At 46.0% G+C, this 288,358-nt stretch overlaps 1 protein-coding gene across 3 annotated transcripts; it reads left to right on the top strand.

Annotated features, from left to right (window-relative positions):
- The first annotated feature begins 21,836 nt into the window (after positions 1-21,836).
- On the top strand, positions 21,837-220,931 carry LOC147701580 (transcriptional enhancer factor TEF-1-like). Of its 3 annotated transcripts, none has more exons than XM_086930239.1 (13): positions 21,837-22,152; positions 101,417-101,693; positions 137,646-137,710; positions 159,852-159,914; positions 160,531-160,587; positions 175,916-176,050; positions 176,522-176,580; positions 191,474-191,538; positions 192,419-192,552; positions 207,800-207,973; positions 208,405-208,545; positions 217,935-218,087; positions 219,145-220,931. In XM_086930239.1, exons 2-13 carry the CDS (start codon positions 101,495-101,497, stop codon positions 219,256-219,258), a joined length of 1,359 nt encoding a protein of 452 aa, XP_086786365.1. In that variant the 5' UTR covers positions 21,837-22,152; positions 101,417-101,494; the 3' UTR covers positions 219,259-220,931. The 3 variants fall into 3 exon arrangements, with proteins under 3 accessions (XP_086786365.1, XP_086786366.1, XP_086786367.1); XM_086930240.1 differs by having other exon boundaries at positions 21,871-22,152; positions 160,531-160,575; XM_086930241.1 differs by lacking the exon at positions 21,837-22,152 and adding an exon at positions 22,341-22,821 and having other exon boundaries at positions 160,531-160,575.
- The last annotated feature ends 67,427 nt before the right edge of the window (positions 220,932-288,358 follow it).

Here is a 288,358-nt window from a genome sequence, read left to right on the forward strand (position 1 = left end):
TTAATGCCCGAATTGCGTGTTAATTGGGACAAGTTATCTGCATGTAAGCAAAAGAAAGATGAGACTGTGTCTGACTTTTTCACTCAGTTCGAAGAGACTTTTGTAGATCATAGTGGTCAGGATATGGCTACCGAGGGTGGCCAGAGATTGTTTGTCGACAAATTTGTACATAATTTGCTTCCTGAATTGTGCAATAAGTTGAAAGATTCTGAGAGTGCTTGGGCTGTTTCCACGTCAGCGCAGATTTTGGCTACGGCCCAGTATTATGAGAATAGGCGCAAAGATGAGTTAGAGAAAGCGGATAAGAAAAATAAGGAATTGAAGACTAAAGTCCTCCTACAGCAAGCTTATCCACCCCGTACTAATAGTCAGCACGATTATCAGCAACCTCAGCAGTATTCGAGGAACTCGCAAAGACACGAGTTTCCTCAACAATGTTTACAGTATGGACCCAATCAGTGTGCGTATTGTAAAGAAGAGGGTCATTTTAAGAGTAGTTGTCCGGTTTTGTTACAGCGCACGAATGGTACTTCTGGTGCGAGTGGTCGAGGTGTTCAACAAGCCCCTAGAGGTAGGGGGCGTGGAAATTTCACCCAGAACACACGTTCCTTCCCGCCTCAGAATTCTATGAATAGTTTTGACCAGCAGACTGACGCGTCTGGTAGAACGGCTCAGTACTATGCTGATGACTACTATGCAGAAGATGAGAATATAGGAGGGAATGATTGCTAGGACAGCCTTGGACAAAGAGTTCAAGTTCAGGAATTTGTATAGCGCACTACTCACCCAGAGGGTCTCAAGGCGCTTGAGGGAGGGTGGGTGCATTACTTATCGAATAGCCAGGTTTTTAGTTGCTTTCTGAAGGAGGGGTGGTTCTGTGTAAGTCGGAGGTGAGTGGGGAGAGAATTCCGGGTTTTGTCCGCTAAGTAGGAGAAGGATCTTCCTCCCATGGTGGATCTGTGGATGCGCGGGATTGTGGCGAGGGCTTGATTGGATGATCGTAGTTGACGGGTGGGTGTGTAGAAGGACAGTCGTGTGTTGAGGCATTCGAGTCCTAGGTCGTAGAGGGCCTTGTGTGCGTGGGTGAGGAGACGGAACGTTATTCTCTTGTTGACGGGGAGCCAGTGGAGATTCTTCAGGTGACCGGAAATATGAGCATGACGGGGAATGTCCAGTATGAGTCTGGCTGAGGCGTTTTGGATGCGTTGGAGTTTTTTCTGTAGTTTGGCTGTGGTCCTGGCGTAAAAGGTATTTCCATAATCCAGTCGGCTTGTGACCAGTGCGTGGGTGACCGTCTTTCTTGTTTCGGTGGGGATGCAGCGGAAGATTTTTTGAGCATGCGTAGGATGTTGAAGCATGAAGATGAGACGTTGTTCACTTGTCTGGTCATCAAGAGGGAAGAGTCAAGGATGAAGCCCAGGTTACGTGCGTGATCTGTAGGTATGGGTGCTGTGCCCAGGGCCGGTGGCCACCATGAGTCGTCCCAGGCAGAGGGGGATGATCCTAAGATGAGGACTTCCGTTTTGTCCGAGTTGAGTTTTAAACAGTTGAGTTTTAAACGGCTGAGTTTTAAACGAGAGGGAGTTGTTTCAGTTCCAGTAGATCAGAGTGGACCTTATGTTGAGGTGATTACATCAGGTGTGTCAGAACCTTTTCTGTTGGATACTGGTGCTACAAAGAGTTCTATAATGCACTCAAAACTCCCTGGCGCACCTTTGTCTGGCGAAATGAATGTTTCAGTAGGTTTTTCTGGCGCCCCGGTTAGGAACCCGATTTCTTGTCCTATGTCTCTTTCTGTTGGACCTTGTGAATTCGAAACACCCCTTATTCTTACAACAGGTTGTGGTGAAAACTTGTTGGGATTGGATCTGTTGAAAAGATTGTATGCGACCTTGTACTGTTCTCCTTCGGGAGTACAACTTACACTGGGTAAAACAGTGGTTTCCCCAATGTATTTGTCGAAGGAAAAACTTCCGACAGAATTGTCTTCTCTCCCAGATATTGTTTGGGCTACTGGTCCTAATGATGTAGGTCTCTTGGAAATACCATCATATGTTGTAACATTGAAAGCCAATGTTAGAATGCCGCGCATTGCCCAATACAAGATCTCTAGCGAAGGTGAAAAGGCGTTGTTAGCGATCATTTACGATCTGATTAACAAGGATGTAATTGAAGAGACAAGAGGCAACATTTGTAATAGTCCTGTTCTGCCTGTTTTGAAGCGTACTGATCCTTCCCAGCCACCTGTTTACAGGTTTGTGATTGATCTTAGGGAGGTCAATAAAATAGTCGTGCCGCAATTTCCAGTTGTCCCTGATATCACTGCCCTATTGACTACGATTCCTGCTTCCGCGACTTGGTTCTCAGTGATTGACTTGAAAAATGCTTTCTTCAGCATCCCGATTGCCGAGGAGAGCAGGGATATTTTTGGCTTCAGTTTAGGAGGCCGAAGTTTCTGCTTCAAACGCGCTCCTCAAGGCTACTGTGAAAGTCCATCGATATACAGTCAGGCATTGAAAACGCAGCTTGACACAATTGTTTTACCTGATGGCGCTACTCTTATTCAGTACGATGACGATTTGCTAATCGCTGCAGATACTGAGGAGATTTGTAAGGAAGCCACATTGTCGTTGTTACGTCATTTGTGTGATCTTCATCACAAAGTGTCTCTATCAAAGTTGCAATATTGTCGACAAGAAGTGACCTACTTAGGTCACCTCTTATCGAAGGAGGGAAGGAAACTGACCCCAGAAAGAATTCAGGCAATTGCAAAATTGAGTGTCCCAAGGACGCAGAGAGAAGTGCGTGCTTTCTTGGGCATTACATCATATTGTAGGCAATGGATACCGAATTTTTCCTTATTGGCCAAACCTTTGGTGGCATTAACTTGTAAAGATACACCGAATCCCATTCCGTTGTCTGAAGAATGCCAGAAAAGTTTTACCGAATTGCGTGATGCATTGTGTTCGGCTCCTGTGTTGGGTACCCCCGACTACAGTAAGCCCTTTACATTGTATGTCCATGAGAAGGAAGGTTGTGCATTGTCAGTGTTGACACAGTCTTTTGGGGACAAGCAACGTCCATGCGCGTATCTTTCGTCGACTCTAGACCCGGTAGCTAAGGCGTTGCCGAGTTGCTTGAGAGCCACAGCCGCAGCAGCTGTTTCTATTCAGCAGTCTGCTGGCTTAGTGATGAATAACATGTTAATTGTAATGGTTCCGCATGCAGTAGACATTTTGTTAAACAGAACCAAGACACAGCACTTAACTAGTGCTCGATTTTCAGGTTATGAGCTGACACTTTTAGCGAGTCATGTGCACATTAAGAGGTGCAATACTCTGAATCCAGCCACGTTATTGCCGATTCCAGTAGAGACAGATGAGGTTGAAAAGCATGATTGCTGTCTCAGGACAGAAGAAGAAACAAAAGGGAGGATAGACCTTAGAGATACTCCTCTTCCAGAATGTCATGGTTCTTTGTGGGTTGATGGTTCGTGTTTCAAGTTGCCGAATGGTGATACGACTGCAGCATATGCTGTGACGACTTTGCATACGATTGTTGAAGCTGCACGTATCCCACACAATTCAGCGCAAGCAGCAGAGTTGATTGCACTTACAAGAGCGTGTGTGTTGGCGAAAGGAAAACGAGTGAATGTGTACACGGACAGCCAGTATGCATTTGGTGTGGCTCACAGTTTTAGACGATTGTGGAAAGAACGTGGGTTCCTGACTTCGCTTGGTGCTAAGATCCAGCATGGTCAGTTGGTGAATGAGCTCCTCGAGTCACTGACCTTGCCGCTACAAGTTGTGAAATGCAGTGCTCACAAAAAGGTTACTGACGATGTTGGTTGCGGAAATGCGTTTGCGGATGAAGTCGCAAAAGAAACTGCAAGGAATGTAATGAGTCGAATGTATGTTGCGGGCCCTGCACGATGGGTTGGTGACGTTGGTATGTGTGAAGACATGATTGAGTGTGAGAAATCCATTCAAGCTGAAGCTACAGAGAAAGAATTGAGTGTGTGGAGAGAAAGTACGGGTAAATTGGATGCAAATGGATGTTGGGTTGAATTGTCAGAGCATCAGCGATGGTTGCTACCCGATGCGTATGTGCTTGCAGTGGTGACAATGGCTCATGGAATGGCCCATATCAGTGTGAAAGGGATCTGTAAGTTGTTGGCCCCGGTATGGCAAAATGCTGGAATACCCAAGTGTGCAGAGAATGTGGTGAAGAACTGTATGGTGTGTCTGAAATACAATCCTGGTAGGGGAACCCCAACTCCAGCTGGTCATTTTGCGCCTCCAACGTATCCGTTTGAGGTTTTGCAGCTAGATTTCATCCACATGGAGAGGTGCAACAATTTGAAATACGTACTCGTTGTTGTTTGTGCCTTTTCAAGATGGGTGGAAGCATATCCTTTAAAGGATAATACTGCATTATCCACAGCTAAAGCCCTTGTCAAGGAATTCTTCCCCAGATTTGGAATGCCGAGAATGGTCTGGAGCGATAATGGGAGTTAATTTGTGGGTCGAGTGATGAAGAAAGTGTGTGAAGGGCTAGGCATTCAACAAAAGTTCCACGCTGCAAACCACCCCCAATCAGCTGGTTTAGTAGAATGCTATAACGGCACCCTTAAATTGAAATTGGCCAAAATTCAAGCTAGCTCTGGTTTACAATGGCCAGATGCCTTGCCCCTAGCTCTCCTGTCCACAAGAACGACTGTACATTCCCGAATGGGTTTGAGTCCGTATGAGGTTGTGTTTGGCCGCCCGGCGAATATTTGGGGCGTGCCAAGACCAACAAAGTTTAGCTAACTTGAACACCCCGTGCTGCTTGATTACCTGTATGAATTGATGGCTAAATTGCGTGTTTTACACCAACAGGTCCACAACACTCTACCTCAGGCCTCTGAAGCTCCAGGACATCCGATCGATCCTGGAACCTGGGTGCTGGTAAAAAAATTTCAGCGAACAAAGAATGACCAGCCCCGGTGGACCGGCCCTCATCTAGTCCTTCTCTCGACAAGATCAGCTGTTCGAGTGGAAGGAAAGAAACATTGGATACACGGCGTTCATTGTAAGAGGGTCCCACTACCTCTTCCGTACGACCGAAGGGTCCAGGAGGGGATTGCTGATTCTGATACTGAGACGTTGCCTCGCTTCCTGCTCTTCAGTGATGCACAGGTAAAGGGAACAATCTCTGCACGCGAGAGCGACGACATCCTGCAAGGATCTGTGCCACCGTTGATGCGATTGAACGTTACAGAACGTGAACTGTTGTTCGAAAACCAGACAATCCCTGGGAAAACACGCTACAATTTGAGGCCAAGAACTAAGACTATGGACAAATAAACTTACCTTTTGACTATTTTTGATTGTGCAGCTCTCTCATCTGAGAAACTTGCTCATTTTTGTTTTTCGAACCGCCATCCGATTCTGCTGCTAGGGTCGCGGTTGCCCAAGTCTCTGGAGTGCAGCTGAAGACGTTTAGGTCGACAGTTCTGTTGGTTTAAGGGAGTCACCCTGGACTGGCAGAAGCACTCTTTAGCAGAAACACCCTACCACCGCGGGCAGCAAATTAGAAAGGATGGAGTTTTCTAAGATGGAGAGACCTGCCAAACGAATGAACTTTAAAGACAAAATGTATATATTAATGACGAAGAAAAGATCTTTGATATTTTGTATTTTCATGTTGCTTGGTGTGATGACGTTTTTAACAGGATATGTTTTATTCACTTTTCAAGTGACATTTGCACCCACTACACAGCCCATACCTCCTCCTACTGTTTCCTCGCACTCTTTTCACCCTCTGCCTGAACACGAGTCCTCTAGAAGATTAGAGTTTCTAAATAACTCTTTCGTTTAACTGTTACACCAACACCAATTAGTAGTAAACACAACTAACTGCTGGGTGTGTGGTCTTATGCCGCATACGACAGATAAGGGTATCCCATACTTGGTCCTACCATTCAGCTACAATGGTTCTTTGTGGGCATTTCAGACAATGTTCCTATTCGCCATCGAACCATATCCCCCACGTTCCACAAAAAGTAACTCAAGCAACAAAGCATTGGTAGTAGGAATTGCAAATATGAGCAGAACAATTGACTCGTACAGAACGATTCCTAGGGATGAGTTGCAAGCTTACGTTAGATGGAACATAACAAAATATGGAGTTGCTTTGAGTGAGAACCAACGAGCAAGGAGATCCTCTTCGATTTGGATTGTACCCCATCAGGGTCACCTATGTCTGCAAGGTAATGGCAAAAATCCACGAGCTCAGTTGGGGAAGAGTGTCTGCACTGAAACATATGTCTTTGCATCTCGAAATTCCCCTTCGTTCCTAGCAGCTAAGGGTACCTATTTCATCTGCCATGATAGAGCCTATACAGGGTTGCCCCCTCACTTCTCGGGCACATGCTTTGTTTCGTTTTTGTTGCCCCCTACCTACACGGCCACAGCGGATAACCATAGGACAAGGATAGTTAGAGGTCTCATCAGTAAAGATGACACTGCTGGACAAGAATTTGGGGATTTTGTAAAAGGTTTTCTGCCGTTTTGGGGGCCTATGCTGAGCAGCAGGAACATAAGGCAATTGACAAGAGTGGTTAAATCCACTGTCATCGAAACAGCCGGTGCCCTTAGTAATTTGACTGCTGAGCTCCAGTCGAATCGCCTTGTGACTCTTCAGAACAGGGTCGCATTAGACGTCATACTTGCTGACCGAGGTGGGGTATGTAAAGTGATCTAATCGAGTTGCTGCATTTTCATCCCAGACAACGCTCCGACGGTATACCAGGCCATTTCCAAACTGCATAAAATCTCCGAATGCGTTCAAGTGGATGAAGGAGACTGGTTGTTGATGGGATGGTTCTGGGAACTAATATCTGCCTGGGGATGGAAGATTCTAATAGTCATTGGGATGATCTTAGCCATTCTTTTCCTGTTCTGTCTATGTATACAGTGTGCTCCTGCAATATGTGGCCTCTGTGCTAAATCGTGTGTAAGGAAACATGTATCAAGAAACAAGCTAAGTACTAGGATGATGCTACAGCAACATCTCAATGACTTTGCGAATATAGACCTGGACTCAGATTAGCGTGAGTATAGGTTAAATTGCCTATGTAAGGGCAAAAGGAGCGTCTGTGGTACTTAAAATTCTGGACCCGTGTTTTGAACATCGCCACATCATGACGATTTTGGTATCAACGGACCGGAAATGACAAGTATACTATGTATGGGCATTTTCGTCATATTTGAGCGACAAATTCACTGTTAAATCAGCATTTCCGTCATGAACCCTCGGGTTCCATTTTGTGAACGCCATCCATTTTGTGATTGCCCTCACATAGTCAAATGACCGAAGCCGAAACCTGGGCCGAAGGACACGTACACCTTAGCTGACTCCTCGGTGACCTGGGCAAGCTGACTCCTCTGCCCGAAGCCGAACCTGTTCAGCCAGGTCCTCTCCCAGCGGCCGAGCTAGATTCGTATCAAGGCGCAACATAGCATAAACCTTTCACTACACACAAACCATGCCTAATCTCGCACACACCTGTCCCTATTTTTTTTTTTGCTTTATGACTTGCTTTACGAGGAGGAGGTGCCCCATTTTATTGGGGGTCCGTCGATATCTGATGGAAATACTGGACCTCGCCGGGTAATTAATTATGAGCTGGAAGAACAGAAATGTCGGCTTGTCATCATGACTTTGCTTTTCCTTTGTAGTAAAAATATTTGGATGATCAACTGTAAAATAAGGAATGTTTGCCTGAAGCACGTTTTTTGGTATAAAAGAAGAAGGGTGGCTCTGTAAAAGGGAGCAGTCTCCTGAGAACATACATGCTGTTGTACTTCTAGGAGCCAGCAGCCAATAAATACAGTCTTTGACTTCACCAAGAAGACTCTGTGTTTCTGTAGTCTGAAACAGGCTGGACTCGAAGTCTTTGGGTGTTCTCCCTGGCACCGCTGGGTCCATAAAAACCCAGTACTTCAGCTGCTAGACCTTTCCTATACCCCACTCCCGTCTCAACCCTTTTTTGGGGTATTTGGGGTAGTTCGCACTTAGGGCCCCATAGCTTTTTGTCCATATCAGATATCCTTGCCAAATTTGTGTCCTTCTTTTCTACAATCCTGAGGATTTTAAAGGGTTTGTGGATTTCCCTGGACGGGACTGAGAAAGTGCCCAAAATATATCTATGTTTTGGGTTTTTCCCCCCTACAAATGGTATTAACATAGGGTTTGCAGTGTTAAAATCACAATCTTCCTACAAAAAACGCTACCTCCCTTGGGTGGGTGGGCCAAGTGCCCGTGAAAGGGAAGGGCCCGCAATTTATTGTGGAGGCATCAAAATTATATATCACATAACATCCTGGTTTTGCAAGGGGGGTCATCTGTGTTTTTGATCCAGAGCTTGGCGGCCATTTAGGGGAAACCTACCAAACCAGACATTTCTGAAAGCTAGACACCCGGGGTAGTCCCCCAAAGTTTTCTGACCCAGAATCCCTTGCAAACCGAAACTTTAGCTCAAAAAAATTTAATTTTCCTCACATTTCTTTGTGGGAAAGTTGCGAGATCACCGGATCGGCACAAATTTCCTTCCCCCCAGAGTACTCCCAATAAAAACGCTACCTCTCCTGTGTTGGTGGGCCAAGTGGCTGCGACAGGGAAGGGGCCCAAAACGTATTGCGTAGAAAATAATTTATCACAAAATTACATGGTTTTGCAAGGGGGCACATGTTTTTTTGGTCACTGGCTCGGTGGCCATCTATGTAAACCTACCAAACCTAGACACCCGTGGGAACCAGCGATGTGTGGCTTGCGTGGATCCCCCAATCTTTTTGTACCCAGAATCACCTACAAACCTCAAAAGTAGCTTTAAAAAAAATCACATTTTCCTCACATTTCTGGGTGGGATTACCGCACCAGCACAAATTTCCTACCACCCAGTGTTCCCCAAGGTCTCCCTAGTAAAGTGAAACCTCATTTGTGTGGGTGCTCAAAGAAGAGTCAGCATAAAAATGTATTTACAAAATTATGCTCATCACCTCGCTGTGATATCACCTCAATATCCACACATTTTTGGCCCTTCCCTGGAGTCCCAGGTGTCTTAGTTTTCAGAATATCTGGGTTTGATAGGCTTCCATAGATGGCTGCCAAGTTCAGGACCAAAAACGCAGGTGACCCCCTTGCAAAACCAGGTCGTTTTGTAATCGATAATTTTGATGCCGCCACAATAGGTATTGGGCCCTCCCTGTAGCGGGCACTTTTGCACACCCACCCTAGTGAGGCAGCATTTTTATTGGTAGACCTGGGGGAACACTGTATGGTAGAAAATGTGTGGTTTCTTTCTAATTCTGGAAGCATATGGCGCATATTGTCCATTAAAAGAAAAAACATATTTATAAACTACACAATGAGGATAAATGTACGAGTTTACTAAACATGTGAAAGTAATATAAAACTAAGTAACTAACAATTACATATAACAGTACCTAGTTATTACAAATAACAGTACCTAAAAAATATATTAAACAAGCATTGGAAATGCAATAGGTCTCGCAGCATTAGAGTTAGTGCTTTTAGAATTGTTTATGGGTTTTTTTGTAAATCTTTAGCATTTTTGTTTCCTGTAGCCAATGCTAAAGAATTAAAAAAAAAAGCCATAAACATTTCTAAAAGCTCTAACTCAAATGCTCCGAGACCTATTGCACTGTGTGAGGGTGAGGGGTTGAGGGTGAGTGAGGGTGAGTGAGGGTGAGGGTGGGTGAGGGTGAGTGAGGGTGAGTGAGGGGTTGAGGGTGAGTGAGGGTGAGGGGTTGAGGGTGAGTGAGAGTGAGGGTGAGGGTGAGTGAGGGTGAGTGAGGGTGAGTGAGAGTGAGGGTGAGTGAGGGTGAGAGTGAGTGAGGGTGAGGGTGAGTGAGGGTGAGGGTGAGGGTGAGTGAGGGTGAGGGTGGGTGAGGGTGAGTGAGGGTGAGGGTGAGTGAGGGTGAGTGAGGGTGAGTGAGGGTGAGTGAGGGTGGGTGAGGGTGAGTGAGGGTGAGTGAGGGTGAGGGGTTGATGTTGAGGGGTTGAGGGTGAGAGGGTGAGTGAGGGGTTGAGGGTGAGTGAGGGTGAGTTAGGGTGAGGGGTTGAGGGTGAGTGAGGGTGAGGGGTTGAGGGTGAGTGAGGATGAGTGAGGGTGAGTGAGGGGTTGAGGGTGAGTGAGGGTGAGTGACAGAAGAGAAGAAAAATAACTAATCTATGATAGATAAGGCTCAGGTTGGATATAATATAGTGGGAAATTCCTCAAATTTGAGGAGCTGCCCTCACACTCTTGTTAAGGTGTCAGGCTTCATCATAGGTTGTTTTTGCTCCTCATGGGGTTGGCGCTGCAGTCCCCCACCGGCCCCGCAAGAGGGCTCTTTAGCGAAGATATTTTTAAAGGAAAACGTCGTAATGGTGAGTGCGGGTGTGTGGGGTAAGTTCAAAATATTGTGACAGTACTTCAAAAAGGTAATTGATTTGTGGGCCAGACCCGGTATGATTAAAAGCAAGGAACGTTATACCTTCCACCAAGGAGAAAGTTAGGTTTGATTCTCAGGAAGTGAATAGTGAAAGGTCATAGGGTCAATATGTTTCACACCCTTGTAGTCCAAACCAGATCCTTGGCGTTTCTTCTGTACCGTAAAGAGAGAAGTTGGGTATGCACAAAGAAACAGTGGTCACGGATAGATGTATGCCCTGTTAGACAAACCTTAGTCAGGCTTGTGGTGGCATTATCATGGAACAGCATTATCATGGAACAGTATTCCCCAAACACCTCAAAGAAATTATCCAACCCCAGTAGATGGAGGGGGTGGGGAGCCCTCTATGGGGGACGGCGGGCATACCTGGGGGTTACAGTGAGCCTCAATGGTGTGTAGCTATTGCACCTATTCAGTTCTGCTGCTGCCGGAGGGGGGAGAATTAACATTATCCACGCTGAAGAGAACAGGTTTTTTTCAGAAAGGCCCTTATGGTTCCCATCAACCTTTATTTAGGAATTTCATATATTGAGGATAATATTACAGCCTGACCTCCCCTTTTATGGTTGGAGATCTAGAAAAATGAGAAGGCAAGCTTAACCTGGGACCTTATTTTAGATTGCCTTAGTTGTAATAATGCCACCGAGATTCCCTAGCTTGCACTACTAGTAATAATGGCACCAAGATTCCCTATCTTGCACTACTAGAAGTTAAACATCAATAAAAAACAGTTATGGAAGGCTTTATATGACCTGCCACCTCGGAAAGAACGCTTATGGAGAATCGTAAGGTGACTGCCAGGCCAGAGGCGTTCGTAAAGCTCTGTCAATCTACAAGCAGCAGCTGCAAACACCCTGGCTAATTTAGTCTGGAACTAAATCAACTTACAACGGGGGAATGGCACTCACCAGAAATATCTTGAAAATAGCATGGGGGGGGGGGCGTGCCTTGCTGCCGACGTCCAGTCTGACGGAGCTCCGAGGGTGAGACCTTCTCCCCATAATCCGTTCATTGAATTGTACCCAGATGGCGTGTATTACCAGTTGAAGGTTAGCAAAGCAGATTGGACTGACTCCGGTGTTTCTCTGCCGAGCTGAACGCCAGGTGTGCTGTGCAACGAGGGGCGGCCTACATCGGCGGATGAAGCAGCGGACTAAAGTTTGCCAACCTGCCGAGTGAAGAGCCAGCTGCCTGAAACCGCTGCCGAGAAAGTGCTGATGCCTGGGGACAAAGATAGCGAGTAAGTCTGCTGATCAGCGTGCTGGGGCGAATAGAGTAAACTCGGTGGCCGACCGTACCAGGTGCAGGAGGTGCGGTGTGGAGGACCGGCCTGGTGCGGAGTGGCCTAACCATACGGCGGACTAGAGTTTGGTGAATAGTCAGAGCGCCAAGCACACAACCGGACATCGCTGCAGAGAAGGCGCTGGCGCTTAAGGGCTGGTGTAGTGGGAGCGCCTGCTGAACGCACCGGCGCCTGCGACTCTTCACTGCCCCGGGTTGCCCTATTGGTGAGGATAACTTAAAGTTGGCGGCCGACATTGCTGGGTGCCGCGGACGCAGGGTGGAAGAAAGACCTGGTGCTGCTGAGAAGACCCGGTGGGAGCCCTCGAGGGCGAAGTCTTATGGGTCGTGCGACCCCATTGTCAGGGTGTCTGGGGGACCCCCATAGAGCGTAGAACCAGGGGATTTGGCGCAACCGGCGGCATTGATGATTAATGACCACAACTAGACTTTGCATTAACACCACGAGTAAACTATCAGCGGACGGGAGGGAGGCACAGAGGGGAGGGGGGAGGAGAAATGCGACACGGCGGGAAGGGGAGGGGGCGGAGCGGGTAAAATAAACAAGACGGAGGGGAGAGGGGAGGAGAAATGCGACACGGCGGGAAGGGGAGGGGGCGGAGCGGGTAAACAAAGACGGACATGCACGCGCCCGTGACTTTTAAGGTCAATGCGCATGCGCATAAGCTTAATGCGCATGCGCATTGACCCTAAAAGTCACGGGCACTGCAAGGAATCGCCACGATTCCTTGCAGTGTGGATAAAGAGTGGATAACTCGCAATACTCTCGCCTTGCTCGATGCGCATGCGCATCGACAGGCGAGACCTAAAAATATATACTCATTTACTTAAGATAAATAACATTAATACTTTGAAATATATGTTCTAATTAAACATAATCCTTAAATAACGTCCACCAAATAGGGAACATAATGGCAAAAAAATGGCATACTGAACACAAAGTAACCAATAACATTAAACATAAAACAAAGTTACAAACAGCAGAAAAAGAGCAGAAAAGTCATCTATATCTTGCTGAAAAAGCAATACACCTAGTTGGATTCTACGTTGAAATTACAAGAGCTACTATGCACAAAACTGAACATGTACATCCAAATGTAAGTGAATTAAGCCCACTAACAATTAACCTAATCTAATTGCCTATTGCTTAACTTAAAATAGACCTCTAAAATAAATATTTTCTTTAGATCTGCAAACTTAAGCTGCCATTACAATATTACAAACGAGAACACAGTCCGGCTCACTAAAAACACTAACTTACCAAACAACTAACAGATTGAAAAAGTAAGTAAATATAATTAAATGTTAAGGAACTCAAAACCCCTGAGTGTAAAAAATCTAATTAACAACCAAAATCCCTACAACTAATGCAAATATTGTTTTAAACACACAGTTAAAGCAGATCTTCTATATCCAACAAAGATAATGCATTACCTGGCCCATATTTTGACAGAACTTAACACAAGATAAACAAGCATTGGCAAAGCCAAGAGGCCTATGAAAGATCTCTTGGCTTTGGCAATGTTTTCTAGACATGTTGCAAATGGCTAGAAGTAAAGATAAACAGCTTTATGACACAGCCAGCATTGACTGTGTTATAGGATTTTGTTTTTGTGTTTACTTGCAGCTGTGCTGCACTGAAGCCAGCACTGCTGTCCAGTCTATACTATAACATCCTCTGAAGCTATAGTCTTGGGGCCGCAAGCACACTTCTGACTTTTGCATGCAGCCCCCTGTTCAAAACGTGAAAGCGTTTATTTACAAGTTAATCGATGTGAAAAAAAGCAAGTAATTAGGGTGTCCTGCACAGTTAACTTTTGGGCCACCTTAATGTTTAAAGACATTCTGCAACAAATTCAGCCCTAAGACATTACCACTAGCAGATACTTAACACCAAACTAACAGTTCTTGCAAATCACATTGGTGACGGCAGTTGCATTGCTTTATCCACCACTGCTTTTAATTTACTGCTCAAAGATTAGAATTTGCCATCTTGCAAAGGTAATCATGGGTAAATTAAAAGCAGCAGCGGCATGACATAAATGTGTACATGTGTCATCGTTATGTTGCCAACTCCATTTTTTTTTGCTGAGCAGGTTAACATAGGTAACAAGCATTTTTTTCTCCTTATGCTAATGCCGTTCAGCATTGGCAATAGGCATTGGCAAAACCAGAAGGTCAGCTAATGCCTTTTAAAAGTGATAGCTGTTGGCTTGGCCTTGTGCTTGTTTCGCCTCCTTACCATTCTGAGATCTTCCAATTCCTTGACATGAATCCCTTCTCAGTCATTCATGGCTTTGTTGGTCATTTTTTTGGACAAAATGTGCATTCTGTGAATGAATGAAAACAAGGAAAGCAGTCCATAAATTGTATGGGTCAGAAGATTCCACCCACAGGAGGCGATTACACAAATAGGTAAAGACATATCGAGTAAATTCTCCTTCAGTGTTAGGAACAGGAAGGTGCAATTGCTTCAAACATGCCTAAAACGTGGAATTACAGCATTGTTCTCATACTGCTTTAGCTCTGGAACAGTTTTGGTTTTCTCACTGATCTGTTATTAACACTTTCTCATTCCGGTTGTTGTGTCTGGAGAACCCCAATATTCGGGGTGTTATACCTGGGTAGATTTTCTTTAGTCCTAATGGAAACAGTGATCTTTGCAAAGAAAATGAAAAGTCAGGTGTCCCTCACTCCTTTTGCTAAGGTTGAGGAATGAAGGGGTCATCAGAATCAGACAAACCTGTCAGATGATCTCCTGATCCTGCAGGTGAGAGAAACAAGCATTTGCAATGCAATGGGTCTCGCATTTACATAGGTCTAGCATTTACGTAAGACCTATTGCATTGCAAATGGTAGGCATCACGACAACGGGAGGGAGGGCGGACGGGCGGGAGGAGAAGGCTCTGACAGCAAGAGGGCAGGGAGGGGAGAAGGCATGGATAACGGGTAGGCGGGTAGTGGTGGAGAAAGCACGGACAACGGGAGAGAGGGCGGGGAGAGAAGGTACGACAACGGAAGGGGGGGGGGAGTAAAGAAGGCACCAAAGCATGTTGTGCATGCAGTAGGAGAACTTCATTAAAGAAAATAGTGCTCACAGTCTAAATAACAGGTACCATGTAACAACCGAAGTTAAGAGGCCAGTCGCCATGGGAGGTGACAAATTAAGAGGAGGCAGTACTAAGGAGAGACTAACAAGCCTTTCGGCGAATCAGAAGCCAGCATTTAGGACAGACAATGACACAAGCCAAATATAGGCAGAGAGGGGGCAGAGCTTGTGTTCACCTACTCCTCTAGAACAAGTCTTGTTTTTTTTAATAAATTATATTTATTATGTGGGTTTTATAACCTTATATCTTTGTCATTTCTTTCCTAATCCGCTTAGCTATGGGGTCATGAAATCTTGGGGTGTCATTACAAGGCTGGGTTGTCAGATAGAGTAGGTTTAGGAAAGAGGAGGCGGTTCCTGGGGCGTTCAGTCAGTAATTTATAACGTACTGGCACCTATGTAATGTACATGTAGGTTGGTGCTAGTTACATTCTGGAACCTTGAAAGGTAAGTTCCACTGGTGACCATTCCCAACATTCCCTCCTTGTTATGGACGTGTCTTTCTTAAATTAAATAAACTCAACTTAAATCTACCTCTGTACCTTTCACTAACATAGTAAGCAGGCATCCAGGAGGGTACCAATCAGCACAAGGAGGAGCATTGTGCACCGTGGAGTGAGGAGCTCAGCTGTTGCTGCCTCTGAGAGTACTTTTCACTGGTGGCGTAAGAAAAAAACATCTGCATTGGAGTCATACTAGATTTAAGACCCCAAACCTCTAATTTTTTTGTCTTTGTGGCTAATGTGAACTTAAAAATTAAGTATGGAAAAGGATGAAACTTTATATTATCTTCTTCACAGGCTCAGTAAATATTGGATATGGCACTTACCCACGAATAGCACAGCAGCAAGACATAACTCCTTCACTAGGACTTACCCTTATGATCAATATGGAAATATAAAACGCATTAAAGAGTCACTAAGCACTGGGCAGTGCTTTAACATGCAAGCAACAACTTATCTACAGTGAGTAAAGGCTGTTTATGGCTACTTGTATCATCGTGCTTTTGAGGAGAATTGGAAGAGTTTCGCTAACCAGTGTGCAATTGGCCCACTTTGAATCATTTTAGCTGGCTCCTGCCCTTTAGCTGTGGTTGTGATTTTGTTTCTGGAGCCTTGAATTAGGACCTGAGATTTGTGCCATGCATTTAGTGAGAACTCTGACAGTCTTGACAGCCAGTGTACAACCACACCATATTAGATCATTCGTAAGAGTTTGTATGGGTTATAGAAAGGAGGAGAGAATTGTCAGTAGGACTAATGTTAGACAAGTGGGTGCAGTAGAATTTCCAGAGGAACGGTTACTGGAAATTTTGGAAGTATGAGAGAATCACAAAGATGGCTTGGGCGGCTCCTCTGCCTTAGCGGAGGAGCGTTGCCCCACTGCTCTTTGAGCAGGAAAAGTAAAATGATGATAACATAGTTATTATGCAGGTTCGGGCTGGGTTAGGGTGGGGCGGGCTGAAGGCACAGGAAGGAGTGGTTTTCACATTCCACGTGGGCATGACTGCTTGGCCAGCTGTCATGGCCATGCCAAACAGTCATGCACACTTTGCATGCTCTCCACCAGGCTGCATTACACAGCCTGGTGGGGAACATGCCTAGTCCCCATCTGAGCGCCGATCCTCGGTGCTCAAGACTAATGCACCACTGCAGCGTTGTGATTGGCTATGGGGAGCCTGGGTGCTTCCTGGTTCCGGAGAAATGCAGCCGGCGGACGAGGTAAGTGGTATTTTTTTATTATTATTTTGCATCCCCGCCTCTCCACCCTCATTCCCTGCCAGCCGCTACTGAAAATGGCCCATATTTGTACCATGAGAGTTGGATGTTTAGAAATACGCATGATGGCAGATTCAGGGGCACGATGTACTCCGATAGGGGAGTAGCAATTTGACAAGTTCAATAATTGTGTATTGTGTCCACCAGACATTGAATTGAAGGGGTATGTGGACAAGCCCACTGAGGTGACTACAGTGTATATTGCTAAAGAGGTTCTTGTTTCCTAGCATAGCATCAGCAACAAGCACTAATATTGACACTAAAACCAAATCATCTGGTGCAAGTGTTAGGATACAGCGATCATATCAAAATGGTGGAAAATGGAGATGCAAGAAAAAAATGAGAAGAGGAATTTTCCAAAGTATTCAGTAAAAAGTTAGGTATTTTGAAAGGTTTTGTACATAAGATGGTGCTTTTCCCAAAATGCAAAAAGTTAGAAATGTTCTAATTTCCATTAGAGTAGACTTGAAAAAATTAACCGGAAAAATTGTGTACAGAAGTAATAATTGAGGAAATCAAGTTCTCAGATGTCCCCAGTAATCATTTCTTGCAAGAGTAATTTACATTGTTCTGCATGATCCAAATAAGTCTGCGGTGAGTAATCGGCGGTTAGAAGAATCCATCAGAAAACAAAATTACTAACTTCCAGAAACGTTTTTTCTACTCTACCTATTTGCAGGTTCCTTACCACCCTCCTACCTCCCAGTTCTGTGGAGTGGCCTCTTTTTATTATCTAAAAACGTCACAAATTAGGAATTGGCATAGTGGTACCAACAATTGTTTCACTCTTCGTGTTTGAGGTCATGGAAACAGTCAAGCAAGAAACTGATGTCAGCTAGCAGGGGTGGCCATTATATGCAGCTCCACTCTCACTTCCGGGGCGCTACGGAGCCAGCGCAGAGCTACACAGCGCCACCTGGTGGTATGTAGGAGCATTGATGAAAACTTTTCCAGATCCAGTTTGGCGCCATAGCAGTATTCTAAAGTGCGTATCTACCAGAAAGAGTGATACTGAGTAATTTGTTTCAGCCGAAAGCTCTTCCAACCTCAAACGTTCTAACGATAATAGACCTGTTAGCCTCCTACATATGCCATTTGCGTAGTGTCATATACAGGGTCTTCAGTGGAACTTGCACCAGCAGCAGGCCCAAAAATACTGATGTCTCTTGGACAAATTGGGTGCTTCCAAAGAGATCTCTCAAGATTTGGAGTGAGGGGTGATAAACATCACTCTAGCTTGCAGCAGACTATTCTGCTGTAAACCGCCAGTTGCTACTGTAGTAACAGAAACCCCATATCTCTTGACTATGGAGGTCACCTGGATATGGTGTAAATCCAGGGTCTCTGGTAGAGGTTAGAGTGATCCTGCCTCTTAAAACCTACTGGGCTGCATGTCATATGCTTGGAAATTATGGATTTTAACCGTCAATTAGGGGCAAATCGATTTAGATGTTCAGTGACAACACGACCGATGAGTGGTGTTGCAGTAAGCAGGTAGTACATGCTTGGGCGCTCTCTGGAGGGGCGGAGGTAGGGTACATGCTAGGGCTTCTCACTGTTGGCTAGTCATCTAGCGAGTTCCCTCAACATCAAGGTGGACTAGCTTAGCAAGCGTCTTCTTTCCAATGACAAATAGCACGTACATGCAGAAGTCCTTTCATTTTATGGACGATTAATTAAAATCATCACAATATATTAAAACACACATTAAAGCCAATCGTCTGTGCGCTAATAGATAATAAATCTAAGTCGCTCAAAGAGCTAGAATAAAAGTTGTGCTTGCCATGGTTCATCTCCCTCAAACAACAGACGTGCTTCCTGTGTTCAAATGTTTAATTTTTCTGCTAGGGTGAGCTTACTGACTTGCTAAGGCCATTCATTGGTTCCACTATATTGATTATCCCATTAACAGGAAGCAATTTCAAATGTTGATACTTTTAAGTATCTGATATCCTTTGGACTTCAAAACGTGCATAATGCATGCTTTATCATTTAATTTAGTTACACAACCTATTGCATGTCCATCCTAGACACATGCTGAGAAGTGGTTAAGGGATCTTCGCCACCTCTGAAAACACTCAGTGTCCGACCTTTTTGGCATTTCATTTCCTTCCTTGAAGCTCTGTGAAACATGTGTTCTGCCTTTGGTGGGAGATCCCACCACTGCCTGTGCGTTCAGAAGAATGCGAAGTTTGAATATTTGCTACTACCACCAAGATCTGCACCTGCGGCGGCTCGGATTGTGCTCAAATGATCTGATACTCCAAACTGGCCCTTATCATCTGCCTTTCACTTTGGCTTCCCCATGGAGAGGACCTACTAAGCCAGCAATAGGGCAGTGTGTTTCATCCCAACCAATCTTCATGTGCGGAAATTGAGTGAGATTAACTGAAGGGTTATGACCTTACTGTGGAAGTGGTGAATGGCATTCTGAGTGTACACTGCCCTTCCACCAAGTGCATTACTCAGGTCAATGAGTTTGTTTTGTCTCCTAGTGTGAGAAGTGTGCTGAGTCCTTACAAGCAAAATAGATGTTCTGTTGTGTTAATCATGGTCCAGTATGGTTTTGCTGTAGGTACAGTCAAAGTTTACGTCTCTGACATGTTGGCCTGTCTCCATTTACCTATTCAGCCCTCATCCTTCCAATCACCTGTTTGGTGCATTTTCCAGAAGGATTATAATGTGTTTCCTCACGATCCTTGAATTATGCTGTAGTTCTGATGTGTCCAGCTTTTCAACCTCTTCACGGCTGCACTATTCATCTTCTTACAGTGAAACTATATTCCTTATTACGGTCACTTTTGTCCAGCATATTAGCAAATTTCAGGCGTTGTCGGTTCGCCCTCATTATACACATTCTTCTCAGATTAGCTGGTTCTTGGGACAGGGGCATCCTTGCTTCCAAAAGTGGTGTCACCTCTTCATCCGGGGCAATTTGTTACACTTCACATGTTTTTTTCACCTCTGCATCCATCAAAGGAGTGGGGAATCTGCATTGATGAGACTTGCATGGCACATTAGCTTCTATGCTGAAGCAAATAAGGAGCACTGCATGGATAATCAACTAATCATTGGAAAGAAAAACGGTCCAGCAGCAAACTTACACTCACTGGTTTGTTCTGGGCTTTCAACAATACTTTGCCCTGACCCAGGAGGACCACCAGAAGACCTTAGGCCAATTGCTGTTTCTCCAGCTGAAACTGGGCTTTCCTCCATACTTCGAACATTATTGCATTGATTCTCAGGTTGGCAGGAACATTGTTTTGCCCCTTCAGTCTTGCTTGCCGTTCTGGTGTATGTCCACTCCAGTTCTGCGGAGGGACTGCTTTGGTACCGATTCAAAAGGTGAAGGTTTTGTACGTAGAAGTACCCATCAGAAGAATAAGTTGCTTACCTTTCATTACACTTCTGGTGAATACTAGTTTTCTACCTGCAGATTAATTATGACCCGCCATCCTTTTTGTTCTGTGGACTGGACTTAAGACGAATTATTAATAACCCAAAGTTAGATATTGCTTACTACCAGTATTTCACTTTAATTATGTCAGTCACTACTATTTCCTTTTGTGCTAGCTCTGGATTTGGTGTAGAATAGCTCTTATCCTACTTTAGTTCTGAAGATTATGGCAAAGCGCTATTTATACAAGAGCACTTTTCTCGTTCAGTGTTCGTGCCCTTCTTTCCCCTCTTTGTATCAATTCTTGTTTAGCGCCTACTGTATCTTTGTATCAATTCTTGTTTAGCGCCTGCTGTATCTTTGTATCAATTCTTGTTTAGCGCCTGCTGTATCTTTGTATCAATTCTTGTTTAGCGCCTGCTGTATCTTTGTATCAATTCTTGTTTAGCGCCTGCTGTATCTTTGTATCAATTCTTGTTTAGCACCTACTGTATCTTTGTATCAATTCTTGTTTAGCGCCTGCTGTATTCTGGCCCTGGTAATGTTCTCATTCTGTGTCCGCTCATTTCTTGCGTTGTCACTCTTATTCTAGTTGTGCTTTTCCTACTTCTATTTAGGTTCTTGGTGTTTTCATTCAGCTAAGCTCTAATTCTGACACAATTCTGAAGCAGCTGCTCTTGTTGTGCCTAGCTTTGCTTCGACTAGAGCGCCTTTCTCGTATTGCATTAGTTCTGGTTTCTAGCATTGTTTGGTTTGGCCTCAGCTTTGCGCCCGGTCGTAAGTGTTTTTATTTAATTTTACCGCTTCAGATCTAGATTCCCTCTTGGTTTTCTCTAGTATTGCTCTGGTTCTGTCTTAGATGCTCGCTAGTTGGAACGCTGTTCTCTGGGTATCTCTGTAAAAGTTTGTGCTTGCTTCCATCTCTACTCTGATCTTCCCTCAGTTCTAACCCCGCCTCGTGCTTCTCTGGCTTTAGAAGTGCTTCTATTGGTTCAGGTCCGTTTCGATGCGTCTTTCTCTGTACTTCTTCACCTGCTCGGATGCGGTTTCAGAACCGTTCTTGTTCTGCCCAGTACACAGAGCTTGAAATGGAAAAATAGAAGTGCAGGTGCCCTGTACCAAAGAACCTGCTTGTTTCTGAGAAGTGCCGGTACTTTCCAATTAAACATATTACGTCACTCTTGAGAAGTGCAGGTACTCTCCCTCTCAAAATATAAAAAAAGTGCCGGTACTCGGTACCGGACAATACAGGCCCATTTAAAGCACCGCCAGTACCTTTGCCAGCATTAGTCTGGCCATACTTCGGAGCTCGTCACGCTCCGGCGCTGCTGTCGTTCCATTTTTCATGTTTTTATTTAACACTCCCTTTCATCAGACTCGAGGCCTGCTCTAGTGCTTGCGCTGTCCCGTCGTGTCTGAAGTACTGATCTTGGCGTTTTAGGAGGCTCTCTACTGGGCTCACCACTCCTCCGGTTCTGTCCTTCCTCTGCTGCATATTAAGAGTTCTTTCCAGGATCGCCACTGTTTCCCCTGCTCCGGTTTTACTCCCAGCCCCCCGTCTTCGTGTCCAGGGCACACAGGAGAGTTTAGCAGAGGCCGGTCTCACCCCACCCCTTCTTCCTCCTCTTGACCTGCTGGCAGGCGGCGCCTCTGGTGAGCTCATGGGGGAGGAGCAGCCAGGTTGGAGGTAAAGCCCCACCTCCTGCCGGGCCCCGCCCCTTTCCATGGCCCCTCCCTGAACTGAAACTGACTGGCTGAGTTCACTCCATTCCATTCCTCTCTCTCATTCCAGAGATTCCTCTGAAAAGCTGTCACCTTTCCAAAATACCAGGCCTGCCTTCTCAGGCATCAACAACAGCAGGCACCGGGACCCAGGGCACCGCCGCCAAAACCATCATCATCACCCACCACCACTTCCAGGGGCCGCAGCCCCCGGGAGAGAAGAGGAGGGGAAGAGAACAACTGTCCCACGGAGCACTCAAGCCCTCAGCACAGTTAGCCCTGCTCACACTAACACCCCGCTACAAACTTTCACTCTGGGGCACAATAAAGGGCTCCCAGGAGGTAAGGAAAAAAGTTTCATTGGCGTGGCTTTTGTTTCCTTCTCTCCTCTTCTCCCCTGTCGCTCTGTCCCCCCTTTTCCATCCCCTGCTTCCCCGCTCCCCTTTGTCTTTTCTCCCCCTCTCCTGCTCGCTCGCCTTCTCTCTCTTTCCCTTCCCTCTCTCTGACACGCTCAGGGATCTGGGAGCTTCAAATCCTTGTCGTTTCTAGCATGTTTGGCATATTTGCGCCTGGTTCCTGGCTTCTCGTTGACTCTCCGCCTCCCTCCCTGGAGTGCGGCGCACAGAGGTGTGGGGAACCTCGCGCTGGGGCAGGAGAGGGAGGCGGTCAGAGTTTTGGGGCTCTTATTTGCGTTTTTCTTCAAAAAAAGAGTATTTTCCAACTGCTCGAGTACTTTTCTGAAACTCGACAGGACGCTTCCAGTAACCAGCAGACATCTTACGTGCAGGCAGTGAGGGAACTGCTCTCCTGCTTTCTTACAGTTGTTGCCCCCCAGGCAGGGCTGCTTTTCAGGACACAGCCAGTGCTTTTGCTGCCCCATGGCCGCCTTCAGCATGGCCGCAGTGTCTGCTGGGACGTGTCTCCTGAAGGTTACTGCAGGGCTGGAGGCCCCCATGAATGCATGGACTGTACAGAGAGCCCCACCCTGGCTTCCGATAGACACCTCTCTCTGTGAGTACCCTCTTATTAAGTTGTACCCCCCCACCCCTCCAGAGTGCCCCTCCTGTCACTTCACGTCGAGCCTTCATTTTACCCCTCTGTTGATGCCTCTCTGCCAGTACCCTCTTTTTGCCCCTACTCCTTGTGAATATCCTCTTGTATTTACATCATTTTACACCTTTGCCATTACTCGCTTGTTCTATCCTCTCTGTGTGTCAATGCCCCCGATCTGCCACTTCTTCTCTTCCACACTCTGCTAGTATTCTCATTTTACTTCTTCTCTTAACCCCTTCCTTTTCCACCCTGTGGTGATTACCCTTATTTTACACCAGTGTACGTGAGTACCCTAAACTTACACCCTCACTTTGCCTGTCACCCATTACTCACTTTCTGTGAGTAACCTCTTCTCTCCCCTGTGTAATTTCCAGTTTATTTCTCCCTCCGAGAGTGTACTCGCATTTCACTCTTCTAGTCACCCCTATCTGCTTTTACCCATCTTTTAAACACGTCTGAGCACCCTTAGACCACACTTCTCCCTGAGACTCCCGCTTGCACTCTCCAAGTACACACTTTTCGCCGCTCCGGAGAGTGCACCGGTGTTGCGCGTTTCTTGTTCTGGTTCCTTTTGAGTCCTAGTGTGTTATCTTCTTTGTTTTGCACCTTATCTGCTGAAATCTTTCCCCATTTCCACCCTCTGTAAGTAGCATTTTCTGCGTATAGTACTGTCGCTTTTTGTACTTTTTTTTTGTACTTTTTAAAGATACACGAAGGCTGTCGTCGACCCCCCCCCCCCAAATGTCCTGCTTTCAACTTCGTCATGTGTGTGTGGGGGGGGGGGGGGGGGGGGGTCGAAAGGTGTAGTGAGTGGAGCGCCCCCACACCGAACTCACAATTCGCATTCTTCCAGGGCTTATTTTGTTCATGTCTCAGCTCTGAGCTTTTTTTCCCTTCAAAAGGCTTTGCTGAGCTAAGCAAAAAAAAATCCCTCTCTCCCAGTGCGGGCAAACCCCCGGGATGGCTTTAATAAAGAACGGGGCAGGTCTTTGCTCTCCTCGGCGGGGTGGGGGCTGCTTTAGAAGTTACTTTAAGCAGTACTCAGAGCCTGGTAGGAGAAAACATTTAATAATGAACTGGTTACTATGCTTCTGTCCGGCTGTAGGACTGTTCTCAGCCTGTTGATAGCTGCTGTTCATTTTAGGAACGGTGGGTTGTGATTAGCTTTTCCCCCAAAAAACATTTAAATCCGGTTTCTCTCCCCAGCCCTTTGTTGTAGCTGGAGCCATCTTCGTCTGTTTTTTGAGACCTGCACTGATTTCGAAAGTTTGTAGTCTGTGTTTGGAGAGGAACATGAGTGAAGTAGAAAGGCGGGAGGAGTTTTTTTCCTCTCCTTTCAATGTTTGGATTAATGTTTTACTAAAAGGAAGTGGCCGTTTCCTCGCAGCCCGCCCCTGGATCAGTGCAGCGTACTCTCTTGGAGTGATTTAAATGTTCTGTATAAGTTCTTGTTTGTTGTGTTTAAAAGGCGTATATGCGACTTTTGTATACAATTGGTGGTTTGCAGCAGCAGGCGGGAGAGTCCGTGAAAAATGGCAAAGGGGGGTGAAGGGTGGAGGATGGAGAATTCGAGATAAGGAGGGAAGCAAGCTATGAAAGTTGGTTTTCTTTGTCCACTTCTGGTAAACCAACCAAGCCGCACAGCCCGGCATTCCACTCTTGTGCCAACCTCTTTTCTGTCTTCATCCTACACTTCTGCGAGCTCAGTGCGGAGAGCCCCTCGTCCTTAATTTTTTATGTTCTTTTCCGCCTCCCCGCGTTGTAAATAAACTTCTGGAAGGCTCTGATTCCAGGAAACTCGGGGGTTGAGGGGTTGTTGAGTCACCCCCCCTCCCCTCTCCCAGTCTGCCGCGGGCCTTTTGTGTGAACAAAGGTTAAAGTTCTCTTCACGAGCCTACTCCCTCCCACCCGGAGTGTGGGGCGCAAAGAGGGTGGCGGTAGTTTCTTACTTTAATCTGATGTTTTGGGTACATTACACCACACCCAGCGCCACAAACTCTGGAAACACTCGTTTTCTTGGAGGGAAAATCGGATCTGTTGTTTATTTTGAGATTGTTCAGTGCACAGTGGCGCTCTGCGGTTGGTTTGATAATCAAAGTGTGATTTAATTGTGTTTTTTTTAAAAAAATTTTTTTACAAAGGGGCAGTTGAAAGTACAACCCCCGAAGCGGTTCTTCAAAACTCGCCCATATTATAATGTTACCCAACCCTGTGTTACAAAGCAAAAGGGAGTAAAAGAAAAACTGGCACCTCCCACCCCCGGAGATGTGGGGTCAATGCACCCCGTTTTAGGTATCTGGCTATAGTGTACTATAAACCAGTGGGCCGCTGCTGATCAGTTAGGTTATTTCACCACTCGATTTAGGAAAAAACATCTCGGTGAAGTGAATGCTGATAAAACACCAGCTCTTTAAACTGTACCTCGAATGTAGTTTGGAAGGACTTTGTAGCATCATAGGCCTCTTAAAGTTGAGCTTGTATACTGAATGCACAACTTTTGTAATGTTTAAAAATACTTCTGTAGTTCCTATCTGTATTGTAATACGCACGCCCGGTTTATTTTCAGTTGTTTGCTGTTATAATGACATGACAACATAATTTGGCTTGCAACACAGACGTTACAAAACAGGTGTTGTTGACCTACATCTATAGGCAACTTGAAACGTACAGAAGTTTGGTCTACAGCCATGTCAGGACTTACTGTTCTGTTTTATATACACTTCATATACAATATCATAATACAATATGTCATATTTTTATGGGATAACCGGGTATTTCAAAAAGCTTTTCTGATGGGTTTTATTTCTTATTATTTGTTGTCTATTTCTTTTTTTTGTACGTGGTTTGGACTTTATAAGCTGTTTGTACCGGGGTTAAATGCCTTTTCAATATTCAGATCTACATGTAAGTGGCTGTTTTACAGCACATTGTTACATGTTTGCAGATGTGTTTTTGCATGTGTTATTTTCCTGTATTCTGTGATGTTCTAAGGTTTTGTGTTTATTAAAGTATATATTAAAGCAGTGTATACCCACGTGCTGTTTAGAAAACACGAGAGGCCAGTGGTGTGTAAATGTTGCCAGGCCCTGACTAGAGTTATAAAGTATGTTAAGGTCTGCCAAGTCTATTCGCTATAATGCACCATGTAAGTGTATTCCAGAGGCCCTGCCTATCTATGTTTTGTATATTGCCTGCCAGATGTCCCATTTAGTATGATATAGTGCCTAGTATGATGACCAACAGGGCCTTATCAATTGTACTTCACCGTGTCAGACCTATTTGGTGTGATACAGTGTGTGGAGCTATCCAGGACCCTCTCAACTGAATACCCCAGGTAAGGCCTGCCAGGGTTTTGCCATGTGTGATAATAGTGTGTGGCGTGCCAGAGAGGTTGCCTTGTATGATATTGTGTTCGAGGCTTGTCCTGGCCTCGTCAAAGATATTCAGGGCCATTGGAGTTATGCAGCAATGGGGAGACACCCAATTATGTGACAGGGTTGACTAAATTATGTGGCACGAAAAGGGAAAAGATGTTGCATAATGAGGCACATTTTTGATAGTATTACTTGTTTTTTTTGTAATTTTTTACAAATATTTCACCTCATTCGTAGCAGTTTAACAGAATAAAAAAACAAGCAACTGAAGGATGGCCAGCTAACCTTTCAGAGGTGCCTTCCACTGTGCGCAGCCACAGGTTGCCTAGTTTTTAGTAACTTTTGATGGATTGTGTGGCAAATCCACAATTATGCTAAAACAGCTGCGGCCGCACAATTTCAGTGGCCCTGAATATAATACACCATTTAATGCCCACCAGAAGCCCTGCCTAGTGTGATTTAGTGTTAAGTCTTCTAGAGCTGTGAACTGTAATGCGCTGTTTAGAGGTCCTGCCTCGTGTGATAGTTTGTGAAGCCTGCTAGGGCGACAACTGTAATACAAATTACCTGCTATAAATAACTCAAAATAAGACAGTGCCATGGCTGTGTCAGGTACACACAGTGTATAATGAGCCCTGTTGGGCCATGAGTAGTTAACTGCAGTGGGTAAAAACTGTCAGGGCCTTGACTCTTCTAACAGTGTGTCTAATAATGTCTGGCCTACCTGGGCATGGATGATGGCCTGCCAGTTTCCCTGCCTGAGTATATAGTGCAAAACCTACACCAATTGAAACACCTGGCTGTTCATAAAAACGTAGAACACAAGAACAGGTAGTGAGACCAAATACTCATAGTAACATTAATATGCACTATACTACGCAACACACAATAAATCCAAACAGGCAAATGCACAATCCGTCCCAGCGTGGTGCAGCTCTCTTGGGGCATTTTATTTGCCTACACGATGTCAATAAAATAACTTTGTTGCAAAGAATGAGGACCTCTCTTTAATTAAACCATAAGGAGCCTTATTCCCAAGTATGGCAATGCGGCCGACGCATGTTTCGCGATACATATTGCTTTCTGGAAGCCTCTTATATTTAACATGTTCCATCACAGTTAAGTTGTCCCATTGTCAGTGATGTCCGGTTTAATATAAGGTAGTCCAGAGCAATTAAGACTGCATATAAACCTTAAAAAACAAGTGTTGTGGCATAGTTTCTCAAGCCATTGCCACATACCTGTGGCAATGGACTACGGCACTAGTCCAAGACACTTGGTTTTTGATTGGGTTAACTACTTTGGACTACAATATAAGAATATGTATTTTAGTGACAATAGGACAACTTAATTATGACGGAAAATGTGAACTGTATGAGGTTCAGAGCAAGCGATGTATATTGCACAACATGTGTTGGACCGTATATGCCTATTTGTGAATTAAGCTGCTTATGGAATAAATAATGAGTGTCCCTCATTCTTTTGGAAAAAAACAACATACAGTATGCCGCCACACCCTCCTTACCCAAAAAAACAATGGAATGTCTAAAGAAACACAAACACTAGGTTAGTGCACAATCACATATACGCGACCTAGCCACATGAGCACAATTCACGTAAGCTAAATATACACACAGTAAACACTCTCAACATTCACCATTACTTTGACCACCCCAATAAAGCCACAAATCACACATCTAATATTTACAATCCATTGTCACGGACGTAAGTACCAAAATACTATCCAGGACACAATTTCACTAGAACCAAACAGGCATACACAGCAGAATGAGCACACAACAAAACCTATTGGAACCTCACACAATTTACTGTATTTCTTAAATTTGTTAAGAAATCATGTGGAAAGTTACCAATTGTCCTTTCTATCTGTTGATTTCTCTTTGATTTTGTTTCTCTAATTCAATATTTCCTGCTTATCAGTTTTTGATATACCCTTAATTGTCAAACTGTATTTTTTAGTTAATTAAATACAAACCAATCGTTGAAAGCAATAATGCACGTTTTCGACCATCAATCTCTTTTCAAATGGAAAACTGCTCAAAAAGGTGGAGATTATAGCCACAATATGTCAAAGAAAGTCTTTGTTTCAGGTTTTTATTTGCTTACTTAAGTACTTTTATACTGGCAGAATGCTATCTGGTTGTTGTACATGTGAAAGCTAGCCTTTATAACCTCATCATGCGCATGAAGTAGGAGATCAGCACGAGAAATAAATGAGGAAAGACAGGGGTCTCTAACATTTTCAAGAATAAGCACTGGCTATTTTCAAAGAAAATCATTCTAAGCCACTAAGAATATTAGTGTAGTAATAGTGACCACATTAGGGAAGATTATATTAGTAGCAACCAACTTGAAAATTACCGGCAATGATCAGATCAACGCATCAAGGCATGGTTCATAGCAGTATGTGAACTTTATCAATTTGGAATGCCTCTACATCAGTAATGCATAACAGCCATGGGTGCAATGCCACTGGCACGAAGGTAACAGGAGTAATAAGCTAACCAACGCCCCAGGATTCCTTACTCCAATATCCTCATCAAATATATTTTGGAAATTGAGCAATTTTTCTCCAAACATCATCCTATTTACACACCTTTTCAATTTTGATTACTTCTATTATTCAACAAAGCTGAAGCTTATAATGGAGTAGGCTGTGCTGCACGATGTTGATGGAGAGCTACCAGTGGCGTAGAACCTACATGTTGGAGAAGCCTGCTCTAGTGCATAATGTCTTTCTTTTTTTTAAGTTCAAGTTTATTGAAACCAAGCATGGAAAAACATACAGAGGCATTGCATTAAAAATGTCTTTCAACAATGATAGAAACCTGAAGATACCTATTATTCATAAGGACTGTAGATGAGCTTCAAAAGAGCTCACTGTTTTAGAAACTCTATCCTCCATCCTGCTACAGCCAACAAAATCTAATGTTGAATGGGCATCAGAGCTAGGTTAGGGTCCTGGTTGTTGAGGTACTCAAGAAGCTGAAAAAGATGGCACCACTACCTCTGTTTGAAGCAGGAGACGTTGCAGCAGGATGTTACTACCCAGTGAAAGCAGAAACAACTAGAGAACTAAAATCGAGTTCGTTTTCTAGATCAAAACCATCAGCTCTCACATGCGAAAGGCAGGATTTTAAAGGCAGTTTGCATTGTTATTGGCGGTCAACTAAATTCGCATAAGATAAAGTTCGTGCGAATCAGCCTAGGACATTTACCACTGATTAATAAACGTCACCCAACCACCCGCCCCCTCTCACCCTCTTAATTCCACTATATACATTTTGACAGGTCAAACCTGTCAAAAATTACACACGGGAAAATGGTTGGTAAGTTTCAGTTCATGCAGAATGCTCCATTTTAGCATGCAATGCCTCATTGTTTTGGGGATTTTTTGGACTGTGGGTATTTACAGCTTCCAGTACATGTAGATACTATATCCCAGGGTATTGGTAATCACTCCACCACTTTCCTGTCATAGTCAGGAAAGTTTTTTTTTTCTCCCAATATTATTATTTTTGCTTTTCAATAGCACCATTACATGCAAGATAATGTACGCTAACGATTAATCATCACAAATCACAGAATGGCTCCGTCCCAAAAGGAGTCAGCAGTGGTAACGGCAAGAGTAAACTCTAGAAATGAAAAGAGAGCCCTTAGTCAGGAACTTAAAAAAGGTTTGGATGCCAGATTTTTTTGGTTTTAATGATACGCAAGCGATACAGAGCAACTTTGTCGAGACGGTGTGCAACACTTCTCTGTAATCTACTTTTGGTGTCTTTAATAATGAAACGTTCGAGACTGGAATAGACTGACCTTCTTCAGCAACTTCAGGTAGTAAGAAAGAGGGTTAAAAGGAAGCTTTACTGGTTGCTCCATTAAAAAGGTGGAATTACAAAAAAAAAATTTTTTTACTTTAGTAGTAGCAATTGCCATAGCAGCTCCAGTCTCTGTGGCAGTAAAACATCTCTTTAGCATCATTGGGACTTATGCATTTTCATTTCATCCAGTCCTAGAAGGCTTTTTCACCCCTTCACCGTCTTGAAGGGAGAGGGGAATAAACCAAACCAGTCTGGCTCAAATTCTGTGTTTTTTGAGTCTATGAATAAATATTATATTGCATTTATCTCCTCCAGAAAGTGCCATAGACAAGTTAGCCTCTTTTTGAACTACTCCTATTTGTATCTTATTATATTCAGGTAAATCTGTCTATTTTTCTGTTGCTTGTATTCTCAATTCCAATAGATGCTGATTGGTTATGGATTTTAATGCTTAAACATATTCATTGCACCAAAGGAGGGGGGCATTTTAATATTATAATGTTTTGACCGTTTTAGGCCCATCTTTGTCCAGTTCTTTTTAGTTTGGCGCACTCGGATGGTATTCGTGTTGAGTTCTGTGGCTTTATAGATAGTAAGTTGATGGACATTTTGTGTATGGGGAACCCATGCAGGTTTTGGTGGATATACTGAGGGAGATAACTTGCAAGATAGTCACTAATCAAGTAGAAAATTGATAATCCTCACTAATAACTTTGTGGTTTATAGAAACATTTTCAGGCCTAATTCGCAAGGACCCCACTATACTTTTCCCGATAGAGGAACTAATGTAGGAAAGTTCTCCTTTTTGTATGGTCACCCCCCACTTTCTGCTCCAAATGCTGATGGTAATGACTTTGATAGTGCGTCGGAGTCTGCTGCCCAGACCCCAGTGCCTGTGCTTTCTCCTGAAACCGTTCTATATGACTTGGTAATCCCAAATTGCCAAAGACTTTACCGGCCCACCCCCTTATAAGTCCTATGTATATGGTACATGGGGTACGCAGGGCATAAGTGGTAAAGGAGTCCTCAGGGCTGCAGCATGGTTTTGTGCCACCCTGAGTGACCCAAGCAAACTACTGACAGTAGGCCTCCAATTGCAGTCTACAGGAACAGTGCAAGCTCGACTGTGCCCTGACCATGTGTGGCACAGTCAAAGCTCTATCTTTCATATATGCCAGGCACCCCTAAGCAAGGCTTCTCAGCCTAGGAGGCAGGGTGCAGTATATTAAATGTGTGAATATATAAGTACAACATATATGGCCATATAGTGGCATTTCCCAATGGAAACAACTAGAAGTATTAGCGGTCCATAATATAAAATGGGCACTCTTGAAATTAGCAGCCTCATTATGGTACCACTAAAATAAGTCCTGTTTGATACCATGCCTTCTCACCCCTGCCACGATTCTTGTGTCCTGGGTGACCTGGCATGCAATACCGCTGCCACCAATACCGCCGCCACCAAGACCATCACCTTCACCAATAACACAACCACCAATACGAATACCACCCCCTTAGCTTAGCGCCTCTCGCTCACTAGTAATAGCTGGGGTAATGTACGTGGCTGGACCTGCAGCCGAGACCATCATCCCTCTCTCTCTTCCTCCATACCTGCCATAAAACACAGCCCATCCTGCACCACTACCACCACCAATGCTGCTACATCCACCAATACCACCACCACCAATACCAATGCCACCAACACCAATACATCTACCAATACCTCCACTACCAGTCCAATACCACCAATACCGCCACCACCACCAATACCGCCACCATCAATACCACCACCTCCACCAGTACCACCACCAATTCCACCACTAATACCACCACCACCAATATCGCCACCAATACCAATACCACCACAACCAATACCACCACCACCAATACCACCACCTTAGCACCTCTCGCTCACTAGTAATAGCAGGGGCACTGTACGTGGCCGGAGCTGCAGCCTAGACCATCCCTCCCTCAATCCATGCCTGCCATAAAGCACAGTCCGCCCTGCACCAGGAGGTGAAGCCAGGGCCCTACTACAGCTGGAGTGTTTTTTATTAGGCCAAATATAGCAATGACATTATGCAATGCCACACTGCACACTCAAATCACGGAGAGGGCAGGAAATACCCCCCTGCGCCCCCGCTCTTCCTCCTGAGCCGCAACAGCGCAATCCCAGAGCGAAAGGTGTTGGAGAGCTTTGTTAGTGTTTATAGCTCAGATCATATGTAATTCTCGCTTCACACTTTGTGGCTGTGTAATTTACAACACTTACACATCTTCTTCACTACTTTGAGGACATTGCAGGGCGGTCTCTTCCTCTGATATTTACATTCTAACAAGTGGTTGAGAAGGCCCTTTATTGCAACGAAAAGGTCTCGCATTTGCAAGAGTTTAAGCTGTTGGTATTGTAAATGACAATGCCTATATTTATGTTTTAAAACCCAAAACATAAATAAACGACATTGTCAATTAAAATGCCAATAGCTCAAACTTGCATTAATGCGAGACCTATTGCATTGCAAATGCTTGTTTTCATATTTGGAAGCAGGTGACTGACATGATGCACAGGTTGCTTTGGGGTTGGTGTACGTTTTGGTGGATAATGAGGCAGTGATTGGCCAGCTGCTCAGCTGGTGGCTCTGTTTATAGTCTAAGACTAAGGCTGGAAAGGGTGAAGTAGCCAGATAAGAATAAGAAGGCGGACACGCTAATTCTTTTCTGATTTGTTCTGACTGGGCAGTTGCATGTTGGATAACTACATATTATAGGACCATATTTGACCTGTACTCCATCACATTAGTTTCATGTGGCACCATCTGATTTTATTTAATTAACAAACTAAAAATTAGATGTAGTTAAGAAAGGCTTACTCTGCGTATTATGTCTCAGGTGCAGGAGGTATCACTGGTACCTGACCCACGTAGATGTTTGTTAAACATATGGGAACCAAATGACCTTACACGCCACGGGCAAACTTGTGTCATGCTTGGAATAGTGATAGCGAAGAGGAACATAGCACAGAAGTGGGGCGGGTGGAGGTGCCTTCCCTCTCAGCATGGAGCATAAACATGGCTGAGACTATGATAACTGAAAGGGCGGTGTTTGTTAATAGAGGATGCCCCAGAAAGTGGTCTAAAATTTAGGGAGCTGGGAATGATTATAGGGGGGTATTTGTGATCCACCTGCAGCATATGAAAGCGATGGCTCGGATGAGGATGAGGAATGGGAGGTGGGGGAGGCTGGAATGTTACTGACAAATACTTGGAGGAATAGAATTTGTATATATTTTGCAGAACCATACAATGAGGTGTTGAGAAATGTTCCAAAACTGCCGTATCTAATATTGATACAACTTGCTGATGTGATGAAAACAATAAAATGTTTTAAAAAAAAATAAAAAAAGAAAGGCTTACTCGTCAATTTAGGATGTTTTGGTACTTTAAGGTATATTTTATTACTCTGTAGTCAACCAATCATGGTATTTATCTGAAGGTCAGCAGGTCTTAGGTCTGCCGTAGGTGGAAGGGGATGGTGTTCCAAGTCTTGGCGGCGAGGTGGGAGAAAGATCTGCCACCGGAGGTCGCTCTTCGGATGCAGGGGACTGTGGCGAGGGCGAGGTCGGCGGAGCAGAGCTGGCGGGTGGGGGGGCGTAGAAGCTGATTGGTCTGTTGAGGTACACTGGTCTGGTGTTGTGGAGTGCCTTGTGTGCGTGGGTGAGGAGCTTGAAGGTTATACTCTTGATGACAGGGAGCCAGTGCAGGGGTCTCAGATGGGGTGTGATGTGGCTGCGGCGAGGAGTGTCTAGGATCAGGCGTGCAGAGAAGTCTGGATGCGTTGCAGCAGTTTCAGGAGTTTGGCCGAGGCTCCTGTGGGGAGGGCGTTTCTGTTGTCAAATCTGCTGCTGGCGAGGGCCTGGGTTACCGTTCTTCTAGTTTCGGTTGGGATCCACTTGTAGATCTTGCAGAGCATGTGGAGGGTGTTAAAGCAGGAGGAAGAGACAGCGTTGACCTGCTTAGTCATGAACAGGGTGGAGTTGAGGATGACCACTAGGTTGCGTGCGTGATCAGTGGGGGTTGGAGCTGTTCCCAGTGCTGTCGGCCACCAGGAGTCGTCCCAGGCCGAGGGGGTGGATCCGAGGATGAGGACCTCCATCTTGTCTGAGTCATTGGTGAGGGAGAGGATCAGCTGGGTGTCATCGGCGAAGGAGATGATGTTGAGGTTGTGCAGTCGGGCAACATGGGCGAGTGGTGCCATGTACACGTTAAACAGAGTTGGGCTGAGGGATGAGTCCTGGGAAACGCTGCAGATGATATTGGTGGCTTCGGAGCGGAAGTGGGGGAGGCGGACACTCTGTGTTCTGCTGGAGAGGAAGGAGGTGGTCCAGTCCAGTGCCTTCTCATGGACCCTGGTACCTGGATCACGGTCAGCGGTCTACCTTCCAGGTGCAAAACACGTCCGTACTTTCTGCACTCCACATTCTTGAGTAAGGACCACCCTTATATATGAATTTCGAATAGCAAACATTAATAAAATAAAAATTACAAATGGAACCTAAACCTTGATATGAATTTAACAGAAAGTGGTGTAATAATAGTTCTAAAAAGGGATAGGGAAAGTTCAAATCTTGGTTCATAGTCCGTGTTGGGTTGAGGGAATAGGATGGGGTGAGAGCATTTGTAAGGATTAAGGTCCCTGTTAGGTCTTGTTTTAGGTGAAAGGTAATCTGAAAGAAAACGAGATGTCCGAATTCGTTCGATTGTGCCCAGTGGAGACCACATACCGTGCCCATTTCGGATAATATCTGCAGTACCGTGTCCACTTCTGGACACCTCTGTAATACAAGACCCAGTACATGTCACTTTTGGCGTAGTGTCCAGTCCATGCACATCAGGAACAATAAATACCCAGTTCTGAAGGCCTCGTCTACAGAAACATAAGCACTAAGACGCCCAACCTGGAGTACAGCGTTTCCCTCTCGAATGCCTGGGCAAGGAAACACTGGCGCTGTATGCAAGGGAGAGGAGGGCAGAGGCAGAGCAGCCCCTACTTGGAACACATGCAGCACAAGAAGGTGTGTTTGTAACTGGCAATACCCCAATAATGATAGATTTACAAGTGGCATGAGAGGGGCGGGTTGGCGGTCGGAATTGGAGCCCGTGGGGCTGGCCCTAGAGTGGGCTAAGAAAGCATTGTTACTCAAAAAGAGCAAAACAACCACTGCGTGCATTATCTCTCCGGCACCCCCAGAATCAGTGGCAACAAAAGGATAATAAATACCGGGGGGCGGGGAGGGTACGCTAGAGAGCCGGCAGGGTCTGTGGTGTTTGCAATGCGCAGGGTAATCGGAAGCCCGGGGCTTGGTCTGCCATCAGTGTCTCTCTGCACACCTCCACCCCCTCCCCTCACCCCCAGAGGGTCCCCGGCTTGACATGTCCAGATGTGCTGGGGCCACTCCCAGTGTTCGGGACTGGTTAGACCTGTATGAGGCCGGAGATCACAATCTGGGGCTCTGCTGGTGCTGGGGGCGGGGCGGGGCAGGCCTGCGTGCGCCGCGGGAAGAAAACTGACTTCCGGGGCCAGGTGTGCATTGAGATACAGAGACGCCCCTGCTGACTCCTTGGTCGTTTGGCTGCTTAGAGCCCGAGTGCCTTTAAGTACTACAGGGTTGCCTACAGGTAGCTCTTTCGTGCAGGGCCCTGACCCCTGCGTCACGCTATCTACGGGTTAACTAAACAGGGTATGTGCTAAATAGATTATACCCCTGCTGTAAAGCTATAGAACAGTGTGTGGCCGCCTCGTTGATGTTCATTGCCCATTCACATGGGACTCGAAGGTCTTTACGTCAATCATCTGTTTCCGTTTCTGCCCTCTGTAGCCCGGTGCGCCTCTGCTGGCCGATCATTTGTGTACATGCCAGACAGTATGTCAATACATGTTATGTTCGATTTTTAAAAATATTATTAAGGCAGTTGTTTGAAAAGAAATACACAGACAATAAAATACTTAACAGTTGTGTGCTGAGCTCTGCTATGAGAAGTTATTTTTGGGCAAGTAGCAGGGCAGGTCCCTAAGTCCTAGTAGTTTAATTACTTTACTACTATGCAACTTCCAGTCTGACGTATTTCATGTTCTGTGTGTGCTCAAATGGCATGGATGTGGCAGATATCAACTAAAAGCTTGGTGCTGTGTGGCCTAGTGCTGAGTGCTTTTGTATGTGGTTCTTGTCAGAGGGGTTGCTGGATAGGCTGCTTAGGCAAGGGTTTTGATTGGCTACTAGAACTCTGGTTTCCAATTGGAATTAGGGCTTTGATTTGCTGTTAGTGCGAGGGCTGTTATTGGTTAATAGGGCTAGGTCTCCCATTGGCTCTAGGGTTTAGGGTTAGGGTTCTGATGAGTTAGGGCTAGGGTTCCATTGGCCAATAGGGCAATTTTAAGGATAGGGCTAAGGTCATTGAGGACAAGGGCGGAGAGGAACAGGGCAGTTGCCTGTTTGGGTTGAGCAGAGAGGAAAAGGTCAGTTTCCTGTCTGGGTCGGGCGCAGGGCCAGAGAGTCTGGCCCAATTTTCACTTACAAGCTACCACCTTAAGCCCTCTACATCTGCCAACATCCAAACACAATATCAGCGAAGGCATTCTATTCCTGCACCACAAACAAACCTCATATAGATTTCAATGTGTATTGAACCAGTACAAAACCCCACACCTACACAGTACTACCCTAGCTATGGCACCTTCATTCTCAAAACACAACTCTGTCTAATACCACTAACACATAACCATCACAAAGCCACATTATACATAACTTAAATACATCCAGACACACTCCATATTCAAACAAAACACCAGCTCTATTCTTTACTTGCTCCTAACAGATCCCCTTTTAACATGACAAAACCTATACTCCGCCTTCCATCAGACCATCCACCAACACTCGCCTCCTCTTTTTACCAATTATTCACAACCATACAATTCTTACACTCCACTCCACCACATACATTAACTATTCCAGTGATCAAGTCTAACACACACTCATAACTTTTGTCCATCCCCTCTTACCCACCACATTCTCTTCTCCAAAACACACCACCACCTGTGCTATTCAAATACCACTCACCAGCAGTACTGCACATACAAATCATTAAAAGAAAACCACTCCAACAAGATCTCTTCTCACCACGCCACAAAAACACACAAATCTCAATATATTATATTTGTTACACATATATTCCCTTACTATGTAAACATGCATCTATATATTTATTATTTTAGTCCTAATGTACAAGAAAAAATACTCTCTCGAAAGCTTTACTCTTTCCTACCATCACCCTACTTCTCTATCAATTTATCCTCTATATTCACTCTCCTCTCACCCCAAACCATTTCTACTACTATGTTCTCCAAAATAACCCTTCTTAGACTCCTCCCTCCTCTAACACCTCCTGGCTCACCCTAAACACCTGTTTACTACTATGATCTCCCAAACAACCGTACTAAATTCTCCCTCATGTTATCTCTCCTTTGACTCAACCTAAATTTCATTTTTCTACTGATTTCTCTTTCTCCCAAATTCATTTCTACAGGCTCTTCCCTCCTCCATATCTCCTTTACTAATCCCAGACCTCAACTTACTACTATGATCTCCCAATTAATACTTAATTTTCTTCCCTCTTCCATCCTTCCATTACTCTACTCAATCCAACTAATGGACTCAAATGTCCTCCACTCAAATTGAGTCATACCTCTCTATACTAATACTACACCCATATCTTCCTATACTAATCCACTACTAATCCTTTTGGGTTCCAGAGTAGCATGCTACTCTCCAAAAAGCGCTTCAACGCCTCGTCAGGGATAGTAAGAGCTGTATAAATACAATTACAAAGTTTACTCTGTGCTGCTGACTACAGCGCCAATATTTAGGCAGACATGGTGATTTACAAATGTCAAACAACTTCAAAACAACATCACAGTTACAAAGACTTGTACTAAAACACTGCCATAGACCTAAGCGAGCTCTAGAAGCATGCAAGCAGGACAGAAGGTTTTCCAGGTGTTATGTGCTCTTCGGGGATGAGCTGGCTGATGCGGGTGTGCAGGAGGAATGGCGTCCGAGACCGAAAGACCAGTAAATAGAGCCACTCTCGATTGCCCGATTTTCCAGGGACAATTGTTACTCCTTAGGTTAAGCCCCTCAAAGACTGAGTGTGTTATCTGAGTCACTCAAGCAAACAAAAGTGTACATCAAACTGTGGCATAGTGGAAAGTTGGTCCATGGCAATGCTGATATTAATCCGTCTGAAAATGACATCCTCCTCTATGAGAATTGCGAACAAGCTGGTAGAAATGGCCTAATTCTCTGGTAAAATAGACCACACAGAGAAGACCCTTCCGTGTGTGGCACATTGAGCATCAATGAGCCACACCACTCACCACTTTATGGCTAATCTAGACCTCACTCTATGCCGAAATGGTGTTCACAGTATACCAAACTGTACAGAAATATTACATCCCGAGCTTGGTTACAAAGTGCAGTTTTGATACCCAATTTTGCCATAATGCACACATTTAACCTCTTGCATTCTAATTTTTGTAAAATATTAAAAATAACATGGCCATGAAAAAATGCCATGGCATTACAATAAATACAGATGCGCAGTGCCATATGCTATTTATTACCATTGCTAAGGCAGACGAGGGCCATGTGAACCACTTGGCTACGCCTTTCATGAGTCATGGCATATTACTTTCCACATATACTATTCATGACATGCTGATGAAAATAAATGTAGCCCATTACAGCATGGTATTTGGAGCAACCGTGATCCGGACATTATTACTTTAGTGCAAAGGCCTCAAACTCTTTATCACCACTGTCGAGGTTCTTGCCCTTGTTCATCGCGGTGATGACTTGCACTGCTCACACTATGGGCCTATTCAACAAGATTGTACTCTGGTTGTGCTTAAATACCAGGATGTCCTCTTCCGCTAAGATGGAGGAGCGTCGCCCTACTGGTCTCCGAGCAGTTGAAAGAGGAAAAATGAAAGGATAATAACGCAGCGTTATTATCATTTTATTTTTTCTACTGCGGTGACTCAGGGCAGACAAACGAACGGACGTAGCTCGTCTCGGCTCCCGGTCTGCGCTCAGCTCCTGATCACCTAACTGCTAGTAAACGGCGACTTCTCTGTCGGAAAGCACACTGATGGCCAGCTGAAGATATGGAGCCCACATTGAGTGACACCAATTCCTGCTGCGGAACTCCTAGACCCAGTGGTGCAGCTTAGTAACGGAATCTCCTCCAGAGTGCACCAAGATGGCGCCCGTCACCCCGCGGGAGAAGGGAGCGCCGGAGAATTGGTGAACCACCCAGCGAAGAGTGGCAACATCGCAGTACCACTGACCTTGGCCGAAACTGGCAATATTCACCGCCAGGAATGCCAGACCTCCTGCAGCGAGAGCACCTTTGCTTTATTCCGGGCTCCGACACGGGCTGTTGAATGCTGCACGCGACTTTACGGAACCCGCCAGGTATATGCACAGCGAGAAAGGGCACCCATGGCACCCGCCTGTTCTATCATTGGGTTAAGCACTCCCATCAGCCGATCGCTCTTTGGTGGGAGAGGGAAGAATACTGACATTGCAGCCCAAGTCATATGCCATGCCTGACTCTAAAATGGCGACCAGGCTCTAATCACTGGCATCAGCTCCAGAGCCGCTGCTTTACTCCTCATAGTGCACAGCCGGCATATCCCCATTCCCATCCCACCAGACCAACTAGCGATCTTAGGGCCGAGCAGTGGCTCATTCTCTGATGATATGAAGTGCACTGGGATGAAGAATATTGGAGCTCGGGGTCCAGTTGAGGGTGATGCAGGTACACTGAGGGTGCCGGGCGTCGAGGGCGGTGTGCTAATTACGTTCCCACCCCCCTCCTGTGACCCATGGTGTACTTCCCTGACACCACAAAAGTGCAGAAACCTTAAAGCTGGAAGCCTCCTAAACCAGGAGTAATTAGGAAGCAAATCTTACTTCCTAATTTTTTGCACTTTTTGCACTTTTTCGTTATTTTCACTTTCACGTCCCTAGGTAAGGGTGGGCCTTAGCGCGTCCATACCGCCAGGGTTTAATACACCAATAAGTCCTGAAGAATGCCTGGTAACATTACACCGTTTCATGGCTGAAACATGTCGACTGATTTGTAAGGAAATTACCACTCAATTAATTGTGGACTCTTTTCCAAACCCATACATTTTAATAACCTGTCCTTAGTGATCAAAGAATAAAATTATTTCTGATACACTACTGACTTTTTAAACCCTCACCACTCATTAGTCAAATTTACTTTGCACAACACGTCTGAATCTCACTATCCTGCTCCGCAGTAGGTCTGGCGTTGTAGCACACCAAAGAGGCACTCGGTCTCTTTGGTGGGGCCCGATGATGAAACATGTCATCACCAGGTGGTGAGTGAGGGCTTTCCTTAAAGTCCTGAGTGAGGCCGTCAACCCCTTTCTTAGCTGCTCCTGACTATGGTCTGGTATAACCATTTGACACTCTTTTCTTGTTTACTGAATATTGGAACTCCCCAAGATTGCCGCCTTCCCAAAATAGGCGGTCCGCCTCCCCCTATTCTGGGATCGGTCGCTGAGAGTCCCTTCCCCGGCACTACTTTGGACCTACCGAGCTCGCTGCGGTCGCTCGGCTTCAGGGGCTGCCTAACTCCAAAATGGCACCAGAGAGCTGTGGGATTGATGCAGCTGGAGAGTTGGGACGGCGACTAACAATTGGAACTCTGCTGCAGCCACACGAAGGTAGGCTATGGATTGCCACTGAACCAACAGTTGCCGCTGGAGGGGGTCACACAATGACCTATAGGGATGGCCCAGATTTACTCCCTGGTTATGCGAGAATGACTCTGGAGGCTCCTCGCCTGACCTTCTAATGGCGGCTACCTCTCCCTCTGGTGGTCTTCATCCCCATCACTCACTCCCCCTCTGAAGACATGCTGACACTGGCCCTGTCCACCCGCTGCATCACTGCATATATTACACCCCCTATGCTTTTGAAGTCATTGAAAATGTTGGGGGCCAACGGAACTGAACACCAAGGTCAATACCCCCTTGCCTGATGGCCGCCTTAGTTGTTCTCTCCACAATGCTCTACCACTCCTGGACAATAGAACTGGCCATAGACCTGATCTTAATCACATGCCTCACCTGACCGTGATCCTGCGCTCTCTCCAGGACATGTACTCTTTGAACTTTCCCTCGACCGTGGAGACCCTACTATTTTAATGAGACACGGGGGAGCTACCTGTTAGCTGAAGAGTTGATGGGCTGTGGATTCCCCCTCTGCCATCACCTACCCAGCCGGACTTTGGGCAGACTTTTCTCCGTCTCTATCGTATCCCCCTCCTTCCCCTTCACACTACCCCCTTCTCCCTCTACGCTCCCTTCTTCCCTTCTTTTATCCCTTTAATGTTTTTCTGTGGAGACCTAGCAATTTGACCGATGTCCGGTGGAGCTACCTGATAGCTGAAGAGGAGATGAGCTGTGGATTTCCCCTTGGCCATCACCTACCCAGCCGAACCTTGGACAGACTTTCCCTTTGTCTCTCTGTCGTATCTATACCCTACCCCTTTTTCCCCTCGCCCTTCCTCACTCCGTTTCCATTTCTTCCATGTTCCTTAAAACTTTTTATTAATATCTTTGGTAACTTGTAACTGATGCAAGTTTGCAACTATGTGGAACCTTATATAAAGCGCTCTGATACCTTCCGGTCTAGCCAGCGATATATAAAACTCTTTAAATAAATAAAATAAAAACATCTTTTACCATTTCCTTCTCTTTTAGATTCCTATCTGTTCAGATCCTCAAATACCCCCTCCAGTGGTATGAGATTAGAAGGGTCGCTCAGGCACAGAAAATAGGTCCAGCATCAAAATTGTGCCCCCCATTAGTGAATCCGATATCTAAAATGTGGGCCACATTTGCAAATCGGACCCGTTTTGAACTTAAAAAACCTGGCGCCAAAGTGTTTTGCAGGGTATGGAAAACTGCATTCTATTGTGCTTTCTGGAGACAATGTGTCCAGTAATATCTGGGAAATCAAAAGTAAAAACCAGTCCACCAGACATTAAAACAGGCAAAAAAAAAACGTCCTGCACAGGCTTGTCACAGCAGCAGCCCTTCTGGAACTTCGAGATTGCCCTGTTAGGCCAGTCTGAGCCTGGACATTAGTCTGCCTCAGAATAATCTCTAACGTGGCATTCTATTGAAGATGCGTCTTGTATAGGAAGGCATAGTAGAATGGCCCAATATTCAAGACATCATCCACAAGTGGCACAGCGCCCAGGATTTCTCAGCCGAAGGTGGCCCAAAATTCCAGATGCTGGCATTTGAAAGCGGCTCAATCCTCCACCTGTGGTCAGCCGAAGGTGGCACAATACTCTGTGTGTCCTCAGCCAAAGGTGGCACAAAACTGTGGGTTTGATCATCCAAAGGAATCACAATATTTGGGGTGTGCTATGACTGGATGTGGCCCAACGGCTAGAGCGGTAGACTTCGAAGCTGGGGAACCAGGTTTGAGTCTCAGCAGGGACACTCCACATCCTGTAACTCTGGGAAAATCAATTAATCTGCCCATACCTAACATAAATGAATGTGTCCGTCGGTAAAGCAACTGGTGCTCATTTAAAGTGCTCTGATACTTTCGGGTCGAATTTGCGCTAATATAAAACAAAAAGAAACAAAAAACATGCAATACTCCAAGAGTGGTCAAAAAAGTTGTCACAAAACTCTGGGTGTTGTTTGCGGTAAAATTGTTCTAGGCATTTGGCACATTATTCCAGGTGTGGTCAATTGAAGTTAGGACCATATTTAAGGTGTGGTCTGCCGATGGGAGGCACTGTACTCAAAAGGTGGTCTGCGAACATTGGCACAATTCCACAGCTCCCATACGTAATGTGAATCTGCTGCTAAATCAAGTTTTACACACACTGTAAAAGCATTTATATAGTGTTTATTTCCCCTGACAAGGCGTCAAAAGCGCATTTCTGGTGAGTAACACGCTACTCCGGAATCAAAAAAGGATTAGTGGTGAGTTAGTATAGAGAAATATGAAACTAATTTGAGCAGTGGACATGTTAGTCTGTTAGTTGCATTTGTCCTTGGAAACTGCCCATGGGACCCAGCACAAATTCCTTCAGTTAACATCTGCCCGGTGTACTTATAGAAACCATCTTCTAAAAATAACCAAAACATTTGGTTGGCAACTGTGGGTGGGTGGTGGGTTGTATTAATATGCACTTCATGCACAGACCATCCCAAACGGCTGTTGGTGAGAATGCATCATGACATTGTAGGAGGCTGGTGCAACATCACTTGACCTCTCAAAGAAAGTAACCAGTGCCCTTGGGTTACAATAGTCGTGGAATGACTACTCTAGAACCCCTCCTCCCCCAAGCTTACTGTGGGTCAAGTGTTCGGTTGTTCTGAAGTGGTGTTTCATTGTCAAGAGCTGGTTCGATCTATAGTAAGAAACTGAACATTTTAGTTGAGTCCGTGCCTTTTGAGTGCAGTGTTGGGCAGAGTCCGTTTTTTGTGGCACACAGATGAAGAGCATTTATTGAAATTACTGATGTTACATGTTAGGAATGCAGGGGTTTTAATGTGGGGGCGTTCTATAGGTGAAGGAGTTACTGTAAGACGCTGTGGACAATGCGCTTTTTCTTCTGAATTCAACTTCTCCGTGTACCTTTTGGCTCCTGCTTATCTATGGCCTCCCTCTATAGCAGTGGTTCTTAACCTGTGGTCCGGAGACCCATGGGACTCCAAGACCGCTTAGAAAATTAAATCATATTAATAGAGTCATAAAGTGTATGTACATAAAGAAGCAAAATGTGAAATTACAAATTTTAAAACTCTCTGTAATTGTGAAGTATTTGAAATTGGAGGCTAAAAATTAAGTTAGTTTCCCCCGATTGATTTGTGGGAGCAGTTTAAGTGCATCAAACAGAATATAAGTATGAATGATGTCATGCTTCAACTAAATTTAAAAAGCACTATCTTTCACACTACAATTTTGATATTCTTTTTATATTTGTTTCGGAATTCAAAAAATATTTCATCATTTGTGTATTTGTTTGATGAATGCTTGGTTCCTGTGGCGTAACGAAATTCGAGAGTGCCCCCCTGCAAAGTGCATGGAGGGCCCCCTTCAGGCTCATGCAAGAGGTCTCATGCCAGCATACTTTGCTGAGGTGCCCCCCCCTGGAGCTTGGGGCACCCCATATGGCGGTGGCTGCGGGGAACTTGGTTTCTGTATTTTTATGTATTGTTTTGCGGTTCAAATCATCTAACATTCTATGGCTAGTTTCTCCAGCTTCCAGTAATGACTTAATGGGGGTCCCAATAATTCAATAATGGTTGATTGGGTGTCCCTAGCTTCCAGTTATGATTAAGTAGGGTCCACTAAAGTCAAACGATTAAGAACTGTTGCTTTAGATCTTGAGCTCCACATATTGCTTCCTATCAGACAACCTCTTCTCCCTGGCATGATTCTCGTGCCAAGGTCGAACAACCTCCTCTGATTGAGATGGAGTCCAGACTTCACATCACTGTGGAATCATACAACCAGTAGAGGCGTGGTGCCTAAATGGTGAGGGTTTAATTTACTCCATGTGTCATTTAACATTTAAGGGTACCCTGTCTAGTCTAGCAGGGTCTTCTGAGCGGGGTGTTGCACGTTACCGGACCTACCTCGCTCTCTAAAGCCACTTTTCAGGGGTGTGGCAAGTCTCAATGACACCACAGATAACAAAGAGGGCTGTGCTGCAGTTTTTCTAGAACAGAGTATCTGACCTTGACTTTTATAGAGGCTCTGCTTTCTTTGCAGTGACCACATATCATACTAATTCCTTTCTTCCCCTAATGTGGGCCTGTCCTGGACAGTACCCTCTGCAGTACACTTTGAGACCTTGTGTAATCGGCACACATCCTTTCTCCACAACTGCCAAATAGTGTTGCTCCAAGAATGGATACATTTATAGACCGTTCAGAAAGTCTGGGATGCAAATAGATCTGACTTCTCCCCTCCCCCCTCCCCTACCCTAATGTATATAACGCCTTCAATTCTGCCCAGTTTTCGTTTCCTTTCACTTAACCATTCTGCCCCTCCATTAGGAGGGTACACGAACAAGAGTAGACGTGAAAGGAGATGACTTTATTTGCAAGTATGTCACAGTATAGACTCGGAGGCTGGTCTCGTAACAGTACTTTCTGGAACTCATTAACCACCCCTGTGGAACGTTCATAAACCGGTGTTCTGAGCTGGGGTGCTAGAGGGGAGTGCGAGGCAAAAGAGGAAGAGGAGACGCATTTCCCTCCATAGAAAGAAAAAAAAAAGAAAAGGAGATGCGAGAAGGAGGCAGAGAACATGCCGGTTAGTCCTGCAGGATTCAATGTGGTGGGCTATGATCCTTGCACAGTACTTGAAGGGAACGGCAAGAGTTCCACCCTGAAAGAGGGCACTTACAAATCCTGAAAGGTATTAGGTGTGGGTGAAACTTCCTCTGGGTGAATGTTTGGAGACGGACACCCCCTCAGGAAAAGCCATATCCACAGGGTGTCAGTGGAACTGTATAATCATATCCCATACCTACTTCAGGGTCTTCATCAACCTCACGCGAGGGTCTTCATCAACATCACCAGATGCAACTCCTCTCATGCACCTGGACACTCCTCGGGCTCAAGCTTTTCCCATCCTGGGTGTTGATATTACCCTTTATAATTTTGACAACACATACTTAGTCCTTTCTTTCTCGACGTGTTTGGGGAAACCGTATCCTGACCCAATCACCAACAGATAGGTCAGTGGTGGTGGCCCTATGAATGGTGCAATAGCATTGCTTTGCCTTTTTATGTTTGGTTTTGACCTCCTTTAGATCAACAACGGTGCTTCTTCTACTAACATGTAGAAACTTGATTTCGAGTCACCAGGTACATACTTTGGAGGTAGGGTATCTTCCCTTTCATATTAAGAAAGAGGAAGCTTCTGTAATTCAATTGGGAGAAATTCTGCATGCCCACATACTCTCCCTGATGTGCAGGGCAAACAGAATATATCCTTCGAGAGTAAGGAGGGCACTTTCATTTAAGGTACATATTAATTTGTTCACTTGGCCAATACAGTTATTTTAGTCATCATCCTCATATGCCCCTTATGGAAAATCGTAATCCGAGTTTCCAGAATGCCTTGTGGGTGGACACACTTGTCATTGCAGAAGACAAAGTGTCCCACTACACTTAATTCTGAGGAGACGTGGGGAAAAATAATGCAATGGACCCCTTCATGCTTTTGTTAGGTGGCAACCCTCACAAGTGTATTTTTAGATCGAGCCTACTAGATAGCGCTGTCCGTTGCGAGGAATATTGTGGCTCACCAAGAGCATAGAGGGCCTTGGAGCCTGCCCATTCATTACTGTTGGTTGGCTTTCCTCGTCACTGTCATTTACCTGCTTCTTATTCCTGTCCCAGCTTGTCAATCTTGTGTTCATCCCTCCTTTGCAAACTCTTTTCCTCCACCTTACTTCTGTGCTTTATTTAATCTCTTTAATGTTGTTGGGGAGGGGCAGTGACTCTCAGATAACTGCTCCATCCCTCCACTCGTTTTAAAACGTTTATTTTTCCTTGGCCCAGTCTTCTGCTTATTGCTATCCTTTTTTAGGTCTCCCCTGAGACTGCGCATGGCTGTTTGTTGCAAGACATATTGTTAATTTACAGTGGGTGTATAGCCCACCCATTGTTTACCATTGGATGGCTTCATTGTCTCTTTCATTTGTGTGCTTCTTATTCTTATGCCCATGGAGCATGGGCAGATTAGTTTGTTCTACTGCTCACTTTTTTTTATGTACTACTTTTGGTATTTTTTGTTTAAGCACTCTACGAGAGTTAGTGCGGTTTTACTGGTGTCTCCCATGTGTGCTTCTCTTCCCCACAGAGCTCTTTTACCTGTGTGCTTCTCCACCACACCCTTGCATTGCCTTCTCTCCCTTGTGCTTCCTCTTTGCCAGCTCTACATTGCTTTCTTTTGCTCATTTGATCACCCACCCGAACCCCTGTTAGCCAACCTGGATAAGTAACTAAAAAGGAAAAAAAAGGCTATCACACGGCCTGGCTTTTTTTTTTATTATTTAAGTATGTGACACATCTTTGGGGATGCAGAGGTGTATGGTAAAACCATTGGCAACTCCAATAGGTGTCAAGGACGTCCTCTATTGGCTCTGCCAATGCTTGTTTTATTTTTCACCTCCTTGCTCGTGCTTAAAACATTTTGACGACTAAAATGGCATAACTTTTATTACATACAAACACAGAAGAAAATAAATCCCTTTGCCCTAGAAATCTGCCCCCCTTTCCTCTTTACCATGGTTCTATTCTGTTATCCCCTGTGTTTGTTTTACCTCATGGTCTGGGTCTTTGTATGAAAAAAAAAAGACAATGAAAATCCAGCTATCATTTGCTGTACATTTCCACAAACTCTCCACACATTCACTTGTTTTATTAAGATAATATACTTTCTATTCCTAATTATTTAGGAATTGTCAGGTATTTTGGAGGTTTTTGCAGGGGGATATTGAACCTGGGATTTGATACATGGCTGAGTTTTTTATTTTAATTAATATAGTCTGTTTTCAAGGGGACTGTAATTATTTTCCGGGACCTCAATGACAAGGGGGTGGGGAGCGGGGGGAACCTCCTGTTATACAATATCGAGCACAAAGAAAATGTTTAAACGAAATTACAATTTTACTGTAAACAAAACTACCAACAACCATTTATATGCTCAATTTTTATGTCACCAATTTGCTCACCAGTCATCACAGATAATAGTCCATATCTTGGGATCCCGGTCCTCAGCCGCAGGCCTCTACACGTCCCATTCAGCCTGACTCGCACTGCTGCTGTGGAGCTGACTAACCATTCCTAGCCTAAATTCTGTTATGATCGATACAACTGGTTCCCTGCAACATCTCCTCCTATATGACCTGGTATAATGTATTTACATTGTTTGTAACCCAATGATTCTGCTCCATTGGAGTATACACTATAATCTACCTGCTATGTTATGCCTTATGATGCATACTGCTTGGTCACTGCTGTGTTGATTTTCATGTTAAGTATAAATTCAAATAAAGAAATGTAACCAAAAAGTCCATATCTTGTTGCACCTGCTTGTCTATGGGGCTGTACTTGTTGCACACATTGTAACCCAAGCTGGGTGCCGTCCGTCTTCGGCTGATGCTTGGCTTGTGCGCCCTAATGCAGAGGCACCGAATTGCCGGTGAATTTGATGTGTTTCAGAAGTCTTGTGAGTTTGGGGGTCCATCTGTCTGCCGAACCAGTGGTGGTGGTCCCTGGACTGCCAGATCAATCAATCAATCAATCACAAGAATTTGTATAGCACGCTACTCACCCGTAAAGGTCTCAAGGCGCTGGGGAGGGGGGGGGGTCGCTATTGCTCGAACAGCCAGGTCTTGAGTTGTTTCCTGAAGGAGAGGTGATCCAGGGTCAGCCGTAGGTGGGTGGGTAGGGAGTTCCATGTCTTGGCTGCCAGGTAGGAGAAGGATCTTCCTCCGACGGTGGACTTCCGAATTCGTGGGACGGAGGCGATGGCGAGGTTGGCGGATCGGAGCTGGCGGGTGGGTGTGTGGAAAGAGAGGCGCTGTTGAGGTACTTCGGGCCTATGTCGAGGAGAGCCTTGTGTGCGTGGTTGAGGAGTTTGAACATGATCCTCTTGTTGACAGGGAGCCAGTGCAAGTCTTTCAGGTGGGCTGAGATGGGGCTGTGGCGAGGGATGTCCAGGATGAGTCGTGCTGAGGCGTTCTGAATGCGCTGGAGTCTTTTCTGGAGTTTGGCTGTGGTTCCAGCGTAGAGGGTGTTCCCATAGTCCAGACGGCTGGTGACGAGGGCCTGGGTGACCGTCTTCCTGGTTTCTGTGGGGATCCATCGGAAGATCTTTCGGAGCATGCGCAGGGTGTTGAAGCAGGAAGATGAGACTGCATTCACTTGCTTGGTCATCGTGAGGGAGGAGTCCAGGATGAAGCCCAGGTTGCGTGCGTGGTTCATTGGTTTGGGTGCGCTGCCCAGGGCAGGGGGCCACCAGGAGTCGTCCCACGCGGAGGAAGATGGTCCGAGGATGAGGACTTCCGTCTTGTCTGAGTTCAGTTTCAGACGGCTGATCTTCATCCATTCTGCGACGTCTCTCATTCCTTCCTGGAGGTTGGCTTTGGCGGTGGTGGGGTAGTTGGTGAGGGAGAGGATCAGCTGGGTGTCGTCGGCGTAGGAGATGATGTTGAGGTTGTGTCGGCGGGCGATGGCTGCGAGAGGGCTCATGTAGACATTGAAGAGGGTTGGGCTGAGTGAGGATCCTTGCGGGACGCCGCAGAGGACTTCGGTGGCCGGGGATCGGACCGGGGAAGGCGGACTGTAGGAAGGTGGATATCTGACTATGGTTACCCCCAAACTTTTTGCCTGGTGTTTAGCTGGTTTTTGACATAGTTGGCCTGGGATCCTGCTATTCAGGGCCCCAGGCTAATTGCTCTCTCCTTAAAATGGACTCCATGTACCTTAGGTGCATACACAATTGGAACTGGTTCACCTTATTGGCCCCTGTAACAGTGTACCCTAGGTACTCAGGGCATAGGTGTTTCCAAGGCCTACCAGGGGCTGCAGCATGTATTGTGCCACCCCTGGCCTGGCCTCCATATTTGACACAACTGTCTGATCACTCAGCTGGGGTAAGTTGGTGTAATCACCTCTTACTTAGGTATAGTATCCCTATATCTAACCCTAAACTGGACACATATGTTCCTATCAGCCACTCCTATGGAAGGCCTCATCAATCCTGGAGGCAGAGTGCTTGGAAATATGTGAGATGGTGCTCTAGCATGAGCTGAGCCTGTCTGCAGCTGTCGGGAACCACTCCCTAAGCTGTTCCGGGATACTGCCATACCATATACTCTTAAGTGCATTATAATCCTTGCGGTTATTTGCTATCTTTGGTTTGGCTTTATCAAAACATGTCGAGTAAGGTGTCATACGAATTGGAATACTATCCCCTCGACAGTTCTGTCGACGGGGATAGCATTCCACCCTTCTAGAGGGACACGACATGAGTGTAGCCTTAACCCCGGTTAAAGTTAACCAGAGCCTCAGCATCACAAAATGGATGCTGCCACCACAGACACAAGTCTGACCTCCTGCTGCTGGGAGTCCTTCCAGCAAGGGAGGCTTGGACAAAGGGTTTCCTGCCTTGGGAGGTGCGAGCACCACCCCAGACAGGGTTTTGTGTATTGGGTAGGACAGGGCTGAATAGATTGAGACATGCCCGGGGCACACAAGGTGTCCCCGTGCATAAGCCAGTCCAAACCGGTCCTGGGACTTTCCAGACCCAGGCCTGGCGAGGAGCTGGGCAAAGGAAAGGGGGTGTAACCGCCCCCCTTCCTGGTTCCTCCCAGAGGAGGGACCTAGTAGGTGATCCACCCCTCAGATTGGGAATAAGAGTGGGAGCAGTGCCATTGCACAGCAGATCATCCTGAATCAACTTTACACGAAGAAGAAGACTGGACTTCGACATTCTGCTGCACAGAAGACTGAAGAGAATCTCCCTTGTGGCCTAGGAGTGGCCACCCTGTGAACACAGGCACCAACCAGCGAATCAACGTCTGCTTTGCCGCCGCCTCCCGCCGGAGCCCGAGCCCAGAGCCTGACAAGACCCAGACTTTCAGACTTCTCACAGCCCGATCCACAGTCCCTGCAAAGAAGGGACCCGTGGAGGCACCGAGAGACGTGGGACCGGACTTCTTGGAAGACACCCGAAGAGCTGACAGCGCAGCACCAGAGGCATCCTCGATGTTGTGCTATGGGAACTGAGAACCCCCACCACCGAGCAGCCCTTGCACCGAAGATCAGCCCCCAGCATCTCCACGATCTGCGTGGGGTCCTTTTGCATTATGCCACTCGACGAGCCATCCCGGCCACTAGCCACGTGGTCAGCGGCCATCTTGGCGACTACAACTACGAACTACACTGCGGGTCTGATTGCTCCAGACTTGCCCTAGCTCCTGTGAAAAGGAGCCCCTGCTCAGACCTTGCTGGTCCGAGTAACAAGCCTATCTCGATTCCTGCGTGGCTTGCATTAGCCAAGGCCTGTTTGCTACAATCAAGTTGCCGACACTGCCAACAGCGAGAAGCCTGCGTGGGACAGCTCGTGACCGACTCCTGGACGTCCTCGACCCCCGGTGTCCACGTGGCTGCAGAGAGAAGCTACACCTCAACGCCTGTTTGCACCCGACATCGCCTGGTTCCAATCTGGTTCCACAGTAGTCACTGGCTAGTGACTTTGAACATTGTCCCCTCTGCTTTCAGGTCTTCACATCTTCAGATCCACCGGAACTCTTCACCTCGAGCCGCCTGCAGCATCTTCAGCTCCAAGCACCATCGACCAGCGTGACGAAACCGACACTACTTCAACCCTGTGCACCCGCTTCCTGTGGGTGAGGTAACTCAGCTCCACCGGTGATTCTACACTGGTACACACCTCTAGGGCCTGTGTCTCAAGTTTCAGCTTTCTAGGTCACTCGGAAGGTTCCGAACTAACTAACTTTGTACTTTTTACGCACCATAGACTTAGCATTGGTGAGTGCGTGCACTTTGAACACTGCACCCGAGTCCCGCGGGCCTTTCCCGACTTAGTCACTGCTAGTCCCGATCAGCTCCAGCGATTCCCAAGGCCCTAGGCCTGTTTCCTTTTTAGATTGGTATCTCTTATACCACTTTCTTAGTATATGGTTTAGGTGGCTCCTAGGGCTCATCCATATTGTGCAACTTTTGTGTATTTTAAACTGTCTTGTGTTTAACGCTTGTGCTTCTGTGCTCATAAAGAGTCCAGGGGATACTTTTAGTTAATAAATCAATATATATTTTCAATATATATCTGTGTGGTGTCCTTTCATTTGGTATTCAAGGGGGTTGTGTATGGTAATACAGCTGGCTTCACATGCCTTTCAGAGTTTAGCCTAAGACTGCTTTGTCCATGTTACCACTAGGATAACTGGTCTATAAGGTTGACTTACAACCAATCATCATAAGGGTTGCTTGGCATGGTACAAAGTGATCACTAGAATTAGTGAGCATTATATACCAGGCCAACTTCTCACACGGACTCTCTGGGTTCTTCCGGCGAGGAATGAGGTGATCCACTACAGGGCCGCTCCTTGGATTCCTGTGTTACTGAGGCGCTGTATCAGGGTGTGGTGGCAGACGGTGTCGAAGGCTGCTGAGAGGTCCAGGAGGATGAGCGCAGCCATTTCTCCGTTGTCGAGCAGGGACCTGATGTCGTCGGTGGCTGCGATGAGGGCGGTCTCGGTGCTGTGGTTTGTTCGGAAGCCTGACTGTGAGGGGTCGAGGGATCCGTTGGTCTCAAGGAAGGCAGAGAGTTGTCTGACGGTCTTCTCGATGACTTTGGCTGGAAAGGGGAGGAGCGAGATGGGGCGGAAGTTCTTCAGGTCCGTGGGGTCCACGGTGCGTTTCTTGAGGAGGGAGCTCAGCTTGGCATGTTTCCAGCTCTACGGGAAGGTGGCGGATGCGAAGGAGCTGTTGATGATGTTCCGGAGTTGGGGTGCGATGATGGAGTCGGCTTTGTTGACAGATTAGCAGTCCACATGTCTTATTACGAATATGGTAGTGGGACCACCACAGGACCACTGCACCCATCAAGGATCATGGATCCTGCAGCGTTGGCATGAATCTCAGAGGCCCTAATATGCTGGCAGTGCTACTGCGGCACCGCCAAGCATTTTATGAGTTTCATCACTGCCACAGTTTTCATGGTGAGAATGCCATGAAAACTGTGGCCATGATGAAAAACAAAGGGGGCCCTACAGGGCCTCCCGTTGCCTTAAGAAGAATGGATGCCTGCGGGGGGCGCATTTTGTGCACCCATGTGTGCTTTGGCGTTTCCTTTCCAGTGCCTTTTTAATAGGCCCCTTCTTGGAATGCCAAAGGACCGCCTGCCGTACCATGAGATTACTCGTAATCTGGCGGGCTGGCAGCTGTCTAGTTTAGCAGCCCTGGAGCGTGGAGCTTATGTGGCGACCTGCTCCAGGACCGATAAACTCTCAATCAGACCCAATGACTCTATTGTTGAGCCTAAATTGACAGTACAAATGATCCCTATAGAAAATAACCCTTTTCTCTGTAATCTTCTTCTAGCCATCGTCTTTCAATAAATGGGCACAATATCTCTGAAGCACAGACCACAACGTGCATCCCCTTTCCTCTTAATCCGTAACCTACATGAGTGTGTCATTTCATCTTTCTTGTTGGCTGCCAAGCAGCTATACTGCCCCCATCCTTCATTTACTTTAGTGCATTCACTGTCTGAACCACTAGAAGCCTACATTGCCACTCTCTAAAAGTTTACCAATTGTTTATAGCAGCAATGACACTTAGTTCAATAATGTGATGGAGGCAGGAATGTAGGTGCTCCCAGTGATCACTTTGTGTTGACCCGCCCAGGCCTACCATTGGTTGGTCTTTATTGCCTAAAAGCCATATCTCCCACCTTTCCATGCTATGAAACAAGGTTGCACCTTTCTTTTTAATGTTTGTATTTCATTTTATGTAACATAAAAAATTGCTTCCCAGCATCTTGCTTTACAGTGGTTATATTGGAAGCCCCTGTGCTCCATCCTGCTTTGTGTTCACCTCAAATCTCTTTGGGGAATTCTTGCAGCATTGATCAGATCATAAAGATTCTGGTGTAAGACCAGGTACCCAATATCCTGTGCCACACGTACTACCATATTACTCAGCAGCAGTCTTGCACACATTTAGGCATATGTAGGACTTTGTTTCATGGTTCGTGGAGAAAGCTGGTGGGGACGGAAACGGGAATTGGAACTCTAGTGGAACCATTCCACACATACTTAGAATAATCTGTGTAAAACACCGTCTGCCGTGCCCACACTCATTACCTCCGAACCTCTTTATTTTCAATATGATTTTCCAGTCCTACTTAAAACACAGTTTCTTTTGGTCCTATGGTGTAATAATACAGGAGACATAATAGTAGAAAAATTGAGTTTCAGTCTCCTTTGGTATCTTAATGCACATGAGCGGTTATCAAGAATCGGTCTTTGGTGTCGATTCTTGGCTTCTACAGCTCTGTGTTCAGTACCTTTTGTATGTGCCATTGCTCACCTAAGAGTCAAGATTGTTGGCGTGAGTACGTCTTAATCCCCAGATTTAAAGAGGAGAAACGAGTCGCTAATGTGGCACTTCCCTTTGCTGCCTTTGACGAATTCCAATTTGGGTGGGTTCTGGTGGTGAATATGATCATATAGAAAAAAACATTCCATGTGCACTGCACGATTGAGTTTTAGTGCAGCCCACTTTAGAAGAGAGCAAAACCATTGAGAACCGGTAGGAGCGCTACAAACACTTTATTTAGAGGCAGTGCACATCTTCTGACTAGTAAATTCTGTGCACAAGATAACCAAAGTGTGGGCGTAGCTACATACCCTCTCTCAGTAGTGCTTCTTAAAGCTCCTTTTCTGTTGATCACATAAGGTCTGGCAACATCTGTGCTGTCAAGACAGACCTAACTAGGTGAAGGGCCCTAGGGGAATACAAAGCAGCAGGGACTATATGGGTCTAAAGAAGAAGTCCTGACTCATAGCAGGAAGTTCATCATGGAGCATTTTTTAAGGTGCTGATCTTAAATGCTTCAAGAAGTTGAAGGGAATGGGAAGCCAACTGCATAACAGTTAATCATATTTTGATTGAAGCACTCCTTTATGTAGCTCACATTTTTCCATGGTATATCTGAGATGGGTTGCTCTAGTCCAGGTTTTTTTTTTACTTCCGGGATGTGTAGTCTGTTGTAAATTCATACTTGGCTTTAAATGGCTTCTTGGTTTCTTTAGTCCTTTCTTTGTGTTTCTATCTTCTTACCTACCTGTGTTCTATCTGGTGTGTTGGGATTCTAGCCCTGGGCTGGTCAGCTGTGAGGCTTTGTGCTCTGCTGTCTTATCTTATTCCTTGTAACTTAATAAATCCAACCTAACTACTAGAAGACGTGTCCTGCTGCTTACTTAACCTATGTACAACATAGTCCTGTTTTGTAAAGGTGTAAACTAGACCACAAATCCCAGAAATCAAAGAAAAAACCTAGATGGGTGCAGTGCATCACACATTGACCCGGGACACTTGGCAGGGCTTGGTAGCTAAGTTTAAGTTCCCATATTTGACCTTTGGAACATAAGCAAATGACTCCATGGGGGAATTAAATATGAATTAAATATGTCACTACCTCTGAGAGGCTGGGCGGGGCTTAGGGAGAGTCAGTCCCAAGACTGCCATGTACACAGCCCAAACCCTGCTAGCTTTCCAGAGAAACTGACCATTCAGGATAGCTACTGAATTTTCTCTCCTTCAGTCTGACTGTACACTAGACTAATTTCCGAACACCTTGCAACTCCTTAACTTCTTCTAGGCCTAGGGTCTCATCCAACTTCTTTCTTGTAAAGCCAGGCAGGAGTTCAGATTCCATCTTATTTTGTAAGAAGTTTTTTCTATCTGCTGATCGATTGACCTGGAAATTCTGGGGTTCCACAAAGCCAACTCAAGGGATCCACAACAAGTGTATATGAATGACGAAGCGAAATGTACAATTGAGAAACTTAAAACGTTTTTATAAATGTGAGGGAATTTTAAATTGAGGCTAAAAATCCAAGTTAGTATCCTTAGATTGATGATTGAATGTGGTGTAGGTGCATGAAACACAACACAATATAATACGAACAGTGGGTGGCCTCAATTGAATTTAGAAAAGCTCCACCCTTACTATTCAAATTAAAATGTAGATTTTATATATAAGTGATTTAAATTAAATATATTTCATCATTTGTGTATTTGTTTGAACGCTTGTTTTTGTATTTTTGCGTATTGAGGTTCAGATCATCGAAAATGCTTGGGCCGGTTTAACCGGCTTCCAGTAATTACTCTGTGGGGTCCTCAAAAGTGAAAACTTTAAGAACCATTGTTTAAAGTATTCATAGAGCGAAATTTGACTAAGCCCAGAGAAGTTTTTTTCCCCTCTTCTTATGGTATTGAATGTTTGGTGTATCATTCGAAGTCATATGAAGTGCTTACATATTAATGCATGCATCATGCCTGTTTTACATCTTAAAGATACGTTGAATTGCGACGCATCACATTCTTCATTTCATAAACGCACTGCTTAAAGGGACAGCAATGTTTTTTTTCTTTCGTTTCGTTCACTGCAGAAGGATTTTGTTTTTAAATTATTTTTGGGGGAACTCAAAATGCAAGCCAGACCTATTGGCCATTGCTAGTGCTGGTCTATTTAAGGAGAATTCCTCAAGGTTCCGTTTGACACATGCTGTGAGGAATACAAAGGCCTGTAAAATACGTTTCCCCTCTTGTTTTTAAGCCAATTTTTGATGTCTCTTTGCTGATGCCTTCTTTGTGTCATTTTGCACTGTACTTTGTTTCAAGCCGTAAAATCGGCCTGATTTAGTTTCCTTACTGGGCGGCTGTAAGTTGGTTCTCCTGCAACGACGCTGCCGAGGTGTTTCCCACAGCACCCTGTGCAGGCCTCATCAACACTTGCGTTCTGGTGTATGGCAGTCCTCCTAGATGGCTAATGGTATCATTTTTTCGTTGTGTGTCCCTTTGCCCTTACTTCCTGCCCGCACTCCCTTTCCCTGTTCCAGGGAACACGGGTTTGTTCATCTATCTGTAAGCCTCACTGACGGTGACTCACTGTCTGCCCTGAAGGTTACCGTACTTGGAAGAAAAACCTCTCACGCAACTTGCCAGAATTGGCAGCCTCTGCTGTACGCTTCCTGCTGCTTCAGAAGAGAGCGTCATTGCTTGCTTTTACCCCGTGTGGATTAGCACCAGTTTTTAAATTCTGCTTAACATTTGGTGCTTCTGCAAGACAGTGTAGTATAAACAGTTGCTCTTTCTGATGACGTGTTTTTCGACCTTTATCCTTCCTTGCGGATGGACACTCTCCACACGTCTCTTGCTGCCCTAGGGAAGCTAATGGCCAGCTCCTGCAATGTATAACACACGCTTTTCCGTGTTAATTGATGCCCTTTTTTTGTATCTCAATTCTTTATTAATTTTTCAAAATAAGACCAATAATGATCAGTAGTCAAATATCATCACGGAAACATAAAGCACTGAAACATAAAAGTATAAGCAGAATAGTTGCAGCAGAATAACAGAAGAAATGTTTTCCAAGTACCACGTGTACACAAATGATCAGTCGTCTCAACAATATATAATGTATGCTGCAAAATAGTTTATGTAAACGTCGAAGTATTTTTTTTAAGTCTCTCTTAAGGCTGCGCATGCAAGACATTTGTTGGAATGCACTGTGTGTTTAGAGCCCGCCCATTGCGTGCCAGAGGTTGCCTTCATTGTCATTCTCGTTTGCTCGCTCCTCATTTGTCAGCGTATGTGGATTTCAAGTAACGCATCTTACATGTGTCCCGTCCCTGGAGGATGGATGAACTACTTAGTTTTCCAATGCTCCCTTTTTGGTGCAACTATTTTTTTTAAGCACTCATCTAGAGGACATGTACTTTCGTAATTCCAGCAGTCTCCTTTGTGTACTCCTTGCACTGGATGCGTGCTTCTATCCTTCCTCCTGCATGTTGCCTTTCCATCTATGCGGTTCTCCCTTCTTGGATCCTCAAAGCCCACCCTTTATCAGCTAGAGCGTGGATGGCGTCCTCGATGGGCCTCGGCAGATAAAAGCTCATAATTAATGTGAAGGAATGTAAGGATGGATGGTGTGAGTGAAAGGGTGAATGGTTGGATGTGTGAAATTATGAATGTAAGAATGGATGAGTGAAAGGGAGTGTAGATGGATGTATGTCTGGATGATGGGTAGACAGATGGGTGAATGGATGGACAGATTAGTGAAAGGGGTATGTATTTATTTTTAAATGCATATTTATATAGCACAAACTCGACCCGAAGGTATTGGAGCGCCTTACATGAGCACTGTTACGTTACACAAGGACACTTTCAGGCACGGGAGATTAAGAGATTTGCCCAGAGTCACGGGCTGTGGACGTGACCCTGAGGCTCGAACCTTGGTTTCCAGCACTAAAGTCTGCAATCTAGCTGCCCAAGCTGAGTGAAAGGGTATGGATGGGTGAGTGAAATGATGGCTGGATGAGTGACAGGGTCAATAGATGGATATGTGAGTAAAATAGTTGATGGGTGAGTGAAAGATTGGATGGATAGCTGCATGGTTTAATGAGTGATAGGATGGATGTAATGATAAATGGGTGAAAGGGAAGAAGTGTAGTGAAAGGGTAAGTGGATGAGTGAAAACTGTAAATGGGTAGGATGGGTTGAAGAGTGAATGGATAGAGTAGCTGGAGGGATGAGCAGATGGATGGATGATGGGGATGGATAAGTGAAAGAATGGATAACTGAGTGAAAAGATGAATAGATCTATATGCTTGAGGGATAGTTTTGAGGATAGATGGGTGGATAGTTTTTCATATAGATGGACAGACAGATGGAATGATTACAGTCTGAACGTTGGATAAAAGGCTGGATAGATAACAAAGTAAAGAGCAAGAAGAACTTTAATTGGTTTTTGGGTAATAACAAATTAGAGGCAGTTAAGGAATTTAGATATCTAGGCCTCTGGTTCGATAGTGCGCTAAATTGGCGCACCCATTTGGAGGCGCAAAGAGCCAAAGCTTTTTCATCCACATGTGGGTTGAAAAGGTTTAATAAAGAATATGGCGACATGACTCCTAAACCAATGATAAAGGCATTTGGTGCAATGATCCCCCCCCAAGTATTGTATGGCGCAGAGGTGGTATAACTGAGCGGTAAACATGAGTGGGACCAGGAAGAGGGAAAAATCTTTAAAATATTATTGTCCTTACCAAACTGTACTATGGTTCAAGCAATAAGAATGGAGCTTGGGCTAACTTCTTGGACCGTACAATCTCAAATGGCCCTGGTAAGATTCTGGAAGCGCCAAGACCCAGGAGTGACACTAAAGGTCTCACAGTGGTGTAGGGATGAGATCCAAATAAGTAACCTTGCCTGGGCAAAGGATGTGAGCAAAACCCTCCAGAAAGTAACTGGGCGCCTTAATGTGAAATTCTCTCAGGACGCCTTGATAGCCGAGTTTACTAAGAAAACCCTTAGGAAACAAGGCCAGTAGCTCTCCAGGGCTCAGGACCAAGATTATATGTCAGAGAAAAAATCGGTCCAGTGGTTAAAAAAGTCATGGGTTAATGATGGCTGGTTCCCGTATTTGGACATTCTGCCCAATCGAGTGCTGAGGTATGAAATTCTTAGGACTCGGGTTGGGGTTAACCCATGGAAGATAGATGGAAAATTAAAATCTGCACTGATCGGCCCAGAAGGTAATTGTAACTGTGGGCGTGGACTAAGACATGATATGCCGCATATTTTACTTGATTGCTTATTTGTACATGATATAAGGAAATTGTTTTTACGTCCGATATTTCTATCACATAAGATAACTTCATGTGCCCAGGCGATCTGTTTACTTACCGATATGCCCACGTTAGAAATTGCAATTGGATTGGGTAAATTTTTGAAGGGTTTAAAAGAATATGGAAGGGTGATTTCGAAAGAGGGGCACTGATTTTAAGTTGTGTTAAAGTTTTATAAAATGAAAAATTTTCTTCTTATCCTTTTAGTGATTTTGAGATTTCTGTAAAAATAGGGCGTATTGTATGTTGTGTTTAATTTTCTTTTAACAAGTACTGAATTTTACCTATTTAAGATTTAGTAGAATTTTGTCTGTCTGTACTTTTTGAGCCTAATTGCGTGTGTTCTGTACTGTTTAAAAGACCAAGGTCTAAATAAACAAGTTTCTCTCTTTTTCTCTCTCTCAAAGTAAAGGTGAAATGGTGGTTATCAGTGGATGGATGGAAGGATGAATGGATAGATGCTTGTATGGAATAGATAAGCAAGCTCTTCTGGGAAGGATAGCAACGACTTGCTTCGCTTGCTTGGTGCCTTAAGAGTTTTGGTTCAAGGTGGGGGGAGGGGGAGGGAGTATTTTAATTTTCTGGCTAATCCCTTGCCCCATTTCCACATGGCGCTTTCTCTTATCCTTGCCCGATTTCCACGTGGCGCTTTCTCTTATCCTTGCCCCATTTCCATGTGGCGCTTTCTCTTATCCTTGCCCCATTTCTACGTGGCGCTTTCTCTTTTCCTTGCCCCATTTCCACGTGGCGCTTTCTTTTATTCTTGACCCATTTCCACGTGGCACTTTCTCTTATCCTTAACCCATTTCCATGTGGCGCTTTCTCTAATCCTTTGCTCCCTGACCCACTCACACTCTCCATGTACCTTCCACTCCACTCTCCCAGTTCCACACTCTCTTCCACTCATTTGCCTCTAACATACCTGTGTCCACTGTGTTCCTCCACCGTGTTGATTCCACCCACCTGCGTCCCCTGTGTTGCTTTCCCTTCCTTTCACTGCATCTCTTAATGAAGTTGTATCTTGGTGAAATCGGTTTAATTGCTGCCTTGTATTTTGTACTAGAATCTCTTGAGAACATTTGTTTCCCTTCTTCAAGAGAGGTCCGCTCCTTCAAGAGAGGTCCGCTCTTTCTTCAAGAGATATCATGTGTTGCTATCTTGAACTCCTCGTGTTTCTTCCATAATGTGATGTATTGTTTTGGCATCTGTTTGGGAACCTGGCTCGTGTGATGTAATCTATAAATATCTGCCAGCGCTCTTCCATCATATGATGGAATATCTTGGAATAGTTATCATTGCATCAATTTATAATCTATTAGAATCCTGAGATTTCCTTCCAGTTGCCGTCACTTAATGCTGCAATTGGTTGTAGTGGTTATTGGCTTGTCCCTATGTTTTCGTGTATGTTCATTTCTTTCCAAGTGGACTTGCATAGTGTAATGGAATCTGTTGGGTTGCCTCCATCTTGCAGTGGTGTTTGTTGTGATCCTTTGGATCCCTTGATTGTTGTTGAACTGTGTTCATTGCCTTCAACTGCGTGCTGAATTCTGTTGCCCTGGTTGTATTGCCTTCCATTGTGTACTAGATTCGGACAGAGTCCAGATAGTTGCATTTGATTGTGTTGGAATCTGCTGGGGTCCCGCTGGCTGCCTCTGGGCAGATGTAAGAGCGCTGCCTCGTCCATGTGCTTGATGCTGCTGACTTTCACTCGTGGGACTTGTGTCCTACACTGCAAGACTGCTGGGATTTCTGGTTATCGGTCATCCGTGACTCACTCGTTACTGTGCCTGGTGAAATCAGCCCTGCCAGGAACTCGCAAAACATTCTCCCGGCTCTAGGGGCTGCGGACGGCACTGTTAGTATTACCACAATTAATAATACCAATGGTAGCCATCTGCAGGATAAACGCATATTCATTGAAGCCCATAAACAAAACACCAAGTACGTCGTTATTTGTACCTTCGCTGCTCTTGACATAAGTAGTGTAGGTCTGCCACCCCGTATGGAGATGCCCCAGCTCTCTGAGGTTTCACGGACAGTTGTACTTTTTGTGCATTCAAACGCTTCCGTTTCTTCGACATCTCCCGTTTAAGCAAGGCCTCACTTTTTTTCTGTCTCTTTGGCTCTCCCTTCTGCCCCTCCCCCTTCCTTGCCTCCCATCAGTACTAGGCCCTAATCTCCTTCTCCAATCTGCAGGCCTGCAGCTGCCGTCCAAAGCAGGCCCACCTGTTCTGGGGCTAAGAATGGCGAGCAGGAGGCCTGGCTTGTCACAAGGCCTGACAGGCTGCCCAGCCAGCGGGAGGGGGAGCTGAACGGAGGAAGAAGGGAGGGGCGGAGTGTCGCGAGAAGGCCCTCGAGGCTCATGGGAGAATGTACGAGGAAGTGTTGGGAGGGTGAGCAATCATGAGGGGGCTGCTCTCCAAACACCCCTCCTCCACTTAGTACAGACAGGATCCAGCTGTCCCTGGACAGTGGAAGAGCGGATTGAGAGGCTCCTTCACAGCAACAAGTGGGAAAGGCTGCTGGGCCTCCAACAGGGCTTCAGGCCCTAGCACTTCATGTCTCGGAGAGACCAACCCTTCTTCTCTTGTTTCTCTGAATGACAGCAGTGCTTGGTCGCTTGCATGCTGCATATGTGAGAGTAACCCCAACAATGCTGTATGCGCTGCCTGTGTGACTGTGAGAGCATGCACGTGACGCAGAATATGTGAGTGACTTAACTGAGTATGTGAGGGCATGCATAGAGCATACGTGAGAGTGATAGTGCTGAATATGTGAGGCCATGCATACGTGAGAGTGATAGTGCTAAGTATGTGAGGCCATGCATACGTGAGAGTGATAGTGCTAAGTATGTGAGGCCATGCTACTTGAGAGTGACAGTGCTAAGTATGTGAGGGCATGCATACAGCATACGTGAGAGTGACAGTCCTGGGTGTGTGAGAGAGCACGCATGCAGCATATGCAGGTGTGACTGTTGGATGCATGAGGGAATGTATTCATCCTATGTAAGAATGGCTGCTGGGTTTACGAGGGACTTCATACATCATATGTGAGAGTGTCATTGCTGGGTGTGTGAGGGCACTAGGGAAGGTGTTGGATATAAAATTATACTTATTCCCTATCCTAGAGCGCCCCCCAGCGCAATGCGTTGTAATGGTATGCGTGGTAATGCCTGCGTTCTAATGGTAGTGCATTGCAAAAATTCCGTTGTAAACGTTGTATACCCAATAGTGACAATGCTGGATGTGTGTGAACATACAGAGAGAATATGGTGGAGTGAAAGCATGCGATTTATGGAAAAGTAACCAAATCTGCTTATGGTGTTTGGAAGACTATTCCTTTCACTGGGTGCGGGGGAGTATGCAACCAACATTTATGACATTACCTAACAATGCTGAATGTGAGCATGCGCATACTATGAGAATAAATCCAACCGTGCTGAATGTGCGTGATCTTTTGTTATCGTTACTTTGTGTTTTTCTAACTCCCTCGTACCTTTTGTGTTGCTTGTAGCCCGATGGATGTTGTCAGTTTACGTGAATGGACATATGTAGGTGTGCATGCATGCATGTATGTATGGATTGATGTTGTATGTGAGGTTCTGAGCTGCGTTATAAGTCATTCATTGACATTTAGGCATGTAGGTGTCCGTAGGGCAAATGGCAACAAGTAAATAGCTGCAGAACAATCACCGCATCAACCCAGATGAATGGTCATCTTCACTGAAAGGAGATCCTACCCTATGTGACGAAGAATGTTCACAATTGAAGGCCAGCCCGGAATAGATTTGGGCAAGAAGGCAGAAAATATAACAATGCAATGTTCAATTACACTATGTGCAACAGTGTGGCCACCAATCGGAAGGATGTGGGCACAAATAACGAGGAAGCTAGAATTGGCAATCCAGAGGCTATCTAGGTGTAACAGAAGATCCATTACAATGTAATTCCCACCTAAGAAGAGAACAGTCTTAGTTTCAGGCTCGCTATATGGGTTAAGAGCAGTGGCACATTGCAGGAGCCAATGCATCATTTGAAAGCATTTGAAAGCAGCCGCAGAACAAAGCGGATGACCAGACTACACACATGCGATCAAAGTGCTCCGCAGAAGAACATAATTTAAGATCCAAAGCTAAGTATTGGATGCAATTTCAGAACCAGCACTTCATCCTCTTCACTCAATTGAAACCGGAGCACCGCTCAGAACTAACACACGGCCAAGCAGATTTAACATCAGTGCAACAGGAGAACAAGCACACTATTCACCCCTCCATTGTAAAACACATGAATTCATTAAAAAATATATATTTTTGTTTTAAGTGTTTAGTAGGGCTCGGGAGCTGCAATTTGCTATCGGACTGCATCTTTTGGCAAATGTAGTTTGGTGGACCTTGTTTTTATCTTTTTTTTTTTTTAGAATGTATAGCTCCATCTTGAAACAGTAAATTTAAAAAAGAAGCCACAATGGCCACTTCATCATTTTGTATACATGCACTACATCATCACTCTGGGGACTAAATGTCTGATGTGCCATGACTATTTACGTGCATAAGTCATCACTGGAACTGTAGCTTCATGACACATGTTTGCAAACACCCTTGTTATGCATGTACCATTAAAAAACAAATAATAATTAACACCATCAAGTATACCTTCTCAGGAATGCATCTAGGATCTGGATAAGCGTCCATCCCATTTAAGACTTGCCCTCTTGTTGCAAATCTTCTGAGAATAGACCAGTTCCTAATATGAGCCAGTGGTTTCCGATGCTCAGCACCCGCACTTTATTCTCAACACCGGCTCTAATGACAGTCAACCACATGGTGGTGCTGTCTGTCAAATTTTGAGATGAGCAGACAGTGTTTAAATAATTCAGTATACATTAAAAATGAATACTATCTGCCACCAGTGTCATTCTTAAAGCTTTGGGTGGCCTAGAGTCCCCAGAATTGTCACACTTATAGAAGTGAGATGGTTTCCCTGTTGCGCTGCTGCTGACCTCAAATGTACAAAACCAGTAGGTTACAACATTACTATACATATTATTTCTACATTTTACTCACTAAACACAAGTTTAAATCCGCTCCATGTCTCCTTAATGTACTAAAATTATATATATATATATATATATAATGTTTGGCCCTTGATGAAGAGGTTTGTCCTTGAAACGCGTTGGCCGAAAGAAAGTAAAGTGGAGAAGTAAGGAAGGCTGCATCTGATAGCCTGCTGGCAGAGCGCTGTCGCGAGCCCTTCCAATGCTTCAGGGCACTTTGGATTGCAATATATATATATAAATATATATATATACACATATACACACCCAGTTGAAGGCGGTTCTTGAAACGCGTTGGTTGCTGTACTAAATATATATATGTATATGTATATATGTATGTATGTATGTATGTGTATATATATATAAAATGTGTGTTTAGTCACAGCCAACTACAAATGCATAAATCTTTTAAATGCAGTAGGGTTATACTAATACCAACCAAAAAGGCATATAGCTCTCTTTTGTCTCTCTAATATGTTTATTATGTAATTTTGCAGATGTACAAGTTTTTATCCTTTTAGCCTTTGATGGAAAGTGCTCTATCTCACTTTGGGGTAGAGAAGCACTACATCAAATCTATAAATAAAATAAACTATCTAAATCCCCTGCAAATTTCACTTGAGCAGACCACACTGCACAATGCAAAAACATCTGCTCATAACACCAATTTAAAGAGTAAATCCTGTTTAAAGACGAGCCAGCAATCCAGAATTAGAGTGGAACATAGAATAATAATTATAGTTTGATGCCAATCGTGGTGTATTGGGGATTCTAGTCGATACAGATCAATACAAGAAATGTACAAAAGTTGGCCTCTGCTACTACCACTGTCTAACAGACTAGCAAGAGAAAGCAGGGTGTAGTTGTGTGAGTGAGAAGGTATATGAAAGTGAGTACGAAGAGTGTACAAAAGTGTGTACGAAGAGTGTACGATGGTACACAAGGCCCACACCGTGGTGTCCAAATGAACTATTGATCAGTCGCCCTACCATGAATGTAACGGGTTAGTAGGAATGAGGTGGCTTCTAGCCCAATGAACTTCAATGATCTTACTGGCCAGAACAGGAGGAGGAACAGACAGTTTCCTTTTACTTTGGGAACCCTTCAACTGAGAGCCACTGTGCTTTGGTTTCAGCAAACCAGGAGAAGGAGCTGATGGAAAGGTTTGCAGTGTCACAACCACTTGACCTCACACTAGCCAGCATGGTTTAATTTGTGTCAGTGGTTGCAGTCGTTGGGCGCCAGCACTCAGTTTTGGGGACCAGGACTTACTTTTCACATTAGAGTTTGATCAGAGCTTCAGAAAGAAAGACCGAAAAGAAAGTAATAGAAAGGTTGAAAAACAGGTTGAGGGGGAAAAAAATTGGAATGTAAGCTAGGAAGATCAAGAGAGAGCTGGTATCTGGTGGTGGAAGAAAAACCCATGATATGGAATGATTACAGCCATGCTTGGTATTAGGCAACCTGGCATTCAACCACTGCCATCTAAGACATTTTGCCCAGATTAGCTAAAGGCATGCACAGGCGCTTTCTTATACAAGGCAGCTCATGCCAGCATCAATCAGCTTTCTGAGGTTAACGTTTTTAGTTCCAAAAGTTGATCCTCTTTCAGCGACAAAGCGTCTTGTGCTTTGAAATACCAAACTCCTGTTTATTATTTGTCAAATTCCAGATATTGTGCATGGTCTTATCCTTTTATGCCTTGGATGGAAAGTGTTCTATCCCACTTTTGGGTCTGCCACCAAGCCAGATCAACTAAAGTAATGCAACCTGGCTTTGCACAAAATCCGTATGTTGGGTAACACAGTATGCAAGCAAGTGGCCAAGAACTTTTATCACCTGACAACAAAGCTGGCGACTTTTGAAAGTGGTGGGGCATGTGCAGCACTTAAAAGTTTAATAATGTTATTAAGGACGGGCATTCTGAAATTTGTATCGCATAGGTGATCGGGACACATTCTATTTATAGGCACGTCTTATGTATATAGAATATGCACCGATCACCTCTGCAATACAAATGACATTTATCAGCATATTGTGAGCAGTGGCAGGAGCCTCGCCCCACTGCCTGGCAACGAGCCTGCAAATGTAATAATAAAAAAAAACTATGTTCTTGCATTGTTTGATTTTCATTTGTTGGCTCTTAGCCAGAGGTGTTGGGAGGGGCGGGGTATAGGCATGAAAGGGGGGGGGAGGACTGCTACTTGCACTCCACTCCCTAAGTGCGCATTTGTGTTTTGGCCGGCCGTCTCAGGTCGACCAAAACATACATGTACACTTTGGCTGCTCAATGCAGCTTAGCTGGCGAAAACCTGACTGGAGAAACTCCACAGACTCTCTGGTCTGATCAGGGCGTCTTTCCTGACTGCTCAGACCAATCCCCGTGCTGCTCTGCAGCATAGGGATTGAATGGGAGTCTAGGTCCCAGGGGCTGCTGGGACCCAGAAAGAGGAGAGGCGGCAAACGCGACACTACACTGAGGCGGCCGGCGGCAAAGTGTACATTTAAAAACAAAAATAATAATAATAATGTGTTTATAACCCCTCCCCTCTCTCATGCCCCTGTGCGACCCCACCTGCTTCACCACCCTTTGTTTATGGCGCCCACTGCTGATTAGGAGTAATGTAATAAATAAAGTAACATTCTTACCTGGATCTGGCTTGGGGATCTGAACTGATCCTCCACCTCGTGCTGCCAAGCAAAAAAATGCATTCTGGCTAATAGCATCCCAGCCAATCCAAGCACTCCTGTCCTGCTGCTTTTAATACCAAACAGCATAAGAGCAGTGCCAGGATTGGCTGGATTATGGAAACACAACCCTGAGTTGGAGACTGTGGGGTATGTGTCAAAGCTCTTCCAGCTCAGGTAGCTTTTGTCATGGAAGCCTGAACTGTTCATGTCAGGCTAGCCACAGCGAAAACACTGGCCTAACTGACCTGCACGGTCCAATATCACAGCCTCCTTCAATCCTCGCCAGATTGCTCTGTATCCCTGCCCCTATCATACATGAACCAAATGCTCAGGTATATGAAGTCTGTCCGAGGTGTAGTGGCTCACAGTAGGGGGTCAACGCCCTCACGTTCATATGGATGAGCCCCCCCCTCTCGTTAACACCAGGGTGAACTTCGTGCAAACAGCCATCTTTAGCATTAGTCTTTTAGGGCGAATCTTTGTAAATCTGACGCTGTGTGGGTTTCGATCATATGCATAAACCAGTGCTGAAATGTTCAATTAACAAAACAAAAAAAAAAACTTCAAGCACTGCTAGACAGCGCCTCACATTAGACTAGTGGGTGAGGCACCCATAAACAGAGCTTGAAGAAGAGATCAACACAAAGTGGCTCTCGAGGGAGAGAAGTTGAAAGTTGGTTTGGCAGAAGCACAAGCGCAACCGAGGCAGCAGGTGGTAGAACAGAGACAAAGAGAGTGGATATCTGTCTAAGAGGGGGAGACTGCAGGTGAAGAGAACTAAGCAGGGAAGGAGAAGGCAGAAGCAAAGGTTAGAATGGAGAAGGGACACCACATTGTCCAGATTGGTATAGGAGAGAGAAGGCACATGGCTGAGAGTCAAACACCTTGGGGAGGGGAGGTGACAAACTGGGCTCGCTGGGGCATCAGATTGTTTCTGTCAGAGCAGGAGCGGTCACAAGGGGAATATACTTACCTGATAGGGATAAACTCACCATGGTGCAAACTAACACACTATATGGCAGGGTAACGCAGTCTGGGTACGGTGTGGCAGAGTTAACCCTCATTGCTATGTGAGGAAGTATGCAGACAACATAGTAACGCACATAATTTGCACGCCACAGGCGGGAGAGTAGCTGTACACCTAATAGCGTACACATCGCAAATAGGGCAATAACCACATCAACATTAACCACACAAAAAAATGCTAAACCTGGTTTTTATGGTAGCATGCTGCCCGACATAAAGCACTACAAAGCCACATCGGAGATAGTAAGTGCTATATAAATGCAATTACAATACAAAATATATAAACACACTAAAACTAATAACAGTCAGTAGTCAGGTGGGTGTAGCTTATACAGGATGCATAATGATACCCTTTTACTGCTTGATACTGCTACACTCACATAAGACAACGCTGCTAATGGTCAGGTCCATCACCCAGTATTGTACCACTCCACAGCAATAAACCACCCGGTACCATCTGATCAGGCATGGAATAACGGATGAGATCTGCCACATGCTGTTCGGCAGCAAAGGACTTTCATTTAGTTCCCCAAGGCAGGTCCTGACTAGCTATATATTACAGCTGTTTCTTGACATCTCATAATGACAATCTGATATGGAATGATATTAATTAAGTCCATCACACCAGATCCCTCCACCATTTCTCCCTTCAACATATGCCTGTTTGAACAAAATATCTCGTAATGAACAACGCAATGCAGTAACCAGCTAAGTGGACTATGGACATAAGAAATACAATAAAGGGACATATATAACTTCTCAAAGCTGCCAGCTTACTAAAAACCATAAACTGTGCACCTCTTTCTCAAACTCCTTTATCCAACTCACTGCAACGTGCAGCATCCCATAACACGATAACGGCACATCTGTCAAGTACAACCTGGAAACACTTCCCACACAGGATAAAAACAAAGACACAACACTTCCAATCACACACCCTACATGTTGTAGTGAGCTGTCCATGTGGGCAAGTAGTTCAGCGCCCCACACATAGCGCTATAGAAATGTTGCAATACAATAGGAGCAGTGCTGGATGTGCGGCAGCATAACCCGGTCTGGGTTGAACGTATAGAGTGATGCACACAGCGCATGGAAGAGTCATCATCTCTGTGCTGCATGCATGAAAGGATACAGGCAGCTTTTATGCTCTAATAGCTCTATCTATGCTGAATATGTGGGCCATACCATATCCATAAGTGTAGTAGAAGAATCCTATCCGTGTTGAGGATGTGGGGTCTAGCGTTATTAGCGCTGGATGCATGGTGTGTGGGAGAGTACCCTGCCCTCAGCATTTGATAACATAAGCCTATCGGTGCTGGCTGTGAGGGCGTATAAACCCCTTTTGTGCTAGCCCTGTGAGGATGGGAGAGTACCCCCATCATGCAGGTTGTGTGTGGGGGAGGTGGGGTAGCCCCATCAGTACTTGATGGGTGGAGGAGTAATTCTATTGGTGCTGACTGTGTTGGAGGGTAATCCTATGGGTTCTAGCTGTGTGGGGGAATAAACTTATTGGCACTGGCTGTGTGGGGACTAACCCTGTAAGTTTTGGATTTGTGAGGAGTAACCCTGCCGGTACTGGGTCCTTGGAGTCCAATCCTGTAGCTCCTTAAGGTCTACGAGTGTAACTTTTACATGTTGTGTGCATGGGAGTCTGACCCTATTGGTCATGGGTGTGTGGGAGCCCAGCACTATCGGAAGGAATGGATACATGAGAGTATGTTACTCATAGAACCATCATAACTGCTATTCCATTGCTGTCTCACTATCGGGCCAGAGCGCTATCCTCTTTCTACGCTTCATCCAGGAACTTACATTTTTATTGCAGTGGGATCTGCAGTCGCCCACCTCACTTTTGTAGAAAATCATATCTTGAAGCAAATTATTTTCATAGGTTGGCCAGTCGACGTCATTCTGCTTGCCTCGACGTCATTCTGCTTGCCTCTATCACCTGACCGATTCTCTCTCTCTCTCTCTCTCTCTCTCTCTCTCTCTCTCTCTCTCTCTCTCTCTCTCTCTCTCTCTCTCTCTCTCTCTCTCTCTCTCTCTCTCTCATGGAATTGTACCCTTGACATCGGCTGTTTTGCATATGGGTTCAATGGTGTGTTCGAGAAAACGCTTTAGTGAAACTACTATAAAAAGTTAATAACTTCTCGCAATATTTATTATTGCACTATAGTATATTGATGCATATAAATGCGATTAAAGGTAGAATAGTATTTAAACATGCCCCAGGATATTGCTAGCCACAGAATCAACTTTGTAAACGCAATATTTTCAGACAAATATTTCGACCAAATGTATTGTGTAACATGGAGAGTATGCTTTCAATTTGCTATCTGAAAAATACCTACATCGTGTGACATGTATCCATCTGCCCTCTAAAACACCCATCATCCCGATTTTCGACCAAGGGAGAGCAGTCCTTTGCTTCCAAGTTGAGCCCTTTCCATGGGTGAAACTGGTTATGGGAATTTAAATGGTGTTCTGGTAGGGTGTTGCCAGCATAAGACCTTTGTGAGTTGGTTTCTTTTATCATTCTTTGCCTCCAACCAGTATGCGGGATGTATGTGCACTGACGAGATTGGCTGGGTATCCTTGTCTCCCTTAGGCTCGCCGTCCTAGACACCATGTCCACTTGCTCTCTTTTCTGCCAGCTCCCCTGCCAACGTTAATTAGGCCACTGGGGACACATCTGCACTCTATAGGTCGCTTCCAGCTTTCCAGAAACATGTAGCAGCATTACTGTCTTACTTCATAGCAGTCTTTGGGATTCCTTAATTACCATATATGCTGGGCTGAGTGTAGTGGTGATTACAATTATTAATATTATCAGAGGCCATTCTTCTTACAGTTCTTTATTTTTGAACAATCCACTGGCAGTCAAGTTGTTTCCTTTCAATCATCCGTGCTATGGGATACTCTCCCTCTTACCATCGAACTATCTGGGAATCCATGATGCCAAGAAAACCAATTTATCTCACTACTTTCATCTTTCTTCGTATCTTCAGTGCTAAAGCTTCTATAGCAACCTGCTGCCAAGGTATATACCATAAGATTCTTGAGCTCCTGCCTTGACAGTGGTTGACTTTGAGGATCTCCGTATCTTCCCATCTCTCAACCCCACAGTCTCCTTCTCATTTTAAATCGGTTGTTAGACCCTATTCCACCCTGCTACATTTGTCTCCCCAGCCAAATGTTCCATAGATATCTATGAAGGGTAAATAGGTCCATCAATAACAAACAATCATCAAGCAGTTATGGTGGTAAGGTCAGGATCCTGCATCATATTTGTGTTCCCAGCACTTAGCATTTGTATTGAAAGATATTTTGCTGGCACATGGATTGACCTAGTGTGATGTCATATATTAATCTGGTACCTCAGTGTTCAGTGTCCTAATGGATAATGGATTGTTTGCGGAAGGTGACTTGGAGGAGACCATGAGAAGAGAAGAAAACTATGGGTTTTAGGGATGTTGGTGTTGGAAATGTTTAAGGATATCAATCAATCAATCAATCAGAGCATTTATATAGCGCAATACTCACCCGGAGGGTCTCAAGGCGCTAGGGGAGGGGGGGTCCGCTACTGCTCGAAGAGCCAGGTCTTGAGCTGCTTCCTGAAGGCAAGGTGGTCCTGGGTCAGGCGGAGGTGGGTCGGGAGGGAGTTCCAAGTCTTGGCGGCCAGGTAGGAGAAGGACCTTCCTCCTGTGGTGGCTATATTACATATAGTCCTGTGCAGCACATTGGCCTTCATTACAAATGTGTCAGTAAATTGAGGCTCCTGCACAAACACCCACAAGGTGCTCATTGAAATTGGAATCACATGTAGCGCACCAATACAACACCTTCTCCCACCCGCACAAATTTCATCAAGTAAAACATGGCGGATTTAATGCGGTGAAAAATACTGCACATTCTGATTTTTTTTGCTTGGGTAAGGGGATTATGTGTAGTATTATCTCCCTGTATCTCATTCTCAGGAGCAGACCTTAGAAAAAGAATCAGTACCTCACTGTAGGGTGCTACATGGTAGTATTGGAATTTACTATGTGTGGTGTATTGAAACCAATGGTTTGATTTGTTATTATTGAAGAAGAGGGGGAGGTTGAGGCAGCAATGACTGGGGCATTTTCTACTGTGGGATATCGAGAGGCATCAATTGAAAGCAAGGGCCTCCAACTTTTTCTGTAATAAGAGCTACTTATTTTATCCCAAGATACTAATATTTTTCGTGTTGTAATAGTGACCGCATTAGACAAGATTATTTTAGTGGCTATGGCATGCAAGATTACTAGCAGTGATCACCTCAATGCTTCAGACAAGCCTGCGGTATAGTGAAAAAGGCTTTCTTAAAGTGGAATGCCATTCCAAGGCTAATGCGTAACCGCCATAGCTGCAATACTCCTTGCACCAAGATAATACTATTAGTAGTAAGTTTCTCCAACCCTGCATGATTTGCAACTCAAAGATCAGCCTTAAATATATTTTAGAAATGTAACCATTTTTCTCCTAACATCCGCTCATGAGATCAGAAATTGCAGACATTGTGTTCTAAAATACGCACTGTGTAATTTTGGCATACATATATTGTTTCAACCAAGCAAAACGTTTTAATTTAATAGGCTGGTCTGCATACAGGAGAGCTGGAGAGCTACTAGTAACTCCTGAGCTACTCAATGGAGAAGCCTGATGTAACATCCGCTCATGAGATCAGAAATATCAGACATTGTGTTCTAAAATACGCACTGTGTAATTTTGGCATACATATATTGTTTCAACCAAGCAAAACGTTTTAATTTAATAGGCTGGTCTGCACACAGGAGAGCTCGAGAGCTACTAGTAACTCCTGAGCTACTCAATGGAGAAGCCTGATATAACAGAGGGATGCCAAACAAGATATGTAGGTTATGTGGCAGAACATCATAGCTGGTGCTGCATGTATTATTTTGGTGCTCTTGATTAAGGAACATGTTTCAAACATTCATCGACTGTCTCCTTACTGATTCAAATAATCCAAGCTGTAGCCTGCCCCCTTCTAGCATAAAGACCAGTGTGAATAGTATAGCTATAAGAAGGATTTCTAAGCACGACCACACACTGTCAAAGTTAATCCTGTTACTGTGAATTACTTTGTGGATTGTGGATGTTAGGAGAAGCTTTACACAGATAGATTTACACAGCCATACTACATTGAAGGTACAGGCAGTCTTAGGAGTTCGTTCAAATTATGAACTTACATTTTTTTATAACTATGTTTTTCTATTTTTTTTACGCTTTTATATGTAAGTTGAAAACACCATTGCACCAATAGCAGATGAGCGTACATCATTTCTCCCTGGACTTGAAAGCTGGAGCCAAGATGACAGCATGAGCTGCATGTATATTTTGTTTCCTTGGTTGAGGAATCTGTTAGGGGAACTTTTTTCAGTGCTGGGCAGTTTGTTAGGTTTGGCTATTTTAGGTAGGTTCCAAAATGTTCTTCCCTATGCTGCACTAGTACTACAGGGCTCATTGATTTATTTTTGCTTCTTTTTTGGTGAAAGGCTTCTGCAGCCTAAGTTTCCACCGACCCTATCAGTCTCCCTTTATCAGGCTTCCAAGTCCAGCTAGCCAATAGGCACCATGAGTGCATAGTTTGCTTTGCGTGGTTTGGAAATAAACATTTGTTTGGGACTTATCTTTGGACTTTGGCAGTTAAGCTGAAGATTTTCAGTGGGCAAGGCCATGATTTCTTGCCATTTTTATATATACACCTTTCCCCCTAATTTAATGAACTTGCTTTATTGTCATCAAGAAGGTACCTACTAGGACGTTACATAATTAACCTTCATTGGGTTTATGCTGCAATAACGTAATAATGGGATTCTACATGTTGAAAAAGGGTACCTTAATGTGCAACGCAGACATCTACGAAATGTATACAGCTTTCTGTAATAGATTTAAGGATACTAAAATCGTGACCTTGTTAATTTGCTGGTGAATTTGTTAATTGTTTGACTGCTGTCATTAGAAGTGACAGATTTATTTATTTATTTATTTATTTTAAAGTTTTGTAGAGCGCGTAGTCACCGCGAGGGTATCCCAGCGCTAAAACCTTGTTACTCATAAGGGGGAGAGGACCGGAAAGGTGCCAATTTAGGGGAAGAGAAGAGTTTTAAGGGTTTTTCTGAACCGGAGGAGGTTAGGTTCTGTTCTGAGGTTCAGAGGGAGTGCGTTCCACTTGATTCCAGTGTTTACCGAGAAGCGACGGCCACCTGTGCGGGCCTTTTTCACCTTGGGGATCGTGATAAGGTTTCCGTGCTCCGAGCGGAGCGCTCTCGTGGGTCTGTAAGGGGTGATCCAGTTGTTTAGTGTGGGAGGGCCGGTGTTATGAAGAACCTTGTGGGCAAGACAGAGGGCCTTGAAAGTGACCCTTTCCCTAATCGGGAGCCAGTGCAGCTTCCTAAGAGCGGGCTTGGCAGATGATCTGGCCGGGGTGTTTGTTAGGAGTCGAGCGGCGGCGTTTTGTGCTTTTTGCAGAGTTTGAAGCAGGCCCGGACTGGCCGTTGAGGGCACCGGGCAATCCCCCGGTGGGCCGCATGGTTGAGGGCCGGTTTTGGGCCCCTGGGGCCGTTTTTGTTACAGGGCCGTTATGCTGCAAAAACGGCCCTGTAACAAAAACGGCCGAAACTGGCCCTTTCACTGAGCGCGGTTGCACCTCTCCCCCCTCCCATTTCCTCCCGGAGCGGGGAGGGGGCCGGCCGAGCACTTTGCCAGGGCCGGTTCTGGTTCCCAGTCCGGCCCTGGTTTGAAGAGTGGATTCCGGGGCGCCCAGGTAGATGGCATTGCTGTAGTCCAGCCTAGATAGAATTAAGCCCTGGATCAGCATGAGGCGCGACTGGAAAGGAAGAAGTGGAATTACTTTCCTGCAAGATTTAAGTAAACCGTAGCAGGTGCCGGCCGTCTTTCTGGCCTGGGTCCGGAAGGTAAGGTCAGTCTCCAGCCACACTCCGAGACTCTTGACCTCCTTCTTGGGAGTGGGGGGTTCGCCCATGCAGGCGGGCCAGATGTTAGAAGGGATGTTCGTGGTTTTTTGTCCAAGGAGCAGGATCTCTGTCTTGGAGCCATTTAGCTTCAAAGCAGAGTCGCTCATCCACTGGTATACGCTGGAGAGGCAGTCGTGGAGGTTGGAGGGCTCGAGCTTAGGGTGGGAGAGTGTTACCACCAGTTGTGTATCGTCGGCGTAGCTGACGATAGTGACTCCGAAGGGTGAGACAAGTTCCTCCAGTGGGGCCATGTAAACGTTGAACAACGTAGGGCTCAGGGAGGAGCCCTGAGGCACGCCGCACTGGAGGGGGATGGAGGAGGAGCGGCTTTCGCCTTCCCATACTTGGTGGGAGCGTCGGGAGAGAAAGGACGAAAGCCACTTCAGGGCTCTGCCCTTAACCCCAACAGTCCCGAGACGGTGGGTTAGAACCTGGTGACTGACCGTATCAAAGGCCGCACTAAGGTCTAGGAGGACCACTGCCACTGATCCTCCTGTGTCGATGATTTCCCTGGTTCTTTCTACTGCCACGAGGAGAGCAGTGTCTGTGCCCTGACCTGGTCTAAAGCCTGTCTGTGAGTCGTTGAGAAGATGGTTTGACTCGAGGTACTGTGACAGCTTTTTGTTTGCTAGTTTTTCGGCGACTTTACCTATCCAGGGGAGAAGTGAGATAGGTCTATAGTTGGAGAGGTCTGTGGGGTCAAGCAACGGTTTCTTGAGAAGCGCTTTGACGACAGCTTCCTTCCAATTAGAAGGAACCTCTCCTTGTTCCAGTGAGATATTGATCAGGGCTGTCAGTTGAGGAACTATGGTCTGCGCGATATTTTTTGCAAAACGTATGGGAACCGGGTCGCTAGGGGCTCCGCTCTTGGTTGAGGTAAATATGACTCTTACTTCTTCTTCTGTGACTGGGCCAAGCGACTCTAGAAAGGGTTTGTCAGCGGGGGGTGTCTGCTCCTTGGCTCTCTCTAAGACAGCTGTGTTATGTCTTCAAGTCTGAAATCCTGCTGCTCACCCTCTCGTCGTCATTAGCTTCTGCTCTAGCTTTCAACCTGGAATGGTCTCACTTTCCCTGTGGAATGAAGCTTTCCCACTGTACATGGAAATGCTCGTGTGCTGCCTCCTGGCTTGGAATGCTCATGGTCTGCCTCCTGGCTTGGAATGCTCATGGTCTGCCTCCCGGCTTGGAATGCTCATGGTCTGCCTCCTGGCTTGGGATGCTCATGGTCTGCCTCCTGGCTTGGAATGCTCATGGTCGGCCCCCTGGCTTTGGATGCTCCTGCTCTGCCTCCTGGCTTGGGATACATTCTCTGCCTCCTGGCTTGGGATGCTCGTGTGCGGCCTCCTGGCTTGGGATGCTCATGCTCTGCCTCCTGGCTTGGGAGGCTCATGCTTTGCCTCCAGCCCTAGAATGCTTATGTGCTGCCTCCTCGCTTGGAGCGCTGATGCCCTTCCTCCTGGCCTGGAGCGCTGATGCCATTCCTCCTGGCCTGGAGCGCTGATGCCCTTCCTCCTGGCCTGGAGCGCTGATGCCCTTCCTCCTGGCCTGGAGCGCTGATGCCCTTCCTCTTGGCCTGGAGCGCTGATGCCATTCCTCCTGGCCTGGAGCGCTGATGCCCTTCCTCCTGGCCTGGAGCGCTGATGCCCTTCCTCCTGGCCTGGAGCGCTGTTGCCCTTCCTCTTGGCCTGGAACGCTGATGCCCTTCCTCCTGGCCTGGAGCGCTGATGCCCTTCCTCCTGGCTTGGAGGGCTGATGCCCTTCCTCCTGGCCTGGAGCACTGATGCCCTTCCTCCTGGATTGGAGCGCTGATGCCCTTCCTCCTGGCCTGGAGTGCTCATGCCCCTCCTCCTGGTCTGGAGGGCTCATGCTCTGCCTCCTGACCTGGAGCGCTCATGCCCCTCCTCCTGGCCTGGAACGCTCATTTTTTGTTTCAATATTTTTATTGTTATTATTATTGCATTTCGTGCATGAGGTTACATTAGGACAACAAAGAAAACAGCAATCTTATTTAAGTGGTACACTGTTTGTTTTCCCATATATCCATCTCTTGTACCCAACAGGAAGAAGGGAAACGGCAAACATTTCAAGCATAACTGTGCAAGGATATTCATAAATAACAAGAGTTTACTGTAATAATCACCACTGCCACATGCAACCTGTGAGGCAAAGAATCTAGTTGAGGCACCATATTCTTTAAACAGGCAATACAGGCGCGATTCAGAGCCTTTACAAGCAGTCATGTGTAAATTCGGCAACTGAGAACGGGTGTACTCCGACCAAGAGGCGCCATCTCAGGCAGAGGGTATGTTATGGTAAATTTAGTCTGGACCTTCTGAGTGTCTCAGTATGTCAGGTCATTTTTATCGTGTTACAATGTCCCCGTCCCCAAGGGTGTATCTCCCGTGTATTGCCCAAACAAGGCATTCTCGACCCTGAGTGTTTTGAGGTGTCAGTACATTGCAATCCGCGGAAGCGGTCACTGGGCGGAGTCCAGTAGGGTCCATGTTTGAGTCAATATTCAATACTTTTATTCAACGTGATAACCATTGAACTGAATCCCGTAAGAACAGGGATAGAATATTATGCAAATGCAAAACTAAAACAATCAGAAGATAACGCGGGCAAGCACGGGTGTGCATGGTTCTCCATCAACAGTGTGAGTCGTCTCGTGTGACAGTCCATCGTCTCGGTGAGAGAGGGTGGGGGGGGTAAACACCTCCAAAGTCTCATCCCTCAGGGCTATGCAAATGTGTCCGTGTGAGCGCCTGTCGGCTAGGAACACCTCCTCGTGAGAGTACAACTGCAGGGATGTCACAAGGGGGGGCCTCCCGCCTTGGTGTTTGTGTTGGGGCGGTAAGTAAAGGGGCCGCAAGCCTAAGTGATACCTCTCTGTAAACATGCCTGGTGGAAGGCCGCGAAGACATCATCCCAGGCCTGGCCTATGGGGTATTTACGGATACCCGCTGTCTCCTCCCTGTGCAAAGCTACGCTCTCCGCTCTCGCCCAGTTGTCAAAGGAGTGACGCCAGTGTATGGCCTGTGGGGGCTCGCCATTCTTCCAACGTTTGTTGATGAGCCTTTTTGCTGTGATTAATCCAAGATCCCAGAATCTGTCCGGAACCTTCGTCAGTTTAGTCCGCCTATAAAGGCCCAACAGGCAAGCCTCCCATGTGTGTGGCAATCCTCCTCCCGCCCCTGTTGCCAATGTGGCCGACACCGCCTCCCAGTAGCTGTGCTGGGAAGGGCAGGCCCAGAGCATCTGCAGGAAACTCGCGTCCACCAATCCGCACCTGGGACAAGCCGTTGTGGTCAGCCCGAAATAACGATTTATCTTGTCTGGGGATAGGTATGCCCTATGTATTAAATAGTATTGAATGATTTTAAAACGGGAATTGCGTGGGATATTGAGAGTCCAAGCAAGTATCTTCCCCCATTCCTTGTCGGTCCAGTCCCGTCCTCTGTCCGCGGTCCACTTATCACGTAAACGCTGCGGGGAAAATTGTGTATGTATATGCAGGGCCTGCACAAGCCAATGCACCAAGTGGGACCTGGTCCCCATCACGTGCAAGTACTGTACCGGCAGATGGGTCGGCAATTCTACCACTAAATCCCCCCAAGCACGTGTGAGCGCACGCATGAGTACTGCATGGGTGAGGAATTGTCCGACTGGCAAATCCGTGTCGGCGGCCAACGTCTCGAATGGAATTAAAGCGCCCTCCTCGTATAGGTTGCCCAGTGTGTCCACTTCGGCCCGTGTCCAACTGCTCAGCACCGCTTCTGTGAGCACGCCATTTTCCCAAGGCGTCCCCAGCAACGGCAGGTTCGGGGCATACGGCTTGGTGTGCCTTGTGAGCCTCAGGCTACGCATGTAGCATTTCCTCGCCACCGCCAAGTGTATCTGTGTGGGGCAGCGGGATTTCGTCAGTGGATGAAACAACGCATGTATCTGTGCGGTATTCGTGACCATCGTGTCCGTAGCTGTGTCAAACAGGTTTTTCCCACTCAGCCAATAGGCCACCCACTGCATTTGCGCAGCCAGGTAGTATAATTCCCCCTAACCCCCCACCACCAACCACCCACACCACCGTCTGACTACCTAGAAATACACCTGCAATGCTAGCATTTCGCAATACACACCCGTGACTCATGAGGAGAATGTGAGGGAAGAACAAAGGGGCAATCAATTCTGAAAACAAAAGTAACAGTAATACAATACCAAAAGGTCGACAGCAGAACATGTTATCGTCCAAATGCTCTAGGGAGCTTAAGAAACCGTGAGTTCGGGGGAGGGTCACTGAGCACTTAGTTCTGTTGCTTTTATTACATCATGTGATCAGGTGGAGGGAACCTCCCCCCAAAGGGTTCGCATGGCCCTTGGTTAGGCCCCAGCGGGCATCATTATATCACTGGAACACAAGTCTGGTGGATCCCGGTGCCCCCACGGGGGTGTGGTAAACCCAACAAGGCCTTAGCAATGTGAGACGTGAGCAAAGATGAACACCCCACGTGGCAGAGAGATTCTCTGAGTCAATCAAAAGGGGAGCAGATTGTCTGGGTAGACTTCAGTGTATAAATTCGGCAGTTTGTGGGGTGACATCTGGAAGGTCTGCCTACACCCGCGAATCCGGCAGTCCATATATGCGCTCGTCATCACTCGGGCTATCACGTGGGCTAGCCTCTAAGTTCGAGTCCGCTTCCAGCGAGCCACTGATCACCGCCATCATCCGTAAGGCCTCTTGTTGCTCGCTATGGATAAGCTCGGCCGGAGGGCCGATGTCCGCCTCCGTCCTTGCCCGTCCCGACAGCGAGGGCTGCCGCCTGCGACGGCATCGGGGTCCATGGGAGCGCCGTGTATTCGATGTCGATGGTATTGTGCCGGGCTCCGTGTTGATTCCCGAGTCCAACCAGGCCTCCACTGCCTCCGGAGTGTCGAAAAAGTGGGCCTTGTCCTGGGCCACCACACGCAGCTGGGCCGGAAAGAGCAGAGATTATTTCAATTCCAGGCCGCAGAGACGCTGTTTCACTGAAAAGAAGGAATGTCTCTGGCGCTGTACCAGAATGATGTAATCAGGGAACAACATAACCTTAGCGTTCTCAACTCTGACTTCTGACAGTTTCCTTTTCTCTCGCAGTATGACATCGCGATCTCGATAGTTCAGGACGCGGATAAGCATGGGTCTTGGGTTGGTGCCATCAGGAGGGGGCCTAGCCGGCACTCTGTGGGCCCACTCAACCACGAAGTGCTGAGAAAGTGAGCCCTCAGGGAGAAGGTCAGTGAGCCATCTCTCCATGTGTATCTCTAGTTCTCTACCTTCCCATCTTTCCGGTAGTCCTACGATGCGGACGTTGTTTCTTCTTGCCCTCCCTTCCGCATCCTCTGTGCGGTCCTCCAGGAATTCCACACGATTGATTAGGTCCTGGACATGCTTGTCCGTCTGCAATACCTTTGGTGTGACGTCTGCCATGGTGACCTCAAGGGAGGCCGTGCGCTCCGACAGTTTCTTGTGGTCAGCCCGCAGGTGCGTGAGGTCGATGGCCACGCTATCGATTTTCGTTTCCAGGGACTTGCGAGTGAGCTGCAGGGACTCCTCTAGCCGCTCCATTGCCGCAAGCATTGTGTCTAGTTTAGAGGCCGTCTGGTCTTGGTCTGCCGATTTCGCCATTCTCCCCTTCACTTGTGTGCCGCTAGCACCAGCTCTTGTTTTAGGTCCCCCAGACATGGGAAGCGTGCTGTGGTTCTGTGCATGTACGTTTTTAGGGGCCCCCACAGGGTTACAGAGAGGGGTTCGGCTGCTATGATGGCAGAGGAGACCAGCTCAGGGGTGTTGCCGGGCGGCAGTGTCCTCTTGATACTGGGGCAGTTCTGGCGCACTCCAGCGGGGCCATCAGCCGTTAGGGAGGCACAGGGGCAGGCACAGGGTATCTCTCCCCCACGCGCTCGGTGCTCCCAGGTGATCAGCGACCCTCCAGAAGGAACAAGGTGATGCAGGGGGTATGATAGTCCTGAGGCCCCTGCCGGTAAGTCCTCCTGCTTCCCCAGTTGTTCAGGCAGCCCCAGCCCCCCCCAGCGCTCACCATGGACTGGAGTGGGACAGCTGCGCGCTCTCTCGGCACCCCCAGTGTTGCTTTCAGGGCTCTACGGGTGGACAAGGGCTTCAGCAGCAGGGCGGACAATCGCAGAGTCACAGCAATGCGGGCAGCGTCACCCACCGCTCGCTTTGGGCGCGATAAAGTGGACCGGCACTGGGTTAGCAGGAAGGCCGGCAGCGTGTAGCGCGCTGTCCACTGGTCCAAAAGGGGGGGGGGGGGCTCTGATTCACAAGCAGCAGTGTTCTTAGCCGGGGCCAGGGGTGGGTCTCCATGTGTGTGCGTCTCAGGGGCCCGCCGTATTGACTAATGCCTGTCGCACTTCTTAAGGACAGGTAGGAGAGGCCCTCTGTGAGGCGTCCGGGACTGGGCCCGTGCAGGTTCCCACTGCGTCCAGGAGAGTTAGTTCCGAGGATGACCGCCTCCGCCACAAGCCCGCCAGACAGCTATCGCCATGACCTCCACCAGGGACAGCAGGCCACGCCGGGTCACTCCGCTAAGCATCGGCTACATATGGGGGGCAACTGCCGCTATGGCTCGATGTGGTCGCTGGGTTCCGCTCACAAGCCCCGGACAGTCAAGCATCGAAAGGCTGCATAGTGTGCAGTGTCGCGCCGGGCAGGAAGACGCACCAAGATGGCCGCCCCGGTCCGTCGCCTTCGGAGCATTCAGCCGCTTCCCACAAACGCAAAACCCCCCAGGGGATCAGGATTGTGTCCCAGTGTGTCTCCGCTAGCATCGGAGAGAGGGCAGGTCCTGTGTCGCGGTCTTATGGGCCCGCTCCGCGTGAGGCAGCGGCCAAGCCTCTCGCTCGGGGCTCATCCCCGGTCTCGCTTCAGCTCTCACGTCGATCTGGGGAGCTCGCAGTAGGGGCACACGCTTTCCACCCCGTAGATGCAGCCAGGGGCCACCGCTCGGCCCCAGACTTGGCAGGAGCACGGTGGCAGCTTCACACAGCTCAGCTGATGACAGGGGCCGTGTGCGAATGACTGTTGCTGGGAATTTGCCTGTGGAAGGGGAGCTCAGCATGGAGCTCTACCCGGGCACGTCTGCCGCCATTGCGTGCCTAGCCACGCCCTCCCTGACCTGGAACGCTCATGCTCTGCCTCCTGGCCTGGAATGCTCATGCTCTGCCTCCTGGCCTGGAGCGCTCATGCTCTGCCTCCTGGCCTGGAGCGCTCATGCTCTGCCTCCTGGCCTGGAGCGCTCATGCTCTGCCTCCTGGCCTGGAGCGCTCATGCTCTGCCTCCTGGCCTGGAGCGCTTATGCTCTGCCTCCTGGTCTGGAGCGCTTATGCTCTGCCTCCTGGTCTGGAGCGCTCATGCTCTGCCTCCTGGCCTGGAGCACTCATGCTCTGCCTCCTGGCCTGGAGCGCTAATGCTCTCCGTCCTGGCATGAAGCCCCCAGGATCGCTCATGCTCTGCATCTTGGCCTGGAGCGCTCATGCTCTGCCTCTTGGCCTGGAGCGCTCATGCTCTGCCTCCTGGACTGGGCACGTCTGCCGCCATTGCGTGCCTAGCCACGCACTCCCTGACCCGGAACGCTCATGCTCTGCCTCCTGGCCCGGAGCGCTCATGCTCTGCCTCCTGGCCTGGAGCGCTTATGCTCTGCCTCCTGGCCTGGAGCGCTCATGCACTGCCCCCTGGCCTGGAGCGCTCATGCTATGCCTCCTGGTCTGGAGCGCTCATGCTCTGCCTCCTGGTGTGGAGCGCTCCTGCTCTGCCTCCTGGTCTGGAGCGCTCATGCTCTGCCTCCTGGTCTGGAGCGCTCATGCTCTGCCTCCTGTCCTGGAGCACTCATGCTCTGCCTCCTGGCCTGGAGCGCTCATGCTCTGCCTTCTGGCCTCGAGCGCTCATGCTCTCCATCCTGGCATGGAGCCCCCAGGATCGCTCATGCTCTGCATCTTGGCCTGGAGCCCCCGGGATCGCTCATGCTCTGCCTCCTGGCCTGGAGCGCTCATGCTCTGCCTCCTGGCCTGGAGCACTCATGCTCTGCCTCCTGGCCTGGAGCACTCATGCTCTGCCTCCTGGCCTGGAGCACTCATGCTCTGCCTCCTGGCCTGGAGCGCTTATGCTCTGCCTCCTGGCCTGGAGCCCCCAGGAGCGCTCCTGCTCTGCATCTTGGCCTGGAGCGCTCATGCTCTGCCTCCTGCCCTGGAGCGCTCATGCTCTGCCTCCTGGCCTGGAGAGCTCCTCCTGGCCTGGAGAGCTCATGCTCTGCCTCCTGGCCTGGAGAGCTCATGCTCTGCCTCCTGGCCTGGAGCTCTCATGCTCTGCCTCCTGGCCTGGAGCTCTCATGCTCTGCCTCCTGGTCTGGAGCGCTCATGCTCTGCCTCCTGGCCTGGAGCCCCCAGGAGCGCTCATGCTCTGCCTCCTGGCCTGGAGCCCCCAGGAGCGCTCCTGCTCTGCATCTTGGCCTGGAGCGCTCGTGCTCTGCCTCCTGCCCTGGAGCGCTCATGCTCTGCCTCCTGGCCTGGAGAGCTCATGCTCTGCCTCCTGGCCTGGAGAGCTCATGCTCTGCCTCCTGGCCTGGAGAGCTCATGCTCTGCCTCCTGGCCTGGAGAGCTCATGCTCTGCCTCCTGGCCTGGAGCTCTCATGCTCTGCCTCCTGGCCTGGAGCTCTCATGCTCTGCCTCCTGGTCTGGAGCGCTCCTGCTCTGCCTCCTGGCCTGGAGCGCTCATGCTCTGCCTCCTGGCCTGGAGCCCCCAGGAGCGCTCATGCTCTGCCTCCTGGCCTGGAGCCCCCAGGAGCGCTCATGCTCTGCCTCCTGGCCTGGAGCCCCCAGGAGTGCTTCTGCTCTGCATCTTGGCCTGGAGCGCTCATGCTCTGCCTTCTGCCCTGGAGCGCTCATGCTCTGCCTCCAGCCCTGGAGCGCTCATGCTCTGCCCCCTGGCCTGGAGCCACCAGGATCGCTCATGCTCTGCATCTTGGCCTGGAGCCCCCAGGATCGCTCATGCTCTTCATCTTGGCCTGGAGCGCTCATGCTCTGCATCTTGGCCTGGAGCGCTCATGCTCTGCATCTTGGCCTGGAGCGCTCATGCTCTGCATCTTGGCCTAGAGCGCTCATGCTCTGCATCTTGGCCTGGAGCGCTCATGCTCTGCCTCCTGGCCTGGAACGCTCATGCTCTGCATCTTGGCCTGGAGCGCTCATGCTCTGCCTCCTGGCCTGGAGCACTCCTGGCCTGGAGCCCCCAGGATCGCTCATGCTCTTCATCTTGGCCTGGAGCCCCCAGGATCGCTCATGCTCTGCATCTTGGCCTGGAGCGCTCATGCTCTGCATCTTGGCCTGGAGCGCTCATGCTCTGCATCTTGGCCTGAGGCACTCATGCTCTGCATCTTGGCCTGGAGCTCGGCCTCCTGGCCTGGAGCTCTCCTGCTCGGCCTCCTGGCCTGGAGCTCTCCTGCTCGGCCTCCTGGCCTGGAGCTCTCCTGCTCGGCCTCCTGGCCTGGAGCGCTCATGCTCTGCCTCCTGGCCTGGAGCACTCATGCTCTGCCTCCTGGCCTGGAGCACTCCTGGCCTGGAGCCCCCAGGATCGCTCATGCTCTGCATCTTGGCCTGGAGCGCTCATGCTCTGCATCTTGGCCTGGAGCGCTCATGCTCTGCATCTTGGCCTGAGGCACTCATGCTCTGCATCTTGGCCTGAGGCACTCATGCTCTGCCTCTTGGCCTGGAGCTCTCCTGCTCGGCCTCCTGGCCTGGAGCGCTCATGCTCGGCCTCCTGGCCTGGAGCACTCCTGGCCTGAAGCCCCCAGGAGCGCTCCTGCTCTGCATCTTGGCCTGGAGCCCCCAGGATCGCTCAAGCTCTGCATCTTGGCCTTGAGCGCTCATGCTCTGCATCTTGGCCTGGAGCTCTCCTTCTCTGCCTCCTGGTCTGGAGCGCTCATGCTCTGCCTCCTGGTCTGGAGCGCTCCTGCTCTGCCTCCTGGTCTGGAGCGCTCATGCTCTGCCTCCTGGTCTGGAGCGCTCATGCTCTGCCTCCTGGCCTGGAGCACTCATGCTCTGCCTCCTGGCCTGGAGCACTCATGCTCTGCCTCCTGGCCTGGAGCGCTCATGCTCTGCCTTCTGGCCTCGAGCGCTCATGCTCTCCGTCCTGGCATGGAGCCCCCAGGATCCCTCATGCTCTGCATCTTGGCCTGGAGCCCCCAGGATCCCTCATGCTCTGCATCTTGGCCTGGAGCCCCCAGGATCGCTCATGCTCTGCCTCCTGGCCTGGAGCGCTCATGCTCTGCCTCCTGGCCTGGAGCACTCATGCTCTGCCTCCTGGCCTGGAGCGCTCATGCTCTGCCTCCTGGCCTGGAGAGCTCATGCTCTGCCTCCTGGCCTGGAGAGCTCATGCTCTGCCTCCTGGCCTGGAGAGCTCATGCTCTGCCTCCTGGCCTGGAGCTCTCATGCTCTGCCTCCTGGTCTGGAGCGCTCATGCTCTGCCTCCTGGCCTGGACCCCCCAGGAGCGCTCCTGCTCTGCCTCCTGGCCTGGAGCGCTCCTGCTCTGCCTCCTGCCCTGGAGCGCTCATGCTCTGCCTCCTGGCCTGGAGAGCTCATGATCTGCCTCCTGGCCTGGAGCTCTCATGCTCTGCCTCCTGGCCTGGAGCTCTCATGCTCTGCCTCCTGGTCTGGAGCGCTCCTGCTCTGCCTCCTGGCCTGGAGCGCTCATGCTCTGCCTCCTGGCCTGGAGCCCCCAGGAGCGCTCATGCTCTGCCTCCTGGCCTGGAGCCCCCAGGAGCGCTCATGCTCTGCCTCCTGGCCTGGAGCCCCCAGGAGTGCTTCTGCTCTGCATCTTGGCCTGGAGCGCTCATGCTCTGCCTTCTGCCCTGGAGCGCTCATGCTCTGCCTCCAGCCCTGGAGCGCTCATGCTCTGCCCCCTGGCCTGGAGCCACCAGGATCGCTCATGCTCTGCATCTTGGCCTGGAGCCCCCAGGATCGCTCATGCTCTTCATCTTGGCCTGGAGCGCTCATGCTCTGCATCTTGGCCTGGAGCGCTCATGCTCTGCATCTTGGCCTGGAGCGCGCATGCTCTGCATCTTGGCCTGGAGCGCTCATGCTCTGCATCTTGGCCTGGAGCGCTCATGCTCTGCCTCCTGGCCTGGAACGCTCATGCTCTGCATCTTGGCCTGGAGCGCTCATGCTCTGCCTCCTGGCCTGGAGCACTCCTGGCCTGGAGCCCCCAGGATCGCTCATGCTCTTCATCTTGGCCTGGAGCCCCCAGGATCGCTCATGCTCTGCATCTTGGCCTGGAGCGCTCATGCTCTGCATCTTGGCCTGGAGCGCTCATGCTCTGCATCTTGGCCTGAGGCACTCATGCTCGGCCTCCTGGCCTGGAGCTCTCCTGCTCGGCCTCCTGGCCTGGAGCTCTCCTGCTCGGCCTCCTGGCCTGGAGCTCTCCTGCTCGGCCTCCTGGCCTGGAGCTCTCCTGCTCGGCCTCCTGGCCTGGAGCTCTCCTGCTCGGCCTCCTGGCCTGGAGCGCTCATGCTCTGCCTCCTGGCCTGGAGCACTCCTGGCCTGGAGCCCCCAGGATCGCTCATGCTCTGCATCTTGGCCTGGAGCGCTCATGCTCTGCATCTTGGCCTGGAGCGCTCATGCTCTGCATCTTGGCCTGAGGCACTCATGCTCTGCATCTTGGCCTGAGGCACTCATGCTCTGCCTCTTGGCCTGGAGCTCTCCTGCTCGGCCTCCTGGCCTGGAGCGCTCATGCTCGGCCTCCTGGCCTGGAGCACTCCTGGCCTGAAGCCCCCAGGAGCGCTCCTGCTCTGCATCTTGGCCTGGAGCCCCCAGGATCGCTCAAGCTCTGCATCTTGGCCTTGAGCGCTCATGCTCTGCATCTTGGCCTGGAGCTCTCCTTCTCTGCCTCCTGGCCTGGAGCGCTCACACTCCCAGCTTGAAATGCTCGCACTGTGCCTCCCAGCCTGGGTGTCTGGGAAACTCCCTCTATGCCTTTCAGCCCTTAAAATTTCTGTTCTGCCACCTGTCCTGTAACCCTCACACTCATTCCTGTCATGTTATTAGCTCTTGCACTCAGTGGAGTCGATTCGCAAAGACATTTACATGCATGAGAACTAGTACAACGCAAGCGCCTGTTTACATACTTTAATTTACATGCTTTTGTTAATCATCCCCAAATACCAGCTCTTTATTAGTAAAAGGGCAAAGAGTGCACAGTCCCTTTATATTTGCACAATAATATTACCATGTTATACCAATTTTAGATGTTTTGTTTATAATTCAGGAGTTCTACTTTACATGCTAAACTTGCCTTTGTGAATAGGCCCCTTTGTGGCCATTCACAAACCCTCTGACTGCAGACTGGTCCTCTCATGCTTTGCTTGGTAGTGTGGAACTCTCCTACTCATGCCTTGGGGCCTCGATCCCTCCCACTCTGCCTTGAGGCCTGGCACGCTCCCACTTTGCCTTCAGGCCTCGAACCCTCGCTCTCGGCCTTGAGGCCTGGCGCGCTCCCACTCTGCCTTCAGGCCTGGAACCCTCCCGCTCTGCCTTCAGGCAAGGTGCGCTCCCGCTCTGCCTTCAGGCCAGGCGCGCTCCCGCTCTGCCTCTGGGCCTGGTACCCTCCCGCTCTGCCTCTGGGACCCTCCCGCTCTGCCTCTGGGCCTGGTACCCTCCCGCTCTGCCTCTGGGCCTGGTACCCTCCCGCTCTGCCTCTGGGACCCTCCCGCTCTGCCTCTGGGCCTGGGACCCTCCCGCTCTGCCTCTGGGACCCTCCCGCTCTGCCTCTGGGCCTGGGACCCTCCCGCTCTGCCTCTGGGCCTGGGACCCTCCCGCTCTGCCTCTGGGCCTGGGACCCTCCCCTGGGACCCTCCCGCTCTGCCTCTGGGCCTGGGACCCTCCCGCTCTGCCTCTGGGCCTGGGACCCTCCCGCTCTGCCTCTGGGACCCTCCCGCTCTGCCTCTGGGCCTGGGACCCTCCCGCTCTGCCTCTGGGACCCTCCCGCTCTGCCTCTGGAACCCTCCCGCTCTGCCTCTGGGCCTGGGACCCTCCCGCTCTGCCTCTGGGCCTGGGACCCTCCCGCTCTGCCTCTGGGCCTGGGACCCTCCCGCTCTGCCTCTGCAACCCTCCCGCTCTGCCACTAGGCCTGGAATCCTCCCGCTCTGCCTCTGGGCCTGGGACCCACCCGCTCTGCCACTAGGCCTGGAACCCTCCCGCTCTGCCACTAGGTCTGGAACCCTCCCGCTCTGCCACTAGGCCTGGAACCCTCCCGTTCTGCCACTAGGTCTGGAACCCTCCCGCTCTGCCACTAGGCCTGAATCCTCCCGCTCTGCCTCTGGGCCTGGGACCCACCCGCTCTGCCAGTAGGCCTGGAACCCTCCCGTTCTGCCTCTGGGCCTGGGACCCTCCCGTTCTGCCCACCTGCGCTCACTGTAGCCACGCCCCTTCTAACTACGCTCTCTGCCCCCAGATTGGAGCCCACCTTCCCTAGTGTACCTTCTCCCCCAGATCGGGTCCCGCTCTGCCACCCCTCTTGGAGCGCTTCCCTTTAGCTTTCAGAAATAAAGCGTCCCAGACTCTGCCATTTCAGTACGAAACCCTCCCCCTCTGCCTCCAGACGGGAGTATGCTCAGTCGGCTTGTAGGCCTGGAACCTTCTAGACTTGAACCCTCCCGTTCTGCCTCTGGACTACCAGTACTCTCTGCAGCCAGGCCTGGATTCCGACACCGTGTCCATCTCTTAGTGTCTGTGTTCAGGCCTTTACGGATAACACAAGCTCTGCGTCCTGGTCTTGCGGCCTTACCCAGAGAATTCCTCTCCCAGGTCTGGCCTGGAGAAACGCATCCTCAGCGAGGACCTTCGAGCTTCCTATTCCACACCCTGGTCTGACTTTCGTCCCCAGAATAACAGCAACACACGGCCAGTCAGGGGATTCAAAGCCATGAGCAGCAAGTCACAGCAGATGTAAGCAACGAGCGCTGAACTCGGTCAGCCCTCTGTCAGACTTTTCACCCGCGTGTCCTTTGCATCCAAAGCTCGACCCCTAACGCTGCCTGCGAGACCTGGGACCTTTGGCCCTTGGACGCTCGCACGTCGTGCATACTTCAGGCCCTTCGTGCTCGGTCTACGGCTCCCGATCTTCATTCACCCTCTCTGTGGCGAGAGCAGAAGTTGAAGAGGGACATTGTGAACGCCAGGGTTTCCCGGATGTGGGCTTCCGTGTGTACCAGAAGCCGTGGTGTGTGTGCGTAAGGCAGCCTGGCCTACCCCTGTATAGCCTCCATTGTGTGTGCACGCGGCCGCAGGCGCCTGCAAGCTCTGATTCCCCCCCACTTGCCAGTTCTTTTTTTGTGCCTTTTATGCCTCTGATTAGGATGACAATCGGCAATCGTTGAGAAGTAATGTTTGGAGTTCTCCGAGACCGATCCTGCCTTCTCCTCTGTGAGAGGTTTGTGTGAGAATTGGCCACAGTGAACTAGATAAGTGCAGCTGCGCTTATAAGGGAATATGCCAAAGGTATGCCGGAGTCTCTGGCAGTGACAGCTGATCAGTGATTGAGGGTGTGCGTTCGGGGGTGCTGGAGCACCCGACAGTGACATGGGGGATCTCTCCGGGGTTTGGGGGCGCACGAGACATCCTCGCGCTGACCGTGTATGTGTAGGCCAGCAAGGTAGGAACTCAGCGATGGTATGTGCAGGAACAACTTATGGTGCCATGGTTTGTTTTTGGTAGGCCCTCGCTGTGTAGGAGGGTTTGTGAGTCCCGCACCAGTAACTGAGGGGATGTGTGAATCCCTCACAATAACACACTTGTTTCCGTGTAGAGAGTTTGGGGGTCCTGCCCTAGTGACCGAGGGAAGCGTGAATAGGGATGAATCCCTCACAATAACACAAGTGTTCCCGTGTAGTGAGTTTGGGAGTCCTGCCCCAGTGACAGAGGGATGCGTGAATAGGGATGAATCCCTCACAATAACACAAGTGTTCCCTTGTAGAGAGTTTGGGAGTCCTGCCCCAGTGACCGAGGGATGCCCGATTAGGGATAAATCCCTCACAATAACACAAGTGTTCCCGTGTAGAGAGTTTGGGAGTCCTACCCTAGTGACAGGGATGCGTGAATAGGGATGAATCCCTCACAATAACACAAGTGTTCCAGTGTATAGAGTTTGGGAGTCCTGCCCCAGTGACAGAGGGATGCGTGAACAGGGATGAATCCCTCACAATAACACAAGTGTTCCCGTGTAGAGAGTTTGGGAGTCCTGCCCTAGTGACTGAGGGTTTCGTAAATAGGGATGAATCCCTCACAATAACACAAGTGTTCCCGTGAAGAGAGTTTGGGAGTCCTGCCCTAGTGACTGAGGGTTTCGTAAATAGGGATGAATCCCTCACAATAACACAAGTGTTCCCGTGTAGAGAGTTTGGGAGTCCTGCCCTAGTGACTGAGGGTTTCGTAAATAGGGATGAATCCCTCACAATAACACAAGTTTTCCGTTAGAGAGTTTGGGAGTCCTGCCCTAGTGACTGAGGGTTGCGTAAATAGGGATGTATGAATCCAATCCCTCATGATAACAGAAGTGTTCCTGTGTAGACGAGTGTTAGTCCTGCACCAGTGACTGGGGTTTGTGTGAATGGGGATGTGTGAATCAGGTACGTGTGGAAGGGAGTGCGAGTTCCCCATGATGACTGAACATATACAAAGGAATATATGTGACTCCCGTGCTGCGACTGAGCGTACACAGGGGAAGGCATGTGAGTCACTCACAGTGAATGACTATATATGTAAAGGCTTGTAGTTCCTTTACAGTGATTGAACAAAGAACGCTTATGAGCATATACATCGGAAGGTATGTCATTCACTCACAGTGCCAGCGCATTTGGAGGAAGGTATGCAATTCATTCACAATGACTGGGCGTACTCAAAGGAACGCATGTGATTCGGTCACAGTGACTGAATGTGTATACATGCGGCCTTCGATTTAGTCCCAAGAGGCAAGCTTTGGTCCGTGCTCAGCGAGTTGGGAATCCCACTTCACCTCTTGAACATTTTAATGGGGAGCTTCTATATAGTTTTTGTTGACTTGCGTGCGGCCTTCGATTTGGTCCCAAGAGGCAAGCTTTGGTCCGTGCTCAGCGAGTTGGGTATCCCATTTCACCTCTTGAACATCCTAATACGGCTCCATGAGGAGAACTTCGCACGTGTAAGGTGCAGGAGGAATGGTTTGTTGTCCTCCAAATTCCCCGTTGGCAGGGGGGTAAGACAGGGGTGCGTTCTAGCGCCTACCCTGTTTTGCCTCTATGTCAACGGGGTAATTGCCCATTCAAATGGGACATCAAACCATGATGCCCCCAAGCTCGCCGGCAGCAGGTTGCCTGCGATCATGTTCGCAGACGACACCCTGCTGCTGTCGAAATCTCCAATGGGGATCCAACGTGTGTTGGATGGGTTCAAGGCATTTTGTGTGGAGCGGGGGTTGGAAATTAGTGTTCTTAAAACTAAGTTCATGATTTGTAATTCCCCTCTGACTACGCGCCCAAACCCGAGCATAGGTACCAACAGGCTTGAAAGGGTCCAGATTTTTGATTATCTGAGGGTGACTATAAATGAAAGTATGACCTGGGCCCCCCATCAAATCAAATCTCAACTCAAACTGGCACAATCAATAGGGGGTATCTTTAAGCTTTCCAACACTTCCACATTAAAACCTATTGGTCCACTCATTGAGATTTACAAAACACAGGCAAGGGGGGCAGTCACTCATGGTGCCGAACTATGGGGCCATGTGAGCAGACCGGAGATTATCACCACAGAAAATACATTTCTTAGACAAGTACTAGCCCTGCCCTCTAGTACTCCCTTATTGCCACTGAGGCTCGATATGGGTCTCAGACCAATAGATGAGGTCTTGGGACTTAAACCATTAACATTCTGGCGTAGGCTCTGGATCACGCCCGAGCTCCACATTTATAGACCGGAACTTCTAGACATCTTAAGTCTACCATATGCGGGGAAAATTCCTTGGCTTAATTACATAAAAAAGGAATTATGCTGGCCTATGGATATCCATAGGTATAGAACTATGAAACATTATATTCTGTATATTTTACTCTATTTTCATCAACACTTGAAAACTTCAATCCCACATACCCCGTTTTGCCTCTGGCTCTCTTTATCTGTGTCTTTACACTGTATTTGGGTTGGTTCCTTCGTCTCTATATCTGTCCTATGACTTCGGTCCCCTTTCTTCCTGAATGAGATTCACAATGTGGGGTTCCTTTGGAGTTGAGCTCCGGAACTAGAAAATGTATGTGTATGTCTTGTGGGCTACTAGATTGTTTCCTCTAAGGGCTGAATACTCATTGCTCATTTGTCTGTTTTTTCACTTAATTTTTTCGTCTACTCTGCTCTCTGGGGCTGTTTTTGAGCCATTATTTGGCATGCACACTGGCTCGCATTGCATTTTGCTGGTTGCAGATTAATTGCTCTGCTCTGTGAGAGGATCTACTAGAAGGGAAAAATGGCCTGTTCTTCAGTGGTGCCATGACAGCTTGCGTTATTTCCTTCCACTTAATAACGCAACTTATTACCTCATAGTCCTCGCTAAATAGTCCTGTGCACCAATGAAGCCCTAGCCCTAGGTCAACCTTTACACTATTGCTACATGTGACATCACCGCCCTCGCTCCAGAGCTGTGTATTACATAACCAACATCACACAAAGTTTGCACATGACATCACTTCCGCAAAAGAGCTGAATGTGTCATCAGTGTTTGGCCAGAGCTGTGATGACCCATCAGTGTCTCCTCTTTGTTTATGTACATTGACGAGTTTATTAGGAGATTTCTTGCTTCTAGACTGCATTGGTTGAGTGAGGACTGGGATGAAGGATATATGGATGGGTTAATGAGACGCACCATCTGATTGGCAAGTTATGTTATGTTATGTTATTGCTTATTTGTATAGCGCCTATCACCGCCGGTCTCTAAGCGCTTAGAAACAGAACAACACAACACACTGTTAACCCAAGTCTCGCAGGTTACCCATCGACTATGCTGAAGTCATTGCCCTTTTAAATAAATGGGTTTTTAATTTCTTTCTGAAGGGCAGTAACTGAGATTCTTCCTTCAAAGTAGTCGGAAGTGCATTCCACAACTGTGGGAGAAGAACAGACAGGGCTCTGCCTCCTCTGGTTTTTAACTTGAATCTGGGTTGAATCAGATTAGAGGTCTTCCCTGAGCGCAGAGGTCTACCGGGAACGTATCTCATGAGACGTTGTTTTATGTACTCTGGTGCTTTACCAAAGAGAGCCTTGTGGGCCATACAGAGACATTTGAATTGTACTCTGTACATGACCGGTAGCCAGTGCAGCTTTTGGAGTAAAGGGGTAGCGTGAGAGTTTCTAGGCAGGGAGTGAATCAGCCTTGCGGTGTCGTTCTGTACTACCTGCAGCTTCCTCAACAGCTTCTGTGGCAAGCCGAGGTATAGTGCATTGCCGTAATCAAGTCTTGAAATAACTGTGGCAGATACAATCGATTGCAGGGTAGAGGCTGATAAGATAGGTACCAATTTCCGCAATTGCCTCAATACGCCCGTGCAAGAGCCAACCACGGCTAAAACTTGGGAAGCCATCGAGAGGTCTGCATCAATCCTCAAACCCAGACTTTTTACCACCCTACCAGGAGGGGGAGTAGAACCTAGCTCTGGGGGCCAATATAGGTCACTCCAGGGGTTTCCTAGGTTACTGAGGACCAGCACCTCTGTTTTTTCTGCATTCACTTTCAACAGATTGTTGGTCATCCAGTTGACCGTGAAGCTAAGCAGATTCCTCACTGATTCCCGGGCCTCAATGGTGTCATCCAGCTGAACCAGTAGCTGGGTATCATCTGCGTAGTTAAAAACTTCGCAGTTCCGGCTCATAAGCTCCTCAACCAGCGGCTGGCGGCGGCCACTGAAAAGACCTCAAGGGGGTAATGTTGCAAACCAACGATACAGAAAAAAGACTCAAAGGGAATAAAGCTACACCTACCTTAAATGAGGAGTTACACAGTGTGGAGAGAAGACGGAGAATGATTATAGGTCCCTGATAGAGAAGTGAGATGGAGGCAGTACTGGCACCAATTACTTAGAGAAGTGAGATGGGACAGCGAGGGCAAGGGCACTTGGGCATGGAGCCATTGGCGTCATGGTACTGATTCTTGACAGTTTAGTGAGATATGAAATTGATACTAGCTGTAGTAGAGGAGTTTGAGATTATGGTTCTAATTACCTTCTTGAGAATTGAGAGAGTACTTGTAAGGTTAGTGAGATCGCAGCGGTTCAAAGTAGTATCCCTTGGCTATGGAATGGGATCAGTGGGTTATGTAGTGTGAATCTTCATATAGATTCATAAGCAGGAAGGAGATAACAATACAATTTCTGGAGCAAGATGTGATATCGATGAAACTGAGGCAATACTACTACAGATTCTCTGGCCGAGTGAGATGGCGATTGAACATACAGGATATATTGATCCCAATATTTATGGTTTGAAACTTCCTGTTTTCTTTTCTCCTTCTTTTATTGAATCTGTTATTCAAGACTTTCGGGGTTATTTTCTGATATACATCTTTTATCTATATTCAGGTTGCACCACTACTGGTCTATGCGCAATACTTTGTTGACACTCATTGTTGCCTCTCTGCAGACACATCCGAAGAAAGCAGAATTTATGTCCTAGGCAAGGATTTCTATCCAAGTAAAGGGATAGGAAACGGTTCAATGGGACAACTTAGTTACCAAAGGAAAATAAACTGTTATTTTATGAAAGAGAAGCGGATTATTGGGACATGCTATGTACTCTGGGGGAGGGGGGGGAGGAGAAAAATTATTATTTGGGACATATTCTCCTTAGAAGGTGATGATTTTTCTCACGACATAATAATATCGTGGGGGAGGAAGGCTTGTTTATCAGGTTTGATTAATTATCATATGGATTAAAAGTAATATATCTGATTATATTTTGTGTTCTTGTTAACCGGAACTGGTGATTGGGAATAAATGAACATAGGGAATAATGAAAGATTCCGAACATAATAGAGTGCATGTGTGTTACATGGTTCTAACAAAAAGTGTACTAAAGTTTGGTTCGTAACTAATTTCCACTTGCTGGAGGTCAAAGAGTATAATTTCTTGGGCTTGATTACTGATAGAAAATTGACCCTGCTGGAATCTGAATCTGGCCCAATATGAGTCTTATAAGCAACATTGATAAGATTGTTCTCTCTTCATTGTACACAGTGATTTAAATGGAACACAAAGTGTGGGGTGAAGTGGTTTCTAAAAGGGGCATTGCAAAATGTAACTAGGAATCCTTTCCTATAGTTGTGTCATATGTTATTAAGGGCATGACCTAAAATATCTAAAGTAATATCTTGTGCTTCTGAGCAGTATTTGGTTGGCTCTATTTGCATTTTCTCTTATTGCATTCTGGCGTATAACACAACAGACATACACCAAAAAATGAGTAACAACAATGATTTTGGTGTGAATAGCTGAGGTTGAAAATGTTTCAGTTCTGAAAATATGGGACATTGAAGTAAACGTAAAGCCTGTGGAAGGTGTTGTGGTCTTCGGAATGTCTCACACTCTCCTTCACACTACCTTCCCCGGAAGTCCCTTGCTCTGGTAGACATCTACACCCTTTTTCACACCACACCTTCCTGTAACTTTCCATCTACATGTCCATACCTTACGCCTTATGTCTTCATGTGATTATTGTGCTGGAGAGAATACAAAAGTTTATTGGGACAGGGTTTGAAACCTCAGGAAGAGAAGTTGTGTATTGGGGCTGAATACGTGTCATATGGCATAAAATAAGTTTATTGACTACGGTATGGGTCAGGAAAAGAAACTGTATATTGTGGACAGAATAAGTATCTCACAGAGTATAAAGTGAGTTTTTGGTGTATGTGTCCTCTGGAAGAGTAGCTGTAGATTGGGGCGGAATACGTATCATGGGGAATAAAAGACTTTTATTGGGCTAGGGTATGGATCCACTGGAAGAGCATATATGGGAGCAGAACTGTTTGTATTGGTGAATAAAAAGAACTTATTGAGATATGGTAACTGGTACTGACTATGTATGCTTGGGAATTAAAGCAGTGTATCTGGACAGCGTAAATGTCCTTGGAAGGAGCAAGGCTAAGTGTCATAAGGAATATAAGGAGGAAAGAGGAGAAGTTGCTTTTTGGGCCAATAAGCTGTAGGAACAAAACATGTTCATTGGAAGAAGATAATAACCATAGGCAAGAAACGTGTACAAGATGTGTACCTCCGGGCAAAGAGACTGTTTATTAGGACAGGATATAGGAAATACTATCCTAAGAGAATCCAGTTTCGAAACGAATTTGTGAATGATATAAAGTCACCATTGCTCTGTGGTCCTCATTTACTTGGAAACTGTTGGAGGTACATAAGCAGAGCCCTTAGTACGTACTACTGCTGAAATAGCACCGCAAGCTTCACGTCTAGTTTGGGAAACCTGTCTGTGCCGCCTCAACATAGCGTGAAATTCAACTGAAAATCAATGCGCATTGGGAGAACTGTGTGTAATAGAAAGTTTCATAGAAAGACGGCAACACCAGCATGCTAGAATTGAAGAGCATTGGTAGAGTTTAGTGATGGCCACGGTCCATGAATTGCAGATGGTGCGGCACCCCAGTATTGAGGTGCATTTGCAGATCTGTTTGTGTTCCAGGCTTGGGATAGCAGCTTAGTTGGGAGCAGAGTTGTAACGCAGGCCCCTCACCACCACAATTCGTACTGCCGGGGTGCCCCAGCCCTTCAGGGGGCTCCATGCCCAAGGCAAATGAATATACATGCGATATGGGGGACTCCAGGGCCCCTCTCCACTTTCTGCAGGGGGGTTCATCATTTTGCGGTAAACCGCTGGTTGTGACCTGCATAGATTGTGTGGTGAGACTTTGCTGCCAGTTCCTGGAAAGAGCCATTTTGTATGTGCAACTGTTACTTCAGCCCATAGTGAATCGTTTTACAGTCTTTAGGCGGTTCCAGACGTTCAGGCCATGGTCCTTAAAGCCAAGAAAAACCCAAATAATCCCCTCAAATTTATCCAAGTGGAAGCGTCGAGTGCCCTGCTATGGGGGCAGTGTGGGGGAGACTGCACCAGCAGTATCTATGGTGCTCGTGCAGCCCGTCTCTGGCTTTTGGTAGAGGCCCAAGTACTCTCTCCCAGAAGAGTATGCATTCCGCACACAGGTATAGAATGTGGCACGCTGCTGCCTGTTCATGTATTCTGTACACTTGGAATGTCTCAGCTTTCTGCTGTCCAGCGCTCCATGACTTCTTGCCTCTTTGGAGCACCGTTTCCCTCTTCATCTTTCAGTCTATTTGACCCTCTCCTCCTGGTCTCTGCTTGTGCCCTCTTTAGCTTTTGTCTATCTCCACCTGCCTTTCCTGCCACTTTTTAAATTCAGAACAAGTAATGCGCAAGTTATGATACAACAGGCCAAGATCGCAGCACATAAATGCATTGTAACGCTAACGTTTCAAGGTTTTATGTTGCACATATATGCAAAATTACAATATGTGTATTATCGAGTAACCGTTCATAGTTGTGAGATATTGCTATATCGAGGAGTTCCAGTGAGCTAATAAACCACAGACTCTAGGCACTATGGTCGTTAAAATTACTAGGGCTCCAAGATGAAAGGATCTTATGCTGTTTTTTTGTGTTCATGATTTGAGATTTCCCAATGTTTGAAACCTAGTATTTATTACTTGCGTATGGTGTCATTCCTGTGAATTATACACATTGAAAACACTGGGAAAGATTAACAAACATACAAATCATGTAATATTAATGACACATATACCCTTAAACAAGCATGAAATAATGCTTACATAAGACTGACTTTACAGTAATGACATTAGATCCAGGATACGGTGCAATAGATTGTGCAAATATTACCCTTTGATATGACTCGTATTTGTTCCGTCACCTAAATTTTGCCTGTGGATGGTTCTCTCTTGCCTCACCACTGTGGGAAGGTCTCACTTTAACTCTCTATGTTTTATTTGCCTGTTTTCCCCTCTCACATTCTACTCTCCATGCCCATCCTGAGCATGGAGGAGGAGTTTTAACCTGGGTATTCTTTACACCGTTCACCTTCTTTTGAGTGGACCGTGTAATGTTTTTTTTCCTGTCCATCACTGCTTTGGCAAACCTAGCAGTGAGGGACAGAAAAAAATATATACTTTGAACATCCTGGAAGGAAATTAGATTGGGTAAGATGGTCATTCATTTTTTATTCTTCTGAAACACTCGAAGATTGGGAGTTCGTTTCTGAAAAACAAAAACTTTGAAAGTTTGAACAGCCATCAAAACTGAAGGCACCACCAAGCATTTTGTACGTTGAAAGAAACGGCCATGACGGCAGTTCCTTTCAAAGATGACCACTGAGCCAGCGGTCATTTGAAAATTTGATGTACAGTACCTCCACCATCTTGCTGGAGCAAGGTTCTCTACCACCCTGACAAACGGAGTGCTGTCTGTTAAATGCAAAATGAGATCTTTTGTCTTTTTTTTGGTTTGTCAGTGAATGTAAACATTTACCCTCTTAAGGTTTATCTTTATACAGCATAAAGTTTGTGACCCCCACTAGCTCTTTCTCCCATCTTACTGGCCCATCATCTGTTTCATCACCCAGAATCCATGTTCAGAATACTTCAGCTGGTAGATGCTTCCTTTCCCAGGCCTCTAACGTACTCTTTTTACCGTGTCTGTTAAAAAATGAAAGCAGTACCCAAAGGATCTAGACAAGTTTCACCTTTTATCAATTCCTTGCACTCTTAGCAGGATCATGAAGGGCCCTGATATTAGAAACAAGTCCTCCACTATTGTTATTTGGGATTTAGATGTCTCTGATATAGCAACCCATAGTACTGGCACCACAGCAGACCTACTGTAGTCTTCCTGAAGGTCTGGTCTGAATCGGATGAATGGCAATATACAGCGTGGCTGATCACAAGATACGTCTAGACCCCTTTTAATATAGACTGAGTCTCAGGATTAGCCTGAGCCCTAATCCTTCCTGTCTCCTCAGATGCAGCAGATCACAATAGCTATATCAACTTATCATGTTACCTGCACATGCTGAAAGGGTTCTCCTTGCCCAAAAGTGTCAACCATATACCTCACCCTCTCATTCAGCTATCAGCTCTCATCAACGGCATCTCAAGAACACAATATTTTGAGATACCACCAAACGTCTAATAATGTTAATTTTGACTCCAAGGCAAAGCTTTTATAACAAGAATACCCATTCTTTGTGCAGCATCTAATTTTGGCCTCGTTAACTGCAGAGCAGATAGGGCATAACTGACCTGTTACCCTACATAAAGTGACATGTTGGAGTGGAACTGAACTGTAAATATCTCCTTGGCACATCAACAGTATAAAAGTCCAGTGGAAGGACATGAGAAATAATTACAAATGAGAATACGTAATTTTAGCAGATGTTTTCATCAAATGATATGCCAACGTGGTGTACGTTTTCCTCATTCCCCATAAATCAGGATCCTTAAATTCTGTGTTTCACTCTGGGTAAGTTTGGTGTGGAGTCCCTGGAGAAGTTGATTGACCAAGTCTGCGAATAGCCACACAGTATGTCTAATTTGATAGTAATATTAAGGCTTAAAGGGCGGACTAAGGTTCGTAAGACATTGTTATGTAGCATTGTATGTGTTTTCCATTATAAAAGTGTAGGGCAAATTGTGTAAAAAAAGTGTGTTGCACTGGCTGCGGATAGACTGAGAGCATAGCAGACATGGGCAGGATATGTTTAGTATAGCATGCACTGCAGTCATTAAATCATAATTAATATGTATGTAGACAAGTACATGCATTATGAGAAAGCAGGGCTGAAAATGTCGTGATCTCATGCTGGATGGTGGGGAGGCGAGTACTTGTCTCCTCCTTTACCAAAACCACTGTTCCCTTCCCTTTGCTTCTCTGTCAGGACCATGGCGTTTTGAAGTGTGGTTTGCTATTGGTCTAAGTCAGTAGCTGGGTGTCACTAAAATGATGAATTTGGGGTAGAAATGCATGTCCCTCTCCTTTGCCTTTTGGCACTTTGGGCTAAAGCTCAAAAAATAGCAAAGAAGAAGCTAAAGTTGGTGTTTGGGACTTAAATGAAAGGACCATGGAGTTTGCGCTCACAAGTTGCAACACACATAGGCTGGAACTGGATGAGCGGGACGAGTTTGGTACACTTTCATCTTCAGTAATAAGCTTTAGGATTAGGAAAAGAGACAAGACTTCCTCTTGGAGTAGCAGCCATTGGAATAGGATGAGGGTCAGGAGAGTAGGGCCTTGCCCTTCAGTGCCAGGAACTTGGAGCCGGGTGAGGAGAAGGTCGTACCATTACATTCAGTTGATAGATATTGCACTATAACAGTGGAACAGTTCAAATTGTTGCTCACTTGAGTTTTAATCTCATAGTGTTATTGATGTAGGCTTGTGAGGGTGTACTACACTACTGCACTCATTGGGGCACTATCATGAGATAACTGGTTCGCCCTACGGGTGACTTGGGACTTTGTAAAATGATGATTTCCTAAATAGGATTGTGAAACAGAGCCTGCGTTTTGTGAGGTCGTTCTCCAACAAGGCTACACTGAGTCATAGCAATAATACTGCGCGAAATGACACTGAATGCATTGGTGACACTAAGTGCCAAAAAGTGAGGTACATTGAGAAAGTAAGATATGCAGTGGACTTGAGTTAGGGAAAAGTGGTTTGATTACGACCTTTTTGAATGACGAGCTGGCATGGTAGAAATGCTTTTTATTTAATTATGCTTGTCCTAGTTTACATTTGTTTAATTGGATTAACTGTGACACTAAATCTAATCTGTCGTGTTTCCTGCTTTTTCCTACAGAGTTTGCAGCAACGTTTTCCTGGCTGAGGCTTGGGGGAGCCTCGTTCTCCCAACTCCTCGCATTTCTTGGCCACAAGGATGGATCCCAATGGATGGAGCGATGCTGGCAGTCCGGAGAGCCCTGGGGGCCTAGGTGACTCGATGGAAAAGAGCTTGGACAATGATGCAGAGGGGGTTTGGAGCCCGGACATTGAGCAGAGCTTCCAGGAAGCACTGGCCATCTACCCACCATGTGGACGCCGCAAGATTATACTGTCTGATGAGGGGAAGATGTATGGTGAGTTTCTACAACATGCGTTCTAGGACTGTTCCAAAAACTAGAAGAAAAGAAACCTATGCGTTTTGCAGAATACGGACTACCTGGATAATTCCAGTCCTTTTTCCCTCACTTGTGTATACAAGCAATAGCTAATCCAAGATTGAGTAAACTTTTCTTCTGATTTTTATCATACGCAGTCTGTTGCATTACCAATTATTTTTCCTAATCCCAGTTTAATTACTGATTGAGCTTTGCATACCATTTATATAAAACATCTAACTATATCCGATAGCATGTGGATAAAACATAGGAATTCACACAAATAAAACACTCTTTATATCTTTGGGAAGTGTATTTAAGTAAAATATTTCTTGACGGGTAGTGGTTTTCATTAAGCTTTGGTCTCCGGAAGTTAGTCGTCTTACTACAACTGATTTTCTTTGGTCTAACCCAGCAGGAGAAAAGAATGCCATTACATAGGTCTTTGGCAGCACACATCTAGCTAAGATATACCACTTGGGTAACAAGAAATTAATTCATATCTTATTTAAGGATTACTGTGTGGACATCAGACTCCTAGTAAAGGCTCATTCTGCTGTTTCTTTCCCCCAAGTGGGATACTTTGCACTCTTATTCTCTGAAATGAGTCTTTATACATGTTTTGCTTAAACAGAAAAAGCATTGCGCTGTAGCAATAGTTCTCGTGGAAATCCAGGTCCCCTGTCACTTCCTCTAGTAAATTCTACTGCTGAAGAGAAATCACCACAAGATATGATGAGAAGTGATAACACATTTTCAATGGGCTTGGTAGCCTGCTGGCTGATGTAAACTGGACATTGGCACCAAGTGCCAGTTCATGTCTCATTCACAGACCACTTCAAACAAATGCAGAATATTTCAGGAGGCGTGATCCTCTTCAATTCCTTACCCATACCTTTCTGAATGTTGGAGTTGTCCCTGAGTAACAGAAGTCACTGCTCTACTTTACCCTCCGGTAAAAAAACACAAACCTACAATTATAGGATTACTTTACAAAAAATAATACAGTTTAGCTCTTTTCAGCCCCTACACTGCCTTTAGCTTTACTATGAGGTTGGGCTGTAAAAATGTACAGTAACCTGTGAAAAAAAGCTCAGAACACTGGGCAGAACTTCCGTCAAGCCTCGGTTGCTTCACTTTTAAACATATATTTCTATGCAACATGGTTACATTACGTTGGAAGACATTATGAACGTTATGAGGGCGTTTTTATGACACTACAAAATGTGCCATGACCCCGAAGTAGGGCCAAATCCTGATGGTTTCTAAGCACCATATTCTCTTCCAGAACCGTTTCTGAGCTGTGAGTGGATTCTGCTGCTCACAATGAATTTGACTGTAATTTTACATTTAGGCATCTTGTACATGAAATTATCAGTATTGTTTGTGAGAGACTCTCGCTCGTGTGCTGCATTCATTTGAGATGTGCTGTGCGTGTCTGTAAAATTGACCGTCCTTTTGAGGTCCGGAAACCACTGTTCTTTCTTATTTACTCCGGATCTGCTGCTGTCCATCGGTGACCTCTGTAATGGCTGAGATGCTTTTCTGAAGAAGGGATCTTTATTGGAGTGGAATGTTCCAATATTTAGGGGCTTGCTGTGAGGTGCGTTTGGTTCCTTGGTTTCTGAATGTGGTGATAGGCCGTGTGGGGGAGAGAAGCTGTCTCTCTACCTGGCATGTCGTCATATCATATGATATGATATAGCTTTATTAAAGAGCTATTGCGAGGCAGAGTAGTCAGCAGAATCAAACCAACCAAGAAATCGGGGAACTGCAGTGAGTAAAGGGAGGTTTTCAATTGGTTTTTCAAGGTAGACATTTGTTTATGTGGAGACGTATACGTCACCGTTTTTGAGGTTCTAGTTATTGAGTACAAAAATAGAGTGGAGTGTCAGTTTCTACCCTAGAAGATGCAGACGTGACAGGGATTGTGCAAAGGGGAACCAGTACTTGTCCCTTTTTTAAACAGTTTTCAGGTCTTCGCAGCTAAACAAATCACAATCACTAGGCGTCCATAGCCAACATACAGATAGTAATTATATTTTCCACTTATTTCGTATGTAACCTTTTTTCATTCTTCTATAATAAACAGCTGACGCATGCTTGTACCTTCATTAAAGCTTTCTCAAAGCTGTAAATTATACATTTATATTACACTAACATTAGTTTAAAATGTAAAGCCATATACCAATGCAATAATATGCCACCTTTGTCTGTGACTCATCATTTACTGAATAAAATGTTGTAATGTTCCATCTATTCATCTGTTATCCTCTTGTGGTGTTGACTATTCACCCAGTGTAAAGAGGACAGTAAGAGTGAAGGACTTACCAGTATAGGCTGTCCATTGTCGATTGTCGGGTATGATTCGTTTACTGGCGGTTATGCAATTTACCAAGTGTCTTTATGGGACACCATTGGTGCGAGATGATGGAATGATGGAGATTGTTGGGGATGATGGAATGATTGGGATTGTACCATAATTGGGCGCAGATATTGCAGTATGGAAGACTGAGGGGAGGTGTGGTGGATTGTGAATGTACCATGGCCGATGTTCTTGGTTATGTAGTTCAGGTTATAAAGCCAGTCATAGTGATTACCAGTGGTTGTAATGTCCATCGTTGACCGAAAGGTTTCAGTGGTAGGAGTGCTCACATTCTGTGTTGTTTGAAATGTTAAATAAGAGAAAGGCTGGAAAGATAGATGCGATGGTAGCAGAACACAGGATTGCTATGAGCGGTACCTGATGCAAGAAGTTATTGCAGCATTCACAGTCCGAATTTAAAAAGGCATTGATGTAGCTGATTAAAAAAATATATATGTGTTACTTAAATATGTTTTATTGGGTTTTTCCATAAAGTAGTACAATAACATAAAAAGGACATAGCAGGGGTTCACGTTGCAGGTAAAAAATAAAAAAACAGAGCAAGAATTACTGTGCAATGAGATATCCAGCATAAAAATCAACAGCATTGTCATGAAACATTAGTAGTGGTCTGCAAAACAAAAAGATGTTGTGCTTTAATGTGTGCTGCCCTAGAGACTAGGAAACGGAATGTAAGATGAGACCCTCCATGGAGGATTCCCTCCTTGAGGGAGGTGATGGGGGTGCTTCTAAGGCTGCCCTGGGCTTAGGAGGAAAGCAAGTGAACCCGAGGGAGAGAAGGGATTGGGCCAACGGGCCTCCACATCTGGGTGAGAGAAGGAGGAGTAAAGGGAAAAGACAACGAACCTAACATTGACATCTATGGTAAGGGACTGTAAGGGGAGATGGAGAAGCAAGTCCTTGAATTATAGTGTAGAGGAGACCGCACTGTGAGGATATGAAGGGGGCATCTAGAGTATGGGTGTACCCCAAGAACTGCAGTGTCATTCATCACCAAGGCCAACGGAAAAGGCTAAAGTATGGCCCCCTTCTGCTCAGTCATCTAGTCAAATAAGTGAAACGCGCTAATTCGGTGTTTGGAAGCATAGATGTTCAAGCCTAGACATGTAATCAATAAGGGGCTGCCTAAGGTGCGTTAATTTCTTGTCAGTTAGTTCATTTGTGGGTCAGTTGTCACAGTGCTAAGGTGTGCCAAGCTTTCTGTACCAAGAGACTTCTGGAGAAGTGTTAGGGGTCTTCCAGGCCAGTGCAGTCAGCTGTTTAGCTGCACCTGTCATATGTTGAGTCAGAAACCAGTCTGTATGTGCCATTGCTTTAAGTGCAGAGGGACGCAGCCCTAAGATAACAGTGCTGTAGTCAGACTGGTTTGGGTAGCCCAAAGTGTTTTTGATGTGGCTTAGGATTTCCTTCCAGAAAATTGTGATGGGTGGCCATGTCCACCATATGTGTTGAAAGTCTCCCTTCTGCTCCCCACAGCACCAACAGGCTGGTGATGTGTTCGTATAGATAGTGTAGGCAGCCATTGTATAGTACCACTGGAACATGGCCTTCTAGGCCATTTCTTGCTGGGGGATGCTCCTATAAATCTTTAGATTATCACGCCATAGGTTTGCCCACTGTTTACCTGTAATGTCTTGTGTGCAATCTGATTCTGACATCCGTTAATATAAATGGCTAGGTAAGAGAGGGAACTGTTGTAGCACTGCATAGGTCTTGGACTCTAGTTCGCGGGATCTTCAATATTACAGACAAGGGATTCAAAAGGAGTGGTGGGGTGTGTGGCTGCTAAATCGTTGAAGGGGTGTAGATCCCAGTGGCGGAACCTGGAGTACTAGTGGCATCAGGGAGTCAGAACTCCGTCTTGCATTGCTCGAAGGATTTGATGGATTTGCTTTGAAAAAGACCTTGCAGTATTCTGCATTCACCCTTAACCAGTGCTGGGAAAGAATCTTGGGGCAGCACAGTTGTAAAATCCGGATTGCCTGCGATTGGGGTATCTGGAGAGGGAAAAGTGGTGAGATTACTTTGAAGTGCAAGCCTGTCCCACACCTCCAAGACCATACACGTCGGTGTCGCGAAATATGCTCTCCGTGGGCGTAAGTGTTTTGGGAGCCAGGCCAGAACCCAGAGTGGCCTACACGCCACCGATCTATCCATATGCACCCATGTTTTTCGCTCTCCTTCATTATCCATTCTGAAACAAAAGTGAAGGTGGGCGGCCCAATAATAGTCTTGGAGGTTGCGGCACGCCAATCTGCCCCATTGTCTGGGGAGCATTAGAAGGGTGTAGTTGGTTTTAATAATGTGTGGATGAAGGTCATTAACGCTTTGTAATTTTTCTTGTGTCCCTTGATGAAGGGCAATTTCAGCCCGAAATGCATTGGGTTTTAATTTGAAGCGCTATTCATAAAAAGCAGCGTTTATTCAGTCTTGTTCCTCATTGAAGTCCGGATGGGCACTTGGTGAACAAAAGAAACCTGGGAAAATGGCGCGCAATCCCACGTGTGGACAGGAACTGCAGATTGAATTGAAGAATAGAGAAAAAGCAAAAGGATAAAAATTGTTAATTGCAAAAAAACGAATAAGGAGTAGAATAGGCTGAAGGGCAGAAATGGCGGTGCACTGGTTTGGGGAGAGTGGTCTCCCCGTATATTGTGGCTTTGTTTTATATTGTGTCATTTGGGCATGACACTGGACCAAGTTGCACGCACATTGGAGTACAGTTGGATGAAATTTGTGAAAAAGGAGGACTACTGTGTGCATCCCACCCCCGAATATATCTGTTTTTGGCATAAGGAACAAGCCAAGATTAATGAAGAGCGTACAAGTGCAGATGTGTCTATGATAGAAACCTGGTGGGGAAAATAATTCTGTTTCTGGTGATTTTCTTACTAATGCATTAACTAAGTTGGATTTAAAAAATTGTATTTCTCCTTTAGTGATATCCAGCTGTAATAGGATGATAATACAGCATAGTGGATATTTACCATAGCTCATTGTTTGATGCGCTGAGTGGTGGCCCATCATCTTGAGACTTGAACTTGCACTGTGAGTTTGAAGGCTTCTGGTAGTTGGTGTGGTAAACGGATGCCTATCATATTTGTGGAGTTAGGAATAAAAATCAAGAGAAGGTTGAATTGTGAAAGTGAGGGTGACGAAACAACATTTTGGAGCCTCAGAATATGCTGCAGGATATGAGGAGACAATGAAGTGATAAGTAGGAGCCACCTATCTCGTGATACTTCGAAGACTCTTCCAGGACAACAATGTGCAATCATCCGGACCCAACACTAGGCGGCGATCTATGCACAGATATGAATGTCAGCAGCCCTACATGCCAAGAACAGATGCATACTAGTAAGTAGCATATTCGTCACTGATGAGTAAATTCTGCTGGTGCATTGAAGGAAGATAGTTTGGTGGACAGCCTGGTTGTTATGAAAGAAGACAGTCCATAGTTCGTAGCAATAAAACTATTGCTGAAAATTGAATATTCTGGATGTTAGGAGCTGTTCTCGGAGGAAGAGTAGTGAGTGCCAGTGAGCTTAGTTGCTTGAGTCTCTGTAGGGCGATAGTGGCTTTGAACATAGAACAAGAGACGTACCCCGGCAAATGATGTGGTGGTCCCAACAATAGGATCCCAATATATATGGGGTGATAAACCTAGGAGTTAGCACTGCACATGACCAAATTAACTCAATCCAATTATACTCAAGAGAAAGTTTTTAGCAAATATATATGTATTTTTATTTTTTTATATATACTCTTAGACCTGATGTAGAAAACACTTGCATACATAAATAACATTTAGAGTCCACATAATTTTCTTTAGGATATTGAACAACATACACAAGAAAATGGAGAAGGGTAAAAATAACAGAAATTCATCTTACTTTGGAGCCTACCCAGTAACAATTCAAACGTCAGTCATACTCTCATTCTCTCAAATTTTCAAAAAGGGATCCTACCTAGAGTTCTATCATTCCACTTTCATTCTTCCATACATTCCCATCGTTCTGGTGTATGCGACACATAGGTGGTAAATATGTAGCATAGATCAGAATATTGATAGTGGCTTTGGTCATGCTGATGACATGAGTGATTTCTTACAAGAACTGTCTGGGTACACCCGTACTCCCCTCTGCAGGGATATCGGAGAGCCTTTCTCCTGTGTATGGTCCTTTTATACTTGGGTGGATCATTCTCACATATTGTGGTGTTTAGTGGTAGCGACAGGTGAAAGCTCTGCTTTTTGTCTGGCTTCTATGCTTCACTGAGAAGAGTCTTGCTCTGTTGCCTCTTCACCAACTCCTCCCGGGGGAGGGGAGCCTGGAGGGCTTTGTGGCTTGCAGGTGTGGTTCAGTCAAACTTTGACAAAGGGAAGTGCGGGAGCAGCCGCTTGAGTTGAAAAGAAGCCATAAGCCCCATAGTTGATCTGGCACCACACCTCGACAGCCGCATTTTACATTTGATCATTCTTCCGCACATTTTTCATTTGACATTTGATTTAGTGTGGTGGGTCTCCTCCATGAAAACTTGCCTCTGAGGGTTTGGCACAGACACTAATACAGTTGCCTCCAGCAGCACTGTAGAATTTGCACAACCACGGCTGTTCCTGTTAGTGCGCATGAAAGAGACTTTCTCGAAGTAATGTCAAAAGTGAGTCGTGACTTCTAGTGCTTAGGAACCACATAGCTGTATATGTTTTGGTTGGTGGATCACTGGAGGACTTTAGTTTCCAAAATTGCTTGATGCAACACTTTACGGGGTACATTTGGGGTGTCACTGTTGGCTTATAGGATTCTTTCAGCATGGGCATCTTCCTCCAAATCACTGTCTGAGCTACATCATAACGTTTGGATCTAGGGATCTGATGCACTTGTCAGACGATCAGTCCCATCAGCATATAGTCCTCCTATTGGTGTGCTTGACCAATCTGAGAACGATGGATGGATGGATGGATGGATGGATGGATGGATGGATGGATGGATGGATGGCGGTATCTATGCCGTGTCCCACGGCAGGATAGTGTCGCCTGTGCACCGAACTCCATGTTCATTTTTCAATTTAGGTTTGTCGAGCTTAGCTGATTAAGCAAAGATGCAGATTGAATTCACTTTCTCTTTCATTATCTATCTTAGAGTGAGAAGTCTCAAATACCTGCTTACGTCTGTGTTCACCAGGCAGCTGATTTTTGTGTTCAATTCACGTTATGCTAGCCTTGCTAACGTTTTAACATGTTAACATGTTAAGATGTTAAAACTCGGAACAGCAAAAGAGTCTGGCACAAACTGCACCAGAATCTGGTTTTTGCACTGCAGGTCAAATACTTGTGGATCCGTGAAAGAATTTCACATTTATTCGTGTGTTGTGGTCCTTGCTGTATAGAGACTTAGGGCTTGTTGGTGTGTCGAAGTTCACCTGTTGTAAAATCTTAAAACGTGGACTCGACTGAAAAGGTGAAATGAAGCCAGAAATCAAATATTTACTTAATAGCAAGGTCGCCAGTTTATGGAATTTTTTGCCCCCAGGTTGGAAAATACTCCATAAATTGTGTTTGCTGGCTAGGTCAAATGGATGGAGAAAAAGGGATGTTGCTAGTTACAATAGAAAAGGAGAGCTCTGGTAGAGGTAAGAGCACCGAAGAAAGAAGTGCATTGAAGAAAGACGAGTGGAAATGGGTACACTGGAGGAGGCGAGTTCTGGTATCCCTAGCTAAACTGGCGAGAGGAGATGGAGCCATGTAAAATAGAACAAGAGCCCTGGTGGAGCTCAGTACACGGGAGAGGAAGAAGTTTGGAAAGGTACATTTATTGGGGACCATGGTGTCCAGGATGGTGCTAGATGTGGCGAAGCTAAATTTACTAGACATCAGGGTTCCAGTATGGAGCTAGGGTGTTGCTAGGCTAAATTTACTGGACCACAGGGTGACCATTATGGAGCGCGATACTCTGCAGCAAGAGTTGACTGCTAGGGCTAGGAATACAAGAGTGCGAAGCCTGAAACTCAGCTGGGTAAACACTATAGGGAGAGGTCTGGTGGAGCTTCTTTTACTATATTGGGAGATGTCGAAAGAAACTAACGATGCTGGACATAAAGATGTCTGACGCAGAGCCAGGTACTATGTAGTGGGAGACATCTTTGGGAATTAGGTATATACGTGGGTGTGAAGTTAATTTCACTAGGTGCACTGTGTAGGGAGAAATATGAAGGAGCTAGTTTGACTAGATAGCAAGACATCTGTCTGGTGGAGCTAACTATACTGGAGGGCAGTGTTTTGTGGATGGAGGTAAGTACTCTGCAGTGGGTTATGTCTTCTGGTGTTGGGTATACAATCTATGATGCCTCTGGGTACCCCGGATAAGGAGCCATCTAGTGGGTCTAACTATACGGGAGAAAAGGGTGTCTGGGACAAAGCAAGATCCTCTATAGTGGGAGACGTTAGCAGGCACTAAGTGTAGTGGAGATGAGGGTGTTGTTTACTTCATGTGGGACACATGGGCAGTCTGTAATACAGTAGGGCTTGGCCGAGCTAGGTTTATTGCAAAGGGAGATACCATGTGGAGTAAGCATACTCGAGGGAAGGCATATGGAATGAAACTACAATCACTGGCATCTGGAATGAAACTACGAACACTGGAGAGGGGAGAATCTGGAAGTGCTAGGTACACAGGAACTGGAAATGTTTGGCGTTTGGTATGATGGGGATGGAAAAGTCTAATCTAGCCATTTCAAGTGGAGTTAGGTGCTCTGGAGAGGGTGAGGTCGGTACACAGCACTGGGGCATGAGTGTGTAAAGGAATTATATGCATTATTGAGGAATTAGCCCAATAAACAGTTTACTCTTCTATCCTGTGCATCTCTAGCTGAGACCTGGTTCATGTTTTGCCAAATGAGGTCACACCATAAGGGGAAGTGGTAAGAAATCTACAACTTGCTGAACTGGAAGTCAAGTCTCAGATGAGCACGTGGTTGGAACAGAAAAGGCACTATTAGTTTGTGGTTTGGTTTGTGGTTGCCAGGGGCGGACAACTGTGTACAGAATCCATAGACAGAGATTGTGTGCGACTGGTGTTTTTTTGTTGTATTAATATGTATGGTTGACAGCACGAAACCGAGTGTGTGGTGCTGCGCGTGGTGGTGCCCCTCCAACTAACTGAGGTGTATGGTGGACACTTAGAGGAGCAGTGGGTAGTGCTATCTCCACGCCTCATTGACGTATATGCTAGATACCTCGAGGCACAATGTCTGGTGGTGCTTTTCAGTCTCATCGTTGTTGACTCCTTGAGGAGCAGTAAGTGGTACCACTTGGATGCCTCATTGAGGTATAGGGTAGGCACCTTGAGGAGCAGTGTGAGGTGTTGCCTTGCCGCATCGATGAACAGTGTTACCTTAAGGATTTTTGGGGCCTCTGGCAATAAATATTTTGGGGGGCCCTGTTTGGTACAACTTTGAATTTTATTACCCATATTTTGCTAATTCAAGCCCTGTTTTGCCGAACAATATTGAAATATATGTTAAAGGTGAAGATACAAAAGGTGAGCTAGAGTGAAACTTCACTTTGCCAGGGGGCCCTTGGAAGACGGGGGCCCTGGGCAATTGCCCACTTTGTCAGGGCCTTGTAACGTCTCTGTCAAGGAGCAGCATTTGAGAAGTGCTGCCTCCTCTTGGTGTATGGTATCGAAGTGCAGTGGACACCGTGCTGTGCTACCCCTTTTCTATGAGGACCGGGATCACCCATGATTAGGCGCTGTGTTGGCACTATAACAACACTGGGCTTTCTATGAACTGGCATGACAGGACACGGCACCTGTTGGCGCTCAGAAATACCAAGGGTGAACTGGCTAATGGGAAAACTAGACAATTCCTGTTAGGCCAGTAGGGGCTTGGTGTGGCTGACTCCGTTTGATCCCTACAAGACTATCTGAGCCAGTGACATGTGATTTTCCCACGACAGTCCGCCACCTGGACTACTATGTTCGTTTGTGCACGCATTCAACACAAATCGAAGAGCAAAGAAATGTGGCCAGGCATGCCGATAGCAAAATGTATGACCAGATAGATAAATGCGCCACACCCGAGCTAGAGAACGTGGACTTGCTTAATTAGACAGTTGTTTATATAAGTGCGCACACGTCGATGTACAGTGATGAAGGCCTTCCAGAAATACAGCAGGGTTCGGGAACATGCGGAAGTTAAACAGGCCTGCATCGACTACTCGTGCGTATAGACATTTACTGCAACCAATTCGAACCATCGAGACGTGTACTTGTAAAGCAGCGGAAAAGGGATTTATGTGTACGCCATCTGGATTCCCAAACGTGTGCACTCTGGCCAAAACGCGCATTCGCAGTGACACTCACGCACGCCTTGCCCCATCCCCCTCACATAGTATTTTATGCAGAATTCAGCAATTGTAGGATACATTGTTTTTTCACATTCCTGGCACATTATTTTGTCACATTCCTGGCTCTGCCCTTCGCGAGCAGCGCTATGAAAAAAAAAAAGTGATCCCCCTTGCATTGGGCCCTTTGTTGGGTGTGTCACTCTTTTGAAGTGTTTCGTCTTTCACGTGCTTATCCACTGTTTCCCTTTCGCCTGGATTGCGCCAGTTTCTGGAACAGCAGGCCTAGTGGCAGCCTACTTACTGGTTTCTGAACATGCATCTCGGCCCCTGGATCCCGTCCAGAGCTCGTGCGCTTGGAATCTTCCCCATCACTGAGACACATTTTGGATCTCTGCATTATTTTCTTGCTTTATTCTCTTGGATGCATTTTAACAAGAAGTGGTGGCGGTAGGCTGAAACAGGCTGATGTCATCATGTCTACACTAGGCAAAGCAACCAGCAGCCATGTTTTAAAAAAATATATATTTTCCATCCGCACAGAGATCTCGAACGCCTGCGCCTGGAAGTCTGCTTACTTGCTTTGAGGTGCTCTCACCCGGTTGTTTAAATCTTCTCGGTTTATCGCTTTCCTTTTGTTTACTTTTTTTTTTAACAAAGACAGACACTTAGTGAAAAACCCCACTACCCTGGCGACAGACACTAATGGCTATCCCGGGTGAAGGCATTATCCCCGCAGCCAGCATTGATACGCTTGGAAGCCGCGTGTTTGAAGCCTAAACAAAACCTATGCGGTGAATGATAACTTTGACAGAACCCAGGGATCTTACAGACTCTTTTAGAAGGCTTAAGGAACTGAGAAAATGTTGCTGTAAATTAGTCATGCTAACCACGTGAACTGTTCGAACAACATAGGAAGGCCTTAAGCCTTTACTGCTGCAGTACACTGCGCTGTGTGTGACGTCATGGTGACGAAGGGCCGCCTGACCGAGACCGGGGAGACACGTGGCAAGGGTAACGAGTTAGGGGTTTGGTGGGACAGGCCCTGGAGATGGGGACAGCAGGGAAGGAGGTTGGGATTACACGAACACGTCAGAGGGATAAAGCAGATTGGCTTTCCGGTTCAGAAGGAAAGGGCGGGAAGGCAACAGGATAACAACAAAACAGTGATACGAAATTTAGCCACGCAAGGTTTTGTACATGATGAAACTTTTATAGACCTATGACTAGGTTTATTTACTAAACACGGCTTTGCAGGCAGAAAGTATCACATGGAAGCACAAATGTATATGTGAGGTGCTTCAGATTGTGTGAGGTGTCTTCACGCACCAGGGGACCCTGAATTACGACTAGTGGTGTCTACAGAAGTGAATTTTAATGAGGGCACTGATTGAACCATTACCATAGATAAACAGCGGGGCTATCAACAAACGGAGCCTCCAGCTGTTAACGAATTGCTATTTTCCCGCCAAATCATTTACGGAGCTCGAGGACAGACAGCGTTTATTGTCACACTGGCCGCTAAAAAAGAAATCTGACGGCCTTCCTTTTTTTTTATTTATCTAATTGACTTTTTTAATTGAATAATGACTGGCTTGCACAAATCATGCCCTAACATGCCTGAGCGTGCCTCCATGGAGCAGACTGAAGGACACTTTCGTTTTAGCTCCTTGCAGGAGCAAGTTGTGACAAGCTGCTTCTTAGCAATGGATCGGTTCTTCCTGGAGGTATGAGTGCAAGCCTGACCGCGAGACGTGAACTCCCCAGACCCCCAGGATATAGCGGCATGGATTAGCAAATTTAGCGGCACAAAAATGTAAATTTAGCGGCACAAATATGGAAATTTAGCTGCATTTTATTTGGCTGTTTTTCCTACAACAAACACAGATATCTGTGGGTATTGGTCCCTGGTGTGTCTGTGGTCTGTGTGTGTTAGTCTCTGGTGTGTTTGTGGTCTGTGTGTGTTGTTCCCAGTGTGTTTGTGGTCTGTGTGTGCTGGGCTCAAGTGTGTTTGTGGTCTGTGTATGTTGGTCCCTGGTGTGTTTGTGGTCTTTGTGTGTTGGTCGCTGGTGTGTTTGTGGTCTGTGTGTGTTGGTCCCTGGTGTGTTTGTGGTCTGTGTGTGTTGTTTCCAGTGTGTTGGTCTGTAGTGCGTTGACGCACAGGTCGGATGCTCTCCTTGGAGCCTCCAAGTTACAAGAGCCTCTCACTCCCCTCGATCGTGGGATCAGCAGGTCAGGTAAGTACATATAAAATAAGCAGCACATCTAGAATCATGCGATTGTGCGGGTGCAGCGTTTTTCGCATAATTATAGATTTGCACCATTTGCAACATAATGCATCATCTGCTGCATAATCTGCAGATTTTGTCAAAAGAAAATTTGGTTTCTGACCAGGATTCAATTCTGTGGCTCCCTGGTTACAGACACAGACTTCTGCAGCTCATTAGTTAATAGTGGTTTCAAACTGTATCTACTATTTATTTTTCATTTAAGATGTGCCTTATTTTCAGAGCTAAAGGAATTATGCAATATTAAAGGCCTAAACTATGCAGCAGGTTTGCATAAATTATGCAGCGCTAAAAGGCAAATTATGCGGCGTAATGCAGCACATTTTGTGATAATATTACTTCATTAGTTAGTCATTTTTAAACTTGTTAACACTGTCTGTACTGTCTGCACATTGGTTGTATCCTATTAGTACCAGTTTAACACCCAAATATAAGAATATGGAATAGAAAGGTGACCGGTCAACCTTTGCAGAGAGCCTGTCACTGTGTGGCAGCACGTATGGCTGCGTTTTTATTAACTTTTGAACCATTTGAGCTAGGAGTAACGTTTGTTTTGCTCAAATCTGTATATTATTTGGCAGGTGATTTATTATGTGGCAAATGCGACAAGTCTATATTTATGCAAAAATTGCCACGGCTGCCCAATCGCATAATTCTAGTGGTCCCGACTATAAAAGACAGCAGCGTTGGGTACAGTGCCTCATGTGAGCAGCATGGGGCGTGTGACGCAGCCTGAGAACCACCCTATTCAGATGGTGAATACCAATTTGGCTTTATCATTCATGTCATGGCACAGTGAGCAGAACTAGAAAATGTCCAAGAAGACTGCAACACCAGTGGCACAGCCATCTTGTTTGCTTCCCTGTCCTTGTTCTGAGCAGGACATTTTAGAAAAGTTATTGATGCATACTCTTTTTCATGTCTAATTTTGGAGCTGAATCCAACTGGAGCTTGAACATGTTTCTGGTTAGTCTCCATCAGTATTGCTTCCAATGCGCAGGTGAAATGGTGTCTCTTTCAAACATGAGGTAGTACCAACAATGTCCTCTTGGTTTGTTCTTGTAAAAATGGAATAGAGTAGCCGCATATTGATTCCAGCTTTATTTCTGCTTAGCCTACAAAGTTCCTGATATGATGCTATGGAGTTTTGCACAGCCTTTTATTTCTACCTGTTTTAGTTCTGGTTTAACTAAAAAGCCAGCAGTCTGGATGTCGAGATTTCGCGGGCACTTCTGTAAAAATCCCGCCATTTTTACAAAGGTGCCAATTTCGCGGCAAATCGCGATAACCTGGAGGGTCTGACTCCCCCTTCTCCCTCTTAGTAAATGTTGTCAGGAGGACTCGGACCCGCCTCTTTTCTGTTCAGCATAGCTTGGCGAGTTATTCGGATGTCCTGCTCAGTTACAATAAATACGTGTATTTATTATTCATGAGCAGTTCACCGATTTGGGAGCAGGGGTCAAAGTATAAAAAAGTTATGGCATTCGATCCTGACAACAATGGAAGAGGGGTCAGGGAGTGTAGAAGCAGACACACACACACCTAGATAAAAAAGAACAATTGTTAGCCTGTCACATGCAACTAACTGTTTATTATGTATAATGCACAAACTTTAAAGGATAACAATGCTTTGTTCAGCTGGGAAAGCTCAGTCGGTTAATGCAATCACTTCAGACTTCTCTTTGAATAGTAAGAGGGTCAGTCATTTGAACTGCTGAGGGATGTCTGTTTAGTGCTATCAGGACCCAGCCTGTAACAGAAAGCGCTGTCAATCGTTAGTCCTGAATTTGAACAGTGTACTCCACTTAGTATAAGAAGAGTTGCTGTAGATGTATGTATTTTCAAAGCATGCCATTACCACGCATGCCATTACCACTCATGCCTTTACCACACAACCTTTACCACCCAGATCATTTTAGCACACGTCATAATTTTAAATATATTCATTTATTTATTTTTGTATTTTTGAGTGGATCTCCCAAACCGGCTTTTTAAATTTACACCTACTTTCTCTTTACCTCTCCCAACAATAAAATTACTCTTTCCTCCCTTTTCCTCCCCATAACCATACATGTATCCTTCCCTTCCAACTACCAAACCCCAAACTCAACCGTACCTCACTTTACTTCTACCAACCCTAAGTCCTAAAATTACCGTACGTCTGATTTACATACGTGATAAAGGCATGGCATGTGAAGGCATATGTGTTGTAATGGATGCACAGTGAAGGCTGTTTTTCCCCAGTGCTTAATTTGAGCAGGTGGTTGCCACCATTACTTATTTTTGGGTCTGGCACTTATTTTTCCTCATCATACTTTAACCCAGAGCAAGCGAGAGAAAAACACACAAGGGGTAAAGGAGGAGGGAGAGAAAGGTGCAAAACTAGAACCAGCCGTGGACTTCTGAACAAAAGAATAGGCCCTGGCACTTTTTTTTTTCAAACTAAGTTCTGACTACCACAGTCTAAAAATGTATCACACACAGTACAAGGCAAGCTGCCACAAAATTTGCAAATAGATTCAGCATTGAAACAATTACAATGCATGCAAAAGTTACGGTAATCAGTGGTGGGCCCTGCCCATCTTAAGTAATCGGGCGACTGCGGGGGATGGCAGGGGTTTGGGAATGGGTTTGAAATGATATAAAAGAATAAAAAAAAGGAAAACCTAACTTCCGCTCTGGCTGACTGACGCGCTGCTCCTCTCGTCGCCGTCGGGCCGGAAGGGGATGAGCCCTTAGGGAATATGCTCCATACCCAATCCAGATGCTGCTCTCAGATGAGACCAGCGCCAGGATTGGTCTGAGCGGCCTTGTTTGCCGGTCAGACGGTGCATCGGAGCCTGTGCCTTCTCTTCAATCCTGCTGTGTAACACAGCCGGGTTGGAGAAAGATAAGTGGGCATGTGTGTTTGGTCGGCATAGGATGGCTGGGTAAGCACACGTGCACTTTTGAGTACACTCTACTCCTCCTCCCTGGCAGAGAAGTGCGACCAGAGAGAGGGTGATGGTGATGGCAGAGGGAGGTGAGGACAGAGTAGGATAATAGAAGTGAGATTATGGCAGAGGAGTATGAGAGTAATGGTAGAGAAAAGGGAGGATGATGGCAGAGGAGTTTTGAGGCATTTTTCGTGGCAAGGTGGGGGGTGACCTAACAGTGACAGCAAAGAAAGGTGATAGCATGACGGTGGCAAAGGAAGAGAATATCAGAGAAGGGTTATGGCTGGGCAGGTTAATGGCAGGAGACAGTGAGATTTTGGGGGCTTTCAGTTACCATAAACCAAGAATATTGGTAAAAGAAAGCAAAACATGGCCTCAAAACAATGCAACTTTGTCGTTCAAAATGTCCATTTTTATGCCACATTTTAATACTACAAAATTCTTGGGGGAGGGGTATTTACAATTTTTTATATATATATATATATATATATATATATATATATATATATATATATATATATATATACACCATGAAAACTTTCAACAGCCACCTCCAATCCCACAAGACCGGCGAAGCAGGAGACGGACCACAATTTTAGGTAACAGTTCTTTTTTACTGCAGAAAGGTCAGGTGAAAAAACCAACGATGACACGTATCGGGCTGAGCAGATATATATATATATATATATCTATCCACACAGTTGCAGGTTTGCCCAAAGCGGAGAGACCACAAGAGGTTTCCAATTGAGCTTGTATTCTTTTAATGTAAGCTTGCCAGCAGGCTCTGCAGCAGTAAAATTATCCCAAAGTTATTAATATAGCCAGACGCGTTTCGGGACATCCATAGTCCTTTCTTCAGTGGCTTTGATTAAAAGGAAACAGGAAGCACATTTTATTTACGCACCAAATCAATTAGCAAACACCTGCCTGAAAGGGCGCGGCCGTATGCACAGCCTTCTGGTTGTTGAAGTGCGCAATAGTTTTCTCCAAGTGGGCGTGCTGTCCGAGTCCACAATATAACACCATAGTATTTCCCAAGTGGGTAGGAATAAATTGCTGTGCATTGTCTGCCCTGCTCTTGCGCTGACATTAACAAGCGGTCTGGCCCCCTCCTGCCAGGCGCCAGATCCCCTCCTTCCGTGACAATGCACGGCAATTTATTCCTACCCACTTAGGAAATACTATTGCGCACTTCAACAACCAGAAGGCTGTGCATACGGCCGCGCCCTCTTGTGGTCTCTCCGCTTTGGGCAAACCTGCAACTGTGTGGATGTTTCCGGCCGGTCCCGGTCGGGGAGATGGCCCACTGCTGATGAGCGGTTCCAGAGCTGACACTATCGACATCAGCATCACGGAAGGAGGGGTTCTGGCGCCTGGCAGGAGGGGGCCAGACCGCTTGTTAATGTCAGCGCAAGAGCAGGGCAGACAATGCACGGCAATTTATTCCTACCCACTTGGGAAATACTATGGTGTTATATTGTGGACTCGGACAGCACGCCCACTTGGAGAAAACTATTGCGCACTTCAACAACCAGAAGGCTGTGCATACGGCAGCGCCCTTTCAGGCAGGTGTTTGCTAATTGATTTGGTGCGTAAATAAAATGTGCTTCCTGTTTCCTTTTAATCAAAGCCACTGAAGAAAGGACTATGGATGTCCCGAAACGCGTCTGGCTATATTAATAACTTTGGGATAATTTTACTGCTGCAGAGCCTGCTGGCAAGCTTACATTAAAAGAATACAAGCTCAATTGGAAACCTCTTGTGGTCTCTCCGCTTTGGGCAAACCTGCAACTGTGTGGATGTTTCCGGCCGGTCCCGGTCGGGGAGATGGCCCACCGCTGATGAGCGGCTCCAGAGCTGACACTATTGACATCAGCATCACGGAAGGAGGGGATCTGGCGCCTGGCAGGAGGGGGCCAGACCGCTTGTTAATGTCAGGCAAGAGCAGGGTAGACAATGCACAGCAATTTATTCCTACCCACTTGGGAAATACTATGGTGTTATATAGTGGACTCGGACAGCACGCCCACTTGGAGAAAACTATTGCGAACTTCAACAACCAGAAGGCTGTGCATACGGCCGCGCCCTTTCAGGCAGGTGTTTGCTAATTGATTTGGTGCGTAAATAAAATGTGCTTCCTGTTTCCTTTTAATCAAAGCCACTGAAGAAAGGACTATGGATGTCCCGAAACGTGTCTGGCTATATTAATAACTTTGGGATAATTTTACTGCTGCAGAGCCTGCTGGCAAGCTTACATTAAAAGAATACAAGCTCAATTGGAAACCTCTTGTGGTCTCTCCGCTTTGGGCAAACCTGCAACTGTGTGGTTATATATATATATATATATCTATATATCCAAGTTCAATGGCCCCGCACCTCCAGCAGTTACCTGGCGAACAGAGACCACAGCAAATCCCAAGAATTCAGGCAAGGTTGTTATTTATTCAGAGTTAACAGCGCGAGCGGTCTGACGCGTTTCGGGCGAAAGGCCCTTGCTCACAGATAGTCCTGCATGTGTATGCCAATTTTTTATAAATGCTTGAGTGAACACCATGTGACAATAAACACAGAAGAAATACTACTCATGTTTCTCTTGTTGTGGTGACTGAAACAGAGGTGATGGGTAGGCGCTGCCATCAAAAATGTCAATCATTAACTGAATAAATTCAGAAAAACAGAATAATCAGGGTCCCTGTATAAATACATAGCTCAGATAAAAGCGTTATTCATGAAATATATTAATTGTTTAGAACATATTAGTGCAAATATCCGCAAATGTAAACATGTATAAATAGGTAAAAAATTCTGCAATTTGTAAACATTTTAACTGTGCAAATTAAGCATGTAAGGATAAAAAATATATACAATATATATTTGTTCAAAATCCTGCAGTTGTAAACATTCAAAAATGTGCAGATGTTACATATGCTGAAGGCATCTCTGCTCTCCTGATGGATGTTCTAACGCATTAAAATATGTGTTTCATGATAACGTTACTGAGCAATTCATCTGGGACATCAAAGATTGATGACAACCCATCTGTATTTCACATACAATCATGAGAATTACGTACGTATTTCAAAGTGAAAAGCACTAGAATCCCCCAATGCATTTAAAATCAATTCCTGCATATTAGTATTAATTATGATCAATATCATTGTTGGTTAAAAGAGAGAAAGAAGAAAACAAAAAATAAAGCATTAAAATGTAAATGTAGGCAAGAAACAGTTTAAGAGTGGCGTATGGGGAGGCGACCACAAGCCAACTAGTTTAAGTGAGGTCTAAACATAATAGTGCGGCTGTGGACCAAATTACTGTAAGGATTACAGGAAATGGTATAAATCCTCAGTGGTATTCAAACCATTGGGCACTTTACTGTCTAGCTCCAGAATGATGCTAGATTCCAGTTGTCTTAGCATCTTGTCCCTATCGCCACCTCTGCGTGGCTTGGGGACAGCAGACAGTACATAATAATTGAGACACTGCAAGTTGTTATTGTGTACCAACTTAAAATGCCTCGCAACAGGATATGCACTGTCATTATTTACAATTGCCCGAAGATGCTGTTATTCTGACATGCACCTGCAGCTTGTTACTCCCAACATATCTCAAGCCGCAGGTGCATGTCAGAACATAGACAGCATAATCGGTCTTGCAATTGAAGCTACCTTGAATAGGAACCATGGTAGGACTGAATGGGGTGGCATATTTGGTGGTGTTAATCCCAAACCTGCAAGCCCTACAACTGGAGCATTTGACAAACCCCGGCCGGGGTTGTAACCAAGATTGCCCTTTCCTGAGTTCTGGAAAAGTGTGGGAGATATGTGTACGCATGGAGGGACCCCTGCGATATGTAACAATGAGACTGCTAGGAAGTTGTGATGCCAAGACACCATCAGTAAGTAAAATTGGCCAACTTTTAGTAAGAATGGCCCTGATCTTTCTTTCCTGGCAACTGAACATGGTAATGAACCTCTGAATGGAATCAAGTTCCAAGTTTGCTGATTCTGAGGTAGGAATCTCAGGTGAGTTGAGAAGAGATTCCCTAGGCCTATCTTTCATCTTATCCACTGCTTGTTTAAGGATCCTGTCGCTATACCCTCTGCCTTTGAACCTAGTAAGGGCTTCAGTAGTACATGTAGCCAACTCTTGGTCTGTGCTGCGGATTCTCTTTAGACGGAGTAGCTCACCGTATGGGATATTATCAATGATGTGTCTGGGATGAGCGCTACTGGAGTGTAGTGTGGAATTTCCAGCCGTGTTTTTACTGTGAAGGGTGGTTGCGATATGGCCTTCCCTGACAAAGACCTTAACATCAAGAAAATCAACAGTATGTTTACTGATATTATATGTAAACTTGAGGTTTTCCTGATTGATGTTGATTTGATTAATAAAATCCATTGCACTATTTTCATCACCCTTACAAACTAGAAAAACGTCATCAATGTAACGCATCCATCGTACAATATGTTTGGAAAAAACATCATTGTGCGTACCCATGAGGACCTGCCCCTCCCACCAGCCAACGTGCAAGCACGCATAGCTGGGGGAAAAGCAGTCCCCCATTGCCACTCCTCTCTTCTACAAATAGATGTCAATACCAAAAACAAAGTAGTTATTGTTGAGACTCCACGTTACCAGTTCCATGATCATTTTGTTATGGGTATAGCAATGCAAGGGTCTGGTACCCCCAAAAAATTCCAGAGCCCATAATCCTGTGGCATGTTCAATGCTAGTGTAAAGAGATTCGATGTCCAAAGTAATTAACATCTAATCAGCGTCCATGGAATATTTGCAATTTTTCGCAGGAAGTCCCCTGTGTCTTTGACATAAGTTGGCAGGGTGGTCACCAAATTTTGTAAGAAATAGTCTACATACTGTGCGAAGTGCTCTGCCACGTTGTTGATAGCAGAGATGATAGGTCTTCCAGGAACCGGCGAGATCTTTTTGTGCACTTTTGGAATTAGGTACAATCTCGGAAGAACTGGATTGTCAACGTTGAGAAATTTATATATATATCTTAAAATGTTTAAATCTGACAGATATATACAGAAACACATACATACTAAGTCAGATATAAACATTTTAAGCAAACGCTGCCTGTTTTTTTTTGTTTTTTTTCTTACTCTCTCCTAACACATTCGGCAGCTGTGGTAGAGGAGCAAAAAAAGGAAGGTCCCGGAGAAATAGAGGTGGGGCATGTTGGTTTTCCGTTCACTTTTGTAATCATAATCGGCTACTGCAGCTTACAATTAAAAGACCAGGTCAGATTTATTTTTTGTATTTTAATGTTTCCTGTTCTGTAATACGAGGCCTCATTCTAAAATCTTGAGCTGCATGAGCTGTCCTAAACCCAGCCTTTGAGCGCATGTTCAAGTATGACATAAAATACTTCTTATGGAAAGAAACATTTAATGTACTTTCATTATCTGTCCAACAAATTAGCATTTGTTCCTGGAAGGTTCACTCTGATTTTCGTGTCTTATTGTATTTGATTAGTTCTCTCTTGCAGGATGTAGGACCACATTGTGGAAGTATTTCTAGCTCTTTGCTCACTTCTAGTCAGCTGCTAAGGAAATGACTGTCTTCAGAGAGGCTTTCTTACTGAACACAGTCCCATGCATGCAGTGTTATATTAGATAAAGAAGTCACACTTTTTCAGCTTTATGTAATCAACAGAGTAACTGTATACACATTGTTGGAAAGCTCCATCCTCGATTCAGCTTCCATTACAAATTACCTGGTGTGCCACTCATTGTTGGCCGCTTCACGTACATGCTCGCCTTCTAGTAACCCTTTTCTTGAAAATAAATAGCATCTTGCCGCGCTGTTCCAGATGCGTTATGCTATGTAAGTTTCTCGGTTTTACATGACAGGGCTGTACAATGTAATTGTGCTCACATGTTGGTATCATGTGTACAGTCTCATGCAGTATTCCTTGCCTCAGGGTGAGGACACAACATAAAGTTCTTGATACTTAAAAGAAACATTTAGCTGCCAGGAGGTGAGTATGGGTACTCTCCTCCATTTTTGGCTTTCACCCACTTCAGTCATTTCATACTGCTCCTTGTCTATGGAGTATTTAATCCTTTTCTTTCATCTGTCTGTCATGCTCCATCTGCGTTGGATGGTCTCTCCATTTTTAGGTTGACACCTACCGACCGTGCTGCTGCCTGGTTTGCTAAAGACATTTTGGGATTTCTGACTCTTGGTTTCGTGGTTTGTAACTCACATTTTCTGGCTTTCTATTTGCTGGCTTTATTTGTTGTAGGCTGTTGCGCTTGAGTTTGGCCCTCCAATTGTCCAAATCTAGTTTTCTGTATTCTTTCACTAACTTGCTTTCTGTAAACATGCCTTTAAATTTTGTTCTTATCTTGTCACATCTGCACTGCATTCAAAGACAGAGGTCAAATGTCAAGCTGTCTTCTGAGGGAGCTTGGTGTTTATTTTCCTTTCTCTGACTTCAAAGTGAGAGAATTTGTGAGAATCTGGCTGAGTACCAATGTAAGAGGAGAGGGTGTAGAATGTTTTTTTTCTTGCACAACGTGAAAAAAAAGAACTGTGCTGATGTTGCCAAATATCTCAGAATTTGTACAAATGAAGCACGTTTTTTGGTCATTCTGAACGGTGGTGCAAACAAATATTTGAATACGTGTAAAACTCATCAATACACTAGGTGATGATATTTGCACAGTATCTTTTGTGTGCAGGTAAATGTGTTTTGGTGCAAATATAATGGTCATTTCAATTGAAGATGCGTTGTTTATAATGGCTGTGTGCTACCAGACCATGCATACTCTTTCTATGGCATCTCACTCAATGCCCGTCACTCCACATCACTTACTCTACTCCATACTAACCCACCCATTTACCACACCCTATTCCAATCTACCCGAATCCACTCCACTACGATCCATTCTACCCAACTCCACTACAGTCTATCCCAATCTACCCCACTCCATTCAATCTAACCCAGTAAATCCCACCAGTCTACCCCATTCCACCTCAATTTACTGCTCTCCACTTAAATGTACCCCACTCCTTTCTAATCCTCTCCAGTCTACCCCAATTAACTCCTCTCCAGTGTACCACAATTCACCCCACTCAAATGTACCCCAATCCAACCTACTCCAGTCCATTTTACTTCAATCCATTCCAATTTACCCCATTCCACTTTGTACTCCACTGCAATATATTCAAGTCCTCTCCACTCTTATCCACCCCACCACAATCAAATACACTCCAATCTACCAAAATTAACCACACTCCTCAAATCTACCCCACCCCACTCTAATCCACTCCACCCCAATCCATACCACTCCAATCGACCCGACCCTACTCAAACCTACCCTGCCCCAATCTATCCCACTCCTAACTACCCCATTTACGCCACTCCGATCTACCCCACTCCATTCTACCCCACTGCAGTCTACCCTATTCCAATTTACCCCATATTCCACTCTACCCCCTCCAAATTACCCCACTCAAATCATCCCTCCTTCAATCTACCCCATTCAATCTCGACCCTACTTCATTCCAATCTACTCTACCCCGCTGCAATCTACCCCACCCCACTCCACCCCATTCCACTCTTTCCCGGTCTATCTCGCTCCACTCTAATCTATCCAACTCCACTCCAATCTACACAGCTCCACTCCAGTCTAACCCACTGAACTCTATCCCAATCTACAGATTCCACTCTACCCCAATATACCACCCTGCATTTTACTCTACCACGTCTACTCCACTTCACTCTAACCTACCACTCCAATCTATCCTTCCCACCCCAAACTAACCTGCTCTAATGTACCCCACTCCAAACTACCCCAATCTACCCCCATTCCATTCTACCCTACTATAATCCACCCAGGCTACCCCACTCCACTCTACCCCAACCCACCCCCTCCACTCTTCCCCAAAATACCCCACGCCACGCTACCTCAATATATGCCACTCTACTCCACTCCAATGGAACACACTCTAATCTACCCCACCCCAATTCAGTCTACCCCATTCCAATCTACCACACCAATCTTGAACAGCAGCCACAATGGTGTACAACATGAATAAAACACCTTGCCAAAATGAACAGCTCTTGCATAGGCGAGACCTTTTGGCTTTGCCAATGAATGTTTGAGTCTTTCATCATCTCACCAGTCATGTACCTTGCGTAGTGAACTTCGCTTTTTGAACCTTGAACTATTTTTCTAGAAATTGTGGCCCTTGGGTAGCAACCTCCATCTCTCCAATGTTATTCTCTTTATCTCCTCAGCCATCCTTGCTTTGATGCTGTCTCTGCTCCCATAAATATTGGACTTAAGGTGTTGCTCCTTGTGCTGATGCTTAAATATTGACACTCCTTGCTATAGTTAGTTAGCACTGCCCATCTACTGATTATTGGCCTAATTCTTCATTTCCGCATCACCCTGGTTTTGGGGCCCATTTGTACGAGTGCACAACTATTGCTCTTTCAATTTGCATCCTTTATCTGGGATTGAGTTTTTGCTGCTAGACTACTTCTTCGTCTAGCTAGATAGTCTCTGTGTGTGTGATCGATCTCTATTTAATGATGGACTCTTTCTTTATTGGTCTCTTTAATTACTTGTCATACATCATGTTAAGTAGCATCCGCCTCACGAAAATTAGACACTGGATCCCATCAGTATGTTCTTCGTGTGCCAGGTGTTAACCTTTTAAGTGGTGGGTTCTTGATCTTGTGAGTTAAGGCTATTGTGTAAAAGCTTTACCCCTAGTGAATAATGGGCTCCTCTGTAATGTAAATGTAAATGTATAGGCATTTATATAGCGCACTACTTACCCCTAGGGTCCCAAGGCGCTTCGACCGCTGCGAAACCCTTCCTGGCTTCCCTGAGAGATGGTCCCTTAATGGGTATCTCCAGGGTGAGACCAGGCATCCCCGGCGGTCTGGTTGGGCCGTTAGTGAAGATGAGGCAAGCTAATGCCCAGAGTTGCCGAGTGTGATCGCTGATCAGAGTGGGCACCGAGGCGAGAGAATTATCGAGTCCGCTGACCCTGGTCCAGAAACCTGCCGCGCCGGGAATCGAACCCTGGTCCCGGGCCGTCCTCTGCTCTCGGGTCTGCCGCCTCTAACCAGTGAGCCACACTACAAGTTTACTCCATACTTCATCCATTGGCCTTGTGTGCCATGTTCTACATCATCCAAACGTTACACTCTTGTTATTGTCGATAATGGATGTTGTGTAGGTGGTGCCTGCTATGTCATGGGCTACTTATTCATCTCATCATTGATGTTGATTTGTTCCTCGATTTAGTGAACGCTGAACACTTTCTTTGCAACGTCAGTCATGGTCGTTGTTTGAGGGGGTCCCCACCTCCTTGACATTGAATTGTTTTTAATCTTGTCAGCTGTGCTTCTCGTGAAAGGGGCCCTACGTGCCCTGAAAACTAGATTCCTGTTCTCCCCCCCCCCCCTTTCTTACTCTGCACCCTTCCTAGTCTCTTACCTATTGTCCAGTACTTTGCCTCACCTAACTGGAGAACGTTTATAACCATATCCTCTATGATATGCAAACACAGACATGATTAGTGAAACCATGTACAGGTAAAAAACTGACTTGCTGTCTTTTGTTACCACCGAACAAATAATATATTAAAGTTACAACAAAAAACAAAAAAATACATTTCAGATCTTTTCGTGTGCCTTTTGTATGACACTTTTCTAAATGATGGACTCTTCATCTTGTTAATCAAGTCTTTATTGGAGAGCCTTACATCTTTGTGCTATTGGATTTCACTATGGTTAGTTTGCATGTCTTCATCTTTTTGAGTCATCGTATGTACTGATCTCCGTCTACTGAGTGTTTGGACTTTTCTTAATCATTTCGTGATCCCCACTCCTTCGGTTTAAGCCTCCGTCACCGGAATATTAGGCTCTTTCTTCAAATCATCCGTAATGCTCCTTGTGAAGATGTCGATTACCTGAATGTGAGACTTTTTCTGTATATATATATATATATATATACATGCATGTGACCAAGGCCTCTGTGTAGGCCGAAACGTTATGCTGACGAGGTGTGCCTAAAATAAACTCACCTGCATCCTGGGTCTTGTTCCTTCTTCTGCTGCGGTTCCTGATGGTGAGCGTGCTGCTGATTGGAAACAAACAAATATATATATATATATATATATCACTTGTTCCCTCTGTGAAAGCCTCTCCATCTCTTGAACGTTCTACTCTTTCTTCCTTTCGTCACTCCTGGTCCTTGTTTGGGGATCTTCATTTCTCGAATATGTCACTCTTTCTTCATTTCGTCTGTCATGCTATTTGTGTTGCAGGTCTCCATCTCCTGACAATTCGACTCTTTCTACATCTTGTTTGGGGTAGCCAAACCTTGCATGGTCTATTCTTTCTTCCTTCATTTTATCTCTCACAGCCCTTCTTTAGGATATCCATTGTGACCCTTTCTCAATGTTGTCACTCATGCTCCTTGTTTAAGCATCTCACATCTCCAGAAAGTTTGACTCTTTCTTCTTATCGTCACTCAAGGGGATTGTTTCGGTGTCTCCATCTCCAGAATATTAGACACTATTTTCCTCCAGTCGTGTTCTTTGTGTGTGGATCTGAATGGCTTGGCTGTTATAGTCACTCCTGTGTCATTGGTCCTGTTTCTTGCATCGACTTCTCTGTGGTCTCAGGGTTCGTTTCGCGTTTTTTGTGTATCTTGATGTTGGTGAGGCCACATCACATCTCTGGCTTCTTTTCCTGAGTATTGGCGGTACGTCAATATGTCCCTTATATTTTGATGGCTTTTCTCAGTTTGTTCGTGTTTTCAGCTCTTCTGCGTCTTTAGCCGCCAGATCTTACCCTCAACCAGCTTATGTCAGTAGAAGAGCTTGAGGCTACACTACTCAGATTTCATTGCTGGTTTCCTCAAAACTACAATCAGAGTAGCTGAAGCCGAGAAACCGCCTTTTCCAGCACTTGTTGTGAGAGCAGAGCTGCCCGAGGCTTTGGTTGTGCAATATCCGCCTTTCTGCCTCTTGGGCCTTTCGCTGAAGGAGCTCGGGGAGGGGGCCGAGGAGGAACGGCTCTGATTCTAGTAAACTGCTTCTACAAGTCCACTCGGAAACCCGACACCGACCGGAGGCTGCTGCGGGAGCTTGGGGGCGGGGCCTGACCTGTGCTCTGCTTTGGGTGAACTCTCGTGTGAGAGGGTGGGGCACGTGGAAGAGAGGAGGGGTTCTCGAAACTTGTCCGAGAAGGAGGACTTTTCTTAGGTTGGTGTGTCTTTTTGTTTCGTTAGCTAAAGGATTAACAAACCACTGTGCCTACTTTGCGTGAACTATTATTTTGTATGCCTTTTTATTTTTTATAAATTTACTAAAACAAACGAATCGTTTTTAAGATAATCATCCTCCACACGACAGAACTAAATGCATGGCGGATTTATCCTAAGTTTATCTTACCTACCTTTTTCAGACTAAATTATGACTGACTCTTGACAAAGGTCTGAGGCTTATGGGATCTCTACCGATCTCCTTATAAATCGGTACCACTCTTAGTGGAAAACCCCAAAAACGTTTGCAGTGGTAAAGTGCTTTAACAAGCTCGTGCTTGCTTTAAGTGCTACAGAAATCACATACCATGACATGTTACCATGCAATGTTGCTTCCAAATGTAGGAAATCACAAGTGGTTCTAATGCTAAGAGTTGTCACTTGTGGGTCTGGATTTATAATGGTAAAAAGCAAAGCCCTGAGTGCCAAAATGGAAAGAGAAAAAAAAATTGATGAGCTGCTCACTACCAACATATGGTATTATGAAGTGGGTCTGGCGGATCAGTGAGCTAACACACCGGTTTATGTGTTTGATCTCGTGATTACAGAAGCTGTGGTTCCACTCAGTCGTTTAGCTTTATGGGGTTGATAATATTGAGTTGGGTACCAGTAAATGTCTGTAATCTGTCTATAGCACCAAGTGATCATCTTAGTGGTGAACAACGCTCTACAAATATGTTTGTTATTCGAGTAGACCTACTAACTCGCATAGTGCCACTGTGTGTCACACAATAGTCTTCTTGCTTTTGGTATGACCATTCAGTGGAGAGGCCGTATTACACAGTCAACAGGTGTGTGAGTGATTTAGTCTTGAATGAGGTGTGAGTAGATCTTGGCCTGCTGGATTCTGTCCAGCCTCCTCAGTTCTGTCTCCGTTACTCTTTATCCACCCTCAGCCCAGGAATAGAAGCAGTCCCATCTCCAATTCATTCATTCACACATTGCCTTGTTTGGTAAACATATCTTTGTTAGCTTCAAGTGCATATGTGTGACTGAATGTGCCAGTTCCACTTTACTATCGTAGTTGCAGTTCACAGTTCTCACAGTTTTGTTTTTAAACTTTATTTTTCAGTTTACATATTTCAAATACAGAAAAAACAAATTGGCATCAAATCAGTGTATGTAGGCATATCGTTGACATTAATAATGGCATATAGGACTAAAGGTAGCATCAGGGAGGGAAAGGTACAATGGGGAAAGAAAGATAATTTGCGAACATATTACAGTGAGGAAGGCAACCGGGCATGGCACTGAGATCCAATGCAGACATTACCAGGTTCGACCCTCTCGCTCCCCGCTATATCTAGCCCATTCTCCTCGCTGTCAGTTGTATTCTGCGAGGAGGGCCCCCCTCTGCCAACCCAGAGGTACATATGTCCCGTTAAGCCATTAGGTCTTCTTGCAGCTTCTTGTCCCTTTGGGTTAGTTACATGTGGGCTTCTTCGGCTAGGGACCATTCACAGACCTCTTTAAGCCAGATGGGCACTTCTGGGGCCCTTTGACCCATCCAAGTCTCACACACTGATTTAAACAGATTTTTCTATTATTAGATGAAGAGAAGGAATACAGGCAGCATTGAGTTTGTCGTGCATTAAACAGCATGTTGTTGTACTGCCACATATCGAGCTGTGCAAAAGTCGAGTGCGTAAGGAAGGGTCTTTAGCTTCTGTCAGGAGCTTAGCTTCAGGGGTGGTGTTTGTGTGTTACACAGCACCAATAAATCTTTCTTATGGTAAATAGTTGGGTAGAGGTGCTTTCAGTCGGGTGCTTGTTGGATTTCACCAGGAATTTTGACTTTGAAAGTCTTAAAAGTGTTGGTTACTTTACAAAATATTAGGTTTTCCCTCACTTAGTATCCCTAGCACTCTGCATTTCTCTCCCTTCCCTTATGCCCCCTGCTTGTCGTATAATATATTTTAATATTATATGACTGCATGATTGTTGGAAAATCTGAAACTCACAACCCACAATCTTACTGACGAAGCTATGCCCCTGGTTACTGCATCCAGTAAACATCATTATCTTCTGAAAATGAATCTTGAGCTTTGAAAAAACATAGGGATCAGAATTTAGCCCTGCATCTGTAATCGAGGCCTAACATTTTTACGAAAAGCATGGAAGTTGGACATAGAATGTCATTCACAGAGATGGAATGCCACATGGCGGTAGTAGATGCCCCAGAAACGGCGGTAGAGTAATTTTCTTAGGAAAGCGAAGGGTCTCCTGTCGAAGGAAGGGGTTGATTCCAGACACCTTAACAAATTCGCTTCTGGGCTGGTTAGCAAAGCAGCCCCAAAGACTTGGCTGAAAACCTGACTGAAACCAAGGTCTGACCATGCTAGCAGAGCGTCAGAGTGCAAGCCTAGACGAGAAAGGGGGTTTTAAGGTAGGGCTCCTCCTCAAATTGAGTGATCCGGAAATCCTGGCTAAGAGGGGGCTAGTAACAGGGAGATGAGGTGAGACCAGGCACGACAGACATGAATACAAAACAATAGGTAGTTAACAGAAAAGAGGAAGTTATGTGACCATCGACACCGTAATACAAATCCATATCACAATGCAGGCGCTCTCTACTGCGTCACTTAGCTTTGCCAATAATTGCATTTTAATTCAGAAGTCACCATAGTTCCTATTAAGTAAAATTACTTCGTGCCTAGCTCCTCGGTCAATTGAAGCCAATTTCTAACACTTTAGACTAACTGAAAACGTTAGACCTATAAAACGTATCACCTTTGAGTGCTCGGGATTTTCGACTTGAGTAACACATTTTTTTTACACGCTGATTTTCTAAAGAAAATCCCATAGCTGGAAAAAAAAGGCCTCCTTCCGGCGTGGACGATTAGGCACCCATACATACCCTTGCCCCGTTTGCCTCTTGGTCCCTTGCCCACTCTTCGTCGCAGTCTTTGCTTCACCGATCCAGTTTGCACGGTCGCCCTTGACGCCCTCCACCCCCACAGTGTGCCCCGAGGGACGGCGGAGAGAGCTGCCCTGCCCCTGCTCCCTCCTTCGCCCCTCTCCCTCCAGGCGCCGCCTGTCCCGTCTCCCCTATACACACTGGGCACAAGGGCAGGCAGAGAACATTCTCGACACACCCTGAGGCCAGCAGGTGTTGTCCTCAAACTGTTAGACCCATGAATGCACAAGAGGCGACCCTGTGACCTCCAGAGCAGCTGCTGGGCCTGAGTTTCTTTTTAACTCCAAGGCATCTTCCCTCCCGCCCTTTTTCAGCCACCCCAGCTCCTCGCGTCCCTTGTTACTGGAGCCAGAAATGAATAAGGCTTCGCCGCCCTTGCCGGTGACGTAATTTCCGACTACACAAAATCATAACGCGGTAGGAAACGTGACCTATTATATATACACCATTTATCTGTATTATATATTTTCCCGTATTTAGACAATAAGCAGCCATCGCTTGCTATATTTAAATACGTTAAGTGCATGTGGTTTTTGAAAACAGCACTAAATAGTGTCATGAATTCTGTTCTCCAAAATGTGAGCGTAAGTTACCAGATAAAATAAACCTTTCCCTCACTGGTTGTAGTCTGAATGTTAACATAAGCACCGGCAAAGACAATTGCTCGAGCCTTTGTGACCTATTGGCGTTGCCAATGGTTGTTAGACACGCTGCACAGCATTTCCGATACTGTGCAGTATTGCTAATTAAAAAAAAAAACTTGTTGCGACTTCCCATGCATTTTGTAGACACGCCTACTACAAAATGACATAGCCTTTAATTTGAGGGTGCGGGGGTTTAGTTACCAATCTCAGCCAGACAGATAACTTAAACACCGTTCATAACACAAAAGAATTACAATTTTTGTGGGGGAGAGCTGGAAATAGGGAAGCAACACAGATAGCTGAGGGACACAGAGCCACTAGGAGAGGGCGGGAGATGCAGAAGCAACATGCGGGAGGGTAGTTGGACAAGAAAGCAACGCAGGTACAGCAAGGGGGTGCATGCAACACAAGAAGAACACAGGTGAGGGCAACAAAGATGAGGGGTGAGAGAAGCAAACCGGGACAGGCAGCAGCAGGGAGAGAGGTACACACATGAGACAATTGAGCACAGACACCAGACAAACCCACTCTTGGTAAAGAGGCAATGCTCCATGGGAGGTACAAACACAAGATTGACAAGCTGGGACACACATTAGTAGCAGGCAAAGGAGTGACAAGGAAGGCCAACAAATGGTAAACAGTGGGCTCTGTGTTAATGGTAAGCCATATTATATCTCTAAAAAGATAGTACATGTGCTGTCTAGTAGGCTCGAACTGAAAGCGATAAAACAGTAATCTGTACTGGGTCACAGCTGGCCTATCTTACCCCTTTATGACACGTTTGGATTCCTGATTGTGTGCAAGTCTTTTGGCAGGAAGTCTTACTTTTGGTGGGACATTCTGTAATCCTCTCATTGGGACACCTTGTTGGAGGTGGGAGAGTATAGTTATCAGTAGGGAAGTCTTCCTGATGGTGGGAAGCGTCAGATAAGAGGAAGAGTTGTCATGCCAGTTGGAGAGTCTACCTGTGAGTTGACAATTCCTTTCGTCAGATGAGTCTTCATGTTGAAAGCAGAGTCTCCCTGTTGAGGCAGAGCCATTCAGTCTTCAGTTGGAGAGTATGGTGGGAATTTGCAGTGGGAGTGTCTTTCTATGGGTAATGTATTCCTCATGGGGGACAAGACGTCCTGTTGACGGACAAGCCTTCATTTTGGATGGCGAGTTTGGTGGGAGATCCTTACTACTGATGGTTGAAACTTCCTGTCCGTTGGAGTGTGTTCCTGTTGTCGGGAGGGTTCAGTGTGAATTATCATTGGGAAAATTTGGTGGGGAGTTTTGCTATTAGTGAGAGTTTAGTATGAGAGTCTTCCTGTTAGGAGTATGCTAGTCAGTGGCAGAAAGTAGCTGTTAATAAGAAAGTCAACATGCTAACGTGAGATTCTTCCTGTTGCAGGGAGTCTCGCTGTCAGTCACGGCGTCTTCCTGCTATTAGGAATGCTCAGCAGGAATATTCAGTGAAAGTCTTCTTTATTGTGGGTAGGTCTTCCAGTCTGCAAGAGTTTTGCTGTTGTCAAGAGTCTTCGTGTCAGTGAGTGTTCTTGTCAGTAGAGGAGGTTTACTGGAAAAGGGTGTGTCTTACTGTTGGAGGACTAGTCTGTCAGTGGGTGAAATGTTGTCGGAAGATCAGCAATATTTTACTTGTAGTGCGCAGGCTAACTTGAATTTCACCCCGAAACCGAGTCATACATTTTATTCTGGAGAGAGTGTCGGGACATCGGTACAAGCCGTAACAAGCTTTGACAAAGCCAATAGGCCTCGCCTATGAGACCTATTGGCTTTGGCACAGATTGATAACCATCCTGTACTGCAGTGCGGCTGCTGTTCAGCATGGGTGAAATTAATATTTTTAAAAAATCACAGTGGTGCATCGAGTTATGCTTTCTACTCGTCATATTATTTGCAGAGTGTGAGTCTGCTGGCAGTGGACAAGTCTTACTGTGGAGGGGTTCTACTCTTGGGGTGTGAGGTCTGCTGGCAAGTCTTACTATCTGCTTATTGTCCACGTGGGATTCTTGCTGTTGGCAGTACATCTTCATGTAGCTAGGTGTGAGTGGGAGATTTTGTTTCATTTTTTTACACACACTCCCGCTCACCTCGCGCTCTCTGTCTTGTGTTGTATTTAAAGACCTTATACAATTTTTTTAGCCTCCCTCCCTCAACAAGAAAAGTGAATGCAAGTCAGATCATCTGAGTCGCTTAAATGTCGGACCCTCCCAGGCCAAGGGTGCTTCGGATGCACCAAAATAGCCTGGACAAAGGCCAGAATCTTTCTTGCCCCCTAGCCAGGGAGGGTTGTATATGGTGGGTGTGATGCAAATTGCCTTATCCCAAAGGAGTATTTGCAGAGACCATGCCCACAGCCTGAGGGGGGGCGGGGGCTAGTATCACAATGGCGCAGCCCTGTTCTCCACAAACAGTCTCGGCTTCGCATGTACAGCTGTGGCCCATTTGTCATGGACTGTGGTGGAGGGGAGGGTGGAGCGGACCACGTGCCTCTGCTCGCAGAAAGAGTTCCTGAGGCCGATTGCGCAACTGCAGGCGCGTCCTTTCCTTCAAAATCGCACGGCAAGAGGGAATGTCTCTGGCAGTAATTTACACCCTCCTCTGAGACCGTGGCCTTGTGCTTCTATCGCCGTGTAACTGTGGAATAAAGAATATCCCTGGACATTGTCTGCTTATGCAACTGAATGAAACAAACAACACCCTCGGAAAGTTTTTTCTTGTAGCGAAGTGTAACCCTAATACTTAAAGCCACCCCCTGGCCAGTTTGCCCTTATTTCAGAGCGTGGAATACAGACCACCCGCTGGAGGGCTGGTACTTCATCACTGTGGAATCAAGATGATGTTCTGGGAGTGTAGTGATGCATTCCTGCTCCGATTAAAGACCATCGCCTGGAGAGATTCGGTGCTTCCAGCAGTATATGACTGCATGGATTAAATATCACCCCAGATAGTTCGTGTTTAGTATGTATAACACCATGGATGAGAAGCCTCTTTTAGCTATTCTCTGTTCATAGCAGTATATATCTGCAAGGGTTAAATAACATCCAATACTATTCTGTGCTTGTAGGACTATATAACTGCATGGATTACAGAATAGCCCCACGAATATTATGTGCACATAGCAGTATATAAATGTATGTTTTGTAGAATATCCTCTGGATGAAATAATGACCATCATCATGGATGAAAGGAACTCTTTCAGATATTATCGGTTTATTGTACTGTATAACTGCATGGATTACATAACAACCCGACGAATATTATGTGCACATAGCAGTATCTAAATGAATGGATTGTAGAATATCCTCTGGATATTCTGTGCTTCTAGCAGTATATACATCACCATGGATGAAATAACATCTTTTAGCTATTCTCTGTTTATAGCAGTACATACATATGCACGGATTAAAGAGCACCCTCTAGATTTTCTCTGTTTATAGTACTGTATAACTGCATGGATTAAAGGACGTCCTGAGATATTGTTTCTTAATAGCAGTATGTAACTGAATGGAATTAAGAACACCCTTTTGACATTTTGTTGGTATAGTACTATATATCTGCATAGAATAAATCACCTCTTTTACCTATTCCTGTTAATAGCAGTATATAACTGGATGGATTACATAACACCCACATGAATATTATGTGTACATAGCAGTATATGACTGTCTGGATTACCCCACCCTCCCCACCCCCCAAGATATGCTGTAGCATTAGCACTACATACATAAATGCTGGGAACAGAGTACGTCACTCAGTTATTCTCTGTTTATAGCACTGTATAACTGCATGGATTAAAGCACAATTAATGGATATTCACCTGAGTATTCTGTATTTATTGTAGTATATAATTGCATATGTGCTGCACGTGCGTAATGATGTGGCATAAGGGCCAGAGCTGCCGTCTGTAGCACTGGGGAGCCAGGTTCGAGTCTCGGTGCCGGTTTAGCATCCTGTGATTCTGGGCAAATGACAAATCTCCCCGTGCGTAAAAAAAATTATTGCGACCTATGTAATGTAACTGGTTCTTAACGTAATGCGCTCCAAAACATTCTGTTCAATTTTGCGCCATATAAAACTGTAAAAAAATAAATAAATCCGTGCTTATGGCATTATGTAACTGCAGGAAATAAGGAGCATCCCCTGGATATTTTTTTGTTCTTTCACTGTATATCTCTATGTAGTAAAGGGCATGCACTGACAATTATGTGCTTATGTCACTCCATGAAATATGTGGCGTTTTCTCACTGCGTGGAGTATGTGGATATTCTGTGTGAGATTAAAGAACATCTGTAGCGAATGTCTGCCTGTGTCACTGCACAGAATACAGCCTGTTCCATGCAGTTCTACGCTTTGTATCCTAATTTAATTGAACGGTATAAAGACAATACCGTGGGGATTCTATGCCCATATCACTGTATGAAATAATGACCATCACCTGGCAGTTCCGTGTTTATATCACTGTTTTTATAAATCACGCAAACCACCGAGCAGCATAAAATCCCTTAATACGAAGCGAGTATTTCACTATATTATTGTATTAAATGAAGAACATTCCGAGTTTATATCACTGTTTCTGTTTGAGATAAAAGACATCCCCTGGTAATATCACTGTAGAACTCCACATGCATGTTTGGCCTTATGTCTCACGATACCAAAAGGGAATATCTGCAGACACGTCAATCCATTTCGTTCACACTGTATTGATGCACAGATTATGAATATTTACGGGAATTTCTGTCCTTTTCTCTCAGTGCGTCACTGCATGGAGGTAAGATGAGCCCCAGGAAGGCCTCCATTTTACTTCATGCTTAGTGTATCCAAAACGGAGAAGGGTAAAGACAGCGTGAGTCTCCGTGTTGTGGGGAACTGAGGTGGCTCGAATTGGTGTGGCATCCTTGCTGTTTGTGAGTGTGGCAGGCCTCTGAGAGAGGGCAGGTGTCGATCACTTTGATGGCCATGTGAAGCTCTTCGGTTAACCAGAGACGCGTCTTGTATCTCAAATGCACTAATGGAAATGTTCTGGTCTTTCCCTCAGATTGATTATCTCACAGTCTCCTATGCATTGTTTCATACCTTTCTTGTTCTTTTCTAGGACGCAATGAATTGATAGCACGATATATCAAACTGCGAACGGGGAAGACGCGCACTAGAAAACAGGTAGGTGTCCAGATCTATGCACCCATCAAAAGTATGATCTTCTTTCTTTACCTCAGAGGCAATAGTAGGAAACACTGGTGCAATCCACTCCTATTCGGCGTCTGATGAACAGTCTTGTTGTGTTGGACATTGCTTAGTTTGTCACCTGGGGTTTGTGCCCATATTGTGTGCTGCAGTGTTTTCAATTAAGTCCATTTCAGTAGAGTTTCTGGTATGGTAGGTAGTGAATACATTGGACACATGATGCTGTTTCTTTTTTGTAAACAGACTTTATTGTTGTCCACATTCGAAAAAAATATGCAAGGCACAAACCGCCAACATGCCCACGCAGGGGCCCATAAGACAAGGAGCATTGCATTCAAAGCATAGCCAGGTGATGGGGCAACCATTAACCACGACTCAGGACACCCTTGGACCATGCTCAGTAAGTCTATAACAGTCCCCGCTCGGGCTGCCAGGGTCGAGTCTCAGCAAAGTCCAGACAGAAGAGTCCCCCAATGCCATGACACATCACAATACTCCTGCGTAGACCAGGCCCGCCCAACCACAACACTCCAGCCATACCTGTGAGAGCCTTAGCCCTTCTAGCGTTCCTCGAGCGCCAGGACCGCTAAGGGTGGACATTTTAACCCCAACTCATGAATGATGCTGTTTCTTAACACTGGTTGAAAGGTTTGGCTCGCAGTAGTCCCTTCTGCCCATGGTTGCTAAAGGGACGGTTCTTGGATGAAGAAGGTACAAACAACTGAGCATAAGTGCCCCATGTGTGGGTGAAAAAGTGGCCCATACAGGGGTGTGCATCAGAGACTGAGGTAGGGTGTCGCCTAGTGGCACCACTACGCTGTCAAAGTGAGCCGAATTGTAAAATTGATATTGTGCACTTTTATGTTTATATTGGGGGTACCTGGGGCCTTCACATTTTTTTTAAACACTGCGCCAATTTGAGCGTGGAGAACGGCCCGCTTTTGCTTTCACTTGCGGCTATTTTCTCTGTGCAGCTCACCCACTCGAGTTAGCGGTGACGTAAACAGAGCGGCCACGACGTGAACAGGTCAGACTGAAATCTGGTGTTGCCCAGTGGCACTGCTACGCTGTCAAAGTGAGCCTGATTTGTAAAGTTGATATTGGGCACTTTTATATTTATATTGGGGGTACCTGGGGCCTTTTAACTTTTTAAAAAAACACTGCGCCGATCTGAAGCGCAGAAGAAGTCTGAAGTCTGGTGTCTGCCAGAGGCACCGCTACACTGTCAAAGTGAGCTTGATTTTTGAAATTGAAATTTGTTGTGCACTCTCATGTTTATGGTGGGGGGACCTGGGGACTTTTTTTTTTTTATCATCACCGATCTGAAGCAAAGAGCAGGTGTTAAGTGGCTGCTTTTGCTTTCACTTGCAGCTATTTTCTCTGTGTCGCACACCTGCTTGAGTTTGTGTTGCAGTTTTCAAGCGGCCAGGTTTACATAAGGCCAGCCCGTTTGTGCCCGAACCGGCCACGGGATCTTGGATTGATTTTGCACATCTCTTGGTTTGCCTGGATGTGTAATCACTGGGAATTTCATGAATCCCCTTATTCGCGCTTCTCTATAAATACTTTTTAAAAACTCGCAATAGCTATTAATCAAGCTATGTCCCAAATCCTGAAGACTACGTGGGTGTTTCCATTAATTGTCCTGTAGAAGACCCTCCCTTTGATCCACAACTGAGAGGCTTCTTCAGCGGGTCGAAACGTCGACAATCATTTCTGCCTGTATCATAAAGGACTAAGTTGGGTTAACACAGTCCTTGGAAACTAAACAGACTTGTCCCAACTGTTGAGACTCAATGAACTTTGTTTTTTTTTACCAGGCTTTCATATACATTTATTGTGAACGTTGTACATGTTTTTCTCTTGTTTATGTTTTATACACCTGCTTTGGCACTGTGCGAGCACTTTTGCACTTATCATGGAACACCTCAGTAGAAATTGTTGCAATATTTCCATAAATTGTCATCTATGACATTTTACTCCTGTGTTTTTGAAATATTTTCTTTATTTTTACAAGCAATAAGTGAATCAGACAGAACCACTTTGTGTGACACATTACTTGATCTCGTAAGATCTCTTTCCCTTACTGCTGTGTTTCTCTCATCCTTCCTTATCCCCAGTACGGCCTCTCATCTCGGTGTAGTATTTGTTCACATATTCAGTTATGTGACTCTTTCACAATAGCACCTCTTTGGAGCCTTGAGGTGGATACTGAGGAGGGGATTGAAAACACTGAATCTAGCTGTACATTTTTAGCCCTGCCCAGGCACCCATTATTTGTTGTGCTAAGTCCTGGGAAGTCCCTAGATCTCCTTTACTGCTGCTAACTGGAAACTTTTAACCTGGTATCTGGATCCTAAATAAATAATACTATGTCTTTACTTGAAGGCTATCCTCTGCATGTATTTGCACGTACAAGTGATGTCGATAAACAGGATTTAATAGTATCCTTCCTGAATAAGCGGCATTTACCCTGCTTCAAGCCATGAATTGGGCTACGAGTGGTTTTCCAGAAGACCCTTACAGACAATCCTTCAGCATTAATGGTAATTGTGTCCATTTAGTCAATGTGTAGATAGCTCAATGTTGCATTTAATCTCTAGACTTACAGATGCTAGACCAAGGTCTAGGTACTTTGCATGATTCCAAGTTGCTTAGGTAGATAAGAGTAGTTCCTCCTCTTGGTAGGAAAACGATTCTCTGGTGGGGATGATCTATTTAAACTAAACACTATTTTGAAGTCTTCGATACCTGATGCTTCAGGAATACCACATCGGTCTGAAGTTGATCAGGCTTTAGCCTGCAGCCAGATTTTAACTCGAGCCTCCACCCAGCTTCTTTGTTTCAATAGTGTGTAGCAAATGCTGATATTTGCTAAAAGTTCCTGGTTCGTCCATTCTTGATGGTCCCATGGTTGGTAAGATTTCTGGCAAAGCCCCCAGAATGTATTATGGCATTTTAAACCCATTCGCTGCGGGGTTAATTTCCCCGTGGCGCCGGGGGGGTCGCCCGCGGTGCTCATGGTGGTGCTGTGGACGAGCTGGGCTCGTCATGACCACGCCCGTTCCAATGGAACACCCAGCACAGCGGGGGAATTATCCCCGCGTGGGCGTTGCGTTACGGTCATGACGAGTTCAGCTCGTCATCAGCACAGCGCCACCGTGCTGCATGACGAGCTGAGCTTGTCATGGGCACCCAAAAGGTTAAGAACTTATGTATTTTCACTAGTCATGGAGCCTTTGTTTATCTGATGTAAATGCAGTGTTGGTCTCAGACCAACCTCATCCATGTAACTGGGTTATAGCGCTGCTTCACATTGTACCCAATTGATAGCCGCTGGCAGTTCTGAGTACTCTTTTACAAGAGCAGCAAGAACGCTCTTTTTTTTCGATCTTCTCAGTCTTAAAACCATATCCCTGAATACAACTTAGGAACACCCATTCCATAAATTGATTGCTGGATCTACGCCTGGCCGTTTTAGCTGCAGAGCTAGAGAGTCCCAAAATTTTACTTAACCTTTTTGGATGCTTAAGCCCTCTTCCTTTCGCTTGACCATCCAAAGGTACATGGAAATTATGTGATTAAATCTCTTCAATTGCCGTGTTTTTGAGCAAGTTCTTATTAGCAGCCTTTTCCATGGTTGAATGAGATTGCGGTCTCCTCTGAAGTGAGTTGTTTGAATTGTATAAGCACAGGATTATACATGGTATGATCTTATGGAATATAGGTTGTTTTGCAGCCGCCGTTCATGTACGGCTAGAAGCATAATTAATGAAAAGTTGGTTTCAAAGCCTAAGGTCTTTAGTCTTTTCCAAGTAATACCTTCGTGACCACTAACATGTGCCTTTCCACCTGTGAAATTAGGTTAGGTAAGTAATATGGAGATGAAATTTAACATTGGTGAGGCAAAGGAAATCAGAGGGAAAAGGAAGAGAGAGTGGGATGATGAGACATGCGCAAGGGGCCAGACATGGCCATCCTGGATTAGTTTCTTTTGACAAACGCGAGGCACAGTTTGTGTGGATAAAGGAACAAAAGTGGCTGGGGCGGAAAGTTCAAACTTCAGAAGGTTAGGCTTGTGGGAAGACCTTGAGGCAGGGTTTATTGTTTGCATGTAGGCTTCACTTTCGCATTATTGGGGTTTGAACATTTTTAAAACCGAAATTAAAAACGTCCCCACTCAGTGTTGGGGCCTTACTCAGTGAGGCAGCGAGTTTCCAATGTTTGAAGGCTACTCCCTATTCAATTTTAGTATAATCCATTCCAGCTCTATGCTCTTCATGTGTCTTATATTATATATTTCACATTAACCAGGTTTCCTTGAAGGCCCACACTTATTTCTTTCCCAAAATAAATTTGAACTTCCATATAATTTCTCTCACAGTGTTCTTCCCAAATCCTACTTCTCCAGCGAAGGGATTTTTTTACACTTCATTGGTTAAGAGCCCAAAGATTTTTGAAAAGCTATACAAGTATTCTGCAGAAATGTTTAGACTTCAAAACAATCTGTTGCTTGGTGGATAGTTCAGAGATCAGTACTTACTACCTGAAGGTAACACACCTCTTCTTGATAATCCACATACAAAGCGTTACACAGCACTGGACGAGCATTCCTGAACAGCGGCATACACTTTCACCAGCCTGCAAGACACCTACACTCAGCTACATTCTCACTTGCACCCCCACGCATTCACAAAACCATAGCAGAAGGATTCTCGTTCTCCTACATCGCAACCAGAACATGGAATGACCTCCCGCAATACATCAGAGCCTCCTCTTTTCTGGTGTTCCACAAGCGGCTGAAGTTCTTGCTCTCAGAAGAACTCTGCAGGGACCACAGGCTTACACATCTGCTCAAGTGCCTGGACAGCCTTGAGGATGAGTAGTGCGCTATGCCTATCAACATAACTCAACATCCAAAAACTGACTATGCGACTTATATGGCAGCTTTTGCTGCTTTGACAACATTTCGTGTCTGCAAAATCTAAAGATGGGCATCCTTAAAATTACTCCATACTTTTATCTTTACTGCTTGGTTTCTGATAAGTCTTGTTCCTGAAGTCGGCAAATCCTCACACTCATACCAATTGGTTAGCTAGCCGTTTTCCTGATATTATCTAAATTCCTATTCTTTACTGCTATCAGGGTAAGTGATGAGATTGCCATTCTTTATATGTTATGTTTATGAATATCAGAGTATCTCAAAATGGAGAAGAAACATGTTACTGTAATTCTACTTCTCCATTATGGATATCATTTTTCAATTGATATTTCATCACTTCTTTCCCTATGAACTAGGAAGATGGTTTTGACATTAAGGAAGAGTTCTAACTCTTCCTTTCTAGTTAAACTTAATTGTTCTAACTAATACTGTTCTGTACTCTTAAGATACAGGCTGCCTCAAAGAAAGTTATTCAACAAAAACAGTCAACTGCACTCCCCACAGTGGCGTCACTAGGGGGGGTGGGGGAGTGCGGACCGCACCGGGTGTCACCCCATCTGGGGGTGACACCAATCTTAGTGACCTGCTGCAGCAGCTTTAGACAGCGCGCCACTCACGCACCGCACCGCAACACCAGACCACCTCGTACCCACTGGACAAGCTGGCACTGGCAGTCACTGTCTGGCAGAAGCAGTGGGCAGAATAACTGAATTTAGTGCAGTGTGAATCATTGCACGCACGGCCGGCTACCGCTATTCAAAACAGTCAGTACGACCCCAGCAGCAGCAGTTTGGGTCCCAGGGCCGTCAATCTTAGCCTACTCCAATGACGGCCCTGGGACAGCCCCCGCGCGCTGTGTGAACTTGACTTGCCCTCTGACGTGTCACGGCGGTCACGCACCCGCCAGGGAGCGTGCGTGCGTGGTGGTGGTGCGGCGTGAGAATAGTGAAGAAATTACGACGACATCACGGGTCCGGACTGGCACTATCTTTTGTGTCTCCCCCAGTTTTCAAATTGGTACGGTGAGAGTCTGAGAGACTAGAGAAATAATATACTGATAATATTGTATAATATATGAATACTTATTACTGCATATCATGCATGTCCATGAAGTAAAGTACGTAAAAAATGTGGCACTGGCAGTGCAGTGGCACACAAATGATGATCCGATTCAGCGCATACATGCTTTGTTTCTTTCAGCATTTAGGTACTTGCAGTGCCACCAAAAGCAATGATAACTTTCTGTTTCTGGACTTTTTTTAAAGCAGCAGGCGTTAAATGAACATAACAACAATATTCGGATGAATGTATCGTGACAGAACAGGGAGGCTTTAAAACGCGGTCCGGATCAGGGTCAGATCAGGAAAAAACATCCCGGAGTTCCCAGTACGGAGATCTGTGCACAACGCACTATAACACCATGGGTGCCTGGTGTTCGGTTCACTCTAGGGCATGCCCTTCTAATCTTCTTTCGGTTTTTTTCAGCCCTGTCTTCTCGGGTGAGGACACTTCTAAGTGTCAGGCGAACCTGGCCGGGTGTCTGGCGATTAGGGCCCTCGAGGGCATGCCAGGGGTCACTTCTTTGTCAGGGTGGCTAGATTGTATGGCCCTGGGTCTCGGAATGTGGTTTGGCTCATCCTGGATTTGATGAAAAGTGGAAACCTGGTCATTGGTCAATATTCGTGCTTTTCCTTCTAACTAGTAGTAGCAAGTGATGGTCAAAACTTTAAATATATAGATTTTTTTTGTATTCCTTTTCCAGTAATAGGCACAATTGTTTCATTGCAAATTAGACTAGAACAAGTGACCCAACATCTTTTACACAGAATGGCTGGTACAGAGCAAGTGAGTAATAGTGAAGAACTGAGCCTCATGGTGTTCAGTATGAAATGGGCAACAGGGTCGTAGGCAGATTGTCTGTAAAGGTGCAGTTTGTGTCCACCAAAGGTTGTCTTGTTGCACTGTAGCGTGCAGGGGGCTTCCATCCAGATGCAAGTCTGGGACGGAGTAGCAGGCCTTTCCTGTAGCTATTGAGGCCCTCACTGACTACTTTAGAGACAGGCACTACCACGGTAAAGAGTAGAGTGATGCACTACAGGGAGATCCTCACCACTACCCTGCTCCTCCGAGCGGGAAGATCTCTAGCATGGGCAGGTGCTTAGGACCACTGCAGCTCCACTCTGCTTTTTGCTTGAAGAATCGAAGAATCGGCCACCCCCCCCAATGTTTTCTTAGCCAGCCCCCCCCCCCCCCCCCCCCGGTTGAGACAGTCCACTTCCTGCTTGCTACAAAGGATGGTGTACTGGGAAGACCTCTAGCATACTAATAAAGCAAAAGGGAACCCCTGAGGAAACTATAACTAGGCAGAGTAGCAGGGGAATCAAAAACACTTAAGACAGACGAGTGGTCTGCCTAGGTGGGATAAATCTGTGGGCTCAAATAGAGTCCCAAATTTGTACACACAGTCCGAAGCCCACTATATTCACCAGTGTCATAACATCAGATGGTGCAGGCAGAGGGGAGATGGTGCAGGCAGAGTGGGAGAAGATGCAGGCAGAGGGGAGATGGTAAAGGCAGAGGGTGAGATGATGCAGGCATAGGGGAGATGGTGCAGGCATAGGGGAGAGATGGTGCAGGCGGAGGGAGAGATGGTGCAGGCGGAGGGAGAGATGGTGCAGGCGGAGGGAGAGATGGTGCAGGCGGAGGGAGAGATGGTGCAGGCGGAGGGAGAGATGGTGCAGGCAGAGGAAGAGATGGTGCAGGCAGAGGGAGAGAGGGTTTAGGCAGAGGGGAGATGGTGCAGGCAGAGGGAGAGATGGTGGATGCAGTGGGGAGAGAGGGTGCAGGCGGTGGGGATATGGTGCAGGCAGAGGGGGAGATGATGCAGGCAGAGGGGAGATGATGCAGGCAGAGGGGAGATGATGCAGGCAGAGGGAGAGATGGTGCAGGCAGAGGGAGAGATGGTGCAGGCAGAGGGAGAGATGGCGCAGGCAGAGGGAGAGATGGCGCAGGTAGAGGGAGAGATGGCGCAGATAGAGGGAGAGATGGCGCAGGTAGAGGGAGAGATGGCGCAGGTAGAGGGAGAGATGGCGCAGGTAGAGGGAGAGATGGCGCAGGGAGAGGGAGAGATGGCGCAGGGAGAGATAGAGATGGCGCAGGGAGAGATAGAGATGGCGCAGGGAGAGATGGCGGATGCAGAGGGAGAGATGGTGCAGGCGGAGGGAGTGATGGAGCAGGTTGAGGGGAGATGGTGCAGGCAGAGGGAGAGATGGTGCAGGTGGAGGGGAGATGGTGCAGGTAGGGGGTGAGATGGGGCAGGCGGACAGGAGATGGTGCTGGCAGAGGGGACATGGTGCAGGCAGAGGGTGAGATGGTCCATCTGGTAAGTTGTGAGGGGGTGACACCATGAGTTACCTGCACCGGGTGACACCAGCCCTAGTGACGCCACTGACTCCCCATTAAAATAGGTTGCGAATATTAAGCTGAATTGCTGTGCAGCGTAAAATGGTCTAAACATGCCGCTTTTTTTAATTGGGTGTGAACACTAGACAAATATTAAATTCATATGATAGGTGTGCACAACCTAATTTAATGGGGAGTGCAGTTGACTCTTTGTTACACGTTACGGGGTAGAGATGGAGGATAGTTTACACCATTATTTGTTACACCTTTCTCATTTATGGGTTACATTTTCACATTTCTTTGAGTTAGGTCACATTTATTTGTTTCTTGTCATGAAAATGCTGATGATGATAAAGTGAGCACACTGGTGAGAACCTACCAGCAGCTCTGTGGACATTGCTTACGTGAGGCACTTTTTGACCCACCTCACATTTTTTCAAATTTTTCGCGACCAATGTACCAGTATCATCCTCAATTTTTAGGATAATTGTGATGTGTTTGTGGTGGATATTTTTTCGAAATAATTGTACACACATGGGAGGTATGACCAAATAATATAAGCATAGCCAAACCCAGGAGGTGTATTTGATACCCAGTGGATTAAGAATACCTACGTTTATTGTGTGTCAGTCGCAATCAGGCCTTTTTGTTGAATAACTTTGTGAGTGGAGGGCGGCCTAGTTACGTATCTCTCTGAGGGTGCTGCATATTTGTAACACTTTCTTCTTTTATTTTTCCTTTTTAAACCAGGGGTCAAGAAAGGTTTTCAGTTAGTGACGTTCAGATTTCAAGTGGATTTCGCCTTTAACTAAAAACACAAAATATTGCCATTAGTAATGGAGCTGTTCCTTTAGAACATTTTTCCAGGATCCTATATTTGCTAATTAATACCCTTAAGACTAAGTTATGCCGAATCGTCTTGATTTCAGCTTCAGTGCCATAAAGAGGTGGTTTAGGAAAGAGAATACATTAAAAATGCTAGACATGCTTGGTAAATTACTTTATATGCGCAGGGCCTACTGTTCCCTTGTAGTCAGCTCCTGTCTACCAATGTACTTGCTGGTTTTCGTTTACTTTGCGGATACTGGCCAATTAGTCCCATTGTTGTCTCTTCAGCTTCGCCATTTCTTTTACCCTTATGGTGTGTGCCCCCCATCTTGTTTGCCCACTCTGCTGCCTGTAACATGCCCATGCAATTGCATATTTAGGTCTCGCTCGAGACCTATTGTGATTAAGTCGGCTCTCAAGGGACGTAGACAGGGGCACGCGAGGCGATTTAACAGCGTGGACGCGCATGCCCCGCCCCCCCAGCCGTGCACATCTCCAGAAGCCGATTGCCAAGGTCAGTCATGCCTCTCCAGTCACACGCGCACCCACACTGCATACACGCACGCGCACACACACACACACTGCATACACGCACACACACACACACTGCATACACACACGCTGACACACAGGTCCCAAGCCCCACTTACCGCCTCAGCCGCCTCTCCTGACTTCTGCTGCCATCCACTTTGTGAGAGTGGGCGCGGGCTTCTCCAAAAGACGGAAGTCCCGCCCCACGACTGCCATGAGCGTGCACATCCCGAGACCGGAAGTTCGGGAGAGTGCACGCTCACGGCTTGTTCTAGTTTTTGTTTCTTTTTTTTTTTTTACAATGAACAGTCCTCCCAGGCACACTTCATTCGACTCAGTTGTCTACAATCCACCATTTTTGTTTACCTGAATCTTTCCTATTTAATCTCGTTTCCAGGCTTACAGGGGTGTATGGAACTTCAGCGGCCTCACAGTGCTGTGCCCGTGAGCCGTGCAAGGTTCCTTCACTTGCGCATAAGAACACCCCCACTGTTTCACTGCACCAGGAGCACAGCGAGACTCACCTCACACCACTCCAAGCAAGACAAGGCTCTTACTCTCTCACACTGCTTCACTGCACCAGATCCTTGCAAAAGCACAGGTGATCAGAAGCTAGACAGAGATCTTACACCACAGCTCACTGCCTGACTGTACCGGTGCGCTGCTAAAGAGCTGTGTTTTGTAATCCTAACCCAGGCAGGGCTCTCACACCCCCGCACTGCTTCGCTGCACTAGGAGCGCTGCTAAAACTACCCCCAGGCATCCTTTAGTATGCAGAACTCAACTCACTCAGTGTCTCATTGATTAAGGGCGCAAAAGAACACTCCCACTGCTTCACTGCACCAGGAGCACTACTAAAACTGCACCCAGGTATCCCTCAGTAACAGAGAGCTCACACGTCCCCCCCACTGAGTCAGGGCGCAGAAGAACTCTCCCGCTGCTTCACCGCACCAGGGGCACTGCTAAAGCTCAGAACCATATAGCCTCGAGCCAGGCAGAGTTAACACCGCGTCGATGCCCTAACTTAAGATACTCGTAAAGCTCCGTACTCCGTCACCTCGAGTCAAGACAGTGCCAGACAGCCCCGGCCCGTACAGTGCCAGGCAGCCCCGGCCCGTACAGTGCCAGGCAGCCCCGGCCCGTACAGTGCCAGGCAGCCCCGGTCTGTACAGTGCCACGCAGCCCCGGTCCGTACATTGCCAGGCAGCCCGGCCCGTACAGTGGCAGGCAGCTGCGGTCCGTACAGTGCCAGTCACCCCCGGTCCGTACAGTGCCAGGCAGCCCCGGTCCGTACAGTGCCAGGCAGCCCCGGTCTGTACAGTGCCATGCAGCCCCTGTCTGTACAGTGCCAGGCAGCTGCGGTCCGTACAGTGCCAGGCAGCTTCGCTCCGTACAGTGCCAGGCAGCTGCGGTCCATACAGTGCCAGGAAGCCCTGGTCTGTACAATGCCAGGCAGCTGCAGTCCGTACACGTACAGTGCCAGGCAGCTGCGGTCCGTACAGTGCCAAGCTCCCACAGACTCACTTCTCCAGCGCCACTGCGCGCTACACATAGACCAGGCACCGCTTTACAGCCCCCACTGCTTACACCCCGACCATGCAAGAAGCATGAACCAGGAAAAGCCCCAGCGGCTTCACGCTGCTGCGCGCCCCGGGGGCACCGCTAAAGACTATTAATCAATACACACATTAAAGTTTTTACTCACCAGGAGGAGCCGAGAGGCAGAGGGTCTGCGCGGTGCCCCTGGGACCTCACTGCCGGTGCGTGCACCTCACGAGAGGGTCATTCAAAGAGGAGAGGAGAACCGCGTGTGTCAGCAGGGCGAAGGAAAGGAGGGGGCGGCCCGCAATTGACCGGGAGAGCGAGCGCAGTGAGAGGTGCATGGGAGAGCGGCTTGGAAGACGAGAGCTGCGCGGAGAGGCGAGAGGCAGAGGGAGGGAGGACAGCCTGTGCCGCGTGTGTGACAGGGATAGGGAGGGAAGGGAGGGAGAAGCGGAGACAAGAAATCAACAGAATGAAAGTGTGCGCGGGTAAGAGTGACCGAGGAGAGAGAGGGCTATAAGGGTGGCGGAAGCTGCGGAGGAAGCAAATATAGTAGATATAAGGTGAAATGGAGGTCTCTCAAAAGATATGTAGTACTTGGACTGCAGTTGAAGCCAGGTGCGCAACTACACCCGAACTTCGAGGCGGGGGGTGGGAGGGGGGCTTTTGGGGTGCTAAGGGCAGGACACGCTTTTCCAGAAATGGGCTCAGAGTTATCCTCATAGACAATATTAGAGAAAGAAGTGACAAACTGCAGTTTAAACATATAAGACAAACCTGATATAGCAAACATGTTTTGAAGATAAGACACTGTCCCCAGAGTGGCCTTTAAAAAGCATATTAACACCACCCCTTTTCCCAATTCACTGATTCATCTTGTGGCAGGGCTATCTGCTTGTGAAATATTTATCCTGTTAATTCCAGAAAATGCTCATGACCCATTGTTGACTGAAGTTACAATTTCAGTTTACGCAATGGGATGTTGCAAAATATTCATGGGTGTTTCTGCTCTTATATGCAGGTCTCAGAATATTAGGCTTCGTGGCAGTGCTTCATTTGAGTTGGTGGTTGTAAGTGGAACTCACTTGCATTCACTTTTGGTGTCCTTCTACTTATTTTTCATTTATTTCAGACCAAAAGCTTAAAAAACCCAAAAGGGGGAAGAGCAAGATGGAAAAACTGTGATAAAGGGGGAAAGCAAATACGGAAAAAACCCTGCAAGAGTGAGATAAAGAGCCTTAAGAAGCACACCTGAGAGAGTGGCTAGTCTCCTCCCACATACTGGTTACCTTGAATACAGTATCGAGAAATATTGCTTGCCATACTCCGGGGAGTTCAGTCATCTAAAAATACGTAACTATGTGTCACTTTGCCATGGGAGGGAATCGTCTGCGATGTTGTAATAGTATTCACTAATAATATTGCTGAAACATCAGGACGTGCTCACTGTGTGCATTAATTTCAGAGTCAACTATGGTTTTATTGATAGGCTAATCGAATTGGCGAACAGAGCTTCTCAGTAAGGATTTTCCCTTATTCAGCATGGCCATGGCATTCACCATAATGATGCAAAGGCTTCTGTGCATATTTGTTTCCTTCCCAATTTACATTTGTGCTGTGCAGAATAAGCAGTTTGTTCTGCCCCCCATCCCAGCGCACCAACGGACAGGCCAGTTGCTGGAGCTCCAACAGCCTCATGCCTATCCTTCCTCCCACACCAACCCACCCTCTCAGTTCGCTCTCCCCTACTGCAGCAACCCACACACCACCCGTTCCTTTCCGCCATAAGATCCAGATTCAGAGAGTAATTAGTATGGCCTTGACCACGTGGCATATTTTTTACTTTAAATCAGGAACAATTACAGATAGGAGAAGAGTGACAAGCTTAGCCACTTTGAAATGCAAGCAATGCTGTCCATTTTAACAATAGACAATGCTGTTACTTCTATGCTAAATCTCTGCTCCAGTCCTTTCTGCAGACACAGTGCACACTTTACTCTGACACTGTCCCCTCTGCAGACTGCCAATTCTGCTTATCAGTGGCAGCTAAAGATCTTTGGAAGAGGTTGGGTGTGATACTTTCCCTGAATTCCAGCGAGCAAAACTAGTAAACAGTCTTCTTGTAGGTGGTTTTGGGGAGAGTTGGCTCTTTCCCCGAGAATTTTTGTAAAAGGTTTGGGTCAAATTTGCTTTAACGCCATGGACCCTGAAAAGCCATTCATCAAATATGCCAGTACTTTCATGGTGTGCCAGGAACGCCTGGCCTTTCCTTGAAGTAGGTCCCATTTTTTTCAAATGTCATAAAACAAAAATGATTTCCACTATGCCAAAGACAGCATTTTTTCATGTGTGAGCTCCGTATGACAAGGATTACATACAATAAGCCAGCGCCCGAATTTTGTCATAGACACTACCCTTAGTCATGGGTTCTGCCAAACATTTCCTCTGGCAAACAAAGGTCAGCGTTTTGCCATCAGCACCCTCTTTAAAAAGAGTAAGATCTCTTAGGACAAGAATGATCTCAAATTGTCAGTTTCAGCATTTTTTTTGATGCACCTGATATGCTAAGAATTACTTGCAGCGTGTCAGGGCCTGAAATTTTGCCACGAGTAACACCACCCATCCATATGATATTAGTGCTGTTGTCCATAAAGCAAGAATGAGCTCCAGTATGCCGTACTAGCATCCCTTTGCAAGCATAACACCCATGCACTCACACATAAAAACATACTGACACAGACTCTGTTTCTCCCAGACAGTTTTTAACTAAGCCTGGGCAGAGTTCGCGAAGCAGCGCTACGCAGAACTCCACAAAGTTACAAAAAACCTCTGCTGCGCTAGGCGGAGTTCTGCGAGTGGGCGGAGTTGCTTGTCCCACCCATTCGCGTGGTGTGTCCGCTGTACGCACATGGGCACAGCCATCTTATTTCCTACTCTGTTTATGGAGCTGGGGCCTCCTTTTCCATCCTTATTCAATCTTTGCAATCCTTGCTTTCTAAAACTTTTTTTCAATCTTTTTTATTTATTATCTTACCCTTGTCTTTCTAAGTGTGTATTTGTGTTTTTTTCTACTTTACTCTGTGTTTTTGGTGAGTTTTGTACTTTTTTATTTTTTAGCTTTCCTATTTCCTTATTACCTAGTCCTTTCTTCTTTTTACCTGTTTCTTTTTTCTCTCCCCCCCTGCCCCATGGCAGATAAGGGCGTACCAAGGAGCGGCCACCTCCCTTGCGAAAGGCGGCGCCAGGCAGCGGGGTGTAGCCCGTGCCCTGTGTTCTGAGGTAGAGGTGGCAGCGCTGTTTTTTTATATACAGCTCCACCTCCCCTCCACCCTGGCTGCAGGTGGCAGGCCTGGGTCCAGGTACGGGATGAGGGAGCGCCAACAGCACTGGGCGAGGGTGCGCCGGGCAGTTTACAGATGCTCTGGGGTCCGGCGTACCCATCAACAGTTGGCGCATCGCTGGTCCGACTTCCTGGACTGAGAGCAGGACCTGTTGGACTCGAAGGAGTTGAGATTCCGGGGCTAGGCGAATAATTATTAAAATTATTAATTTTTATTATTACTTGTGTGTTCTATTCTATAGCTAATAATTTCCCCCAAATAATAGCAGGCATGCTGCTCACATGCAGGGGAGTTATGTTTTCAAATGCTATGTAATTGTCTGTTATTCTAGACAGGTTCTTAGCTTATTTGGCGCCACCCACCTAACCTAGTTATCGAATCGTACATGTTGCCGCTCGCTTGGGCTGATGTGATTAGTGATGATTATGTAAGACCTTTTGTAATTAGTTATTTGTAATTTCGTAACAGCATGGTGCATGCCACACAGACGGTGCAGGGATGTTTGTGAACAACATTCATTTTTCAATGGAAGCTTGTGCTGTGGGCCTTTTTCTCCTGCCACACAAGCTTCCATTGACAAATTGAGGTTTGCGACCGCCCTATGGCCTATAAGGGACCGCGGAGCAAACCTAAGGTCAGGCAGTTCCCGAACCGCAATGGCATCTGCCCGACATCATTGTAATCATTATAATAAGGCCCTTAGTGATTAGTGCATTGGTCCGTCAAAGGGGGTTGACTTGAGACTAAGAGATTTCAAGTAAGATTTGAGAAGAAGCAAACATCATTTGTTGCAATTTATTATTAGTAATTCCAAAATGCAGTTTATTAAATTTGGAATATGAGTGGACTAGGTAGGGTTTTTGGAAATTTTGAATAGGATAGGACAACATTGTATATACTACAACTATTTGATCTGATTTAGAAAAGTTAAATGTTATTGTGATTGCTTTTCCTATCAAAATATATTTTGGGGAGATTTTATTTATTACTGCTAATCTTTTTTAGGTCTCGCAGAAGACCTATTGAGATGAAACCAGAAAGCTAAACCAGGCGGATTTTGCCGAGTGCATGCGTGTCCGTGCACGCGCTTTCCATTTGCTTCCCGAGCCGCCTGCCTGCTTCACACTTCAAAGGAATGCGACCCCCGCCCACGCAATGCCGAGAGCCAGCGCTTCCCTCCCATTCGCTCACTCCCCTTCTCCCCCGCCCCCACCCCATACAACTTGTTCTTTCTTGTTGACCCTGCTCCCCTGCACTTTGCCATCTGTAAGTAAACCCCAGCCTTCTTAGTCGAAGTCCTACTTTTGTGTATCTAATGCGAGTGAGCTATGCTGAGCCTAAGGCAGCCTCGCCTCCCGTACTTAGTAGGGCGGTGACGTCATGCTACAACCAGCAGCTTTCTTCAGCCAGCTGCCGAGGATTGAAGGGGGCGCTGCTTTCAACACTTGCCCAGCCCCCTCCCAGCCCTGCCTTTCATCTGTTCAGCTTCAACCGGTGCCCGACATCGCACCCCTGCTGCCGCACGAGCGCTTGTTAGTGCACGTCCTGCCCACCTTGTCTAAAGTTGTGTTCTGACGATCCATTCTCTCCAGTGTGCCCATGCCCCTCCAAAGTGTCCGTATTTATATGCTTCCCGATTTCTCAAATATTCAAGTATATCAGGATATGCTGCCATAACTTCAGTCCCCAAACATCGCGCTGTTTTGCGAACATCAGCTTGATACTTTCGACGAACAGAGATTGAGAAATCGACTTTAGAAAAAAAATGCTTTATTTTACGCATGCGTGAAAAACAGTCGCTGCGCACTTGGATTCAATGGACTACGGAAAGCTTACAGACAGCGCATGAGGGGTCGCCGCCTCTACAGAGTCCCAAGCAGCTCATTGTGGGCTTTGCGTTTCTTTCACCGTTTACGGTCTCGCAGTTGCTGAATCAGTGCTCTGCTTTTCCTCTGTTGCATGGCGTCACATGCAGTGGTAACAATTAGTCTTCTTATAGTAAAACGTTGTGTGTGTGTCAACGATACACGCCACCCCTTTTGCTTTGCCAATGCTTTTTTTTATTCAATCACAAAGTCTGCAGGTAAAAATCAGCCCTCGAAATCCCTGAATCCACCTTCGTGCAACCCTGCTCTGTGCCTGCCAGAGCCTGGTGCTTGGAAGCAGCCCTGTGCGTCGCTAGCCCTGTGTGCTGCCAGCCTGGCACTGGCAGTGTCTGCCACAGAAGAATGCAGCTTCGTGTTCTTCTAGCCCTCCCTGTGTTAAGCCAGAAAAGCACAGCAGCAGTTCAGCGCGCATCCACCCTCGTGAGCTGCCTACCAGCCCTGCATGTTGGCTGCCAGCCCCGTGCAGCTACCAATGGGCTCTGCCATCCCTAAATGCAGTCTTGGCATTCGCCAGCCCTCATCACGGCTAACACTGCACAGTGTAAGCCATTCACTCTTGTCTGCCGGCCGGCGAAACACAATGTCATCACCGCACATTTGGTGCTGAAGGATGCTTTGCCCTCCTACAACGCTAACCGTAGCACTTACTGTCAGCCACGAAGATGCCTCTAATAACCTCCAAGGCTGCACCATGCACTAAGGCAGTCTTTCGATCAGCTGCCCATGCGCACCACCTCTGTTCCATCCATGAATGCAGCCATGTGCAATGCCTGCCCTGCAAGCCTTCATGTTCTGTATCAGCACCACACACCACCTGCTTGAAGGTAGGTCAATGCTGTGCCGAGTACACTATCTGCCAGCCCTGTGTACTAACAGTTCTGCTTGCAAATAAAGCAATCGCCTTTCAAGCCCTGCTAATGACCACACTGGTGTGATTTCTTTTAACCCTACAGTGTTTCAAACCCTTTCGTTAGCTTCATAAAGACGTAGAGAAGCTGTCACTGCTTGTTTGCTGCCCTCCCCTTGCTGAGTGTGTTGCTTTAATTATTTTCTTTTTACCTTCTCCCCCGCCCCCCACCCCATCCGACTTGTTCTTTCTTGTTGACCCTGCTCCCCTGCACTTTGCCATCTGTAAGTAAACCCCAGCCTTCTTAGTCGAAGTCCTACTTTTGTGTATCTAATGCGAGTGAGCTATGCTGAGCCTAAGGCAGCCTCGCCTCCCGTACTTAGTAGGGCGGTGACGTCATGCTACAACCAGCAGCATCGCATGTGATATGTAATCCAGCAATACTTATATCTGTGCTCCCCCTGTGCTCACATGGGTAAGTGTACTGGAGCCGCCTGCCTGCTTCACACTTCAAAGGAATGCGCCCCCCGCCACTGCCCTCTCACACACTTCCCCCTAATTCGGACGTGCGCGCCGCGCTCTCCTTCTGCTGCCACACGCATTCAGCTCACCAGGCTGGACAACCCCTCACCCCCCCATATGCTCGTTCGCCAAAGTCCCTCCCACCCTTCCTTAGATCTTCACTTTTGTTTGAACTTTCAGTATGAGTTTTCACAGGCCTGAAGGCACTGGAGTGATTTACATGAGCCGCAGTGGACATGTGCCTTAACAGGCGAGCCTCACTGATATACATTAGAGAGGGTTTCATAGTAAATTAACAAACTAGCTTGAAAGGTTTGCTTTGCACATTAGACAATAACCTATTTGCATTGAGTTCAGAAAGTGGGCCTGGTCTGAACCAGAAGGTTGCGGCGGCAGAAATCAACAGATTGCGTCTGGCATCCATATACCAACAGAAACAAACGCACAGATGGTGGCCGAGTCTATCTGAATGCCCCGACACACAGTCAGTTTTGTCGGTCAGATTCCATGATATAGCGTATTGTTCACAAATGGTCTATTTATATCTATTTCCTTGGGGCTGGGGTCACGAATCATTCAGAAACCGTGAATTTAAATGTTTCTCCTTATTGATTACTGGCAATATTATGCTTGCATCTCTCCATCCCGCGCTAGAAAGCCAGGAAAGGTGCTAATGAAATGTTGAATATTCACAATGCGCATGCTACTAAGGAAACACTGCACTGTGTATTTATATGTGTAGGTATGTAGGAGTGCCTGTGTGTGTGTACGCTTGTATATGTGCATGCTTGTGTAAGCATATCTCCTCTTGGTAATGCTGTATATGTATGTGCATGCTTGCTTATGTGCATGTCTATGTGCGCGTGTGTGTCTGTGTTTGTAGGTGCTTGCATGCGTATGTATACGTGTGTGGTTGCATCTAACTGTGTATGCGGCTGCAGGTAGCTGTGTTTCCAAATGTGTGCATGTCTGTGTGTGCATTTGTGTCTGTGTATGTATGTCCCCATGTATCTGTGCACACAGATGTGCCTTTAAATAAAGTTGGAGTAAGTGTCCTTCGGCTCCCCCATTCCTTTTATCCATCCATCCCCCCACTCCATCCATCCCCCCCACTCCATCTATCCATCCCCCCACTCCATCCATCCATCCCACTCCATCCATCCATCCATCCATCCCACTCCTTCCATCCACCCATCCATCCCACTCGTTCCATCCATCCATCCATCCATCCCACTCCATCCATCCACCCCCCACTCCATCCATCCATCCATCCATCCATCCCACTCCATCCATCCACCCATCCATCCATCCACCCCCACTCCATCCATCCATCCATTCCACTCCATCCATCCATCCAACTCCATCCATCCGCCCCACTCCATCCATCCATCCACCCCCAACTCCATCCATCCATCCATCCATCACCCCACTCCATCATCCCACTCCATCCATCCACCCCCCACTCCATCCATCCATCCCCCCACTCCATCCATCCATCCCCCACTCCATCCATCCATCCATCCATCCCCCACTCCATCCATCCATCCATCCCACTCCATCTATCCATCCCACTCCATCTATCCATCCCACTCCATCTATCCATCCCACTCCATCTATCCACCCCACTCCATCATCCATCCCACTCCATCCATCCATCCATCCCCCCACTCCATCCATCCCCCCACTCCATCCATCCATCCCACTCCATCCATCCATCCATCCCACTCCATCCATCCATCCCACTCCATCCATCCATCCCCCACTCCATCCATCCCCCACTCCATCCATCCCACTCCATCCATCCATCCCACTCCATCCATCCATCCATCCATCCATCCCACTCCATCCATCCATCCCCCCACTCCATCCATCCATCCCACTCCATCCATCCATCCCCCCACTCCATCCATTCACCCCCCACTCCATCCATTCATCCCTCCACTCATCCATCCATCACCCCACTCCATCCATCCATCCCCCCACTCCATCCATCCATCCATCCATCCATCCCACTCCATCCATCCATCCATCCCACTCCATCCATCCATTCCCCCCACTCCATCCATCCATCCATCCCACTCATCCATCCATTCCCCCCAATCCATCCATCCATCCCCGCACTCCATCCATCCATTCCCCCGACTCCATCCATCCCTTCCCGCACCACACTCCATCCCTCCCCCGCGAAAGTTTAAACTATTAACATTGTAAATGACAAATCTATTAATTTCGCTATTTTCAAAACCAACACATAAGTAAAAAAATGTTGTGCCTTTCTGCCCTCTGCATCACCACATCATCACTCAGCGCTACCCCAGCATCGCTCACCACATTATCACTCAGCACCACCACATTATCACTCAGCACCACCACAGCACCACCACAACATCACTCAGCAGCACCACCACATTATCACTCAGCACCACCACATTATCACTCAGCACCACCACATTATCACTCAGCACACCACATTATCACTCAGCACCACCACAGCACCACTCTGCACCACCACAGCATCATTCAGCACCACCACAGCACCACTAGGCACCACCACATTATCCTTCAGCACCACCACAGCACCACTCAGCACCACTCGGCACCACCACAGCACCACTCAGCACCACAACAGCATCACTCAGCACCACAACAGCATCACTCAGCACCACCACAGCACCACTCAGCACCACCACAGCACCACTCAGCGCAACCACAGCACCACTCAGCGCAACCACAGCACCACTCAGCGCAACCACAGCACCACTCAGCGCAACCACAGCATCACTCAGCAGAACCACAGCATCACTCAGCGCAACCACAGCATCACTCAGCGCAACCACAGCATCACTCAGCACCACCATAGCATCACTGGTTCAAATATGTTCTCTCAATTTTTCAAGCTTTATTACAAATGTCACAAAAATATGTTAAAATTTCACTTGTGTTCTTGGATTTTCGTAACAATAAAATACACTGAACATAATCTTCACAAAAGTTATTTACAAAAGTTTAAGCTATTGCCATTATAAATTACAATCACTTTTGTTTAAGTATTAATTATTTAAAAAAATTAAATGCCATTGTTATTTGTAATATCAATACATCTAAGTCACGTAAATACAAAACATGTTGCGTTACAAATGCTATAGGTGTCACATTTGCGAAAGTTATAACTATTGGCATTGTAAATGACAAAGCTATTAATTTAGCTATTTTCAAAAACAACACATAAATAAAAAAATTGTCATTTACAAGACCAATAGCTCAAACTTTCCTAATGCGAGACCTATTGCATTGCAAATGCTTGTTTTGTGTGTTCTTTCCCAGCACATTCCCATCATCGAGTTGAGAATATGGTATAAACTTTAATTAATCATATATCTCCCTGCACAATAATCATTGTTATGGGTATAAACGTCTACAGTTTTTTGTCTAGTGTAATCACATTTACGAGGTTGAGAGGACATCTAAAAGATCACCTTAAGGAAGATGTTGTGAGTTCTCTCTTTGCTTCTGTTTAAAGCTTCTGTGCTTCAATTATTTATCTATGTTCGAAGACAAGAAGTGGGCTTTCAAATTCTTTTGCTGCTTGTGGGGATACGAAAAGTATTGATCCTTATGAACATGATCTAAATGAGGGTCTCTAGACAACCACATTCTAACAATTTATTGCTAGTTTCTGAAAAACTGTATCAATACAGTGCAGTAAATAAAGACCTTTGAATATTTTTTTAATGTCTAATCAACCAGCAGTTTTAGACCTTCAAATTAAGACTTGTAATTACTGTTGTAAGGTTGGTTGGTGAACAGTTTTGGTTGTCAGCACTGAAACTAGTCTCATCTGAATCCTTAGATCCACTATACAGTTGGTTTGGGACACAGATTAGAAAGTTGGTATCTTAAACATAGGACTTGTAGAGGGTATCAGGTGTTCATTCATTGTCCTACTTTCTTTACGGTACTCAAGGATGGCAGATTGTGATGAGATGGAGGATGTTAGCAAAACAGAGACTGGCTGCAAAGCACACTGGGCTAAGATATCCAGCTAACTTAAATTGACCTCAAACCACTGCCAGAGAAGGAAGAATTCCCATCACTGCAAGCCTTGGTTAAAAACTTAACAGCTGAACTAGACCAGTTCAGTGGGGCATATAGCTAAGTCAGGCATGTGTGTGTGTTGTGATCAGAAGATTATCTACTGTGGCTTGATGTCTATGCCTCAAGTGTCTCAATGTAATCTTTCTGCCCCACCTCTGTCTGTCTTTTCCCATATCTCCAGGTCTCCAGTCACATACAGGTCCTGGCGCGGAGGAAGTCACGGGACATCCAGTCTAAGCTGAAGGTGAGTGGCAGATGCTGCTGCTCCTGCTAGGCTTTGCTTTGCTTGCACCTTCTTTTGCCTCTGTATCTTCCTCATAATCTGTGCAACCGCTATGAAATGCCTTCATAGTCTTTCCTTTAACCATTGCTTGCCCGAAATAAGGGCTTCAAAAGCAAATGGGAGGGGTGTCCAGAAGATCAACAGGAGGACATATCCGAATACTTGGAGGCTGTGAATGGTAGATGAATGTGTTGACGGGTGCATTCCGCTTTACTCCACGGAAGACCCAAGGTCTCTATTCCGGAGATCCATTTAAATAGGTGCTCCCCCATTTCTTTTTGTGCAGAGGTCTTACTCCTGTGGGACTTGACAATCAGTGTAGGAGATGGTCATGCAGCCAAGAGCTCTCAACTTTTCGGTCTGTCGACCACTTATGTCATGTGTAGACAGCTTTCTGGGGAGGGGGAGACTGTGGTTAAAAATAAATGTCCTAGGATGACTGGGGATAAATGTTCGAAGTTTTCATTAAGTCTGACTAGGACAATGTCTGTGCAACCCAACTTGAACATTTGGTATATGCCCACCACTCTTCACTTTGTGACATTTATGTTGGGTAATTTTGCTTCTGTTCACACAGGGAGAAGGCCGAGCATCAGACCCCCAGATGTTCAACCACTATAAGGTACGGGAGGGCGTATTCAGATCACATTCGTAGAGCAGCCCGCTGCATTGTGTTTCATCGGTTATTTGGGCTGACCTTGCTTAAATATCAGACCTGAAAACCGAGTTTGAGAGATGAACACAGGGTTTTATGGTAACATTTAGTGAAAGTGCCTGTGAGGTCACTAAGCAGAGTGTATGACAAAAGATGATACCGGTCCGCACTAGTCAGCAGAAGTTTGTAAGGTTTTAGAACTGGGATAGGAGGCTGTTGATCAGATACACAGTGTATTGAGGGATCGGTATCGGTATACATCTTATTACTACGATGGAATATTGGAGCTGCCACTCTAGCACTAAGGAGTTTCTTGCAGTAGTGCAATAATAGGGACAGAAGCAGAGATACTGTGATAATATGGCTATTCTAAGGTTTGAACTTCCCAGTATGCACATATCACCCGGAAGTTGATGTATATGGGTGCTTCCTGTGTAGAAATAAAGGGAACCGTTTTGGAGGACACCCAAATATTTAAGGACAAGATAATTTTCTATTGTAACTTCAATCTTCAGATATTTGGGGAACATGTATTTGTGGGAAAACAATCCAGCAGAGTTGTCAGGCCCCCAGACTGAAAATACAGGGATGTACTGGCAGGGATGTTAGTACGCACATGTGCACTGCTCAGAGGCTTGTGCTCTGAACAACAGGTAGCGTCTACAAACGGCACACCAGGACTGCAGCTCAAGTTGTTTCCCTGTAATGTGTAGCTGAAATAAGTACCCCTCCTTTTGCTCTTGACTTTCCGCTGCAGAAGTTGACTTTTAGTCATTGCACTCTCAGCATGTTCCAGGCTGGCATCCTCTTCGCTTGGCTGTCTTTCTTTCATAGCAGTGACTCCTTCTGGGCTGTGCAGAAGTGATGCTTTGCACTGGGGCAGTGTGGGATTGGCCTGCTGCACGCCTGCGCTCCTCATCCAGCTATCTGGAGCTTCTTTGCTGGTATACGCTGTGCTTTCACCAGGTTCTAGCCTACTCTTCTTTGGTGTGAGGTGATGTCTACGCCTCTAAAAAGGCAGAAATCAGAAACGTGCATACAACTGGCTTGCTATGTCTTTGTCATGTGCCACACAGTGCTTAATTTGTAAAAAGTAAGCGTAAGGGTCCTTCCTGGTAAGCCACTGCACTCTGCACCACCCATTGCTCCTGCCAGCGCTGCCAGTGACAGAACCAACACGACTATTAACCATCACACTTTTACAAGGGTGACAATTCTGACTATTCCAGGCTACCCAAAGGTATAATAATGATGTGAGCGATATGTATTATTCATTTTCAATGTATATTGACTTATTAAATACTGTTGAGCTCATCTCAAAATTTGACAGAAAGCGCCACCATGTGGTGGACTGTCACTAGAGCCAGTGCTGACAATTAAGTTCTGGTGCCAAGCACCGAAAACCACGGGCTCAAATTAAGCACTGGTACCACATGCCATCTGGCCTCTGGAGACTTATTTGTTCTACCTCCTTCGCTCTATTTCACGTTTCCTTGTTTTCCCACCTTCATAACATTTGTCTCCTTTTTGTTGTCCTTTGCACTGTTTGATTCCTTTTTATTTTGTTTCTCTTCTGTGGTTCTTCATGCCCGGTATCTCGTCAATTTCTTAACCCCATTTGCTCCCACTTGTTTATCCTTTCTCTTTGTCTCAGGCCCTGCCTCATCCTTGTTGAATGTTTTAAACAGGTGTGAGGCCAGGAGACTGACCATGTGCACCTTCTCTCACAGGTGCGACTTTAGCCTGCCCCTTTGTACATCTTGGCTTACCTCACACTTGGTAGAGGATTACCCGAGAGTTATCCCTGGCTAGGGTGGACTGTGCATTGACCTTAGCAGGCTAATGTTTGGTCAGCCTATTGCATTAGAGGCTTTAATGCCAGACAGGATATTACGAAGTGGCATGGATGGTACAGTAGCCTTTTTCCCTAGCTTTCCCTAGTTTCTAAGTATCTTTAGGTGCAGTGGAGGAAAAGTGAGTTTGAGTCGGGCGGTAGGAAATTTGAGAAAAAAAGTTTAAAGCTCAGAAGTGATTGGAGAACCCAAAAACGCACACTTGACTTGAATTCCCTATCTTGGGAAAGTGTTGTTTGAGGATACCCAAGAATGTTATAAAAATAACCGTTCTGGCGTTCAGTAAATGAGGCTCCTGGATCTTTGGTGATAGGCTACAAGGAGAACTATACACAGTCGAACTGGTAGCCCAACACGGCACCAATTACTTTCCCAAGTCACATGTTAAACAGAAGGCATGACAGTGTTGGAATTTTTTATCACCCAAGCTAAGTTCTCCCATAGATATCAAACTCTAGGGGCCTGAATCTCCTGAAGTGCTTATCCTGATTTAAATGTCTTGGTGACAGAGGCATTCGTGGGTCTGGGGCACATTCTGCATTCATTGCTTCCCACTTCTTGCTGGGGAACTAGGCTTCAGAGTTGTACTTCTCTACAGCTTTAAAGTGTGATATCTGCAGAAGTCTGAGTTCTACAGAGATGCCTTAAAAAACACCAGACTCAAAGTACCATTCTCAGGCAATAGAATACTACCCTATCTAGGGAGAAAGGGAGAACTGTTCTCTCTGGCGCCTCTCAGACTGATAACACAATAATACGCCCCCCTCCCCAAAGGTTGTGGCAGAAACAAGCTCACCATAGGTTTATTTCATTAATGTCTATCACGGTTTCTCGACCATAAGGGTGTTTAGATGTTTTTCTTTTTATTCACAGCCAGCTGGCCTGGAATGTCCTTATGGCGCATGGAAGGTTCATCTGCTTGAAGCAGTCTTAATGTCTGTCTTAAATCAACTTGGCCTGGCTGTTGTCCCCTTTATCAAGGTTGCTTCTCCCTAGCCAGGCAGTCCATCAGATCTTAGTCCTCGGCAAGAGCCTAAATAGGGCTGCAGAGTGAGTAAAAGGAGCTGCCTGTGAGTTACTCTTTGCGGACAGGGTTGTAAGATCGGGCCAATACAAAACTAGCAACCATAATTCCCACTAATTCACTGCATGGCAAGTCTTCACTGGCTTTTATATAATGGAGATGGGAATAGATTGGTACCCTCTGGTCAAAGGAATGCAGATACTGTGCGACACAGACCAGGCTCTACAAGTGTGCAGAGAGCTTCTTGAACAGCTCTTAAATCAAACACAAAATGGGAGGCAACATAACATTACACAACCTGTGTATTTGTAAAGCGCACCTTCCCCCAGAAGGGTATCTTGGTGCTGAATAACAGATGTTTATTGTTACCCAACTCAATGGTTCTCATTTTATTGACCTCAGAAAGATGAAAGACTGAGTTGTCCGGCCGGGATTTGTACCTGTGACAATGAGGTAAAATACAGGCCCTTACAGTGGATGCATTAGTCCACTAAGCCACCACACCTGGCATAGGGCCATCGGTGTGCGGATTTGCTCCTCTTAACTCACCCTTCCAGAGATAATTCTAAGCAGGGGTAGTGGGTTAGAAACTCAAACACAATATGATACAATAAATAACACCCAATAACCGTATTGTCTTGTTAGTTACAAGCTGTAAGATGAATACATATTTACTTACAGATAAATAAAAAAAGGTTATTTGGATTTTAAATGAAAAACATAACATTAAAAGATACTAGCGGCTTAGGGGGGTCTGTGGGCACTGCAGAAATAAATAGTCCTACTGGCTAATGGGTGAAACGTTATTCTGGATTGAGTCATTCAAATTTGTGTCTCGAAGACTGTCTTGTAAATTTTACTGTAGATTCTTTAGAAAGTCTCAGTCAGTGAGGCACATGATTTAGGGGATACACTGTGTTTCTGGTGTGATACACTATCTTTGACCTCTGCCATAATGTCACTGTGGCTCTGGTGCTGTAAGACTAGACACTTCAGTGGATTTGAGACTCTTCAGCTGACATTATAGCCAGAACAGTCCAAAAGTCCGTCAACCCAAGCCCACCTCCCAAACAGAAAAGGGCATCCTACGAAATTCTATGGCAACATTTTTAGGCTTACAAAGACAGTGTTTCAAAGTCTCAAGGCTCATTAACATGGGTACCATAATTTTGGTACTCAGCAAATCAGGGCGACCCACTGCACCCAACGAGAAAGATCTGGGCTGAAGAGGAAAAACCTCAGTGTTCCTCGGGGACTGTCCAAGACTGGATGGGAACAGATAGTAGCTCAGTCCTGGTTCCAGGAAAGTCAGCCAAGGTGCACGCCCACCAGCATTGCCGTCCTAGATATTATCCCAGCAGCATCTTGATCTCTGATCGTCTAGGTTACTTCTGGGACGATTCTGACTGGTTTAATGTCCAGGTCCTTATGGCAGGTAGACGCTCACTTCCATTGAATACCTCTGTGAAACCTTTAAGTCAGCTAGGACTTTGATTACTTCCATGAAACATTTCGGTCCGCTGGGTGTTTTGCGGAGCTTTCTTTTGGTCCGGGAACGTCTTTTCTTGCAGACTTCTGTTTCTTCTTCCGAGGAAGTCACAGCACAAAAGGGATCCTACTAGGCTTTAGGTTTTGTTCCGAGCCATTGGTGGAGATGGTGGCACACACACCTCTCGACTTGCAAAAGCCTTCTTTACGCTGGTGACAGCAGAGCCCCTTTTCAAAGACTAGATGAATACACCTTCCTTGGCCTAAAGGGCCAGTGTACCATTTAATGAGGAATGAGACATCCCGCGTAAAAGACCACATCTCTGGTCACCTGAAAAACCTTCACTGGCTCCCCGTCAATAAGAGGATAACATTCCGCCTCCTAACCCACGCACACAAAGCACTTTACGAACTTGGACCCGAATGCCTCAACACACGACTTTCATTCTACACCCCCTCCCGCCAGCTACGGTCTTCCAACCAAGCCCTTGCGCTGTCCCTCGCATTAACAAATCCACCATGGGAGGAAGATCCTTCTCATACCTGGCAGCTAAAACCTGGAACTCACTTCCCATTCACCTCCGCCTCACTCAGCACCATCTAGCATTCAGAAAGCTACTTAAAACCTGGATATTCGACAAGTAATTCCCCACCCTTCCTCAAGCGCCTTGAGACCCTCTGGGTATGTAGCGCGCTATATAAAATACCAACTTGAACTTGAAACTTGAACTTGAGATGAGCTCATTCTGGTCAAGGTGGTTTGTGGATTCATGCAAGATGTCCTAAGCTAGTTACTTGACACATCCCGCACGGCGCAGGAATGGGCAAAGAAGAGAAAGCAGTATAAAGGAGGGGACCCTGGTTTAGGATGGACGGGACGGTGATTCTGCCTCAAGCTACTAGACACCTATTGTTTTGGGGCATGGTCCTCTGCAGCTTGTGTTCTCAGCTCTCCTAACCCTGCTACTACTTTAAGAATGGTTTAGCTCAGAGTAAATGAAAGAGGTTGGTGAACTTGAGCCAGGAAGAAAGAAAGATGCATGGTACAATCGGCCTGCACTTTTTTGAAATAACCTAATAATCACTTTTTTGTTCCTTGGCCTCGAGTTTCTAATGTGAGAGAGACATCACAGACTAGGGAGCATCATTTCCCTATTTACTTGTTCCTTGCATTTTTTATGTTTATCCTGCTGTGTCGACCTGTGCACCTCTATCCGTCCCTCATTCCCTAACGCATGTGTCCTCACTCAACCTTCTTCTTCCTTTCTCTCATTCACTATGTAATGCACACTACCTTTCACAACTGCATCCCTCTACCTTCCTCTTATTGTGTCAATAAACCCTCTTATCTCCTCTTTGTTCCCTCGTTGTCATGTGTTAAAAGATCCGTAAATGGCCATTTGTAGTTATAAAGTGTAATTCATTCTTGCCTTTCAGTAAAAAATGTTTTAATTTATTTTATTCCCTCTCTCAACCCTCCATCCCGATCCCCTCCCTTCACCCTTACCCTCTCTCCCTTCCTCAACTCTCTATCCTTTATCACATTCTTCACAACCCTTCTGTCCCTTCAACTACTTTCCTTCACCCTTACGACTCCTTCTCTCTGCCCCACTGTCTTTTTAATGACACTCAATCTCTTAATACCATTCTGAATTAATATCATTCATTGCTGAACTTTTTTGCTCCAATTTATTCTTCCCTTTTTTCTCCCCCCTCAACATTTCCTCTCTCCGTCATTCTGTCTTACCTTCAATGACGCTTCTGTGACCCACTTCAAACACTCCCCTTTTCTTTTCTACCCTTTCCTCTTTTTTCTTCTAACATTGCTTCTTTCCTTTTCTATCACTTTTCATCCGTTTCCACTTTATATTAATCCTTCCACTCTTCATCCATTTTTCCTTCTCAAACCATTCCACTCTTCTCCATCCTTTCTCATCTTACATTTCTTTCCAATTCCCTCTCCACCTCTACCTCTTTCTTTTGTTTCTTTGCCTCTTTTCTTGCCCCCTTTTTATGCCTTTCCCCTTCTTTTCATCCTTATTTCCTTGCTTTTGCCTTGATCCCACCTTCGCTTTTACCCACTCCTCCCATTTACCCACTCCTCCCATTGTTGCTTTACTCTGATTCTTCTCTGGTCTTCAACCCCTCTCTCCTTTCTTCTTCTTTCCTTCTACCTTGGTGTCCCATTTATCCTTTTCCACCCCTTCCTCCCTCCCACCGCCACCTTTTCCTCCCTCCATCCTGGATGGTAACTTTCCTGTTCTCCACCCTGGTTGACAATGCCATTGTTTCCAGGCTATGAACGTGGTAAGTTGATGTATCGGACTCATTTCAATGTATTTTACTCTTTTCCCCACTATCCCTTACCCAGTGTGACTCCAGTCCCTTGAAAAAGTAATTTATATTGTACCACCACCTGTTTAATTCTGATTGCGGAGACAAGAGTGCAAAAGATGTGCCAGGCTGGGATTAGTGTGTGCTATGCCCAACCCTCTTTGGAGGGATTTTGAGTGTGTGTGTATATGTATGTATATATATGTGTGTATATATATATATATATATATATATATATATATATATATATATATATATATATATATATATATATATATATATATATATTTAAATAGCTAATGAGTGCAAAGATGATATGTAAAGGGTATGTTTGAGGCGAGTGTGCAAGAATCCTACATCCATGTATATGTTTGTAATGCATGGGTCTTATGTGATCTATGTTAATAAAGTGTGGTTGCCACCATAAAAGGGTATCCTTGTGCTACAAATGTAGTAGATTTTGAGATTGAGTGTATACTAGGAACATGGCCAAGTTTAATAAACCCAAAACTGGTAAATAGCACTGTTTCGAGAAGTTTCCTCATGAATTAAAAGTGGTTTTCAACCCCTTTCAGGGGAGTAGGGAGAGTATTTCAGTGTTTCGCTGCCAACACACCAAAGGAACGTACCCTACAGCATGCATTTTTGCAAGAGGGAACAATCATATTGGAATGGGAAGCTAAACTCAGAAATCAGACTGGGATATATCACTGGACTTTGTCTTGTAAGTAGGCAGGACATGCATCCTTACAGGGTGGGAAGAGGCATTGGCTTAAGAAGGAATGGCCTTTGTGGAGGAATCAGTCATTTGGCCATCTGTTTGAGGAGCTCTAAGTATGTGCAAACTCTTGTGGATTAAAGGACAAATCGAAGGCACATAAAACGTTTGTAGGAACCTGTTTGAGTCCGTGTATACCAATACTTTAGAAGTTGTACTCCAGATCTTCCTGGGGTAAAAGAGAGTTCAGCAACAGTTTTAATAGACATTTGGCAAAATGTATGCAGTATGTTTGCGATTGATTGATAATGCTATTTCTAAAAGGCTCGAATAGCCAAAGATGTCCTGGCGCCAGTGTAGTGTGCTTATCACGCAAGCATTGTGTTACAACTATTCTTCTTTGAGTCTTTCTTTAGTAGAGTTCTCTTCCACTGACATTCTGTGTTTCATGCGGTTGGAGCAATGCAGTCAATTATGCATTGGTGGAGGTAGCTGATGTAAGAAGAGATCAGCCACGCTTTGCAAGAGCTGACACAAAGCTCAGAATTGAACACAAACTATATCTGAGTCCTGAAGCAAACTTTCAAGCTAGGGAAAGATCATCTAGAGTTAAACGCCCTGTTAGTATAGATATAGAAGAACTTTCAGAAACTGAAAACGTTGGTAGTGGAATGACCGGAAAGAGGTAGACCGTTCCATAGAGTGATGGAGTTCATGTAGAAGGCACGACTGTGAGTGGCTGTGTAGGAGTCCTAGTAGAGGGGCTGTTGAAAGAGTGTGTGAAGGGTGTATACCCTGTTTGAATTAAGAGGAAAAGTGTCAAGGAGCTCTATGTTAAAGAAGGAAATACGTTAGTAGAGTCAGCACAAGGTGATCTCTTGGTATCTGTAGCAATGGTAGTGATAGTCTGAAGCAGCAAAATCTGGAGACACAAGTGAGTGTAGACTGAATGTGTGCATGTAATGAAGCCCGGCATGCAAGATAAGGCGGTGGTGATTCTAGTGCCACATGCTCAACTTGTGAGGGCAGCAGGTGCAGGAAGGGGCATACATGAGGTAAACACATGAACCTGTGGCATGAGCCTTTTTTGTGGGAGACGAGTTCTTGGAATTACTCTCTTGTCCCTTCCTGCTCTGGACAAGTGTTCCAGTGCAGCTTCTCAGTTGTGGGACATTCTGATAGTAGCCCGTGCTCCATCTGAGACATGAGATTATAGATCCCGCCCCACTGTGCAGCTGTTCTACATAAATAATGCCTTAGAAAGTGTACATTGGGGGTTTGCACTGGTGGGTGTTCTACTTGTAGGATAATGTACATCAAAGAGCATGCTGTCCCTTTTGCTGAGGGGCATGCACATGAAACTGCGATGCTGCTGAAAGCGGCAACACTATAGGCTAACGTAGAAGAAAGTGTGTAGAGAAAAGGCTGATCTAATGTGGGGTGGGTATATACGTAAAGCAATGGGTAGGAAGGTGAGTCATGGGGGGATTCTGGTCAGTATTGGGTTGAGTTGATTAATACCTAGGTTTTGCTGTTTTTTGGAACATTTGCAGTGTGTCTTTATTACTGCTGCCAGCGGTCAACCTTTCCTTTTTTGATTTGCTAAGTAGATGTATATCCCTCAACTTGGGAGTAGCTGTAGGAGAATTTTATTCCACATAGCTTAGAAAATCTACCATTTCAATTTGTTTCTTATTGAGTGAGTGACCTTTTGTGAGAAGGGAGAACCCCTCGAATCGAAACGACTGCCTTGATGGAGAGGGGACTGGTGTGTTGTATTGAAAAGCAGCCACAGCTAAGCCAGTTCACATGGTGGAAGTATTAGCCTTGCATAGGAGTGTTGTGCCTGGTAAATTGCCTGTGTTACACCTAGCTAAGGTTACTTAATTTAACAGGCATATGAAAAACCAATAGCTTGCACTTTTTAAAAGCATTCGCTGACTTGTTCGCTTTGCCAGTGCTTGTTGCTGACGCTTAACAGCATTAAGAAAAAATGAAATCCAAAATGCCCACCGCAACATAATGAAGTAAGTGGGGAAGCAGCACACAGAACAAGAGCAAGAAACCACATGCAGTGCTGTAAGAAAAAAGAAAGTAAATACTTGAATGTAAGCAGTGGAAACGTACAAGCCATCCAGTCCGAGCAATGGTAAATAAGCTATGCTCCAAAGAAGGGACAAACACAAGAATACAGAAGAAAGCTATCGAATAACAAGCAAGCAATTGAGAGAGACAAGAAAACGAACCAGTTATGAGCTATGAGCTATGGGCTGACCCAAAGCACACTTGAAATTCTGGTATTGTTCACAATGTCTTTCAACGTCTGACAACTAAAAGCTACCTTTAGGCGTGACTAAAAAGGAGCCAATGCTGCTGTAAGATATCATCATGTGGAGTGTACAGTCGGTTATGTTTCGTGGTACATGGAATAGAACTGCATTTTGAAGTCTTTCTGTATTGGTAAAGTTGCCTTTGGTGTTTCATGGCTATGGTCCAAGTACTTTTTGCCTTGGGGGACAGCTCTGGAATGCAGCCAGTCTTGCCTCTACCTTCGGGGAAGAAGGAGTGGTGAACTGGTTTGGCCACACGGCTGAGGACCTGCCCACCGCCCCCCACGCACGCTGTGCCTCTGGCTCTCTGCCAAACCACGGACACATGCTATTATCTATCAGGAACAGGGAAACAGTAACAGCAGACTGACATGTATCATCCTTCCTTTAAACGTTGCCCTCAAGCCGGGCACTGGGGTGAAAACTAGCCTGCGCCGGTTGTGGTGACATCCCTGTTTCAGAGCCTCTATAAGTGAAACCAAATTTCTGTTCTTCAGGTTTGGTGATATTTCTGACACGACCATAAGTTGCTTTCTTTAGCAGTTCTGAATATTTTGTAACACGGAACTCTGCCGCTTCTCTCAATCTCCTTTTGAACTTCTATTGGTGTGCCTTTACAAGGCTGTCTCTGGATAGAAGCTGATTAGATCTACCATGCATGCATGCTCCTCGAAGCCATTAAGTACAAAAGTCTTGTATGTACCTAGCCTCTGGGGGTTGAGAGTCTGTATGTTGTAGACGCGAATACCCTTTCTTGGACAGATAATAGTAGTACAAAGATGTATAGTACGAGAGATTACGAGACCAGACATGTCCCCTCTTCCTGCGTGGACATATTGTTTTGGATGAGGCAAGCTCGAACATATCCATGGAAGCAGATGGTTGTTTTTGCACCTTCAAAACACTAGTCAAAACATCATTCATCATAGAATACAAGCTACTGGTGTCCGGTGGGCTGAAGTGTCAAATCTTGCTGAGCTTGGAATGCATGTATATGTTGGGGTTACATAACACATTCCCAGCTAAATTACAATAGACCACTTGCTACGTTGTTGAATACAATTGAGTATTGGCAAAACCATCAGAACTTGCCTATGGCTTTGCCAGTGCAGACCTCCTGACTTTGCCATTGCTTTCTTCCGATGCAGTTCAGTATTGGCAAAAAAAAGAAGTTACTGCTGATGGTGAACAGCATTGGCAAAAAAAAGTGCGGTGATGGGTAATCATGCAGAAGACTACAGAGAATCCATAATATTGCTGCTAAGCATGTAGAGTTCCCCTGCCTTAAGAGCCATACACTGTTACCATTTGCTAGAAGATCCACCCCTAACTGCTTTGTATTGCAAGTAAAGCATTGTATGGCAAAGGGCCACTATTCATCAGGAAGAAAATCAACAGATATATATATATATATATATAACAAAGGTATGTATTCTCAAGAGTGGCTCCCACCTCAAAATTCCTATGTACAAGAAAAAAAAAATCAATGGAACATCTTTATTTGTCCAAGCAGCCAAACTATGGAATTTGCTACCCACTAAAATAAGATGCTCTGACAACCATCTCAGCTTCGGGAGATTAGTCAAGAACTGTGTCCTCATGTAACGCAACTTGTGCTGGTGTAAAACGCTCTGATACCCGATGCCTTTGGTTCAACTTCGTGCTATATAAAACTTCGTAAAATTAATAAAAACAAAAAAAAAACGGGCTCTTTCCCACATGACCACTAGACTCGCAACACAAAAGTGTACCACAACAGCATACATGATAAATTATACTTCTCATCACTTCTGTATCATTGTGCACTGAACTATGCTTCCTGTGGCCTAAAGTTTCCGGGTGGTGCATCTCCCGCGGCTGGGAGGCCGCGTATATATCAAAGCTCCAAGGTTCCCACCTTGGGGCCACAGAGCTCCGAATCACGGAGTCTCAATGTGGAGGCATCCATGGAGGATTGACAAGCCGGATGTTCGAGTGGATGCCCATTTGTGGGCTTGAAACATTTCAGACAGTGGCACATAACTGAAGGACACACTACAAGACCCACAAACCAACGGAGACTCATTGGAGTTGCCCATTGGAGGGCACATATTTTTAAGTGGGAGGTGTGGCCTCTATGCCAAAATGACTGTTGCGCCTCTGAAGAGTGCAATGAGCATGAAACTCGTCCAGCGTGATTCGACAGGCATGCTGTAAACTGGATCCGCCCGCCATTCTGGCTTTTACCTCATGAAGGTTGCTGCAGTGGATGTCACAGTGCGTCTCCAACAGGTGGGAACTTTGGAGCTTTGATATATATATGTATGTATAAGTTAATTAAAAATAATTGGAAAAAAAATTGCATACTTCACCACAAGATAAATGTGCACTGCAGACAATGTAAATATTGAGGCTTCCATGTACATATGGGTATATATATATATATATATATATATATATATATATATATATACATACATACACCAGTAAGCATGAACAGACACTAAAAGTTTAATAGTGACTTTGGCTGCGAGAATACGCTATTAAGCTGAAGGTCACACTGTTTATTTAGAAAATGTATGCATTCTGGGGCTGGTGGTCGGAAAAACGGACCACATGACCACTTGGACTACATTAAATAGTGCACTCACCTGTGAGCAAGGCTTAAGGCTGAAACGCATAAGGATTACAAGTGTTTTTTTCATCTGCATTTCATGGCGAATAAATGTCAGCTTATCAGTAAGCCGGTGTTGGGCTCCTCTTTTTTCGTGGCACAACCGCAGTTTCCAGGATTTACATTCTGGAAACATGTGATGCACTTGCACTTTAAATTTGGGGCAGTCATTGCGCATGATCAGGTGATCAAGGCAGCTTGGACGGCCGAAACGCGTCTTGACAGAAATGTGAGAAGAAATAAAATAATGCTGACATCTAGAGTTGATCTACGCCCGTGATTCTGCGTTCAGGCGGTGTTTTCGCGAGTTGCAGTTGATAGACAAATACTACATTTGCTGATTCTCTCATTTGTTTTTTCTAATCATTTCTCTTTCAAAGTCTTTTTCTGCAAAAAAAGTAGAAAACATTAGTTTCTTCAGAAAAAATATTTCAAAAGTTGTTTTTAAGAAGGTCCATTCTGGTGGTGTGTAACAAATCTAAGATTATGAATCTAGGAGGAAGAACCTTGCTAGGGGGCTATTCTTACAGATATGTATTTTTTATTACCAGTACCAACAACTGCTTACAAGAAATGTTGAGCACCATAGCAAACTACACAAATATCGCACCATTTTCATTCCAGCCACAAACACCACATCTGTCGAGAGGTTGTCAAATGATATTGCGTGCCTGATAAAACAGGCATGGTAAATTAACATTTCTCCTTCATATGTAGTAAATAATCCAATAACATAACTCAGATAGATAAATACACAGATAACTGGAAGTAGGTATGCAATTATCCACAGAGGGTTAGCTGCTATACGCAATACATTCGCCCTCTTCAAAACTTCCAGAGCCACTAGACTCAACTTGTATTTTGACTTAATAACACATTGTGAAAACAGATGATGTCCAGTCTTTATTTTATTTTCTGCTCTCCTTTGTGTACTGTCGTATAATGATTGCTTGGGTGCCGATGCTAGACCTAGGCAATGGGTTGCGTTGGTGAATTGCTTGTGAAATGCAATCTGAGTCTTCTATTGGTTTGCATGGACCTTTAAGCCCAAATCATTTGGTTCATATAACCTAATTTAGTGACCACTGTTCATATCCTCCATGCTTGTCTCTAAGCTAGGGGCTATTTTACAACATCATCCGTGTCCAGACACGTATTTCGTAATTGACACATTTGCATCACTCAGCTATGTTTTAAACTATTCAAATGATGGACCCCACGTCTTTTGAAACACCCACCCGTGTTGGTGATGTAAACTACAAGCTTTTGTTCAGTAACTTCATTCGTACTTGAGGGGAGGCCTGAAGAGGACCCGGAAGCGCCTGCATACATCGGAAACACAAGTGTTACTAGCGCTGGGCAGGTTAAAGTTAGGATTACCCCAAGGGAGTCAAGTCTTTCTCAGACTGACACATCGTAGAAACTCTTTTCTCTTCAAAGCTCCTTGCCTTCACAATTAAATAGCTTTAAACATCTGAGGCTCCTCCCCCCTTAGGCTTGGAACTTGTCAGTTTCTAATGGCAAGGCTTTGCAGCAAGCCCCCCCACCCCCCCTTTTTTTAAGGAAGTATTGCTCCACGATATTGTCCTGTTCTGCAGTTGTTGTATTGTGTGCTGTATACAGTGGTGGCTTCTGTAGAGCTCCAGACCCTGGAAAGGTATGGATTCATTTTGTGGTGTTGGAATGGTGAACCATTTGCCAATACAGATTTTAGGGGTATGTTCCAGTATGTGTGCGCTCCTGTTTGCTTGAGACTAGTAATTTGACTTTGGTATTTTTTATTAAAATGTACAAACATTTTCCCGGTTAGGTGATAATCATTGGTACTGGTTGGCAGGCTTTCAGCACAATAAAAACAATGACTACCCCCTCAGCAAAGGTGTGAGCGAGGCCGGAAGCCTGGCCAATCTGAGGATGCAAATCTGTGTTAAAATTAACAACATATGTAAAGGATCGAATCCGTCATTTCCTTGAAAAGAAAAGATTGTGTGGTCCATTACTTTCACTATAATTACCGATCACTGTTATCTTAGTCATGTGTTTTTGACTGAGAGGCAAATCTCTCCTTATATTGGCCATCTTCAGCAATTGTGCGACGTCTTTGACTATAAATAACCGCCAATTACTGCCAGTAATGATTAAAATGAATTATGTGTTTATAGTTGGATTAGATTCCAGTTTTGTATATTTTTCTTATTTCATTTGAATTTGTAATTTGCTTTTAAAGTTGTGAGCCAACGCAGACCGATTTCAGACATTGTTTCGGCTGCCTTCACCTTTCGACTTCCATAGAGTGTTTCTGCCTTTATTTGCTTTTGTGGTCAAACTACACCTTCAGTACTTTAGAGGATTGTGGTGAGAAACGTCACGACATTTGCCTATTGTTGAGGGAAGAGGAAAGCTGAACACATCTGCGTATGTTTTCAAAGTTTCAAAACCTCATTACTTGAAAACGAAATATTCAAATTCAGTGAGAAAAAAAGCAAATGACAACAGTGTGCAGGTAGTACCTAGTTCGTCGATGTAGTAATGTCCTGTTGTCTTGCTAAGTAGCACTGAAGCTTTAACAACTAGTTATGATAACAAAGAAGAGACAATATATCGTGTCCATTGTGTACTGCCCTGACATCACTCCGATTACTGCAAGTCCTCCACAGAGTTCATAGAAACGATGGGAAAGAGTTTGAGCTCCACTTATTCAGTGCAGTGTGGTTCTCTGTGGCATGAGGTGAAACTTGTCTGTGAAAAAGATTGCCCCCTGTTCATTGACCCAACTGTGAAGTGTATGTTGATGAATGGCCCTTGTGTTTGCAGTGCACCCTCACACAGTCCCACCTACGTGCTCTTGGCTCACATGTTGTCTTGGGTCAGTACAACAAATGTCTTCTTTTTTCTACCGTGTCCTAGGACCAAGTGGCAAAGGATAAAGCACTCCAAAGCATGGCTGCCATGTCCTCGGCACAGCTCATTTCTGCCACTGCTATCCAGAGCAAGCTGGGGATGTCCAGTATCTCTCAGTCCCCATTTGCGCCTGCCCCCGGGGTGAGTACTGACTTAACTTTCTATTCCAGTGTGCACATGCGCACTCGGTTCCTGTACCAGGTTGGTCCCATGGGAGTGCTAACTCTGGATAAAACAGGGCTTCTGAAGCCACAGAAAGACAGAGGAGGACTGCAGGGAAAATTGTACCAGAAGCGCACCTTGTAATCACAATCAAAGACGCATCTTCAGCATATAATGTCACTTGTAGATAGGAATGGGATCAGTTGTGGTTGGATGTGCCCACATTTCCTTTTGCACAAGCTGAGAGTGAGTTATAGACTGCATTGCTTGTAGCCCAAGTGTGCGTTTATTAGCAAGGACCATTCTATGAACGCAGGTGGTGCATAGGCTACTAAATTGTTTGCTATTTCCCACTCTTCTCGTTCTCTGCCTCTGCTTTTATTAATGGCTGTCTTTTGCAGTCAACGCATTATTGATTTAATGTTTCATCTTTCCTGTTTTCATTTTCAGTCACCTGACTTTTTCCAGTTCTGGCCAGGAGGTGCTGGCCAAGCACGTCTAACACAAGAGTAAGTAACCTCTAAGCTGTTGACATGATATAAACACGCATACACTTGTGGTTTAGATATGATTGATATATTTGGGTCTTTACAGAGAAGAGCCAGTACATGCAAACCATCACTGCATTTCATGTCTTGAACTAGTTTGTATGTGGCTTGATCAGTAGGGAAAGATAATTAGATGCTAGCCTGTACGCCAATGTCATGCTTTCCTTTGCTAAATAATTCCAAAAATGGTTTCTGTGCCGGGCATGGGAAAGTATATTGTATTTTTCTGATATCAAACTTTGCCAATCAAAAACAGATTCCCCCATTGTCCCCAACATACATCCCTCGACCCTAGGGTCTTCAAAGAGTGTTCATTAAATCTCATGAGTTGCCAAAAAACATCTGATTGGCTCTCTCTATTCCTTCCTTCAAAATGCCTCACTATAGATCTTCCTTGCTTTCAGAATCTGGAGTCTGGGTGTCTAAGGATTTCCCATGCAAAAGCAGAGTATCATATTTTGTGTGTGGTAATTGATACCTTTCAGTATTTCCTTAAAATCAATTCAATCCCTCAAGTCGGTAGCCATTTTGTTTCTAACTTGAGGTTTGTGCTGGCATGTAATAAACTGTATCTGAAAGAGACACGTTAGTGATAGATTCCTTACCTTAGAATATCCCCAGGCGCCAGACTGGATCTGGAAAGTTTTGCTTAGCAGTACCCCTGTGCGTCAGTAGGTGGTGTTGTGCGGCTCCGCGTCCGTCGCTGGCATCGTAAGTGCCGAGATGACGTCACGGAGACTACTTAGGCGCCACCCATGTGCGCTGTCAGTTCTTTCTTTTTCTGCGCCGAAAGCGCAGATTCGGATTGAGCACGTACCTCTGTCATTTTTTGACTATATTTTTGAAGCTTTTTGTCTCCTTGTCTTGTATCCTGGTGCACGTAGGGATGCCCGGATTTAAGTCTTGTGGCGGACCCTCACGATGTGTGCCTCTACTGCCCGGAGACCGATCATGACTCCCAAGACTGTTGAGCCATGCCCCAAAGGCCTTACGCGAGCGGTGCCGGAAGTTGCTGGAGGTCTGGCATTCCTCTCACCGCCGCTCCCCGTCTAAGGGGCAGTTCACGGGTCTGCTCGCGGGACCGGAGCTGTCTCTCCTCGGGCTCTAAGTCTTCGCCTTCAGATTCCGGTAATTGACTCCATAAAAAGAAGTCGAAGAAGCGTGTTCGCTCTCCGAAGACCCCTGTCGCTACCCGGAGGCGGACGAGGGTGGCAGGGGCTCCACCCCTGCGGTTCCTTTGGAGCCAGGGAGTCTGCGGCCTACCCGCTTTACCCGGGTCCGTCGGCGACTCCTGAACAGATGCAAGAGTTTCTTGCTTCCATGGACTGCCTTTTCAGGCCCTGGCCTCCCGCCGGCGCTCCTTCGGGCCCGGGGTCCCGTGTCCGGATCCTGTTGGCCCGGCGGCGGCACCATAGGATCATGCGCCGCCGGCTCTGGCGCCACGGGCTCCGGCCCCGGCGCCACCCTGTGCTCTGGCCCCGGTGCCGCCCTTGGCTCCGCCATAGGTGCAGCACTGGGTGCCGTTTCTCCCACCCCTGTCCCGGTTCCTGGACCATTTCGTTCTGGCCTGGGATCCGAATTGGGATTCGGCCCCGGCCGTCGGCGTTTTCAGCGCCGTTCCCGACACCACTTGACCCTTCTCCGGCTTTGGCCCTGCCGCTGCAGCAGGCTCCATCTACACTGGAGCTGGACGAGGACTTGGACAGCTCCGAGGACCCCCTTGCTGGGCAGTGTGACTTCGAGCAGGATTGGGTGGACGACCTTGGCGATGCGGACAAACTTGATGTGTCTTCTGACCCGGGGTTTGCTTCCCCTCCTCCTACTATGGAGGAGGGTGCTTCCTACACCGTGGTGCTGCATCGGGCTGCAGAGGCTCTCAATCTCGACCTCCCTACAGTAGCCCTCAAAACCAATCTCCTTACGGAGGTGCTCCAGACGGCTTCTACAGCGTCGGAGCTGCTGCTTCCTTTCAATGAGGCCCTTACCGAAGTCCTCTTGGACACTTGGTTGCGGCCGGCCACGGGGGCACCAGTGGATAAAAACACGCCAGGCGTCACCGCCCAGCTCCTGGCGATTCTGCCTTCTTGACTACTCACCCTATGCTTGAGAGCCTGGTCATTCAGGCCTCGTCGTCGCAGAGTGCCTTCCCCACCTCTCCGCCAGACAAGGACTCTAAAAGGCTGGAACAATTTGGCAAGAGGTTGTTCTCCTCGGCCAGCTTTGGGCTGCTGTCAGTTAACACCAATTGCTTGTTGGGCCGTTACTCCCACGCAGTGTGGGATTCCTTGCCTCAGGTCTTGCCTCAGTGTTCTGAGAAGGCCCAGGCTGTCCTTTCCCAAGCCATCGCTGAAGGTAAGGATGCAGCTAAGTTTGCCATCAGATGTGGTTTAGACACCGCTGATTTCTTGGGCAGGGCAATTCCCATACCTGGTTGAGTTCAACTGGGTTGTCGCCAGATGTCCAGAGCTCGCTCATGGACATGCCCTTTGATGGCTCCTGTCCCTTTGGCGATAAGGCCTACAGTGCTCTGGAACGCTTTAGTGACTCGCGGGCCACGGCCATTCCATGGGCCTTTCTATGAAGAACCCTGCCACTCCTGGGTTTCGTTCTTTTCGTGGCCAGGGCAGAGGAACCCAGGCATGCTCCTTCAAGTAGCCTGTGCAGAACCAGCCTCAGCGCGGCCGCAGCTGTAGCTTCCGCAGGGATGGGCCAGCGTGCGTGCCAGTCCACCTCAACCCCTGCTGCTTCCAGCTCTAAAACTTCCTAATCTGAGCTTCAGGGAGCACCCCACGCCGGTGGGTGTCAGGGTCTGCCACCACCTCCACCACTGGCGTGAATTTACATCGGACAAGTGGGTGCTGCAGATAATCTGCCAAGGCTACTCGCTTCCCTTTCAGTCCCCACCTCCAGCCATGCCACCTCGGTACCACCGCATTTGGGGGGGATCATTTGGCTCTTCTTCCCCAGGAAGTCTTGGCCCTCCTGGCCAAGGGGGCCATAGAGTGCGTTCCCCTTCAGGAAGTAGGGAGTGGTTGTTATTCCCACTACTTTCTGTGCCTCATCTTGGACCTCCGGGATGTCAATCGCTTCATCCGGAAGGAGACGTTCTAGATGCTGACTCTGGCTCAGGTCCTGGCTGCCCTGGACCCTTGAGACTGGATGGTAGCGTTGGCCTTGCAGGACGCTTATTTTCATACCCCTGTCCTGCCGGCCCACCAGCGCTACCTGCGGTTCACGGTAGGCCAGGAGCATTTTCAGTTTGACGTGCTCCCTTTCGACCTTATCAGCACCCCTCTGGTGTTCACGAAAGTGATGGCGGTGGTCTCAGCTCATCTGCGCAGGTCAGGGGTGTCCGTCTTCCCCTACCTCGATGACTGGTTGTTGAAGGCGGGCTCGCCCCAAGCAGTCATCACCCACCTTCAGACTACGGCCGACCTCCTGCATTTGCTGGGGTTTTCCATCAACTTGCTGAAGTCGCACCTGAGTCATTCTCAGAAGCTCCCCTACACCGGAGCGGTTCTGGATTCAACACTGTTTCGTGTTTATCATCCCGAACAGCGAGTCTGGAATATTCAGGCTAAGAGTCCCGACTCCATAGCAACCTTCTGGAGCTGTGGGTGATCCGACTAGCACTGAAGGCATTCCTTCCCACTGTCTAGGGAAGTGTAGTGCAGGTGTTCACGGACAACACCACCTCCATGTGGTATTGCAACAAACAGGGCGGGTGGGGTCGTGGACCCTATGCCAGGAGGCTCTGCTCCTATGGACATGGCTGGAACGTCAAGACATTACCTTGGTGGTTCAACACCTGGCAGGTTCTCTGAACGTCAGGGCGGACAAACTCAGCCGCCGGTGCATGATGGATCACGAATGGCGTCTGAACTAGGACGTAGTGCAGGGTCTTATTCTGCAGTGGGGAGAGCCCTGGTTAGATCTATTCGCCACCGAAGAGCACGCCTAATGTCATCAGTTCTGCGTGTTGGAATTTCCAAGGCGCAGAACTGATGGCGACGCTTTTCATCTCGAGTGGAGCTGCGGTCTGTTGTACGCCTATACCACTTCTGCCCAGAGTGCTGAAGAAGATCAGGCGCGACCGGGCCCAAGTCATTCTTTTGGCTCCGGACTGGGCTTGAAGAGTATGGTATCCCGAGCTACTCCGTATGAGCATCGATCCGTATACCTCTTTGGGAGGATCTTCTGTCGCAGCAGCAGGGGACGTTCCTCCACCCGAACCTGTCCAGTCTCCACCTCCATGTGTGGAGATTGAGCAGCAGCAATTGACACCTTTTGATCTTCCTCCCGAAGTCTGTGATGTCATTCTGGCAGCCAGGTGTCCCTCCACTAAAACGGTATACGCCTGCCGATAGAACAAATTTGTGGCATGGTGCACAGCAAAGGCTGTGGATCCCCTTGCTACCCGTCTTTCTGAGGTTCTTCTGTTTCTTCTGTCTTTGGCCCAGCAGGGCTCTGCTCTGGGCACCATCAAAGGTTATCTTTCTGCCATCTCTGCCTTTCTAAGGCTTCCTGATCAGCCTTCTCTTTTTAAGTCCCTGGTTGTTAACAGTTTCCTCAAAGGCATTACACACACTTTTCCTCCCCTGCCTTTCATAATGCCTCAGTGGGACTTCATAATTGTCCTTTACGTCTGCTTACCTTAAAGACTGCTTTCCTGGTTGCTATCACCTCTGCCAGAAGAGTGAGTGAGCTCCAGGCTCTTTCTTCTAAACCTCCTTTCCTTTCTGTTCATCCGGAAAAGGTAGTTTTACGAACCCGTCCTTCTTTCTTGCCAAAGATTATTCTGCCCTTCCACATCGGGCAGACCATCTCTTTGCCCACCTTCTTTCCGCCACCGCATCCTGCAAGGGAAGAGGAGATGCTCCACAGTCTGGACCCAAAACGTGTGCTCTCTTTCTATCTGCAGCGTACACAACAGTCCCGGTTGGATGAACAGCTCTTTTTCGGCGATGTGGGCGCCAAAAAAGGTCCAGCTGTGCACAAACAGGCCATTTCCCGGTGGGTTGTTTTGTGCATCAAAGCATGTTACTCCTTCACCAAGAAGGAACCTCCTGTGGGGCTGCGTGCCCATTCGACCAGGGCAACTGCAGCCACTACTGCCATGGGACGCGGTGTTCCCTTGCAAAGCTTGTTGCTCAGCATATGCCGGAGCAGGAGGCGCTAGAGAGACGGGACGAGAGAGGTCGGCACTCCATTCCACCCTGACCTTCAGGGGGACAGGCTGACACAGCGGGCACTGTGGATGCAGCGGACAGAGAGCAGAGACAGAGACTGAAAACGGAGCTTTTCACAACGTTTCCGAGCTGTGCGAGCCGAGTGCGGGAGTGAAGAGCTGAAGAGCTGAGTGAGCCGAGTGAGGCTTTGTGAGCCGAGTACACCTGCCGGCGAAGCAAAAAACGGAGCGGACCAAGGCGGCTAGGAGGAGGCGGTGGCAGCGGTGGAAAGGAGGCGGACAGGAGGCGGCTGTGTGAGGTGAGGCCGGCGAAGCAACGCGAGGCAGTGCGGTAAGCAAGCGGCTAGAGTTCGAGATCGAGAGGGGCGACACCTTTGGTAAAGCTTGCAGAAGCGTGTCCTAAGCCCCTTCTCTCTGCCGTAGCCGCGAGTCACCTGTTGCCTGTTGCTGCCTTAGCCGCAAGTTACCTGTTGCTGCTCCTCCCCACCCCTCCCCCCTCTCCAGCCGTTTTAGGCTTTAGCCACGTATACAGGACAAACCCGGACGAACCCGCTCTTCACTCTCTCTTCCCTGGCAGCCGCCGCAGAGTTTTGGCAGCACTTGAGGAAAACCTTAATAGCCTCAACAGCCCAAATAGCTCGGCATTGCCGCCCTGTAGCGGCTTTGTGGCACGGAAAACTTGGCATTCCATCCTGCGGGAGTGCTACTCCTTGTCTGCATTACTTAAGCTTGGACAGCCACCCCGCAAAAACTCACCATACCATCAAGCGCAGCTAAGAGTGGCTGAAGTACCTCACCAAAGTGGTGCCACTCACTTGTCTGTGTAGGAGTTTACCGCTAGCTGCGCTGGGGACGGAGCCAAGGTCCGTTAGAAGCTGGGAGCTGCTCGTTTTCCCTGACTGCCGCCTCCCCAAGGACTCGCTGGTGTGAGCGAGCTCTGCAATCGGCAGAGCCAGCCCAGCGCTCCCAGCTGGAGTCCTAGGGTCAGAGGCTTGGGCTGAAGGCTAAAACTACGATCTGCAAGCCGGGGGACTGCGAGGACCAGCAACCTCTAGGTTGCTCAGCTGGTTCCTCTTCCCCCGGCGGATACGCCCACCGCCGGCAAGCACATAATCACCATCATTTCACCCGCGACGCGGGACAAGACCGGGCAAAGAGCGGGCCGTTTTGTGGCCGTTCGGGGCCGAAGGAGGCCGGGCTGGGCAACCCCTTTTTCGCCCCAGGTATTAGATCTACTCATCGGTCCTCGACTACTTCATTGGAGCCAGTAAGCCCTGTTTTGTATCTTTTTATTTGGGGTTTACCAGTCTTTGTCCTAATTGGGGTCACTCATCATGCCTCCCGCTAAACCTGTAAAACCTTCGAAAAACTCTGTACAAACTCTCACAGCTATTGATCGCATGCTGCAGAGGACCATAGGAGCTGTGACAACAGTCATAAAACAAACTGAAAAACGTTTATCCCTACCTGCTGGAACATTACCCCCTCTGTCCAGTACTATTTTACCTGATATCACTAACATCTCCCAGGATTCGTACCTTTTGCCATCCTTTGTTTCTCTTCCCTGTGCTCCACATACCCTATTGGACCCACTCACTCAAGACCAACAAAAGGAGACCAGTCCTCTGGATCTTCCCTCCCTCCACTCTACGGCCCTATCTTTTCCCTTGATCGACGATATTCTGGAATCTGTAGACTATGTAAATAAAATTATTTCCCCGCAAAATTCCTCAGTTACGAAAGCAATATTGGGGGATATCAGCATCCCCCCTCAGTTACGTGATCAAACCACTTCACCTTCCCCCATTATAGACTTAGTAGGGAGTGAGACTCAATCTCAGGAGCGCGGCCCCCAAAATTTATCATTGCAAAAGCAGAAAAACAATTCCACTACTACAGCTGTAAACATCAAGAACCCTCCCAACTCCAGAAAGAGGAAAAGGGACATAGAAACACATCAAGGTAGAAGGGCCAAAGCTAGTAAGAAAATGGTCCCTACAAGTAAACCCAATAAGAATGCAGTAGAAAAGCCCAACACCAATAAAATAAATATCATTAACGATCCATCAACACAAACCGCCTCAATTAAAGAGCTGGTAGAGAAGTTCGAACACTTGGTCACTTCTTTAATTTTACCCCTAGTCCATCGCCTAAAAATTATCACAGAAAAACTGGGTGAATTAGAAGTCACCACACAAACTAATGTGGAACTGACCAGACAACTTGTGAATCAGAGAGACAAGACCACAGGAGTTAGGAAACCTAATACGACTTCAGCCCCCACCGAGAAATCTGCTAGACCTGCAGACAAATCAGGGACAAATCAACAAAACTCCAACCCCTTAATACAAAAACCTAGGTCGACCCAATTGCAATCAGGTCAGCTTCAAACCAACAACAGTAACTTAATTAAATCATCCGAAGGTTCGAATAATATAGGGGGAAAAACTAAAAGAGCAGACCCCGCAACAAAAAATCTTAATAAAAATGCTACAGATGCTCCAGTCCCTAGAAATAACTCCAATGCGGCGGAATTTATAAACACTGGGTCACCTCAAGCACACAAAGGAACTAGACCAAAACGAGAGATACAAATTACTCTTCCACCGGAATCGGCCCCATTTGTGGCCATTCTGACCGGGGTCCCTGAGCTTCTACCGAATCAGTTCGAGGACTATGGGAGCCTCAAAAATAAAATAATATACTGGCTTAAAAAAAATCGTCCTTTGCCACCAAATATAAACGGGGATATTCTCCATGTCAGAAGGGCCAAATGGCTGGGTCTTAGACCAAAAGACATCAGTGGGGATGTCATAATCATCAATTTTAGAGACTACAGAGTGATGAAATATCTAAGAGAGTGGTATCAGGAGAGAGATAACCTGGGCATCCAACTTCAGGAATTAACATACTTTTACCCTAGGTCTTTGGTAGCCATTAGGCCTCAGCAGGAATCTACTCAGTGGAGCTATCAGAGGCACCAGAGACCTCAACATGAGGATTACTATTACTCATTATCCCTATCAAATAGATATCAGGCATTGATGGGACTAGATCTCTTAGACTGATGCACCCAGGGATCTTCCTCCCCCATATCTAGCCCGCAATTACAATCACTCATTGTAGATCCCCAAACATCAAGTCAACCATCATTATTATTGGTGGCAAACTTAATCCCTGAACCGGGCATCCAGGATAGGGGTATAGACCCACCCCAAACCTCTCATAATATCTCGTCCCATTTGGAATGCACAGAAAGTCAGATGTCTGTAGTCTCATGGAACGTGGCAGGTTTAGCAGGAAAGATCGAAGACATACAATGGCAGGCGATCACAACAGTTCATCCTGTGATCGCGATTCAAGAAACATGGGCTACCGAGGCATTCCATATTCTGGGCTATAAAACTTTCTTTACCCCAGCTATAGCCAGCAGGAGAGGTAGGCCAAAGGGAGGTCTAACTATATATACATCTATAACCTCGGGCCCAGTGATTCAAAAAACACTTTTGGATGATAACTATTTTCAAATACTTCTTTCCATATGGGGTTCTCAGAAAAATCTATTAATCATAAATTTTTATAATAATATCCCACCTCTGGAAGTGGAAAACGTGCTTAAGAAACTGGATTCCACCCTTAATGGTATTGAAGAGTCATCAAAAGAGGATATGACAATTATATGGGTGGGGGACTTTAACTGCTCCTTATGTCCCTTGAGCACAAAGGGGGTGTGCGGTTGGGAGGGCGACGAAGAGGCGATGATTTATCATCACTTCTGTCATACAAAGTTTGGAGATCAGATGAATAGGATCATGGGGCACTACTCCTTGGCTTTTACAAATGAGCTCTGTACTCCACCTAAACCGTTCACACCTACCTTTAATGGAAGAGGAGCCAACTCAATAATCGATTTTGCCCTATTTTCAGCACGGTATTCAGCTCAGGTAATTGATTGGCGTACTCTCGATTCACCTATGAGCGACCATTTTCCTATCCTTTCTATTTATAATTTCAAACTTGGCAACAAACCCCATCCTCTTGGCACCCGTTATGACGTTACCCCGATCTTAGGTCAAAAAAATGGGTTTACAATCAAATGGGAAAAGGTAATCCCAGAAACATTTAATAAAAACCTGATAAGCTCCTCCCTGGAAGATTTCCATATCTGTTTATCCCTAGACGAGGACCCACTAACTGTCCTTAGATCCTTTGGTAACATCTCAGGTAAAATTAAGGATATCCTTGTAAGAACCCAATCCAACAAACAAAAAGGTCCTTTCGGGTGGTTTGATAAGCAATGCAGAAGTGCCCTTACTGCATTAAAAAATATCCTCCACTGTAGCTCATCTACGAGAGTAGAGATCAGAACCGCGAGACGGAAATATCGCCTTGCCTTAAGCTTCAGGAAAAAAGAACTGAAATTAAAAGCGTGGGCTAACCTGCATGAAGCATGTAACAAAAGGGACAACGTTGCCTTTTGGAAGGCCGTGAGCGCTCCATTCTACCAGGAGCGAGCGGGCCCCTCAATAGACAACGCAATCTCTGCACAGGAATGGGTCCAACACTTCCAGAAACTCTATAGCTGTTCAGTCCCTACTGGTGAGGATCACACGACTACAAGATCTACAAATGTAATAGAGGGTTCTAGCTATCCAATAGATATTTCCTTTACCCTAGAAGAAGTTCAAAGAGCTTTAAAAGAAAGTCCAGCGGCAAAAGCGCCAGGACCAGACAAGGTCCCATTAGATGTTTTTAAAAATATCCCTGACCTCTGGGCCCCAATTTTAACAAACGTCCTCAACTCCTCTAATAAAGTCGGATTCATCAAAACCTGGCAAGAGGCTATCCTGGTCCCTATACACAAAAAAGGGGATAGAAATGATCCTGCCTGCTACAGGCCCATCTCGCTCTTAGATGGCCTAATGAAAACAGCAGGCAGAATCATCCTTACCAGGATGCAGGAGTGGCTCGAAGAAAAAGATATCCTATCTACAATGCAGTACGGCTTTACTAGAGGAAAGGGAACAATTGAACAAGGTTTAAATCTTGCCCTTATTATGTCAAAATATGTTCATGCCAAAAAGGTTAATTTGTACATAACATATGTGGATCTCAGTTCTGCTTTTGATTGTGTGAGGCATGACACCCTGTGGCAGATCTTAGAAGATATCGGTCTAGATAGCAGGATCATAATCTTTATCAAAGAACTCTACTCGGGGGCTGGTGCACGGGTGAGGTTCGGCAAGGGAGGCGAATGTTCTGATTTCTTCCCTATCCGTAGAGGAGTAAGGCAGGGGTGCATTCTTGCACCCCTGCTTTTTAATCTGTACATAAATGATGTGGGAACCTTGCTAACAGAAAAGTATAATCACTATCCAGTGATTAAAGGAAAACCCATACCCATACTCCTCTACGCCGACGATGCGGCTATCTTGTCACAGACCAAGAGAGGCATTGGAAACCAGCAGTGAAAGCACGAGCGTTGGCATTCACCAAAGCAACGGGAGCTCTCCTTAACTTTGCGAAGAAGATTGGATCAAGGCCACCAAGGGAACTTTTACAAATTTATAAATCTAAATGTCTTTCCATTGGCACCTATGGGGCTGGGTTATGGGGGATACAGTCTGTGGAAATCATCCAACGAATAGAGAACAAATTCTTAAGGTATGTCTTGGCAGTGCCGCCCAGCACATCAATATATGTCCTGCAGGCAGAATTGGCCATACAACATATCTCTGATACAATTAAGATGGCACCAATTTTATTGTGGCATAACATCTGGACCAACCCTGCCACAAATCTCAACAGAGCGGTAGCAGAGGACTGCCTCCAGTGCAGCGGGGTAAAAAACATCATGTGGCTTAATTATGTTAAGAGTCTGTGCTTTGAGATCGGTTGTCCAGAATATTTCTCTAACCCAGCCATCATGGACTCTATCTCCAGATCCGCGCTAAAGAAAATACTGATTGAACATTGTGAATCAAACAGATGGAAAACCCAAAGGGTCAAGATGTCAGTTAGAAACCACGACGAAGTGACACTACATAGAAACATCCAGTTGTATCTTACTGTTGACCAACCCTTTTTTTATCGTAGAATATTAACATCTTTCCGATTCGAAACATTTTTCAGACTTATTACTCTCCCAAGGTGTAACGACTGGTCCAAAGATAAACTAATTTGCCCCTGTGATAAGTTGTCAGTTCAATCTAATATTCACTGCACTTTATATTGCACTTTATACGCACTTCCAAGGCGACAAATTTTACGGCCCCTTTTGTTAAAGTGGGGCATAAGAAAATCGCGAGAAGCCTATAATAAATTGCGATCCTTGGAAGATCACTATACAATTAATACTGTAATGATGTATTTAAGAGCAATATTGAAATTCAGACGGGACATTACGCTAGAATAAGTAACGTTATATTGATGATATAATGGTTCTGTCCGAGGTTACGCTCTATTTATTATTGATTACCTAATTCCCACATGTCCTTCCAATTTTATCGTATACATGGATTTTTAACACTGTTTTTGTAACATGAATTAGTTTTTCTGCCTTGTTGATTGTATGTATGCTTTTATGAATTGTTTTTAACATTTCGAATAAAGCTTTTGAACTGAACTGAACCCTTGCAGGACATTTGTCAGGCAGATACGTGGGCCTCGCTGCACACGTTTTGCAAAGCACTACTGCCTTGACAGTTAGATCCGAAGAGACAGCTTCTCTGGCCGATCTGTACTCTGTGACTTTTTGGTGTAATCTCGTTCGCAGACCCCCCACTGGGGTTGGTATTGCTGGGGTATCTATTCTAAGGTAAGGAATCTATCACTAACTTGTTTCTTTCAGATGCACAAGTTACTACTTGTGTAAGAGACATTAGTTAGTGATAGATTCCTTACCACCCCACCCATATTCCCCGTTCTGCGATCTGATTACTAGGGTTAAGGTTATCCCTTTTTAGGACCCTAGTTTTATGCACCAATGGGCAGTCCCTTGCATGGCTATGCGTTTCGGCGCGGAAAGTCGTGTGCGGAACTGACGTTAGCTCGCATGGGTGGCACCTAGTAGTCACCGTGACGTCATCTCTGCGCTTAGGACTCCAGCGACGGACGCGGAGCCGCACTACTCCAACTACTGACGCGCAGGGGTACTGCTAAGCAAAACTTTTCGAATCCATGCTGGCGCCTGGGGATATTCTAAGGTAAGGAATCTATCACTAACTAATGTCTCTTACAGATATAGTGTTACACAAGTAGTACCTTGTGCTTTACTTGTTATAGTTAGGAAGACATTTATCTGAGTCTCGTTCATACTGATCATATTCCAAAATGATTTTTCAATTGTTGTTTTATTTGTGATTATTGCTTTTTAGTATTAAATGTATTTAACACATTATCCACTGAATTTAAAGATTGAACTTTTGAAGAACCACAAGATGCGTAAAATACATTTTGAGCTACAAGTTTAATACAATTTTCAGATTTGACTTTACTGCCTAATCTTTAAGTGCAATTACCACTACATTGCAGTGACAGTGTTCTTATCAGCCTTCCCAATATGTTTAGGGCTTTCAGAAAACAACACATTGAGTGTGGGGGATTATTGGCAAATTCGCTATTATAGTGAATTTTTAATTCTGATTAAACCTGTAACCTTCTGAAAAATTCTATCCGTATCTCCCTTGTGACCTCCAATATCCCAGAAGTCACCCGTGGATTTTGTTTTCGAAATTCAAAAACGTCTTCTGTAAACAATTGAGCTAATCCTGGAGAATGAAAAAGAACAGATTTCATTCCAGAAAATCCCGGGCATCAGACTGATATTTGAGCCTTTTAGAGACCAAATCAGTTTTTATAGTGTAGTATTTCAAATGATGGCACCAGATCATATCATATCGTCCATACTGATGGGCACTAATTAAACTCCTCCATAATTGAGGAAGAGCTTCAGCAGTATCTGAATTTTTCAGTAAAAGAATAAGCATTATTAATGTATACTCAAAATACTCACAAAAGTGAGATCAGAAGTGGCAGCTCATCTTCGCCTCCAGTGAGTAAATTTGTTTCCCATGTATGATAACCGACTTGTCAGGCTGACTTTGTCTGGTTTGCTACTCTCTTCGATCTGGGATATTTCATCAACCAGAAAAGGTCTCATGTGAACCAATCACAGATACCTATGTTTATAGCATCTGTGATAACATTTAATGTTTACACTTTTGTAGTGATCTTCGAAAACGAGGTAGTGATAGATTTTTAGGTCTCACCTGAGACAGCGCACGCGCAGTCGCTTGAGAGATATTCTGTTTACATGCTGAGGTCTTATAGTCCACCCACTATTTACCATACGTTGGCTTAATTGCTAGTCTTATTTGCTGACTTCTGTTCAGTCAGTGTGTGCTGGCTTCACCTTCTGTTACTATGCTTTCTCTGCCCCCTGGAGCATTTACCAAGTACTGCTTCTGTTTTTTGGGGAGTGTCCTTCTGCTGCTTCCTCTTTCTAACTTGACATTTTATTCTTCTACTTGCTGCAGTTTGTATGAATGTATTTTTTTTAGGTTGTCATGCGCCTGGTTTTGCTCCGTGTTTTTGAGTTCACTGTTTCCCATGTTCGCTCCCTTTTAATTTTCATTCACCCCCTATTCTCTTTGGTGCAGCATAACAGCACCAGCATGCCACAGGTTGTTATCATTACTTTTTACAATGATTTCAAAGTACAATAAAGGCTTTGCACTATTGCTATTAAGTATTAACTTGTTTAGTTTGTAACATAGTGCTTTTTTGGTACGTGTTTTATGATTTGTAGATGTTTTGAGCATGATAAAAATGTTTGCGCAATTATGAGTTTGATAGAATATTTTAGAGTGAAGATAACATTATATAATATTGTAAAGCTCTTTTTGCCTTCTTTGGCTGCTTCTATTGCTCTTCTGTAGCGTAATGTGTACAATGTGACAAAGATTACCATACAATGCTATACAATGATGGCTCATACCATACTATACAATGACAGGCAATATAATACAGTACCATACTATACAATGACAGGCCATACCATACCATGGTATAAAATGACAGGCCTTACCATACCATACAATGACAGGCCATTCTATACTATATAATGACAGGCCATACAATATCATACCATTACCATACCTTACTAGAGAAAGACTGGCTGTACTATCCCATAACATAACATACCATACCATACCATACCATACAATGACAAGCCATACCATACCATACAATACTATCTAGTGACATGCCATACCACACCATACTATACAAGGACAGACCATACCATACCATACTATAAATGATAGTCCAAACCATACTAAACAAAATATCATACAATCCTATTGAATGATACATAGCCATATCAAGAATCCCATAGCACTAGGAATGACTTAATGCCCCGGTGCTCATATCCCTGAAGAGATTTTGTGTGCTGTTCATGCTACAAAGGACACTTCTCTCTTCTGGATTCACAGGACCATTGAGCAATCCTCAGTGGGCCCTTACTTGGACATTGTGTAGTCTATATTGTATCAAATCAATTTCATCACGGCCTTTTAAAATACAAAAATATGCATTAGTCAGCAGTGTAATATCTCATTCATGACAAATCTCACAGTGACATATATGTGTTTATTTATTCTCTAGTGTTAAGCCATTTGCTCAGCCGCCTTACTCCTTACAGCCTGCTGGGCCCCCTCCACCTGTCCCAGGTAGGTCACTGAAGATATCTTTTTTTCCCCAAAATTTCTGTTCTTCTCTGGTCTCTTTTTCTGTCTTGTTTGCCTCTGTCTCCTTCCTTGTGTCTCCTGCCTCCCAAAACAATGTAGAGCCGCATGGTTCAGTTGACACGGAGTAAATGTGCTGAGAATTGCAGAACAGATGTTTTCTAGATGCATAGGGCGACCCAAAAGTGACACAGAAAGAGGAGAGTAAGGCTCCTTTGATGTTTGATTTCTTCTTCTTCTTCCCTGTCTTTGACACCGATGAGCTGTCTGAAGGGTTTTCTGTCCAGCTGCTTTGCAGGAACATTAGTGTAGCTAGAACATAATCTTTGAGTGTGCCCTGTTATACTTAAACCTATTACTGGGGACATTCAGAAGTATGGAACCTCTTTGGCAAACTCTTCAAAATTAGCTAGACCTTTAAACCGGACCGAGGCACCCAGGAAGTGCCAACAAGGATGCTGGGATTCGGACTGGACAGAGGAACCAAAATATCCATTAAGCACTTCTCCTTTTAAGACTATATGTAAGACTGACATTAAGGGCCTGATTTAGATCTTGGTGGATGAGTTACTCACAACGATGATGGCTATCCCATCCGCCAAAATATAAATCCCATTATATCATATTGGATTTATATTTCAGCAGACAGGGTATCTGTCACTGTTGTGAAGGAGTATCCCATCCGCCAAGATGTAAATTAGCCCCAAGTCTGGAAGATTGAACATGCCAAGAAAAAGAATGCAACCCACATTTAAACCCAAAGTTCAGGGGATGAGTGTATAATATAGATGCTCTAGAAAAAGGGGGGTGTAGTATCGCTCATTTATGTCTGAATTGTACAAAGATGTTTATGCTTCATTGCCAGGTTATAACACCTCTCCAGCTAGCCTGTCTCCGGTCCCCAGTGGCCCTGCGTGGCAGGGACGGTCCATCGGTACACCCAAACTACGGCTTGTCGAGTTTTCAGCTTTCATGGAACAGCAAGGAGACCCAGAATCTGTAAGTGTTCCCAGTCCTAGAAGGCCTTCGGCTGGTCACAGTTCCATGTCTGTCAGCACAGTAGTCCTACTATCATCAATTCGGTATATGCAGGCCTGGATGAGAATAGCATGCGCTTTATTCTGTTTGAAAAGGCTGCAAGACCTCATTATCGTTGTATTCAAAATGCAGTAAATAAGTTCTCGTTTGCCAGTATGTACATGCTTTTACATAAGATCTCAAACAGTGGGAGAAGTACCATCTAGTAGAACCCAAAACTGCTACATTTTAGTAATTTGAATAAGAGCTGATAAATGTATAAAAGTAGTTACTACTATAAGAAAGATTTGCTTGAACTACCATGGCTACCATCGCTGTTTTTACAATAGATCATCTGTGCATTTTTCTTTTACATCTTTATAACTCTTCCGATCAGAAAGTAAAAGTCTGGTCAACCTCATCTTGAGGAGCTCCTGTTTGATCTTCCATTTTGCTTACAACACTAACACATTTTATATCAAATATTTGTAGGTTAAAACAGGGCTTTAAGTGGGTTGGCTCCCTCCGGGTCTCAGATCCGATAGTATTTAAAAGGACATTGAAACAAGTCCCATTCATGTCCTTCACTTTACGGGCAAAATCACTGATCGATTTCTGAACGAGTGTTAAGGGAATCCATGTCGTTCCTGTTTATATTTCTGATGCTTTACTTGATCCTTCATTTCCTAAAAGTGCTTGCTTTTTTTAGGATGTTACAGTTTTTTTGTTGACTGTATTACTCTTGTATGGTTCATACTTTAAACTGAATCACATCCAGGTATTTATAACGCACACAATTGAGTTGTGGTTGAAGGCAGTGCAAGTTTCCTACAGTGCCTGTCAGTGGGTCAAAAATGTGTTGGTCTCTCTACAAGGCACTCTACCTGAATTTTAGTTTACATGTTTGAGCTACGCCCTTAATTATAAAGGCCACTCCCATCTTCGGAGCGCCCCCTTTTTTTCCGCCCACTTAAAGTCCTGTGTTAAAAAAGCGGGTCTAGGAACATAGCGAGCCAACAATGCTAATTGCTTTAAAAGTAACAAATAAAACCACGTAAATATAGGAAGAAATTATGCTTTTTGAGAGGGGACGTAATTGGCAGTGTTTCGAGGAAGGAGTATTTTTTATCTATTTGCCTTTATATACAGTGTTTTATACTGGATGGCAATTGCAGTTGAGGCAAAATAGAAAAAACAAGCATTTGCAATGCAATAGGTCTCTCATTAGGAAAGTGTGACCTATTGGTATTGTCCCCGTGTGATGTATCCTAATGAGAGTTCTATTGGCTATGGCAATGCTTGTTGGTAGCAAGCAAGGACAGTGCTGTTGTGGTGCTGAGTGATGATGTGGTTGGGCTGAGTGAAGTGGTGGTGTATTAGAGTCATGTGGTGGTGTCCCAGAGTGATGTGGTGGTGTCCCCGAGTGATGTGGTGGTGTCCCCGAGTGATGTGGTGGTGTCCCCGAGTGAAGTATCCTCTTAATAGACCCGTAAACAAAACCCTTGTTATGTATATAACATTGATTAACAAAGCTTGGGATGTGTTATGAAGAGAGACGAGTAGGCACAGATCAATACTGCAATGATTTTCTTAGCCAAGAATGGAAGTATGTCTGCGAGATGAAGAGAGTTCGGTAAATTGGATGAGGAAGATGAATGAATAGGAGACAGGAACAGTAAGCGGGGGAGAGGCGAGGGAGAGTGGAAAGAGGAGGGGGGGGCCAAGATTCAAGATCAGCGAGGGAGAAGGTTGGAGACAGGCCAAAATTCATAGGAGCAAAAGCAGCGAGCAACAGAAGTGAGCCTGTATGGAAGAGAGGAGCCAGGGCAAACAATATGAAACAACAAGGTTGAAAGCGAGAGAGAGGGGAAGAAACAGAGGTAAGGAGAGAGAGAGCTGGATGAAGAACAGACCATGAAAACAAGTAAATAAAGGCTCACGAGAGTAAGGCCAGCAAGTTCAGGAGCGCATTCCTTTGAAGTCTGATGGGGGTAGGGTGGTGTGCGAGCGGCTTTTTTTTAAAGTCTGATGCGAGGGAGCAAATGGTGTGCGCGTGCCCGGCGCACCTGCACTGGCCATTATCTGCATTCCAAAGTCCTCTTACAGCCTTTCCTGTAGCCCCTACATAAGTCTAGCCGGAGCAATGCGCAAGCACATTGGCTCAGGCGAGACCTAAAAACAGCAGTGCTTTGTAGTTTTACACGTGGCCACTTGATGGCAGTCTTACTCCTCTGCTAATTGGAGCGAATCAACCACATAATTCAGGCTATTGACTCCCTTGATGCTGGTTGAAGGAGTTTGCGTGAGCATGGTAAAAATACAGAGCTGCGGGATGACAAAACCAGCCTTCACCTGGGCTCTATTTAAAAGGAGCAGAGCATCGAGGGGAGACTGTGAACATCCACGGTTAAATTGTGTGCTCTTTATAAAGACAACCATCATCCTGACAAAGGGAGGTGCAGAGCTAAGCATAGCTGTCAGTATAAAAAAAAATAGCATTTTTAATGCAAAAGGTCTCACATTTGCGAGAGTTTAAGCTATTGGCATTGTAAATTACTATGCCCTTTCATTTATGTTTTAAAAAACAAAACATAAATAAATGGCATTGTCATTTACAATGCCAATAGCTCAAACTCACGCTCATGCAAGACCTATTGCAGTGGTTAATGCTGGACTCTCCAACTCTAACCCTGGATGTGCCAAGGAGCTGAGTCGACGCCGCTGGAAGCACAAACACAACCCGTAGTGCTACAGATTCCCTCAGAGGCTGCGCCTCCAGCACAGCGCAGCTGCACTTTGGCATACTATGTCACTCTCATTGTAGCACTAAAAAGAGCAGTAAAATAAGTTAAACAAATTACGTCAGCTAAACACGCAATGCTTTAACAGTAATGAATACAAAAAATGCCATCAGCTAAACACGGAATCGATTTAAGCGCAACGCTTCAACAAACAAGCGCTGTTAGCATTGAAGCGCCGCACTCTTCAAAACATGTAGCTCAACAAACAAGCATTATTAGCATTATGTTCTTCAAAACATGAAGTGCAGCATCGAAGAAATGGGTGCCCTGGAAAGCGAAAAAAAAGTGTGCAGGAAGAAACATTAATTAAACAAGCATACGTGCATTGTACTTTACCAGTGCTCCTCAGCCTGGAAAGGAAGTGAGCTACCGGCTGCAGGAGACGCTAGAGTGCACCAATGGAAAGTAGGGGTGGAAATAGTCATTTTATTGATTACACCAGGTCTTGCAGATAGTGCATGTGTGCTATAGATTCGACCTACAAAAATACAACCATAACTTGCTTGTATGTCTATTGCTCACACCTTCTCCTCCCTCACACCTCTAAGTGCTGTGTCCCAAAGTCTCATGCATGACACCAAAACGCTTCCCACATAGGGTCACAACAAAGAAAAAGTCCTTCCAACCACAAACTCCCGTGAGATATTGTGCGTCAGAAAATGTGTTTCCACAACCCACAGTAGTGTAGGAAATGCTATATGAATGCCCCAGTGTAATACTCTACAATATCCTCTTTGGTCCTAGGGTTCTGGACCTTCATCAGAGTCTGCAGTACAAGCTCTGCATAGAATTGGTCTCAGCTTAAGGCAAAATGGCTTGGGGTAAGGGTTTTGCAGAACTGCCAACACACACACACACACACACACACACACACACTGAGCGTGTGTCACATGGTATCGGATCTCATCATATGATCAACCCGTGAAGAGCCGACATCACATGGTAAACACAGGGCAAGCTAGAAACCCCTCCACACCATGGGGGTTTCAAGCTTGTGTGAGAAGGCTCTGACATGATCCATTCCGACATCTGATTCCACCGCCCACATGCCTGTGTAACATTGGAGGCTGTTTTGGAAGTCCTGGCTTGCATTTTTTATGGGGGTAGGGTGGGGTTATGAGTGTGGTGCTGACTTCAGTGCATCAACACAAACCCAGCCCACCAGCTCTCTGGCCCTGCATATTGTAAGCTTCTTCGACAGTGACTGGCCACATCCTCTCTCCACACACCCAGGTCACTTATCCTCTCTTACAAAAGGAAATTTGTTTTAGAGGTCTGATGGACAGAGTGCAACCTATGAGAAGAAAGCTCTGTCAGCTGTGTAGCATATGGGGAGGGAGGGTTCCCTGTCATTGGAAAATCATTGGTTAGCAGATTTGGTGATGTTTCTCTGCTGCCTTTGAAAACCCTATGGGTGTCTCGACAGCCTCAGATGGTTGGGATAGCATGATTGGGTTAAATACCCATGAAAATAAATGGAGGAAGAATGCAGCTGCATGGTAGGAAGCTAGGGGGCAGCTAAGCAGAAACCCTTGCAGGTCATGAAATACTGCTTAGAGCCTACTAAAGATGTGCCATTGGGGGAAGGAGGTGATCGTCTCCACTGTAACGTATAGTGCTGCATTGTACGCACAAGAGTCCTTATTGGGGAGTCGGGAGATTATGTTCATCTTACTTGAATTTTTTAACAAAAGTAGTCACTGGCACAAATTTTGATAAAAAAGAATGACTGTCGCACTTTGTCAATTTGTGAGAAAGCTATGTGAATATCACAGTTAGAAAAAATGAAGTGAAGCTGGAGAGAGTGCGTAGGGCTATCTTTGAAAAGAACAAGTAAGTCACAAAATAGATCCCAAATTAAAATACATTTAGATGCTGTGGTTTTTTTGGCTTATTTTCATACTACAAGAAACTTTATTTGATATGGAGATCGTTCTAGTCATGGCACATTGACATTAATGTGTATATAACTGATGGTTAGGCATGGCTAGTGAGTGTTGCGGGCGGTAGTTAAGCAGAAGTGCGACTATCTATCTGTTGTGACATCATGGCATAGGCATTAAGGGTGACCCAAACCTCTGGGTATATTTGTGGTATATAAGTAGTATTTAGTAGTGTTATGTTCTGGTAAGCGCTGGGATGCCTATCGGTAACCAGGCGCTATACAAAACTCAGAATAATAATAATAATAATAATAAGGGACTGGGGGGTTTTGTTAATTCAAACATTAGTAGATGTAGATATAGTAAATTCCGGGTCAGTCAAAGAGCCAGGTTTTGAGATTTTTCCTGAAGGTGTTCAGAGTGCGGGAGCTTCTGATGTTGACTGAGAGCTCGTTCCAGGTCTTTACTGTGACGTAGGAGAAGGCTCTTCCACCTGCTCTGGTTCTGCATATGCGGATGGTTTCTGCTAGGGCGAGATCGGTGGAGCGAAGGTTCCTCTTGGGTACGTAGGAGGAGACTCTTTCGTTGAGGTATTTGGGCCCGATGTTGTGGAGGGATTTGTAGGTGTGAGTGAGTAGCTTAAAGGTTACCCTCTTCCCTCTTCTCGATGAGGAGCCAGTGGAGGTCTCATAGGTGCTAGGTCATGTGCTCGTATAGTGGGGTGCTGAGGATTAGTCTGGCCGCTGTGTTCTGGATGGTTTGGAGCTTGTGTAGCAGGGTTTTGTTGATTCCGGCGTAGAGGGCGTTCCCGTAGTCCAGTCTGCTTGTTAAGAGTGTGTGGGTGTTGTGTCAACATCAGAGAAGCATGTAGAATTAGAAATTTGTAAAACCCAGAAATATACCTTCACCCATGGCCCATCACATAGAGCGTTTGTACAAAAGGATTGGGCTCAGGACGGAGGAGGCGGGTAGGGGGTGGCAGAGGGGGTGAATCAGGGAAAGGCCATAGTTTGTGTACTGCTGTGATTACTTACTGGTAATTGCAATAATCTGAATTCTTCTCTTGCCATGATGAATCAGATATTGAGGCTCCTGTGTCTCCATTCACAATTCCTTCCTAACGTAAGAAACACCCCCTCCATCTCACTTCCTGTTCCGTACCAAGCCCACACACCACACCGTTAGACTGACTATAGGACCGGAGGACGGGCCCGATTCATCACAATGAGTAAAGGACTCCAAGTAATGCTATTACCGATAAGTAAATGCAGCATTAACTCCCCGTACCTCTCGCCATGATGAATGACATAGTTACATGTACCAAAGCCACAAAATGGATTAGGAGAATGGCACAGAAAAGGCCAACACAAATACAACCCACAGGCCAAATGAAAACTAGAAGCTAGAACTTGTAACCCAACAAGTCAGAAACCTCCAAACCCTGAAGCACCCGATAAGGGGACTCAAAAGTTAAGGGCACTGCCCAAGCAGCAACCCAACAAAGCACTTTAAGAAGGACCCTGGAGTACCGCAACAGAAGCAGACATGCCCCGAGTAGGTCTCCCCAGAGGAGACATCAAACCAAACTGAGCAGAATCACTGACCTAATCCACCTGCACAAGGTCTGAGTAGTAGGTTCATCCCCATTCTGGTCCGAACCAAAGTACACAAATAAAGTGGAGAAGAACCAGAACACCATCCACCTTACCAGGAAGAACAAAAATGCCTGTCGCACATCTAGCGAGTGCAGCGCCACGTCTCACGAGACCAAAGATCAGGGAAAAGCAACAGAAGAACTACTTCCCACTGAGAATACACCTTGTACACACAGCCAGGTCCCAACGAAGAACAATCCTGTGATCAAACACACAAAAGAAAGGAGACCGAGAAGACCACTAACTGAGCCTTCCCAGCCAACAAGCAGATTGTAAGGCAACCACACACAAAAAACACCTTTAAGGTGGAAGGTGAAACCCCAAAAATGTCAGAGGCTTGAATGGGGGGACATTGGAGAGCCCACAAAACCAATTGTAAATTCCAAGAGGGAAACACCACCTGATCAACCACCAGACCCCACCAGGGGGACTGGAAAGCAATAAGCACAACCCACCACACCACAAGATTGGCTGGACTAAGACCAAACTGAAAGCCATCCTGGAGAACTCCAACACCTGAGGCAGTGAATCGGGAAGTGGAACCACCCACCTCCGAGAACATTAAGCTTGAAATGTCTTCCAATTCCGAGCAAAAGAAGACCCGGGAAACCACCACCAAGATGCCTGTACAGAAGAGGAGACGGAGGCTGAACAACAAATCCCTACTGCAAGAGCCAAGCAGCCAGCTGGAGGATCGCCAGGGATCGTACCCGGAGACATGGAAGCCTCAGGAGAGATGAAACTAGCAGGAGCCGCCATCCCAGGTGCCCCATTGTCACCAGCAATAGAGGAAGCCAAAGAGTGCAAGACCATGCCAAAACCACTAGAATAATCTGGGCCTTAGCTCCCACACCAGAACCAGAAACCTCTAGATCACTGGAAATGGAGGGAAGCAAACCGACCAACGGACAAGGACACAGCAGGGCTACTAACCCCGAAATTGACCATCTGTGGCAAAAACCCGGCGAAAAAGGCAATTCCAATCAAAGGGAGACCACCTGATTAGGAACCGGACCTAGAACCAGCAGATGTATATGAATGGAATGGGTCGACCCCACCGAAAACAACAGAACCTCCAAAGACTCGGAAAAACAGTCATGCATCCAACCGAACGACTGCAGACAGGCAGGCCCTAGTGAGACCACAGGGCAAAAAACAACAGCAAGGGCAGCACCTAGAAATGAATGAATGCCACACGGAGCAAAAGAGGATGAAACGTACACCGCCAAAGTATAGCTGCCGACATAACAGCCAGCAGCTCCACTAGGACCAGGAAATCCGACACCACTGACCCCACCGGCAAGGCCTCTGCCTGAGTCCCAAAAATCCAACACTAAGGATCGAGCTGTCACAGCCCCATATGATGCAGGTTGAACACCAACTAGAGGCTGTGAAAGATGCCTGCAGGCCACAATCCACCTTGCGAGCCACAATATCGAAGGCAAAACATTAACCCAGAATAAAGCGGAACTGCAAATAAGGGGCCAAGACGGAAACAACTGTGACAGAATGGGGCAACAATGAATCCCCACCTATCAATGGATAGAACTTGTGAAAGAAAACAGGTAACCAGGCAATGCTCAGGCTCAACCCAGTACACATTGATCGCCACCTTAAATAAGGGGTGCAATGTCAAAGCCACCGCTGCAGGAAGAGGTGTGGCGCAGCGGCCAGGACGACTGACGCTGCATGCTGGGAATCACGGTTCGATCCCCGGCGGCAGGGGTCTGCCCAGCACCATGTGACTCTGGGCAATAGCTTGCTTAATCTTCCAGACGGCCCCCAGCGCCGGGAAACCTACTACGGGTAGCTGTGCGCTTTACAGATACAGGATTATTATTTATTATTATTATTATGTTATTAGCAGACGCAAAGCCACAGCCAGAAAGAATGATGCAGATATGAGGCACAAGATCTGCCAGAACATTCCCAGAATCAACTACCCGCCAGGCCCTACATGCCTCAAAGTGACGGATGCAGCCGAAGAGATGGACTCTGGATCATCCATCTACCGGACCGAATCCTTCAGAGCGAAGGAATGGAAAACAAGACTTTAGCAATCCCAGCATAACAGGGCCTGGACTCCAACTACTAACCGGAAAACACACACCAGCGGGGGCACCACCAGCCCCTCTAAAACGTAAATCACTTTGACAAGGCTCAGTAATGCACCAAAAATAGGGATGCAGAGATACCAATGCCGCACACTCAATTTCACAATGAGAGTCTAAGACCATAGCCACTAGGCCACAATGAGCATTGGTACCAGAAAAAAGGGTCACCTCTAATCCTGCCAAAAGCTCAACAAAATGGACAAACCAGCAGTCAGATAACCGAAGTAGTGTATTGTCCCCGCCTAGCAAAAAGACCACAATCCAAAAGAACTCAACAATATCACCCCCAACAGCACACAACTGTCACTGGTGCATACAGCAGATCCCCTGGAGGAGCATAGCCACCCACGAAGACACACACTGCATGCTTCTCCCTCTACTACCTATGCCACGCAGAGAGCATGGAAGCGGGGAAAAACAGTGACAAGAAAGTACTATATGGAGCCCCTCCTAGTTAATCAGACCCTATGGAATCTTCGACAGTTGTATAGTAATCCGGGGACTCCGAAAGCCAGCCTCCGTATCCCACTTCACCGCAAGCACGAATAGAAAGGCACCACAATGCAGCAACTCCAGGAGCCTCAGAAAACTGCCCTTGCCCACAAGTTCCCCAATGCAGACGCAAAGCCAGTCAAGCTTGAAAAAAAGTAATAAAGAAGTAAAACATTTTTTTTAAAACACAGCCCCCACATTGGCTGCTGAGCTGCAGGCAGATCAACCAGTTGGCAACCTACTGCAGCTTCTAAGGCTCCATTGGCTCAGTTCGCATAAAGCAGACACCGAAAAATATCCGACCGTGTACTGCCCAAAATGGCTCTTGTTGCTAAGTTATATAGAGCGCATTGGCCATGACTCTCCAGCACTGCAAGGCTATTGATGGAGTAGAAATGTGCTGTAGTACGGACTGGACTGTTCCCATGGGGCACAGGGTCAGAGCTGATTTGCATATCGCCATTGTCTAACCCAGGGTGGTGTGGAGTGCAAAAAAACGATGGATTTGGGCCCAGATCTTTTGACTGGGATGAATGTGTGACATTGATCCACATTCGGTCCATCACCTGTTTTGTTTGCAATACCGCCATAAGTGCGCTGGGGATGCTCAGACGTGGGTCCCAGGCACTCCACACCACTGGAGTCAAGCTAGCCGGGCTGATGAGAGGTGTTACCTCGAAACAGGTCCGGTCCTCGGATGCTTGATTCCGTTCTGGGAAGGACATGGCTTTTGTAGTTCGGACTGGACTGTTCCCATGGGGCAGAGGGTCAGAGCTGATTTGCATATCGCCATTGTCTAACCCAGGGTGGTGTGGAGTGCAAAAAAACGATGGATTTGGGCCCAGATCTTTTGACTGGGATGAATGTGTGACATTGATCCACATTCGGTCCATCACCTGTTTTGTTTGTAACACCGGCAGCAACAATAAATGCAGCAGGTTGTAAATTGCACATGCTTACTGACACTAAAGAAGGAGGCTAAAACACATGGCCAGTTTAACATGTGCCTCTGGTGCAAAAACAGGGTAGTCTGTGGTTCTAACACTTGCCAGAGCCCCAGACAAGGAGCGTAATCTGCTCACTCACTCTAGGCCTCACAGAGAACCTTGCAGGCCAAACATTTGGGTGCAGAGGCGACACCGTAACTCGGCACCCAGACGTGCCCACCCTGGCCGGAGGAAGGCACCGCAACCTCTGACCGGGCAGGCCGCCAACACCTTGCGGGCCCTAGGGGATCTAAAGCCTCCCAATGGGGAGTAGAATCTGCTACCCCACGGCATTGCTGCAAGTTGAAACATGCCTCACACAAACACACCTGCAAAAACAACAATTGATGGACAGAATGCAGAACAATGTCATACATTCACCCCAGTACAGAGATCTGGGTCTAAATCCATCGTTTTTTTGCTCACCATACCATTCCAGTTTGAACCCAGCCATATGCAAATCAGTCTTGACCCTGTGCCCAATGGGAACAGTCCAGCCCGAACTGCCAGGCCAGGTCCTCCCTGGACTTGGAACCAAGCATCCTAGGGCCGGTTCGGGGTTTCACCCCTGATAGCTTGACTCCAGTGGCATGGAGAGCACTGGACCCACGTCTTGGCATACCCGTCCCACTCGGGGTGACAAATGCAAAAACAATTGATGGATAGAATGCAGAACAGTGTCATACATTCACCCCAGTACAGAGATCTGGGCCTAAATCCAACGTTTTTTTGCTCACCATGCCATTCCAGTTTGAACCCAGCATATGCAAATCAGTCTTGACCCTGTGCCCAATGGGAACAGTCCAGCCCGAACTGCCAGGTCCTCCCTGGACTGGAAACAAGCATCCTCAGACGGGTTACACCCCTCTTCAGCCAGGATAGCTTGACTCCAGTGGCATAGTGAGCATGTGACCCAAGTCTGGGCATACCCTTCCCACTCGGGGTGACAAATGCAAAAACAACGATTGATGGACAGAATGCAAAACAGTGTCATGCATTCACCCCAGTGCAGAGATCTGGGCCTAAATCCATCGTTTTTTTGCTCACCATACCATTCCAGTTTGAACCCAGCCATATGCAAATCAGTCTTGACCCTGTGCCCAATGGGAACAGTCCAGCCCGAACTGCCAGGCCAGGTCCTCCCTGGACTTGGAACCAAGCATCCTAGGGCCGGTTCGGGGTTTCACCCCTGATAGCTTGACTCCAGTGGCATGGAGAGCACTGGACCCACGTCTTGGCATACCCGTCCCACTCGGGGTGACAAATGCAAAAACAATTGATGGATAGAATGCACAACAGTGTCATACATTCACCCCAGTACAGAGATCTGGGCCTAAATCCAACGTTTTTTTGCTCACCATGCCATTCCAGTTTGAACCCAGCATATGCAAATCAGTCTTGACCCTGTGCCCAATGGGAACAGTCCAGCCCGAACTGCCAGGTCCTCCCTGGACTGGAAACAAGCATCCTCAGACGGGTTACACCCCTCTTCAGCCAGGATAGCTTGACTCCAGTGGCATAGTGAGCATGTGACCCAAGTCTGGGCATACCCTTCCCACTCGGGGTGACAAATGCAAAAACAACGATTGATGGACAGAATGCAAAACAGTGTCATGCATTCACCCCAGTGCAGAGATCTGGGCCTAAATCCATCGTTTGTTTGCTCTCCATGCCATTCCAGTTTGAACCCAGCCAAATGCAAATCAGTCGTGCCCAATGGGAACAGTCCAGCCCGAACTGCCAGGCACATGGTCAAGACTGATTTACATATGGCTGGGTCCAAACTGGGGAGGCGTAGTGGGCAAAAGAACGATGGATTAAACCCAGATCTTTTGATGGGGGAGAATGTTTGCACTGTCCGCATTCCGTCCATCATTTGTTTGCTGTAACACTTTTCACCCTACGTGGGATGGGTATACCCAGACGTGAGTCCCTTGCTCACTGTGCCACTGGATTCAAGCTAGCCTGGCTGAAGAAGGGTGACATACCCTGAAACGGTCCCAGTATGCTTGTTTCCAGTCTAGGGAGGACCTGGCCTGGCAGTTCCATCTGGACTGTTCCCATGGGGCACAGGATCAAGACTGATTTGCATATGGCTGGGTCCAAACTGGGGTGGCGTAGTGGGCAAAAGAACGATGGATTTAACCCAGATCTTTTGACTGGGGAGAATGTTTACATTGTCAGCATTCTGTCCATCATTTGTTTGCTGTAGCACACAAACACACCGGCACAGCGTGGCAATACGGGGGTATCATGCTCATAAAAAGGAATAGTAATTGAGGAGGGAGGTTTATACGTTGGGAAGGGATTGTGCATGGAGGCACAGGGGCCTCTCTACATAATTCATCACGGCAAGAAGGACAAGGAGGTAATAGGAATTGGCCTTGGTGCAGGTCGAGTTTATTGACCAGCTCCTCAATGGAAGCAGGCGATCGTCTTTAAAAAGGTCACTGACCATTTCCAGATTGACTCATGCCAGAGACTAAGATCTCTGAGGCCTGTTATACCAGTAAGGGTTGAGAGCCCACAAGGGGTATTGCTGGGGCACATGGGATTGCCATCTTGGTGAGGTTGAGTGGATTGGCAATGCAGCGGCGCCTGGAGGAAGCAAAGGTGATAGTGGAGACGGTGAGGTGATGTGAGTAACATTGTATTCAAGTCTCCGACCTGGAGTGGTGGTATCTGTATTGTAGCTTCCTCTTGGAAAAACACAGTGAGACACCTACTCAGCCCCTGTATTTGAGCCACTAGGTAGTAGAGCTCCAACTGCGGAGCCCTCAATTCCCCAGAATCATCCAGAAGAAAGAATTTGTTCATTGCCACTCTCCTTGTCACAGAATGCCTGAACAAGGCACCCAGGTGCTGATCTAGGTCCCAAAAAACTGTGCAGATAAAGCGAATGGTAAATATGCAAAAAGAGTGGGGGGGGAGGAATTCACCTTTTTTGTTCGAGCCTGGGTAGCACATGAGCTGCTCTGCGAGGCATGCAGTATTAGAGTAATGACTTGAAGCTACGCCCACTCTCCACCCTTATTTTTCATTGGCTTGTGTCATTGTTCTATTGTCTTTGTAAATACGAACTTCTGACTCATTAATAGGCTTGTTAGTCCCTCCTTAGTACCACATTGTCTTCATTTGTAACCTCCCATGAGAACTGGTCATTTTACTTCTGTTGTTACATGGTATGCCTTATTTAACCTGCAAGCACTATTTAATTTAGGGAGTTTCTCCTGCTGCACGCAGCAGGCACGACATGCTTTCCTGCAACATTCAGGGCACCATGCTTGCTTTCACTTTCTAAGCAGCCCGGAACAATGGTGGCTGCTTCTTTGAAATAAAATTGCATTTACACGAGTTTGAGCTATTGGCATTGTAAATGACAATGTCTTTTATGTATGTGTTAATTATCCAAAAAATGTTTATGTATAGGGAGCTACCCTTTCTGGCAGGAAAAGGATTGGGTAAACAATCTTAAAAAAACAGAGTTCCCTCTCCTGAGTTCAATGAATCATAGGTGGTGTTAGAATCCCACAAGGGGACGTATACATCACTGGAAGGGATTAAGATGTTACACGTATACATCACTGGAAGGGATTAAGATGTTACACCGGTTACCAAATTTACAACTTCGTGCTAGTAGGGCCCAAAGGTACCTTAAACAACATGAAACAATTTTTATAAAAACATTTTTAATTCATTTATTTGATTTTTTTTTAAAAAATTGATCATAACATATTAATGCAATTAAAATCATATACACAAACGTTTTTCGTGAGGTTCAGACATTTAAAAAAACATACAATATTCTTTAAAAATTGCTATTCTCGCAATGTTTCATACAGATATTACAACATCAAGTTTACTAGTCAAAGGATTTCTATAGGAACGAAATTGTCGACGCGGCGTTTCGGTGCCTCTTTATTATCTTGCACCTTCTTCAAGGACTCGTTCACAGCTTTATTTTATCCAGGTTGGTTCTTCCCTGGTTTTGTTTTACAGGTCTCTCTGAGCACGTATGCATCCGCTCATATTTCTTTTATCCTTGTGTGTAGATTTTATCCAAACTTCACTCAGGCTAGGGAAGAAAATGGACCAACTTCCAAACAATCGGGGTAGGAGGAGGACGCCGTGCAGTTCAGCTACCAGCTACAAAGTGGACAGCTAATTTCAAAATAAGCTCCAAGAAAGTGACTACTGACTGTATGAAGAAAAGTACAGAGGGATTAAATGCAAAGCAATTCCTTTTTACCACAAAGATAAAGTGGTGAATGGAACAGCGCAAGGTAGCTCCCAGAGGCGTCCCCCCAACCATTTAAGACAACAAGAATATAGGACTGGATTGAAGTTGGTCGAGAATAGCAATTTTTAAAGAATATTGTATGTTTGTTTTTAAATGTCTGAACCTCACGAAAAACGTTTGTGTATATGATTTTAATTGCATTAATATGTTATGATCAAATTTTAATTTTTTTTTCAAATAAATGAATGAAAAATGTTTTTATAAAAATTGTTTCATGTTTGTTATGGTACCTTTGGGCCCTACCAGCACAAAGTTGTAAATTTGGTAACCGGTGTAACATCTTAATCCCTTCCAGTGATGTATACGTCCCCTTGTGGGATTCTAACACCACCTATGATTCATTGAACTCAGGAGAAGGAACTCTGTTTTTTTAAGTGTGTTAATTATCAAAACAGATAAATAAAAGGCATTGTCATTCACAATGCCAATAGCTTAAACTCCCGCAAATGCGAAACCTATTGCATTGCAAATGCTTGTTTGAAAGGGATTTGCGACTATTCAGGGACAGGGGAAGTGATCTCCAGAACAATATCTAGGAGGAAATGGCTGGCACCTCTGTAGCTTATTTTCATCCTAAAAACAGATCTCCGTTTGTATATATCACTTGTTTACCAACACATTCATGTAAACACCTTGGATGAAAATCAATGTTTGTTATTCGGGATTTTGAATGTCCTAGGAGAGTATGAAGTGTGTTTACCCTCCCAATACCTGGCTGTGCCATTTGCAAACCTGTTTATGATAGAAACTCCTACCTGAGTAGCATTTAGCTTAAAGAAAAGAAAGAAAAAGGGATGCAGGGAAGTTATTCTTGATTATCCTGGTTGGCAAAGACATGACCATAAAACAAATGGAGCAGAATGTAACCTGTGTATTTAAGTATTTTGTCCTGTCAGGTTTTCTATTTCACACAGTATATAGAGTAGCCGTATACAGTAGACACAATCTTTGGGCATCATGTGTGCACTGATGATATGCTTTCTTTTATTCCTGTGCAGTACAACAAACACCTATTTGTGCACATCAGCCAGTCCAACCCCACATACAGTGATCCGCTCCTGGAGGCCGTCGATGTTCACCAGATCTACGACAAGTTCCCAGAAAAAAAGGGGGGGTTGAAGGAGCTGTACGAGAAGGGCCCTCCCAATGCCTTCTTTCTTGTAAAGTTTTGGGTGAGTGTTTTGCTCCACCAGGAGACAGTTTTTTTTCCTGTCTTGCTGTATAATTGCTTATTTTTTCTTACTTACACGTGCTGCACTTTTTGCATTTTATTTTCTTCTTTTCTTCATTCTTTGTACTTATTTCTTTCCTTCGATCTCCCTTTCCTTCCTTTATTCCTCATTATCCCCCAAATTCTTTCCTTTTTTTCTTTACCTCTTTTCTTCTCCCTTCTTTTCCATTTTCTATCATTCTTCTATTGTTTTTTTCTTGATTTGTTTTGTTACCACCCCGTTTTTCCTCCCCCACTCTCTCCTTTTTTGTTATGCTCCTTCTTCCTCTCCTCAAGTTCAGTGGTTTTAGTGTGTCTGCATAATATTCGAGCCTCCATTCTCCTTGCTTATTTTCTTATGTTTTGTCTCACCTTATTTATTTACTATGGCAGGCTGACCTCAACACCACCGTGCAGGACGAGCCGGGCATGTTCTACGGGGTGAGCAGCCAGTATGAGAGCCCAGAGAACATGACCATTACCTGCTCCTCAAAAGTCTGCTCTTTCGGAAAGCAAGTGGTGGAAAAGGTTGAGGTGAGCATGAGATGGTAGGGAAGGGTTTGGTTAGTGGACTGTTTGTAGTAGTGAAGCTGGGATGTTGTAAGTCACAATGGGTGAAATCTGTATGGTGTTACCTTTATACAAGTACTTTAGAGAGTATATGGGAGTGAAAAATTCCCACTTCACCAGGCCAATTCCCGATGGTGGCAGGACTGCCCCATGGGACCATTCAGATGCTAAGACTGATGACTCCAAGATCAATGTGGATGCCACTCAGAGCTATAGGATGGCAAGTTCATATTTCTTTTCTAGGGGTTCTCTGCATCATCATCAGATGCTTATCAATAGGCCATCCCTTATGAATCCATTAATTCATTAGAAAAGGTTATTTATCAGTGACGCTACTTTTCCATGTTGGGTATCTACTAGTTGGCAAAAGATCTTGCCTCCAAAGAATACACTAACTGGGCCTTAGGGATAGACATTGCCATAAGCTTTTTGCTGTCCTAGTATTTCAGTCAAAATACAGGCTCATGCTTTTTCTGGTATTCACACTGTGCTGTCAATAAGAGTGTGTTAACTATGTCGGTCTTTATTGTCGCAAGCAAATAACTGTCCTTTTTAAGTCTTGCCTAGTGACGCAGCGCATACGCTGCTCGCCTTGGCGAGATCTATTGTCGGTTTCTTGGGCGAAGGGAGACAGGAGATGTGCACGCGCCCGGAGGACCGACAATGTGCACGTGTACGCCTCTCGCGCGCATATGGCTCGTGTTTTTTCAGCACAGCATGCACCTCTCTCCGTCGACTCCAGAACATCTTGGAAGCTCCCGGGGACTCTGCACGGCGTCAGCAGTCTCGGATTCGGATGGCCGTTCTTTGATTGTGGGCAAGTTGTTGTAATATGAAGCTCGTAAAAACGTTTTCCCTGCGCCTCACAGTGCCAATTGTTTCTCTGATACATAACAGTTCAGACTTTTCCTTTGCTCCCACACTTTGTTCACAGCGTGGCAGCTGTTCCTTTAAATTTCCAACTGCGCCACATTGACAGTTGCTCCTAGACTACGCATGAGTCATGAATGTTCGCCGGCATATCATTTTATCAAGATCTGTCAGCACCAAATTGGCCTCAGATTATTTTACATGTACTCTACTCAGCTTCACGCATTTGCAGTAACTTTTTTCTCTGATTACCTTGCGCCGTGCCTCCGCTTCAACCCACAATATCGAACTGCGTCAATGTGACAGTGGTCTTTATATCAAAAATGTACTTTTAGAGATGGGATGTCTTGCGCTCGCCTCAACTAATCGCTTTCACAAGTTTGCTTTTTTCCGCTTTTAAAAAACAATCCTCCTGCTACACTTAAACATGGTGTCTCTTTCACTTTACAGCATATCACGCTAGTTCCTCTTTCTTTCAGCGACGCTCCATATTCATTTTCTGTTGCACTAGACTTTTTCACCCCAAATCCACAGACTGTCTTTTACAATCCTCATGGGGGTGTCAAGTGCTCCTCTCCACCTTCCTTCATGGGTTTGTTTTCCTGACTGCTTTCACAGGATCTTGAAGTTCACGCTGCGACTTTGTCATTGAGCCGGCAAGTCGTCGCCAAAATTATGTTGTAATATGAAGCTCTGGGACTAATAAGCTTGTAATTAAAAGGCTTTATTAAGCTTCATGGTCAGGCGTGACTTTTCCCCACGCCAGCTCAGGGCAAGCTGCAGACGAGTAGAACGTCAGGCTCATTTCAGTAACCACTGGAACAAAAAAACACTAACAAAGCGAACACAACAGATTGCAAAGTATGCATTAGCAGAGCACTAGTTTACAACACATATAACTAATCCCCATCTCTTCCTCCTTGTTCTATCTTAAGTTTGAATGCAATGCCAACATTGTAGCAAAAGTAAATAAATACCATTTATTTGTCGGGGGCATTTTTAAGATGCGTGTCCTGTGTGGCGCACAGATACCCCAGGTTTTTCTTGGGCACTATATGCAATTCTTTAGACTCCGCGTGCTTTGCTACCACCATTATTTGCTCGCAGTAACTTCTGTCATGTATTGGTGCTGTAGTCTTGCACGTTGTCCAAAACCCTCAGGCGCCACTCTTGTTTTGCTTTTTCGAGGAGCGCCAACACTACCCACAGGGACTGTAACACTTCACATAAACACCAGTTCCATTACACTAGAAGCGCAGCCTCCACAGCAGGCTTGGGCTCTCACCTCAAGTGCACATAATATTTATTATGTCTTCGTCTGTGAAAGGGTGTCAACACCATCAGCTGTGTATAAGCCGCGCATGCTGTATACACAGGCCGTCTCACAGTACATACGGCGGCCTCTAGCAGAGTGCACCCCACATTTTTCTGATTTGCAGCATCTGCCACATAATCCATCATCTGCCGCATAAACTGCAGATTTTAATAAAAGCGGTTGTAGCTCAAACGCATCCAAAGTTACAAACAATTCCGCAATGCATGTTGCAGCTCAGCGAAAGACCTTTCGTAAAGGTTAACTGATCACCTTTGTCACTTATTGCCAAGGCCACTGGAATTATGTGGGTCGGGAGCACCGAATTATACGACAGAGTTCACTAAATTATGTGGCAAGTAAAGGAAAATTATGTGGCATGGCATTTTGTTGCATTTTTTTATATTACTACTCCATTATATTGCAATTCTTACTCGTGGTCATACTGTCTGTGCAAAGACTTCACCTTGTTAGTGCCACTTTAACAAACAAAGACGGAGAAAAGCAATCAAAAGGTGACCGGTTAACTTTTGCAAAGGGCCCACCACTGCAAACAAAGCCACGTCGCCACATTTTCAGTAACTTTGGATTCGTTTGATCACAAACACATTTTTTCTGTTAAATTCTGCAGATTATGCAACACATGATGTATTATGTGGGAAATGTGGAATGTCCATAATTATGTGAAAATAGCCGCTTAATTGCATAATTCCAGTGGCCCTTCTTATTGATATATGTGTGTTTTATACTGGTACTAATGAAATTAAACTCTTGCCCAGGCAGTGTTAACTGTCAAAATTACAAAATTATTGAGTAATGCTATCATAAAATATGACGAATTATGCCACATGATTTGCCTTTTCCTGCCACATAATGTAGTCAGCTGTGCTAAATAATTTGATCCTCACCTGCCGCATAATTCCAGAGACACTGGCTATATAAAACAACATCAAATTCCACCTACAAATAACTTTAGAGAATACCAACACGCTTGAATGTCTGGATTTATTTTGTTTGCTGCTAGAAACTTCCACAAATATTAATCTTTTGTAGTATCAGTCAGTTATCTCATTTATATGGTGGCTAAAACAAAACGAGAATTTGTAATGCAATAGGTCTCGCGTTTACGTAAGTTTAAGCTATTGGCATTATAAATGACCAGGCCTTTTATTTATGTTTTAAAAACCAAAACATAAATAAAATGTATTGTCATTTACAATGCCAATAGCTCAAACTTGCGTACACGCGAGACCTATTGCATTGCAAATGCTTGTTCTGTGTCTGGATGTATTTGTATTTGGATATTTGTAGAGCGCAACCTATTGCTCCGAAAGGAGCATCTTGGCGCTATGCAGATGTGTCCCATAACAATGAATATCTAGATTGCTGCCATTGCGATACTGTCTGATAAATTATAAACCCTGGTTTTAAGATGTTTCCTGAAAGCACTTTCTTTGTCAAGCATTCTGAGGCCCTTGGGCATAGTGTTCCATGCCCTCGAAGCCAGTACCGTAAGTGTTTTTTCTCCCTTAGTTTTGTACTTGTATCTGGGAATGTTAATTAGGTTGCCTCCGGAAGACCTCAGGCAACGTGGAGGGTCATAGCGTACAAAACGCTTCCTAAGGTACTTTGGGCCTATGTTATTAAGAGCTCTGAAAGAGGTCAGTAAAAGTTAGTACAAGATCCTCTTATGAAGAGGTAACCAGTGTAGGGTCTGAAGAGCGGCAGAGGCAGAAGATCTTCTTGGTAATTTCAATACCAGTCTTGCTGCCGCATGCTGCACGCTCTGCAGTTTCCTCAGGGTGGCTTTTCTCACTCCTGCCATCAGGCCATTGCAGTAATCTAACTGTGATAGTATTAATGCTACCACAACTGACTTTCTGGATTCAATGGGCAGGAAGTCGAAAAACACGAGTTGAGTGTCGTCAGCGTATGATGTAACTAGAATCCCATGAGACTCTATCACCGCTATTAAGGGGACCATATAGATATTGAAAAGTAATGGACTTAAAATGGACCCCTGGGGGACGCCTGATGTGATCTTTTTTTTCGCTGGATAGGTAAGGACCCAAAGAGACCGTTTGGGTTCTATTTGTCAGGAAGGATTTTATCCAGGCCAAAGCCATATCTGTCACACCTATATCTCTCAACCTTTTAATCAGGATATCATGAGAGATGGTGTTGAATGCTGCTGTGAGATCTAACAAGATGAGGACAGCATTTCTACCCTCATCTTGCAAAAACTTGATAGTCAGTGAGCTCAATAAGGGCGGTTTCCGTTGAGTGCCTAGGACGGAAACCTGACTGTTGGGAATGTAGGATATTATGCCTGTCTACGAAATCTTTCAGTTCATGATGTACTATTTGTTCAGTAATTTTTCCCAATACAGGAAGAAGTGATATTGGGCGGAGATTCGACAGATCGGTGGAAGATTTATTAAGTTTTTTCATTAGGGGCTTAACAACCGCCTTTTTCCAGTCCAGGGGGACCTCCCCTGAGCATAAAGACGCATTTACAATCTCATTAATGCTAGGGTTGACAGCATCAATGAACTGGTGGAGTATAAAGGGGGGACATGAATCTGTAGGGGCTCCTGATTTGCAAGCCAGAATCACCTCTCTGGTCTGATGCAGGGAGGCTGCTTGAAAGACATTCAGGGTATGTTGGTTGTTCATTCTCTGAACTGGCTGCTCTAAGACGGAGGGAGATGAAGGTGTTTGAAAATCCCTCTGGATAAGTATAATCTTCTCCTCGAAGAAATCAGCAATTTGATTACACAAAGCTGCGGAAGGAGGGATTTCTGGCTGAAGTACTTTAGGATGAGTAAAAGATTTTACAATGGAAAAGACCTTGCTTTGCTTCTGTTGAGCCTCATAAATAGCCTTGATATAATATTGTTTCTTTGCTAATTTAATACTGGCCATATAGGCTTTCCTCTGTTGAACATAGAGGATTTTAGCTGAGTCATCGTGGTTTTTCTCCATTTTCTTTCTTTTTGTCTACAGAGCAAGTGACTGTCTGCTAACGCCTGTGAGAACCAAGGGGCATTTGATTTCCTCCTTATGTCCTTATGGTGGTGTCCTTTGGGTGGTGCATTTTCTGTGATAATTTGATGCATCCAAGAGTGAAAGTTACGAGAGTCTTGGGACGTATCTCCTGACAATTTGGGGGCTTGTGACAATAGGGGGGCATTGAGCTTAATGTTGTCAATCACTTTCCTCCAGTTTGTATCGGGGATAGGTTGCTGTCCCATCTTGGGTGTTTTAACTTGTTCAGGTCGGCAGACCATGAAAGGAACCAGACAATGATCTGTCCAGATTTGTGGAGTTGGAGTAAGGGTGGTCACTGCCGAGAAATTGGAACAAACACCATCCAATGTATGCCCGGCAGAATGAGTAGGTAGTTTCACTTATTGTTTTAATCCAAAAATAGCCAAGGTCTGATGGAAACAAGTGGCTTGAATATCATTTATGGATTCTAATTGAAGGTTAAAATCCCCCATGAGGGTGAAGTGAGGGTAGCGTAGCAAAAGCTGACCCAGATTATCCCCGAGAGAGTCTAGAAATGAAGTGGCATTGCCAGGAGGACGATATACCAAGCCACCAGTAAATGAGGTGGAAGCATTCAGCATAATCGAAAATCCGATACTCTCTGCTCCTTTAAGAGAGCCGAGATCGAATTTGTGACATTTAAAGGATTTTTTGATGATGAAGGCCACTCCTCCCCCACGTCCCTTAGGTCTATCCTGCCTAAAGATGTTAAAGTTGGAAGGAAGGGCGGTGGCAAGATCGGTATTTGTGGAGTCGTTGAGCCAGGTTTCTGTCACAAAGAGAAAATCTAGATCTAAGTCTATAATCAGGTCACGGATATCCTGACTATGGCAACACATGGAACGGGCATTTATTAATCCACCCTTAAAATTGGAACAGCTTGACCTTAGAGAGACTGCATTTACTGACAAATCAGAGTCAGAGAATGGCCAGGAGGAGGACCATTTACAGTGGAAGCAGGAGAACGGGCCCCATAGCTGTTCCATGGGGTAGCAGCACGCACATACACTATTTACCTTGGGCCGATGTGCTAATAGTTCAATACCGCTATACTTGAGAATGGGGAGGACATCGTGTCCTGCGCCTGTCGCGGTCGTGGCGCGGACGGGCGCAGACGGGCTTGCCTTTGGCGCGCCTTCCTTCTCATTTGCATGGAGTGCATACACTGTATATGTGTGAACCAGCGCTGTGCGTGCTGGCATTAGGAAACATGTGTCATACTAGCTGAAAAGTTGCACAAACTTGTTTTCCATATGGACAATGCATAGTGTGAGCTTTGGCTCAGCTCCCTTCTCATTTTTGGATGTCATTATGGCCTTTCTTAAATTCCTGTTCCCTATTCAATGACTTTCCTCTATTTTTGTTTGTGTTGCCCGTGTTGTATTTTTCTTAACTGTGTTTCAACCTGGATGACTTGTATTCCTCCACTGCTGACATCTGGGTAAAAATGTTTTAATTTGTGTTTTAGAATTCCATGACAGTGCATTCCTTTATCCCATATCCGTTTGTTAACCTTCACAAAACCGCCCCTGCATTCTTCTGTTCCTCCTTCTTCCCCATTTCCAGTTGTCTGTTGCTCCCCAGCCCCCCCTGCTTTAATGGTTAATTATTCGTTTTTATAAAATTGTTGTATTGCTTCCCAGAGCCTGTCAGCTGTACATTGCTAATGGGTTGCTCACCACTTCTTTCGAGCTCCTACATACTTTTTCAAATGTACTGTTTGAAAATGGCCATCGGCATTCTTATATTGGTAAATTAAACTTTTAAAAATATGCTGAAAATGCCTACAATTGCATCTTATGCATGTATCGGTAGCCATCGTGGGATGCTTTTTTCTCACAAAGTAAAGGAAAAAGCATTCCTAGATGGCTGCCCATGTGTGTGCATGCCCGTACATACAATGTGACTCTCTAGTGCCCATTTAGTCATTTTTTTTAGGTCTCGCCTATGCAGCGCGCATGCACTACATGGGAGAGAGACCTAATGCCATCGGCACAGATTTGGGGGCAAAAACGTGCACGCGTTGCATTGCTTGCAATGGCAACGCGTGCAAGTCTGGCGATAATAACACAGGCCCCCTCTCCCTGCTGCCACAGGAGGTGAGACCCTTTTTCTTCTCTGCTATTTATCTCGCCCCTGCTCTTCCGCCTTGATCTTCTCCCTTTGATGCTGGTGTCAGCTCTCCTTTGCTCCTCAATCCTGCCTCGCTTTCCCATGTTGAACACTCTTCCTTGTTCCCTTCTGAGTCCCTTTATATTTGGCCTACGTCTGGCCACGCTACACATCTTGACCAGAAACTGTAAGCCTGCCTCCAGTGGGCAGTGTGGGTAGAAGCCCTCACTGGTCCTCGCCGCACTCCTCAGCTGTCTGCGAACGTGCAGGGCAGTGAAAGCAGTCTTGCCCTCTCGCCAGTCCGGTGGGAGCTGCAGCAAGTAGGGATGGCCGTCTCCGTCTTCAGAGCGTGTCCTCTCTTCGGCACAGAACCTTTCCTGCAGAAGGGGCCCCACTCGGGGTTTCAAAATAGCAGCGACGCTGGATGGCACTTCTCCCCAAGTGCTGTAAGTCGTGGACCCCTCGCTGGATGAGCCGTATCTGGAATGCACCACTCTCTCTCTATGCGACCCAAAGCTTTCAGATCTGCGCTGTCGGGAGATACCAGCAACGCTCACGAGGCGCTGGCTGAGAACTTCCTCCTTTTAGTGCCCACACATTCTTCACCAGATTTTTGAGGGCAAAGCGAAACGCTTCAACCGCAATGATTTAACAAGCATTGGCACCGAGTAAGATGAGCGTGGTCCGTTGCTGTCTTTCCACCGCCAGCCAACTATAATGAAAACCTGGATACAATTTACATTCAGGCCGAACACGTTTAGTTTCATTAATGTAACTAAGTTAGTTTATCTGATGCAAAGCTAATCAAACATAACTCGTCGCCTGCAGCTCTCTCCTGGCACAGCAGTCATGTAACTGTAACAAAGTACGTTTGTGCGCCTACTGATTCATTTCCATTCCGAGGCACTGCCCCATGAATTCATGCACCTCCGATAACAGGGCTAAATGTCAAGCAGAGCACCACGGGGGCCCACAGACCTGCTCCAGCCCGAGCATGTATAATGCTTTGACATTGGTTCCAAGGTGCGTTCTGGTTTCAAAATGTTGTTCTACAGACACTATATAAACGCACATGAGAGGTTTTGTTTGCATTCTTGTTTGTGCTCATGAACTGCAATAGGGCCGTGTTTTGTGTGTTTGGCAATTTGAAACATTTAAGCGTCATGTTCTTTATGTATGCATTTATTTGTTACTGTGTGCATGGTGTTTTATTCATGTGTGAATTTCAGTTATTTTTCTTGTTTTGGATAAGGGTTTGTGCGCACGATCGCGCTCGCGTGCTTATGTAAATTTAAAAAATCACATCCCTGGCAACATGAATTTTCTATGAAAGTACACACACATGTGCCCCACACCGGGTCATCTTGGTTGTAAGCTTTCAGTGAAAGACTCGTTTAGACCTGACAGTGCACTAAATTTACATTAGAGTTTGTTTCAAGCTGACGTATCCAACTTAAACAAGCATTGGCATAGCTAATAGGTCTCGCTTTTGGGACCTTATAAGTATTTAGTTAAGCAGCACAATATCCATCAACTGTTGCATGGTGAAACACTTATAAGGTCCCAAAGAAGACACCTATTGGCTATGCAAATGCTTGTTTTCATTGTAGCTAGCTACTTTTTTGCATGTCTCTCATAAGGAAAATATTAATGAAGTCACCAGATTTTGAAAGTTGGTGCTAGGACACAGTAAATTAGAAGCTTGTTTTACGAGGCTGAACTGAGGATTGATGCAAAGAAAAATTACTATTTAACAAGCCAGTTAATTTTAGGGGACGGCATGCCTAGCCAATATTTACTTTTCTGTTTAATGTGGATAGCTCCTTTGACATCCGTTCTGTAGTTCAAGCCTCAATCGGATTAAAGCAAGAGAGGTCTGACAGCCACCATACATTGTGGAGGGAATTTAACAGACGCTGTAGCCATGTGGAACAGGAAGAGGACAAGTGTTTCTTAAAACTCTGTTATCTTATCCCTCACCGCCACGCTATTTTCTTTATTATTTCAGACCGAGTATGCACGGTTTGAAAATGGACGCTTTCTGTACCGCATTCATCGCTCACCCATGTGTGAATATCTCATCAACTTCGTTCACAAGCTGAAACAGCTGCCCGAGAAGTACATGATGAACAGCGTATTGGAAAACTTCACCATCCTCCAGGTGAGAAGGGCCAGAAAGGTACTGCTGGAAGAGAGGAGTAGAGGGTCAATGGGTTTAAAAGGAGGGTATGAAAGTGGATGATGGAAGGAGAAGGCAAATTAATTCTTGATAAAAGGAATAGAAAAGAGTAGTAATTGAAGGGAGCAGTACAGTGTATGGGGAAAATAGAGGAGAAGGGTATAAAAAGAGGTAAGAGAAGTTGGACAGGAAGAGGAGAGTAGAATGGCATAGGAGAAAAGCATAGGCATAAGTGAAATGATGGGAACAAGTGAACGGAGAGGGTGGTAGAGGATTGGGGTATTGACTATTAACTGATAAGACAAGTAGGAGAGGGGATAAAATGTGTACGGTAGGGAAGAGGGTGAGAGGTATGGAAGGGATAAATCAGAAGGGAATGAAAGGGGACTGAAGGAGTGGTGAGTGAAGGGATGAAAGGTAGGTAGATGGGGTGTGGTAGAAGGTGGGGACAAGAGGGAAGGGGAGGGGTAATGAGAAATGTAAGAGGAAATAAGTCAAGTAGAAGGGTATCAGAGGAGAGAGAAAGGATGGGGCTGGAAAGAAAAGGTGTGGGATTGGAGAGATATAAGAATAAAGGGTGATAACAGAATTGAATGGGACCACCTTTAGGGAAGGAGAGTGGAAACGTTATACGAAGATCCAAAGAAAGGGCGAATGGGCAGATGAGAGCATAGTTTTAATAGAAAGCTTGGATGGTTAGATGACAAAAAATCATTAGGTGTCTCCCTCCGGATGTCTCCTGCAATGGAGGACATATTCAAAGAGGGGTGGGGGAAAAGCAAAAACCCTTGCTTCTGCCCTAATGGGCAACAAGCATTAACTATGGAGATGACGAGCGATGATGCATTGATGGCTAGGTAGAGAGGGATATGATGGAAGCATGTCTCCGCATTCCCTATCTTGCCTGATCTTTATCTCTGCTGATTCCTTTCTTTCTAATTTTTTTTTCTTCTTCAGTATTTTTTCTCTGTCACTTGCTCAGTGTTACTGTATTTCGAAGAGATCCAATCAACAATGCACACTTACTTTCTCTTTACAGGTGGTCACCAACCGCGATACTCAGGAGCTGCTTCTCTGCATAGCCTACGTCTTCGAGGTATCTACCAGCGAGCATGGCGCTCAGCATCACATCTACCGGTTGGTGAAAGACTGATCAAGAGGCCCTCTAACCCATTATGGACAAGGCCCTCTTTGGGACCGGCCATGCTCCAATAGAGGAACCTCTCAAAACGCTCCCCAGGGAGCCATGTGCAACACTACGAGGGAGGGGGAGACAGGAAGTACCCCTCACCTCGGCCAAACCTTCTCTGTGGTACTTAGGAGCCAAAAAGTATATATATAAATATATATATAAATATGAGTATATAAAGTGGGGAGATCCCAGGGCTGCACAAAGACTTTGAAACAAACCAAACAACAGCCACCGGGCTTTTGTGGAGGGACTGATGGCAAAGGTGCCTTATAATTGTATCGAGCCTTATGCGAATTTCAGACACAACCACTGCGTGCAGACTTGGAGGAGGATCTAACCAGAGAACGATGATTGAAAGAGTCACGACCAGGTTGACGGAACTCGCATGTTTTTTCCAGCAGATGCCCGGATGTGTCCGCTCTTGGTCTGATGTCCACCTATTGATCCTCACAATATGCAATGGAAATGCTTAAGTCAGAGCTTTTTAACTATTGCAGTTATTTTGCTCTAAGAACCAGGTCCTCATGGTTCTTACAACTCACCTTTGGCTTTGCGAAAGAGACCAACCAATATCTGTCCCACCCTGCTGCTCAAAAAGCTGCCCGGCCTGAACTGTGGGGTCACATCTCCCTAGTTTCAGATAATAGGGATCCCCGGGCTAGTCATCAGGCCATGTACATCAGGCATAGCTTATAAAACATTATAGCAGCTCCACTGTCCTTTCTATGGCCCTGCAAAGCCCTAGTTCTCAAAATCACTTTGATCTGGTGTTTCTATTGTTCTCAAGGAGGCCTTAAATGACTTGCCAGTATGTCTTGGTTGGGCCTCATGGAGGTGTGCAGTCTGTGAAGTAGCTGCAGTGATTTTTTTTCTTACGCCTCACTTGCTTTTCCACAGGAGCACAACATTTATTTGTACCTCTGCACTGGAGTGTTCTGGAATAATAGCTCTCTTACATCAAAAGCAGGATTGCACACCCATTAGGACTCAGGGGTTGTTGGCCAAACTGCACATCTGTAAAAAGTTTGCCTTGTTTGTTTTGTTTGTCAGATTTGGAGATTGCCCCCGTGCAGGTGTTCTGTACAACCATCTACAGACCTTTAAATGGCAGCATTTTGGAAACTGTGGTAGCAAGCTCCTCAAAGCAATTGCAATTTGATACAATTTGCCTCCATCCAATACTGTATTTTTGGGGTTAAGATGAAAGTGGATATATATATCTATATATCAGAATGTTTTTGTATTGATGAGAGTAAAATTGGCGTGTTGAGCAGTACTCCCTTGCAACCCCAGGATCACCAGCTCACACAGACAAGCCTGGTCCCATTCCGGGTCCTAATCAAAATGCACCGAACGTCCTTCTTTTGTAGCATCACTTGGACTGTTTCCCAGATGACTTGGGGACGGTAATTCCCTCGTGCCAGATTTGGACAAGTTTCTTCAAGCTGTGCCTTTAGTTTACCAGTTGAAGCAACGCTCTTCATCCCCATCTCACTGTTGGTGCCTAAAAATATGAATTTTCTTTATTTCGTTGTATTTGTTTTGTCATAAAAAAGCCAAATGATGCGCCCCTGTGTGGATGTGATATTTTGTTATGAGAATGGTAATAAAAACATGAAGTGTACTTACTAAAACTAGACGCCACTGTGATGCTTTTGATGGACACTGTTCCCTCCTCCTCTTAGTTTTATACTATTCATTCCACCTCTAACTGGCACACCACCATCAGTAACTCCTCTCCACCATTTTGTTTTGTTGTCACCTCACCCTCAGCAAAATCGTTGATTGCCTGAATCCTCGGCTTCTGTGTTTTGGGACACTCTAAAATATAAGTGAATGGGCGCAGAGGGCGGTGATCTAAAGTTAAATGAATTGACTGGTTATATTTATTACCTGAAGTAAAAACAGAAAGGGAGGTCTCCTTTTGTCTGTGTTAGGGGACAAGGAGGATACGTAGGGAAAGACGAGGAGGGTCCCCGAGTCAGTTGGCGTGTTAGCACCCGAATATAGTCATCATATACCTCAAAATGCCAGATATCAATTAAAATGTACCATAAACTTGAAAAAGCAAGAACCTCAGAAAGTGTGTTGAGTTATAAAAACAGTATATAATTTATTACAATTTCACAATAGGTTAAAAACATTATGTGCAATAAGCGTGCCCATAGGCTATCATGGTATTAAAAACAATAGAACATTGCAGATTAAATAAAAACAATGGATGACAGGGTTCACAGTTTTGTTGGTGTTGTCGACGCAGCGTTTCGGTGAGTCTGTGATATCACCTTCTTCAGGACAAACAATTCTAAGAGAGAACATTTACAATTAGAGTACATCCCTGTGTACATGTTAAAAAACATATTTTTTATCCCTATCTTATTGTTACATTAAAAACCATGGTATTGGTCATTTACTTTTTTTCCCATCAGGGCACATAACATTCAACACACTTCAAGGGGAGAGCCCATTCCTACAGGGTCTGGTTAGATAAGGTACATTTTCTTACAGGCATTTTGAACTATATTTCTACATCCTGGGGTCTAACAACCAGGTGACTTAAGGTCACCTATTCAGTAGCTTCTAAATGAAGGTTTTTTTCGAAGCGTACCTGTGAGTGATTGTAGAAGATTCCTCTTTTATTCAATTCGAGGAATGTTTTCATGCGTATGATATTATGTAGGGCTTCTGGTGTCTTACATTCCAGTAAGCATTACCTTAAGAGGAAGACATTTATATTCCCATTACTGACAGTCTTTTAGGTGTCTAAATTTCTGATTTCAGGCGCTGGCCTTACTTATCACGTATAAATTACCTTCTTCAATTTTGAGCTCTATCTTGTAGAGGATACCGGAGGGGCGCCACCGTATTATGTCCAACTGTTAAAGATAAGACATGTGGTGTCATGTGTGTTTTCTATTATACCACACCTTGTTTTACCATATACTTGGGTATCCAATACTACTTCCCCAGTCTTTAAAGTAACAGTGCTACTCACCTATATTTTAAAATTTCCTTTATTAGGTTTTGCCTCGGCGAAGATGCGCTCTGCGCATCTTTTCGGCGCAGGCGAAAACCTGATGAGTTACATAGTGTGGCTTGGTTCGGCCCTCGTCCTTGATTGGCTGGCTCCGTAAACGGAGCCTTGCCATTGGACGAGGGGCCTGTCCGTCAATGCCGGACCAGACACGGGGGCGTTCCCGACATTCTTTGGCTTTTGCCGACGTCACGGGACGCCGGGAACGCCCCCGTGTCTGGTCCGGCATTGCCGGCACTACTGCGTCTCTTCTTCCCGTTTCCCGCCCCGTGACTGGCCGGCCGGCCAATCCTAGCGCGGCCGGCCGGAAGTGCCCGCCCCCGCAGCCCGGGGAAGAAGGAGAGGAAGACGGAAAGCACTATGGCGGCGCCCGCGGGGAGAGCGGAGAAGTGCCTCTCCAACCTGCCGCTCTGTCTGGGCTGCCCAGCTGCGAGCGGGAGCCTCCTCTGCAGCACCATGCACCCCGGGGGTGGGTTCATCCAGGAGCAACGACCCGACGGATTTCGAGTCCCCCACGGCCCAGCAGCCTCGCCAGGCAGCCTCCAAGGAGGAAGGGACTCGCAGGAACCGACCGAGCAAGAGCCAGAAGCGAAGGTACCCCCTCCGACTCGCAGGACAGAGCAAGCAGCAGGACGACAACAGAGCTAGGCGGCACCTCGCGGAAACCGGGGTGCAGGAGTTCGTGATCAACCACCAGCTGTCGGAAGGCGACCGAGGCGGAGCAGGGTGCCAGAACGGCGACCCGAATGCACCTTAGGCCAGAACGGCGGTGCTCACAAAGAAGCGATCCAGGGCAGCTGGCAGATTGTGGCACAAGCAGCTGGGACAACTAAGGCACAGCAGCCAGGTCGGTACCAGGCGGCGGTCGGCGCGGGCGGTGGTGCCCCCGAGAGGACATAGGCCGGGGCGGGCGACAGTGCCCCCACAGCCATCAAAGGAGGTAAGAGACAAGGCAAGGCAAGGTACAGGGAAATAGGGAGGTAAAATGCGCCCGATACCTAGCAGCCTCGATAGGCTAGAGATCGATGTTGCAGCACTTATGGCGGCGCACCCGCAGAAGGACATGTTTGCAATGTTACCTCAGGCAGGGTTTCTCACATCGCAGTATGGCGGCGGGCCACCTAAGGGCGCGAGTAAAAAAAAAAAAAAAAAAATGGCAAGAGTAGCCGTTGGCACAGGCCGGTCGGGTTATCTCATGCTGCGGCTGCCGACCCTGGCGGGGAGGTCAGGGTAGAGCCTTAGAGCAGTTCCGCGCTGCTTTTACATCAGACACTCGTGCCAACATGGGATCTCAGCAAAGAGACACCAGGGAAATAGCGTAAATAAAGTAGTTAACAATAGACGGAGGACTATGCTACACGATACATGCCCCGGGCGCTTCCATGCAGGAAATGAGGATTAGAAACTGGCGCTACCATCGCCTCAAACGTGCTTGTGTTTTGAGAAACACTCCTCGCACCACACCCCCATGCTGCATCGGCTGAATAGACACAGATACCGAGCCCTTGCGTGCTGGCCCAGCTGCGCACAAGAATCCAGTTTGGCTCAGAGAAGAAGCCAAAACCTTCAGAATGCAAGCTGAGAACTGCGCAATTACAAGATTAGCGACAGCATACCGGCAGCAGGGCAATCTGATTCGGTGGTCGAGGGTCAGCTGTATAGAGTCTTAGTTTGCTGTAGGACAACCAGATTAGTGGCGGATAGTTTTCCAGCTCAGGATATATTTGTCTGCTGGCCTTCCCCCGACCTCTTTGTGTGCGATAAAATGCAGGGCTGGAAGTGAAAGTTTTTCGGGAACTTGAGCAGAGGAGCACTTGTGCCTGCCGCCCAGACGGCCATTACACTGGGAGACGCGGGGTGGGGGCTTGCCCTAAGCAGGTCCAGAGCGGGAGAGTGTCCCCAGTATGCCTGGGCATGCATTTTACGGCAATAAGACAGTGAAAATGAAACATGTTATAAAAGCCCATGAGGCGACAGGCAAGAACCTAGATGCTTTCAGAATGAAAGTCATTAGGTGATTCTGGGCTAAGCACTTAATCTCCCCGCGCCTGAAGGCGTAAGGTCATTACGGTGCCCAGGTAAAGCGCTCCAATACCCCCGGGGCGAGTCGCGCTATATAACAGAGACAGTTGGGGTTGCAGGGAGCGTTTTTATAACGCCAGTTAAGACAGCTACCCATGTACAGGGGTTCTTGGTTCCCTGTCATTTCGGAAGTACCTTCAGGACAGAAGTAAGGTTGGGAAATCACGAGCGTGTTAATTACTACATTAACCAGCAAATCCTGGTAGGACTAGCGCAACGTTCTTTCATCAAGATAGGAAGGTATGCCTATGGTAGCCACCACCCGGGCAACTAGGTGAATAGGCCAAGCTGCGTTCTCATAAAAGGATAAGTGAGATAGCTCGCTAAGGGATGTCGGGGGGTCAGGCCCGACCGCATAAAAAATACGAAAAATGGAGGTATAAAGAAAAATGCCTGGCTTCCTCAACTCCACACGTGTAAAACCATTTATGAGCATGGAGAGCCACTTTTCAGCGCGACCATGGTGATGCGTCTGACGAGGCCCAGAGGAGTGTGGGGGAGACTGTGACATAACAGCTAGAGTTGCCGACTTTGGAGCTCAGGGAAGCAGGTTCGAGCCCGGCCTCGGCTCAACATCCTGTGATTCAAAAAATGAATAATGTAACTGGGCTCATGCAAAGCGCTCCAAAGATCTATATAAAACCACTAGTCTCCGAAGTTACATCAAAAGCAGTGAAGGGTGGGATTCGTGCAGAGTTCATATATTTTCCCGACACCCGCAACGCTACAGTCACAAGTGACAGATGGTTAATATTCTTGCTGCAAAGGGCTTGGACCAGGCAGAGGGCAATGCATATTAGTGAAAGCTAAGTCAGCTAGTTCCTGTTTGGCGGAAAAACCCTGACGGTACTCGCTTCAGGAAGTGAAAGATCCTAGAAAAGGGGGTGCTACAGACAAGGATGCCCCAGTGCCAGGGTGAAAGTAGCTAACACGGTACGGGTACACCCGGGCAAGTGGGCGCAGGTACAACCCCTCACCCTCAACACCTCACCCTCAACACCTCACCCTCAACCCCTCACCCTCAACCCCTCACCCTCAACCCCTCACCCTCAACCCCTCACCCCCTCACCCTCAACGCCTCACCCTCAATCCCACACTCACACTCACTCACACTCACTCACACTCACCCACCCTCACCCTCACTCACACTCACCCACCCTCACTCACCCTCACTCACCTTCACCCTCACTCACCCTCAACCCCTCACCCACCCCCACTCACCCTCAACCCCTCAACCTCAACCCCTCCCTCACCCTCACTCACCCTCAACCCCTCACCCTCACTCACCCTCAACCCCTCACCCTCAACCCCTCACCCTCAATCCCTCACCCTCACCCCCACTCACCCACACTCACCCCCACTCACCCACACTCACCCCCACTCACCCTCACTCACACTCACCCACCCTCACTCACCCTCACCCACCCTCACTCACCCTCACCCACCCTCACTCACCCTCACCCACCCTCACTCACCCTCAACCCCTCACCCTCAACCCCTCACCCTCAACCCCTCACCCACCCTCAACCCCTCACCCTCACTCACCCTCAACCCCTCACCCCCTCAACCCCTCAGCCTCACCCTCACTCACCCTCAACCCCTCACCCTCACTCACCCTCAACCTCATGCTAAAGATTTACAAAAAAACCCATAAACAATTCTAAAAGCACTAACTCTAATGCTGCGAGACCTATTGCATTTCTAATGCTTGTTTTTAATGCAGGGGACGGGATTTGATCATGCCCATTACGCCGTATTGCTTTTCAAAGGCAACTGTTGCAGAGCCAAGTGGGCTGTTGAAAATTGTGTTTTCTCCACCTGCCCCTGTTGCCTGCTTGTGCCTCCGTTTTCGTGCCCCTGTTGCCTGCTTGTGCCCCTGTTGCCCGCTTGTGCCTCCTTGTGCCCCTGTTGCCCGCTTGTGCCTCTGTGTGCCCCTGTTGCCCGCTTGTGCCTCTGTGGGCCCCTGTTGCCTGCTTGTGCCTCTGTGGGCCCCTGTTGCCTGCTTGTGCCTCTGTGGGCCCCTGTTGCCTGCTTGTGCCTCTGTGGGCCCCTGTTGCCTGCTTGTGCCTCTGTGTGCCCCTGTTGCCTGCTTGTGCCTCCGGCTGCCCCTGTTGCCTGCTTGTGCCTCCGTCTGCCCCTGTTGCCTGCTTGTGCTGTGTTGGTGTGTGTGGAGGGCTCTGTGTGGCTGTGTGTGTAGGAAGCTTTGTGTGGCTGTGTGTGTGGAGGGCTCTGTGTGGCTGTGTGTGTGGGGGGCTCTGTGTGGCTGTGTGTGTGGGGGGCTGTGTGTGCGGGGCTCTGTGTGGGGGTGTGTGTGGGGCGGCTCTGTGTGTGTTTGTGTGTGTCATTTGCGATAGATAAAGCTAGTGGCATTGTAAATGACAATGCCATTTATTTATGTTAAAAAAACATAAATAAAAATAATGTCAAGAGCAATGGCAATAGCTCTAACTTTAACAAAGGCAAAACCATTGCATTGTAAATGCTTGTTCTCCTTCTTTTGGGATGTAAGGAGCACGCCACTGGATGCCTTCAATTCTGCCTGCAGCGCGGAGTATTGTCAATCAAAGTTGTTTCTAAATTCAACCTATGTGGAGTACATAATTTTTGCCACAATAAATATATTTAAATGGTTACCTAGGATATGTAGTTTTTTATATTAAAATAATGTATTTATTACTAAGGCTTAAAAAGCTTGCAATTATGTCTGTTATTTTTCAAAAACCTGTTTTATCACTCTATCTCTCGAGCCCCCGAGAAATTGCTTAAATTGTGAGTTATTTCTTTTTTATAAAAGGGAGGCCAAAAGTATATATTAGTGAAACCTAATAAACAGCGGTACGTTAGTGATTTAAAAGGCAAGGAGGGTTCCTACTGTCCAAAATACAGTTACTGCTAATCAGTATTGCCGCTGTTGTCATTTCAGAAGTCGGCCGATCTCCCCAATGTTGGGCGTCTATTCTATTTTGTAGCGCTTACCTTCTAATCAGTAATCGGCCTCCTTGCTCCCCTCGCGTTCCTTTCCACATCCGATCGCATGAATGGTCATGCAGGAATGATCTCCTATGTTTCTCGGTGTCTTTTAACTGCGAAATTCCCGGGAAAATGGTAATTGGGTGACGTAGGAGCCCTATTTTCAGTGGCTCGTTTGTATGGCCTATACCTGCCGGACTACAATTGTAGTTTTATCGCGCATAGCCGCGTCAGTGGCGCGTCAGTGGCTCTTTTTTATATGGATTATCAGTACGGAACTACAATTGTTGTTCTGTCGCGTATTACCGCATCAGGGTAGACGCGGGTCGCTATGTTTGTTATTGTAGGATCTGTCAGGTAGTTATAAACAGACACATGACCTTTGTAACATCTACTGGGTAGTGTATTTATCACCTGCTTATATTCTCTACTCCTACAGGAATCTCATGAGGGAGTTAGTATCGGAACGTGAGCGTTATATTTTACATATTATAAATGCGTGGTTAAAAGAAAGTTATCTTACTCTGCGAGTTTATATACATTCCCGCCGGGGAGCATATCAGTTCTTATTATGTCTTATTATAATTTCTTAGTGCTATCCCGGAGCGGCTCGGTTTTATGGAAAACTATATCAATGTAGAAATGTTTATTATTTCCTGCCGGGATAATTGGAAACGCAGGAGAGCCATGATGTACTCGGCTAACTCCTGAATTCGTCAAAAGCGGGTTACTTGCTTGGGACGAAGGAAACCGTCATGGGTGACGATTAATGTTTATTCGGTTGGATTTTGATTATATTACTACCAGACTAGGGTATATACAAAGAATAATACAGCATATTATTATTTAAGTCTATATTGCTGCATATTCTTATTTAAGTCTATGTCACTGCCGGGTACAGTTAGATCGACAGTCACTCCAAACACCTCATTCTAGTAGTTTATGGAGGTACTTGACCATGACTGTAGAAATGTTTGACCATGCCTGGAGGGTTTTTGGTAAAATGCTCGATAATAAGTTCACTGCAGTATTCTTTCCCAATCTTCCCTAGAGTTTAATCCATCATTTACGGAATTAAAGCGGGACATGTAAAACTGTTCACGTTTTTTACGTTTAGTATTTATATCACCCCCTCTCATGTTCTGGGTGATGATTTCCAGGCCGCACCATTTCAATTCTTCAATTTTGTGGCCTGCTGTTTCCCAGTGCTTTGTAAGCGGAGCTCCTGGTTTTTTACAGCGAATTGCCGATTTGTGCTCATTTAGCCTAATTCTAATTTCTCGTGATGTTTCTCCAATATATATATAGTCGCAAGGGCATTTGATTAGGTAGATTAAATTTTTAGATCTGCAGTTTATGAATGATTTTATATGATGTTTTGTTTTCTTGTGTTCAATCTCTTTGCCCTTGATCACATTGACGCAGTTAGAGCATTTACTGCATGGGAATGTACCAACCGGTAGTGGGTTGTTATCCACAGCTCTTTGGGTTTGGGTAGTTTCCCTATATGTATGAACTAAACTATTCCTTATGGTCCTATTTCTTCTGAATGCGAAGATGGGTTTAGGGACAGGTGGCGTCTTATTGTTTGTTGTTATCAGATTCCAGTTACGGTTGATTATATTTTTAATTTTATTGCTAACTCCACTATAATTTGTAACGAAGACAAGTTTCTTGTCGGTTTCTGTGCTGGGGTCTTTTTGTTTGAACAGATTGTCTCGGTTAAAATATCTAGCTCTTTTGAACGCCTGATTAACCATCTTTTTGGGATATCCCCTATCTGTTAGTTTTTTTGATAAAATATTTGCATGTTTTAAAAAATCTTGGTTGTTTGAGCAGTTCCGCTTTAATCTCAGGAATTGCCCGAAAGGAATGTTATTCTTTTGACTTGGGGGGTGGTGGCTTTGGTAGTGGAGCAATGTATTTCTGTCAGTTTTCTTTGTAAACAGCTCTACTTGCAAGGTACCTTCCACATGTTTAATTATTACATCCAAGAATTCACACCTGTCTTGATCATGGTGGCTTGTGAATCTGAGATTACTGTCTCCTAAGTTTAGCCATGAGATGAATTCCTCCAGTGTTTCTATAGGTCCGGTCCAGATGAAGAAAACATCGTCTATATACCTAGACCAATTTGAGATATTTTCGAAGAAAGGAGCAGCCGAATTAAAAATGTGTTTTTCCTCGAATTGAGCCACGTACAGGCAGGCCAGACTAGGAGCACAGGTGGCTCCCATGCTGGTCCCCTTGATCTGCTTATAGAAGTCTTTACCGTAGAGAAAAATATTGTTTTTTAGGACGATGGTGACACAGTCTATGATGAATGATTCATGTGCCGTGGGATCATGGTCGCCTTGGCAAAGGATAGTATTGATTGTTTCTATGGTGCTATCTTGAGGTATATTAGTGTATAGTGCTTCTATATCAAGCGTGACTAGGTGTTGTGTGTTAGGGTTGAATGAGAGGTTCTCGATTTTTTGGATGATTGCTCCGGTATCTTTTATATATGCCTTTTGTTTGGTGACATATGGTTGCAGGAAAATGTCGGCATATTTACTTAAGGGTTCTGTCAGAGAACCTATACTGGATACAATAGGTCTCATGGGGGGGTCTATGGGGTCTTTATGTACTTTGGGGAGCCCATATAGAGCTGGTATTGTGGGACTAGTATTGAGGAGAAACCTATATTCTTCCTCACAAATGACGTCTTCTTCTTTTGCATAGTCCAACAGATGTTTAATGTTTGTTTCTAAGTCTATCCACTCTTTTCTGTTGCTTTTACGATAGTGGTCTGTATTATTCAAGAGTAGATGCATTTTTTCATTATAGTGTGTAGTGGACATCACTACAATGCCCCCGCCTTTATCGGCTGGTTTGATAGTAAGCATATGATTATTTTCTAGTTCTGTTAATGCTTGCTTTTCTTGTCTACTGAGATTGAACTCTATCCAGTTTTTTTGTTCCAAAACATCAGAAACACTTTTCGTAACAGCTATTTCGAAGGCTTCTATTTGTTTATTAATTTGGCCTAGTTGAGGAGTCCAAGTGGATTTGGCTTTAAGACCTGATCTGTTAGGACGGATGATTTTTTCTTTGTCCTCAAAGAAAGTCATTAGTCTTATTTTTCTAAAGAAATTTTGAAGGTCCCTTTCTAGGTTGTATTTATCTACTGGGGTGGTTATTGCAAATCCTAAACCTTTTTCTAACACTTGAATTTGGATAGGGGAAAGAGTTATATCTGACAGGTTAATTATGGGTGCTTTGTTTACATGTCCCAGGTTTTCTGGCTCCTTGTATAGGGTCTCTGTTGATGTTGAGGCACAAATTTGCCTCTGCCTCTCCCCCTCCCTCTCTGCTGTGTGAAATTCTGTCGTTGGTCTAAAAAAGGGAGTGATGGTTTGTTAGGGCCTTTAGGGGTGTCCTGTTCTTTGTTGCTTTGTCGGCTCTCATTATGCGTTTCACCCTCACTGTCTGAGCTAGTATACGACGTGTCAAAGAATCTAACTTTCTTCTTTTGCTGGAAATTTTGCTGGTAATTTTGGCCCTGGTTGTGCTGCCAAGGTTTGCGGTGTTGGGGCATTTCACGTGGTCTATCGTGGTAATCTTTTTGTAGATAGGGGTATGTGATCTCAGGATTATATTTGGCCACATCATTTCTAAATTTATTGCTCTTTTTATTGAAGAGGTAGTCCCTGTAGCCATCAACATCCTTTTGGATGTCTTCCAATTTTTTGATGGCGTCATCTAGGGCCGAGCTCTCAGTAAGTTTTTTCTCCATTTCTTTAATTTCTTCCCTTTCTACTATTAAGATCTCCGCGGCTGTTTCTATAATTAAAAGCATCCAGTCGCGGCTGCATCTATTAGCTACAAACGTCCATTTTTCAATAAATTTAGGATTCCCAATAAAAATGCCTGGCTCATTAGTGACCTGAAGGCCTTTCGGGATAATCCCGTTTTTGCAGTAGTCTATTAGGAAATCGGAATGTAATTCCGTGCGTATGATTTTTTTCTTACTGTTCCAAAGTTTCCGCCATTCTTCTTCGTCTGTGTTGTTAATTTGCACAGATGAGATATTTTTAGTGGCGCCATTAATTATTTTGTTGAACTGATCTTCATTGTAACTTAAGATCTTCATGCCTTCCATTTTGGCTCAAAGTGAGATTGGGTGAATTTAAACACCTCCCCGGTTAACAAACCGTTTAAGCAAAAGTAAAAACAGAAAGGGAGGTCTCCTTTTGTCTGTGTTAGGGGACAAGGAGGATACGTAGGGAAAGACGAGGAGGGTCCCCGAGTCAGTTGGCGTGTTAGCACCCGAATATAGTCATCATATACCTCAAAATGCCAGATATCAATTAAAATGTACCATAAACTTGAAAAAGCAAGAACCTCAGAAAGTGTGTTGAGTTATAAAAACAGTATATAATTTATTACAATTTCACAATAGGTTAAAAACATTATGTGCAATAAGCGTGCCCATAGGCTATCATGGTATTAAAAACAATAGAACATTGCAGATTAAATAAAAACAATGGATGACAGGGTTCACAGTTTTGTTGGTGTTGTCGACGCAGCGTTTCGGTGAGTCTGTGATATCACCTTCTTCAGGACAAACAATTCTAAGAGAGAACATTTACAATTAGAGTACATCCCTGTGTACATGTTAAAAAACATATTTTTTATCCCTATCTTATTGTTACATTAAAAACCATGGTATTGGTCATTTACTTTTTTTCCCATCAGGGCACATAACATTCAACACACTTCAAGGGGAGAGCCCATTCCTACAGGGTCTGGTTAGATAAGGTACATTTTCTTACAGGCATTTTGAACTATATTTCTACATCCTGGGGTCTAACAACCAGGTGACTTAAGGTCACCTATTCAGTAGCTTCTAAATGAAGGTTTTTTTCGAAGCGTACCTGTGAGTGATTGTAGAAGATTCCTCTTTTATTCAATTCGAGGAACTATATTCGGGTGCTAACACGCCAACTGACTCGGGGACCCTCCTCGTCTTTCCCTATATTTATTACCTGCCCAGCATCTCTAGGACATTTGGTACACGTATTTCCAGCCTGGGTGGTGCCTCCGAAAGGCTGGTAGAGACAACATTGACAGCCTTGGTTTTCAGAAAACCGGGAATGGGAGGTGGGGGGGGGGGGGCGTGACACCACGGATTATACCATGGAGCACAACTGGCTCTTTCTATCATGACCTCCTGAGCAGTAACACACAGAGCTGTGTTGTGCTCTTTGCCCTATTTTACCATCTTTTTCCTTCTAAACTTCCAGTAAGCCTCTTCTTCTCCCCTCTGTATCGGCTTCCCATCGTGTTTGCTTCTCTCACAGGTTAGGCTGGAATCATGTTTTCCTATCTCTGGTTTCAAGCCTGTTTTCAGTGTATTGGGATTGTGAACACATCTTTGTTGGTATATAAATTATTTTATGAAAAGTCAGTTGTGTCTCAATTACACGTTGCACTTTAACATGGCCTGCACGAAGGATCACACAAATTACGGGATGATTTTGAGTAATGTAAAGGTACAGGAAATAACATTGGTTTTGCTATTAAGTGTCTCTCCAACAGGAAACTTCTACTGCTGAGTGCTGATTCTGGGTGCTACCTGTTCAGTAGGCCCGAGTACTTAACTAGACATGCGTAAGAGCCTGGTTGGTCATGTTTCCCGGAAGTCCGGAGGTATGCCTATCCCCATACTGATGTATGGGCGCTATGTAGTGTGATCCGTAAGGAATACATTCCCTGTGGATGATCACCGGCTATGGAACTGCCGATGGATAGTATTCATTTTAAACTTGGAGCGGTAAACTGGGAAAGTTGTAAAGGGGGGGGTAATATGTGTCGCTGAAGTCCAACATGTGGCTGGTCGTAGTGGGACGTCCCAGTGTGATCGGTTACATGTGGGGAGGGACCATTTCGAGCAGTTACGGGCAGTCTTGGCTCGGTGTGTGGGGCCTACTGGGTTGACCCGGGTAGGGCGTCTATCTTAGGTCCGTGGGCTCAGTCTATTGCGAGCTGCTGTTGGTTCGATCGGGGATAAGTGTGGTGTCTGGGGTGGTGAGGGCTCAGGTGCTTCCACTGGGGTGGTTTCGTATCTAAATTGGTGTAATATCTGCGCCCATTTCAGAGATATGGGGTGTTTGACCGTTCCCTTCACTTCGTCATCCCGCAACACTTCTTCTTAGGTTGCACCCCATTTTCGCACCGCACCCACCCAGGCTGCTACCAGGGGCCCCTCCGGGGTCCGCCAATACATGGCCTACCCCCTTTTCTCTAGAAGGATAGTTATGGATGCGAAACGACCCTGCATTACTTAAATATACCACTGTACTCTTTTTCACACGTATATTTCTGCATTTTTTTCAATGGATTACATAAAATATGCCGTTTTTAAGACTGTTCGTATTTTGGTATAAAAATGAACTGAAGGGACACTGGGACACACAGCATCGAAAGTGTTTGAAATAAAATGTATGTTTACTGCAAGTCCGGGCAGCAATAAATCTGGCAGTTGTGATAATGATCAATGGGGTGGGAGGGCTTTTTCAGCTGTAGCCCCTAAATAGTGGAACAGTCTGCCTCTTGCAATCAAAATACAGCCAACTGTCCAGAACTTTCGGAAAGCCCTGAAAACGTGGCTGTTCACCAAGGCCTATCCGTAGTGCTTGTTATCTGTTCATTTTTATGATATTATTTTCAGGCGCCTTGATGCCTCCGGGCTTAGTTGCGCATTATAAGATCCTTACCATTACCATTACACATGCAAGACATTGGAGAATGAGACTGCAGACCCATATACTAGAATCGAGACACAGTAAGTATGACACAGAGTTAGGTCATTTTCACAGGAGAGCACTGTGCCTCAGTTTAGAGGTTTACAGCTGGTCTCTTTGAGCCTGTGCAATGGCTATAAGTTGCTTACATAGCCAAACACACTGGAAGCATGGCTACGCAAATAAAAATGAATGCTCAAGCAAAATTACGTTTGGAAGGCAAAGGCAAAAGGCCTTTGCTGCTATGGAAAAACCGATACGGGCAAAGAGAACAAGCATTTGCAATGCAACAGGTCTCACATTAGGTAAGTTTGAGCTATTGGTATTGTGAATGACACATTTTTTATTTATGTGTTGTTTTTGAAAATAGCGAAATGAATCGCTTTGTCATTTCAATGCCAATAGTTATAACTTTTGCAAATGTGACACCTATAGCATTTGTAATGCAATATGTGTTGTATTTACGTGACTTAGATGTATTGATATTACAAATAACAATGGCTTTTAATTTTTGTTTAATAATTAATACTTAAATAAGTTATTGTACTTTATAATGGCAATAGCTTAAATTTTTGTAAATAACTTTTGTAAAGATTATGTTCAGTGTATTTTATTGTGACGAAAATCCAAGAACGGAAGTGAAATATTAACATCTTTTTGTGACATTTGTAATAAAGCTTGAAACATTGAGAGAACATATTTGAACCAGTTGTTGTTGAATGGTTGCACAGATTGATGCTGTGGTGGCGTTGAGTGATGTTGTGGTGGCGACGAGTGATGCTTTGGCGTTCAGTGATGCTGTAGTAGCGCATAGTGATGCTGGGGTGCCCCTGAGTGATGCTGTGGTGGTGCTGAGTGATGCTGTGGTGATGCAATAGAGAGTGAGTGCGATAGATAGTGAGGGAGATAGATAAAGGGAGGGAAATACATGGATTGAAGGAGGGCGATAGAGTGAGGGTGATAGATAGACAGATAGATAGAGTGAGGGGATAGATAGATAGAGTGAGGGCGATAGAGTGAGGGCGATAGAGTGAGGGCGATAGAGTGAGGGCGATAGAGTGAGGGCGATAGAGTGAGGGCGATAGATAGAGTGAGGGCGATAGATAGATAGAGTGAGGGAGATAGATAGTGTAATTCTGAGTCGTGTAATTATGTGGCACTGAGTGGTATTTGGAGTGTATGTTGCATTGAGTGCAGTGTAATTATGTGGCGTGTAACTATGTGGTACTGTGGTTAGGAGTGTACGTTGCATGGAGTGCAGTGTAATTATGTGGCACTGAGTGGTATTTGGAGTGTATGTTGCATTGAGTGCAGTGTAATGATGTGGCGTGTAATTATGTGGCACGGAGTGGTATTTGGAGTGTATGTTGCATTGAGTGCAGTGTAATTATGTGGCGTGTAATTATGTGGCACTGAGTGGTATTTGGAGTGTATGTTGCATTGAGTGCAGTGTAATTATGTGGCGTGTAATTATGGGGCCTGAGTGGTATTTGAAGTGTATGTTGCGTTGAGTGCAGTGTAATTTTGTAGCATATAATTATGTGGCACTGAGTGGTATTATGAGGAGTGTATGTTGTATTCAGTAGAGTGTAATTGTGTGGCGTGTAATTATGTGGCACTGAGTGGTATTGTTTGGAGTGTATGTTGCATTGTAATTATGTAGCATATAATTATGTAGCACTGAGTGTAATTTTGTAGCATATAATTATGTGGCACTGAGTGGTATTGTGTGGAGTGTGTGTTGCATTCAGTAGAGTGTAATTATGTGGTGTGTAGTTATGTGGCACTGAGTGGTATTTGGAGTGTATGTTGCATTGAGCGCCGTGTAATTATGTAGCATATAATTATGTGGCACTCAGTGCTATTATAAGGAGTGAATGTTGTATTCAGTAGAGTGTAATTGTGTGGCATGTAATTATGTGGCACTGAGTGGTATCGTTTGGAGTGTATGGTGCAGTGTAATTATGTAGCATATAATTATGTAGCACTGAGTGGTATTGTGTGGAGTGTATGTTGTATTCAGTAGAGTGTAATTGTGTGTGAGGGTGCAGAGTGTGTGAGGGTGCAGTGTGTGAGGGTGCAGTGCGGCATTAAAAAGTATACTGCTTCTGTGTTTCCGCTCAGACATCACTGTGCATGTCATAATAGTTGTGGTATTTAATATCATAGTGCTGCTTTATCAATAAATGCACATCACTTGCGATATACTCTATGCATCAACATAAATAGTAAAATAAAAGACCTATAGGTTGCAATGCTTAGTGCGCTCCGCACTGTTCGAAGTAAATACATTTAATAATGAGAAAGGACAGTTTTTGAATAAAGTGTCCTTGAAGCGCTGATGAAGGATGTATAAAGAGCGCATACTAATAATTTTGTTACCACGAAGTAACAATGAGGAGCCAGTTATAAAAAAGAGTAAAATACCGGCAACTAGCAAACACAAGTAAAGGCTTCATAAATTAATGAAGCGCAATAAATAAAAGCGTCTGTAACCGAAAAAAAGTACAGGCTCCATTGATTAAGACAGTGCAGTCAAGTGATGTCCTCGCCCAAAACACGCAAAAACATGCGCTTTACGAGGTAACAGACTTGCCAATAGGAACAAACGGTCTGGCCTAGGCAAGGTGGTGTGACTGGAAACAAGGACTGGGCGAGAAGGGAGGGGGGAACGCCAGCAGGAAGGGAGGGGGTGGCAAAGCAGCTGGGGTGTTGCTGGTAAACCACAAGCTCTGGCATTGCACGGAGGGGGGCTGGGGAGCGGATTCCTTTGAAGTGTAAAACATCATGAGTGCGGAGAGAGGCTCACAGGCTGACAAATGGTGTGCGATTTGCACGTGCTCGCACACAGGCACTGTAGGCAATCCGCCTACAAAAGACTTTGGGTGCATTTTTTAAAGTCCCTATATAATATCTCGCCAACAAGCATTGCTAAAGCAATGCCCTAAGCGAGACCTATAAAGGAGTGAGGATGGCACCCGGAAAGCACTTTTTGTTTTTGAAACAAAAATGAGCAAGAACTCACCATACGGTCCAGTCCATTGCAGAGGCGGTAAAGGAGAGGAGAACACTTGTGACTTTGCTTCGGTTCACTGTTCTAGCTCGGCCCTCCAGTCCAACCCTTGCTTCGTCCCCACAACTCCTGTGCCAATCTGCATGCTGCTGACAGTAGTGCAAGAATTGGCTGGGTCAGGGGCTGATAACGCTCCAATCCTTTGGAGACTAAGGAGCTGTGGATGCAGCTCTCACCGGCTCCAAGCATTGCAGGTAGGCGAGGGTTGAAGTGTGCATGTGGGGCTGGGCTGAGCAAGGCACCCATCCAACCCGACATGCACACTGGTCTTCACCACAAGGCGGTACAGCTGTACCACACTGACTTGGCCTTTTAATCTCCAAACCCCACCCCCACACACCTTCGACTCCACCCACTCCCAAGTGACTCTAGACTGCAACTGTAAAATGGAAAAGTTTGCCCGTGAGACATGCCGCATACTGCGCAGCTGCGGCTGTTAAACAATAGACTGAATCAGCTAGGAATCATTTGAAATAATGGAATTACTTAATACGGGGCAGGGGGGCAACGCCCACACGCCCAAATAAAGAAACCGGTGCTGACTTTGACCTTTTTATTGGAAGATGAGGTGGAATAGATGTAGTTATCATTGTTTTTGTACACATGACCAGTCACTGCTCGGAAGTCCCTTCTTTTTTTAAGAGTTATGGGCGAAAGGACTTGAAAAAGTTGGCCCACAGTCCCTTTAAAAATAAAGATGGTCTTTTCTATGGCAACTGTCCCAATTTTCTGATTCTGGTGTAAACAGTGTACTCTCTTAGAGATCTCTGGTGTTTTGTTTTGCTCCACATTCCAGGACCTTGCCTGGAAGAGTTTCCTGAACATTCTCTTTACATAAGCTATAATTTCTTCCCTTCCATCCCGACTGGGGTGACTTTAATTCTGCAGTTTTTTTTTACCAGGATTGCTTTTCTAGGTCCTAAGTGTGCTACAGGACAGCCAGGGTCTACTCTCTGATTGCAAGGTCTTTATGATATTTTAACACATTGTTGGAGTATGATGAAGTGGTTAAAGTCTCCAAAATTGTGTTGGGAAGAAATCCAAAGAAGTGAAAAGATGTGGGCATAGGCCGTAAGAACCAGAATAATTGCACTTAGGAACCTCCATTTAAATAGTGGTTCAATTACATCTTGGCTCCCCTTGTCAGGCAAACAAGCACTGATATAATCTGTTGCTACAGCATCTGAATCGATTGACCTACTGTATCTAAAGAAGAGATCATCTATTAGCTTCTCGATTGCTACATTGGGCCAGGTTGGTGTTTTCTCTTATCACGGTTACCAGACCCAGGATTGAGAAATGTAATATTAAGGGCAAGGGTTGAATGCAATCCAATCTACTCCTCTTGCCCACACAGGATAAGGGTGCAGAATAATAGTGGTCTCTACCCCTGCCCCATGAAAGGTAAATGTACCCTAACGCACATTCTTACGGACTGCGTCTTTTATTTTGCAAATCAAATCAAGTTTTTAAGACCTCTGTTTTTTAAATATGATGCTCTCCATAGGAATAATGCTATGGAGCTATTGTCTGAAATACGTTATTTCGATGTCGCAGTTGGAATTGCTTGGTTTTTCCGATCTGTTAAACAGAATTTTAATTATGAATTGTAGTGGGTTGGGGGGTTTGGGTAGCCAGGAGGTGGGGTCCTTTTTAATGTTTTAATTGTTAAATATGTTTTCTTTTAGAATGTTTTATGGACAAATGTCTAAATAAACTTGTTTCTGAACCTCAGGAACTCCACCTTCTCTGACATGTTGTCCCTTGATTCTGATAGGGAGAACTTTAATTCAACCAGTTCATTCTTTTTTTTAAATGTCCCTTATTTGCTGATTCATTTGGCATTTCAGAGAGGAAAAATAATTGTGGAGGTCCTCAATCAATCAATCAAACAATCAATCAAGGCATTTATATAGCGCACTACTCACCCAGAGGGTCTCAAGGCGCTAGGGGAGGGGGGGTCCGCTACTGCTCGAACAGCCAGGTCTTGAGATGTTTCCTGAAGGCGAGGTGGTCCTGGGTCTGGCGGAGGTGGGTCGGGAGGGAGTTCCATGTCTTGGCGGCGAGGTAGGAGAAGGACCGTCCCCCTGTGGTGGCTCTTTTGATGCGGGGGACGGTGGCGAGGGTGTGGCCGGTTGATCGAAGCTGGCATTTGGGAGCGTAGAAGTTGAGGCGGCTGTTGAGGTATCCTGGGCCTTGGTTGTGTAGGGCTTTGTGTGCGTGGGTGAGGAGACGGAAGGTGATTCTCTTGTTGACCGGGAGCCAGTGCAGGTCTCTCAGGTGTCCGGAGATGTGGCTGCGACGGGGGATGTCCAGGATGAGTCGTGCTGAGGCGTTCTGGATCCGCTGGAGTCTCTTCTGGAGTTTGGCGGTGGTTCCGGCGTAGAGGGAGTTGCCGTAGTCCAGCTGGCTGGTGACGAGGGCCTGGGTGACCGTCTTCCTGGTCTCGGTGGGGATCCACCGGAAGATCTTACGTAGCATGCGCAGGATGTTGAAGCACGACGAGGAGACGGCGTTGACTTGTCTGGTCATGGAGAGGGAGGAGTCCAGGATGAAGCCCAGGTTGCGTGCGTGGTCTGTTGGTTGGGGTTCGCTGCCTAGGGCGGGTGGCCACCAGGAGTCGTCCCAGGCGGAGGGTGAGGATCCCAGGATGAGGACTTCCGTCTTGTCCGAGTTCAGTTTCAGGCGACTGTTCTTCATCCATTCGGCTACCTCTTTCATCCCTTCGTGAAGGTTGGCTCTGGCGGTGGCGGGGTCGTTGGTGAGGGAGAGGATCAGCTGGGTGTCGTCGGCGTAGGAGATGATGTTGAGGTTGTGCTGGCGTGCGATGTCTGCGAGGGGGCTCATGTAGACGTTGAAGAGGGTTGGACTGAGTGAGGACCCTTGAGGAACGCCCCAGATGACTTCGGTGGCTTCAGATCTGAACGGGGGGAGGCGGACTCTCTGTGTCCTTCCGGCGAGGGAGGAGATGATCCATTCCAGTGCCTTCTCCTGGATTCCGACGTTGCTGAGTCGCTGCACTAGTGTACGGTGGCAGACAGTGTCGAAGGCCGCGGAGAGGTCTAGGAGAATGAGGGCCGCTGTTTCTCCGTTGTCAAGCAGTGCTCGGATGTCATCGGTGGCTGCGATCAGGGTGGTCTCGGTGCTGTGGTTGGCTCGGAAGCCAGACTGCGAGAGGTCGAGGGATCCGTTCGTCTCGAGGAAGGCGGCCAGCTGCTTGTTGACGGTCTTCTCGATGACTTTTGCAGGGAACGGGAGCAGCGAGATGGGGCGGTAGTTCTTGAGGTCGGTGGGGTCGGCTGATGGCTTCTTTAGTAGAGTGCTGAGTTCGGCGTGCTTCCAGCTCTCCGGAAAGGTAGCGGTGTCGAAGGAGGTGTTGATGATGTCCCGCAGGTGGGGTGCCATGACAACGTCGGCCTTGTTGAAGACGTGGTGAGGGCAGGGGTCTGTCGGAGATCCGGAGTGGATGGAGTTCATCGTGCGGACGGTATCTTCGGTGCTGATCGGGGTCCAGGCGCGGAGGGTGGTGGTGGGGGGCGGTGGTTCGGTCGTGGCGTGCGTCGGTTGAGTGCTGAAGCTGTTGTGTATGTCCGCGATCTTGTTGTGGAAGTAGGAGGTGAGGGAGATGCAGAGGTCTTGCGAAGGGGTGATGTCGTTGTTTCCGGCGTTGGGGTTGGAGAGCTCTTTGACGATGTTGAAGAGTTCCTTGCTGTTGTGTGCGTTGTTGTCCAGTCGTTCCTTGAATGCAGTTTTCTAGGTTGCGTGGATGAGTTGGTGGTGTTTTCGGGTGGCGAGCTTGAGGGCAGTCATGTTGTCAGGTGTTGGGTCTCTGCACCAGGTTCTCTCGAGGGCTCGGCAGTTCTTCTTGGAGCTCTTGAGTTCGTCGGTGAACCATGGGGCTTTCTTGCTGCCGGGTCTGCTAGGCGGGGTCCTCAGGGGGGCGAGGTCGTCTGCGCAGTCGCTGATCCATTTTGTGAGGTTGGTGGCCGCTTAGCTGGGGTTCGTTGCGCTGGTGGGTGGGTGCTTGCTCAGGGAAGTCGCGAGCTGGTCGGCTGTGATCTTGTTCCAGCTTCTGCGTGCAACCTGTTGCTGGTGGTGGTGGATCGTGGTCCTTTTGAAACCGAAGTGGACGCAGCTGTGGTCCGTCCAGTGGAGTCCGGTGGCGTGGCTGAAGGCGATGTCCTTGCTGGATGAGAAGACTGGGTCGAGTGTGTGTCCGGCGTAGTGGGTGGGGGTGGTCACCAGCTGCTTGAGTCCGAGGTTTGCAAGGTTGTCCAGCAGGGTGGTGGTGTTGCAGTCGTTGTTGTTCTCCAGGTGGAAGTTGAGGTCCCCAAGGAGGATGTAGTCAGTGGAGGGGAGGGCGTGCGGGCTGATGAAGTTGGCGATGTCTTCGCTGAATTGTGTGCGTGGTCCCGGGGGTCTGTAGATGAGGGTGCCTCTGAGGGTGGTCTTGGGGTTGATGTGGACCTGGAAGTGCAGGTGCTCGGCGGGTGCGAGGGTGTTGTCGGTGTTGGTCGTGATGCGGATGGTGTTCCTGTGGATGATGGCGATGCCTCCTCCGGTCTGGTTGATGCGGTCCCTTCGGATGATCTTATAGCTGTCTGGGATGGCGATGGCGATGTCGGGCGCTGAAGAGGCATTCATCCAGGTTTCCGTGAGGAAGGCGACGTCTGGTGAAGTAGTGTCGAGCAGGTTCCAGAGCTCGATGGCGTGTCTGTGGAGGGAGCGGGTGTTGAGCAGGATGCACTTTAGGTGGCTGCTGCTGTTGCTCGTCTTGGTCGGTGCAGGAGTAGTGCAGGTCCGGATGCAGGTGAACTTGCAGGAGTGGCAGCAGAAGGGTCCGTGGGTGCGTCTCGGGGTGGCTCGGTAGCAACCCGGGGTTCGGCCGGCGTTGAGTGCGTAGAGTTCGGTGGCGTCGTAGGTCCGGCGGGAGGGCTAGAGTCTGCGGGGGCCAGGGGTCCGGGCACTGGGCGCGGTCCATGCGCGGACGGGCGCAGACGGGCTTACCTTTGGCGCACCTTCGGCGTCCCTTAGAACATCCTTGTGATATGCATGTCTGGGTCAGTGCTAACAGGGGAAGCAGGGCCTGCAGACATGAGTCAACTTATTTTATCTTTGTGGAGGTCTCTGCCTTGATTGCAATATTTTTGTGACCATTACTTTTAATGACTTCTTTCTTGGCTCCTTTGAATGCCATGTTCTCCATGTGGTGTGTGAATCTTACTTAGAGTACCTGGAGACCCCCCGGCAAGGCAGCGGTCATCTCCGATAGTCAATGCTCATATTCATGGCTGTGTATCTGCTCTGTGGTGTTCCTTCCAAGATTATGCTGTTTCAGAATAGTTATGCGTTAGCCTAGCTTCTGCCCCATCCACCGTGTCAACTCATTTTATGCCCAAGTGAAGTCTCTGCTTGCAAAATAGGCTTGTTCCCAGGTCTCTGCACCCAAAGGCCCAATGCCATGGGTGAGTGACCCTAAATGCTGCTGCCCACTACCAATTTTCAACTCACGTTGTGCCACTCACCTGCGGTATATGCAGTCAGGACCCAAACAGTGACAATTAGCCTCCAGTATTGCTACCACTGCCCCCAGGATGAGACGGCTTCTTAGTCTTTGGTGGCAGCCAACAGATGTCAGCTATGGATGCTCTTTCATGCATCAACGATTAAGGATAGAGCTCTCGACCACTGTGGAGTCTGTTGCTTCATGTCTGTCAGGGTGACGAAATGGCAGGGTGATGATGCAGTGTTTTCAAGCAGACCTCTATGAAGCTTTTACAATGTTGCTCCCCGGGACTTGTGCTTCAAGCCAATAGCCTCTTGTTCGTTGCTCCTTCCACTGCCAGGAGTGATAAACCAGCAGGGCCATAGCCATGAGGGGATCGGGGTGAATTTAGGGGCCAGGTCATCCCATATTGATCTTATGGCTCCCCAAATGACCCATCCAAAAACAATGTTCCACTAGGAGTTACTTAGAAAAGTGTTATGTTGGCCTTCATATGGTATGCATTACAAGGGTGTGGAATATAATAACATATCTACTTGTCCACAGTGCAAGTTTCTTCATAAATCGACTTGTCCTGTAACAAAACCACCTGTCCCTTATGTGGCAAGTAATTCAGTGACAAATTATGGCAGCAATCACACTATATAAGCGCTCTGAAATAGCCTCTCTGATTATGCCAGGGTTCCTTCCATAGAAGGGTTTGTATACTAGCAATTCACTTATGTTGCCACGTTTACACAGATCTTCATACTGGGGCTGAAGGTAATGGTAGGCAACAGTTCCAGGGTTGGAATGCCCTTTTGAATCTGTGCAAACCTACTAGTTTGCATGTTTTAATAATTTTCACGGACTGTTCTCTAATCTTTTCCTATACTGAGAAAGGTTGTAAATTTACTCCTGACAATGGCAGACATAAAACTTCTTCCAGGGTTGGGAAAAAAGTGGTTGGAGGGAAAGTGAACTTGCAAACACTCAGATTTTCGCATGAGCAAATCTACACATGCTAAAATGCAGTTCACAAATATTTTCTAGGAGTACGATTTCTTGGCCTACTTCTGTAAAGTCTTGTGAATTCACGTAAGCCATATATCTGCACTTAACGTAAAGACTTGGGGGCACTTTGAGACTTTATATAATAATTGGACCCCTTATTAGGTCTGGTGTTAAACATGACCTTTTGTGTTTATTAAAATTCTTTCTCTCTCGCTCTATTGGCTAGCTACACTGAGTGACAGCATTCTGTTCTTTCACAAGGAGCATATCGACACTCAGTCGTTTTGTTCCGTGCCAGGAGCTACTGTGGCAATGTGTATTTTTGAGACCAAAATAATTTTTGCTTTTGCTAATGTTTGTGATAATGGTGAGGGCCTGGCATCTCCCACACCAATAAGGTTTTACAAAAACCATGCCAAAACAGTCACACACTGACAAACCCAAACGGCTGGCCTCAGATCTACTGGCTTTACCAATGCTTGTTTATTTTTATATTTTCCATAATCTTATTAAGACTGGTTACACTGATTTTCCATTATGAATATCTTTGGGAACTACTAGCATACATTGAAACGTTATACTTAATGATGCTGCAAAGAAATGGTATCTAAAAGTTTACAGTAGTTTAGCGAAATGGTTTTGCATTTGTTTGTGAACATTTTAGTTTGAAAGCCACAAATCACCTATCTTGCTTTCAAGCTTCTGCAAATATTTGCATCTAATCAGAGCATTCTGGTAGCATTATACATAGCCTCATATTGCTAAACATTGAAAACATGTGTACACATTTTTATACTGGAACCAGTCAGTAGTGCAGTCTGTGCTTACAACATTTACTTAGAGCGTTCGCCCTTATAATAAAGGCTTTGCATTAATGAACCATAATTACACATTTGAACAGCGTTAACACATGGACACAAATATTACCTTAACTGCAAGCAATGACTTTTCCTGATCTATAATGTGTTACTGTAAACATGCAGCCAAAGAATTTGAGCTGCATAAGGTTGGGCCTACTTGTTCTAAAGACAAAATACACATGGAAACTTGTTGCTCTTGACCCCAAACAATATGTCCCGGTCGGGCTATAGGAATTCCACATTCCTGAATGCAATGAATGCAAATAATACAGATACATATTTATCAATAATTTGTGTTATTTTATCTTTTAGCAATTGGATTTTAGAAAATAACAATATAAACATAGGTGCTCCAATTGACAACGCAGTGCAAGTGCAAAAAAGGAGAGACAAACAACATATAGCACACAAAGTGTTAGCAATATACATAGTTTATACAGCTAAGGGATCACCTATATAGGACACAGATTTTGTCTAATCTAATAGTAACACCGTTCAGATTTCAATAGTCCACCATTGCATGATATGGATGTGGCCCTCGTTGGTCCACGTTTCAAACCCTTACAAGAAATCTCACAGCGTCTTCATCAAGACAACAGTGAATTGGTAGTACCCTACACAAATTGCATAATTACTTGTCAGAATTCAAGTCACTGTGCAATGAAACAAAATGCATATAGCCAAGGACATGTAAAACCTCACCAGACTCATAGGACTCTGGTCTATGGATACACTTAGCACTTAGTGAACATTCACAGTATCGTTTTTATTAGAAGTGTAGAAACACTGGGTGGTAGGAATTTTATGGATCCACACAGATCCCATAATTTTCATTCACTGCAAAATAAGGAAAACATGTGGTTTAGTCAAAGTCTGTTGTTTGCAGGGCATTCTGAGTATGAAAAGGTAATGGGATCCATACAAGGCACACCACCCCGGACTACCCTAGGTACCTTGTTTCAGAAATGGCTGAGCCTGGCAGGCTTTTCTGGGTGTCGACTGAGCTGTGCCATAAATACTACAGCTACCCACATTGCCATAATGGGACAATTTGCAAAATCTTGATGTTCTGTTGTTGAGTTTGGGGCCTTTACTTAGATTGGTGATAGACCAGCCACACAAGTGGGGTACTATTGTTTTAGGAAGTAGGGTAGGAATGGTGTGTGCTAGGACATTTGTACGTCTCTTCAGATTCCGTTAGTGTGTTCTGCTTTTTTGTTTTGCTATGACATCAGCACAAACAGCGTGCAACGCAATACAGCAAAAAAAATATCAAACTTTGGACTTGAGAGAAGCATTTGGAAAAGAAAATGTTTCTGGTGTTTTAACCAGAATTGTTTTTTCTCCAGTTCTGTGGATGACCCTTGGAAGTTCCCACTACTCTGAAGGTAGTGCGGCGTGCATCAATAGGTTGTTCACTGATCTAAAACAGTTAAAATCCACTAAATCCATGCAGCCCGATGTCCTGTCTAAAAGGAATGGATAACAAGCTCCAGGGATATGATGGGCTCATTGCTCTAAGTTCTTAGTCCCAGAGTTGTAGGGGACTCCTTCAGTTCAAAAAGACCCCCAGGATGTTAGGCTTCGAGAACTGGAGAAAAGAAAAAACCTAGTGGCCAAAAAAGATGGCATTGGCTGCTCATGGCCATGCACAGGCAAGAGAAAGCTTTAGTTGCCATACGTGGTCTATGGATAAGAGGGCTATGGAGACAATAAAAAATATTGAGATGCAGAGAGAAGAAAGAGAAAAGAGGAGCCAGGACGAGAGACGTAGAGAAACAAAGGAGAATAAATAAAAAAAGAGAGCGAGCAGGAGCGACATGAAGGGTTAGATAGGTAGATGCAGCAGCAAATAAAAAGTGGTAGTGGAGATAACATAGACAGATACGCTATGGAACATCCTCTGAGTCTCTAAGGTGCTGTGCTTTCTTATTCACCTTCGTTAAAGAACTGAAAATTTGGTTATTTAAGCTCTTTTTCCAAGTTTCTCCCCCTGTCCACTAAGGGCTATGGAACCCTGGGCGTAGCCATGTGCAGTACAAGAATTAATAATAATAATAATGATGCAGCAAACAGAAAGAGGTAGTGGGGACGGAGAGAAGAGAGAAAGTAAAGTAGAGCCTCAAGGATCAAAATGAGAGCCAGATGCACATGGAAAAACGGTGATTTGAGATTTTAAGTTGAATTTATAGCTTAACATGTTTTTCCTAATACTGCTGGCCCAATGTGATTTAAATGCCCAAATTTGCACTTCTTTTCTAAACAGGATCTTCGTGTAAGATAAAGAAATCACATTGTACAGTGGTCTTTGAAGTCCTTTTATGGGCTAACCATTGTTACTCGATCCACATTGCCTTTTACAAATTACTTAATAATTGCACCTCCTTATTAATTGTTATTACATGGTCGTGGTCAGAAGCACTGACACCTTACCTTTTAAGGCGTATCAGCCATGTCTATATTTGCTGATACAGTCACTGGAAAGTAGACCCTACTTAATGAGAAATCCAAGTTCTGTTATGGAGGTGACATACAATTCCTCCTTGAGCACTATCCATACAGTAAATTCCAACATTAATTATAATAAACTTGAGCAATCAAATATTTCAAAATAGATACAGCCATACGAGAAACTGTTTTTCATCAATATTTTACTAGTGTCTCAGTTCAATAATATGTCATGCTTCAAGTGATCAGTCTTTTATTCTGTCATAGTTGTAGGCACATCCAATATGTTTTTTTGTAAATGATCCAACAGTGCAGTCATCCAATATGTTCTTATGAGTTAATTGCCAAATGATCCAAAGGGTTTAGCCAGATTCATCCTCTTTACAATAAAGCAGCCAACACGTGTTTCGTCATGCACTGATCAGTGCATTAATGACTTCATCAGGGCTGCAACCCAAAAAAATATATAAAATCAACATAATACATTTGAACGTATGCAGCCTTATTCTATATTCGAATAAGTCAAGAAAAAAGTAAGAAAAGGTAGACTCAAAACACCACTGTGATAGTATCAGAGTTATAGTAAACGATATATACAGCAAGTCACCCAGGGCATGAAAGTCACCATAGTGCACAACACCACCAAAAGTAATTAAAAGTACTAAGTCAAGAATAATTCACCTTATAGGCAATGATCCTAAAGTTCCTGGTACTAAGATTCCCGAGGTCCTAACAACAATGACCACTGTAAAGAAGCCCAAAAATGCATGTATCTTCCTTCTATTTGTTAATATAGGTAACTAAGAACAAGCATTCCTCTGCAAGAGCTCATAACCATCTAATCCTTTGATTAATGTCTTAATATTGCGATACAATCTTATCAAAAGCACCTAGTCCTACTGAGAAAATCTCTCAATCTAACATGGTTCCCAAAAAGTATGTTTATCTAAATGGCGCTCTAACCTTAAACTCGCAATGAAAACTGTCTCCACATGACATTACGTATCTAATCCTCTTTGCAATTTATTTGTTCATGCAGCAACATAATATGCGGCTTACCTGTATTATTACGTTCGTAGTTCAAATATTATGAAAGTATTGTGATGCTCATTGGCAAATATATAATATCCTCATCAATCCTGTAAAGTAAACATAAGTATATAGACCCCCATGCTTCAAGTTATCGGCACAGAACATTTACAGTTGACGCTATTTCTAAACACCCTATCTCACCTGAAATCTCCCGTAGTTTGTCAAATCACGAGTACGTGACCTGTGGTAGATAAGGATTAAAGTAGTATAACTTACAATGAAAATTCCAACATCTAAATTCGAAACGAACTTCAACTCTGCTCACCATTGCCGACGTGTCCGTCCATTCCAAGCAGTCTAGCAAATTTTCGCGTACTGCCTGAGCGCCATTTTTGATACAGTATATGAAGCTTGGCAACATGGGCACCATATTTGAAAGGTAATCAGTACTCCATAATGTATATTACACCTATTATTAATCACTGACCAACTTTAAAGGTAAAAAATTTACCCCTTGTCTTTGACGTTTCGTTCATTGCATTAATTTAAAAGTAATATGTATCTGATAAATGCGATTCCATATAGGAACCTAAGTAAGTCTTTGCTTTTCAGTATTAATATAAGCGGCGATTACTCTCCAAATTCCACTGAGTTTCAACACATTCCAATCTGGTTACGTTAAATTGAAAAACAAAGGTGAGTAGCTTATTGCTAGCAAAAAACTATAATTCCCGAACGATACTATACGAATATTACCGAAAAAATAAATTGTATCCAAACATTAAAATGGTCCAATGTACAAACCCTGGAAAGTCTCGAACCCACGAGATCTGTCATCTAGGGCAAGTGTATACACGTTGAGCCAAGCGTTATCTCAACTCCTACACTGGTCATATTTTGATTAAGATCTCAATCTTATCTAAGAGTCCTACTACAATAGAGGAATATAAAAGTAGGAAAGTTTCACGAAGCAGACAGACCTCCACCACGTTGATATATTCGTAATAAAGGTCAAAACGGGGGGGGGGGGGAGGTTAAAGAGTAGGAAGAGAAGAAATGATGCATTTCAGTACCCAGTATAAATTTAAGTATAACATGGGCAAACCAGTTTTACGATCCCATGATCCTTCCTAGTCTATACAAGTTAATCATATTGTAAATATTTAACATTCTTCATTCATTATATTGTTAATCAAACAGAGTACATTCTCCTCAATATAAACAATAACAGTCTTCTACTATTAATAACATATTCTTCATCCTTCTAGCATAAACAGTTTATCTAATGTAGATATTTGCCATAGTATCCATACATTTTTTTGCATCTTTGTCAAATAATAAATCAAAGTTAATATACATAAGTGAAATTAAAGTTACAAATGGAGATACATGAGATTGATAAGCCACAGTCAAGAACTTATTAACATACCCCTTGTGAAGTTTCAACACCTGTCAAAGAACCAAATTCTCATTGTCCCAAAAAGTATTGTAATTCTGTATCTAAGTTCATGCCCCGTTCTACGGCTCTCAACTTCATTATAATTTGTGTCTATCTTTGTCGTCGCAATTTTGTACCACATGCGCTGCAATCAGTTACCTAGTATCTCCATTCTTTAAAGCACGGAAAAGCTCTACCATCCTGTCTCTCAATCTTCGAATAGTGCTTCATACATACATTTTCGTGCATGAGCAGACTATAACATATACGACAAAAGTCTTGTCACGGTTAATGAATGTATTATTTTATGTATTCCTGTGTCATTATAATTGAATTAATTAATTCTCCTCACCGCCCATCTGCATGAGCTGCATCTACCACAACAAAAGAAACCTTTCAATTGATTTCCTAGCCAGTTAACATTAGGCAATTCTCTCGGGTAACTGGGGCTAACAATATTAGATAAGGTGATTCCTTTTCTGAATGTAATACTGGGTTTCTTATTCAAAAATGGGGAGATTTCCTTATCACTCTTCAACAGATGCCAATATTTAGAAAGCAATCCATATAGTTTGTGGCTCCCTTCACCAAAATTAGTAACCATTCTAACTCTCTCTTGCTTGTCACCTGTCAACGGGGATCTTCTCTTACTCTTAAGGGTCTCGTCTCTTTAATCTGTATGCCCTTGATTTTGCTCAATTAATAACCTTCTCATGGTATCCTCTGGCTCTGAATCTAGATGCCATATCATCCAAGTTACTCTCAAAGTCACGTTGTTCAGAGCAATTTCTCCGTGCTCTTAACCTTTCCCCGTATAGGATTGCGTTTATTTGACTTCTCGGGTGACAGCTACCTGCATGTAATAGTGCATTACAGCTAGTCTCCTTATGGAACATTCTGCTATACAACTTGCCCTTCTCAACAAACAGTTCAATGTCTAGAAATATAAGGTGTTCAAAATCATGTACAGTGGTAAATCGCATATTTACATCATTAGCATTCAAACAAAACAATTCTTTAATTTCATCTTCTGTACCTCTCCAAATGAGGAGGCAGTCATCTATAAACCGCCCCAAATAATAAATGTGATCGATCCATTTACTGCCTTTTGGGCCCCAGATCCACTCCGCCTCAAATCACCCCATGAAGAGGTTAGCAAAAGACGGAGCGAATCTGGAACCCATCGCAGAACCAAACCTTTGCTTGTACCATTTGTCATCAAATAAGAAAATATTATTTTCTAATACCAACCTAGTCATTTCTAATAGCATAATAGTGTGATCACAAAGTTCTGCAGGTCTTTTGTTCAAAAAAAACTTTCTAGTGCATTCAATACCAATTGATGTTCTATATTGGTATACAGTGAAACTACATCTAGTGTAGCTAGTATCATTCCTGGTTCCCAAACAATATCATTCATCAAGTTCAAAATATGCTTAGTGTCCTCTATATGAGAGGGCAAATTCTGTACGTACAGTCTCAGATAAATGTCAATAAACTGTGAAATCTTTTCCTTTAGTCCCCCAATCCCCGAAATAATCGGTCTCCCAGGTGGCCTTTGTTTATTTTTATGAATTTTTGGTAAACTATATAAACAGGGTGATTGGGGAAATTCAACTCTTAGATACATAAATTCATCTCGATCAAGTAAAGTTTTGTAGTACCACTCTTTGAGCTTACAATTAATCTTACTTGTAACTGACTGTAAGGGGTTCACTGTCACTCTTTCATAATAAATAACAATAATCCTGAGCTTATACAGCGCCTGGTTACACTAGCCAGTGTGTCCCCGCGCTAGTCATTGGACCCCAGCACCCCACTGTTATAGCCTCCCCAAGCCCGCCCCAATGTAACTATTCCCTAGGGAATAGATAGGCTTTTAATTCTTTGCGGAAAACCACCTCAGAGGTTTCCACACGGAGCCTAAGGGGTAGGGCATTCCAGCGACGGGCAGCCAACAGACGGAAGGATCTTCCTCCCATTCTGGCCCTTCTAATTTTGGGAACCTGCATCATGCCAGCCCCTTGCGATCGCAGCAGCCGAGTTGGAGAGTACGATGTAAGCAAATTGCGCAGGAAGCGAGGACCTTTTCCCTACACAATCCTATGGCTGACGCAGAGGGCTTTAAACAGGACACGCTCCCTAATGGGCAGCCAATGCAGCGATTCCAAGGCTTTTTTTGAGGTGGCTCTCTTGGGTAGCATCAACACCAAGCGGGCGGCAGCATTCTGAATATGTTATAGCTTCTGAAGAAACTTCACATTAGCTCCCAAATAAAGCACATTCCCATAGTCCAGCCTGGAAGTAACCAAGGCATGGACCAGGGCTTTCCTAGCTGCAACAGGGAGCAGATCAAGTGTCTTTCTAAGACTACGCAGAATGCCAAAGCAAGTTCCGGCCACACGTTTGGTGTGATATTAATAAGAGGTTTTAGAATCGATCCAGATTCCAAGATTTATTAACTTGATCCTTGGGAACAGGTAAAGGACCCAAAGACTGGGGCCACCAGGCCGATGTCCAGACTGACGGAGACTTGCCCACAATCAGCACCTCCGTTTTATCACCATTCAGTCTGAGACAATTATCGGCCAGCCAGCCAGCCAGGTCTTGGAGACAAGACGCAAAATTGCTGGCTGCGTGCTCAGCCGGCTGTGTCAAAGCCACAACCAGCTGCGTATCATCTGCATACGTCACCACTTCCACTCCATATTGCTCAGTTATTAGCGCCACAGGCGCCACATAAAGATTAAAAAGAGTAGGGCTCAGGCTGGAGCCTTGAGGAACCCCTTGATCCAGGTTCATAGCCTTAGACCTATGGGAATCTTGCTCGACACGAAAACTACGCTTGTGGAGAAAAGATTCCAGCTAGTCCCATGCCTTCCCTACCACTCCACCCTTCCTCACACACTGCAGCAAGGTGTGATGCGCCACAGTGTCAAACGCGGCACTGAGATCAAGGAGAATCAGTGCCGCGGTCTGACCCTCATCCACATGTCTCCGTAAGGCCTCTGTGGAGAAGAGCAAGGCAGACTCCGTAGAGTGGCAGGCACAGAAACCCGCCTGAAATGGATGTAAGAGCCTGCGAGTTTCAATGTGAGCTATCAGTTGCTGATTAACCAACTTTTCAGCTATTTTAGCGAATGAATGAATGAATTAATAAAGTATTTATGGAGCGCACGGTGGCCAAGCGGCTTCCTGGCGCTGAGCTCTACTGGACAGAACAAACAGGGCCGAGGAAGTTAAGCGGGGTAGGCCTGGGCAAACAATGTTTTGAGCGCTTTACGGAAGTGTGAAAAGATGGGGATGGAACGCAGGGAGAGAGGGAGGGAATTCCAAAAACGGGGGGCAAGAACGGAGAATCTGGATCCACCAGTGCGGGATTTGCGGAAACGGGGAACAGTGAGGAGGGCCAAGGAAGAAGAGCGGAGGGTGCGAGCAGGGGTGTGAGAGGAAATCAGGGAAGTGATGAACGCCGGGGCAGAGCGATCAACAGCCCGGAAGACTAGGCAACCTAGTTTAAACAAAGAGCGTTGCAAAACGGGGAGCCAGTGAAGGGATTTGAGAACAGGGGTGATATGGTGAGTTTTGGGAAGGTGAAAGATGAGTCGAGCAGCCTGATTTTGGATTGCTTGAAGGCGACGGGTTTCGTAGGCAGGGATACCCACGAACAAGCTGTTTCCATAATCAAGGCGGGAAGTGATGAGGGCCAAAATAATAATTTTAAGAGAATCAAGGGAAAAGAAACGGGAAATTTTCCGAATGAGACGGAGGGAAAGAAAACAAGAGGAAACAACAGAACTGACCTGGCCATGCATTGACAGGTCATGGCTGACCTTAATGCCCAGCGTTTTGACAGAGGGAACAGGGGTGGGAGGGGGACCAAAGATAGGGGGCCAAAAAGCAGAGGACCAAGGGCTGGACGAGCCGCCGGTCAAGACAAGCTCAGTCTTGTCTGGATTGAGCTTGAGGTGATTGGCGCCCATCCACCCCGAGATGAAAACCAGAGTGGAACGAAAAAAAGATAGAGAATGAGAGGAAGAAGAGAGATCGAAAACGAGCTGGAGGTCATCTGCGTAGTTGTACACAGAGACCCCCAGATCGAGAAGAGAAACAATAAGAGGACGAATGTAAAGATTAAAAAGAAGAGGGGAAAGGGAGGAACCTTGGGGAACCCCACAGGACACCGGAAGGGGGGGGCAGAAAAACCAGGGAGGTGAACAGCTTGTGAGCGTCCTGTGAGAAAGGACGTGATCCAAGAGAGAGCGGGCCCCCGAATGCCCGCTGCGCTGACACGGTCAAGAAGGATGGTATGATCGACCGTGTCAAACGCAGCGGACAAGTCTAGGAGGACCAAAGCCTGAGGAGAGTTGGTGTCAGCCTTGGCCCTCAACTCATCGAGAACCGCAAGCACCACTGACTCGGTTGAATGGCCCGAGCGGAAGCCTGCCTGATGGGAAGCAAGGAGGTGGTTCTGCTCAATGTAGGAGGAAAGACAGGAGGTGACATAACTTTCAAGAATTTTAGCAAGATAGGGAAGAAGAGAAATAGGTCGGAAATTGGAAGGGAGGGAAGAGTCAAGACCAGGTTTTTTAAGGATAGGAAAAACGATTGCAGATTTAAATGAAGAAGGGACCAAGCCAGTTGAAAGAGAGGCATTAAGAAGGGAGAGAGGAGTGGTGGGGCAAGAGGTAAAAAGGGTTCTCAGAACGCGAGCAGGGGCACAATCAGAGGGGGAACCGGACTTGACTTTGATAAGCAGAGCCAAGAAGGAGTCCAAGGAGATAGGTGGGAAAGAGGAGAAGGAGGAATTGGATACAGAAGGGGCAGGGAAAGGAGAAGAGAAGGGAGTGATAGGAATATTAGATTTAATTTTAACGATCTTCTCAATAAAGAAGTCGTTAAGAGAAGAGCAGAGGGCCTGGGAGGGAATAAGCTTGGGGCAGGCACGATCAGAGGTAGCCAGGTTAGAGACCAGGGAAAAGATCTCTTTGGATTTGTTGGCAGATAATGCTACCTGCTCCGAGAAGTACTTCGTCTTGGACATAAGAATGGCTTTTTTGTAGTCGTTAAGGAGACGTTTGTATTTGGCCTTAAGATCGGGACAATAATTACGGCGCCAAAGACGCTCAGAGCGCCTGAGTTCCAATTTAAAAGCCCTAAGTTCAGAATTGAACCATCTATGGGCCTCATGTGGACGGATAGACTTAACTATTTTCACAGGGGCAACTTGATCACATCCAGAAGCTAGCCAATTACTGACTGCAGTGTCCTGGAGATCAAGAGGAAGACCATTAAGATCGGGAGGGGAAGATGCAAGGGCAAAGGAGAGGGAAGGGAGATCCACGCGGTTCCAGCTGCGGGCGGAAACGTTCTTGGGGCGGGAGGGCTTGTGAAGGGGACAGAGATTAAGAGTGAAGTTGATAAGAGAGTGATCGGACCAGGTACAGGGGAGGATGCTAGGGGGAGAAACAATATCTTGAGATGACCATACTTGGTCCAGGGTATGGCCAAGAATATGGGTGGGAACAGAAACATGGGACTGAAAGTTAAGGCACAGGAGGGTGGCCGTAAAGTCCTTGGACGCCAAGTCCTCCCTGGGGAAGTAAGGAAGGAGTGATATGGGCAGCAGATTACTCAGCTTGTCCGTACTAATCTGTGGCTTTTTCTTTAGTGGAAGAACCACTGCTTCTTTCCAGGTTATCGGCACTTTGCCAGATCAAAATGACAGCTCTAACTGGTATCTAATATAAGGTGCTAAGGCCTCAATATTTCCTCTCCGGATTTTAGCTGGAGCGGATACTTATCATCATTAAGTTAAGATAAAACTTCCTGATTATAATCAAACTTGTTCATCACAACAATGTTTCCACCCTTGTCTGCCATTCTTATGATCACATCTGGGGAGGTGATCTGGCTTTCCACTGTACATTCAAATATGGCAGTTTTTAAACTGTTTCATAACATAAAACCTAGACTTTTATTTGCATCTGTTGTAATGCCTAACAATCCTTCTGCAACTAAATATTTTCCATTTTTACCACACATGCCAGCTTCCATGATTTTGACATTTACCACTCCGAAGAATGTATGCTTGTCCAATCAATGCTAGGAGCCTAATAAATTGAAGGAGCCTACTGCATGTGAAAGAGGAGATTGTCCATAATTTCGGAAGTGGGTCACACTGTAGAATCTAAATGGGAGGTACCATGCAAGCAGCATCAAAAAGATAAGTTATCACAGAGCGGGGTTCTAGATGCAAACCATGAGCACCTTAGAGGCAGAGCTGCTGCCTGCCCAACTACAGTTCCTCTGGAGATCGAACTAGTGCAAGTCAAGTCAAGTCAAAACCACTTTATTCGATTAGTTAAAATCATAAAAGTATGCTATACATGTACATAATATTAAAAGTCTTAAAAATATCTATTATACAGATAAAAACTAATCATTAACAGTAAAAATTCATAATCGACCATAGCCACCTAGTGCAGTTAATACAAATTCATTGTCTGTTAATTGAGGGGGATCAGTCTCTTGTACAGTTTTTAGTCTGACCCTCTTCTCTCTAACAGACGCTGCAAGAAAGCTGGAAACACAGAACTTAATTAATGGAGATTCTCCTAATTGTAAAAACATTAAGGCTGGCTTGCACTGAGTGAAGTTCATACTTTTTAACAATGGAATGATAAACCTTTTCCTGGCATGTTTATATAGTGGGCAAAAAAACATAAAGTGCGTAGTGTCTTGAGGTGAAAAGTCGTCACACTTACAGGGGGGAACATCTTCAGGTCTACTCCAACCCTCCACGTCCCATAGGAGCATATGTATTTGGTTAAACCGTAATTTTGTCAACAGCCATCTATGGAAGTGATTGGTTACTATATATAGTGGCATTGCTGGAGACAGGGTTACCAAAACATGCCCCCTGACAGAGGATTTACAGAGTTCTGCTCCCTCCCGCTCTGCCTCTCTTAACTTGATGAAGTTAGTTTTTACCCACTCCAAATCAGCCTTTCTTAGTGATTCTGGATTAGAGAAAATATCTGGTCTCCCCATGTATGCAGCTAACATTTCTATGTTAGACAACCACTGAATTTTGTTCCTATTGTCTAACTTTATGCAATCCTTTAAGATTTTATGATTTAGGGAGAGATTCGAGTTTATCCAGATTCAAATCCATAGCAGTATTGGGGCTATTTTAATTATATCTGCTATGTAACCAATCCCAAGTTCCAAGTGAACTGAGTAGGAAGCGGTTGAATTTGGAAGGCCAAGAAGAGATCGAAGGAATTTATTTTCTTCCGTTTGGATCATGTCGCTTTTAATGTAACCCCAAATTGACGCACCGTACCTTACGATAGAAATGGTCTTGGCTTTATAAATGGTTACTATTGCCTCTACCGGCTTCCTTCCCAACCTTTTGGCAAAACCTAGTACTGCCGCTGAAGAATTTCTCGCGGAGTTTGCCTTTAGTAAACGCTGCGGGGACCAAGAACTTTTATCGTCGAATACTACGCCCAGGTAGGTAAATACCTTCACTCTTGAAATTTCTTCACCCCCGCAAAAGAAGGTCTTAACTTTGTTTTTTGCAGGCCCCGGCGACATAACATGTGATTTGCCGTTGTTTACCACCAGGTCCAGGCTTTTCATGAAGTCCCCAAACGAATCCAGCAGTCTTTGCAAACCTAGAGGGGTCCTAGCCAAAAGACAGCGTCATCTGCGTATAGGAGCACCGGGATCGGGGTACCTCCCATACGCGGAATGTCCGGCGATGCTGCCAACAGATTTTGTTCCAGGCCGTTTATGTATAATGTAAACAACATAGGGGCTAATATGCATCCTTGTCGTACCCCCCTGCTGGACTTAAAGCTGGACGTACATTTCCCCTCGGTCGTCATCCTGATGGAGGCATTCAGATCTTTGTGGAGCTCAGCCAAGAAGTACACGAGGGACCGATCAAGTCCCAAATCCAGGAGCAATGCCCACAGCTTTGACCTATTGACTAGGTCAAAAGCTGTGGACAAATCCATAAACCCCAGATAAATGGAGCCCCTGGCCGCTTTGGTATATTTGGCTATTATTAGATGGAGATTCAGACATTGGTCCTCCGTACTCCTCCCCGCTCTAAAGCCATATTGGGCATCTGACAGTATGTTATTGTCAGAGGCCCACCCTGTTATTCTTGCTAGAATAACCTTCCCTAGAATTTTTATAGAGGAGTCCAGCAAGGATATGGGCCTATAACATCTAGGGTCTGCCCTTTGGCCTTTCTTGAACACCGGGATAATAATCGACCGAGACCAAGATTTAGGGAATCCTACAGTAGCCGAGGTATTAAAAACATTTGTCAGGATGTTGGCTCAATACAATGGGTTGGCCTTGTACATATCCGCTGGCACTCCATCTGGGCCTGGAGCCTTCCTCCCTGCAGAATCTTCAATTGCTTTTGTAACCTCCCCTATATGGAAGCTAACTGGCATAGCGGGGGACTCTGAGGCTTGGCCTGAAAAAAATTCTATATCAAGGTGGCTGCCGTAGATCTTTTCAAAAAGACTCAGCCAATCCTCTTCCGCAATGTTAGTTTCCAACACATTATTTTTGATATTAGAAAAAAGGGGCGTATTAATGATAGACCAAAATTTTGCACTGTCTTTTAATGTAGCTTTATCCATAAGTTCGAGCCAAGCATTGTTTGATTTCATTTTTCCTTTCCTGCACTATTTTTTTATAATCTCGTCTAAGCTGTACCACCAGAACTTTATTCCTGGGGCGATCCTGGAGAGCTTTTTTGAGGAGGTTATGGGCTTTGGAACATTTATGATCAAACCAGCCCATGGCTAAGCTATTAGTGACAGCTCTGTTTTTAATGGTAAGTTCTTTAGCCACTTTGGAACAGATAGCTTCATACGAGGATATTACTTGCTCCCCCGTAGAGTGTTGGTCACCACACATTTCTAAATCCAAAGCCGACTTTAATGTGATGGTGTTAAAAAACTCGTCAGGGATTACCTTGCTCCAGTTTAGCCTCCTCCCCTGATCTTTTACTTTCACTTCAGCCACCGCCATGTGAGGGGTAGATGTGTTTAAAAAAGAGAATCCATCTATCATTTCAATTGCCACTGGATTATGGTCGCTAAAGGTTGACGGTATAGCATTATAAAAAACTACATATTTTAAAAGTCCGGCGGACAGGAATATGTAGTCAATTATTGTGTCACTCCCCCTGCCTGTGAATGTGGGAACACGAGAGCTATGATCGAAGAAGCCTGGTTCATACAAATCATTATTAGATAAAAGTTTCTCCATTGCTTCCCCTTACATGAATGCTCAAAGTGTTGCGGGGATGTAAAATCTGGCCCATCGATGTCAGTTAACCACTTGGCTGCTAGGGCATTTCAGAGGTTTATATGTAATTTCCATTGAAATGAATGGCCACTCCATGACGCGCTGAGCTCGTCATCAGCAGCGAAGGGGTTAACAAACAATTATGACTACATAAGTGCACATTAAAATCGCCTAACAAAATATATTGGCAGAAAGTGGTTTGCTTTAAAGTATATGTGTTAAAAAAATTCGATATCCATAACAACTTTGCATTCGGGGGATCCCCTTGCTGGGAGTTATAACAATTCACCAGGATTAATTTCGTATTATTAGTAAGTTTAAATTGCAGGATAAGAAAATTATTAGATGAACAGACGCACCTGAATACTATTTTCATCGTGCGCCAAAGAAGCTGCCCTCAGCAAGACAGTAGCCACGTGTTGAGGGTGTCTAAAATTGACTATTATGCAATCTGCTTTACAGGATTTTCTCGAGGGCCCAATCCAGTTCGCTCGTCTGGTACTCAGAATATCAGGGGCAAATTTTGTCGGGAATCCATAGTTCCTGTTTAACCAGGAGACAGTTTTGTACTTAAGGGAGTCGTGCGATTCCTTTAGCGTTTGGGCTGAGGAACTATCCTGAGGCGGTACATTTGTTAGGATCACAACATAGGGGGTACAGGCTGAGGGTAGATTTGTGGGTCTACTTCTCCTTTCCCCAAAATTTTTGAGTTCTGAATCAGACCCTGTTGTTACTGGAATAGCTGCACTTAGTGCGGAAGTGGGCGCTAGTGTAACTGGTGTAGCTGGGTTGATAATATTTGTGGGGTGAGTTGATTTTTGTTGACTTTCTGCTCTAGCTACCTGCGCTACTCTAGTTTCCTGCGCTGGCACTGCTATACCCGACTCCCCCTGTTTATTAGTTTCAGCCGGTTGTAGATGTTTTGCTAATAATCCTCCCAGCCTCTTAACCTCTGCAGCCACACTATCAAGTTTCCTTACTAATGGTTGCACAAACTGTTCTAGTTTGGCTTCAAACATGACTTCCAAGGAGCCGAGTAGTTGGGAAAATTGTTCAGAATTTAATAAATTATTTACAACATCACTGTCATCCCGTGAGTTAGAAGGCTCATCTAGATTAAGCATGGGCGGAAAATCCGTTACGCTCGCGGATTTTGCGGATTTTCGGGAAATCCGCAATCCGCGAGATTTGCGGATTTCCCGCAAAATCCGCACGCAGCGGATTTTTTTGGCGGCGCGCGGCGTTGGTGATACAATTTTTGCGGCGCGCGGCGTTTATCATCGTTTGCCGAGTTGTTTTTTTCGATAGTTTGCGAGTGCTGCGCCATTTTGGATCTTGCTGTGTGATCCCGCGGGAATTGGCGAGCGCGATTACGTCATCGCGGCTTGCCAGCGATAGTTTGTCAACGCGAGTACGGCGAGATCACGTCTCGCGGTACTTCGCAATTGCGAGATTTGAGATGCGGCGAGCGAAAATATAAATTTGCAATTCTGCACAAGAAATCCACCAGCAAGCAGCATAAACCTTCTAGAAATGATGATTTTTATGTGAATAACTCCTTAGTTTGACATTTGCCTGCACTTTTTTAGCGAGGAGTCCATTTTGGGGAGGGGGGCAGGGGGGTGGGAGGAAGGAAGTGCCCCATAGTCTTCAACTTCCTGTTCCTGTTCAGCAGGCTCCTCCCAGTGCTTTGTCCATCTCCTGGTCACTTTTCATTTGGATGTGGAGCTGGAAGGATTACTTTTTGTGGATGCTGCTGGATCTTTGGATTTGAGGCCTTTTTGACTTTCTTTGGATCACTGTTGGATTAGAAATTTTACAAGTAAGTTTGTTTGGGGCATTACAGTTGCTGCAACTAAAATTTTGGAATTTTCGATTTTTGGGCTGTTTTGGGGCCTTTTGCCCAGGGGTACTCAGTGGTGGGTGGACTGATTCTTTCTGTGGGTTGTCTTGAACTTAAACATCATGGAGGCCATAGATGAATTGGGATTGTGCTGATTTTTCTGTGTTTTTCGATTTTTGACCTGTTGTTGGGGCCTTGACCAGGGGTAGTGAGTGGTGCATGGGCCTAGTCTTTCTGTGGGCTGTTTTGAATTTAAACATCATGGAGGGCATGGATGGAATGGGATTGTGCAGATTTTTCAGTGATTTTCGTTTTTTGGGCCTGTACTTGTGGCCTTTTCACCAGGGGTATTTGAGTCTAGCATGGGCCTAGTCTTTCTGTGGGCTGTCTTGAATTTAAACATCATGGAGGGCATGGATGGAATGGGATTGTGCTGATTTTGCAGTGTTTTTCGATTTTTGGGGGTGTTCATGGGGAGGGACATGCCATGTGGCTGGTGGCCATTTTGAGTGCAGCTACAGGCACTGGCCATGTGCTGGCAGGCAAGTGGCCATTTTGAATGCAGGCTTTGTTGTTAGGCCTCCAACCATTTTGCCTACCTTTCAACCTTTATTTATGCCCAGGGGTAGTGAGTCTTGCATGGGCCTAGTCTTTCTGTGGGTTGTCTTGAATTTAAACATCATGGAGGGCATGGATGGATTGGGATTGTGCTGATTTTGCAGTGTTTTTCGATTTTTGGGGGTGTTCATGGGGAGGGACATACCATGTGGCTGGTGGCCATTTTGAGTGCAGCTACAGGCACTGGCCATGTGCTGGCAGGCAAGTGGCCATTTTAAATGCAGGCTTTGTTGTTAGGCCTCCAACCATTTTGCCTACTTTTCAACCTTTATTTATGCCCAGGGGTAGTGAGTCTTGCATGGGCCTAGTCTTTCTGTGGGTTGTCTTGAATTTAAACATTATGGAGGGCATGGATGGATTGGGATTGTGCTGATTTTGCAGTGTTTTTCGATTTTTTTGTGCTCTATAACTGAACTGATGTTCCTCTGTCTTCCATTTTTTTTAGGTGCACAAGACTCAAGAGAACCACCAGTGCCTGGAAGAAGTCCTGCAGCGGTGTGTGTGTGCAGCATAACGTCACGCGACGTCACGTCTGGCCTCAGACATCTCTACAATTCGTGCAACTGCGGCCTGCTGTCTGACCTGCTCTGAAGAAGATGGCCCCGCCCCCAAAGAAAGTTCTCCGTAGCTCCTCTAGCAAGAAAGTTGCTAGTAAGGAGCAGAAGAAGCAAGTTACCAAGGAGGCTGGTGTGCCACCCGCCACTTTTTTTGGGAGCAAAGAAAAAAGTACGCCTGCAGCAGCAGGATCTGCTGGGGACCAAGCTGGGAGCAGCACCCCTGCTCCATTGGGTTCAGTGCCTCCACCACCACGCCAACTTAAGTCAAAGCCCTTGAGTGCTTCAGAGGCAGTCAGTGTACTTCTCCAATCACCATCGACCAGTGATGTTGGCTCATCGCAAGAAAGTAGCAGCAATGTCCCTGAATCAACACAGGTTGTTGTAACTCATCTGACAAGTGTTGAACAACCACAGCCGCAACAACAACACCATGTGCAAGTACACGCCCAAGTACATGTGGAAGGAGAGGCAGCAAAAGGAGATGCGCAAGCAAAGGTGCATGGAGGTTCACAAGTGCCCACAATAGTTGTTCCTCCCGAAGTAGGGGCACATTTGGAAATCGACAATGAAGCCGCTCCTCCTGATGATCATTCATTGTCTTCCACATCCCTAGCAAGGAAAAGATCAAGGGGGGTGTCTACATCTTCTTCAAGCCCACCTCCTTCTGATGATACAGATCCAGCTTGGGAACCACAACTGCGGTCTGACAGTGAGGCACACCATGATCTGACACCGGTACCTAAGCGTAAAAGGAAGGTCGTCCAAAAACTCAAACCTATGGAGTGTGATGAGGCTCAACAAGAAGTGACTGATACTGCTGGTGATGAAGCCTCTCACGATGACGACGAGCCAGTCATCACAAAGGTCACTGCAGCCCCACCGGGCATGCAGCAAAGAGACATTTTGACCCTATCCCGAGAAGCTGCTGAGCGTGATGATGATGTCGGCGAGGAGGCAATGGAAATGGAATCATTAGATTTGGAGTTAAGTAGTACACCAAAACCTACCGCTTCCATATTTCTTCGCAAGAAGGTACCCACCTCGTCCTCGACCTCAATTCGTGGTGGTGAAAGTGCAAAACGTACTGAAGTTCGGCAATCCACATCCTCCACTTCATCTGGCATTAGCAACAGGACCACCACCACCAGTATCGCCGCCTCCTCCGGCCCCCGAAGACATTTCAAGTCTCCAGTTTGGGACTTCTTTAGTGTTTGCCCAAAAAAGGAAAACGTAGCCATTTGTAGCCTTTGTAAGCTTCGATTTAGTCGTGGTAAGCTTGGTTCTAACTATGGTACCGGAGGCCAGAGAGGTCATCTTGAGAGAGCGCACCTTGTCCAATGGTTTCCGCACCTAGAGGCGGTCAAGAAAGCCGGAATTGCACGTAATGAAAACGTTGATTTTTCATCTGCTGATGACGAGGAGGTAGAAGACGATTCAAACACTTCACTTACACCCAGTTCCCATGTCAGCAGCACACCCCATGGGAGCCACACTAAGAGTGTGGGAGAGAGTGAGACATCAATGCGGAAAAGTTCATCAGCGAGCGTAACTGGGTCGAAGAGATCATCATCATCCCGTAAATCCTTGGTCAAGTCAAGTCAAGTCAAGTCAAAAGATTTATATAGCGCGCTACATACCCAGAGGGTCTCAAGGCGCTTGAAGAACGGTGGGTAGTCACTTGTCGAATATCCACGAACATCCAGGGCAACATTAAAAAGATGTTGTTTACAGAAGCGCAATATGAACGCAACCACCCAATGACCCGTCTGTATAACACTAAGCTGGCTAAAATGCTAGCTCTGGACCTTCTCCCTTTTTCTTTTGTAGAAGGGGTTGGTTTTCTAGAATTAGTGACAGCGCTCTGCCCTAAATGGAAGGTTCCTAGCCGGTTCTATTTTGCCCGAGTTGCGGTTCCAGCACTACATGAAGATGTTCTGAAGGTGATTGGGGCAGCTTTGCAGAAGAGTGCTGTTCACACTATACATCTGACAACAGACATGTGGACCAGTGGCGCAGGCGCTGATTACATGTGCATCACTGCACACTGGGTCTCTTTTTCAGGGGCTAAAGCAAAGCTAAACTCAGGTGTTGACACTAACATTGTTTTTAAAGGTGCTCGGAAACATGCAACACTAGCCATGTTTGGTTTGGAGAAACGTCACACAGCAGAAAACATTTTGGATGTCTTTAACACAAAGGTCCTTAACTGTCTGTCCCCACTAAAACGCAAGGTTGGTTATGTTTCCACGGACAATGGCGCCAATATAGTTAAGGCCATGAGGGACGGTTACTATTTCAGAGTGCCGTGTTTGGCGCACTGTATAAACCTGGTTGTCCAAAAATTCTTGGGTAATAAACGCAGTGCAGCGTACAGTGTATTGGAGACCTGCCGAAAAATTTGCAAGCATTTCAGGCATTCTTTTAAGGCCCGGAAGCAGCTGAGGAGCCTGCTATATCAATGTCAAATGCCAGTGAAAGCACTCATCCAGGAGGTGGTAACACGTTGGAACTCAACCTTCTACATGCTTGAGCGTCTGTATGAGCAGTATACGGAACTCGATCAATATTTCTTGAAAGAGGGTATAGAGGAGCTGAGGATGGGTGGGCCGCAATGGAACATAGTTTTAAGCCTGACACGCATGCTTCGTCCTTTTGAGGTCTTCACGCGTGCAGTCAGCAAGGAGGACTCTAATTTGGGAAAAGCTATCCCATTGTTGTACATGCTGGAGGACCAACTGAAGGAGGTGTGTTCTGTGTTTGGAAAAGATGACAAAAAGCAAGACTCTTTGCTTCTGGCTGAGTAATTATTAGAGCTCCTACAAGGTGATGAACGTCTTAAAAAGATCCACTCAGAACAGCATTACATTTGTGCTACTATTCTGGATCCACGCTACAAAAAGGCGCTGGCAGGCCAAGCATTCTTTCCTTTTGAAGATGAACATGTTACAAAGTACAAACGTTGGCTAGCCTTGTCAGCCAAGAAGTTTGAAACAGAACGGCTGGAAATTGAAGGAAATGGCAGTACATCAGCAGGCCATCCCCAGTCAAAACAATCCACTTCTGCACCTGTGGCTGTGGCACAAGTGACCTCTCAGCCGTTAAAGACACCGGCAACCGGATCATCTGCACGAAAGACAACAGAAACATTGGAGGCTGAATAGGATTGGCTAGCTCTGCGTGGGTTTGGTTCTCAAAAGGTCAGAGGCACAGCAAGAGCTAAGCAAAGTGGAGGAACCTTGGATGAGGACCTTGAGTCGATGGTGAAGGACTATCTGAATGACTCAACAGAGGTCTATGTTAATTCTGACCCATTGGCGTATTGGCATGGGAAAAAAGAATTGTGGCCACAGCTCACCAACCTGGCTTTAAACTACTTGTCTTGCCCACTCGCAAGTGTGTCTTCTGAACGGGTTTTCAGTGCGGCTGGTGGGATTGTAACTCCCAAACGGAGCCGCCTCTCGCCCAAAAATGTGGAGAGGTTAACAATGATCAAGATGAATCAGCACCTCATACCACCAGATTTCAGAGTACGAGAGAGCGTGCCGGATGAAGAGGAGGTGGCCAGCAACATAGATGAGGGAAATTCTACTCTGTCAGGTGACACTGACCTCACCCTGCCTGAATTCGCAGAGTATGATGACGAAGCCTTATTCTTATTCCTGGACCGTGATAGCGACTTCGAGCCCTGAAAATGAGACAACGAATCAATAACTTTCTTTTTCATCCTTATTCACTTTTATTCCTGTGTGTCTGTCTTTCTTTGTTGTGCACAGTTAATATAATTCAAACTTTAATCAGATAATCACAAAAACAAGCCCATCAGCAGAACTGTCTTCACTTGTTTGCTAATTTATTTGAAGGTGCCGCAGTCTGCATTCCTCAGGTTCACAAGTTCAGAAGAACATGCTCCTTTATCCTCCTCCTCCAGATTCCTATTTCCATCAAAGCAGAGGGCTGGTTTACGCCCAATGAAGAAAGACTCAGCACTTATGGGGGTGTTGTTCTACCTCTTTGCAGGTCAGTTGACGGGTCTGGGGCCATTGCTGGGAAGCACTAAAAGTGGTTTGGACCAAATCCGAGGCGGAAAATTTTTTGTGTTTTTGATGACTTGCTTGCCTTTGAGGTGCTCTTAGGGGGGGTTCCGTCTGTTTGTGGGTGAGTTTCGTGGTCTGGGAGCACTGCTGGGACACTCTAATCTTGATTGCATTTGCTTTTCAGGAAATCCGTCGTGCCAACCCCGACTTATGGCCTAGCTACGCAGCGCGTTTGGACCGAAGGCCCAGAAATATTGCAAGTATGAGATTTTGCTTTTGGCCTGTTTGGGGGTGTTATGCTTCTTGGCGGGTGGGTTGCCGGGTCTTGGGGCATTCCTGGGAAGGTCTAATACCGGGTAGAAGTGGTTGGGACAAAATCCAGGCCGATTTTTTTTTTTGGCTATTTCTGACATTTTGCTCTATGTAGCGTTTTCGGGGGCCTGTTTGGGGGGCTTCCTGGTGTTTGTGGGTGAGTTTCGTGGTCTGGGAGCACTGCTGGCTATATATACTTTACTTTGCAAGAGGTTTGAAGCAAATCCATGGTGGCAGAGGGGACTTAGGGCCTAGCTGCAGAGCGCGCGCGGAGTGATTTGGGAAATTTGTGAAAAATTGACTAAGTCCCCATTTTTGTACTTTTGCTCTTTGGCTGTTTGGGGGTCTTCTACTCGTTTTCTCCTGGGTTGACGGCTCTGGGGCCATTGCTGGGAAGCTCTAATACCGGATAAAAGTGTTTTGGACCAAATCCCAGGCGGAATTTTTTTTGTGTTTTTGATGACTTGCTTGCCTTTGAGGTGCTCTTAGGGGGGGTTCCGTCTGTTTGTGGGTGAGTTTCGTGGTCTGGGAGCATTGCTGGGACACTCTAATCTTGATTGCATTTGCTTTTCAGGAAATCCGTCGTGCCAACCCCGACTTATGGCCTAGCTACGCAGCGCGTTTGGACCGAAGGCCCAGAGATATTGCAAGTATGAGATTTTGCTTTTGGCCTGTTTGGGGGTGTTATGCTTCTTGGCGGGTGGGTTGCCGGGTCTTGGGGCATTCCTGGGAAGGTCTAATACCGGGTAGAAGTGGTTGGGACAAAATCCAGGCCGATTTTTTTTTGGCTATTTCTGACATTTTGCTCTATGTAGCGTTTTCGGGGGCCTGTTTGGGGGGCTTCCTGGTGTTTGTGGGTGAGTTTCGTGGTCTGGGAGCACTGCTGGGACACTCTAATCTTGATTGCATTTGCTTTTCAGGAAATCCGTCGTGCCAACCCCGACTTATGGCCTAGCTACGCAGCGCGTTTGGACCGAAGGCCCAGAAATATTGCAAGTATGAGATTTTGCTTTTGGCCTGTTTGGGGGTGTTATGCTTCTTGGCGGGTGGGTTGACGGGTCTTGGGGCATTCCTGGGAAGGTCTAATACCGGGTAGAAGTGGTTGGGACAAAATCCGCGCGGAAAAGCCTTTAGTTTTGGCACTTTTTGTAACTTAGGGTTCGTTAGGGTTAGCCCTAGCAGCAGGATTGCATGTGTTTCGGGGTGTTCTAGATTTTTCCAACTGAGTTCTGGGGTCTTAGAGCACTCGCGAGAATGTGTAATTTTGGTTGCAAGTCATTTGAAGAAAATCCATGGTGGGAAAGGGGGGATTTGGCATAGTTAAAGAAAGCCTTTGCCACTATTCTTAACTTAGGGTTCGTTAGGGTTAGCAGTATTTCTATTGCATGTGTTTGAGTGGGGGGGATTTCGAGTCTTGGAGCGATGCTGGCTATGGCTACTTTTGCTTGGTTGCTTGCAAGTGGTTTGAATGCAATCCACGGTGGGTAATGGGTAATTAGGAAGGGGGTACTTCGGCCTTAAGCATGGGCGAATTTTGCGGATCTCGCGTTCGCGAATTTTGCGGATTTGCGGATTCGCAATCCGCAAAATCCGCGAATTCCCGCGAATTTGCGGATTTTTTTTTTTTTGTGTTCGCAATTGTTTCTGCCAGTTCGCGAGGATTTGGTACTAGTTCGCAATTGCGAACTTACTTGTCGGCTCGCAACGGTCGCAACTATGTTGTTTCTACGTCTGGTTCATCATCACAGCCTCCCAGCACCCTCTGTTTTACCACTGGCACCCTCTCTTTGACCCATGCCACCCTCTGTTACATCAATGCCACCCTCTGGTTCATCATCACTGTAGAAGATGGGGGGGAAAAGCAAGCCCACCTGCCCTGCTTGAACTGACATGAATTAATTTGGGGTTAGTTTATTAACAACACCTGCCCTGCCCCAACTGACAATAATGAATTAGGGGCTAATTAATGTGTCACTGAAAGAATTTAAAGTTCCAGCCTGGCACCTGCTTGTCTGCTCCTTTAGCTGTAAATCAGGACCTTTGTGGCATACAGTTAAGGTCAGAGCAGGGTCACACAATAGTTGCAAGCAGGCAACCGAATTCTGGAGGGCCCCCCCAGGAAGCACTACAAAGAATCGTTACAAATCATGAGGTTGACCTTTTGCACCTGCTCATTGCTTTTGCTTTTGCTGAAATCGTTTTTCGTTTTTTTTCGCGCTATTCGCGGGGCGCGGCGTCGTGCGAAACCGACCGCGGAAGCCGCCAATTCGTGCGAATGAGCATTTTATTTTTTTGCGGCTTGTTGTTTCGCGAGTTTTTTTGCAGTATTCGCGAGCCGCTTGCAGCGCAACACGCGAATTTACCCCAAGGTCGAGTACGGGCGCGGCCATTTTGTTTGCGTGACGTATTTCTGTTTCCGCCCGCTATGTATAATCTCGCGCAGTAAGCGCATTGCGAGTAGAGGTTCGCACGAGATCGCGCGGGAAATCTAGAGGTTCGCACGAGATCGCGAGGAAAATCTCGCGCGAACTTACTTTTGCGCTCGTGAACGGGCGCCGGCCATCTTGTTTTTCATTCATTTCCTGTGTCTGGGCATGGTGTTTAATCCTCTTGGTATCTTTGCCATCCTTTGCTTGTTTTCAGTTTTTTTTTTACGATTTTGCTTCTTATCTATCCCTCTCTTTTCCTAGCTGTATATTTTTGTCTTTTCTGCTATTTTTCTTTACTTTTAAACTACTTTTTTAAACTCTTTTCTTTTCTTCTTCCCTATCCTATTCTTTCTTAATTTTCTACTTCTTCCTACCTTACCTGCCCAGACCATGGTCAAGCCAGGCGCCGTGAAGCTGCCCAGGCACTTGAGGGCCGCAGCGGCGGCGGGGAGTAGTGCTGGACCCAGTGGCAGGACAGCATGCGGGAGATTGAGGGGGGAGCAGGTGACGCGACGGGAGATCTTCAGCCCGGAGGAAGTGGGTGCGCTGGTCTACTTCGTCCAGCGCCGCCTGCCCAGGACCATCGCGGGAGGCGGCAGGATCGCGGCCGGCGGCTACAACATGCGGGAGCGCCGGAAGCGGTGGGAGAAGGTGTGCTGGGCCATATCCCACCTCTACGGGGTCCAGCGCACCTACAGCCAGGTCACCCATCGCTGGACGGACCTCCTGGACCGCGAGCGCGACCTGCTGGACCAGCTCGGCTTGGAGATCCCCGGGCTTGGTGAGTAGTAGTAGCCATTTAATCACTCACTACTATGATGTTTTCTCCTGCTCTGTGTTGTTGTATTGCAAATATTTGTTTTTTACATGGAGCAAGCCAATAATGCCGCTGATGACGATTACATTGTAGTTAAATTATATTTCAAAATCTTCTGTGCATTTCAGGTGCACTGCTCTCCTTCTCAGTGGCGTTGCTACTATGCTTATTTGTTTTCTATTTCGTGGTCTCATTGGCCTGAGTAACTATTATGTATGAGTGTACTTTACAGAACTGCGTAATGCTAGACACTAGGGGGCAGATTACATTTACAAGCCCCTTGCGCCACGTTTACGTTGCCTTGCGTGACGCAACAGCGGCGTAAACGTGCCGCATCCCTGCGAGTCATTTACAGCATGACGCATCTAGGGAGATGCGTCACGTTATAAAGCCATGGGCCTGCACCACAATGGGTGCGTTCCTAGTACGCAGGGTGGGCGGTCCAGCGGCTGTGCGCCTCGCAAAATTGCCTGCGTGAAATGTACAAGATTTAACGCAGGCACTTCTGCGACGCTGCTACGTCAATTCAATTCCTTATGTCTGCTCGAAGCAGGCGAAAGGACTGACACAGCATGTTAAGTATTGGGTGGCCCTGAGCATTACTGGAGTTGCATTGCGTTGGCGACGTGACTCCAGCGATGCGCCGCTCTTACGTGACGAGATGCCTCACGCAAGTGCCTACCCTTGCGCCAGGGCGCGCCGCATTGTAAATGAGGCACATCTGCCGTGTCGCAAGGGTAGTTTTGCGTGACGCATTTGATCTGGCGCATCTCTGGAGATGCGCCAGAACGCGTAAGTAAGTATGCCCCTAAGGGGCAGAATTGCAATTACCGTCGCATCCCTGCAAAGTAGCAGGGATGCGCCATTAATTGTGCGGCCCGCTACCACCACCAAACATGGTGCGCCGTATTTGCAATGCGGCGCACCATGGGCCCAAAACGTCACCGAAGCTTTACTGCTGGAGTTGCGTCGCAACGATGGCGCAGCTCCATCAATGCTCTGGGGTACCCTATCTCCCCAATGCTGGGTCAAGCCGTACGTCTGCTTCAAGCAGGTGCAGGGTTTGTGTGACGCATCATTGTTCTAAAGGTGACTGATTGATATTTTGTAGATTTCCCTCAGCCACTATTAGGATGTGTTCCAGCGCAGGAATGCCCTCCCTTGCGCCGGAACGCCCCCTGATGGCGCAGGGCTTTATAACGGGATGCATCTCCCAAATGCGTCACGTTGTTATAATATTATACGCCGCACCATGGCGCCCTTTTTTGTTTAGCTGCTGCGTCACAAAAGTCACGCAAGAACGGCGCAAAAGAGCCGCAAGGGCTCAAATCTGCCCCTTCCTTTGTAACCCTGACAATAAGAAAAATAGTGGCGGTGGATTGATAGTTTGACTATTTAAATGACTGGTAATGTAGCAGGCAACTGTTAGTGTTGTCACTGATCTGACTGAAATCACAATGGAGTTTGTCTGTCACTTTGCGTCTTGCCTGCGGACTGCTGCCTGCCAGTCCTAGGTGAACGTTTCAGTACTTTGTTTAGTGAGTTACGTGACTTTCGAAGTCACAGGTCCGCAAATAAATGAAAAGTAACCATAATCAATATAATTTCGCAGAAATATTTTGTTATTGTTCTTTTGAAATGTTTGATTTGGTTGACATTGACAAGCAACAATCATCCATGTTTTCTGTTCTTTCTTTCATGTTGTACGTCAGCTCCCCCCAGGGGCGAGAGGAGGACACAGGAGCAGCAGGCGGCGGATGATGTTCATCAACAGGGCCAGGATCGGGCAGGCGAGGGCTCCTCTGCTGGCCCCAGTAAGTTTTCATTTTAGACTAGTACCTATTTTTCCTAGCGTTCCTCATTTGACTTTTTTCAAAATTGTCTTTGCTCTTCTTGTAGACTGTATCTAAATTCTTATCCTGCCTCTACTATGACTCCCTGTGGTATTACTAGATTATTCTTATTAGTCTGTCTGTGTAGCTAACTAAGATTGCACGGTTGGCGAAACTCCCATGATTCTAGTCAGCAATAGCTCTATCAACTTAGTGCAGTCCTCTGGGATTGTCCATAATGTCTTTTGAAGTGTTCTATCTGGACTCATGCTTGCAAAAATTGCAAAACCTTTCGCTCAGTCACTCTAGTCTGGACCAAAAAACACAGATTGTATTTAAGTTTAAAAGCTTTATTAAAAGTAAACACATTTATTAAAATTAAGTCATAATAAAACTAAACGTTTAACTGATAATGGAAAAGTGGTTAGTGCTGACGATTAATTGAAGACATTTCTTGTGGTCGAGCCGAGCTCTCACCTGGTTTCAACTTGATCTTGTTGTTAGAAGTCCATCTTCTGTCTGTGTGGAGAAAAATGGTGTGTGTTAAAAAAACAGCCTTCATCAGTTGTGCCAAAAAGTGCAGCAAGACAACCTTCCCTGGAAAAAGGGACATTTTTTTAAACTTGAACGTAGACAGTCACAAATTACATTGTTTTCACATGTCTTCATTCCTAGACCAAATACTAGTGACTAGTGAGTGCTTTATTCTAACATTCTTAAATGTACTTTGTAGGTGGAACATCTGGTGGCGGGCCAGTGTGGAGGTGGTGGTGCTCGACACGGAGGCGGAGGGCGATTCTTCAGGGGAGGAGGCGGCGGCGGCAGCTGTGAGAGTTGAGACGGTGGTGGTGGCGGCCAGAGGTAAGCTCTTATATATTCCTTACTTATTGAGATTGAAGACTAGCTGGGAAGGCAAGAATATGAGATGCATGGCTGGGTGAATGATGAAGCAATGATGGGTGGAAGGACAACAGCCTGGGTGGGTGACACAGAAACTGTATGTGTCCATATACCTGGATCATGCTACTATCTGACTCTTAGATAGCATATGTGTATCTAGAGCAGGGGTACTCCTAGTACGGCCCGCGGGCCGGTGGTGGCCCGGCAAGCCTTCCTTGGCGGTGCGCAGACCTTGCAGACAATCACTGCTCCCCCGGCCCCCACAGAGCAGAGGCTTTTTTGTATTTCACCTGTTAGCGCCCCTGCATCTCCACTCTGACAATCACTGCTCCCCCGGCCCCCACAGAGCAGAGTGGAGATGCAAGGCCACAAAGAGGTGAAATAGAACAAAGCCTCTGCTCTGTGGGGCCGGGCAAGCAGTGATTGTCAGGGTGGAGAAGCAGGGGCGCTAAAACAAACAAAGCCTCAATAATATGTTAATGGTCTTTTAAAGACCTGTTAAGTACTTTGGTGTTGTTGTCTGTGTGTGCGCGTTGAGGAAGCGGTCTCAACCCGGGCTGAAGGCTGACACAGATAGACACACACACAGTGAGATGACAGAGGGGGAGGGAGAGGGAGGGCAGGAGGGAGAGAGAGATGGAGGGAGGGCAGGAGGGAGAGCAGGAGGGAGAGAGATGTATGTAAATGCTGGGTCTGGTGGCTCAGTGGATGAGGGCATCTGCTGCAGGGACCTGTGTGCAACCTCATGGTCACAAGTTATTGTTTTGCTTTAGCCCCGCCCCCTCTGACTCCGCCCCCACCAGTGCGGCCCTCGGCCCCAAACTACACTGTAAATGTAGCCCCTGAGAGAAAGTTTGTGAGTACCCATGATCTAGAGAGAGTAGACGGTCAGTGGATGAACTAAGTGTAACTTTGAAGAGCATGTAACACTGCACCCGCACGTCCGTTCCAGTGTAGGAAAGGCAAGGAAAAGAACTTTTAATTTTGTCCAAATACTACCATAAATAGTAGCAGTAGTTTGTATTGCAAGCACTGCATAGATCCGGTTATTATGGTGGCCACTCCCTACCTCTCTTAATAAGTTTAGTAGTACTCAGTCATTCATGTGTGGATGTATCACTGGTCACTCAATAAAAAGCAAAGCACCTAAAGTCATCCCATATATAAGCAAAAACATCCCATGTGAAGTGATAGATAATCAGATTATTTATCTTCTTCAATTTTCCATTTCTAGTACTCATTTCCACTGTAGGGTGAAAGTTAAATTAATTAAGCAGTAGCCCTTGAGTTGTAACAGAGTATTCTCAGTGCCACCCGTAATAGAAAAGTAAGAGCTTCACCACCTGCATGTACTGGACGGGTACAGTAACGCAACGGCAACGCAAGTCTAGGTCACTCCTCATGGCGTGCGTCTCTTTTTCTCGGGTGCAAGTTTACTGCGCTGGCATTATGCCGGCTTGCAGAAAATAACGTACCAATTTTACAAAACAAGAGATAAGAAGAAGAATAAGACTGGTGTACTTTCATAGTCGACTCCAATGGAAGTCCACAGTGCTCGTAGAATTTGTTCCTTAAACTACCACTAATGTTAGAGCAAGGATGAAGAAGTGTGAGGTTAGATAGATACTGGCCTCAATAGTTATGTAATGCGCTTGCAAGTTGCTAGTTGTACTGCAACACAAATTTCTGCTGAATGATTGAGTTAATCTTAAAGAGCATTGGTTACAGACTATGTCTTTCTTTCTTCATATAGGTTCTCCTTCCAAACGAACAAGGAGGAAGGAGCTGGCTAGAGCGGCCCGGCAACGGAGGATCGAGGCCACTGTTGCGGAATATCGGCGGCTGGTGGCCCTGGAGGACGTGGAAAGTGTGCAGTCGACAACTACAACAACGTCGTCTGCATCGGCCTCCGTGGCCCCACGGGCTGCCACCCAGCACAGTGGTCCACCCAGACTGAGCCGGGCTGCCAAAGGCAAACGCCACCGCCGAGCAGCAAGGCCAACAACTGCCTCTCACAGGCATTGCACCTGCAAGGCAGTGAAGGCACGCCTGCGCCGCACTACCCTGATGGTGTCCCGCCTTCAGCAGGAGCTCGCCTTGCTCCGCGAGGAGCATGATGCCCTGGCCCAAAAAGTTAACAGCATCCACCCATAGTGTCCCTTGCCACTTTTTTAGAGACTTTTGGGGGGTGGGAATTGGGAGTTGGGTTTTTGGGGACTTTTGAAGGACAATCGTTGGGGTTAGGGAGGGTCTTGCGGGAGATTATTTTGTTAGGGATATAAATATACTTTTTCAAACTTTATCTGAGCATACCTGTTTTTTACTGCTTGCCTGGTGGGTGGGGGTTTAACGTTGACTGTTTTCCTGAAAGTTTAGTTCCATTTTCTTCCTTTAAGTGTAAATGCCCAAATGTTTTCAACACTAAGTGCCTCTCACAGACTAAGTGAAGTGAATCCAAGAGTCCTAGGACTTTAGTAGTACTACCTTCAGTCTCTCGTCTCTCGTACTAATACTCCATTATACCCCCAAACCACCAAACGCTTATCTTACCTGTAATTTGTGTTTGAAAGTAGGGCTAGACCCAGGGCTGGCTCCACGGGAAACACCGAATAACGTTGGCAATCTTGGTCGGATAAAATTTCCTCATAGCGGTGGTACTAGTGGTGTGACACAGTGGCAGTTGCATGCCTATGAAAAAAAAGAAAATGAAATCTGGTTTGTCCTCCTGAGCAATTCAACGGTACAACTGAGAATATAGCAGGTGACAGAAGTACAGTAGAGCAGTGCCACATTGTAGCCTAACAAATGGTAAAGTATAACTACTAATTCGGTTGAAGTTCTTTCACATTAGCAATGGTTCTTTGTCAAGCAGAGTAAGAATATATCCTCGGATTTCTTCACCAGCCTGTTGCTATCACCTTATCCTCCCCACCCAGCAAGTGTGTGGATTTATTGCTGTAATAATAATTTAGTCACACATCAATCAAAACCACACAGCCCGGGGGAAGAGGGTTAGGGTTTGAAAAATGGATGGGTACGGGGTTTTTTGGGAAAGGTTTTGGGAGACAAGAAAAAATAGCACAGCATAGACAAACTATTGTGAACATAAACAAATCTTTGGGTACAAACCTATCCATCAATCTTTGAAAGTGCATGCACTACTGCATGCATGTCAGTGAAAAGTAAGTAGTACATTCGACAACTGTGGAAAGAAAGAATGCGACAGTACAGGGCCTGTGTGGAATTATTGATAACGATATTCAACATAAGGTCTCTGTAGCCAGATACCCGAGAGCCTTGCTGGTCACTATAAATCCATTCACAACAACACTCAATGGGGTTGGTCTGGAAGGTGTCAGGTTTACTCCCCGTGATCCAGTCGATGCAAATATGGTTCCACCTCCAAATGTCACCAACACCCAGAAGTGTAAACACAGGGTGTTCGAGCCATTAGGCGGGGGAGAAAAATAACAAACTAAAATAAAAAATGTGGGATGGGTAAAGGTAGGGTCAGCAGGGAAAGGATACCTGTAACAGAAGACAAGACAGGCATCAGTGAAGTGCTGTCCTAACATACAAGGGTACTCCCATATAGTCTCACTAAATAACCAAGGAAGTAGACAAGTACCTGAGCACCAAGAAAACATGACCTTGGATAGGAAATACTATAGCCCTTCTGCCACAATCTGTGAGGAAGGCCTAAGAAACACATAAACATATAGTTAACGAACACACTCCTGTCGCACCAAACACACTCGCGTTATACTAAGACATCAAACCCACTACTCACAACATACCACAAACATGGTAGAGGACTCAATGTACAAAGGGTGTTCCAAATAGTCAAAGCAAAGATGTATGGTCCAACAAAAAGGAAGAGGGAAACGGTAGTGTGTAGGAAGCAAGAACTACAACACTGCGCTCTCTAAGTAATGACCCAGTAGAGAATCTTTGGTGAAGGTCAAACAGAAAAACGTAGTTGCTGTTGCGACCACCACTGAATTCTGCCAACAACACACCCCACGGTGCACTACACAAAGAGAACTGGGGTAGCCTGTAGTTACCTCACTACATGCCCAGTTATGGAGGTCCTTTGAAATACACAGTTATACAACGGAGACGCGTAGTTGTCCTTACTACCGCGCTCCGTTTTAATAGTACAAAAACGATCCCCGATGTGAACGCTAACACGTGGTATAGACCGCCACTGTGCTCCGCCACACACAATTCAACCAAACAGGAATTCATCAAAGCTAGAATTCTGTTAGAAAACAGTCACAGAACCTCCCTTAACAATCCGTTCAGGCAGTAATCAGCTGACCGCACGGGCGGCCGAAGAGTTTAGAGCGGCTTTACCTGAAGACGCGTGAAGTCCGTCTACCGCCAAGGACAGAACACGGAAGCGCTCCCCACTGAGCCTCAGGGGGGGGGGAAGGTGATAGTCCACAGGAGACACAATAGAAAAGCATGCAGAGCGTCCGCTCTCATGCCGGTGCAGAACAGAAACCAGAATAACGCGCAACAGGAAGCGCGTCTGTTCCCCAGATAAACTTCCTGCAAGTCTCCCGCCTACTCATGGGAAATGTAGTTTCATAGTACGGTAGGCGCTTAGGGGCTGCGTAACCTGACAGAAGGTATAGTAGATAGAAAAGGAGAAATTGCTTTTTTTCTAGGTGTCCCCTCACTCACCAGGGTTGCCCCTTGGTGACATGCTTCATCATTGGGGCCATCCCAGTCCTCTACGGCCTGGGGCGTGCTGCGACTTGCGAATTACGTAGGAGCACTTACAAATGACTATGTGTGGTGCAGATGTGATAGTGGAGTGGACTAAGTGATGTGTTAAGGGATCAATTTAGAAGCCTAGAGAGAGCCAAGAAATGTAGTCACAGTCAGAGAAAAAGGCAAGGGATACTGTATCTATGTGGTTGTAGTGGTCCTGTTGGAAGTGGTAAGTAAGTTGCCTGCAGAAAAAAAATCCTCCTATTAGCGGCACTCCTCCATTGCAGCCGACGCCTCGTCCATCGATGTTGGTCACCAGAAGACACCCTGTCCACTGCCTGCCTGATGCTGAATTGTGGCTCGCTACTGTGAAGCCTGACTCCATCCTTTTTTCCCCATTGCAGAGACTGAAACCCGGCCTGTAATTATTCAACGAAAAACAGGAAGTGATATAATATTACAACACCACTGATAAATAAATATAAGGTATGTAGGCTGTGGAGTGCAAAAAGTCACAATTTGATTTTCCTAGTAGACAGTACAATATTTTTGAAAGTGCGTACTCTGAGTCACCTTTTGAAGGATAAATAAGTATGGGCAAATTAATGTAGCGGATCTTGCCCCTCAAGCTAGGTGTACTGTAAACTGTGTTTTAGAACAAAATTAGATCTTCCTAGCAGTGCTCCCACCCAGACCCTTACTAAAGCCAGTCGCAAAAATGTAGAAGACCCCCAATCAAATCTCAAAAAACGAGGCCTAGCAGAAAACTGGTGACAAAACTTACTTTGAAAGTAAAAGTAGGCCGAAGTACCCCCTTCCTAATTACCCATTACCCACCGTGGATTGCATTCAAACCACTTGCAAGCAACCAAGCAAAAGTAGCCATAGCCAGCATCGCTCCAAGACTCGAAATCCCCCCCACTCAAACACATGCAATAGAAATACTGCTAACCCTAACGAACCCTAAGTTAAGAATAGTGGCAAAGGCTTTCTTTAACTATGCCAAATCCCCCCTTTCCCACCATGGATTTTCTTCAAATGACTTGCAACCAAAATTACACATTCTCACGAGTGCTCTAAGACCCCAGAACTCAGTTGGAAAAATCTAGAACACCCCGAAACACATGCAATCCTGCTGCTAGGGCTAACCCTAACGAACCCTAAGTTACAAAAAGTGCCAAAACTAAAGGCTTTTCCGCACGGATTTTGTCCCAACCACTTCTACCCGGTATTAGACCTTCCCAGGAATGCCCCAAGACCCGTCAACCCACCCGCCAAGAAGCATAACACCCCCAAACAGGCCAAAAGCAAAATCTCATACTTGCAATATTTCTGGGCCTTCGGTCCAAACGCGCTGCGTAGCTAGGCCATAAGTCGGGGTTGGCACGACGGATTTCCTGAAAAGCAAATGCAATCAAGATTAGAGTGTCCCAGCAATGCTCCCAGACCACGAAACTCACCCACAAACAGACGGAACCCCCCCTAAGAGCACCTCAAAGGCAAGCAAGTCATCAAAAACACAAAAAAAATTCCGCCTGGGATTTGGTCCAAAACACTTTTATCCGGTATTAGAGCTTCCCAGCAATGGCCCCAGAGCCGTCAACCCAGGAGAAAACGAGTAGAAGACCCCCAAACAGCCAAAGAGCAAAAGTACAAAAATGGGGACTTAGTCAATTTTTCACAAATTTCCCAAATCACTCCGCGCGCGCTCTGCAGCTAGGCCCTAAGTCCCCTCTGCCACCATGGATTTGCTTCAAACCTCTTGCAAAGTAAAGTATATATAGCCAGCAGTGCTCCCAGACCACGAAACTCACCCACAAACACCAGGAAGCCCCCCAAACAGGCCCCCGAAAACGCTACATAGAGCAAAATGTCAGAAATAGCCAAAAAAAAAATCGGCCTGGATTTTGTCCCAACCACTTCTACCCGGTATTAGACCTTCCCAGGAATGCCCCAAGACCCGGCAACCCACCCGCCAAGAAGCATAACACCCCCAAACAGGCCAAAAGCAAAATCTCATACTTGCAATATTTCTGGGCCTTCGGTCCAAACGCGCTGCGTAGCTAGGCCATAAGTCGGGGTTGGCACGACGGATTTCCTGAAAAGCAAATGCAATCAAGATTAGAGTGTCCCAGCAGTGCTCCCAGACCACGAAACTCACCCACAAACACCAGGAAGCCCCCCAAACAGGCCCCCGAAAACGCTACATAGAGCAAAATGTCAGAAATAGCCAAAAAAAAATCGGCCTGGATTTTGTCCCAACCACTTCTACCCGGTATTAGACCTTCCCAGGAATGCCCCAAGACCCGGCAACCCACCCGCCAAGAAGCATAACACCCCCAAACAGGCCAAAAGCAAAATCTCATACTTGCAATATTTCTGGGCCTTCGGTCCAAACGCGCTGCGTAGCTAGGCCATAAGTCGGGGTTGGCACGACGGATTTCCTGAAAAGCAAATGCAATCAAGATTAGAGTGTCCCAGCAATGCTCCCAGACCACGAAACTCACCCACAAACAGACGGAACCCCCCCTAAGAGCACCTCAAAGGCAAGCAAGTCATCAAAAACACAAAAAATTTTCCGCCTCGGATTTGGTCCAAACCACTTTTAGTGCTTCCCAGCAATGGCCCCAGACCCGTCAACTCACCTGCAAAGAGGTAGAACAACACCCCCACAAGTGCTGAGTCTTTCTTCATTGGGCGTAAACCAGCCCTCTGCTTTGATGGAAATAGGAATCTGGAGGAGGAGGATAGAGGAGCATGTTCTTCTGAACTTGTGAACCTGAGGAATGCAGACTGCGGCACCTTCAAATAAATTAGCAAACAAGTGAAGACAGTTCTGCTGATGGGCTTGTTTTTGTGATTATCTGATTAAAGTTTGAATTATATTAACTGTGCACAACAAAGAAAGACAGACACACAGGAATAAAAGTGAATAAGGATGAAAAAGAAAGTTATTGATTCGTTGTCTCATTTTCAGGGCTCGAAGTCGCTATCACGGTCCAGGAATAAGAATAAGGCTTCGTCATCATACTCTGCGAATTCAGGCAGGGTGAGGTCAGTGTCACCTGACAGAGTAGAAATTCCCTCCTCTATGTTGCTGGCCACCTCCTCTTCATCCGGCACGCTCTCTCGTACTCTGAAATCTGGTGGTATGAGGTGCTGATTCATCTTGATCATTGTTAACCTCTCCACATTTTTGGACGAGAGGCGGCTCCGTTTGGGAGTTACAATCCCACCAGCCGCACTGAAAACCCGTTCAGAAGACACACTTGCGAGTGGGCAAGACAAGTAGTTTAAAGCCAGGTTGGTGAGCTGTGGCCACAATACTTTTTTCCCATGCCAATACGCCAATGGGTCAGAATTAACATAGACCTCTGTTGAGTCATTCAGATAGTCCTTCACCATCGACTCAAGGTCCTCATCCAAGGTTCCTCCACTTTGCTTAGCTCTTGCTGTGCCTCTGACCTTTTGAGAACCAAACCCACGCAGAGCTAGCCAATCCTCTTCAGCCTCCAATGTTTCTGTTGTCTTTCGTGCAGATGATCCGGTTGCCGGTGTCTTTAACGGCTGAGAGGTCACTTGTGCCACAGCCACAGGTGCAGAAGTGGATTGTTTTGACTGGGGATGGCCTGCTGATGTACTGCCATTTCCTTCAATTTCCAGCCGTTCTGTTTCAAACTTCTTGGCTGACAAGGCTAGCAACGTTTGTACTTTGTAACATGTTCATCTTCAAAAGGAAAGAATGCTTGGCCTGCCAGCGCCTTTTTGTAGCGTGGATCCAGAATAGTAGCACAAATGTAATGCTGTTCTGAGTGGATCTTTTTAAGACGTTCATCACCTTGTAGGAGCTCTAATAATTGCTCAGCCAGAAGCAAAGAGTCTTGCTTTTTGTCATCTTTTCCAAACACAGAACACACCTCCTTCAGTTGGTCCTCCAGCATGTACAACAATGGGATAGCTTTTCCCAAATTAGAGTCCTCCTTGCTGACTGCACGCGTGAAGACCTCAAAAGGACGAAGCATGCGTGTCAGGCTTTCAACTATGTTCCATTGCGGCCCACCCATCCTCAGCTCCTCTATACCCTCTTTCAAGAAATATTGATCGAGTTCCGTATACTGCTCATACAGACGCTCAAGCATGTAGAAGGTTGAGTTCCAACGTGTTACCACCTCCTGGATGAGTGCTTTCACTGGCATTTGACATTGATATAGCAGGCTCCTCAGCTGCTTCCGGGCCTTAAAAGAATGCCTGAAATGCTTGCAAATTTTTCGGCAGGTCTCCAATACACTGTACGCTGCACTGCGTTTATTACCCAAGAATTTTTGGACAACCAGGTTTATACAGTGCGCCAAACACGGCACTCTGAAATAGTAACCGTCCCTCATGGCCTTAACTATATTGGCGCCATTGTCCGTGGAAACATAACCAACCTTGCGTTTTAGTGGGGACAGACAGTTAAGGACCTTTGTGTTAAAGACATCCAAAATGTTTTCTGCTGTGTGACGTTTCTCCAAACCAAACATGGCTAGTGTTGCATGTTTCCGAGCACCTTTAAAAACAATGTTAGTGTCAACACCTGAGTTTAGCTTTGCTTTAGCCCCTGAAAAAGAGACCCAGTGTGCAGTGATGCACATGTAATCAGCGCCTGCGCCACTGGTCCACATGTCTGTTGTCAGATGTATAGTGTGAACAGCACTCTTCTGCAAAGCTGCCCCAATCACCTTCAGAACATCTTCATGTAGTGCTGGAACCGCAACTCGGGCAAACTAGAACCGGCTAGGAACCTTCCATTTAGGGCAGAGCGCTGTCACTAATTCTAGAAAACCAACCCCTTCTACAAAAGAAAAAGGGAGAAGGTCCAGAGCTAGCATTTTAGCCAGCTTAGTGTTATACAGACGGGTCATTGGGTGGTTGCGTTCATATTGCGCTTCTGTAAACAACATCTTTTTAATGTTGCCCTGGACCAAGGATTTACGGGATGATGATGATCTCTTCGACCCAGTTACGCTCGCTGATGAACTTTTCCGCATTGATGTCTCACTCTCTCCCACACTCTTAGTGTGGCTCCCATGGGGTGTGCTGCTGACATGGGAACTGGGTGTAAGTGAAGTGTTTGAATCGTCTTCTACCTCCTCGTCATCAGCAGATGAAAAATCAACGTTTTCATTACGTGCAATTCCGGCTTTCTTGACCGCCTCTAGGTGCGGAAACCATTGGACAGGGTGCGCTCTCTCAAGATGACCTCTCTGGCCTCCGGTACCATAGTTAGAACCAAGCTTACCACGACTAAATCGAAGCTTACAAAGGCTACAAATGGCTACGTTTTCCTTTTTTGGGCAAACACTAAAGAAGTCCCAAACTGGAGACTTGAAATGTCTTCGGGGGCCGGAGGAGGCGGCGATACTGGTGGTGGTGGTCCTGTTGCTAATGCCAGATGAAGTGGAGGATGTGGATTGCCGAACTTCAGTACGTTTTGCACTTTCACCACCACGAATTGAGGTCGAGGACGAGGTGGGTACCTTCTTGCGAAGAAATATGGAAGCGGTAGGTTTTGGTGTACTACTTAACTCCAAATCTAATGATTCCATTTCCATTGCCTCCTCGCCGACATCATCATCACGCTCAGCAGCTTCTCGGGATAGGGTCAAAATGTCTCTTTGCTGCATGCCCGGTGGGGCTGCAGTGACCTTTGTGATGACTGGCTCGTCGTCATCGTGAGAGGCTTCATCACCAGCAGTATCTGTCACTTCTTGTTGAGCCTCATCACACTCCATAGGTTTGAGTTTTTGGACGACCTTCCTTTTACGCTTAGGTACCGGTGTCAGATCATGGTGTGCCTCACTGTCAGACCGCAGTTGTGGTTCCCAAGCTGGATCTGTATCATCAGAAGGAGGTGGGCTTGAAGAAGATGTAGACACCCCCCTTGATCTTTTCCTTGCTAGGGATGTGGAAGACAATGAATGATCATCAGGAGGAGCGGCTTCATTGTCGATTTCCAAATGTGCCCCTACTTCGGGAGGAACAACTATTGTGGGCACTTGTGAACCTCCATGCACCTTTGCTTGCGCATCTCCTTTTGCTGCCTCTCCTTCCACATGTACTTGGGCGTGTACTTGCACATGGTGTTGTTGTTGCGGCTGTGGTTGTTCAACACTTGTCAGATGAGTTACAACAACCTGTGTTGATTCAGGGACATTGCTGCTACTTTCTTGCGATGAGCCAACATCACTGGTCGATGGTGATTGGAGAAGTACACTGACTGCCTCTGAAGCACTCAAGGGCTTTGACTTAAGTTGGCGTGGTGGTGGAGGCACTGAACCCAATGGAGCAGGGGTGCTGCTCCCAGCTTGGTCCCCAGCAGATCCTGCTGCTGCAGGCGTACTTTTTTTTTTGCTCCCAAAAAAAGTGGCGGGTGGCACACCAGCCTCCTTGGTAACTTGCTTCTTCTGCTCCTTACTAGCAACTTTCTTGCTAGAGGAGCTACGGAGAACTTTCTTTGGGGGCGGGGCCATCTTCTTCAGAGCAGGTCAGACAGCAGGCCGCAGTTGCACGAATTGTAGAGTTGTCTGAGGCCAGACGTGACGTCGCGTGACGTTATGCTGCACACACACACCGCTGCAGGACTTCTTCCAGGCACTGGTGGTTCTCTTGAGTCTTGTGCACCTAAAAAAAATGGAAGACAGAGGAACATCAGTTCAGTTATAGAGCACAAAAAAATCGAAAAACACTGCAAAATCAGCACAATCCCAATCCATCCATGCCCTCCATAATGTTTAAATTCAAGACAACCCACAGAAAGACTAGGCCCATGCAAGACTCACTACCCCTGGGCATAAATAAAGGTTGAAAAGTAGGCAAAATGGTTGGAGGCCTAACAACAAAGCCTGCATTTAAAATGGCCACTTGCCTGCCAGCACATGGCCAGTGCCTGTAGCTGCACTCAAAATGGCCACCAGCCACATGGCATGTCCCTCCCCATGAACACCCCCAAAAATCGAAAAACACTGCAAAATCAGCACAATCCCATTCCATCCATGGCCTCCATGATGTTTAAATTCAAGACAGCCCACAGAAAGACTAGGCCCATGCTAGACTCAAATACCCCTGGTGAAAAGGCCACAAGTACAGGCCCAAAAAACGAAAATCACTGAAAAATCTGCACAATCCCATTCCATCCATGGCCTCCATGATGTTTAAATTCAAGACAACCCACAGAAAGACTAGGCCCATGCAAGACTCACTACCCCTGGGCATAAATAAAGGTTGAAAAGTAGGCAAAATGGTTGGAGGCCTAACAACAAAGCCTGCATTCAAAATGGCCACTTGCCTGCCAGCACATGGCCAGTGCCTGTAGCTGCACTCAAAATGGCCACCAGCCACATGGCATGTCCCTCCCCATGAACACCCCCAAAAATCGAAAAACACTGCAAAATCAGCACAATCCAATCAATCCATGGCCTCCATGATGTTTAAATTCAAGACAACCCACAGAAATACTAGGCCCATGCAAGACTCACTACCCCTGGGCATAAATAAAGGTTGAAAAGTAGGCAAAATGGTTGGAGGCCTAACAACAAAGCCTGCATTCAAAATGGCCACTTGCCTGCCAGCACATGGCCAGTGCCTGTAGCTGCACTCAAAATGGCCACCAGCCACATGGCATGTCCCTCCCCATGAACACCCCCAAAAATCGAAAAACACTGCAAAATCAGCACAATCCCATTCAATCCATGGCCTCCATGATGTTTAAATTCAAGACAACCCACAGAAAGACTAGGCCCATGCAAGACTCACTACCCCTGGGCATAAATAAAGGTTGAAAAGTAGGCAAAATGGTTGGAGGCCTAACAACAAAGCCTGCATTCAAAATGGCCACTTGCCTGCCAGCACATGGCCAGTGCCTGTAGCTGCACTCAAAATGGCCACCAGCCACATGGCATGTCCCTCCCCATGAACACCCCCAAAAATCGAAAAACACTGCAAAATCAGCACAATCCCATTCAATCCATGGCCTCCATGATGTTTAAATTCAAGACAACCCACAGAAATACTAGGCCCATGCAAGACTCACTACCCCTGGGCATAAATAAAGGTTGAAAAGTAGGCAAAATGGTTGGAGGCCTAACAACAAAGCCTGCATTCAAAATGGCCACTTGCCTGCCAGCACATGGCCAGTGCCTGTAGCTGCACTCAAAATGGCCACCAGCCACATGGCATGTCCCTCCCCATGAACACCCCCAAAAATCGAAAAACACTGCAAAATCAGCACAATCCCATTCAATCCATGGCCTCCATGATGTTTAAATTCAAGACAACCCACAGAAATACTAGGCCCATGCAAGACTCACTACCCCTGGGCATAAATAAAGGTTGAAAAGTAGGCAAAATGGTTGGAGGCCTAACAACAAAGCCTGCATTCAAAATGGCCACTTGCCTGCCAGCACATGGCCAGTGCCTGTAGCTGCACTCAAAATGGCCACCAGCCACATGGCATGTCCCTCCCCATGAACACCCCCAAAAATCGAAAAACACTGCAAAATCAGCACAATCCCATTCCATCCATGCCCTCCATGATGTTTAAATTCAAGACAGCCCACAGAAAGACTAGGCCCATGCTAGACTCAAATACCCCTGGTGAAAAGGCCACAAGTACAGGCCCAAAAAACGAAAATCACTGAAAAATCTGCACAATCCCATTCCATCCATGCCCTCCATGATGTTTAAATTCAAAACAGCCCACAGAAAGACTAGGCCCATGCACCACTCACTACCCCTGGTCAAGGCCCCAACAACAGGTCAAAAATCGAAAAACACAGAAAAATCAGCACAATCCCAATTCATCTATGGCCTCCATGATGTTTAAGTTCAAGACAACCCACAGAAAGAATCAGTCCACCCACCACTGAGTACCCCTGGGCAAAAGGCCCCAAAACAGCCCAAAAATCGAAAATTCCAAAATTTTAGTTGCAGCAACTGTAATGCCCCAAACAAACTTACTTGTAAAATTTCTAATCCAACAGTGATCCAAAGAAAGTCAAAAAGGCCTCAAATCCAAAGATCCAGCAGCATCCACAAAAAGTAATCCTTCCAGCTCCACATCCAAATGAAAAGTGACCAGGAGATGGACAAAGCACTGGGAGGAGCCTGCTGAACAGGAACAGGAAGTTGAAGACTATGGGGCACTTCCTTCCTACCACCCCCCTGCCCCCCTCCCCAAAATGGACTCCTCGCTAAAAAAGTGCAGGCAAATGTCAAACTAAGGAGTTATTCACATAAAAATCATCATTTCTAGAAGGTTTATGCTGCTTGCTGGTGGATTTCTTGTGCAGAATTGCAAATTTATATTTTCGCTCGCCGCATCTCAAATCTCGCAATTGCGAAGTACCGCGAGACGTGATCTCGCCGTACTCGCGTTGACAAACTATCGCTGGCAAGCCGCGATGACGTAATCGCGCTCGCCAATTCCCGCGGGATCACACAGCAAGATCCAAAATGGCGCAGCACTCGCAAACTATCGAAAAAACAACTCGGCAAACGATGATAAACGCCGCGCGCCGCAAAAATTGTATCACCAACGCCGCGCGCCGCCAAAAAAATCCGCTGCGTGCGAATTTGCGGATTTTGCTGGAAATCCGCAAATCTCGCGGATTGCGGATTTCCCGAAAATCCGCAAAATCCGCGAGCGTAACGGATTTTCCGCCCATGCTTATATCGGCCTACTTTTACTTTCAAAGTAAGTTTTGTCACCAGTTTTCTGCTAGGCCTCGTTTTTTAGGTCTCGCCTGTCGATGCGCATGCGCATCGAGCAAGCGAGACTATAGGGGCTCATCGACTCTTTATCTAACTTGCAAGGAATCGTGGCGATTCCTTGCAGTGCCCGTGCCTTTTAAGGTCAATGCGCATGCGCATTAAGCTTATGCGCATGCGCATTGACCTTAAAAGCGCGTGCGCGTGCACGTCCGTCTCCTAACAACACACACACACCCTCTCCCCCGCTCCGCCCCCTCCCGCCGTGTCGCATTTCTCTTTCTCCTCCCCCTCCCCTCTCTTCCTTCCGTCTAACGCCGTGTCGCACCTCTCCCCTCTCCGCCCCCTCCCCGCTCCGCCCCTTCCCTCCGTGTCGCATTTCTCCTCTCCCCTCTCCGCCCCCTCCCCTGCCCGCCGTGTTATTTGTTTATTTTACCCGCCGTGTCTCTGCTGCTTCCCCCTGTCCTGTCTCTCCTCCTCTCTCTCTCTATACCCTCCCCCTCCTCCCCACCACTCCCATCAAGTCCCTCTGGCCCTTCCCTCCTCCCCGGACCCCTCCTCCCCTGCCCCCTCCACCCTTTCTTGTTCTGTCAGGAAGTGAAACGTATTGTAAAGTCGGCAGCTGCCCAAGAAGCCACGTCCTAAATGCAATGTTGATGTCTTGCACAACGTGCAGTGTGGTTGTGTGAGAACGGTCAGACAAGATGAAATGAGGGTTCAAAGCCAGTAATGTGGGATAACTGAAGGCCTGTCTATCTCTTGACAGTGGCCAGTCTGGTTTCAACCCTCACAGACTTAAGTCCTATCTCTTGACAGAGGCCAGTCTCTCTTTAACCCTCACAGACTGAAGTCCTATCTCTTGACAGAGGCCAGTTTCTCTTTAACCCTCACAGACGGAAGTCCTATCTCTTGACAGAGGCCATTCTCGCTTAAACCCTCACATTAAGTCCTCTCTATCGGCAGAGGTCAGTTTGGTTTTAATCTTAACAAACTGAATTCCTATCAGGAGTGGGGTTTGCTCCGACGCTTCCTCGAGAGTCGTCTCTTTTCTGTCTCTCCCTTAGCCCACAGGGAGTCAGTTGTGTCTCTCGCACTCTTTCAGGGTCCACTCTCCATCGGCCCATGGCGGACGCTCTCGTTCTCCCCCGGGAGTCTCGGTCCCTCCCTCATCAACCTACACCAGTCTCACCCGCAGGGAAGCGGTTGTAGTTTTGTCTCTCTCTGAGAGCTGTTTCGGTCTCTCAGGGAGTGCACGCCTGTCTCCCCGCCGGCAGGCCCTCGCCTCCCGCGCGGTCTCTGCCTGCCTCTCCCTTTTTGCCCCTTCCTGTAATTTCTTTCCGTCCCTCTCCCGCCGCCCGCCCATGTGCCTCTGCCTCCTACAACCCTGTGACGGGGAATGGACATATCAATTGGTTAACCTCACTAATGCATGCCCAGCATGCATGCAAGTGGTGAACGTTTGCGCCTGTGCCAAGGACAGCACATTGCTTGTTTTAAACCACAAGCCTTTCGGTTACGCCATGTATGTTCTTGTTATTTGTTAAGGAGACAAATATAAACCACCACTGAACTTAAGCACTCAAATCACGGCAGCTGTAATGTTACTATGCCACTTAAATACTTTATAACAAACTTCAAGGAGTGCAACCAAAATACGCAACCGGCATTGTAAGTTAATATACAAAAT

Source organism: Lissotriton vulgaris, chromosome 7 (genome assembly GCF_964263255.1).
Source record: "Lissotriton vulgaris chromosome 7, aLisVul1.2, whole genome shotgun sequence".
Classification (NCBI taxonomy): Eukaryota; Metazoa; Chordata; class Amphibia; order Caudata; family Salamandridae; genus Lissotriton; species Lissotriton vulgaris.

Bases quoted from the DNA above. Each gene is read 5' to 3' on its own strand.
- LOC147701580 (XM_086930239.1), top strand. From the start codon at position 101,495: ATGGATCCCAATGGATGGAGCGATGCTGGCAGTCCGGAGAGCCCTGGG. The intron at 176,581-191,473 runs GTAAGTAACCTC...TTTATTCTCTAG, and splicing joins CAAGCACGTCTAACACAAGA to TGTTAAGCCATTTGCTCAGC. The intron at 208,546-217,934 runs GTGAGCATGAGA...TTATTATTTCAG, and splicing joins AAGTGGTGGAAAAGGTTGAG to ACCGAGTATGCACGGTTTGA.